The 284,310-nt window shown below is 31.8% G+C and overlaps 32 protein-coding genes across 37 annotated transcripts; 14 read left to right on the plus strand and 18 right to left on the minus strand.

Annotated features, from left to right (window-relative positions):
* Window positions 1-251: 251 nt before the first annotated feature.
* LOC128390261 (triple functional domain protein-like) lies at window positions 252-3,589 on the minus strand. 2 transcript variants are annotated; one of them, XM_053349951.1, is made up of 3 exons: window positions 3,360-3,589; window positions 898-2,827; window positions 252-693 (listed from the first exon to the last, which is right to left on the minus strand). In XM_053349951.1, exons 2-3 carry the CDS (start codon window positions 2,497-2,499, stop codon window positions 289-291), a joined length of 2,007 nt encoding a protein of 668 aa, XP_053205926.1. In that variant the 5' UTR covers window positions 2,500-2,827; window positions 3,360-3,589; the 3' UTR covers window positions 252-288. The 2 variants fall into 2 exon arrangements, with proteins under 2 accessions (XP_053205926.1, XP_053205927.1); XM_053349952.1 differs by lacking the exon at window positions 3,360-3,589 and adding an exon at window positions 3,055-3,151.
* A 145-nt stretch (window positions 3,590-3,734) lies between these two features.
* LOC128390259 (arf-GAP with coiled-coil, ANK repeat and PH domain-containing protein 2-like) lies at window positions 3,735-10,178 on the plus strand. Its single transcript, XM_053349949.1, has 11 exons — window positions 3,735-3,970; window positions 4,736-4,984; window positions 5,101-5,190; window positions 5,255-5,312; window positions 5,501-5,559; window positions 6,076-6,478; window positions 6,633-6,722; window positions 6,930-7,252; window positions 7,447-8,511; window positions 8,578-8,688; window positions 9,046-10,178. Exons 3-11 carry the CDS (start codon window positions 5,138-5,140, stop codon window positions 9,185-9,187), a joined length of 2,304 nt encoding a protein of 767 aa, XP_053205924.1. The 5' UTR covers window positions 3,735-3,970; window positions 4,736-4,984; window positions 5,101-5,137; the 3' UTR covers window positions 9,188-10,178.
* Window positions 10,179-10,546: 368 nt separating this feature from the next.
* Window positions 10,547-12,213, plus strand: LOC128390263 (E-selectin-like). Its single transcript, XM_053349953.1, has 3 exons — window positions 10,547-10,967; window positions 11,041-11,718; window positions 11,795-12,213. Exons 1-3 carry the CDS (start codon window positions 10,748-10,750, stop codon window positions 11,830-11,832), a joined length of 936 nt encoding a protein of 311 aa, XP_053205928.1. The 5' UTR covers window positions 10,547-10,747; the 3' UTR covers window positions 11,833-12,213.
* LOC128390264 (eukaryotic translation initiation factor 5A-1-like) lies at window positions 12,199-13,303 on the minus strand. The gene is given in 4 exon segments (XM_053349954.1): window positions 12,199-12,482; window positions 12,485-12,508; window positions 12,511-12,664; window positions 12,955-13,303. Coding segments are annotated over 4 exon segments (468 nt in total). The 5' UTR covers window positions 13,123-13,303; the 3' UTR covers window positions 12,199-12,360.
* On the minus strand, window positions 13,186-17,197 carry LOC128390260 (tyrosine-protein kinase transmembrane receptor Ror2-like). The gene is given in 5 exon segments (XM_053349950.1): window positions 13,186-13,796; window positions 13,798-14,390; window positions 14,470-14,822; window positions 15,199-16,148; window positions 16,993-17,197. Coding segments are annotated over 4 exon segments (2,034 nt in total). The 5' UTR covers window positions 16,004-16,148; window positions 16,993-17,197; the 3' UTR covers window positions 13,186-13,513.
* A 1,625-nt stretch (window positions 17,198-18,822) lies between these two features.
* Window positions 18,823-19,674, minus strand: LOC128390168 (uncharacterized). The gene is made up of 2 exons (XM_053349848.1): window positions 19,450-19,674; window positions 18,823-19,290 (listed from the first exon to the last, which is right to left on the minus strand). Exons 1-2 carry the CDS (start codon window positions 19,606-19,608, stop codon window positions 18,994-18,996), a joined length of 456 nt encoding a protein of 151 aa, XP_053205823.1. The 5' UTR covers window positions 19,609-19,674; the 3' UTR covers window positions 18,823-18,993.
* Window positions 19,675-21,873: 2,199 nt separating this feature from the next.
* LOC128390228 (eukaryotic translation initiation factor 5A-2-like) lies at window positions 21,874-23,529 on the minus strand. The gene is made up of 2 exons (XM_053349915.1): window positions 22,219-23,529; window positions 21,874-22,059 (listed from the first exon to the last, which is right to left on the minus strand). Exons 1-2 carry the CDS (start codon window positions 22,375-22,377, stop codon window positions 21,874-21,876), a joined length of 345 nt encoding a protein of 114 aa, XP_053205890.1. The 5' UTR covers window positions 22,378-23,529.
* Window positions 23,530-24,211: 682 nt separating this feature from the next.
* Window positions 24,212-25,096, minus strand: LOC128390201 (eukaryotic translation initiation factor 5A-2-like). Its single transcript, XM_053349878.1, has 2 exons — window positions 24,874-25,096; window positions 24,212-24,719 (listed from the first exon to the last, which is right to left on the minus strand). The coding sequence occupies exons 1-2, from the start codon at window positions 25,030-25,032 to the stop codon at window positions 24,384-24,386; spliced, it is 495 nt and encodes a 164-aa protein (XP_053205853.1). The 5' UTR covers window positions 25,033-25,096; the 3' UTR covers window positions 24,212-24,383.
* Window positions 25,097-25,952: 856 nt separating this feature from the next.
* Window positions 25,953-26,698, minus strand: LOC128390197 (uncharacterized). The gene is made up of 2 exons (XM_053349875.1): window positions 26,373-26,698; window positions 25,953-26,260 (listed from the first exon to the last, which is right to left on the minus strand). The coding sequence occupies exons 1-2, from the start codon at window positions 26,502-26,504 to the stop codon at window positions 25,961-25,963; spliced, it is 432 nt and encodes a 143-aa protein (XP_053205850.1). The 5' UTR covers window positions 26,505-26,698; the 3' UTR covers window positions 25,953-25,960.
* Window positions 26,699-51,535: 24,837 nt separating this feature from the next.
* LOC128390199 (fatty acid synthase-like) lies at window positions 51,536-53,532 on the minus strand. The gene is made up of 2 exons (XM_053349876.1): window positions 52,268-53,532; window positions 51,536-52,196 (listed from the first exon to the last, which is right to left on the minus strand). Exons 1-2 carry the CDS (start codon window positions 53,438-53,440, stop codon window positions 52,074-52,076), a joined length of 1,296 nt encoding a protein of 431 aa, XP_053205851.1. The 5' UTR covers window positions 53,441-53,532; the 3' UTR covers window positions 51,536-52,073.
* Window positions 53,533-53,540: 8 nt separating this feature from the next.
* LOC128390173 (fatty acid synthase-like) lies at window positions 53,541-57,079 on the minus strand. The gene is made up of 2 exons (XM_053349852.1): window positions 54,406-57,079; window positions 53,541-54,331 (listed from the first exon to the last, which is right to left on the minus strand). Exons 1-2 carry the CDS (start codon window positions 57,077-57,079, stop codon window positions 53,541-53,543), a joined length of 3,465 nt encoding a protein of 1,154 aa, XP_053205827.1.
* LOC128390200 (fatty acid synthase-like) lies at window positions 56,856-59,932 on the minus strand. The gene is made up of 3 exons (XM_053349877.1): window positions 59,745-59,932; window positions 59,517-59,669; window positions 56,856-59,452 (listed from the first exon to the last, which is right to left on the minus strand). The coding sequence occupies exons 1-3, from the start codon at window positions 59,884-59,886 to the stop codon at window positions 57,360-57,362; spliced, it is 2,388 nt and encodes a 795-aa protein (XP_053205852.1). The 5' UTR covers window positions 59,887-59,932; the 3' UTR covers window positions 56,856-57,359.
* Window positions 59,933-61,133: 1,201 nt separating this feature from the next.
* LOC128390169 (eukaryotic translation initiation factor 5A-1-like) lies at window positions 61,134-62,540 on the plus strand. The gene is made up of 2 exons (XM_053349849.1): window positions 61,134-61,547; window positions 61,640-62,540. The coding sequence occupies exons 1-2, from the start codon at window positions 61,359-61,361 to the stop codon at window positions 61,934-61,936; spliced, it is 486 nt and encodes a 161-aa protein (XP_053205824.1). The 5' UTR covers window positions 61,134-61,358; the 3' UTR covers window positions 61,937-62,540.
* Window positions 62,541-65,538: 2,998 nt separating this feature from the next.
* Window positions 65,539-78,321, plus strand: LOC128390221 (uncharacterized). The gene is made up of 13 exons (XM_053349905.1): window positions 65,539-66,724; window positions 69,648-69,741; window positions 72,221-73,187; window positions 73,269-73,479; window positions 73,576-73,999; window positions 74,081-74,353; window positions 74,443-74,644; window positions 74,712-75,331; window positions 75,402-75,620; window positions 75,707-76,050; window positions 76,115-77,225; window positions 77,322-77,538; window positions 77,616-78,321. The coding sequence occupies exons 1-13, from the start codon at window positions 66,712-66,714 to the stop codon at window positions 77,694-77,696; spliced, it is 4,776 nt and encodes a 1,591-aa protein (XP_053205880.1). The 5' UTR covers window positions 65,539-66,711; the 3' UTR covers window positions 77,697-78,321.
* Window positions 78,322-79,257: 936 nt separating this feature from the next.
* Window positions 79,258-81,083, minus strand: LOC128390224 (tRNA (guanine(37)-N1)-methyltransferase-like). 4 transcript variants are annotated; one of them, XM_053349908.1, is made up of 2 exons: window positions 80,938-81,083; window positions 79,258-80,802 (listed from the first exon to the last, which is right to left on the minus strand). In XM_053349908.1, the coding sequence occupies exon 2, from the start codon at window positions 80,720-80,722 to the stop codon at window positions 79,337-79,339; it is 1,386 nt and encodes a 461-aa protein (XP_053205883.1). In that variant the 5' UTR covers window positions 80,723-80,802; window positions 80,938-81,083; the 3' UTR covers window positions 79,258-79,336. The 4 variants fall into 4 exon arrangements, with proteins under 4 accessions (XP_053205883.1, XP_053205885.1, XP_053205882.1 ...); XM_053349910.1 differs by having other exon boundaries at window positions 79,258-80,792; window positions 80,938-81,076; XM_053349907.1 differs by having other exon boundaries at window positions 80,931-81,076.
* Window positions 81,084-81,186: 103 nt separating this feature from the next.
* On the plus strand, window positions 81,187-82,567 carry LOC128390226 (glutamate--cysteine ligase regulatory subunit-like). Its single transcript, XM_053349913.1, has 3 exons — window positions 81,187-81,327; window positions 81,574-82,099; window positions 82,162-82,567. Exons 1-3 carry the CDS (start codon window positions 81,214-81,216, stop codon window positions 82,323-82,325), a joined length of 804 nt encoding a protein of 267 aa, XP_053205888.1. The 5' UTR covers window positions 81,187-81,213; the 3' UTR covers window positions 82,326-82,567.
* Window positions 82,568-82,648: 81 nt separating this feature from the next.
* On the plus strand, window positions 82,649-83,860 carry LOC128390225 (rab-like protein 3). Its single transcript, XM_053349912.1, has one exon. The coding sequence runs from the start codon at window positions 82,798-82,800 to the stop codon at window positions 83,704-83,706; it is 909 nt and encodes a 302-aa protein (XP_053205887.1). The 5' UTR covers window positions 82,649-82,797; the 3' UTR covers window positions 83,707-83,860.
* LOC128390222 (transmembrane protein 161B-like) lies at window positions 83,703-122,499 on the minus strand. The gene is given in 9 exon segments (XM_053349906.1): window positions 83,703-84,570; window positions 84,637-84,811; window positions 84,884-84,968; window positions 84,971-84,993; window positions 85,089-85,457; window positions 85,534-85,714; window positions 85,717-85,943; window positions 86,050-86,150; window positions 122,494-122,499. Coding segments are annotated over 9 exon segments (1,497 nt in total). The 5' UTR covers window positions 122,497-122,499; the 3' UTR covers window positions 83,703-84,237.
* Window positions 88,369-181,380, plus strand: LOC128390227 (protein O-mannosyl-transferase Tmtc3-like). The gene is given in 15 exon segments (XM_053349914.1): window positions 88,369-89,514; window positions 90,385-90,741; window positions 97,293-97,429; window positions 111,810-111,894; window positions 147,652-147,829; window positions 151,904-152,028; window positions 152,091-152,332; window positions 160,080-160,311; window positions 163,241-163,407; window positions 168,048-168,131; window positions 169,685-170,669; window positions 179,841-179,927; window positions 180,120-180,317; window positions 180,607-180,737; window positions 180,796-181,380. Coding segments are annotated over 15 exon segments (3,186 nt in total). The 5' UTR covers window positions 88,369-89,502; the 3' UTR covers window positions 180,962-181,380.
* Window positions 181,381-191,439: 10,059 nt separating this feature from the next.
* On the plus strand, window positions 191,440-199,082 carry LOC128390174 (fatty acid synthase-like; the record flags this gene model as incomplete). The annotated part of the gene is made up of 6 exons (XM_053349853.1): window positions 191,440-191,726; window positions 191,995-192,147; window positions 192,212-194,592; window positions 194,648-196,005; window positions 196,063-197,264; window positions 197,335-199,082. Coding segments are annotated over exons 1-6 (6,984 nt in total), but the record flags the coding sequence as incomplete, so codon positions are not given.
* Window positions 199,083-199,090: 8 nt separating this feature from the next.
* Window positions 199,091-199,628, plus strand: LOC128390207 (uncharacterized). The gene is made up of 2 exons (XM_053349885.1): window positions 199,091-199,397; window positions 199,488-199,628. Exons 1-2 carry the CDS (start codon window positions 199,113-199,115, stop codon window positions 199,608-199,610), a joined length of 408 nt encoding a protein of 135 aa, XP_053205860.1. The 5' UTR covers window positions 199,091-199,112; the 3' UTR covers window positions 199,611-199,628.
* Window positions 199,629-200,340: 712 nt separating this feature from the next.
* On the minus strand, window positions 200,341-203,247 carry LOC128390230 (uncharacterized). Its single transcript, XM_053349918.1, has 5 exons — window positions 201,542-203,247; window positions 201,118-201,189; window positions 200,965-201,054; window positions 200,814-200,887; window positions 200,341-200,456 (listed from the first exon to the last, which is right to left on the minus strand). Exons 1-4 carry the CDS (start codon window positions 202,934-202,936, stop codon window positions 200,819-200,821), a joined length of 1,626 nt encoding a protein of 541 aa, XP_053205893.1. The 5' UTR covers window positions 202,937-203,247; the 3' UTR covers window positions 200,341-200,456; window positions 200,814-200,818.
* A 23,151-nt stretch (window positions 203,248-226,398) lies between these two features.
* LOC128390175 (uncharacterized) lies at window positions 226,399-226,872 on the plus strand. Its single transcript, XM_053349854.1, has 2 exons — window positions 226,399-226,800; window positions 226,858-226,872. Exons 1-2 carry the CDS (start codon window positions 226,399-226,401, stop codon window positions 226,870-226,872), a joined length of 417 nt encoding a protein of 138 aa, XP_053205829.1.
* A 1,232-nt stretch (window positions 226,873-228,104) lies between these two features.
* Window positions 228,105-229,337, plus strand: LOC128390177 (uncharacterized protein F54H12.2-like). Its single transcript, XM_053349855.1, has one exon. It carries the CDS (start codon window positions 228,105-228,107, stop codon window positions 229,335-229,337), a length of 1,233 nt encoding a protein of 410 aa, XP_053205830.1.
* Window positions 229,338-229,846: 509 nt separating this feature from the next.
* Window positions 229,847-234,078, minus strand: LOC128390178 (uncharacterized). Its single transcript, XM_053349856.1, has 2 exons — window positions 233,659-234,078; window positions 229,847-233,179 (listed from the first exon to the last, which is right to left on the minus strand). Exons 1-2 carry the CDS (start codon window positions 234,076-234,078, stop codon window positions 229,847-229,849), a joined length of 3,753 nt encoding a protein of 1,250 aa, XP_053205831.1.
* Window positions 234,079-235,841: 1,763 nt separating this feature from the next.
* Window positions 235,842-236,487, plus strand: LOC128390179 (uncharacterized). Its single transcript, XM_053349857.1, has 2 exons — window positions 235,842-236,114; window positions 236,172-236,487. Exons 1-2 carry the CDS (start codon window positions 235,996-235,998, stop codon window positions 236,485-236,487), a joined length of 435 nt encoding a protein of 144 aa, XP_053205832.1. The 5' UTR covers window positions 235,842-235,995.
* A 1,668-nt stretch (window positions 236,488-238,155) lies between these two features.
* Window positions 238,156-247,217, minus strand: LOC128390229 (uncharacterized). Of its 2 annotated transcripts, XM_053349917.1 has the most exons (9): window positions 246,379-247,217; window positions 246,074-246,195; window positions 245,080-245,149; window positions 242,873-242,949; window positions 239,894-240,224; window positions 238,947-239,800; window positions 238,523-238,594; window positions 238,370-238,459; window positions 238,156-238,292 (listed from the first exon to the last, which is right to left on the minus strand). In XM_053349917.1, the coding sequence occupies exons 1-9, from the start codon at window positions 246,470-246,472 to the stop codon at window positions 238,224-238,226; spliced, it is 1,779 nt and encodes a 592-aa protein (XP_053205892.1). In that variant the 5' UTR covers window positions 246,473-247,217; the 3' UTR covers window positions 238,156-238,223. The 2 variants fall into 2 exon arrangements, with proteins under 2 accessions (XP_053205892.1, XP_053205891.1); XM_053349916.1 differs by having other exon boundaries at window positions 238,947-240,224.
* Window positions 247,218-247,364: 147 nt separating this feature from the next.
* On the minus strand, window positions 247,365-251,758 carry LOC128390232 (heterogeneous nuclear ribonucleoprotein M-like). Its single transcript, XM_053349919.1, has 3 exons — window positions 251,152-251,758; window positions 249,718-250,652; window positions 247,365-247,932 (listed from the first exon to the last, which is right to left on the minus strand). Exons 1-3 carry the CDS (start codon window positions 251,572-251,574, stop codon window positions 247,917-247,919), a joined length of 1,374 nt encoding a protein of 457 aa, XP_053205894.1. The 5' UTR covers window positions 251,575-251,758; the 3' UTR covers window positions 247,365-247,916.
* Window positions 251,759-252,675: 917 nt separating this feature from the next.
* On the minus strand, window positions 252,676-254,824 carry LOC128390233 (aspartate aminotransferase, mitochondrial-like). Its single transcript, XM_053349920.1, has 2 exons — window positions 253,975-254,824; window positions 252,676-253,822 (listed from the first exon to the last, which is right to left on the minus strand). The coding sequence occupies exons 1-2, from the start codon at window positions 254,632-254,634 to the stop codon at window positions 253,196-253,198; spliced, it is 1,287 nt and encodes a 428-aa protein (XP_053205895.1). The 5' UTR covers window positions 254,635-254,824; the 3' UTR covers window positions 252,676-253,195.
* A 7,597-nt stretch (window positions 254,825-262,421) lies between these two features.
* On the plus strand, window positions 262,422-264,283 carry LOC128390235 (RNA-binding protein Rsf1-like). The gene is made up of 3 exons (XM_053349923.1): window positions 262,422-262,943; window positions 263,073-263,145; window positions 263,299-264,283. The coding sequence occupies exons 1-3, from the start codon at window positions 262,728-262,730 to the stop codon at window positions 263,574-263,576; spliced, it is 567 nt and encodes a 188-aa protein (XP_053205898.1). The 5' UTR covers window positions 262,422-262,727; the 3' UTR covers window positions 263,577-264,283.
* A 1,114-nt stretch (window positions 264,284-265,397) lies between these two features.
* On the plus strand, window positions 265,398-267,815 carry LOC128390234 (endoplasmic reticulum-Golgi intermediate compartment protein 1-like). Its single transcript, XM_053349921.1, has 6 exons — window positions 265,398-265,642; window positions 265,939-266,076; window positions 266,381-266,475; window positions 266,588-266,628; window positions 267,042-267,291; window positions 267,371-267,815. Exons 1-6 carry the CDS (start codon window positions 265,626-265,628, stop codon window positions 267,700-267,702), a joined length of 873 nt encoding a protein of 290 aa, XP_053205896.1. The 5' UTR covers window positions 265,398-265,625; the 3' UTR covers window positions 267,703-267,815.
* A 9,845-nt stretch (window positions 267,816-277,660) lies between these two features.
* LOC128390172 (cytochrome P450 4c3-like) lies at window positions 277,661-278,296 on the minus strand. Its single transcript, XM_053349851.1, has one exon. It carries the CDS (start codon window positions 278,187-278,189, stop codon window positions 277,776-277,778), a length of 414 nt encoding a protein of 137 aa, XP_053205826.1. The 5' UTR covers window positions 278,190-278,296; the 3' UTR covers window positions 277,661-277,775.
* Window positions 278,297-284,310: the final 6,014 nt, after the last annotated feature.

A 284,310-nucleotide genomic window follows, 5' to 3' on the forward strand; every position in this document is an offset into this window, starting at 1 on the left:
GGATTAGAATTGAAATTTGATATACTTGATGTTCATGGTTTATGAGGGATATTGCAAGTATCAAAAATAGATGATAGAATTCAGAAAAATGGTAAAGTAATTCAAGAATGATGGTGAGAAGTGGGTGGGGTGGGGGTGGTGTAAGAATCATGACAAATAGTAATCAGATATATATAAATATAAATTCAAGCTTTAGAGTGAAGATGTAAAAATGTCATGATGATGATGATGATAAAAAGAGGTGAACAGGGCGAGGTGTTTATATTGAGCGGATGTTAATTGTGATTATTAAATAATTGGTAGAGATTCAGGTAAATGGAATGATAATTTTTGTTTTGTTTTTCTTACCTCAATTGCTACTTGAAAATGTTCATGTTCAGTTCTGAGATTTTCAGCTTCCGTAAGTGACTGAGGTATCGTGAAAGAGGCTGATAACATTGATTCAGCGTTTTTTATCCAGCTAAGTACTTGTTTCGCTTCTGATTCAAATTGGCAAAGGTGAACACGCTGTTCGAGATGACCTCGAGTTGTTTCAGCGACATCTTCAATGTCCATCTCTTTATCTCTCAGCAATTCTAAAAGTAATTGGGTTATTTGTAATGCGGTGATACGACGAGAATTTTGAGTTGATGGAACTAAATCAAAACCGCAATCGGCAAGAATCATTATTGAAGAGGAACATGATTCAAAAACCTGATAGAACAAATAGAAAAAGAACAAAAAAAAAAGATTTATAATTAAAAAGAAAAGAAAAAATAAATTAATAGAACGTTAATTTGATATGTTGTTGTTGTTGTTGTCTCAATGTTAAACTTGAGTGGATCAGAAAAACTGGTTGACAGTTGAATGTTTCCAAAGTTAATTAATCAATTAGTTGATTGTGAATTAAAGATTTACCTGGATTAGATTTTCTCCTCTACTAAATGCATCATAACATAGCCTTTGAACTCGACTGAATAGATCATTATGTTCTTGGAGAGCACGTTCGGCACAATGAAGATCCTCGAAAAGAATATCAGCTGAGTATTTTCTTCGAACTTCCTCTTTGTAAATTTGTATCTCATTAATTACATTGGCTACATCCTTTTCGAATAATCTTAATTGTAGACACAATTCCATCTTAAATTTCCTATTATTCCACAATTCTTCAATTGTATTGGCCATACGTTTAAAATTTTCTAATGAAGTTTCAATTGCTTGGATAGATGATTTAAGAGAAGAAGGTGAATTCTGACAATTTGAAGAAGATGATGAATTGGATGAGCTTCCTTCATAAGCTGAATCTCCATCACTTGCTGGAGAATTGAGTAGAACTCGTAACTCTTGTAAAAGTGTTTCTCCTTCATTGATGGCGGGTAAAACTGTGGCCACCACAATGTCACGTTGCTCTAAAATTTGGTCTAAATTACTTTCACAGGCTTCGATGGTTTTTGGTGCTTCGATTGGTTTATCTGTTGCTCGATAATAATTTTGCAATTCCTCAAAGTAAAGGTTGAGATCTTTTTCTTTCTCAAAAAATCGTATTCCAAGTTCTAAATGTCGTCGACGTCTTTCAATTCGCTGTTTAAATCTTTCTGAATGTTCAACCATCTCTTCACGTATTCGATAGATTTCATCACGATCACATTCACCGGTTCGAGCAAATTCAACGGCAGCTCTTCTCAATTTTTCCACATTATTATAAGTATTTTGAGCATAATTTTCCAATTGTTGGTGATTCTTTTGTAATTCTTGAGCTGTTTCCAAATTTTTACCAATACCAAAATTTTTGGTCAACATACTCTCACCACAAGTACTAATCCAATCCATTACTTGTCGCACATCATCATTAAAAAGTGCCAAAGAGAAACGAAGGTGTAACCTTTGACGTTTAGACTCTAAAAGAGATTCTATTCGACGATAATGTGAGGTGATACGATGAGTTACTGCGAGAATATGTTTAGTTGCCTCATTGTAATCAGCTTTCGGATTTCTAAGTCTACTGGATGATGAAGGAGGTGATGGGGTTGATGTAGATGAAGATGAAGATGAAGATGAAATAAAATTGTTATCCGTTGCTGCTGTTGTTGTTGATGAAGATGATGAAGGATTAAATTTACATTGATAGCAGAAACTAATGAAATGGTTAAGTTGATAACATAGTTTATTACTACTGGTGATCACATCATTATATGCTCGGTTAATTGCATCAAGCAGTTTCTTTGATTGATGAACTTTTTCCTCCAATTCCCTAAGTTCATTTGGTATAAAACAAGGACCTTCACATTGTCGAGACCAAGTTTCACCATTTCTAAAATAATGTTCAGCGTGTTGATAAAAGGTAGCAGTTAAATTGAGTATGGTGGTTCGCTCTTCCCAACTGGTGGTAAAATCAGAGGCTAATCTACTCAATTGAGCGGTCATGGAGGCGATCTTATCCTGAGCATAAGCTCCATTCTCGATGAGACGAGCTCCCACTTGCTCTAAATCACGAGTATCATTTACCTTTTCCATTTGCATGTTGATGGATCACAAATCTTTTTCTTTGGGTGGTTTAGTAGTACTGTTGATGGTGATGATGGTAATGGTAGTGGTTGTGGTAGTTGTATTGGTAGAATACCAAAAAAATATATTAGCCAGAGAGCAGAAGATGATAATTGTAATGGCATAACAACATTAACATAATAACTGGCACCATTGGTGATTATTCAACTTCTAGGATGAGTCTAGAATCATTCTTGACATGGACAAGTAGGTGTATATGGTTGATTAAGTGATGAAAATTTAATTTATTCCTTTGTCTCAATTTACTGGCAAATGTATCAATTATTAATTGTTCTGCAGTTAACTAGAAATTGAAATGAGAAGAAGAGAAAAATAGAAAGTTAAATTAGTGTATTAATAAAAGAAAAATATTATCCATTCATCTTAAGATTGGGGGAAATGTTGTTTCTTGCTCAACACAATCGAAAGACAAAAATCAATGTAAATAAGGGAGTCAATTGAGACCAGAAGAGAATCATAATCTGTTCACCTAAATCTTGACAAAACCAAAAAAGAAGAAAAAAAACAAACCTAATCCATCTGAAAAAAAAAGAGAAGAGCAAAAAATAGATGTAACCGTATATACGAACACAATAGAATAGTAACCAAACCTATGTAATAACAATGGCTGAAGATGAGGAAAAAAAGTCCATTCAAAATTAGGCGAGAAGAAAATTTCGATTATATAAACAATTTGATTGAAATAAGGAAGTGGAAGAAAATGGACCAATTATAATCTGACCAGTTAATGATGATACAGTTGAGAGATTAAACAATCAAAAGAGAGAAGAATAGTAATCACATATAATGGAATAAGAATTTTATTTTTCTCTTACCTTTTTTTTTTGCCTCAACAAGAAATTCTAAATGAGAAGAAGATGAAGAAAATGAAGTAAAGATGATCAATAGGAAATCTCAGGTTAACCAGTAATTTAATCCAATGGTTTGCTCACTTTTCGCGTGTTTAATTAAAAACATTTAAAATGTTTAATTAATTATAAATGAGAAACAACAAACAAACTAACGATCAGAATTGAAATCCTGTCAAAGATGAAATGATTTTCCCAAAAAGAAAAATAAATTTTTCGCAGAACAAGTTGAACAAAAGTTCCAATAGATGTCACCACTTTTTCGATTACCGCGCCTTCGATTTAATTTGAATTTCTATCAATAATTTTTCCATTTGAAGATTTTTAATTGTTTACAATTTTGTTAATTTCTTTTCTTTGATTGTGTCTTAATTTGGTTTTTATCTTAACTTCGATTGATTGATTAATTTTATCGGATTACTTGTTGTAGTTTAGTTTCCATGTTTAAATTGGTACTCGTCATACTAAACAAGTTTGATTGGTGAAAGTGAAAACAATGACAACATTTAATTCAACAACAGTTTAACATTATCCTTGTAACAATTAGATCATTTTGTTTATCACATTGGAAACCAAAGGTAATCAATTAATTGTAACCAGCAGATTGATAAATGTTACCTTAATTGTTAACAACAAGTTAAATGGTTAAGTGAAATGAGAAAGTTAATCAAATACATTGATTACAACTATCAAAGTAAAACTAAAATTAGACAACAATTTGATTAACAATATCTATTGAAAGTTCAATGGGATCAATCAATTGATTCATGTAATTAAATTGTTGCCATGTGGAAGAAAACAATTTAATCTTAAATTGTTGAAGAAAAAAACTTCATTTTCTATTCTCAAGGTTTAAATCAAGTTTACTTTTCGTCTTGATCATCATCATTATCATCTCTCTCTCTCTCTCTCTTTCTCCCTTAATTTTCATTCTATTTCTTTTTGATTGTCATTTGGTTTAAATTAACAATTTACACTCAGCTAATTGTTAATGATCACAATCAAGTCAAGAAAAAAAAAGAGTAAAACTGATCAACGAACACAAATTTAACTTAACCATTTAGATGTGAACAGTTACCATTTAAGTGACAACTCTTGTTATTTGCTGTCAAATTTAACAACAATCAAAGTGTTTGGATTAACAATTAACTCAATTTGGGGGATTAAATTTTCAAAGTGATAACCTTGTTGAAAATTTTTCTCCCTCTCTCATCATCTCTTCCATCTTCACATCTATCATCTTCTTCCAGAGGTTAAACCCTCCGGTGAAAAGCTCTACAAAAAAAAAAATTTCTCTTTCTCTTTTTATAGATTCTAATGTTTATTTTTTTTTCTCTCTTCAGTGTTGACTGTTGGCTTAATGTTCACCATTGAAATTAATTTCATTCGTTTCCTGATTATTTGGTGATTAACTGTTTATAAATTATCAGAATCTTCCATCTTTATCTTCATTCTCTCATTTTAATTCATCTCACTTTCTCTCTCTGTGTCGCTCATTCATTTTTTTCTCATCTTCTGTTTGCTCAACAATTTCTCTTGTTTATGTTTTTAATTTTCTATTTTGTTTCTTTGGTTAATTTATTGATTGTTCGGTTTGTCTAATTGATTATTTAATCTTCTCCCCATCATTTATCCTTTTCTAATTATTTTTCTATTCTCTTTAATCTCATATTCTTTTCTTTTTTCATCTCTATTTCTCCATCAACAGGCAACTAAACACCCAAATCTCTCATTTCTGATTTACCATGAAATCCATTGTTACTCTCGATGAATGTCTCAAAGATTCACCTAATTTCAGGTAAGAATTAATCAGATCAATACAATCTACCTTGATATTAATTGTCTTACCATGTTAATTGTAGATCAACGCTAAGCAAAAATGAAGATGATATCCGAAAATTGGAGGATAAGCTTGTAAAGGTGAGATTTTTTCTCTTGTCTTTTTGTTTCTCACATTTTCTCATCTTGTTTATTTTCATGATCTCCTGATTTTATTCATGTATCATGATAATTTATCTCATCCAATTGAAACCATATTTGTTGATCTTTTAATTAATCTTCCCTCTGTTTCTTTATCTTCCCTTTTTCTATCATCTTTCCCTGTTTAGGTCATCAAGTTGTGTCATGATATGATAGATTCGGCTGATTCATTCAAACGATCCAAAGGGTAGATAAACAATTACAATATCTTTCTAAATACAATCAAGATAATTACAATCATGGGATGACCATTGAATCTTATAAACTCAGACGATTATATCACCAAGAATCATTTTATCTAATTGGAAACATAATTTCCATCACCATTATCAACATCCTGTGTTCATTTGTGTCTCTCTCTCCCTCTCTCCTTAACAACAATAGTTTTCTGCTTAATTGTTGTGTATTACCATCACCTTCAGGATTGATGAGACATCCAGAATTTTGACTTTCTCAACACTTTTCATTTCTCTTAGTTGCTAACTCGATGACTAATTTAGTTAACAATCAAGAATCAGGGGCTCATTCATTGATTGTTTCAGTTAATTTCCTTTCTACAATCTCTCTCCCTGATTTCCCTTTTTGCTTATATCCATCCGGTTACTTTGTTGTTGAACATTTTGATTTATTTTTTTTCTCTTTTTATTTTCTACAACAAATTCTCATTAATATGATTTCTTTTTTCTACTCAATTGTTTCTTAGCGCTTTCATAAATGGTATTTTTGACCTGACGTTACATTTTAAGGAGGACTTGCCCGTTTTTAACACTCTGACTGAGATCAATGATACCATGAAAAAATTACTTCATTACCAAAGTATACTAGTCGAGCAAATGGATCGAGCTGTATCTAAAAAACTATCCGAATTTGTTGATAGAAAGATAAACGAATGTAAAAAGACTAAACGTCATTTTGATAAAATCTCCGAATCTTATGATGAAGCTTTGATCAAAAACTCGCAAACACCCAAAAGTAAACCAGCCGAATGTGAAGATGTTCGTAACCTTTTAACGGCAACTCGTGGTTGCTTTCAGCACACTGCACTTGATTATATACGACAAATAAGCTGCCTTCAATCACAGAAACGTTATGAAGTCCTCGATTCGGTTAGTAATTATTTTAAATGGGGAAAACGTGCTGGGAATTTACGTGACCTCATCTCCCAGAACTTATTTACATCTTTTCCCATCTTTTTTTTTCGTAAATTATCATTATAATCATTTGTCATCTATTTTTTTTCTTCTTTCTCTCTATCGTTAGTTAATTCTATTGGTTCAAGCCTGTGGAACATATTTTCAACAAGGTGCTGACCTACTCAAAGATTTCGATGTCAAAAGCGTTGTCACTTCGGTAAGAATTATATTCTGTTCTCATTTCCAACATGATTGTGTAATTAGATCGATTCTTTTACCCTTGATGAACAAAATTAAGATTCTTAATCTGTCACAATTGATTGAATAGATTCCATTTATAATTAGAATTATCGAATTTTCATTTCGCTCTCTAAATCTTTCCAATCGAAACTTTATTCTTTCTCCTCTTTTTTTTGGCTTTTAGATTGAAAAGATGAAGGAAGAAACTCACACACTACAAAGAGAATTGGAACAAAATCATTCGATTGTAAACAAAATGGATTTAACTGCAACTCTTTCTGATGGAGATTCACTAATTAGATCTCAGGGTTACCTTTTTAAGAGGACAACCAATGCTTTCAAAACATGGAATCGTCGATGGTTCATTATCGAAGACAATAAGTTAAAATATAAGAAGAAAAGTGAGAAAGAATATTCAACAATGGAGGAAGATCTTCGTCTATGTAATGTTAAGCCAGTAATCGACAGTGAACGACGTTTTTGCTTCGAAATAGTTTCACCTACAAGGTTAGAGAATTGTCAAGATCAACTTTCATTTTAATTACATTTTTAACTTTGTCAGCATTTGAAAGATTTTCCAGTTACCTTGTAATTTACATTATGAATATGCAAATTTCTTAATAAGTTGGCTGATGAATTTGAACATATCATATTTTGCATCTCGTTCTAATATTTTTTTTTCACTTTACTGTTTCTTTCAGATATCATATTTTACAAGCTGATTCAGAGGAAGCATGTAGACATTGGGTTGCCTCCCTTCAGGCTGGAATTGACGCTGCTTACAATGGCCACTGTATCGGTGATAATTTTGAAACGAGCGATTCAATTGATTCAAGTGATACCAGTTTAAGTTCAAATTCATTACGATCAGCAGGAAATTTATCTCAAAGTACTTCAGGAGGTGGTCCACCTAAACCTCCTCGAGTCCATCCAATTATCACTGGTCTTCCCGGTAATGAGTTTTGTGCCGATTGTCAATCAAATGATCCCAAATGGGCATCAATTAATTTAGGTATCACCCTGTGTATTGAGTGTTCGGGTGTACATCGATCTCTTGGTGTTCATATATCCAAAGTTAAATCATTAATTTTAGATGCATGGGACTCGGAGCAAATTAAGTTAATGTTAGCCTTGGGTAATACGGTGGTTAACTCGTTCTATGAGGAAAAAGTTGATGAAACTATTGCCGTTAGACCAAATTCCTCATCTAATCCAAGTGAACGTGAACTTTGGATTAAAGCCAAATATGTGAAGAAAGATTTTGTTCTTAAATCTCTTGAATCTAAAGATAAACACTCAACTCTTACATCAAACGATTTCACCAATAATTTGAGCGAAAATTGTGAAAATAATACTAATATTGGATCATTTGATAATCGTCTTTCCATTGAATATGATGAATTGAATCAATTATATGCTGTGATTAAAGAGGCAGAAGAAGAGTTAACTCATGCTGCTGGAATCGATGGTAATTCAGTGTCCATGGCGTCCAATTTATCACTTCAATACAAAAACTATTTCAACCTGATGCTTTACTCTGCAGCCAAAGATGCAAATGCTCAATTAATGTGTAAAGCAATTTGTAAAGGAGCCCAAGTTAATTGGTCTAATTATGATGATGAAGGGATGACACCTCTTCATCAATTAGTCTTAACTGGTTCAGTTCCCTGTTGTGAATACCTTTTACTCAATGGAGCCAAATGTAACAGTCAAGATTCATTAGGGCGATCTCCTCTTCACCTTGCAACCGAGAAAAGTGATACTGGGTTAGTAATTAATTTAATTAGTTGTCTGATTGTTTCTAATTCTTAATTTTTTCTCTCTATCTTCAGTATTGTTTGTCTTTTATTAAAACGTGGAGCTGATCAAACGTTAATTGATCAGGAAGGTCGAGATGCTTTATCCATTGCAGTTAATAATGCGAATGCTGATATTGTTACATTGTAAGTAGCAATTAACAATCAAGTTTAATTTTATTTATTCAATTTATTCATCATCATCATCATCAACATCATTCACTTGACAATTTAATCAATTCAAGTTTTGTTGTTGTAACTCAATTAACGCCTCAATTGAATTTGTTAATCATTGTGTGTAAGGCCATCCCAGCATAATAACAATTAACTGATTACACCCTGAATGATTGTTGATCTTGTCAATTAAAACTATCACAAGGATTGAGCATTAACTGTAAACTAAAACAGTGACTATCATTGATTTTTTGCCAAATTACGATCAAATTGATTCTTTAATTGTAACTTTTATTTACTAATTGTTTATTTTTTTCTCATTTCTAATAGATTACGATTAGCTAAATTAAATGAAGAGATGAGGAATGATGAATACAGTCCGGCAAGTGAGGACATTTTCAATGAAGTGGTTCGAGATTTTTCCCATAAAGCATCAAATGATTACGAGAAACTTAAACGACCTAATGATTGATTAACGTCCATTAATTAACGATTAATCGATTTCCAGTTTGATCAATAAACCTTTTCTTTTGGCGGAATGGAATTGATTAACTGTGTAAATAGTTAATTACAAGAATCAACTTCAAGACACGTTTTAATCAAAAACAAAGGAATCTTAAAATCTTCACAATCAATTAACTGTGATCAATATTTTTTTAAATCAACTATAATCATATCTCATCTATTGAACCAGATCAATCTACTTTTATTATTATATACACTCATCATCTCATTGGTAGAACATAATTAATATCCTAACAATTAAGTCTCTACTAATTGTTAACACTCACCTGACTTAACCTCTCACCTCAACAAGTTACCTGATGTTTACCTTTTCCGGAATCTAATTTAGATCTGCCTTAGAAAAAGAGACAAATGAAACACAAATGAAATTAACTAATTGCCTTAATCATTTGTTTCTAGGAATTAATAGATCTACACCTCAACTAATCAATCAATCAATTAATCGAGGTAGAGAGCGAGAGAGGAGATAATTATTTGGTTCTAATTGAATCAGATTTTATAAATATAAAACATACTCATTGCAAAAAGTTAATTACAAGAATCAAGTATTAGATTAACGTTTTTAATGGTTAACCTCATCTAATTGACATGGAAAAATCAAATGAACCAAATCAAATCAACAATTACTTGCCTTTTCTCATCTAATTGTTAATCACTGGACATGATTAACCAACTCCTAAACCCGAATCCAAACCCAAATCCTTGATCCTTTTTTAATTAATTAATATTTTTGATCTGTTTGACTTTGATTTTTGTTTCTAAATTCAACAATCAACCCATAATTGTGTAAAAAATCAATCACCTTTTTAATTAACTGTAATTTTTTATACTAAACAAGAATATATTTAATCTAATTATCCCTGTTTGTAATTTTATCACTAGAAATGTATTATTATTTTTTAATTGCAAATATATTAATAGATTTATAAAGCTGAAAATACATGCTGAGAAATCACAATTAGTTTAATTGTTGGTACAAAATTAATTTTCTAGGGATTAAATTATTTTCAAGGTTTTTCTTTGGAAAAATCAAAAAAAAACTTCAATTCAAATTACAATGATTTGAATGTTTGAATGATTAATTTTGATCGTCATCAAAGTGATTATGATGAAATTATCAAACAGGTAAGCATAACAATTAATTACCATCGTCAAGATCATCAATCATTTGCAAACATTGTTAACCTTACGTAGGTTTAAATAAACTACATTGTTTGCAGATTAACAATCAAATTGAAGGTTTTAATTGGTCACAGTTACATTGTGAACAATTAACTTTTTTCCCCAAAGGTAAGAGACTAATTTGTCAACATAGACGAATTTGTATCTAAATTATTTCCAGGAATTCATTTTGACTCATGTTCATCAGAAAACATGATTAGGAAACTTGAGTCTGATTTTTTTTATTCCTTAATTGTAGAGATTGAATTGTTTGTAACAGTTAACAAGTATTACGATTGTTAAGTTGATTGTAAATATTGACTATTTGTGACTTGGAATTGGAATTATGTTTTCGATTTTATTGAACATTGGATTAACTTTTCTTTTAATTTCGTTTATCGGTTCGACTTGTTTGACACCTTCGATTCCCGAAGGAGGATTTTTTCTTACCTGTGGAACTATTCCTGGGGCAGTTTGTCAAGTTCGATGTCGAACAAGTGATAAAGTTCTGCAAAAGAAGTGTACCGATAATGGAAATTGGGTCGGCGATGAATTCGTTTGTCAAGGTTTGGTCAAAGATTATTGTCGATTCGATGAACATTTTGATCTGTTTTTTAATCTTTTTTGTTTATTTTGCAGATTCGAGTGAAGATTTGTGCAGGACGAATCTTAAAGTTCCAACTAATGGCCTGATTATCGGTGAATGTAGCAACACAGTCGGATCGGTTTGTAATTTCAAGTGTAATCCCGATTACAAGTTGATCGGCGCGGCTCAAGTTTACTGCTTAGGATCAGTTTGGTCCTCGAAAGAGCCAAGTTGCGAGAAAAGTTCTGACACTAATAAAAATAGTTCATCATTGAAATGCCAAGCCTTGCGTTCAAATCCTGATGGTTTCATGGAAGGTGCTTGCTACCAAGGAGCACCCGTTGGGTCCATTTGTTATTTCGGCTGTTCAACTGGTGCTACGATCAATGGTTCATCGTCAACTATTTGCTTGGCAAGCGGTAAATGGAGTTCAGACCCTCCTTCGTGCATTAAACCAACGACCCCAAGACCAAGGCCAAGTTCAACTAATTCCGTCTCGATAAAACCAATACTAACAACACCTAGACCGAAACCTGGTGACAAGAAACCGACCTCATGCAGAGCGGTTCAGGATGTTAATAAAGGTAAACTTCGTGGTAACTGTCAACCGGGAGTCATTGGCTCATCTTGTTCAGTTACATGTTCTTATGGATATTACCTAACAAATGGTTCGAGTACAGTTACATGTCTAAACAATGGACAATGGTCAGCAAATTTAGGAATTTGCAATCGTAAGTACACTTAGATTTAATCGAATCGATTTCTCCGATTGATCATTAATTGAGTGAACCACTTTTTCTCATTCAGGTGTAAAATATCTTCTAGTTCGTACTTGGTATTGGTAAATGAATTCCAATCAATTTATTTCAGCTGATTGACCAAAAAAACTTTCGAATCGAAAAGATTAAACACAATTTCGATAGTTCAATCTAGTTCCACTAGTGTTTTCGAATGAAAAATTTGTATTATCAATAAACTTCAGAGAAATAGTTGATCACTTGAGGATTAAATTGTCAATTAGAATGTAAAGTTTTTCGGTGTTGATTGTTTTTCGAGAACCAGTGCCATCTATTGATCGAAAATGAAACTAATTTGTGTCTACCAATTCAAATGGAAATTCAAAAATATCTCAACACAACAATAATGGAGAGTCAGGTCAAAGGGTAATTGTTGTTGTTGTTGTGTGAGATTTGCTAATAAAGTTGACAAAATTTTCTGTATTATTATAGGTATTTATTTGACCTTTAATTGTGGTTTAAACTTTTAAATGGTTTTTCCAATTTAAACGAGTGTGTTTTGTTGTTTTGTTTCTTTGTTTATCAAAATCAAACTCATGTAATCTATTTTTGGATGATTACAATTTATTAATTGAATTAATTGTTTGCATTCTTGCAAGCAATGATTGCTTCTTCATTAACAGCAGACATAACAGTGACAATGACAGTTGTATCTTCTTTGCCAAACTCTTCACTGATCTTGGTACCAAGTTCACCTCAGGCAATCGTAAATCATCTCGGTGTCTCCCTTTTCAGTCATTAATGAACAAAAACCGTCATCACTAATATCAAGTAGTGTATAATCGTTACGTGAAACATTGGGAACGTCAATATTGTGAGTGGATGGGCAAAGATCTTCATACTTCTTACCAGTGAAGATATCGATCCCGACAAGATGAACCTGTGAAAATAATGGAAGAAAAAAAAAAGAGTCAGAGAGAGAGAGATAGAAAGAAAGAGAGAAAGAGAAAAACCATTTAGAATCAAGATTAACACGTATCAATAGGATGGATTTTTCTCCTCGAGATAAAATAGTCAAAGATACTAAGATGTATCAGCGTATGTATGTAGGCGGATGGAGACAACACAATTACTCAAAGATATCTAAACACTATACAAATGGTCGGGGAAAAGGTGACGCTAGAAAAAATTGAATGACTAATAGAATAGAATAGAGAACATGTGCTTTACCTTTGCATGTCCGTGTTTTCCAGTCTTGGATGTACTCATCTCCATGACTTTACAGGGTCGAGCTTTAATCATAACAAAACCATTTTTTCGAAGAGAAGAACATTGAACCGGATAGGTAGCAGAAGCACCAGCTGAGGCACCAACGAACTCATGGTCATCACCTTCCATTTGAAATAAAGAAATATAAAGTAGTTCGGATAGAAACACTTAATGAAAAAAGAATTGATTTAAAAAAAAAAGGAGAAGATGGAGAAAAGACACAGTGAAAAAGGCCCAAAACGAGTGAGAGAGAGACACCGATAGAGAGAGTGAGTGAGAGAGTCACCGAAAAGGGAGAAGAAATAAAAGAGGAATGGCACAGAGATGGAGATAGAAGGAAGAAGAAGAAGAGAAAAAGAGGAAGATAAGAAGAAAGTAAAGAGCAGAAAAGCTACTGACAAAGGAACAAAATGTTTAGCAAAAGATGAGAAAACCAGAAAACGATTTCCGTTTTCATCGCCATGGAAACGGAAGTTACTTGTGCATCGTCATCAAGGTTCATTCTTATTGGATGAGATTCTTATGTTATGGGAGGTGGAATAAACTTTTGGTGGGAAATTTGATTCGCTTTTGTCAATTTATCGAAATTATTGTTTCGAATTATCTCTTCTGAGATCGCACAAAGTGTCCGGTAGATTATTTTAAATGTTGGCCGATGATTTGGTTTCTTGTTCCAACAGATTTTCATCAGTGAATAAACTGAAGTTGGAATGTTTTCCGGTGGTGAGAGTATATTTCCATCCATGATAAATGTGACCACTTCTTCATGGTTCATTCCATAATATGGTTGTAAGGCGAAGGAAAATTTCCCATAAAACTATTCCGAAAGCCCAAACATCCGATTCAATGGTAAATTTGTTGAACATTATTGATTCGATTGGCATCCATCTGATTGGCATTGCATCTTCATCGTTTCCTTTATAATAATTGTTTGAGTGAATTTTCTGTGATAAACCAAAATCGGCAATTTTAACAATCATATTCTCATTGACTAGACAATTTCGAGTGGCCAGATCACGATGGACAAATTTACGATCTGAAAGGTAAACCATTCCACAAGCAATTTGGGCACTTATGTTTACCAAATCAAGAGGTGATAAACGTAATGGATCTTGATATGAACCAATTTCAGGTCCACGAATAATATAATTTGATGGTGAATGTGATCGTAGAAATTTGTTCAGATCACCTTTACCAAGATACTCGAATAGTAGACACATTGGTTTACCTATGGCACAAACACCCAAGAGTTTGACGATATTTGGATGATCAAATTCAGCCATTACACAGGCTTCACGTTCGAAGTCACTTTGGACATCTTCCGATGCGTCTTCTTTCAACATCTTCACAGCGACCATAGTAAACTCTTCACCTTTGATTATCCCTGGAACTTTAGCCTAAGAACGAAAAGAAAAGAACAAAAGTTAATCCAATGATTTTCCACGTTCAAAATGACCTGAGGGGAATAAAACTCACTTGGAAGACTCGACCGAAAGCTCCTTGGCCAATATCTTTTATGTAGATTATATCATTTCTTGGATATTCAAGAGCTTCTAATTTCGGGTTTAACTTAACTGTCGTACAATGGTAAGCAAAATTTGACGGTAATTTGTATAAATCGATCTCTACATTATCGGTTAGATTTGAATTGTATCCACGACGACGATATTTAACTATTCGGTAGCAAATAGCAGCAATTACCATTAACAAAATGAGTGCAATTAAGGCGGCAGAGCTAACTAATAATAGAAATGTTGAATTGGCAAAATTTTGGAAAGAAGTGTTCGAATATGGATTGGAATTGATCAATTGAAAATTAGTCGTATTTTCTGTATTAAAAAAGAAGAAGAAAAAATTAACAAGCAATTAGTTTGATAATCTCGAGAAGAATTAAGGAGGAAAAAACGAAATTAACAAGACAATTCACTTCTAATTGCAACAATTACCCAAATTTACAAAATTCCCCATAAACTAATAGTCTGTGCTTAGCTTTCAATCAACTGGATTAATTTAAATTGATTGTTATTACTAATTGTTTGTTCAGTTGCAAACACAATGCAACAAACATCACAGACTGACATGTTAATTGGTGTAAATTTGAGTTAATTGTCAAGCGAAATGAATTTTTCTCTTGAGAATCAATGGTGTTAACTGTTAATTGATTTACAACTGAACAATTAAAGCGATTACAATTAGTCAACTTACTGCAAACAGGTATGTTACAATGTTCCCACCGTACCCTTGGATCGATGGTGTAACACCAGGGTTGAGGTTCTTCCCCGCCGGCGTTGCGACAATGATTTTCCGAGTTCAAAATCTCGGGAAAAATGGGCGGAGGTCGATTGTGATTATGAGGTTCCTGTGAGTCCCACCGTTGACATGGAATACCCGTTTTGGTCCTATCCACATTACCCTGATAAAATCGACCTCGACCCTTAATACAATCATATGTAACCTCTTCCGGTTTAATTTGGGTAAGATGGGAAATTGAGCAATCAGGATTAGTTTTGTTCTCATGGCTTGGTAATAGATCACAATCAGGTAATCGAAAATGTCCTCGAGCCTTAAAATAAACTCCACGTTGTTTATTATCTTCAATAAGTGCCCATTGATTATAACAGAAAAGCTCCTTAACGGCCACACAATCTTCACGGCAAAGTGGCTTAGGTATCACAGGTAAAACACCATAATCACATGAAGGGAAAGCATAATTACAAAGTAATACCTCAGCCGCACCTTTACATGGTTCCATCAGCGGCGAAACCATTTCAGACCAAAGGCTTGTGGTGATTTGTTCATTCAGATAAATTAGAGATCCGCTTTCATCGGTAGTGTAATTTGAGTAAACAAAACGACCTTTTAAATATTTTTCGCAAATTTTACCAGAATAAGGGGCACAAAAGCTTTTCATGGGTTCATCGTTCATCGCCATGGTCACCAAAGAAGGAGATGGATAATAAAGGGAATCATCTAGACCACTATTCTTACTTGAAGATGATTGAGTCGACATTTTGTTGCGAGAAAAACAAAATGTTCTGATTCTAAATTAACTTAATTTACTACACAGAGAGTGAGAGAGATGAAGAAAGCATCATGAACACAACCATTAATCGTCTCTTGGTTTTCTCATTCCATCCTAAGATTTATGGGGTAACCTGGATAAGATAATGAATGAAGAATAAACAAATTAACTGGTGTTGATTGAGATTCATTTTTCTTTTTCACAGAAAATGTCACCAAATGAATTTAGGGAATCAGCCGAAAGAGCAACAATTGAGACAAATAGACACAAACACAGAGAAAGAGGGAAGAAGAGATGAAATTAATCGGCTCGGAGGTCAGATTAATATCACAAGAGAATATCAGTTTATCAATTGTTCTATGGAAAGTCTTCTGTGCGCATCAAGAGTGGAACAATATGCTTGCCCCCGGTGGAAAGTTTTTCTCCTCTGACAAAGAGAGAAAGAGAAAGAAAGAGAGAGAGAGAGAGAGAGAAAAGAAAACTCGTAATCTTTCAATTGACAACAAAATGACAATAACAGTAAATCATATGGCCAAGTGAGAGAGGAAAAAACTGCAAAAGCAACAGAGGAAATTGGAACTGTAAACAAACCATCGAAATTATCAAATTGACCAAATCAAACTGATCACAATTAAGATTAACCAACAAGATTAACCCAAAGGTCTACGCCCTGTAAGCACAAAGGAAAGAGACACAAAACAATTGGTCCAAATTTCTATTGATATTGTTGTTCCCAAATCTCAAATAGTATAACAAAGTAAATCACTAAAGAGTATTGATTATCACTTGAAGAACACAAATTAACAGGGAAATCGAGAAAACGAAAACAATTAAAACGGTAGAACAATTAATTAACCAGAAGAAGAAAAAGTAACTGTAAATGATCGTAAATGGTAAACATTAGCATGAGAAGTAAAGATGAAGAGAGAATCAGAGAAGATGAAGAAAAACCAGAAAAAAAAGAAAATCGAATTTACCTTTTTTTCTATTCTAGTGATTCCATTTGTAGACGGAAGTATTTAATTAGAAAGTTTATTCCCATTAAAATGAACAATTAGTTGATTGTTGGGCGAAGTAGAAAACAAATTGTACTGGAAATTGTATTTAGATTTACTTGTGAATGGCCAATGGACAAAGATGGCGGAGTTACATCAATAAAGAGCAACTGTTAACTGGGAGAGAAAGAGAAAGAGAGAGAGGAAGATGTTTATAGATGAGAGAGAGAGAAAAATTCATCAATGGATTAAATGATCTGATTTTATGAATGAATTTACTATTGATGCGATTTTCTTTTTTATGAGAGTTAAATTAACTTTTAATTAGAAAATCAATATATTAGAATATTAGATCAGAAGAAAATTTTAATGATATAAGGTAATTACTTCGTGGTGATTGGTCACCTTGTTCATTAGCATATTCTTATGGCTACTATTCAATTATGGACAATGGTCAACAGTTTTGCAATTGTGTAATCGTGAATTTTACTTATTAATTATCGATTGAATTAATTTCCCCAGCTAAAAGTTTTTTTTCATTTCGATCTTGACATTTGTAACTATTAGCATGTTCGATTAGTTTTCATTTACTATCATCCAACTAGAACTTTTCACAAATTCGAAACACTATAGAAATTCTTTCGATCGTTAAGAAAATCTATCAATATATTAACTTGTAATTCATTAAAGCAATACGATTGATTCCGTTATTGTGCGTTCGAAGACTGAACTTTTATTTAATTTGAATACACTACTATGTACTTTGCGTCTTTTTCACTTAGAACTTACAGTTCGAGAATAAGTCCAATTTATTGATCAATAGTTAATCAATTAAACAGAGTAGTGCAGATGTAGAAAACAAATGTAGATTGTACTAATTAATGATCACAATTAAATCCAAAGTTTGTATCAATAAATTTGCGAGCTCCAATTCCATCTATCGGTTGTAATTAGAGTTAACTTTTACTTGTCAATCAAAATTTTAAATGATCAAATGCAAATGTACTTGCAACGTGTTTATCAGTTAATCATGTTATTTGACAATTAATCGAGTCACAATTACCAATTAAATATTATGACCAATACTCATGCCAACTTCTCATTTGTTTGTCCAGAATGAACTAGTTTCAAATTTTCTGTCAATAGAGATTAATGTAAATCTATTAGATTTCTGATGAAATTGATTCACTCATTGATTCTGACTAATTGAAATTGTATCGTTAAAAACCCCCTAATGGTGATGATTATTTGTGTTAAATTGAAGGCTAAACGGTAAAAAAACTCAATTTAAATCAATATTCCCATTACAACAATCTAATTGTAAGTATTAATACTATCAGACCTCATTTATGACCTTAGAAACACTTTCACAATCAGAACTGATTGATTAATCACTTTGATCATATCAACCTAAGAGAATCTAATCTTGAGACTCGAGTGGTATTAACTTTCATCCTTCTATGTCTTTTACTCTCTCATTTACTAATGAGCTTCATTAATTAAGCACCTCGACCAGACAAAGAAATCAGGATAGGCACGTGAGTGAAAATGTTCTATTGAAAAATTGGTTTCTCTTCCAAATCTTTGAGTATCAATTTTGATCACCTTCTGTCTCTCTCACTATTATTGCATTACCTTTTCAATTATCTTAGAATAGTTTTATTTTCATATCCTGACGATATCAGTCCGCTTACCGATGGACCAAACCGATTGAACAATATGATAAACATGTGAGATGAAATCTTTGAGTCTAAGTTACTGTATCTTAATCAAAGAAGTTACAATCAATTGATTGTCACTTAAGCCAAAGTATTGGGTAAATAATGAATGTTGTTTATTTGTAATTCTCGCAATGAGCTTTAAAACCCGATTATTTATCAATAGAATTCATTTAAAACATATTAATACTTCATGTAATGGAAACTCAGTGCACTTCGAACTGTCCATTGACGAAAATTAATCATATCATTTTGATTATAAGTTTCAACTGTATGTTTTACAACGAACGATTTCTTCTTCGCCCAAAGCGGATAAAACAGTAACTGAAATTGTTTTAAGTTCGTCCAAAAACTTTTGCAAATTGGTACCAAGTTCACCCGCAGGCAATCGTATATCCACTCGAGTTTCTCCCTTGTCATCCATTAACACACAATAACCTTCTTCAATGCTAACTAGTTCGTACTCTTTGTCTGAAACTACAGCAATAGTAATCATTTCAGTTAGAGAGCAGAAATCATCATGATTATCGCCATTGAAAATATCCTCTCCTTTAATATGAATCTGAGAATTAAAAAAGAGTCAAAGTATTAATATGAATAATTGTGTTAATATTAATATTTTTTACTGATTCGTAATAAAAGATATTTTTGATTAGGTGAAAAGAGAAGAAAAAAATCGATTAATTTGACAACTGAATTAAATTTGAAAAATTATTCTCACCTTTTCCTCTCCGTCTTCCCCAGTTTCGGTACTTATTTCCATGACTTTACATGGTCGACCATCAATAATCACAATATCGGACTGTTTAACAGCAGAACATCCAATCGGATATGTTAACTCACGAGTCGTAAATGAACTATCATCTTGTTCAAAATCCATTTCGTATAAAACAAAGCAGTTCAATCACTTATTCATAACAGAGTAGAATTGAAAACGAAAAAACTTTCAATTTATTGATACATTTGAAGAATGAGAGTAAAGGGAGCAACAGAGGAGAGAGAGGTAAATTTTCCAGGTAAAATAACGACACTTTCATCCTTTTCTTTTCCTGCCTTAATCAGATATCTCTTGTTCAATGTAAGTGATCAAATAATTAGATAAATTGTTTCCTGAAGATTAAAGAAGTGAATCAATTGCATCATAGTGAGATCATCAGAGCTTCTATTGAAAATATTAACAATAACTACAGTAGTGTTTCGAAGTCAAGAGTTAGAGAAAAAGGAAGCGGAAACAGAAGAATGAGAATAGGAAAATGAGATGAAACGAGAAACTTTTAATTAGATGGATTAACGTATGACAAAGAGAGAAAGAGAAAGAGAGAGAGAAAAGAAAACTCGTAATCTTTCAATTGACAACAAAATGACAATTATTACAATGATCTGATTTTATGAATGAATTTACTATTGACGCGAGAAAATTTTAATGATATAAGGTAATTACTTCGTGGTGATTGGTCACCTTGTTCATTAGCATATTCTTATGGCTACTATTCAATTATGGACAATGGTCAACAGTTTTGCAATTGTGTAATCGTGAATTTTACTTATTAATTATCGATTGAATTAATTTCCCCAGCTAAAAGTTTTTTTCATTTCGATCTTGACATTTGTAACTATTAGCATGTTCGATTAGTTTTCATTTACTATCATCCAACTAGAACTTTTCACAAATTCGAAACACTATAGAAATTCTTTCGATCGTTAAGAAAATCTATCAATATATTAACTTAATTCATTAAAGCAATACGATTGATTCCGTTATTGTGCGTTCGAAGATTGAACTTTTATTTAATTTGAATACACTACTATGTACTTTGCGTCTTTTCACTTAGAACTTACAGTTCGAGAATAAGTCAATTTATTGATCAATAGTTAATCAATTAAACAGAGTAGTGCAGATGTAGAAAACAAATGTAGATTGTACTAATTAATGATCACAATTAAATCCAAAGTTTGTATCAATAAATTTGCGAGCTCCAATTCCATCTATCGGTTGTAATTAGAGTTAACTTTTACTTGTCAATCAAAATTTTAAATGATCAAATGCAAATGTACTTGCAACGTGTTTATCAGTTAATCATGTTATTTGACAATTAATCGAGTCACAATTACCAATTAAATATTATGACCAATACTCATGCCAACTTCTCATTTGTTTGTCCAGAATGAACTAGTTTCAAATTTTCTGTCAATAGAGATTAATGTAAATCTATTAGATTTCTGATGAAATTGATTCACTCATTGATTCTGACTAATTGAAATTGTATCGTTAAAAACCCCCTAATGGTGATGATTATTTGTGTTAAATTGAAGGCTAAACGGTAAAAAAACTCAATTTAAATCAATATTCCCATTACAACAATCTAATTGTAAGTATTAATACTATCAGACCTCATTTATGACCTTAGAAACACTTTCACAATCAGAACTGATTGATTAATCACTTTGATCATATCAACCTAAGAGAATCTAATCTTGAGACTCGAGTGGTATTAACTTTCATCCTTCTATGTCTTTTACTCTCTCATTTACTAATGAGCTTCATTAATTAAGCACCTCGACCAGACAAAGAAATCAGGATAGGCACGTGAGTGAAAAATGTTCTATTGAAAAATTGGTTTTCTCTTCCAAATCTTTGAGTATCAATTTTGATCACCTTCTCTGTCTCTCTCACTATTATTGCATTACCTTTTCAATTATCTTAGAATAGTTTTATTTTTCATATCCTGACGATATCAGTCCGCTTACCGATGGACCAAACCGATTGAACAATATGATAAACATGTGAGATGAAATCTTTGAGTCTAAGTTACTGTATCTTAATCAAAGAAGTTACAATCAATTGATTGTCACTTAAGCCAAAGTATTGGGTAAATAATGAATGTTGTTTATTTGTAATTCTCGCAATGAGCTTTAAAACCCGATTATTTATCAATAGAATTCATTTAAAACATATTAATACTTCATGTAATGGAAACTCAGTGCACTTCGAACTGTCCATTGACGAAAATTAATCATATCATTTTGATTATAAGTTTCAACTGTATGTTTTACAACGAACGATTTCTTCTTCGCCCAAAGCGGATAAAACAGTAACTGAAATTGTTTTAAGTTCGTCCAAAACTTTTGCAAATTGGTACCAAGTTCACCCGCAGGCAATCGTATATCCACTGAGTTTCTCCTTGTCATCCATTAACACACAATAACCTTCTTCAATGCTAACTAGTTCGTACTCTTTGTCTGAAACTACAGCAATAGTAATCATTTCAGTTAGAGAGCAGAAATCATCATGATTATCGCCATTGAAAATATCCTCTCCTTTAATATGAATCTGAGAATTAAAAAAGAGTCAAAGTATTAATATGAATAATTGTGTTAATATTAATATTTTTTACTGATTCGTAATAAAAGATATTTTTGATTAGGTGAAAAGAGAAGAAAAAAATCGATTAATTTGACAACTGAATTAAATTTGAAAAATTATTCTCACCTTTTCCTCTCCGTCTTCCCCAGTTTCGGTACTTATTTCCATGACTTTACATGGTCGACCATCAATAATCACAATATCGGACTGTTTAACAGCAGAACATCCAATCGGATATGTTAACTCACGAGTCGTAAATGAACTATCATCTTGTTCAAAATCCATTTCGTATAAAACAAAGCAGTTCAATCACTTATTCATAACAGAGTAGAATTGAAAACGAAAAAACTTTCAATTTATTGATACATTTGAAGAATGAGAGTAAAAGGGAGCAACAGAGGGAGAGAGAGAGGTAAATTTTTCCAGGTAAAAATAACGACACTTTCATCCTTTTCTTTTCCTGCCTTAATCAGATATCTCTTGTTCAATGTAAGTGATCAAATAATTAGATAAATTGTTTCCTGAAGATTAAAGAAGTGAATCAATTGCATCATAGTGAGATCATCAGAGCTTCTATTGAAAATATTAACAATAACTACAGTAGTGTTTCGAAGTCAAGAGTTAGAGAAAAAGGAAGCGGAAACAGAAGAATGAGAATAGGAAAATGAGATGAAACGAGAAACTTTTAATTAGATGGATTAACGTATGACAAAGAGAGAAAGAGAAAGAGAGAGAGAAAAGAAAACTCGTAATCTTTCAATTGACAACAAAATGACAATTATTACAATGATCTGATTTTATGAATGAATTTACTATTGACGCGAGAAAATTTTAATGATATAAGGTAATTACTTCGTGGTGATTGGTCACCTTGTTCATTAGCACATTCTTATGGCTACTATTCAATTATGGACAATGGTCAACAGTTTTGCAATTGTGTAATCGTGAATTTATCTTATTAATTATCGACTGAATTAATTTCCCCAGCTAAAAGTTTGTTTTTCATTTCGATCTTGACATTTGTAACTATTAGCATGTTCGATTAGTTTTCATTTACCATCATCCAACTAGAACTTTTCACAAATTCGAAACACTATATAGAAATTCTTTGGATAAGAAAATCTATCAATATATTAACTTGTAATTCATTAAAGCAATACGATTGATTCCGTTATTGTGCGTTCGAAGACTGAACTTTTATTTAATTTGAATACACTACTATGTACTTTGCGTCTTTTTCATCAGAACTCATTGATTCTGACTAATTGAAACTGTATCGTTAAAAACCCCCTAATGGTGATGATTATTTGTGTTAAATTGAAGGCTAAACGGTAAAACAAACTCAATTTAAATCAATATTCCCATTACAACAATCTAATTGTAAGTATTAATACTATCAGACCTCATTTATGACCTTAGAAACACTTTCACAATCAGAACTGATTGATTAAGCACTTTGATCATATCAACCTAAGAGAATCTAATCTTGAGACTCAGTGGTATTAACTTTCATCCTTCTATGTCTTTTACTCTCTCATTTACTAATGAGCTTCATTAATTAAGCACCTCGGCCAGACAAAGAAATCAGGACAGGCACGTGAGTGAAAAATGTTCGATTGAAAATTGGTGTTCTTTTCAAAACTCAAATTCTTTTCCAAATCTTTGAGTATCAATTTTGATCACCTTCTCTGTCTCCTTCACTATTATTGCATTACCCTTTCAATTATTTCACATGTGAAAGAAAAGAAATAAAACAAATAGAACGTATCTTTTGATGTCAACAATAAAGTCGTTACTGTCACCATGCAGGTAATCACATTTCTACCAAATGGATGCGGAAACTTTCGGTAAATCATTATACTGATATTCGGGACTTTGACGATCTTATTAAGATTGAACTTCCATCATGTATGTTAACAGAGATACAATTTTTCATGATCGTGAAAAATGGTTTCGATTGAACAATATGATCAACACGTGAGATGAGATCTTTGGTTAAGTTACTGAATCTTAATCAAAGAAGCTATAACCAATTGATTGTCACCTAACCTGTCAAATAAGTCGAATCAATTGAAACCGAAAGTGAAAACAGTGAAGTGATTTGACCCAAAGTATTGGGTAAATAATGAATATTGTTTATTTGTAATTCTCGCAATGAGCTTTACAGCCCGATTATTTATTAATAGAATTCATTTTGAACATATTTCATGTAATGGAAACGCATTGCACTTCGAACTGTAGTTTGCCAATTTAAACGTTTGTATTTTTTTTTCTTTTGCCATTAACGACAATTAATCTGTAACAATCTTTCGACTAGGAGTACCGTCTACGGCATCTTGTGCACAACGAATGATTTCGTGTATGTTCAAAGCGGATAAAACAGTAACTGAAATATTCTCACCTTCTTCAAAAGACTTCCACAAATTGGTACCAAGTTCACCCTCAGGCAATCGTAAATCATCTCGAACTTCTCCCTTTTCACCCATAAGCGAACACCAACCATTATCTAGAATATCAATTACTGCGTAATTTTTTTCTGAAACTACAGCAATATTAATCATGCTATTGAGAGGGCAGAAAATATCATGATTATTGCCATTGAAAATATCCTGTCCTTTAATATGGAACTGAGAATTAAAAAAAGCGTCAAAATATAAATAATTGTGTCAATACTAATATTTGTTACTGATTTGTAATAAAAGATATTTTTGATTAGATGAAAAGAGAGGAAAAAAATCGATTAATTGAACAATTGAATTAAACTTAAAAAATTATTCTCACCTTTTCCTTTCCGTTTTTCACAGTTTCGGTACTTATTTCCATGACTTTACATGGTCGATCATTAATTACCGCAACATCGGACTGTTTAAGAGCAGAACATTGAATCGGATACATGTATTTTGACGAACTATCATCAGGGTTCTCTTGTTGATTATCCATTTCGTATAAAACAAAGCAATCAATCACTTATTCTTAACAGAGTAGAATTGAAAACGAAAAAACTTTCAATTTATTGATACATTTAAAGAATGAGAGTAAAAGGGAGCAACAGAGAGAGAGAGAGAGAGAGAGAGAGAGAGAGAGTAAATTTTTCCAGGTAAAAATAACGACACTTTCATCCTTTTCTTTTCCTGCCTTAATCAGATATCTCTTGTTCAATGTAAGTGATCAAATAATTAGATAAATTGTTTCCTGAAGGTTAAAGAAGTGAATCAATTGCATCATAGTGAGATCATCAGAGCTTCTATTGAAAATATTAACAATAACTACAGTAGTGTTTCGAAGTCAAGAGTTAGAGAAAAAGGAAGCGGAAACAGAAGAATGAGAATAGGAAAATGCGATGAAACGAGAAATTTTTAATTAGATAGATTAATCTATTTAAATGAAATGTATTTTATTATTGTTGAGATTATGTTCATATCGTTATGTGTATTGTCAATGAATTTGTTGTTTACTTTTCTGTTGATTTTGATTGATCGTCGTCCTTCAATTTATTAATAAGATACCAAGCAAATGATTTCATTGATTATTTAGATAAACAATTGATTAAAGTAAAGATAAGTAATTTATTTTTATCAGTTTAATCAAAGAAAATGTATAATGAGGAGATATTTTTTCTGTGTTTTGAGACTGTGAATGATTCAGCGTAAGAAATTGTCATGAAAAAAGTTTCTGCCATCAGGGTAAGAATAGATAGAACCAAGAATCTAAATCGAATCGAAACAATTTCGATATATTATTTCGAAAACATATTCAGGCCAATTGTATTCATAAGTTATGAGACATTGAATCGCACAACGACCGTTCCAAGCATCTAAAGTAGAGGTTGTCTTCGGAAAACTATTCGATCATTTTATAAAAGTTCTAATTAACCGTCGATTATCTTGAAATCACTAATCGCTTCTTCACCAGCAGCGCTTATAACAGTGACAATGATTTTTTTAGATTTTTCGAACTCCGTTGCGATTTTGGTACCAAGTTCCCCTTCGGGTAATCGTAAATTGCTTTTCACACTTCTCATCTGACTTATCATCGAACACAAGTTATCCTCGATATCAAGCAGTTGATAATCGTTAAGTTTAACCATTGGAACTTCAATGTTATCAGAGGGTTGAAGGGAATCTTCATACTTTTTGTTCGTGAAAATATCCGTTCCGACAAGATGAACCTGAGAATAGGAAAAAGAAAAGTTAATGATCACAATAAACACGCATGATTAGAGTATCCCAGTTTGATTAATTCCTCGAGAAAAGAGTTTAAAATAGAAAACATTTCCTCACCTTTCCGTCAGTCTCGGATGCACTCACTTCCGAGAGTTTACATGGTCGTTTTTTAATCATAGCATAACCGTTGATCTGGAGAGTAGAACATTGAACCGGAAAAGTACTTGGAGCACGATGATCACCTTTCATTTGAGAAAAGCAAGTTCGAACGAAAAGAAGCGCTTGATTGATAACAAAAGATGAGAAATGACAGAGAAAATTAAAAAGTAGCTTCGAGCAAAGAAGACGCACAATCGAAAACAATATTCAATAAATGAGAAAATATTATAAGAACAAAATCGAAAAAGGTAGAGAGAGAGAGAGATGGAGAGTCCTCGCATCACTTTTGGGTAGAAAATCGTGTTTTCTTCATGGCAACAAAATAATCTCCTCGAATCAGAATTTTCGCCTCTCATATTTCCCCTTCCATTTCCTTCCAGCTCTTTCTCTCTCTCTCTCTCTCTCTCTCTCTCTCTCTCTCTCTCTCTCTATTCTGTCACATGTTATCACATGTAACTTTCGGTTATCATCTGACAAACTATTCGAGTAGAGTCACGTTAGTGCTCATCGTCCAGTCTTTACATCATTTGCTTCAATAGAATATTTATTTAGTCTTTTCTTTCGTCAATTCAAGACAATCTTTATTTGCATTTTATTAATTCCATTAAAGTGATAATTAATCAATAATATTGAGTGAATATGAGCTTGATGGATTGTTAATTTGTCAAACCTAAACAATTGACTACGAATTTAGTATTTGCAAATATCACAACAAACGAAATTGTTGTTAACTTAGTCTATTTATTTGATCTCTGTCCTTCAATTTATTATTAATAATAACAAACCAGTTAAATGATAAGATTAATTATTGAGATAAATTGTTGTTTAAAGATTAAGAGTGACTATGAGTTAATAGATTGTATTTATCAATTGAATCATGGTGAGATCATCAAATGTAAGGAAATATTTTTTTGCATTTTGAGACTGCGGATGATTTAGCGTAAGAAATTATCATGAAAAAGGTTTCAGCCATCAGGGTGAGAACTGATAGAACTGAGAATCCAAGCCAAATCGAGACGATTTCAATGACTTCGAATACATATTCAGGCCAATTGTATTCATAAGTAATGTGACATTGAACGTCGGTACATCGGTCAAGTATAAATGAAAGAGCGGATCGGTTTAATTGAGTTCCCAAGATTGTGGTTGTCGTATCATAGTTGACATATCGACAAGGGGTAAGCGGCATTGAACAGTCAGAGTAACTGATTGATTTTTCGTTGAACCGTCAAGCTTGATAAATCGATAATTATCAAAACTTTTATCGAAAAGAGGTACAATTGTTTCCAATTCAAATGATCTATTCAGCAAGCTCATCGATTCCTTGAACTTACAATCATGAAGGGAATGTTGTGATCGATTTTGACAGGCCGGACCATCAGGTGGAGGATAAAAGTGTTTCGTGTGCTTACCAACACTAACCAGCATATGCTCTTGTCCATCAGTGATCGAAGTGATGTCGTTACGATGTGAAACATACAGACTGTCCATCGATCCAAGTTCCGTTAGTAATAACGAATAGGTCGATAAGTTATGAGAGATTTTAAAGAATGATCGTCCATAGTGAGGAATCTGATTGCATGAGATTCTAACAAATATCTCAAATCCATTGGTGTAATATGTGACTGGACATTCGTGAGAGATTTCACCAATACACAAATTAGGAGTTCGGATGAACATGGAATAAGATTTCACTACATCTCGAAGGCTATTCCGTATCTGTCCAATGGTCAAGTTGGTAATGAAATTGATGTAAGCAGGATTTAGAGGGTCATTCTGAGGAATGATAAACGGTAAATCTAAGCTTTGATTGTTGATGTAAACACTCATATAAATATCAGGAAAATCATCTCGAATATCAGTGAAATTAACTCGACTGTTCATGTGGACCTTTTTCAAAAGGTATCGTTGGGTCAATTTGTATACATACGGAATCCAGAAAAACGAACAACCTAAACAGAAGAAAATAGCGACTCTTTGTTTAATGTACATTTCTATGATGTATCGATTGTCCGAAAGTTTCGAATAACATTTAAGTTAAGAAGATCAACTAATCTGTCGTGATTAGAAACTCGAAGTAACGGTAAATTGAAGGGTAGCCTTTTGGCTCATCTGATTCAATTATTTTCTTATTTTCTTAATCACAATTAACTGAAACAATTTAATTATTTTCTTAATTAACTTTAATTAACTTTAGTTTAATCACAATTTAACGACAATTAGTTGATTATGGGTTGTGTTTAATCACAAGTTCAATGTGTTGACTTCAACCGTTTTTTGACTATTGTCATTTTCTAAGTAAATGGTTAACTAGACTATCGTCGCGACATAACCTTATGGGTTTACCATTTATGGAAGTTGTTTTTGTATAACTAAAGTTACCATTTTCCCAAGGGTTCAAAATGTGAGCTTATCACTAATGAGATAAGACTTGTGCCTTTGACTCAATTAATAATTTCCTTTTGTAAACTGAAGTTAAAAAGTAAGACAAAAATCTTCCTCTTTCTTTTTCTCTTCGAAAAACCAATTTTATCTTCTCTGTCTTTTTCATTATCTTCTCTTTCTTTTTGTCTTTAAAAATTCATGTTGATTGAATTAACGGCAGAGATAAAGTTTTACAATGAAAACGTTAAGATCACTCTAGTGAAATTAATAATTATAATTGTACTTTACTCTCTAAGTTTAATTAGATTCAATTTTCTTAATTTTGTTTTTATCAGTTTTAATTACAATTGTAATTTGATTATATCATTCAACTAAAGTTTCAGTTAACCAATTTCAATTTTCAATAAACTTAATTACATGCTTACTCACATTGTCAGAATCCTGAATTGAATCTTAATTATAATCTGTGTGTGTGACAGATTGGAATTTTTGATTGTCGTGAACGTTACTTAAGTAAATTCATTTGGAACTTTCAATATTAATCGTTAGATTAATCTTTAATCCTTTCGGATAATCAATAATCATTTCTTACCTGTGATCTTTAGATCTAATTCAATACGAATTACCTTTGTTTCTCATTCTTATTACTTAAGATTTCCTTTTAATAAGTTTTCTTATTAAATTTTCCTCACACTTGGCGAGGTTACCAGGATTCTGTCTTTGTGTGTTTACAGTGAAAGTGTAAAAGTTTTTGATTAACATTTTCTTCTTACCTAATGGTAATAACTCGTTCTGGTGCTGGAATTGAATTGACAATTTCTCGATCTTTAACTAATCGTCATAGACGCTCTTCGTTGCCAATAATTCCAATTGAAACAACTTCATCTTTAGATCAAAGTGTTGAGAACTCAAGTTCACCTTTTCATCGACATTCATCATCCAATTTACCGTCAGTAAATCCTCGAGTTAATAACATGGTTACAATAACTGAATTGGATATTCAAGGTTATAAGGAATTACTCACTCATTTTGGATTGCGAACAATTCCAACAAATAGTTTCGTTGAAAAGCGATGTTATGAGGTAATTAGAACTAATTATCTGATACTTGGTGAGTCATTAACAAATGATTTAATTGATACACTTCCTGTCGATGAAGTAAAAGAAGTTATTGTTCCCGATTGGGTTAATATTTTTCGAAACTTAAACATTTTGGAAAGAAATACAAACTGTAATTAATCGTAGGCGAGATGAGTCAGTAATCTGTAATGCTACTGAAGATGAATTGAAAAGTATTGGTTTACCTATCGGTACTATTCATAAAATTGCTCAAGCAATTGATCATGTTGGCGAACAATCAACTCTAGTTGATCAAGGTCCAACTCGACCCAATTCCCCAGTTCAACCTTCAAACGATGTTAATCAATTTAAAACATTAATTGATGCTGTCGCTTTAGCTATGACTAAAGACCCAAAAGTTACTGAATTTTCGAAAACGAAGATGAGAGAATGGATTAACAAGACTATCAATAAATTGAGTCTTGAAAAGACGATGAGACACGATTACGTTGTTTCAAGAAAGGTTTAGCACATGAACTTCTACATATCGCTAATCGAATTGATTCTGAAATTATCATGAATACATTACCGCTCTTCGTGAGAAACTTAATATTCCCGCTTTAAATGCAAATGATGCTTTTAAATTACGAAATCTTAAATACGATTTTTCCGTTCCACCTCAAGTTTTTATGAATATCGCAAGAGAAACAATGGAGAAAGTGAAAGGAAAATGAATAACAAAGCTTTTCTGTTCGATCTTTGAATCATCTTCCTGAAGAAGTTACTAAAGAGATTTATCGTAATGGACACAATGATGATGAGCAAAGATAATGAACACTTTGTTCCTTCATTTTCATGAACATGAGACAAAGAAGAAAAGAATCATGAAGAAAAGCTAGAGCTTTATCAACTTCCAACTCCACTCGAAAAGTTGAAAATGGTGGAAATAATGAACATGGCCAGAAATCGAATCCACGGTATCGAACAAGTTACAAGGATTTGACTTGTCATATTTGCCAAGAAAAAGGTCATATTGCTCCCAATTGTCCACAACGTAAGAAAGGGATGGGAAGAAAAGAATCATCAACTTCCTCAGCTCCAGCTAAAGCTTCTGAGGCAAAGACAGTTAATACTGCTGTTCAACCTATTGGTGATCCTCAAATCTCTGCCCCTGAGGGAATAAGTATTCCAACTTCCTTTAGTTACGTTATAAGACAAGATGTTAATGCCCCATTCTTACTAATAAAGGTGATCCTTTACTTGAGTATATGTCTCTTTGTACCCTTAATATTGAATCTCCACTTCGTCGACCGATTAATACTTATAGAGTTCTAGTTGATACTGGAGCTACTGCTCTGTGCTTGATCATAATCTTGCACGAAAATTTGGAGTCAATATTGTTCCACAATCAACTCCGATTTACGGAATTTCAGGAACAACTCAATCTCTTGGATTTGCTTATGCAGCAGTTAAACATCCAGGAATCGAAGGATTTCGAGTAATTAAAATTACTATTGTTGATGAATTTCAACCAATTTTCCTTTTGGGAAATACTTTCATTCATTTGTTTTATATGAAAATTGATTCAAATGGTTATGAACATTACGTTTACGCTCGCGAAACACCTCATGGTGATTGTTTCGATGCTAATTTTCGCTTTCGCTTTTGTACAATTGAAGAGACGAATTCAATTTTACATCCCTCTCTTCGTATACCATTGGATCTAGATAAAGATTCTCATTCAGAACGACCATGTAAAATTCTTAAGGAACACGAAAATTCATTTCTTATGAAAATTGGTGGATTACAGTTAAAATCTTATCAACCAGTTCTAACAATTTCGGAAAACAATTTAACTTTTCAAGAGAAAGTTTTGTTGCAAATTAATAGTGATTTATCCAAAGATAAAAAGAAAGATTTGGTTAATCTGTTCACTAAATATGAACATGTTTTTAGTAAAGGAAAACGTGATCTTGGATTTGTACCTAATGATGTTTGTCCAGTAAAAATCGATATTGGTGATAATGTGATACCTTATCAAAAACCTTATCCAGCTAATAAAGAACGAAGATTGGCTTTTAAGCAAGTGATGGATGAACTTTTATCTGCTGATATAATTGAGCCTTCAGAAGCTGATGGAGGTTCACCCGCTCTTTTGGTTCCGAGACCTAACGGTACTCCGCGATTGGTAATTGACTTTCGTCAAGTTAATCGAATCACTAGATTTGCAGCCCAACCAATGCCTCGAATCGATGATATTATGGAAGCAGTTCGTGGTACCAAATACTTCAATATGTTTGATTTGGCTCAAGGTTACCATCAAATTGAATTGCCCAAAGGTGAAAGAGAAAAAACTGTTTTCGTTACACCTGATGCTAAATATCAATATAAACGACTTCCAATGGGCTTAGCTGGTGCTCCATTCATATTTCAAAATATGATCAACAAAGTTTTGGATGGTTTACAATTAAAGAATTGTATTGGTTATTTTGACGATGTTCCGGTACTTGGACAAACTTGGGAAGAATTACTCAAGCAAACCGAAATTGTTCTTGAGAGATTTTCTAAATACAACCTAAAGGTAAAGTTAGAAAAATGCAAATTTGGTTACACTGAAATCCCGTTACTTGGTCATTTGGTCAATGGCGAAGGGATTAGACCTGATCCAAAGAAGGTCGAAGCTCTTAAACGATTGCCTTATCCTAAAACGACGAAACAACTACAATCCATACTTGGATGTTACAATTATTTTTCTCGATACATTAAAAATTATTCGACTCTCGCTGCTCCATTATATCGAATAATATCTAAACAGAGAAAGTTTCAATTACTTCCTGAAGATAAAAAGGCTTTAGACACCTTGAAAAATTCATTGATTACAACAACAATGTTGGTACATTTCGATCCCGAGATGAGAAGGAAGATTTCTGTTGACGCATCAAATTTCGCTGTTGGTGGAATTCTGTTACAGGAAGATCGAAATTCACCTGATTACTCTAAAGAGACTCCGATTGAGAACGTTAAAGATTGGCTTCCGATTTCGTTCTTCAGCCAAAAATTACAAAAACATCAAATTAATTATTCAGTCTCTGAAAAAGAGTTATATGCTGTTCTTGTTGGTGTTGAAAAATATAAACATTACCTGGAAGGTGAAGAGTTTATAGTTGAAACTGATCATCATGCGCTTTGTACGATAACAAAAGTAAATTTTAAAAACGCACGATTACAACGCTGGTCTATTATGTTATCACAATATAAGTTCAAAGTGATATACAAAAAAGGCTCATTACATGCTCCCGATTGTCTCTCTAGAGTGCAAACAGAATGGGAACATAGAAAGATAATTGACCCTGAAGAAGAATATCTTGAAAAAGTTTATTCAATAACAAATTTGTTGAATGTCGATAGAGAAATTTACGATTTTGGTCTGAACGTGGTAAATTTTGCTTTGGAAAATCCATCTTTGGATATTGGATCTCCACCGATTCTACTTTTTACTGTTGAAACTGATACTTTACGTGAAAAGATTTTGAATTTTCAAAGCAAAGATATTGATTGTCAAACAATTATCGATCAGCTTAAGAATGGTAATCAATCGATTATGAAGAAATACATTTTAAAAAATCACTTGCTTCATCGAAAATCTATTGATGATGATGCTCCAACAAAAGTAATAATCAATCATGAGATACTTAAGCAACTTTTTGAATTCTATCATTCGTCGCAAACTGGTGGACATTTCGGCCCCGAGAAAACTTTTCTTGCAATATCTATACGATATTATATGAAAAATTTGTTTCATGCGATAGTTCAACTTTGTAATAATTGTGAAACTTGTTCGGTTTCAAAACCAACATCAATTATTTATGTTGAACCAAGTTCCAAACCTATTCCTGAGAATAACTTTGAGCGATTGGAATTAGATGCACAAGGACCAATTACTATTGGAAACACTAAACGAATAATCTTAGTATTGGTAGATACATTATCTAGATTTGTTTATGCTAAATCTTATCGAGATCAAACCGCTACAACTGTTATCAAGTTTCTTGATCAATTCTTCAACTTATTTGGTCAACCAAAAGTCATTCAAACTGATCGTGGTACAAATTTCCTATCGGAAAAGTGTCATCAATATTTAATGAATTTAAATATCAAACATGAAATTTCTACTCCATATCATCCGCAGTCACAAGGAATTGTTGAACGAGCTAATCGAACGATAGCTGAACGGTTAAGAACATTAGTTACTGAACATGGAACTAATAATTTCGATAAAAGTTTGGAACGTTCGCTTTATGCTATCAATACATCTGTACATAAAATTACGAGATTTTCTCCTTACTTTCTTGTCTTTGGACAACAACCAAGAGATTCACTTGATAATCACTTGGAATTGGATAGAAAATCAATTTTATCTCAAGCTAAAGCTAAGAAAATCGCATACGCTCGATTGAAAGCTCAACAAAATTATCAGATTGACAGAATAAGAAGATTACATCAACGACCTCCTTATCGAATTGGTGAGTTCATTTGGTTAAAAAATGAATCAAAATCGAAAGACATTTCAAAGAAACTTCTACCACGTTACCATGGACCGTATATGATTTATGGTATGAAAAAAGGATCATTATTGTTATTGAATCCGAATTCAGAAGAATTTGATTTGTTTACTGCTAATGTCATGAATTCAAAATTGTTCAGAGGAGAGTTGAGTGAAAGCATGAAAAGATTGAGAGATCATTATTTCAACATTGAATCAAATCATTGGTTAGAACCAGAAAATTTGGATCATGTTAAATTAACTAATAACGATAATCAAAATAATTCGGATCAAATGGTTTCTTCCAACTTACCCAATGTCATTGGAAATGATAATAGTCTTCATAATGAGTCAATTGAGTCCAATGAATCTGTTGATTCCATTCCAATTAATGAACAAATTGACGATAATACACAAACAAATCAATCTGATGATTTACATTTAAACAAGAGGAAAACATACAACACCGCTGATCGACTAATTAGTCAACAACAAGTTATCGATTCATCAAATAACAATCAAAGACTCACTAGAGCGAAACATAAACAAAATCAATCAAGTAATTTAACTTTTGTTAATTTTTGTTATGTTAACCCGATCTTATTTACTTCAGAACCAAATGATCACAGAAGTAAATTGATAACCAAAGTTGATTTAACTCTTGTTAATTATTCAAATGATCGCAGAAATTTTCTCACCACTCAAGTGATTGCAAATTGTTTTCATAAGTCATCATCTTTCTTGAGAAAACAGAGAAAAGAAGATCTCACTTTTATCTTCCAATTATCTTCTTTACTTAACCAGTTCAAAGTCATCTTTGGTCAACTTAACATCACTCAAGTGTTTCAATTGTTTCAACTTTTTGCTCAATTTTTCAATTATCTTCATCAAATCTCACCAATTTATTTGTTCAAATCTCATCACCAAAATTATTCATATTTCAGTGAATTCATTTTACTCGTAAAGTTTTACTTTTGTAAAGGTGAAAAAGTGATTGATTCAACTAAAATTATGGAACCAACAAAATCTCCAAATTCAACTGATTCTGTTACGAAAAAGTTAACAACTTTGATTTTTCGTATTGATGAAGATGGTAATGAAGTTCCTGTTCCTGATCCAGTTACTCAATTAACTGAAGCTTCTGATAATCGTGGTGAAAATCCAAGTGAAGATAATGATGTTATCTTAATTCCTAATGAATCATGAAAAGATTTTGCACCTATTGGTTATAAATTAGTTCCAATTGTTGTTCCAAGAAAATCTGTTCCAACAAGTGAACCAATGGAAGCTGAGATTAAATCATCTCAACGATCTCCAACTTCTTCTCTTGATTCTGTCTTCAAAGACTTTACTTTGGATTCTTCTCAATCATCATCTTCAGATGAAATCGATATCTCGATTGATCCAAGTTATGTTGAGCCTCCGACAAATAAACGTCGATTTTTTCCTTCGGCTCCAAAACAACCGCTTGAATCTTTTAGATTAGAAGATGAATACTTGGCTTATGAGAATCGAAAAAGACAAAGTTCACCACCAACCGAAAGGTATGGAAAAAGAAGATCATCTTCTTCATCATCAACTTCTACCCAAACAAAAGAACAGTTTTCATCTCAAAGTCGAGTCGATAGACAAACTCAACACCCTATTAATCCTGTTCCTTTGGATTTCGATCCATATGCACCTTCAACTTCATCCGGAATTTATGTACCAAGATATCAATCGAAACCAGTTTCGAGTAATCGATCTAATGACAAAAATAAGTCGATGGATAATCTTGTTACTGCACAAACTTATCGGTCATCAATGAACAATGAAGTTCAACAACTACAAGTTGAATTGAAAATGACCACTTCTTCACCTAATCACCATCGTGGTTATGACCAAGAAAGTAAAAATCAACCTAAAGGTAATAAATATCGATATCCACCTCCTCCATCTATGTCGAATACTTTTCGTCATGAAAGACCTTGTCCTTACCCTGGACCGAAAGATTATCCATGGCCTCCGAACATGTTTCCAGCTCCTATTCCACTGATGTGAGACCAGATTATATGTCTAAGGAAAAGTTTTTGAGGTTCGAGCTGAAGCAGAAAAAAGCTCTCAAGTTAAAGAGAAAAGATTAAATATTGTCGACTAATCTTAGAAAAGATTTATCATAATCTCATTTCTTCACCTGAAGTTTACAAGATAAAAACTGATAATATTCCTAAAGGATTACCTTTATCAAAGGTCATTCTTGAAGAGATTCATGAACTTTTACCAACTATAAGTTGTAACCTTTGTGAGCATATATCAATCGAACCAATAATTTGTTCATCATGTAATCAATGGTATTGTTCTCAATGTGTTTTCTGGTTAAGACAAACTATTGTTGCTCTTGGTTTTTCTCCTCCTGATCATCAAACTAAAGCTGCTTGCATTACAATCAATTGTATTGTAAAATTTGTTCCAAAAAATGATTATCCAAAATTCACTAAAGTGCCTTCATCATCATCATTGGAACGATACAATTCAGCTTTACTAATCTGTCGTCGTAATTGTTGTGGTGAACAATTGAAAACTACTGAGTTTCTCAAACATGAATCAAGTTGTAGACGAGGATTAATCGATGAAGAATACGAGTTCAATCTCAAAGATAAATTCAAATATGGAGAAACAATCAAAGAGTTTAACAATTTACAAAATCAATTTCATCATTTTACCTCCTCATTTGAAAAAGCTATAGCTTCATCATGCTCTTCCAAAAGTCAAACTCATCCAGAGCGATATGAGGAAAAGTTTAAACGTTATGCTTACGTTTTGATTGAACAGGATAATAATCCTAATGATCCTCTTCTTGCTCCTAATTATATTAGAAATTTCATACCTAATCTTGGAACGAGTTTAACTAATCTTACTTATAGTAGATGGAAAGATCCAGAAGAGCCGATTTATGAAGGAGAAGAATGGGTTGAAAGCTTGGGCTTCGATCCAATTTATGGTAAAAAACCGAAACCAGATGATTTCATCAAACCCCGAACCATTTTTAGTTATTCAGTTCCTGATTATCTCATCAGAGCATCGGCTGAATGGGCTACTCGTGCTTATGGAACACCTAGACCATCACGAACTTATCAAGAGATACCAAGAAAGTATTACGATCCAGGATTACCATTTATCCGTATTGATGTTTTTTCCTTGGTAGAAAATGATACAGCTGAAACTCTCATGAGAGTCATTCCTAAAAGATTTCCATCAATGAGAGAAATTCAAAGAACAACTAATAACAATTATCGGGAAAGAAGATCGTCATCATCATCAACATCATCATCAACGAGCAACTCAGGTTTCGCTCATTTACAGGCAATTAAATACAAGGAATCAATTGAAGTATTTAATAAATTAACTCATATTCAAATTCCAACTCTTCCTGATGATTATGCTGAGAAGATTAAGATCAACACCGAAAAACATGAAAATCCTGATTTGGTCTTTTCTATTAATATGGCTTATGCTGGTGTCTATGAACAATATCAAGTTCAACAAGGACTAAGAGAAAAGACTAGACAACGACCAATTTGGATTGTAATTGTTAATCATCAACAAATCATCTATGAAAGTTTCGTTAGATATTCATCTAATATTCATTTAGAAACTCATCATCATGGTGTTCGTTATAGCGACTTAAAACATGCTAAGAATCTTCAATCAATTCGTGACCAGTGATTCCTTATCTAGTGATATGTGAACAATTAGTTGGTACTAATCTAATCATGCAACTAACAGCTCTTGGTCTCCAAAAGGATGAAATCGATCTTCTCAGACCTAAGATGAAATTACAATTCTTTTCACCTTATTATGAAACCCCATGCTCATTGAGCTTAATAGCCTTCCTTGTTTTCAAGGTTCACCATTAAAAGTGGACCATTCACCCGCTGTTGAAAATAGTTTCATGTCAACTTTATATGCCTTTTGGCAAGAGATTGAAAGAAAATGTGGATTCATTGGTGATGGTATTCATAATAAGAATCAAGATTCAACATGTAATAATCGACGAGTCGCTAGAGTTTTCGATATTTACTCAACAAGAGTTAAAGAAAAGAAAGCCGAATGGCCTAAAAATTGGAATTATTTTACTCACTATGGACCTAAAGGTGAACCTTTTTACGATTATGATAAATGTGCTGTACCAACGGAGGAAAATCCACTTCCACTTCCAGAAGATTTCGGAATTCATGTTAGTGAAGTAGATCCAGGAACAGATGAATGGAATCAAACAAACAATCAAATTATTCCATATAATCGTAACCATGGTGGTCAATCAAATACTCAATAAATTGAACAGAAGAGTAATCCTAATCAAAAACTGGGGCACTGAAGGGTAGCCTTTTGGCTCATCTGATTCAATTATTTTCTTATTTTCTTAATCACAATTAACTGAAACAATTTAATTATTTTCTTAATTAACTTTAATTAACTTTAGTTTAATCACAATTTAACGACAATTAGTTGATTATGGGTTGTGTTTAATCACAAGTTCAATGTGTTGACTTCAACCGTTTTTTGACTATTGTCATTTTCTAAGTAAATGGTTAACTAGACTATCGTCGCGACATAACCTTATGGGTTTACCATTTATGGAAGTTGTTTTTGTATAACTAAAGTTACCATTTTCCCAAGGGTTCAAAATGTGAGCTTATCACTAATGAGATAAGACTTGTGCCTTTGACTCAATTAATAATTTCCTTTTGTAAACTGAAGTTAAAAAGTAAGACAAAAATCTTCCTCTTTCTTTTTCTCTTCGAAAAACCAATTTTATCTTCTCTGTCTTTTTCATTATCTTCTCTTTCTTTTTGTCTTTAAAAATTCATGTTAATTGAATTAACGGCAGAGATGAAGTTTTACAATGAAAATGTTAAGATCACTCTAGTGAAATTAATTATTATATTTGTACTTTACTCTCTAAGTTTAATTAGATTCAATTCTCTTAATTTTGTTTTTATCAGTTTTAATTACAATTGTAATTTGATTATTTTATTCAACTAAAGTTTCAGTTAACCAATTTCAATTTTCAATAAACTTAATTACATGCTTACTCACATTGTCAGAATCCTGAATTCGAATCTTAATTATAATCTGTGTTGTGTGGGACAGATTGGAATTTCTTGATTGTCGTGAACGTTACTTAAGTAAATTCATTTGGAACTTTCAATATTAATCGTTAGATTAATCTTTAATCCTTTCGGATAATCAATAATCATTTCTTACCCTGTGATCTTTAGATCTAATTCAATACGAATTACCTTTGTTTCTCATTCTTATTACTTAAGATTTCCTTTTAATAAGTTTTCTTATTAAATTTTCCTCACAAAATCTAAATGAAGATTAACTTGGAACTACTCACTTAATGGTCAAAGAATCAGGAAGGGATGTTCACACTTACGAAACGATCAATATGATAACTGAACCAGAAGATTTTCAAAAGTCGAAATGATTACGAAATCGTTACTACGATTCCCTTTTCTAAATTGAAACAAAACAAAACAAAAAATTCAAGTTACTTTACCTCAATTAGCTAATCATAGTAATTGTTTTACTTAATCAATTAACTAAGTTCATTAATATAAAAGGTCAAAATTTCAAGCTCATCATTTAATTTGAATGAATTTTGTAAATGAACATTTTTTTCAAGGTCACCTAGTTAATTGGTATTCTGGTCAGTATTTCAATGTCATTACAACAATTAGCTGAATCCTAATCATATTTTACAATGGTAATTATTTTACAGAAATTAATTATAACTGTTTGACCAGTGCAATTAAATTCTACATCAATTATAATTGAAATCATTTGCAAAGTAATTCTAATATCATATTATTATTGTTTTCATGAAAAATCAGCATCCATATCTGATTAGTTTTTATAAACTGATCGATTAACAGAATTAAAATTGAATTAAGTATGATAATTGCAGCAATTAATTAGTTCAAAGTTGATCAATTTTATTTTTTTATCAAATTCAAAGTGTTTTCTTAATTATAATTCATTTCTTATAAATGTATCAACTATTATCAGTCATTAATGAATGTTAATATCAATCATATATTGATAATAAGTTAATTAAATAGATAATCATAATTTCAGAATCTCTAGTAATGATTTAGACCTTTTTTAGAGATAATTAGTTGATTGTCTTGAAAAGAGAAATTTTATTGTTTTAATATGACTGAGAAATTTGGGAAAACTCGATTGAACTTGGAGATTGCAGTTGATTTGATATAAGAAACTATCATTAAACAAGTTTCCGCCATCAGGGTGAGAATGGATAGAACTGAGAATCCGAGCCAAATTGAGACGACCTCAATAACTTCAAAAACGTACTCAGGCCAAGTGAAATCGTAAGTGACATGACATTGAACGTCCATTGATCGATCCAAAACAAAAGTGAGAGAAGATTCATTCAAGTGAGTTCCAAGAATGGTCGGTGTTGTATCGTAACTGACATATCGACACGCAGCGACTCTCGTTTTGCAGCCCGAAAAGTTAAGTGCCGTTTTCGTTGAACTGTTGAGATACAACATTCGAAAACTATCAAAAGTTTCATCGAAAAGAGGTACAACCGTTGCAAGTTCAAATGAACTTTGCAATAGTCTTTCCGATTCTTCAGTCTTACAATCATGAAAACTGTGTTGTGTCCGATTCTCGCAAATTGGACCATCGGGTGGCGGGTAAATAAACTTCGTATGCTTACCGACACTGATCAACATTTCCTCCTGACCACGAGTCATTGAAGTTATATCGTTACGATGTGAAAAGTAAAGACTGTCCATCGATCCATGTTCCGTCAATATCAATGAATAGGTCGATATGTTATGAGAGATTTTGAACAACGATCGACGATTATGGTACGGAATTTGAATACACGAGATTTTGATAAAAATCTCAAATCCATCGGTAAAATAAGTAACTGGACACTCGTTTACAGAGTCACCAATACATAGATTCGGGTTACTTATGTACATAGAAAAAGATTTCAGCTCATCTCGAAGACTATTTCCAATCTCTCCAATGCTCAAGTTCGTAATGAAATCGATATAAGCTGGATTTTCACGGTCATTCTTCGGAATGGTAAACGGCAAATCTAAACTTCGATTATCAATGAATACAATCATATATATGTCGGGGAAAACATCTCGAATTGCAGTGAAGTTAACACGACTGTTGAGATTAACTTTCTTCTGAAGATATCGCTCTGTGATCTGATAGACATGAGGAATCCAGAAAAATGAACAAGCCAAACAGAAAAAAATCGCGATTCTGTGTTTAAGGTACATTATAGACAATTAGCTAATTGTTTACGATCATTGATCAACCAATCTTGTCTTTGTAAGTAGGAACTTAAACTAACGGTAACTTTGGTGATAACATTTGATCAACTCACATGGGATTTTTTTCAGAAGTTTATTAAACTTATAATTATGAACTAAATCATTGTCATCTATACGATAATTGAACCAAATGATTCCAAGGGAGTGATATTACGAAATCATTGAAATATTAGTTCAGAAGATTTTCACTTGGAAACAATTGAAAACAAAAGGAATATAATCAAACTTCTCTAATATGAGTTGTGAGAGTCATAATACAATTTCATCCAATCATGGTGATTGACTCATTTTAGCTCATTGAATTTTAATCAGATTTAATTCAAACCTTTAATCATAATTAACCAAGTCCTTTTAATGACGTATAATCTTTTCAAGGTCATTTGTTATATCAATTGATATTCTTTTCAGGATTTCAATATCACTACAATTATCTAAGTGTTCATCAGGTGTATTACAATTATCATCTTGTTGTCAGTTGATGATAATCGTTTGGTCATTATTTTGGACCATTAGAACAGTGGTTATTATATTATCATTTACAGGGTAAAATCATGTTTAATATTATGTTGCATTCAATAATTAGCCTTCATTTAGACTTTAATTCAAAGTTCATGAAGAAAATCAATTATTAATTATTAATATTAATCATCTCAAATGGGTAGTAGTTGATAATTTGGTTCAGTAAATTAGTTGATTAGGTGAATTATTGATTCTTGAAGTAGATTTGTTTGGATTGAGGTGTGCCATCTATGGATTAGCATAATCTTTACAGTAATTCATGAATACGAATCCATATGATATTTATGTTCATTTTGATTAAATGTTTCAATGGTTGACAAAATTGATCAATCCAAGTAAAATAGTGAATGAAAGTGTTAAAAGTGACGTGATGAAATTGGGTGAGATTAACACGAGATCAAAGAAAGTGAAACCAACATTACTATTAACATTTTGTTATTCAATATAGAAAATTTTCATCTGTATGTGAATATATTAATAAATAGAAATCACATGAATCAATTGAATCAATTGAATGGTTGCGCGTAAAAAATAATTATAACTTTACCTGATCTATCCCGTCATGAAAAATCAAGTTTTGCTATTGTATGAAGCTGGGAAAATTCGTGCGCACTTAGAGATTATGGTCAATTTTAAAAAGCTGAATATTGAAGACGTGAAGCAGTCAAGCAAAGTATAAATGGATAGGCCTGACACCCCAAACCAAAATGTGACAATATTTATAATAGTGAAATAATAGGCGAATATATTATATGAATACTCAATATAATTTTCGATCTCCGTTGAATGATCAAGTGAGAAACTAAGAGAAGAGTGATTCGAATGAATATTAAACATTGTAGCGGTCGTATGATAAGTAGTGTATTCACAAGCTGCTAGTGGCTTAGCAATTAGAAAAGATTGATGATGTATTCATTTTACCATTTAGATTTAAATATCGATAGTTATCAAAAGTCGAATTGAAAAGAGGTACAACTGTAAAGAGTTCAAATGAACTTGCCAACGAACTTTTCGATTCATCGATGACACAATCATGATAACTATGTTGTGAACGATTATCACACACAGGACCAACCGGGTATAGAGCCGTGTCGGTGATATACTAATAATACTAACTAGCATATGATCTTGACCATTGGTTATTGATGTTAAGTCATTACGATTCGAAACATAGAGACTGTCAATCGACTCTTGTTCCGTTAATATCAATGAATAGATTGATAAGTTGTGGTAAATTCTGAATATTGAGCTACGACAAGGAGGCAGCTTAACACATGAGATTTTAAAAAATATCTCGAAACCATTGGTGAAATAGGTCACTGGACATTGATGACTGATTTCTCGCGTTCGCAAATTTGGCTTCCTGATGTACATGGAGAAGTGTTTGAGTTCAGGTCGAAGAGTATTACCAATCTCTCCAATGGTTAAATTTGTAATAAAATCGATATAATCTTGATTGTCTCGATCATTTTCCGGAATATTAAATGGTAAGTCAAGACTTTCATTGTCGATCGGAACACTCATGTAAATATCAGGAAATGGATCTCGGTCTATTTCCTTAAATTTGCACTCATTTGGTTGCCTTGCATAAATTGCTTAGTTGCAAATTGAACATAAGGTAAACTTATAATTGTAGCACAGACTAAGAATAAAATGGCTATTTTATGTTTAAAAGCCATCTATATAATTAATTTTTCGTTATCATTCAAGTAAGTATAACTGTTACTAACCATCTATTGAGCAAAACTTTACATTGTAACTTTCCGCAATTGATTCTCTCATCTACATGTATAATTTGAGATCTGATTGATTAATATTCATAACATAATTTCAATATCACCTCACTTTAGATAAATTATCTCTGAATAACTAGTGGTATGTGGTTATTATAATTACGATCTACATCGACGTCTCTCTCCACCTTTCTCTCTTAGATTTTAGTCTATTTAAATTTAATTATAATTTCAGTAAGGTCTTAGTTGATGGATGAAGGCATGTCTTGTGGTTAGCTTCCAAACTGATCCTCATCAATTAATCGACGAAATCAATTCATTAATAAAAACTCATGGTTATCTTAAGGTTATTAGTGATTATTGTTTTGTGAAATGAGTTTCGATAATTTTGATTTTTCTGAATTGAGGTTTGTTAATTTTCATTAAATGATTAAATGTGAAGTGAAGTATTACCAGGGTTCGAGTTTATTGAATACTTTAAACTGATCACAAGTATTTTACCAAAAACGGATACAATAAATGATTAGATCTTCTGCTCGAAAGGCAATCGAAAAAAATAAAATAATAATATCCAATGAATCTCGTGAATAATGAAAAGTAACCAAATCTTTGAAGAAAGATTCAGCTGACAATGTTGACTGAACAGCATAGAAATAGTTTTTCTGATAAGTTTTCAAACGATCAAGTTGAATCCTTTCATCGTCAGTAAAGTTGAACCTTTCGATCGACGAATTGATCGTTTGAAATGTGAATGATAGACAAACTGTAGAATCATTTAGAATGACCAGTAAACAGCTATAACCGAATACCAAAAACATGAAGAATAGAAATATTCCAATGTGAAACTTTTTCAATATTATATAAGAAGAAGTGCCTAATAGATGTAAAGCTAATGCCAAAGCGAACTGTATTAGAACTCTATTGCTCCTCTTTCTTTGTAGTTTCTTTTCCGAAGATATTTCCCCCGGAATATTGATCAGGTCGATGTAATAAACATAGCTCCGAAATTGAGGCCAGTCAAGTCGAAACATAAATCTAGTTGGAAAAAAGTGGGCATTTGCCCAATTATAAATGAAAACTAAAACCATCCAAATAGTTCTTTCGGATAAAGATAATATCAACGTGAAATTGTTAACATCTTATAAATTCTGATTAGCTTTTATCACTTTATTTTTAACTGATTTGCGTATAAAAGATTTAAAGTATCTAAACAAAGAAGTTCCAAAGTGTCTGAGTATAGCTTCGCAAGATAACCCTAAGGCTCCTAATAAAACTAAGATAGCGTCAAAAACTTGTTCTAGGTAATCTCTGAAACTATAATCATATTGGATATCAGCTATTATCTCAATCAAATCATCAAGTGAGAAAACAAGAGAAGATCGATTCGAATGGATATTAAACATTGTAGCGGTCGTATGATAAGTAGTGTATTCACAAGCTGCTAGTGGCGTATAGCAATTAGAAAAGATTGATGATGTATTCATTTTACCATTTAGATTTAAATATCGATAGTTATCAAAAGTCGAATTGGAAAGAGGTACAACTGTAAAGAGTTCAAATGAACTTTTCAACAACCTTTTCGATTCAGCGATGACACAATCATGATAACTGTGTTGTGTCCGATTCTGACATCCAGGGCCATCGGGAAAAGGATGAGTGTGTTTAGTATGCTTACCAACATTGATCAGCATATGCTCTTTACCATTGATTATTGAAGTGATGTCATTACGATTCGAAACATGAAAACTATCAATCGATCCTTGTTCCGTTAATATCAATGAATAGATTGATAAGTTATGGTAAATTTGAATATTGAGCTACGACAAGGAGGCAGCTTAACACATGAGATTTTAAAAATATCTCGAAACCATTGGTGAAATAGGTCACTGGACATTGATGACTGATTTCGAGCTCGCAAATTTGGCTTCCTGATGTACATGGAGAAGTGTTTGAGTTCAGGTCGAAGAGTATTACCAATCTCTCCAATGGTTAAATTTGTAATAAAATCGATATAATCTTGATTATCTCGATCATTCTCCGGAATATTAAATGGTAAGTCAAGACTTTCATTGTCGATCGGAACACTCATGTAAATATCAGGAAATGGATCTCTTAGGTCTATCTTTTTAGCTGAAATGGGCATAATTATTTTGCCATAAAAAGGTTCTTTGTTGAAAAGTAAACATGAGGTAAATATAATACTGAAACACATGTTAAGAATAAAATGGCTTTTTTGTTCGAACACCATTTTATATAATTTTGTGATCATTCAAAATATAACTGTTACTTGTCATATATTCAGAATAACTTTACCTTCTAACTTTCTACTGCGCTATAGTTAATTCTATCATGCTCATGTAAATTAGGATGATTTGATGTCTGAATGATTAATATTTATAAAACTGTCTCGATATTATTATACCTCAAATTTTAGTTTTACCTTAGAAATTAAAAAACTTCCTAATTAACGAGAAATTAGTCAATATTTACTTACCTGTATATTTAATGAGGAATTATGAGTTTTCTTGTAAAGTTGTCTTTTCTTGCAGATAAAAGCTTTGATTAAAAGGTTTGGTCAAAATTAGGATCAACGTTGTGTTTTAATCATCAACAGAAATGCAAGCATCAGCATCCTAAGTATCAACAGCAACAACATCTAGGCCATCATCTTCATTAAAATCATTAAATTCTCACTTCATTTAATAAGCATTCTCATCGTCCTCCTGTGAGTCCAACTGATCCTCGTTTTGAGCTAACTTATTCAGCGCTTAATGACGAAAACAGAATGTAGAGTAATGCGAAAGTTTTCCTTTAATTCAATAATAAGCTTTAATTGGACTTTAATTCAAAGTTCATGAAGAAAATCAATTATTTATTATAATAATAGGGTGATTACCCTAATACTCAACTATAGTCAAGTACCTGAAATTGTCCGTACCCAAAACTTTATTAGTACACCGAAGTGTAATGATTTAACATTTAAAACTAAAGGGGAAATCTGTAGCTCATCCAGTGGAGGAAAGCTGTGCCAGACAACTTAGGGTAGGAAAAATACAATAATTTTGGGTTACAAATAATTAGGTAAAAACAAAAGTTAAATTTACAAATTATATTAATTGGCTGAGGGTTAATTTGATTGTCCAAAGATCCAATTTGATGATTGTAAATAAGTACCAAGGGTTGAGATGAAAGAGAAGATGAGGTCCGAAAAATAGTTTAACTCATTAGGTATGATATGAAGAAAAGAAAAGAAAATTAGAATTTCAATCTTTTAAAATGTGAAAACAATTATTTTAATTATAGATGTGAAGTAATTTTCAATCAATTTGTTTAATAATTGTATTTAAAGTATAAAATTTAAAGTATGAGTTTGAGTTAGAGAAAAGAAAGTTGTATTAAATTACCATCAAAACTTACCAAGAAAACAAAAATGGTTTAAATTATTACAACGCAATAATAGCTCAGTTTTAAGGGTAACAAAAAACAACCAAAGTAACTGTTTAACTATCATAATTTTGGTACCGACTTGATCCGTGTGATAAGATAAACAATAATAACACAAAATTAAATATTAAATTCACAGATAAAGTTAATTAAATTAAAGTTTATCAGGAGCGATAAAAATCGTGTTTTTAACGCAAAACTGTCCATCGGTAGTTGCTCCATCTTTCTAATTGGAACTAACCCCATTGAATTAATTAGAGCAAATATTTTTTTCTTAATTAAATCTCATCAATATCAAAATAACTTAATAAGATTAAAATTATTCATAGTTTTCATGACAATTTCTGATTGTTTAGAGGATGAGTTCAGGTAAAATATTTTTTTGATAAAAATAATCGATTAATTTACACCCCTTTCAAATCACCCGCTCTACGAATAACCCGTACAAAAAGTGGACAATTTTAGGTACTTGACTGTATCTGAAATGGGTAATGGTTGAGAATTTGGTTGAAAGCTCAGTAAATTAGTTGATTAAGTGAGTTATTGATTCTCGAAGTTATTTTTATTGTGCAAAGTGAACATAATTGATGAGTAGATTTATTTGGATTGAGGTGTGTCATCTATGGATTAGCATAATCTTTGCAGTAATTCATGAATACGAATCCATATGATATTTATGTTCATTTTGATTAAATGTTTCAATGGTTGACAAAATTGATCAATCCAAGTAAAATAGTGAATGAAAGTGTTAAAAGTGATGTGATGAAATTGGGTGAGATTAACACGAGATCAGCGAAATTAAAACCAACATTAGCTTTTGTTATTCGATTAAGAAAACTTTTTATCTGTATGGAAATCAGATCAATCAATTAATCTTGTTTGCAATGAAAGAAATGACAATATTTACCTGATCTATCATTGGAATAGAATCAGTTTCCAATGAAAGTTCATACAAATCTTCAAGCGCTCCTTCTGAGTTTACATGGACACTGTTCAAGTTTGAAGTGAGAAAAGTGATTGCAAATATTTTTACCAAAATTATGAATGACCAAGTAACATGAATGATTAGATTAACCGAATTTTCCGCTCGAAAGGCAATCGAAAAAAATAAAATAATAATATCCAATGAATCTCGTGAATAATGAAAAGTAACCAAATCTTTGAAGAAAGATTCAGCTGACAATGTTGATTGAACTGCATAGAAATAGTTTTTCTGATAAGTTTTCAAGCGACCAAGTTGAATCCTTTCATCGTCAGTAAAATTGAACCTTTCGATTGACGAATTGATCGTTTGAAATGTAAATGATAGACAAGCTGTAGAATCATTTAGAATGATCAGTAAACAGCAACGACCGAATACCAAAAATGTGAAGAGTAGAAACATTCCAATGTTAAACTTTTTCAATATCATATAAGTAGAAGCTCCTAATAAATGAAAAGCTAATGTCAGAGTGAACTGTATTAGAACTCTATTGCTCCTCTTTCTTTGTAGTTTCTTTTCCGTCGATATATCCTCTGGAATATTAATTAGATCAATGTAACGAACATAGCTCCAAAATCGTGACCAGTCAAGTCGAAAGATCAGTAGAGTTTGGAGAAATGTTCGAATTAGTCCAATCATGAATGAGAAAAATAAAATCATTTCGAACCTCGATGAAGGAGATCGAAATCGAAAATGGTGAACCATTTGTTGTATTTCAAGGTACAAACAACAAAAGACCATATCGATGGTTAACACCCAATGGATAATCGGTTTATTCAAAATTTCCCGTTGAATTAACCAACAATTTATAACAGTGAATCTATTAGCGTCCATTTTGTCAGTAAACTATTGCTTTCGATTACGAAGTTAAAGTCTTACTTGGCCTCTTTTGAATTTTTTGGAACTACAGTTGCCCTTCAGACCAACTAATAAGAATGGTTATCGTTTCCATAGAGTTTGGAATTAATCAAAAACAAATCATCAATTGCGTCGTTTGAATGAACAATCAATCAGCATGATACTAATAGAATTGAAAATCATATACATGTATATCAGAAGTTTCGTTTCCTTATTGATTAATTTGTTTTTGAAAAACGAAATTCAAAAGCAAAAAATAGTTGAGAACTTTTTTTCTAATCAAATCAATTAATTAATGACACCTTTCCAAGGTGAGTACAGTCTAAGACAGGATTTAATTGATTAGTTAACTTTTTATTTTTTTTCATCAATAGTTTAGTTAGTAAGCAAAATTAACAGAATTTGATATTGGGTTTGCAATCAAATGATAATAATTTCGCAATAAGCAATTAACTACTTAACTTTATGTCCCACAACAAATTGTTAATAAGTTGATGAGTGATTTAATCAGTTAATAAGAATAAGGATTCTTGAATAGTTTTAAATAATCAATTCTAATAGTATGCCGATAGCTTCAATTAACCAAACGGGATTCGAGAAAGATCAAAGCACAATATGCGCAACAGAATAGGTTATGATTAATTTCCGCCAGTGCAAAGACAATGATTTGATTTGATTGATCAAGATTTTGCTACAAATTTGGTTAGATTATTGTTTAATTGCTGGTATTGGAAAAATTTGTGGGAACTTTTTGATTACAATGGATTTAGCGTAACCAAGCATAAGAAAAAAAGTTTCCGTTAGCAGGGTGAAAACGGATAAGGCTGAGAATCCAAGCCAAATCGAAACGACTTCAATAACGTCTCTTTTATAGTCATCCCAAGGGTAAGAATATTTAATGTCACATTGAATGTCCATTGACCGGTCAAGTAGAAAGGTAAGAGATGATTGATTCAACTGATTGGTCAACATTGTGGTTGTCGTATCGTAGTTGACATATCGACATGGATCAGGTCGTTTAGAGCAGTCAAAAAATTTGAGCTCCTTTTTCATCGAACTGTTTAAATTCAAATATCGATAGTTATCAAAAGTCGCATTGAAAAGAGGTACAACTGTAAAGAGTTCAAATGAACTTTTCAACAAACTTTTCGATTCAGCGATGACACAATCATGATAACTGTGTTGTGTCCGATTCTGACATCCAGGGCCCTCCGGTAAGGGATGAGTGTGTTTAGTATGCTTACCAACATTGACCAGCATATGTTCTTGACCATTGGTTATTGAAGTGATGTCATTACGATGTGAAACATAGAGACTGTCAATCGATCCTTGTTCCGTTAATATCAATGAATAGATTGATAAGTTATGGGAAATTCTGAATATTGAACGACGATAAGGAGGCAGTTTAACACATGAGATTTTGAAAAATATCTCGAAACCATCGGTGAAATAGGTCACTGGACATTGATGACTGATTTCTCGAGTTCGCAAATTGGGTTTCCTGATGTGCATGGAGAAGTGTTTGAGTTCAGGTCGAAGATTATTACCAATCTCTCCAATGGTCAAGTCGGTAATAAAATCGATATAATCTTGATTATCTCGATCATTCTCCGGAATATTAAATGGTAAGTCAAGACTTTCATTGTCGATCGGAACACTCATGTAAATATCAGGAAATGGGTCTCGTATGTCGGTAAAGTTAACCCGACTCGGCATATTGACCTGTTTCACAAAATACTTAATTGTTAGGTCGTAAACTTGAGGCATCCAAATGAACGAACAAATCAAGCAGAATAAAATAGATATTTTATGTTTAAGGAACATGGCGATTATCGGTTGATCATTTCTGAATTTAGAAAAATTTTCAACAATTAACTTATTTGGATCTAAAATAATGAGTCTATTGAATTTCTATTAGAGTTTAAAAGATACTCGAATTAGTTTTATCATGATGATTGTTGTCTCATGTTAGCTCATTGAATTCTGATCAGATTTAAATTCAAACCTTTAATTATCCAAGATTTATTCATGACGTATCATCTTTTCAAGGTCATTCATTATATTAATCAACATTCTTCTCATCATTTCAATGTCATTATCATCATGTAGGTGTTCATCAAGTGTATTACAATTATCATCTTTTTGCAGGGTTAATGATAATTGTTTGGTCATTAGTTTGACCATTAGACCACTGATTATGAAATCATTTACAGGGTGAACTTATGTTTAATGTTATGTTTTATTCAATGATCAGCTTTTATTTAGACATTAATTCAGAGTTCATGAGAAAAATCAATTTTTTAATTATCTCAAATGGATAATAGTTTATCATTCAGTTTAGAGGTTAGTTTGGATTTCAAAAATTACATTGTATTAAAATTGTACATTCATTGTCAAAATATCAGGAACAACAGGAACGTTTTCAGCTTCGGCTAATGTCCAATTTTCAGGAACAAGGATACGAGATGAATTTGATTGGATTATTGATGAAGTTGCTAATCCACTAGAATTACAAATACCCATAACTCGTTCACCAGAAGAATTGATACCCGAAAACTCAATACCAATTGATGGCATGTAATGAACACTATCATGAAGAGGATATAAACGAAGAGGAACTCGTCCAGTTGCGACGAGAATATCACTGAAATTCAAAGACCCACAATAATAGATATTGAATAGTTATCTTTTCCAATCGAGAATCAGAACTTTTTTCATGATGAATAAAATTTGAAAATTTATTTTTCAGTTTTTATTCAGTACAGTTCATTTATCCAGTAGATGCTTTCATTGCCAACGCTTCAAGAATCTCAGTGATTTCTTTCGAATTCTCTATAATCATGTTATCGTGTTGTCCAGGTAATTTGAAAACAGTGACAGCTCCATTTGTATACTGTTAAGAAAAGTTTTCGAATCGAATTTCATTATTATGATTATCCACCATTAATAAATTAATAAACTTACTTTAGATAATCCATAATCTTCCAAATGATTGAAATCTGCATTAAACTCATGCAAATCTGTTCCTCGAATTAAAACAATTTCACCGTTGAAATTTTCGTCCACTTTTACAGCGGCAGCTTTTTTCGGCTTATCTACAAAAAGATCAATAGCATCACTTATTTGGTTAACATCATATTCAAATGATCCAATCCTGTTGATAGTTGCAGTTGCATATTCTAATTTTTCTTGTTTCGTTTCGAACTCTAACAGTTTTGTTCTCACTTCGTTCTTTTCATCACTTCTCATATACTGTGAGAAATAATCAAATATAAAGCATATAAATATTGTGCTTTCATCTTTTCCTGCATATTCTTCATAAACATTTCTCGTTTTGCTGTTTACAATTTCGGGGGATGAATCCATAATGATGAGAGTTTTAACAGAATCTTGGCCCAATTTCTTTTGTAAGCTAATGGCCACTTTGAAGGCTATCACTCCACCAAAGCAGAAACCAATAAGATTAAATGTCTTCTCATTTGGATATTTGGTTATAAGTGAGTCCACATAAAAGTTAATAACTTCATCCATTGATTCGAGATTCTGACAGTCTTTGGTCCAACTGATGCCAATCACTGGTTTTGAGAATGATTCAAATACTGGAATAACGACAGCAAATTGACCCGATTGACCTGGGAAGTAAAAGTATGGTAATCCAAATTCACTTCTATTCAATGGGATAAATAATTGCGTATGAACATGGAAAATATTTCTGTATATTGGTAATGAATGAGTGGAGTTGACTTTTTTCTTCTCTGATTTTTTCAATTTATTTTCGAGTTCATCTAATTCACCAACTTTCAGTTCTCGAATTTCATTGGTTGTCATTGAATAATCGTAATCAGTATCGAGAGCTTGTTTAATTTCAACTGCCATCAATGAATCAATACCAAGCTCAGATAAAGTTGATTGTGGATCAACTTTAGTTGCATCTTTAACACTAAGGATATGAAAGATTCTCTGTTTTAATGAGTTTCTATTTCCTATTGATGATGCACTTTTTTTATCAGAAAATGAAACTATGGTGAAAAGTGAACTATCATCGGATGACATTAAAGTTTTGTCAAATGAATCCAATACTAAATTCAAACGAATTGGTTCAAGAGAGCTCAACGTCTCGTTAGATCGCACATTCATCTCTGTAAATATCCCAACATCACCAACTGTTCCCCATCGAATAGCCAAACCATGTAGTCCATCTAATCTTCTTTTCCTACAAATATTTTCCATCGCTGCATTACCGAAACAATAATTGGTCTGTGCAATACTTGAGCTCAACAGCTATTGAAGAAAAGCATACGAAATAATCAATATTGTAGGGCAGAGAGCGAGTTAATTGGTCCAAATAACGACAAGCGATAGCTTTTGGTTTGACAGCTTCATCAAATGTTTCAGCTGTTTGATTTTCGAAAAGTCCATCTCTTAGAACTATAGAAAGATGAAATACTCCACCGATTTGGCCCAATTCTTGTGCTTGATTAATTAATCTCTCAGCTGATTCTGAAGTTGAACAATCTTCATTAGAGATAATAATATTCACTCGAGAGTAACTATTGTTTCTCATTCTTTCTAAAATATACTCTTGGTATTTTGTCTTGATTCCAGAACGTGAGGTTAGAACTAGATTAGTCGCTCCTCTTGATACCATCCAATAGGCAAGTTCGAGTCCTAATCCTCCAAGTCCACCAGTTATTATGTAGCTTTTTTCAAGATCGAAAAATGTTTGACCAATTGAACGATAAAGTTCAGCTTTGTTTGGATCTTCATTTTCATTTCTCATTTGAATCAAAACTTTACCAATATGTTTCCCTGTTGCCATAAACCTAAACGACTCTTCCAGCTGATTCATTTGGAATATCGTTGTCGATAGAGGTACAACTTCGCCTGATTTGATTCCTTCTTTTAACATCTCAATAAGACCATTCCAAACTTGTATCCGACCAGGAATCATCTTGATGAACACATCATCTTGCAGAAATGCCAAGCAACAAGCATGAAACGTTTTGTTGAAATCTATGAATTGTGAATCTATTTGGATAAATTTATTAATACACAAATATGAAAAACAAAGTATTAGCCGGGCTAATTTAGCCCAGACTTACCCATTTTCGTGTTTTGGATCATATCATATTTACCAATTTCGATGAAGCGACCGAAATCTGATAAGCATCTGATCGAAGCTTTTAATTTATCATCAGAAAGTGAATTTAAAACCAAATCAACTCCTCGACCATCGGTCATCTTCATAATCATATCTTCAAATGATGTTGATCGAGAATCACCAATATGATCATCATCGATTGAAGGGAAACGTTTCTTAATGAAATCCCGTTTCTCTTGTGTTCCAACTGTAGTAAATACTTGACAACCTTTTGATAGACAGATCGAAATAGCTGCTTGACCAACTCCTCCTGAACCTGCATGAATTAAAACACTTTCACCAGATTGTAAATTTCCTCGAGAAATTAAACCATAATAAGCTGTTAGATAGACAACAGGAACTGTTGCAGCTTCGGCTAATGTCCAATTTTCTGGAACTGGAATCTTTGTTAAATAAGTTTCAACGCAAAGAGATGTTCCGATTCCTCCAGCTGCACACATCCCCATGATTCGATTACCTAATGAATCTATTCCAGAAAACTCAGTTCCAATTAGTGGACCAGCTTGTAACCCGTCGTTGTCCATATTAAATTGTAAATTAATTCTTCCTGTGACAATTAGAACATCTTTGAAATTCAAAGACCCAAAATAGATTGTTATCTTTTCATGATCTTCGATGAGCTTCTCCTTAGGAATATGAGTCCAATTACTATGATGTGATTGAAACCATCGCAAACTTGAAAGATCACCTTTGGTTTTAATATCAGCATAACATGACATTGTTTCTATTTGTAAATCATCAAGATTGGCAAGTTCACTTTTATACAATCCAATCTCTCCACTTTCATCAACTTCATTTACTATCAAATCTCTTTCCATTACTTCATCAGGAACAATTATCTCTTCATTATCATCTTTTTTCGGATCATAATAACATCTCAAATTATAACCATGTGGATCTTTAACCAGACACATGATGAGTCCAACTATCCCGTTATCATAACCACCTCCAGTTAACCAGATTTTATGATTCTTATCTTTCGACAATTCTTTTATCTTATCAATCCAATCATAATTATTATCAAGTTTCACTCTGATAAATGTTACCTGTTGATCTGGATTAGGTGCGAATGGACGTCTCAGTAGAACTGAACAATATCCTTCATCGACCATCTCCTTGTGACAAATCCAAGTGAATCCAGCATCGGTTGCGTTACTTTTAAGTGTTGATAAATCAAAGTTGATCTGTTGATTATTTCCAATCAATTGTTGCCATTCTTGTTCGACTGGTCTTAATTTAGTTCTCGTCATAATTTGACAAAATCCACCTTCTTTTAGTGAATCAAATAGATTCTTCAACAATGGATCGTATTGATTGCATTTTACTTCAGGTTCGGTATCTTTGTACATGAGAAGAGTTGACTTGTCACGAATAAAGATAAAATCGTATAACTTTGATTCTGAGCCATTTTCGGTGTTTCCATTCTGAATATTGATCACATTAGAATCAGAATCACTCTTTATAAAATGATTCATCGTTGTGAATCCATAATCATTGAAAATATTTTCAACATCGTTTTCAAATAGCTTTTGACTGAAATTACAAAATGCAATGTAGATTTTTTTCTTGATTAAATTGTATCTTGCAATACTCAGAATTTGTTCAAGTAAAAATTTTTCTGGTTCATAAAAGAAAAAATCTCGGTACAGAGCATCTTGATATTGGTTGAGAACAGCATCTAAATTCGAGTCGAAATCTACACTATCGATTAGACTTTTGCATTGTTGTATCTCCAACTCTAAAATTTGTCTTAAAACTTTGTCAGAACTATTGTTTTCATTGATCTCTGGCTTAAGATCATTAAAATCTATTTGATCAAGCTTTCTTGATTTCAATCTCTCGATATTTTCAATTAATTTCGAGCATTGAAAACTATACTCTTGTTGTCTCATTGCTTTTTCATTGCTAAGCTTATGATACGAATTGAATGGGATTAGATTATGGTTTCGTATTTGGTGGTTCACTGTGTTGATCTTTCTTCTGATTTCTTCGCCTTCTAATCCTTTAAGAATAAAACCGCTCGTGAATCCCGTTCTCGTTTCTTGATTGAAATAAACACTAAGTTTTATAGTAGAATCAGAAACTGATCTGACAGTTTCATCGCTAAAGGCACTTAATGTTTCTGGTGGAAACATGTAAACATAATCAATGTAAACAGGAACAATCAGCTTACGGGACTTCGAAGCCAATAACGAGACCTGTAAACAAGCATCAGAAAAGCTAATCCAATGTCCAGTGTCTTTGACCATACCCCACCTTCCATTAGAAGAAGCTTCTTCTACACCTTGGAATGATCCTGAATAGTCATAACCACGAATTCTAAGTTCCTTGTAAATATCCTTCTTTTGAAGTATAATCTCTTTTTCTTTGATATTCTTAAAATCAACAGATAGCAAGTTTACTGTCGGTTTATCAACAAGTCGATATTTTCCAGTTATACAGACATTTTTACTCTCATTAACGTAGATGAGGAAAGTTTCAAGATCTTCGTTAACTTTCGTGACAAATTTCATTTGACTTGCAGTTGATGTGAATTGTGTTGCTCGAAGAATTTGAACTTGATAAAATTCAACTGGATTTTCGTTAGGTTCGAGATTTAGAGCTCTACAGATCATTTGCCAAGCGTTATAAAGATAACCTGTTGCTGGAAACAAAATCCTTCCATCTATCTGATGACCAGTAAGAAATGACCAGGAAGGGTCGTGAAGATCAATTATTTTGATAAGTTCAGTTTCTTGCTTAAAATACTTGTGATATTTAGTATCAAACCATTCCTTTTCATGCTTCCATTTAATCAGATGACCAATGGTTGAGTTTCTCTTGGGACTGGATATTCAATTTGATCATAAAGATTTGTAACCATTGGATTAAGACCATGAAGATAAATCTGACCAATCATTTTGTAAAGATGCAAAGTCGATTGGTTATAGTTGCTAATTTTTTCAACATCTCTCGATCACTAATTAAGAAGATTGATGATTGTCTCGTCTCAACATTTAAACCAATCTCTAGTAACACAGAGTTAGAATCAATCTTTTCTAGCATTTCATTGAAATTAAATGATTCTGTGATACAGGAAACGAAAAAATGTCCATCAATGATATGCTCTTGATCAGAATTGATAAAGTTTTCACAAAGATTAGTCTTTAATCCGGAATTTGTTTTCAATGGTCTGAGAAATTTGTTGATTTCAAGTTCAAGTGGTTTTGATACTTCATTAAGCAAAGATGAGTTAAAAGGAATCCCTTTAGTATCAATAAGATTTGTCTTGATACTAGGTTCCATTTTTGAGATGAATTTTTTAATCGCATCTTCAGTACCAGTGATCAACGTCCAATCTTCCGACTCATGTGAAGCTAATTCGATACAACCAAAATTCATCTCTTCAATTTGTCTCCATGGTAAATTAACATAAGCCATTGCTCCTTTTCCTTTAAATTGTTTACAAGCGACACCAATATGATAACCGATTAACAGAGCATCTTCATCAGTTATACATCCAACGGCATAAGAAGCAGCAATTGAACCAATCGAATGACCAATAATACCTTTGGGTTTAATTTCCAAATGTTTAGTTAGTAGATCACAAAGAGCAATTTGGATCGCAATTGACGAAATTAAGAAGGAAATTAAATCCTGTTGATTCGATTCGATAATCTTGATAACATCAATTCCTAATGAACTCAAGCGATCAGTTTGCATTGATCTTATTCTTGAATAAATTAGAGGAACTTCCAACAGTTGAGCAAATGATTGTGATGAGACATTAAACATTGGAGTGAATATCAACCAAGGAAACACTTCATCAGTTGATACATTTTGTTTTAATGTTTGATGAATGATTGTTTGTTCATCATCCAACAGTAAATATCCACGATGATCAAACCCTGTTGATGGTTTGATCTTACTCATGTTATCCAAAAGTGCCAACGTGTATTTTGTTAATGATCCTTTTTGCTCCTCAATAAAATTGACGATAGTTTCCAAGCCTTCGTAAGTTCGATTGGAAAAATTGACTAAACGTGGTATTTTATTGGAACTTAAAATTAGGTCAGTTTTTACGATTCTTTGAGAATTTGCTTGCAAAATGAAGGTAGTGTTAACACCACCGAATCCGAATGCATTCACCATAATATGATCTCCATCGAATCTTGTATTTTCAAGAATGGGTCTAATAACACCTTTGATTAGCCCATCGATATTTGGATTTGGTTCGTTGAAATGTAAATTAGCAGGAATTACTCCAGTTTGGAAAATTTTAACGACTTTTGAGATCGCATTTAAGACGGAAGAACCTTCAGAATGACCAATATTTGATTTGAGACAACCAACAAGAAGAGGTTTATCTGAATCGGGTCTCATTGTTTCCATCAATGCTTTACATTCAATTGGATCTCCAGCTGCAGTTCCCGTTACATGCGCTTCAACATAGTCGATATCCACTGGATCTAAATGCACATCTTTAAATAATCGTCTAAGAACATCTATCTGACCTTCAAGTCGTGGAAAAGTAATTCCTTCTTTGGTGAATCCATCATTATTCACAGCGATATTTATTAAAGAACCGTAAACTCTCTTGGCATCAGATTTACGTTGAATTAAAATCGCCACAATACTTTCAGATCTGAGATAACCATTAGCATTAGCATCTAAACATTTGGACTTACCATCAATACCGATCATTCCAAATGATTTGAAACAATGAGAGACGAATGGAACAAAACAATGATTATGAGCAAGAACAATCGCTTGATCGCAATCACCAATCAATATGCTTCTCGTTGCGACATCGAAAGCTGAAGCAGCGGCAGCACATGCAGTGTCCACGCTGATGACTGGACCTTTCAGATCAAACACATAATGTAACCAATTGACGCTTTCAGGACTATTCAGCCCAGAAGGAACTCCATCAAATTGTGGTCTATGACTCGCACTAACACCAGAAAAAAGACCTGTGTTTGTACCACGCCAACTATCGTGGGTGAAACCTTCCATTTGATTCAAAAACGAATAAATAACTTTTCTCGAGATATTTTACGATTGTAAACTTACCAGCATCAATGAACATTTCGTATATAACCTCATGCATAACGCGAACTGCTGGAAAAATGGTTGATACAGATTCTGTTGGTATTTTGAAAAATTCTGCATCAAAAAGGCCAATATTCGGAACTTTGGCTAACCTTTTAGGTATATTTGGTAGTGCTGGAAAAAGAGGAGACACAAATACAAGTTTCTTGATATAATCAAATGTTTCGAGAATCAAATTCATTTACTCACTAGTTGGCCATCTTCTATTGTCGATAGTTCCACCATCAACACCGTTCAATAGGTTGAACCAAAATTGTTCCAAAGATTGAGCCTCAGGATATCGTCCAGATATACCAGAGATAACTAATAAGTTGTAAGGTATTGACGCCATGGCGATATAACTCACAGAAAAAAAATTTTATCAAATAAACGAAATCGACAAGATCATTTATATTTATACCCGTAAAAAAGGTCAACATATTAGCAGGGGCAAAGCCTCCGCCTCTGGCCCAAACCCACTTTGTCCCTTCCCCTTTTCTTAACTTTTTATTTTCATCCTCATTCAATCTTTCGCAACACCAAGAGAAAGAGAGAGAGAGAAAGTCCATCAATTTTGCGTAGATTCTTAAATGTATTAATATTAATAATATGAATTTTCTGATTCAGAATTTTCATTAACATCATCATAAGAAGAGCAACTTTAATCTGATCTTCTCTCTCACTTTTCCACTGCTTAGAGAGATTCAAATTCCACTTTCCAACTAATTATCATCATGATATTCACACACTGCTCTCTCTCTCTCTCTTGGTGTTGCGAAAGATGGGATGAGGATGAAAAGTGAGAGAGATTAATGTTTTTTTCTTCAGAAGAAAAAAGTAAACAAGTAAGTTGTAAGAAGAGTTTGATAGAAAAGAATTTTCTGTAAGGGTATGAAAAGTTGTCCATAGAATATAAGGAGCATAAAATTTATGATCTGAAAACTTATCGCTGCGGAGAAAAAGCGACCTGAAGTTCTAACTTCGAACTTGATTTTCTCGAAAACTACTCATCAGATCAGAAAAAAATAAATATATTTGGACTTCATATTCGTGGCACTACAAATACACAAAGTTTCAACTCTTAACTCAAAACTAACATTCGGCGACCATCCTCCTTATACAGCCATCGACTTTGAGTTTGCAACCACTTTTAATTTACTCGCGCAATTACTGATAATCAGTCAAAGATAAATCTAATCAGATGACCATTGTAAAAGATAACACCAGATGAATGAGAGGACATTGATTATTATCATATCTTTGGATTAACTTAATCTCTCATTGATTATCATTATCGTCGCGAGTAAATTAAAAGTGGTTGCAAACTCAAAGTCGATGGCTGTATTTCAAACATTACCTTATTTAGTATCATTGTCAATAATAAGGGGAAGTTAAACTAATGAATGAGCTGGATAAAAGATAACGATGTGATAGCAAAAAACAGAACGAAGCAAATGAATCAAAGTTAATTGTGACTGTTATATTAATAGTTAATCAGGCTGATTGATTTAACTTAGATAAATTAAGTGGATTCACCATTAAGAGGTTAGCAAAAATGGTCACCGTAAAGTTTGAATGGTGTCCAAGATTAAGAAACTGGTCACAACCAGATAGAGATTAAGATTAACATTAAACAAGGAATGAAGGTCAACTAGTAAAAGAAAAAGTTGACCAAATATGATAGAGATGATGGAGAAATAAAGTAAAAAAAGTTTTTTCTCTTTTTCGTCTTCGTCTTCATCTTTATCTTCATCTCTCTTTCCCTCTCTCAAGTGACCACATAGATTGTTTTCTTTGTACATAAAAAAAACATTTCCAATAGAAATGAAAAGTTTTCTAATCGTAATTTTCTTAATATTTTGTGTACATTTTGATTCGACTTTCGGTGATTTGGACACTTATTCGGTACAATGTTCATCTCTTCGTACCAACGGCTATGTGATGATCAGAGATCGACCCTGTAAAATAATGGAAATGAGTAATTCCAAGGCTGGTAGACATGGTCAAGCAAAGGTAATAAATAATTCTTATTCTAATGATGAAATTTTCTTCAGGTAAAGATTTTCTCATTTTTTTATTTCCTTTTGTTACTTGACAACATTCAGGTCAAAATCGTCGGACATGATATGTTTACTGGTAAAAAGTACGATGATCTATGTTTACCTTCTCGTAATATTGAAGTTCCAATAATCTCACGTACCGAATATCAGCTGATTGGAATTGACAATGATGGTTTTAGCACTTTAAACGATGAACATGGTAACACCCGGAAGGACATTCGACTACCTGAAAGTAAACTTGGTGAAACAATTAGAGAAAAATTTAAACAAAATGTCGAACTTATTGTCACCGTCATGTCAGCAGTGGGCGAAGAGGGAATTGTGGCCTCAAAAGTCCCCTAATAACATCCAACTGATCGAATGTTCCATCAATAATAATAATCGCCAATGTACAATTAATAAAAACTCGAGAAAAAAAAATCAAATCAGAAAGAACAATTTTCCTAAAAAAGAAAACAAAAAATAGTTTAATTTCCAACCAAAAGATGGCGCTGCCTTTAGAAAAGTAAATGAAACAATTGAAATGATCAAAAATTGAGATTCAGAATTTTAATTGTTATCAAATTGTTGATTCTATGAATACAATTAAGTAGTCAGTCGTTATTAGTATTGAAACAATGATAAACTTGAAACCTTTTTCTTCATATTGATTTAATTCAACTTGAAGTATTGAACAAAATGAAAGATGTAGCAAAGAAATATAAATGAGCTAAATTGTCAACAATTAAGGTGTGGAGACAATTAACGATTAACTAAATTTAATAATAGAGTCAAACAATGATTTCTTCAAGTGTTAATGAACATGAAATGATTTTTAATTCACAATTAACGATTGTAAGACATTTTTACCTTTCCCTTTCTCGTATGTGTTTACAATCGTAACAATTTAATTCTCATCTTTAATTGTTGTTAAGTTATCATTTTCAAGATCATTGATCCATTTAACTAATCAACTTAATCAACTAATCGTAAATCTAACCTTAACTATATATATATAAAATTGTAGACAAGTAAATGATTAAAGAGTGAGAGTGAATTAGTAAAGTAACAATCCCATCATTTAGTGAATGATTAATACCAACAATTAACTTGATCAGTGACAATTAAGTAACAAAAAAGTTGCACCTAATTGGGATGATTAACAATTAGATTTACCAACGTGCTGATAATATTAATATGACAATTTAAATTTAAATAAATCAAGAAACTCAATCAATAGGAGTTGTTTGAGTTGATTTAAAGTTTGATTAACTAATCAAAGTTTTTAACCAACAATTTTGATTGTTAATTGTGAACATAATTTAACAAAAAAAGCTTCAAAATTAAAGGTTAATATTAATTTGAATCCTAATATATTTTTCAGGTCAATTGTGTTACACTAATGGTAATAAAATTAACTAATTGTGATTAAAACAAGTATCGATAATAATCAAAAATAATGTTGATAACCTAATATATATTTTCAGTTGATTGTTATTAGTAACAATTTAACTTGATTGTTGACAAAATTAAATTCAAAGATTCAATGTCAATCGCTTGTTGTTTTTTTCTTGTTTTGATTGTTATGATTATTAAATTACAATTAACTTAATTTAATGTTTGTTTTTGTTTCTATTTTTTTTTGCAAACTCTTTCTGAATGTTTACAATTTAGTTGATCATTTATCTAATTGTAATTAAATTGATTGTTGTAGGTTAATTTTGACAAATTTAAATTAACCCTTTTTTCTGATCACACAATTAAAGGTCACAATTAACTCTGATTTTGATTGTTTTTAATGTTTTTTTCAGTATTTCTCCTTAATCAGCCTATTAAAAGTAAATATATATTTTGTAAATTAATTGATTACAATTGAAACAATTAAACTTGAATAGTTGAAAGTTTCAGGTTATCAGATCATTTAATCAAAAGTAATTAACCTAATCAACTTAATTTAGCATAAAGATCATCCAAATCTAATTGCTCATCAACAATTATCTCATAAAGATAATCAATCACTAATTGTTACAATTATAAAGTCAACAATTAATAACCTCAAAAAAAGGACAAAATTGATCAGGTAAACATCAACATGTTAAATCACAATTAGTAAATACAATCAGGAAATGATTTAAATTTCCATTGGTGAAAAAATGTAACATCATTAACAATCTAACCCTTAATTATCATATAAATTAATTAGCATTAAATTTGACCATTAGATGATGAAAATTGTTACATTGAAAAGGGAAAACAGCAATTTATCAACAATCAAGTTCACAATTAAATATCAAATTAACAACAAAAAAAACAACAACATCAAAACAGGAACTATTAAAATCCTAGCAATCAATTATATAAAATCTTGTGCAATACAAAACATCAATTGATAATCAGGTAATTTAAAAAAAAAGAAACAAGAAACTTAAACAATTAGTTAATTGCCAAATATTAATAATGATAAACATTGAAAGTATTAAAACTGACCATTAACAAGGAATGAAAGAGAAAATTTTTTTAATCGAAAGTTAAAAAATTCATCTTATAAAGAGCCACTACTCATCCTTAGGGTTTAAATATCAAGATGATGATGATGATGGAGTAGGAAAAGAAGAAAAAAAAATAGAAAGAGAAAAGACAGTGAGAAATAGTTGGGATAACGATGAACTTGAGGAAAAGTTAACTGGAAAAGGTCACCATGACGGTAACCATGTTTTTATGGAGCCCGAAACGCAAACCGGTCTGAATAATGACCGAAACCATGTTGGACTTTCATTGAAAGTCTTATGTACCTAGAGACGTAACAACAACAGCAAACATTTTTAACGGACTTTGTTTACTTGTGTATTATTATGTTGGCCTCTCTCTCTCTCTCTCTCTCTCTCTCTCTCTCTCTCTCTCTCTCTCTCAATCTCTCTCTAGGTGTTGCGGAAGATGGGATGAGGATGAAAAGTGAGAGAGATTTGTGTTTTTTTCTTCAGAAGAAAAAAGTAAACAGGTAAGTTGTAAGAAGAAGATGCTGATAGAAAAGAATATTTTTCTTTCCATTTTTTCATCATCATTTTCTTTTTTCATCTTCTTCTTCTTCTAACGAAATGATTACATAAATTGTTGCTATTACACGAAATTATAATTAACAATGGGATGAGGAAAATGCTCTTAAATCATATTCGTTAAATCATAAATGAGTAAATGCTCAACAGGAAAATAAGAAAGAAACAAAAAAGGAAAGAGTTTAATTGTTTGCAGGGTTAATCTTTAGTTGCAAACAATTAACTGTAATCATCTAAAGGGTAAATATTCAATTTTCAGCAAATTGTTGATTGATAACAAATCAATTTTGCAATAGTTAAGCAAATCACTTGGAAAATGCTGATTGAAAAAACTATACTATTGATAACCTTGTAGACTTTGCTGTGCAATCAACTAATTGCTACCAATGGCTAATTCGTATTCACATTTACACCCACAAAATCAACAACAATCAAAACAAACTGTCAACTGCTTATCAAAGGTGTTTCATATCAAGCTAATTAACCAGAAAGAACAACAACTATTTAACTAATTAACTAGATGACAATTAGATAATATTTATTTTTTGTTTCTTTAGATGAGAAATTGATTGAAACAATTTCTAATGGTGAAAGAAAAGTTTTTCCAACTAATGGTAACATCTAACGTTAAAAATGAATACACACCAATGTGAATGACGTGTGAGTGGTGGACCTAAGAAGTGAATGACCTACGACTGAATTTAGAAGGAAAAAAAATATTAAAAAGAAAGAGATTCTCATCTTACCTTACCTGTCTTTTTTACCTGTCGACAACTTTTCTCTCTCTCTCTCTCTCTCTTACTCTCTCTCTCTCTCTGTTTCTCTGTCTCTTTTCATCTCCTCTATCATCATCATCATCATCTTAGCAACTTTCTTAGTAAACTTTCTTGTTCCGCCTTCAAGGTAGATTTCCCTTCCTGAAAGAGGAAGATGTTGAACTACCCAGGTAAAGGTAAGTAAAGAAAGAAGAAGATAAAAAAATGATGAAAAGAAAGTAAAACAAGAAAGAAGATGATAAAGAAAGGGAGAGAGTAAGAAGAGTGATTTAGATATCATCTTCATCTTCATCATCATTATCATCAATATTGAGCTCTCTCACTCTCTCACTCTCTCCAGCTCTCTCTCTCCTTTTCTCTCTCTTTCTCATTCTTCTCTCTCTCATTTGAAATGATATCACTTTTTTTGTACACAATTGATTTGAACGTTTGAAAACAATTTGTTTTGATTACGATTTTTTAAAAAGTCACACCTTGATTAACGTTGCTCGCAAAAATTAATAATCATCAGTATTATTTTGTCAACAATCAACAATCAACCAGTATCAACATTCATAACAATTAACTAATAGTTTCTCTCCTATTATTATCATTTAATTTGTTAAATCACGAACGAGAAAGAGAGTGAAAATCATTGATTCAATTCAATTGTCATTCTAACTGTTTATTATTACTGTTTGTTTTATTGACATCAACATGTTAATACCCTGAATTAACCAGATCCTTGATTAATTTACTTCAACCTCGAACTGATTGTTTGTCTAAATTGTTAACAAACTGATATTCAGTTTGATTGTAATGATCCAACATTAAACATCAACAAAAGTTTCATTTTTTTCAGATCAAGTTCAAAGTCGAAAATTAATTTGCTTCTTCATCAATTAATTGTGTTCTAATCAACCTCTAATAGATTAACAGAGATTAACTCAACAATGCCCATTGGATTAGTTAATTGAGATGGAAAAATGTCCATTCATTTAAATCACAGTTTCCTTAATCATCAACAATCAAGGATGTTATTGTTTCTACTATTTGTTAACCCAACACTGATTGGGATCTAAATTGTTTGCAAATTGTGATCAAAAATTAATATCGATTGTGTGTTAAAACCTTAGGATTAACTTTTTTCAAATTTTACTTCATTTAATTAGCTAAATTGTTACAATATGTGAAATTTTAATACCCAAACCTTGGATATAATAGATTAATAATTAACTAATTGTTCAACAACAACGACAACAATTAACTGTTTCAACGATTTATAAATCATCAACTCATTGGTATCAGCGATTGTGATTATTATTAAATTATGTCTTCTTCAGGTAAATTATTATCATTATCGTAATGATTCAAACTATTGCAATTGATTAACAATGTTTTCCAACAATTTAATCTGATTTAAAGTTAACCTCATGTAACCTTTGAGCTCGTATGTTTAGCCCGTTTGGCTATTTGAACTACTTTTACTCGGAGAATAGACTTAAACCTTGAACTTGAAAAGTTATGTTTCCATATTGAGAAGATTTTAATTGTGATTAACTAATTGGATTAACTTGAATTTCTTGAAATCTATTAATAATAAACGATATGAATGTCGATAAATTGTTAGATGACAATCAAAATGAATTGATTAATTGCTACACATTAGTTTGGAAAGGTTATTAAACTATTTCTGTGATCACAATGTGATTAACTGAATTAATTAATTTACTTTTTTTTTCTTTATACTTAATTGTAGATTTGTGTAACTATTCAATTAGTTAATTAGAGTCAGGGCGAAAAATTAACTTTTATTTTTTGGGAGAAAAAAACAAGTTCGAAAGAAAAAAAGTTCTAATGAGTTCGAATCAAAAGTATTATAACTTTTTGACCCTGAATTTTTTTTTCTTTCATCACAAGTTAATCAAATTTGACCCAATTGATTATTTGGAGTTTAAAGTTAGTCGAAATCTATTATTTAATCAATTACAATTAGCAAACAGTCAACAATCAACATAATCAATAGTTTAGGTTAATGAATGGGGTGAATTTTTTTTTTCTTCAAAGTTAATTGTTGATTATACTTTTTTTTATGTTGATAATCAACTTGAGGTAATAATAATTATTATCAACTGGTTCAATTGTTGATCATTGGTAACAATTTAATTTTGTCCTAATCATAATTATCAAAATTTAAACATATAAATTGATTGGAAGCATGAAAAACAATGTTGATTGTAAAATTTGATTGTTTTAAGTTGATCAACCATTTGATTATCAAGTGATTTGAATTAGTTAACTAATTGATTAACTTTAATTAGTTGACATTAATTTAGTTTTAATTGTTTTCACTTTTACATATAAATTTGATTGTTATTATTAGGCAAAAAATTAATCAATGTGTAACTTATATTGCTGCTAATTTTGTCCTGACAACAATCAAACTGATTATTAATATTATTAATGATTAATTTTGTTAATTAGTAATCACAATTAAGTAATTGGCTGTGGCTTGAGTTGATTGTTACTGTTTCAATTGTCAAGCTCAATAAAATCAAATCATTTGGAATCAATCAATTAGAAAATGTTATTGTAAAAATAACACTTTTTGATTAATAGAAAACAATTTGATCTTAATTGTTACCAATCAGCTGATTGATAATATGACTCTTCCTAATCCTAAAGTTATAAGATCAACAAATTGTTACAATTAACTTTAAATTGTCACAGAGAAAACAAAAGCTTTCTAATTGAGTAATAATTTGATTAACATTAGTTTGGGAAGCGAAATCAAGTTCAATCTAAAAGATAATTTAGTTAGTTAATTAGTTAATTAAGTTTCTAAATGAGGATTATCATGACAATCCCAATTGTTGAAATGTTTTTTTAATTGTGATGCGTCAACAATTAACAATTTTACCCTTTTAAGTGAGGTAATTTAATGGCTAGTGAATTAATTGTGATTAAATTTTCTCACAGAAAATCAGTTAATTATCCCAGAGAAAACAATTTAATGATTAATCAATTAGCATCAAAGTGAAAGATTCAAACTTATCATGTCAACACTGAATTGAGATTGAAAAGATTTCATTGTTATTATAATAATATGAAAACTTTCATCATGATTATTATCAAGTTAATTCATTGAATGTATTAACCCTGAACTCTGAGTTTGATATTAAAGTTTCAACTAGAAAAAGTTTCAAATCCTCTTCCGGTATCGATAATATCAGATTATCATCATGATATTTAACGATGATGATAATGATGGGATGTAGGAGGAAGATGATGAAATGATGATGATGAATGAATGAAGAAAAGAAAAACTTGACAAAGATAAAAATTCATGAGAATTTGAATCAAAGTTTCATGATGAAAATGAATTTTTTTTTGCCAGAATTTCATTCATTTATTGTTACCTTAATGATTCATTTCATTAGCTATTAATTGTTGCAGTTAATTAGGTTTATCAGTTTCACAACAATTAGCTAATTGTAAGTTTAATGTCAATTTGTTTTTTTTTCAATTGATCAGAAAATTTTGATTGATTTAAATTGTTGCTATTATTGATTATTTATGTACTCACAATTTTGATTGCCAACCATGTAATTGAAGTTAATTGCAATTAAACTGTTATTAACCATGGTTGTTTAAATTGTTGTCTCTACATCTTGTTAATCAATCAATAACACAAACTAACAATCAGTTTAATCAATTCAATCATTTTGTTTCATCTCGGATCATCTAATAATTTGAATCATCATCAAAAAATTAATTTTGATTGCAACAATTAAATCAATATCAGTTTATTGAATTGAGAGTCTCACTCACCTATATTCATACATAAATTAAATTGTCACAATTAAGCTTAATTATGTTGGAAAACTCAAAGTAACATATTAAATGAATATATCGAAACAATTAATTAATCATTTGGATTGCATCAAATTCAATATTATTAGAATGAAAAATATCTTTAATTACCAAATATTGATCATTAATTGTCACTTGCAGTTACTGGATTTAGAAATAGTCAAAACTGATTAATAATTAACTTGATATTTGATTAAAAATTAATACAAATCTAAACAATTTGCAAAATAATATAAGTTATTTAAGCTCATCGATAATGGTCACTAAGGGTCAGTTTCTTGTGATGAATACAAATCAGCTGAAAGTTGAAACATTGTAAACTTTAATTCTCAACAATCAAGTTTATTATTCTGATTAAAATACAATTTAAATCTTAATTGTTCCATTGATTAGGTCGAGTTGATTTTTTGGGCATCGATAACGCGACTCTGGACTTCAGTCAACTTGAGGATTACATAAATGACGAAGAGGATCCGAATGAATCAATGTAAGTTAAATTGAATCAATTTCCATTTCTACAATTAACTTAATTGTTACTTCATAATCTACATTGAATACAAACTCTAATAATCAAAAGTACTGATTGTTCAAACTAATTCAAGTTCTTACCTTAAATAATACAATCAAGGAAGTTAATTCAACAATCAACTCAATTTCTCCAGACGAGAAAATTTTTTAATCAACAAGATGATTAATTTTTGCTTCGTCTAGTCGTTAGTAGATTTAATTAATTCATTTGATTGTTTATGATGTTATGAATCAATTACAATACCAATTAGACAATTAACAATTTAAGTAACACCGTTGATTGTGTTCAAAGAGCTTATTATTATTGGGAACTGGTTTTCTAATGGTAAACATTGAACATCACAATCCAATTGGAAATCAAGTTAAACAGGCTTGACCTTATGAAGATGAAGATGATGAGGATGAGGATGCGGATGGAGATGGAGATGAAGATGAAGATGAAGATGAAGAAGGAAGTTTTTTTCTTTGTGATTAAGAAAGAGGAAGAGAAAGAGCCTAATGATGACCATTTGAGGGCTGGGCAGTTAATGGAAGATGAAAATTATCAGAGAAGTGAAAAAAAAAATATTCTGATAAATATTCAAATTGATTATCCTAAAGATTAATTAATTGTCTTGAGAGACTTTTTTGTTTCCCAATTTAATTGTTGTTGTAATACTTTTACCTACAGTTAATTGTTTAATTGATTTTGTAATTAGGTGTTGATTATAATTGTTGAGGAAGAAAAAAAAATTACATCATAGATTCAAGTTGTAATCATATTCGAGTTTGTAATTTACAAATTCTGTAAACAATTAAGCTCATTGACTTGATAATAATTAACATTTATTTGTAATTGTTGATCATCATTATCATGTAAATTAACTGATTGTTTAACCGTAAAAGTATCACGATTAACTAATAGAGAGAAATCAATGATTCATTAATTGTAATAGTGATTTCTTTGATTGTTTAACCTTGAATGACCTTTCATGTTGATTACAAATCTAAATCAAAGGGATTAATCAATTTAGGGGCAAAATTTAAACGGTCGCAATCAAAATTAATCAGTAAATCAATATTGAAAGTGTAACAATTAACATGACATGAATATTTAATTGTCAAAGTGATAAATTGTTACAAATTATCAATAAACAATCAACACATTAAAATAAATATTAGATGATCAAAAAAAAGGTTTGGTAACAATTAATATTTTAAGATCAATTCTGTTTTAATTGTTTGAGTGTATTTATTGATCTGATTATCAATTAATTGTTACAATTATCTTTCAAACTTTTTATATCTTTTTTGATTGTTGACAAAATGAAACAATTTGAATTGATTGTGATACAAGATAATTATGCAAACTTTTCAGTTGATTATCAATTAACTATTGTATAAATTAGTTAATTGTTATGATGAAAACAGTTATTATTACAATAAAATAAGTATTCATTTTGATTGTTGATAATAAATATCATTAAATTGTTAAGGATTGATGTTAATTTAAGAGAGATGTGAAAGTTTTAGTGTTAATTGTTGTACTTTGATAATGACAATCAACTGAATCAAAGGGTTTGGTTTGCAAGTTACAATTAACTAAATTGTTAACGGGTGGATAAACTTTGCTACTTAATCATTACATTTACATGCACTGATTACTGAATAAATTTACCAACTAATCAATGGATCACATATTATTTTACATTAATTAACTAATTTTTACAATTGAGAAAATTAATTAATTGTTGCAATTGTTTTTCATCTTTTCTCATCAATTTAAATCTGATATTTTTCAAGTTCACTTTCAATTATCACAATTAAAAGGGCATCAATCGGGATGTTTATGATTAACTGATTGCTCGATGTGAATGTTAATCATCGTAACAATTTAACTGATCAGGTTGATTGGCTTTTGGGTTAAAAATGAGTTGATTGTTAATTGTTAGAGATTTTCTTGTCAATGATCTTACAATTAAGTTAAAATTTTCAACAATTAACAATTTGATCAATCATCTTATGATGGTTGTACTTTAATTTGATGGGAAATTTATTTAATTGCTGACAAAACTTGAATCATTTTCTGTTAATATTGATTTGATTGATTATTTAACACTACGAGCAAACTTGATATTATTATTAAATTACGACAATTAAAATCAAATATCAATGAGAACAATTTTTCTCTTAAAAATGAGTCACTAATTCAATTGCTAATTGTTTCCATATTAAATGATTAATCTATTGTTAACAATTAGTTGATTGAAATTTAACAAAGGATTTTGTTAACTGACCACTCACTCTAACTCCCATCTAATCAGAGTTACTTTTAATCATCCGATTGATTCTGAGTTTAATCATTGTAGTGATTGGAATAAGATCACAATTAGTTAATTACTTTCAAGTTGAAAACTTTTTTTTTCTAACAAAAAATCATTAATTATGATCTCATTAAGTTTCTCTCATGGACACAGTTACTTTAATGATAATCTGGTAACTGGAGATCTCAAGTTACCTGATTCCCCGCATTCAGTAAATCACCTTAAACTGCCCACTGGTCATTTAAACTTGGGTACTAATAATATCACCGGAGGTGGCAGATTACCTGGTGAAGCGGTTCAGCAGTCACAAGTTTCCTCATCTCAGTCTTCAGTTGCCAAAGGTAATATCGCCTCGATCGCTAGAATCTCTAGTGTGACCACACTTACGGTCAGCGGAGGAGGAAACGGCGGTGGAAGTGTTAACTCACCCAATTTACGTCCATCGTCTGTACAAATCAACCAAGGTTCAAATTTACCGATTGACCAGCCAGGAAGTGGTCACAATAGTAACAATGGTAATGTGACCAACGGTGAAACAGAGGTCAGTCCAACGATTCATCATTTGACACAAATTCAAGCCAATCATCAGCACCTTCAGCATCATCACCATCAACAACAACAACAACAACAACATCCACCTCATCTTCATCAACAGCAACAACAGCAGCAACAGCAACCATCACATCACCAACAACAACAACAACATCATCTATCACATTCTCATCCTCATCCCCACCATTCACACCAACAATTACAACACCATCAACATCATCAACCTCAACCTCAACATCAACACCATCAAAGTTTCACATCATTCAATAAGCATCCTCATCATTTACCTGAAAGTCCACCCGATTCGGGTTCCGAGCCACCCTATTCACCACCAAATGATGAAAACAGAATGAACAATTCTAATCAAGTTATCCTTGGGTCAACACTGACCAATAACAATTCCCAATCCTCTCATCAGAATAGTAATAGTAAAATGATTCAATCAAATTCAATTGATAAACATTTTAATCACTATAATAGTAATACAATTAAATTGCTACCAAATACCGATATTAACGGATTAACATTACCACCGAATCATATTCAATCAGTAAGTTTCAACAAATTGCTACAATTAATTTAATTCTCCATATCTTGATATTAATCTTTATTTTCTCACCTCAATGTCCAGCCTCGAAGTGGTTCAATCAGTGGTGGTCAGTTGAATAATCTTCATGGTCTCAATGGTCAGATACAAGGTCATCCCGATGAAAGTATTTTAAATCATCATCTAGGACAATCCTTGATAACGGGCCCAATTAATTTACAATCACCGAGTATTATATCAGGATTATCACCATTATCATCAACTGGTCAGCCACATTTGACCACATTATATCCAGGTACAAATGATGATGATGATGATGATAATGATAATGATATCCTAATAGTAGCATCTAATATAATTAATAATCTCGATGATGTTATTAATATAACAGGCGGAGGTACAAATGGTTCAAGAGATTGTATTGAAACAATAGACATACCTGGTCAATCAGCACAACTTACTAATGGTCAACAGCAGCAGCAACAAAATGACCATCATCAACAGTCAACAGGATCGATGGGACAAAATGGTGGTCAAAATAAGAAACGTCGACACTCTGAATCTCCTAAAAATGTTGCCAATAATGTTCACGTTAAACAAGAGCCCGGAGGCGGAATATCACCTGAACCAGGTAATCGTGGGAGTATCGGTGGTACCGTTATGGTTTCCATGGAGGAGGAATATGGCTTTGATTATAATACCAACACTGAGGGGCCACCAAGTGTTTACCTTGATTCAGCCTATCAGTGTATTAGATTTCAAATATTTCAACAATCAGCTTGGCACACACTTTGTGATGCCTCATTAAAGGATTTGTAAGTTGTAACAATCAATTGATTAATCGATTCATTGATTAAATTTTTTTTTCTTTTTTGAATCACTTTTACTCTTCTCAGGCCTGTGCCCAATTACCGGGTGGATGCTGACAAAGGTTTCAACTTTAGCAATGCCGATGATGCGTTTGTTTGCCAGAAGAAAAATCATTTCCAGGTTACCGTTCATGTCCAACCGATTGGTGATCCACAGTTCGTAAAGACTCCGGACTCGGTTCGTAAGGTGGACAATTTTTATCTTCACTTTTATGGGGTCAAAGTGGAATCTCCAAGTCAAACAATTAAAGTTGAACAATCACAATCAGATAGAAGTAAAAAACCATTCCATCCAGTATTGTGAGTATCAAATGGTCACTTTTATATATTTTGAGGAATCGTTTCCTTGTTATTTATCATTGTGCTTCTTATATTTTCATCTTGTTTAGAATTGAATTATGTCCAGATCAAGTGTCAAAAACTACGGTGGGTCGTCTTCATTTCAGTGAGACAACGTCCAATAATATGAGGAAAAAAGGTAAACCCAATCCTGACCAGAGATATTTTTACCTGGTGGTCAGTCTTTGTGCTCATGTTGGTGACCAATCCTATCCAATTGTTAGCCATGCATCTGAACGTATAATTGTCAGAGTAAGTGGACATTAAATTGATCTGAATATTACATATACTAATCAACCTAACGGTACATTTGATACAGGCTTCGAATCCAGGTCAGTTTGAGAATGACATGGAGCTTTCATGGCAAAAAGGCCAAAGTCCAGAGTCAATTTATCATGCAGGAAGGGTTGGTATCAATACTGATCGACCCGATGAACCTTTAGTTGTACATGGTAACGTTAAGGTGACAGGTCACATAGTTCAACCCTCTGACCTACGAGCGAAAACCAATATCGAAGAGATTTCAACCCGTGAACAGTTACAAAATGTTGCCAACATTCGAGTGGTTAGATATCAGTTTACACCCGAATTTGCTCAACAAGTTGGCCTTAAAGATGAAGATATTAACGGAACAGGAATTATCGCTCAAGAGGTACAAAAGATACTTCCGGATGCCATTAAAGAGACAGGTGATGTTATCCTACCTTCAGGTGAACGGATTGAAAAGTTACTTGTAGTAAATAAGGAAAGAATCTTCATGGAAAATGTCGGAGCGGTTAAAGAGCTCTGTAAGGTCACCGATAATCTGGAGACTCGAATTGATGAATTAGAACGAATGAATCGAAAACTTCGACGAATCAATCGATTCGATAGTATAAAAAGTATCCTCTCGTCAACTTCGTCGGTGACAAGTGCAAGTACCGTTACCTGTATATCCAAGTGAGTAAATTGTTTACTATTCAATTCCAACAATTCACTAATTGTTTCACCCTTTCATTTCATACAATAGCTACAGTGGTTTACCAAATAATAAAAGACTTGCTTGTAAATTAACGCATCCCTATGATAACAATCAACCTCAACAATTACAATTTCAACAACAACAACGACGTAAATGCTCAAAACATACAAATAATAACAATGGTAACAATCAAGAAGACAATCAAGTTTGTACCAATCGTTTCATGCAATCAATCATAATGATATTGGTTCTAATCATGGCTTTTTGGTAAGCAATTAAGTTGAATTTCAAGCTAATCCAATTTGTAATTTACTAATTTTGTCTCTTCAATTTTTTTTCTCATTGTTTCTTAGTTTGGCTTCAATTGTAACACTTTACATCCTTGATTATCCTCGTCATCATAACAATCAGCTTAATCAACCTCATCATAAGGTTGACCATCAATATCAACACAATCCATTTATTTTGAACAACAATAATAGTCAATCATCTTCATCATCATCATCATCATCTCAGCATCAACCATCATATTCATATCTGTCATCAACATCACCATCAACAGTTACAATCAACAGTTATCATAATAATAACAATAGGAAACAATCAATTGATTCATTCTCAAAGTCTAGTTTACTTCCCTCTCATTCAGTGATTAACTCTGATCAGAAGAAAGTTCAACCAATCATTGATACTCAACGTAAGTATTTTTCGGACATTGGTCAGTTCAGTGGTCTTAATTAATTTCTTTTCTTGATTAACAGGAAGAACTGATAACTTGAAGCCATCTAGACCAACATCAATACCGATTTTGAAACCTCGTGAACTTGGACAAATTGTTGGTTGTCCAAGTTCAGGTCAAGAAATGGTCACTCTGTCTTCTTGTAATGTCCATTGTTGTCTTGAGAATGATGGACATGCAGAATTGAATATTCCAGTGATAGATGAAGCTGATGGCGATTCCTCAGGATCTTCATCATATGAAACATCATCTCATTCCGATAAGATCAACTTCCGATCACCGAAAGAGATTGAAACTGAAACCAAATCGAAAGACATTCTAAGAGAAGAAGATGAAAACTCGAAAAAAGAGAAAAAAACATCTTCTTCCTCTTTCATATCATCCCCACCACCATCATCATCATCGTCATCATCAACAACAACATCACCACCCTCACCAAAACCACAACGATATCCTTCAAAGGAGGAAACATTATCTCCCTCAGTTTCAACCCTGATCGTTTCAAGTACACCCCTGAATCCAAAGAGTCCAGTCACTTCATCAATCAAACTGACCGGTGAAAGTAACCACGTTTCCGAGGAGATTTCATCTCGAGCAAATCATGGACGATACTTGACCAGCGACTTTGGTCCATCCAGTAGTATAAGCAGTGTGAACAATATAATCGCTCCTGGAATCGAGACCGGATCTCATATTAATAACCTTGCAGTTGACAATAATTTCAACTACTCGACCATTGAAGTGGCCAATTTGTCTAATAAAACACTTGACCCAATTGAACAGCATCTTAATGCAAAGGTGGATTCATTTTCGAGTGATAAATTTGTCTCATACAACTCTCATCAGCCACCATCGAGCATTTTATACTCGAAAACGTCAACCGAGTACCGAGAGAAAAGGGAAACCCGGGAAGGTCATATTACCCGACAAGATCCAAGGGACAAATATCAAACGGGTTCACCTGGTTCACCGGCTGATTGGATTGATTCAATTAAATTGTTGGAGTTAAATGCTACCATTGGTCGTGAATTTTGTGATACTTGGCAGTGCGTCCAACAGGAAGGTCCACTGTTGACCTATTTAATTCCAATATCGAAGTACATGTCACACGAATATGTGACGCTACAATTCAGGTAATTGCCGAAAAGAAAAGAAAAACTATCTTTTATGCTTTCAGCATCACAAACATGTCGAACTAATTTCAATTTTTACCGAACTTTTCTATTCAGTCTGACCAGCGCACTCAAAGTGGACAATTGTGAGTACAGTGAGCGACCCACCTCATGCCCTTCACTCCCGCCGGGCTCAGTTCCTCACACTTATCATAGGCCGAGTGAACATTTACCGATTGCCGAAAGTAATCCAAGTTTCCGAATTCCAATTGGACTTTATCTTCGAAGTACCTACGTTTTTCGAGTTCTAGCCAAGGATCGAAATACAGAAACGGTAAATCATCACAATGATAAACCTTCAGAACAATTAACTAATCCAGTTATCTTTCTTTCTCTCTTTCTTTCTTACAGCCTTGCTCATTATCATCAAGTGAACTTGGATCATCTTACCTTGAGATTAGGCTTAAATTCAATCGTCTATGTGAAGCTTAGATGATTAACTTTTTTTTCTCGTTAATTAACTAACTTTTTTTTCGTCCAAACAATTAGTCTCATTTGATTTGTTAATACTCAACTGATTAGATTCATCATCATCATCATCACTTTGGACAATCAATTCATTAATTGTACATTGTATTCATTTCAATTTGAAACCTTATTTTTTTTATTCACTTGCTAAACAATTTACATAATTGTAATTAACTAATTCAATTGAAAAGCTATTCTGAGCTACCAATATCAAAATCAACAATTAACATGAACCACCAAAGTTATTCAATGAAATGAATTAACTTTGAGTTTGAGTTTTTGTTTAATTGTCACAATTAACTTTTTTTGACATCACCATCATCGCAATCATTATCATCATTAAATTTAACTCAGTATTAATCACTCAAATTTTAATTAAATCATATTATAAATATATAATTAATTTGGTTACACAAATTGTAATTAAAATGTAAAAGTTTAATTTCATCAAAATGTATCAACTTAATTGTTTTTTTTGTTTAATTTAAACATTTGCCTCTTGTAATCACAATTTCATTTAATTGTCATCTAATTTTGCTGTTGCTAATCACTGCTAATTATTGATTTAGCAATTGATTTTTGTTTCTATCGATCAACAATTAAACAATTACAACAAAAAAAAAGATCACCAAATCCTTGATTTCATTAATTGTTTCAAACCACTTCAAGTTTCATTAGTTAATTGTTGACTGATTATATTGCCAATCTTTTTACAATCTTTCAAACCATAAACTTATCACAATCAAGTTAAATGATCACAATTGATAAGTAACAATTTAACAATTAAAGTAAAGGGTTAATTACTGACAATACCTTCTCACATCAGTATTTATCATTGAACAATTTACTTCTTAATTGTCATCTAATGATCAACATTTATGACATTGGATACACAAAAAAAAGGTTCAATGGTACAAAGGAAAACTTAATTGTGCTGATTATAATCACAATTAAGATTCCCATCATCAATATATACGCTCAAAGATAGTGGATTAAATTAGGTATAAAAGTAGGAATTAACTTTGTGTAAATCAGTCAATCGACAAGTGAACATTGTGAAAGTCAATTAGTATCGTGAATTAAACAAGAATCAACTTAATCAACTAATTATGTCTAAATTAACTGTTTCAATTTTAGTCCTAATTGTGGCCTTTGTTACCGTCCAATGTAAGCTTATCGACGAAGTCAATCTTATTGGAAGCCAATCAAATAAGGCAGCGGAAAGTTCAGCTGATGGATTGACCGGAGCGGTGGCTGGAGACGGACTTATCGGAAGTGTTAACGCTATCGGAGTCCAAGAAGACCAAAAAGCCGATGAGAAATCAGTTGAATCAAAGCCCGAGCCAAAGCCCGAGCCAAAGCCTGAACCAGCGGCAACCAAACCAGATCTGGAAGCCGAAGCTAAATCTATTGCCCAACCTCTTGTCGATCTTGTGGGAAAAATCCTTCCATAAATGGCAGAAAGGTCAGAAGAATCGTGAGACATCATAATGATTAGTGGATTGTAAAATTTCAATTAAGGAAATAAGACAATTAAAAATATATTATATATTTAAATTCTTAATCGTTCAATATTTTCAATACAAATCGATCAGAAAATGCAGTTAATTGGAAATTTTTTGCCTCTTAACTGTCCTTGTATCAAAAAGTACATCAATCGGTAATTTGAACGTTATTCTGAACATATCCTTGAATGGCGCTACTGCCCGAACCTTTTTCAACTCGTAATCACCAGGTAATTTTGATTTAATTGTTTCCTCGACAAGTAAAGGTATCGAATCAATCGGTGATCTGTCTCGCTTTAAAAAGGTATAACAATGTACCATCGGCGGTATTACCAAGGGTTGTAGGGAACTATCATCAACTTTATCAGCCAATAAGCCAACAAATGAATCGAGAAATTCAACCGCCATTCCTGGTAGATTCATGAGTACATGGTAAGTCGGTTTAATAACAAATTCTGTAACCTCAGGGGAAGCCCATGAGCTTAGAAGATCGTCTCGAACAACAGTTCTAACAAATTGTCGTGCATCCATATTGTGAGCTGTCAACTTGGAATCAACTTTATTCAACTTGGAATTAACTTTAAGCCAGTGGAAAGCATCAGGATTCAAATCGTTGGCCAGAACTCGACAGTTTCTCTTTGCCGCTGGTATAGCAAAAGGTCCAATACCAGCGAAAAGGTCATAAACAACGTCACGACATTTGTCCAATCGATTTAGGAATCGAGTGTGTTCCGTGTTCAGTCTTGGATTCCAATAGACTTTGGCAAAATCAAATTTAAATGTACAATTGTTTGAGTGAACGGTAACTTGGGTTCCAAGTTTATCTGAATCAGGTTTTTGGGCTAATATTTCATGGGAAAAATTTCTGAACTTGGTGTCAATAATTTCCGCTTTGTTGATAATCAGGCTAACAGTTGGATTTGTTTCCAATAAAACTTGACCAATCAAATCTTTATATTGTAATTTCTCATCTCTTAGATTAACGTGTAATATATGACCAATTATCGACCAAGATTTGACCCTTTTCTCCTCATCAGGGAAAATGGCATCAATTATATCATGAACATTATAATTTCCAAAATTCAACTCAATCTCTTTCCAATGTAAAACAATTTCTTTGTACTTTTCAGTCAACATTTTCACAACTCTCTCATCTAAATTGTCCACTGATTTGACTAGATCAGGATTGAGTAGAATCATCTTATTACTGGAATGGCGATCAGTTTTCTCACCGTCACCATCATGAGTAATTTTGTGATCAGTTGATGAATCATTTGATTGGAAACATTGAATTGTATCAATTCCTTTAACGGTCAAGTATTGAGATTTTAAATGTTTGGCAATATTTTGGATAAATTTATCTTCCACCACAATATAAGGTACTTTGATTGTCTTCCGGAATAAAGTATGATCCAATTTAGTTAAATTAGCGACACATGAAGGCGGTTTCAAGATGGAATCGACGGAGGCCAATGTAGGTGACATTTTCCAAGTAGAAACAGTTAGAAGGGTTTTCTTTAATTTAACAAAATGTCGTCGCAATTGTCTGGTGAATCTAAAAAAAGCTTAATGACGAGAAAACAAAAACCAACAATTAACAATTAGATCATCATTAGGGTAAACCAAAAGATTAACTCTGATTGAGGCAAACAAGAGCAACAATTAACAGGTCATAAGATAATTAAAGGCTTACAATTTACCGTAGTCATGAAAATTGAGAATCCTGAGTGAATTATTATTATTATTTTATTGAATTTCTGTTATTCCAATCACTCAATGTTTACTTGTTTTGATGTTGTTGTTGTTGTTTTGATTTGGTAGTCAAGGATGATTATCTTAATTCACTTTTAATGTCACATTGATTAGATAACAATTAGTAAATGTATCCTGTTGTACTTGATTCCAAGAGAAAGTGAAACAAAATATTAATTACTTTATATTTAATATAGTAATCAAAGTGAAGGTGGTTAAACAAAATGGAGTCAAATCAACACTTGGAAACAAAAGTTAATCAAATTTACATCGACACTGGTAATTTACTTCAAAGTGAACAGGTTAAACGACAAGCGACACTTTTGCCCGATGAAGAGGTGAGTTTTAATTAGAATTAAAAACAATTAAATCAATTTAATTTGTGAAGAAAAGAGAATAGAAAAAAAATTCTTTTCTCTTTCAATGGTAAACATGTGAGAAGAACAAAAAATTGTATAGAGTTTCTAACATGTGATTTTTTTGTTCTTTTCTCTGTTGAGTTTACATTTCACTCTAAAAATGGAACAATTTATGTTTTTAGTTGATTAATTGTTCTTTTTAATTGTTTATTCTCTAACTTTTAGGCGATTACTGGATTGAATATCGCTGTTGGTTATTGGAAAAGTAGGAACCAGTTGACTACAATTGAAAATGATTCTAAATTGATTATAAGCCAATGTTTTGGTTTACCAAAGGAGAAAATTGATCCACAATTACGAGAAAACTGTAAAATTACAGTTAAATTGTTCATCTACGATGAGATAATTAATCTACTTGATGATGCTCTTGATTTTATTCTCAAATCTTTGAACACTGATTACTTGGATTCTTTGATAATTGCTATCCAATCAACCGGAGAAACCAAATTAACCATGGATAAGATTAAACGTCTTTGGAATTGTGCTGAAAAGATTGACCTTAAACAGGTTCGAGATATTGGATTATCTGATTTGGATACACCACAATTGTCAGAATTGTATCAATCGGCCAAGCTAATTAAACCCTCCAGCAATCAAATTAACCTTGAATCGTGTTGTGTTATACCTTCAGAGATGAAGGAATTTGCTCAAAACAATAACGTTAAATTGTTGACCCATAATGATCCCAAAGGTAAACCGATAATCACTAATTTTCTCAGCCTTTTAACTTTTGATTATCTTTCCTTTTATTAGATTTCTTGGCCGATGATAAATTCAGACAATTAATTTCATCCTGTGGTTTTGACAATCCATCTAAATGGTCAAGATTCTGGATCGCCAGATACACTAGTCTACAGAAACACAAAGGAATCGTTCAAAACAAAGGATACATTTTATCGGCCAAAAAAAGCTCTTAATCATCAACCATAACAACACCAACAATTAAAGTCAATTACAATTACGAGAACAACAAAACAAAAACAAAAAAGATTCACAATCGCGACCAAGAACCTTAAAGAAAATCATCAATCAGATGCTTGGAATGTCCAATCACAAGTCCGTCAACTAATTGAATCAAAACACTAACTGAATTTATTGTCAAATTAATCAGGAAAAAAAAAGTTCAAATGATTAAAAATTAAAAAGAAAACAAAACTAATCAACTTTGATTAATTTTCGGTTCCAATGTTTAGAAATTTAAACTTCCCTCCAAACCGAATGTCCAATCAAATGTGATCCATATGATCAAAGATTCAACAACATTGAAGATCAATGATCAACTTTAGTTCAGAATTTAATTGTTATCTATTTTTCTAATATAATTGTTTATTTATTGTTAATCATTTTTAATTATCTTTAAGTGTCACTCCAGTTAATCAACAGGGTTCAATGTCAATTCGTGATAAATTTCGTGATCAAATTCATGATCGGATAAAAGTGTTGGTCTTGGGCGATTCCGGTGTTGGTAAATCATGTTTGGTTAATTTGATTTGCAAGACTAACCTTTGGTCAAAGCCAAGCTGGACAATCGGTTGTTCAATTGAGATTTTACTCCATCAATTTAACGAGGGAACACCAAACCATCGGAGCTGCCTAATTGAATTATGGGATATCGGTGGTTACAAGACTCATTCAACTGCAAGAAATTTATTCTATCAATCTTATCATGGAATCATTTTAGTTCATGATTTAACTAATCGTAAATCTTATATTAATCTTCGTAAATGGTTGGGTGAGGTTCTCACTACCACCGAATCAACTACAAGTGGGTCAACTTCAATGGTTCCCTCATCACCTCCAATCTTAAATTCCACTGGTTATAATATGTCATCATCTTCATTTAATTCAAACTCTTTCGGTGCTGGAATCAATACTTCACCTTTAAATACAACTAATAATTATCGAGATCATTCAAATATATCGACAACCTATTCACCAAGTCAACAATTATCATCTTCTCTATCTTCACCCTTACTCTCCACTGTCACTTCTCCCGATGAGTTTGACATCGAAATATTTGCTGGTAAAAATATTCCCGTTCTTGTGGTTGGAACTAAAAAAGATCTTATCAGTCAAGAGATTAACAGGCCACCTCGAACTTCAACTCTTACCGAAGAGTGTGGTGCCTATGAGATAGAAATTAATTGCCTTGATAATCGAGCTTTCGCTCCGGGATTAACTAATTGTGCTGAATTAACTCGTTTCTTTGATAAAGTTATCGAAAGGAAATACACTTTATCCGATCGAATTAAATCAAATAGTTTACTCTTTAATAGTAAACGATCTTATCTCGATTAATTTGATCCAATCCAATTTTAATCCAATCGTTAATTGTACCATTCCGTTGATATAATTTATACAATACAAATCTTGTTTATCCACATGAAACTTTAACTGTCCTGTTGTCACCTTCAAACGAATTGATCAACAATAAATTTCACTATTGATCGGATCTCTTTTTCCCTTTTTTCAACTGTAATTCAACAAACAACAAATCAATTGCAATCGATTTTGAGTAAAATCAACAGTTGGGAAAACAATCTAATTAGGAGTTGATCAAATTGTCACTTTGATATTTATGATAGTAATTGTGAAGCAATTGATTTGCTTTTTACATTTGTTAAAGTAAATTAGCTTATTGATTAGAGACTAGATTTCTGGTAATGGTAAAAATTGATTACTACTAAAGAGTCCAAAATAATTTGGATAGTAAAATTTGTTTCAATGAAACGGGGCAGTGGTTATGATGATGAGGAATATAAATGATTTAGATTTTTATACCAAAAGGTATAAAAGATTAACTAATTTATCACAACTAAATTAACTCATCTAGGATCTTTCGGTTTCTCTACTAAAATAAGAGTGATAAATGAAACCAATTACACTGGTGGTAAACCAAACCACCGAAAGCCACCAAGACATGTAACCAAGGATTCCTCTGAAGAATATTGGATTGAAAATAGCTTTTAACTCTTTGAGACTGAATTGATCCGATGAACCAAATTGATAAGCTTCAGATTGTCCACTTGATTGACCAGTAAATAAGCTTGTCCATTGATAGTCTCCCATATTTTTCATCAAAATTCCAGTGAAAAGAATCAACAAAAGTGGACAAACGTATTGGAGGCAAACAACACACAGATAATAAAATACTCCTGAAACCTGTGGATAGAATTTCAAAAACATTGTGAATTCAATTGTAAGAACAATATTTTTTCGGATAATTACCGTTCGTTGAATAACTTCAGTTTTAATTTTACCCGATTCTCGAGTTAATTTACTTAATTTACGCGGAGCTAAGTTCAAATAGGCTTGTAGATACTTTGGCATCAGAATGAGACGGAATATCATGATTGAAAGGATGACGGCGATTCGAAGAGTGTCAAATGTGACCGGAGTCATTCTGTCATAATGGAAGAAAGAAATTTAGATGAATAATTGATGAAATGCTGTTGAAACGATCAAGCGAACTTACAAAACTCCCCTATTAGGCCATTCTTTTTCGGTGAAATATCCACGACCGATAGGTTTGATCCACAAGAGAATAATAATTAAAGGGAAATAAAAGCTGTATGGAACAAAAGTCTTTCCAAAGGAGAGAAGAATAGAATTAAAAAATAGAATTAGAATGGAAATTGGGTCACCAATTAATCATTAGGATGCATGACAATTACACATACTGTCTAATTGGTTTTCCTTCAGCATATTCTAATGAATCTTTGTGCATTTGAGCAAATCGAAGACCAGGAAAGATGAAAAGAGCACCAATGAGTCCGCTCCAAACCGCAAGCCAAAATTTGAAAAGCAATTTAGATGTGACACCTTTGGTACTTTCATGGAGACCATGAGCCTCAAAGAATTGAGTAGCACTTGAATTAAAGGAAGAATAGGCTGGATTCAATCCAAATTCGAGAAAATTTTCGTCAGCAATTAGAACAATCATTGAGAAAAGAAAGAAAAGGCAACCAGACACTAGACACATTGAACGTTCACCAATAGCATCATCATTTCCTTGGAAATAGATTCCAGTTATGGATAGTAAAAGTTTTCTACAATTAAGAAAGAGAAAAATACTAATTAGAATAGAGTCAAATTGGTTAAACGATAGTGTGTTACGGTACTTACGTAGTGAAACCAATGACAAGAAGACACCAAATTAGACTGAGATTCATTTCCCGACTTGCGGGTATCAAATAATATTGGACTTCGGAAATAATGTACACCAATGATGCATATAAGGCAAAATCAATTAACCATTGGTATTCTTTGTAAAAATTTAACTGAATTAAATCAATTGGATGAACTTTTCCGCTTCCAAAGTGAGTGATAACTTTTTAGAGACCATGTTATCGTCTATTTTACTTTTATCAGATCGATTTCCTTTCTTCCCTCTATGTGATACCTGTTTGGGTGTCTTGGATTTGCCGTGTTTACCATTTTTATCATCGCTTTGTTGTTGAGCTTTTCTTTCACTTTCTAATGTAGCAATACCACGTTTAATTTGCTGTTCTGTTGGTTGAAGATATCTCACTAATCTGTAATGAAGAAAGAAACATGATTCAACAGAAATTGATACAAATTGGAATCAGAAAATGGTTGCTTTTTGGTAGATTGACACAGATAAATTGAATGACCACTAACCGATGAGCAAGTAGCCATCGAGCGAAAGAGTAATGAATAGCGAATTTATGTAAAATACTCAACATCACCATTGTCACAACCAATTGGATACCAAGAATAGCCTAAGGGAAATAAAAAAGAAAACAAGAGAAAAAGAAAACAAAAATAAGAAATCAATTCATTTGAATATTATAATAGACTTACCATTGTTAATTGTACAATTAGAAACAATCTATTTTCTATCCAGATAAGTGATGAGATTTAATTGTTACCATAGAAAAACAAAGATGTGATGAGTTGAAAAAAAAGGTCCAAATAGAAAACCCAATTGAACAAGATTGAAGATGTTTATAAATGATGATGATACAAGTGAAGAAGAAGAAAACAAGATGAAACAATATTAACGATCCATGATTGATCATCAACCCATAATAAGTGATCAACAGATAAACTAATAAGAATTAGAGATTGAAAAAGAAACAATTAACTCAACTATTGGAAGTTAAAAAGTAAATCAGTTTCAAAAGCACAATAATAACAACATAAGAGCAAAAGATTTACAGAAGCACGAGAAAGAGTAACCATGGAGACACTTACAAAAAAGGAACGAAATTAAATCTGAAGAATTGGAAACTCAAATCAATTCTACTAATCGGAAATTAGTGAGAACAATTTGAAGAAATTAAAAGGTGACGATCCAAGTTGAACAATGGTAGAAAATTGATCAACGAGCAATAGTAAAGAAAAACAATCAAAGAGAAACAATTAAATGAAATGAAGCATAACAGTTGTCGACATCTTTGTACCAATAGAATAGTGAAATTTATCTGGACATCATGAATTCGGACAATTGCCTGGAAAAGTAAACAAGATACCAAATACATTAATCGATATTTTCAAAGGTAAACAAATATTAAATTACTGTTGATGAGAGGAAGAGGATGAAGACAAGAAGGATGAGAAATATGAATTGGATGAAAAGAGAGAGAGAGAGAGAAAAAAACCTTAACAATTCCATAAGAATTAGAAATAGATACAAACTAAGGTAGAAAGAGGAAAAAAAGTTGAAACCTCTGATTCTCTGTCAACCTTGTCAAAAGTCATCTGTCTGAATAGAAATACAATTTCAGTTTGTTTACCAAAGTGAAAGTAAATGTAAGAAGATGAAGAAAGAGACAGAGACAGAGAAGAAACAAAAAAAATGTCAGTTCAAAGAACATGAACTAACAAAGAGAACCTAAAATTATATCAACAATAACAAGAGAGAAAAAAGAATTACCTAAAAAAAGGAAAACAATCTTTTCCAATCTCACCAAAGAAGAGAAAAAAAATAGCATCACAACAAAGTCTTTTCCCTGGAAAATTCCAACCCGTTGAGCCATCACATGGGAAGAAGAGAGAATCCAAAATTGACCAGCAACAATTAACAATCCACTTGAATAGATGATGGAATTGACCAGTGAGAGAGAGAGAGAGAGACTTAATCCAACATGACATTTGACCAACGAAAAGTATATGAAGTCCAGACATAGAAGAGGGAAAAAAATCAATCAAGATCATTGTTGAAATAAAATTGTCAAGTTAATTACTGTCTCAAAATTAGATTAACACTCATATCATGATTACCATTACATGATAAAATACAGAAAAGAGGTGGACACATCCAAGTGAATCAAATGTAAGTTTATATCTTTTCAATCACTAAATCATGTTGACCATTTACCATAACAATTACGTTTCATCTTTGGAGCTTCTCTCTTTCTCTCCATCTCTCTCTCTCTCCTTTCAATTAGTTGGAGAGAATAAGGTAAATAAAAGATTGAATCAGGCTAATTGTTGAATGAATATGAATTGAATTTCCAATTAACATCTCATGTTTAACATGATACCAATGTTAATGTTAATTGAATGAATCAAATTGACGATCCACCAAAGTGACGCTATAATAGTGACGTTACAATGAGAACCGTTACTAACAGAATCCAAATTTCTATGTCAACCACACGAAGAAAGGTACAAATATCCGAGAGAGAGAGAGAGATTTCCTCTTCCATTCCTAAATCATTGTAGGCCTAAAGTGAGAGAAAAGAAAGAGAAATAAAAGAGAATAGAATATTAAAGCTAAAAGAGAATAGAAGAAAAAAATTCTACAGAAAAAGAAAGAGAAAAAGAGAGACAGAGGTGATTCTTTCAATCGGATCGATAAATGGAATTAGACTGAATATACTTACGCATACTCTAGATGAGGATGATGAGAAGATGAAGATGAAGATAAAAAGGGAGAGAGAGAGAGAGAAAAAAAAAAAGAAGAAGAGAAATAACAAAAACACCAAACAGAAAAGGAAAACAACTCACATGGAGTAGAAAAAGTCACCGAAAAACATTAACCTTTCAGAGAAGAAAAAATAATAGAAAAGTTTCAAATTCTCTGACAATCATCATCTCTAAATTACCGACAATTAACTGCAAGAATTAAATGTTCACTTGGAATAAGAAATCAACAGAAAAACCAAAACAACAATTAACAAGTGAAAGAAAAACATATTAACCTTTCACCGGTAGATGTCATTGGAATTTTAATTAACCCTTTTGATAAGAACGAAATTTTTTTTATTATGTGTTCCCTATTTCTTCATTGGATTCACCCAACAATTATTGTTATAATTAACTAATTGTTGATCTTTTACTCTTGTGAAGATTAATGTCTAAATCTACCAGTTAAATCGCCATCATCATCAGTACAATTTTATTGACTATCCAAAGAGATTCAACTTACTCTTGACACTTTTTCTGTTTTTGTGACAATTTTTGTTTTCTCTTTTCTCATTTTACCGACTTTCCTTTAATTTTTCCATGACAATTAAGTGTCACAATTAACTGACAACAATTGAAACATCGACTTACCGGTGTCTCTTTATCTATTGGACTGTTTTAAATTGTACACGATCGTTGGATCCATGGATTAGATGGACTTGCGGATTTTCCCAGTTACACCATTGGACAAATTTTAATCTCTACTTTTAATCTTAATCTTTGTCCTTTTATTATCATTTAATTTGTTGTAACATCATTAAGATAATCATCAACATCCAATGGTTAACAACATTTTATATAAATGTAATTGTCTCTCTCTCTTTCACTTGTGGTCATCATTACCTAACAACAGTAGTTACCAATCATCATCATCATCAACATCATAATTACCATACGAAACCATTAACCATCATCAGTATCCTCGATATATTTGTGTGTGTATGTGTGAATTTCATTTGAATTTATGTTACAATACACATTAAAATAACAGTTATTAATGGAAAGAGAATCAACGATTAACGAACAACCATTATAATCATCATCATCATCATCATCAAAATCTCTAATCTGAATATTCACCAACACAAATTGTGAAACGAAAATTAATTCACCAAGACAAGAGGAAAAAGAAAAGACTATTAACCAAGGAATCAATTGAAAATGAATGTAAAGGTAACATCATTAAACAATTACCTTTTTTTATTCTATTCTTCGTTTCAACATTTCGTCTCTCTCTCAGCATTTCCCTCCTTTTCTTCACCACCACCACCACCCCAACCACCGCCACTATTAAGAGCGTAAAGAGCTTAATCAAATTGTATATATTAACCACCAATATAATCAACCATTATCTCTCCCGGTTGTTTTATATTATCTACTTTTTTGTTTTGTTCTGCTTGTGGTATACTCAATATCTATTCAGTGAATATTGAATTTGCCTTCCCAACCAACCCAAAAATCATTAATCGTTTTGCATCGTAACACAATTAAATTGACGTTTAACCGGCAATACATTGATAGAAATTCATTCACCATCAGTACAATACACATAATAACCAATGAACTTTACATTTTCTCATTAGACTCAGGTAATAATAATATTCTTATTATTATCAGTAGGTAAAGTTGGTGAAAGTTCCAATAATTTCAGGCTCCATCAACATGATCACCAGGGAATGAGATGGAGAGATTAAATGTTGTAATAATTCATTTGCCTGGTTAAGAACAATCAACCAGTAAAGCAATAATCAATTACTCATTCTTATCAATGATTATCAAATACATAAATGATGATAATGATGCTGAGAAATGAATGATAACCAATGAAAAAAAAAACTTGAAACAAAATCTCATTTCGTTATGTATTAATATCTAATATTAACCATAGATAATTATAATCTTCCTCATTTTCCCCAATTTATACATGATAATCAATCAATTTGTAATCATTGATCAATATAAGAGACATTCAATTGTTAATGTTTAATATCGAGTCAAAATTTAATTGTTATCATTTTCGTGATATTTTTTTGTTGTTTACAGAAAATGATATTCAATGGTAAATCAGCTGATAGCATTTCCACCACCGGCATCATGACATCACCAACAACCATGACCAATATAAGTGTTTCAAGAGTGAAAAGTGCTCCAGTTTATTGTGAGGCTAAAAATAGCCATTCAACTGACCAATTAAAAGTAATGGATTGGATTAAAGTTAATCGGATACAATTAACAACCCTTTTGATTGCTCTTGTTTCATTTATCTGTTTTATCCCATCAATTTCAAACGATTTTGTGTTTGATGATATACCAACAATAATCAATAACAAAGATATTCGTCCGGAGAAAAGTTTAATAAGAATATTTTTCAACGATTTCTGGGGAACACCAATTAACAAGGTGAGTTACAAACAATTAACTGACCAACAAACAATACAAACTAAAGTTAACGTTATTATTATGTTACATAAGAGATTAACATTGACATTAACATTGAGTAGTTAATTATCAACATTACTATGCTTTAGACTATCAATACTTTAATAATAATTGTCGATAATATTTAATCCGATTGGATTACTATTGATTCAGTATTTTAAAAGTTTTTCCAATCAGAATTGTTTATCTCATCAATTTACTTTCTCCTCCATGTCCAGTATTTTGTTACTTCCTCTTTCTTATGGTCATTTCATAATCAACCAAATGTGAAACCGTTAAGCATAAAAACGAGCAAATGAAAAAGTTGGACAATCTTAAGACTCTTCACTTTCCTCTCATCAACATCATCATCATCATCATCATCTTTCATCATTCTCTTTCATCTTTGTTTACCTTCATTGATTATAATTATTTCTCTCTGAGTTCTTAGTCCAGTTTATCGTTGATTCATTCCCTTGTTTATCCATGTGTTTCTGTGTGTGTGTCAGTCTTCATCTTCCATGTGTATAATATGTGGATAGTCTTCTGTTTAATTTCATCTATTATTTGTTTCTTCTTGTCTATTCATTTTCTCTTCCTAATCATCATTATCCCTCCTCCCTCTCTCTTACTGTCCATCGTTTTTATCTTGACCATCTTCACAACTTTTCTGTTTATCTTTGCGCCTGTCGTCTATTCTCATCACGAAGATTTCATCATTATCATCAGATGATAATGATAATAATACAACCTGAAATAACCTAGAACCCAGTCTTTGGTCAATATCATTGTCATTACTGTTTATTAGGTAGAAATCATATTCTTGTATTTTTAGTCATCATCGATATTGATGTTTATCTCAACGAAAGAGAGGAAAAAGAAGAAAAAAATTCTCTATTTTCTTTATTCATCAAAGAATCTGTAAGTAAATAATGATTCCTAGTGACATATTTATGCCTTTTCCATGATTACTATTATTATTATCACCTCGATCACCATTATTACAATTATTGTTCGTTATTTATACTCAACATTTTGTTATTATCTATCAAGATAAAGTGATAATTCAGCTCGAAGCAACCAAAGAAATAAAAAAGAAAGCATGACAATATTAGTAGAGAGAAAGAGATAGAAAGAGAAAGGGTGAGAAAAAAAACAAAAAGAAAATGATAAATTCAGTGAAAATTGAATTGATAACTCAATAGGAATAAACATTCACCATGAGAAAGAGTAAAAGTGAAAAATATTATTTCACTTGAATTATGATAAGCAATTTTTTTCCTCTTCTATCATCATGAACTTTGCTTCAGGTCAAATTGAAAATCGATATCCGCAAATGAGTTAAATGGCCTTAATTAACTTGAAAATTTTCCCCTAGGCATCAGGTAAACATGGTTTTACTCCCAATATTGCATAATATTGTTAATCTAACTAAATATCATTAAACATAACAATAAACAAATGTGTTATTCTGATTATCATGATAATCAGAATGATATTTTGTTCTGATTCTCAATGAAACCATGATAAAAGTATATGGATACACACAAAAGTAGTTGATTACTAATGAACTATGTCAATAAATACATAAGTAAATGTAATTATTATCATTCAATATTATTGAACCTTTCATTTGTTTTATTCGTATTCATTAGTATGAACTTTATTCATGATAATAAGCTCAGAACATGGTACCATAGGAATGAGAGTGTTCATGATTCTATTGAATTGGCATATAACAAAAATCACAAGCTAAAGATCAGTAACTAGGTAATTCTAACATTCACCAAGAATAAAAGTTCTGTTGATGATATTGAGAACAAAACAAAATATTATTCCACTAATAATCTCTACTCAGTTGAAATGTAATTCTATTGGTAATAAATTAATCATGATACATTAGTGAGAATGAGAGATGAAATCTGATAATTCTGATTAATAATTAATTTAGATTCGATAAAAAAAAATTGAAGATAATTCATGTTCTTAAGATAAAGTTAATGTAATAATAATTTTTCATCCAATATCTTGATTTATTTTTCTTGGAGTGAAAAGTTATCACTAATAGGAAAGCTCAATATCTTATTCAGTTATCATGTTTATTATCAGGAAATGTGATTAATGATGAATTTTTCAAGACTTGTAAAAGAATCACAGTCCAAGCAATTTTATCTTGAAGGGAGAGAGATAATTTTATTTCCTCTTCCTCCTCATCAAATTGTTATTTCATATTGACAACTCGACGATTGGTAAGAATATATTGATAAATTTAATCAATATCTTCATGTGGTTATCTGAGTAATCTATTATTCATTAGCATATATTGTCTAATGTAATAACAATACAGATAATCATGATGAAAATAATGATAATACTAATGAATTATCAAGTAGTCAAGATGAATAATTAATTTGCTCCAATTTAATATTTACCGACAAATCGTAATATATATTAATATTATGGCAAATAGAAGGTTAATTTCTTACTGAATTATTTTGACTTGAAATGAAAATTTCACTTTATCCTTTGCACTGAATTTCAGGTAAAATGATCATGGTTCTTATCTCATTCCAATGAATAATTTAAACTAACAACAAAATTCACTTTGCAATGAAAATGATTTTGTCCAAGTTTCTAATACATATCATGACATTTACTTGGAACTTTTTTTTTCCTTTTAAGCTTCTGATATAATTTCCTATTAGATGAACTGACTTTTACTTTACCCAAAGTTATCTCAAAGGATTTGAAGATAAATTTATATAAGAAAATGATTCTGATGGTTCTTGGTAAACTTTTCATGATGATGATGATGATGATTCTGATGATAATGATAATGATGATGATGGTGAAAGGATAAAGACTTGGAGTGAGGTTGTTTGCAGAATCCGTGATAGTATTGAATACTTTTTTATTCACCGGACTTCTCATGTAATTCAGATTGATAGAATGATGGAAGATGAATGAAGGATTGAGAGAGGGAGAGATAGAGAAATCTAAACTTTGATAACCCCCTGATAATAGGTTTCCTGTGTAATATTTTAGTCTCATGAAATTCAGCATAAAATAATGATAAGTATTCCTCATGATAAACTGAGGAAAGTATTATTATTGCGCCATCTTGAATTCACCTGAGATTATTATTGTTAATAGAGATTGAAATTACTCAGTAAATTGTGATTCTGTTGCTGATTTAATCATGCAATTTATTGATGATATTGATTGATCATCTGTAATTTCATTTTTACCAACATGAAAATCACCAGGTAATGATAATGTTGCTCTATGTGTTTGTTTACATTTCAACCATTGATTATCTAGTCTTGAATTTTTTGCTCAAATTGTTCCATTAATTTGACTTTTTTTTGTTAATCATCATAGATGATTAATTGTAATTAATTAACAATGTGAATAACAATTGCTTGGGAAAAACAATCTAGTGAAATATTTACTTAACTTGATTTTCTCGTTGTAACCATTACAATCACATTGTAATATACATTAGATCACGTTGACATTTATTACATTTACCTGTGTATCACCAATCAAATGATTATTTCAATGAAAATTTTAATGATGAGTTGACCTTGAAAATCACAATCGATTGAAACTTCCGGAACTATTAGAATTTTGTTTTTCATGAGAATAAGAAGAGGAAAAGAGTCCAGAATTTATATTCAGATGGTAGAGATGATCAAATGCATTTAGATGATTTGATGAAATTCTTGGTAGATGAAAGGAAAACAACAACATGATGATGATTATCAACAACAAGAACAGAAAAACAAATACAATAATGAAATCAAACAGAAATAGTAGGAAATACATTGGAAGAAAGGGAAAGTAATGCCAAAGAGTTGAAATGAAAAGTAATGATGTGAAAAGAGCATAAAGTCTCAAATCAAGTTAGAATTGGTTAAAATAAACTGATATTATACCTCAGAACATAAGAAAAATACATAATACTCTGAGAATAAACAGAGAAGAGAGAAGAAGATAAGATGAGGAGAAACTCAAAAAAGAAGAAGAGAGAGAGAGAGAGAGAGAGAGAGAATAAGATGAGGATGATAAACTAAAAAGGGTAGAATGATAAACTAAATTGTGCTACGAATAATCATTATGAAGCACTTTGGAAAATCCTAGTGATAGTAATAATACTAAGATACCAATCGAAGAGAAAAAGTTGATTGTCGATTCTTATTTCAACTTGTTCCCATTTCTGATCACTTATTATTTTAATAGTCTCAAGCATCGATAGATAACTAGATATTTATAAGTTTTCACTGGGAGAAAATGGACTTTTAGCTTTTTACCGTTATGATCATTATCGTGATGATAATGATGATGATAGTGATACTCTTTGAACAATAGATCAACACATTCATTTTAAGTAAAAGAAAAGGAAGAAAAAACTTTCAGAAACAAAGATAATTCTGACTATCATCCTTGCGATGATGATGAGCATGAAAAAAAGTAAAGGTATGGATTTAAAAGTATTTTATTTTAAAATATGATGATAAAAGATGAAGATAAACTAACAAATGATCAACATTGACCTTCATTTATTGAAGTTTTTTTTTCTTTTCCATAGTTTATCATCATTATCACAATTGCTACACATCCTTATGAGACTTTATCTTAACTTTTTCTGTTCATCTTCTTGCTCATCTTCCTCCACCCAACCCACTTAACCCACTTTGTTATGTCTGTGTAATATAATAACCAATCAATAATATTATATTTCACAAATTTCTCTCTCTCTCTCTTTCTCACCCGCCCCACCCAACAATTCATTAATGATCATGTTGATGATAATTCCGTTAAATCTTATATATTATATACTATCACAAATTTATTATTATCATTAGATTTTATTACGGTAAATAAATATCCATGATTATCATGTGAATACTACATGATATTTATAAGTACATGAGGTAACATTTTTATATGGAAGAAAATTTTTATTCCTGGTTGAATCTATTTCCTTGTATTAAATGATTATTGAATAACATGATGATGGTTGTGATAATAATTCTGGTCACAAGAAACTGTGTGATTATTGGTGTGATTATTATCACTGTGATGATAATTTTCCTAATACTTATTAATATGAAAAGTGTATATTAAATAATAATCATGCCGCAAATTTAAGGTTAATTCAATGATAATTTAAAGCAAATCTTCACGTTGTTTGTTTATATATAAATTTACCTAATGAAAAGAGATTAACATTGAGTTTGTTAGTTTGTCAGTTGATTAAATGTAACAAAAATAACACAATTCTGAATATCAGAAGAAAAATTATCTCTTACCATTTATATTATTCATGTAGATTATTCAATGACCTGGAATTAAGAATATATATTAGCTAATATCATGCAAATGTTTCCCTTTTTAGCATTTCTAATACCTTAGTCTCTCTCTCTCTCTCTCTCTCTCTCTCTCTCTCTCTCTCTCTCTCTCTCACTCTCTCTTAATAGTTAGCTATGATATTTTCCCCTCTTTACTTTCACTACTTTTACTATTAGTTTTGTTATTATATTTTTCTGATTGCAAATTCTGAGCTGATATTGGTGTGAGTGTATAAATAACTCATCTACATGCATATCCACATGATTATCATGAATCTCATGAATTGAATTCCTGCTGATTATCATGATTAGCTAATATTATACATTTACCATTGAACTTAATGTGTTACAATAATTGAACTGGACACCTTAACGAATGTCTGATAACACGTTACTAGGTCACTAACTATTATTTACTGTATATTAGTATTCATCCCATGAAAATGAGTATTTATCACTATCAAAGCAATGATCATTTCTGATACAATTAAACTTTGAATGTTTTTATTTTTGTTTTTTCCCCTTCAATCTCATATCACAGACATAAAACAGTCTAATTTCCCATTAATACTTTCAATAATAACTAATGAATACTCAGACTTATAATGATGGACATTAACAAAAAAGCAATTAATTGTTGCACAGTTAAAAATAGTAACGGATCAGTGAAATGATAATCGTTATTTAAAATTTGAAACATTAACTTATTTTACTGTTAATTTTGCTTTTCTTTCATCGCAACATTAACGTTATAAAGTCTATGAGGTAAATTATGAGTGATGTGAAAGTGACTGAATATGATTTCAAAAGATTAGTATTAACATGAAAAGTAATCAAGGTAAATCTCTAGTTTTTGTCATGAAAATAATTGCTTGATAATTTATCGTTTACTTTTCCAATGGTTTTAAAAAGCAACTTAATGCATGAGGAAACATTAAGTCTCATGGTAATCATAATAATAACAATAATAATCTATTTGTATTGTTGCTCAATTAATATATTAGTTGTTTCATTAAAAATTCTAACTTATAATTTTCTTTTCCATTTTTCTTTCTCTTCTTTTCCTTTTCCTCTTTTACCTTTATCATCATTAACATTTTCTTCATCTCCATCATCACGAATTTCCCCTGTTCTATGGCAATGGCTCTCTCTCTCTCTCTTTCTCCTGTTGAACAACAGGAAGAATCACATAAATCATATAGACCTTTGACAATATTAACTTTCCGTTGGAATTACATGCTCCATGGTCTACAGGTCACCGGATATCATCTAGTCAACAGCATCCTCCATAGCATTGTATCAGCATTATTTTTCAGGTAAGAAACATGAAATAATATCAACACAACTATTTACATACAGGATTACATTATTTACCTGAATTTAATCATCACCCAAATGTCTTTCATCATGAGATAAACTTTGAATACATTTAGAGTGAAAGAGAAAAATTTGATGTTACTCATTTAATGGTCCAAATACATACAGGCAGAATCACATTTTCCTCGGTTAAATATCGTTCCCTATCATCAATCAAATGTTAACTGTAAAGGGTTAGATTTTCATGATATGAATAATCAAAGGAGATTTTTTTGTTCTCACAAAATTTTGCCGTTTTTTTTTCTACTTGTCTTTATGGACACAAATGAATAGATATTATCATTACTCGAAATGTGTAATATCAATCTCATCTTTTGACTTATTATTTTGATGATATTGCTTTATGTCATCTCTATCTTCATCTTGTCTTGATTTCTCTGTCTTTCTTTTTTCACCATCTCAACATTTCCTTTTTTTTGCATCTTCATGATGATTCTTCTGGAAATCGTTTTGAAGACAAGGTAATGGATAATTTCTCAACCGAATACAAAACTATTCTTTCAGAACATACATCGTTTCCATCTTGATCTTTATCATCATCTTTTTCATCTTCTCCTTCTGTTTCCAGACTCTCACTTTTCTTGACTTTTACTTGAGAGAGAGAGGGAGAGAGAACAAGAGAGAGAGAGAGAGAGAGAGAGAGAGAGATACAGGGAGGGCAGAAACTAATAGTTTCTTATATATATGATTTTCTTTTTTGCTTCTCGACTGAGTTTGATGTGTCACTTTTAACAGAAAATTGTTGAATTCATTGTACCGTTCAGGGTGGAAAAGATAGAGGGAAAAAATCCAGAAAAAGAAAAGATTTAACTGAATTGAATAGCGAGAAGAAAAAGAATTTTGATCTTTCACAAATATCATTTTCTTTTCGATATTTTTCATTCGCACAGAATATTTCAAGGTATCAAGAATTTTTATCTCTACGACTTACCCTTTTCCCCCAAGAAAAAAGTAACATGAAAAATTTACAATTGATACGATATACAGATAAGAGGTTGATGTTTCTACTGATAAAATTTGATCATCGCAGACATGATACACTAAAAGGGAGATTGATGGGGATGGAGAGAGAAAAAGTTCTGACTGATTGTTTATCTTGTGAAGATATAAAATTAAACCAGAAAAACAACAGCATTACATTGATAGGGTTAAAAGATTGAAGGGTAGAAAATCTTGAAATCCTCAGGCTTCCTTTTCCATCACTATCATGATTTGGAATCAATTTAATTTTCTTTTTCTTCATCTCAACAATTAGTTAATTGTTGTGCTTTTCTTTTATTTTCATTTTTATAAATTCAACAATTTAAATTTTCATTGTTAATTTCCCATTGTTAACATTAGTTTTCCCATTCCCACAACTATAGTTGTAAATTTCTTGATTGTTACTCTTAACCAATCTAATTAATTAGTATCCCTGATTAACTGATTGAGTTGATTAAGAATTTATAATATTCTCAACTAATTAACCAATGGAAATTGATCTAAATTCAATTCTATACCTAAAGATATAGTTAAAGATGATTCAGTTAATTTCAATTAACTAATTTTCTTAATTGTTTCTATCTAAATCTCTTCAACTTTTAAGTTGACCAAAAATTGGTAACAAAAGTAAGAGACCCGAATTTTTCTTTCTCTCCCTCTTTCTTTTTTCTTTCTTTTATTTTTTAGCTTTTACCATTGTTTAAGTCTAAAGACTTATCTTGGTTAATTTTTATCTTTTTATCTTTTTCAACATGTTAACCATATTGTTCATAATGTCGAGACATAGAGACTAAAAGAGTTACTTTGTAACAATAGTTTCACCTCATCACTAATATGATTAACTTGGTTAATTTGATTAATTTGTTTTCCCCTTATTAATTGTAACCCCTTATCATCATTAATTGATATCCCTAAATTGTCACCCCCCTTTTCTTTTATTCTAAAAAGAATAATTTTCCCTCTATAATAGTCAGTCAATGTTTAACATTAAAATAGTTAACTTGCTCATCTTTAATCTCTCAATTCTTAATTAAGGTGATTCTGCACTTCTAAGTGTTACAATCCATCCATCTCTCAAGTTCCTAAAATTCAACCTTCTTTAATTAGACATTTTATGTTTAATTGTCCAAATCTGAATTCTTTAGAATTATCAGTGAAAGTGAAAACACAGGCGTAAGTACAATAGAGAAACTCAGTGATCCTAAAAGAATCGTGTATTCGGTATTTTGTGGGACCGAAAATCTTCTGAACTCTTGTCTTCAAGCCTACAGACTTTTCCGAGTTTTATCTCAATCACATCCATCGATCTCAAATTGATCATCTAACCTCCTCATCTCAGAATTTCCCCCACAAATTGGCGACCCAGGCAGGATCATTGTGTTTTTCCCCGTGTTTGTGTTTTGTGTTTTCTTTATTTCCGTCTCCAATTCTATTGAATTATCTTTTCCCTTTCCATCAATATGCCACCTAAACGTTCTCGTGTTGCTGCGATTACTCGTATTGCTGCTGCTCGCGCCGCGAAAGCTGCAAAGGCTACCCGCCGATCCCTCAATCTAACTGATGCTGAATCAGGACTCTCCGAGGATGATACAATCATTCCTCCACCTCCATCACCTCAAGATACTTTTACCCCAGTTAACCCTAGACCCCCGACTCGTGTTTCTACAGTCATTCAAAAATCCAAATCTCTCAGAGATCTCTCTTACCATGAGATTCTCGAACTCTTTAATAAGTGGAATGTTCCAATTCCAATCAGATCATTGGCTACGAAAAAGCTTAATGATGTTATCTCAACTCATCTTCTTCTTATTGGTGAAAATGTAACCATTGAAGATATTCAAAACCTCGATCTTAACGAGATCAAAACCAACCCATTCCAAATTGGATTTTGGAATTTGAACCCAAAATATTTCCGAAGCGGAAATACAAATATTCTTAAAGAATATCGGTCGTGATGAAGAGACCATCTTTAATCTAACCCACTCTGAGCTTTATGCTCTTCCTCTTCCTCTTGGTGTTCTCAACAAAATAAAGAACATTTTAAATTCTTTTGGTGCTCATATTAGTGAGCAATTACCTTCATCTATCACTCCTCTGTCAATTCCAATGACAATCTTACTCCATCAACTTTCTTCGAATTGATGAAACAATTGAAGACTGACCCTCATGTACCAGAATTCCGCTCTGGTGAGGACCAATATTCTTGGCTGGTAAAGACCAAGGATCGTTTATCCAAAGAGAATGTGGATGACGAAACAAGACTCAGACTTCTCCAAAAGTCTATGGCCCACGAAATAAAAACAAGTGCCGTTGGTTTAGATGATATTACCGATTACCAGGAATACGTCGATGCCCTTTTTGAAAAATTGAAGACTCCCGAAAGTCAATATAGTGCAGATTTTGAGCTCCGAAACTGCCGTTACAACCCGGAATTCCACCCGGAAAAATTCTTCTCCGATATGAGAAGATTGGTCACCAAAGCGTTTGGTCCAACCAACGATTCCCTCTTTCTCAATCTTGTTCTCCAACATATCCCTCGAAATATCCGAGATGATATTTATACCCTTGGTATTAATGATGATCGTACGAGAATTTACAATCATCTTACTAGAATTCATTTTGATTATAAAAATAATCAAAATAGACAAAAGGTCCAAAAAACGGTTCCCTCGAAAAACCCTAACCCAAATCATTCCAATGATAAATCTTCAGTTGCTCGAATGCTTAAAACTAATAATCCTAATTATTCCCAATCTAACTCTAACTATAAGAGAAACCCAAATGCATCTTCATCCGCATCTAAAGATGCTAAATTTTGCAATTATTGCAAAGGTGATGATCATACAATTGATGTTTGTTCTAAGTTAGCTTATCGAAAAGCTCAAGAAGCTGCAGGAATTAAACCTCCTTATCAGGGAAAAAATCAAAATTACGTTCGACAACCATTCAACTCAACAGCAGCCCCAACTAACTTAACCACTTTGGTTAATCAAGATCAGCCAGTTCCTCAAATTCAATTCCCTCCGCAACCAGTTAATGCTATTGTCTCAGTTCCCCAAATGTTCACTAATCCAATACAGTTAGATAACCGACCACCCTCTCCTCCCGAACCTATGCAAAGCGGACTCAGAGGAAATGTAGGATTTGCAATATCTAAAGATATTAAGCAAATTTCCCAAATTGGAAACACTGCAATTTCTCATATGCCTCAAGTCAACTTAACCCTCTGCTTGCCCGATAAAACTCGTGTTCAAGAAGGTAAAGTGTTGATAGACACCGGAGCGTCAGCTTGTGTTATCGATGCCGGTCTAGCTTCCCTCCTTCAAGCTCACGTTATAAAGGTGAACAGAACCCTAAAAGGTATTGCATCAGGAGTCTATGTAGATTCTTTTGGTTTTTCGTATGCAATATTTAAGCATAATGGTATGGACGAATCCCGCATCATCAAATTCCAAATTTGTGAAAAATTTGAACCCGTATTTTTGTTAGGGAATGCCTTCCTTCATGTTTTTTACATGAAAATTCTTTCTGACGGAAATGAGTATGATATCTCTGTCAAAGAAACCCCCAATTCTCCCGAATTAAATAACCCTGACTTTTATTTCCGATTCTGTACCCCCGATGAAACTGACTTCATCATTGAAACTTCTATTAAAGTTACTGGTAATGCTGCTTCCGATTATATCTTGGACTCTCCCTCAACTCATTCAACTCATTCAACTCAAACAATTAACAATTCCTCAACTCCATCCACTCATCATCCAAATCTAACAACAATTCAACTCCCATCTGAAGAAAACAAATTCAAAAATTTTCCTCAACAATCAATAATCGCTCGGTGTATGCTCGTTAGTGAAAACGAAATTACCGAATCAAAAACTCAATCCTTCCTTGACAAGATTAAGTCAAGAATCAACCCAAATTTAAGTTCATCTCAACAAAATGAACTTCTCGAACTTTTCGAAAACTATCAAGATGTTTTTTCCAAACACAAAAACGATCTTGGATTTGTCTCATCATCTGTTTGTCCAGTGAAAATTGATTTAGAAAATCAAATTATCCCGTACCAAAAACCCTACAACTGTAACATTCATCGCCGTGGAGTTTTTCGTGAGATCATTAATGACATGATCCAACATGACCTGATCGAACCCTCGGATGCGCTTGGAGGTGCACCATCATTATTGGTTCCTCGATCAGATGGCTCTCATAGGATGGTAACTGATTATCGTCTCTTGAATCGTCTCACTAAAATTCCGAGACATCCCATGCCCAGAATCGACGACTGTCTCGAAGTCGTTCGAGGTGGACAATTCTTCAACCTTTTCGACCTGGCACAAGGTTACCACCAAATAGAACTTCCTCCTTCCGAAAGAGAGAAAACAGCGTTTGTAACCCCGGATGGTAAGTACCAGTACAAACGACTCCCCATGGGACTCGCCGGTGCTCCATTCATATTCCAGCGATTCATGAACAAAGTTCTTGAAGGGTTACAATATGTCAATTGTATTGGATACTTTGACGATATCCCTGTTGTTGGTGTAACTTTTTCCGATCTCATCGCTAATACGATATTGGTGTTAGAAAGATTGAGAAAATACAATCTAAAAGTTAAGCCAGAAAAGTGTCACTTCGGTGAAACCGAAATCTTATTGTTAGGACATTTAGTCTCAGGTGAAGGAATCCGTCCCGACCCTAAAAAGGTTCAAGCCCTAGTTAACCTCCGATACCCTAAAACTGTCCGTGAACTTCAATCCCTCCTAGGATGTTATAATTATTTCTCCAGGTACATAAAAAACTATTCCTCCATCGCCGCTCCACTTTATCGTTTAATTTCAAAAGAACGAAAATTCAAAATTCTCCCCGCTGACAAACAAGCCCTCGATTCTCTCAAATCATCTCTCATCAATACCACGCTCTTGGTACATTTCAACCCTAAACTTCGTCGTAAAATCTCCGTCGATGCATCTGATGTTGCTGTTGGTGGAATCCTATTACAGGAAGACGACAAATCTGAAGATTTCAATCCGGAAAACCCAATTGAAACCGTAAGCCATTGGCTCCCAATTTCCTTTTTCTCCCAAAAATTACTGAAGCATCAACTTCATTACAGTGTTTCAGAAAAAGAACTTCTAGCAATTCTTGTCGGTGTGTACAAGTACTCTCACTATCTCGATGGTGAAAATTTCCTAATCGAGACTGACCACCATACCCTGTGTCAGCTCCCAAAAATTAATTTTAAAAATTCTAGACTCCAAAGATGGTCAATTATGCTCTCATCTTATAATTTTAAAGTCATTTATAAAAAAGGATTAACTCATCCTCCCGACTGTTTCTCCCGTTATCAGTCCGAATGGGACCATAGAAAAACTATCGATCCCGAAGAAGAGTTTTTAGACAAAATTTTTCTTAATGAATATGTTGAAGACCCATCATTCCATCACTACTATGATATTGGAATGAATTTGATTAATCTCTCCTTTGAAGCTCCTATTCTCGATTACGAGCAAATCAAAGATCCTCCTCTACTTTTATATTCAGTCACCTCAGAAATAGCACATCTTCAACCTCATTCCAAATCATCTCCTCAAGAATTTTCCTTATGGAAGGAAAAAGTAAGAACCGCTCAGAAAAACAACCCTGATGTTCAATCCCTCATCTCTCAACTCTCCAATTCAAATTCGATTGCCGCTAAACGATATGTTTTAAAAGACAATCTTCTCTACCGAAAGGACTCACGAACCCCCTTTGGAACTCGACTCGTGATTGATCCTGAAATCTTAAAAGAGATATTCCAACTTGAGCATGAATCAACCCTCGGTGGACATTTCGCCACAGAAAAAACCTACTTAAATATCGCTCGACGATTTTGGTGCAAATTCCTCTACGATGAAGTGAAAAAGTTGTGTGAAAACTGTTTAGTTTGCAACTTAGCAAAACCTTCCAACATTATTTATGTTGATCCCTCCATCAAACCCATTCCTCAAGAAATTCTAACCCGGTTTGAACTTGATGTTCAAGGCCCGATAACAATTGGAAACTCTAAAAAATACATCCTCGTCATCGTCGATGTTTTATCGCGATTTGTGTACGCGAAAATGACCCTCAACCAAACAGCTACAACTGTAATCAACTTTCTCTCCAATTTCTTTCATCTCTTTGGTTTCCCAACCCACATCCAAACCGACTTAGGAACAAATTTCACTTCGGATGAATTTAAAAAGTTCATAGAAAAACATGGTATTGTTCATGACACCAGTACCCCTTACCACCCTCAATCCCAAGGCATTGTCGAAAGATGCAATCGCACAATTGCAGAAAGACTTCGTGCTTATGTTTGTGCCAAAGGTACAAAAAATTTGGTTCCCGCTCTCCAAGCATCTCTGTATGCAATCAACTCATCCGTCCACAAGATTACTCGCTTCAGCCCTTACTTCCTTGTTTTTGGTCGCGAGCCTAACAAACCCCTTGACAATTACTTGTCCATTAACCACAATTCCCCTGTGACCGTAACCGAAGCCCGTAAAATTGCTTACGCGCGACTTAATTCCCAACAACTCTACCAGATTAACAGAACCAAATCCCTTCATCCTCAATCTCCCTACGCTATTGGAGATTATCTTCTAGTTAAAAATGAATCTCCAGATTCAACAATTTCTAAAAAACTTCGAAATCGCTATCATGGCCCTTATTTAGTTTGTGGTCTTAAGAAAGGTGCACTTATGTTATTAGACACTCTAAGCTTTAATCTCTTCATCTCCAATGTTTCTAATACAAAGAAATATACAGGAAAGTTAACCACAAAGATGTTAAACCTCAGAGAAAATTTTTTTAACCCCGATTCTTACTTAGAAAATGAAGACTTCAATTCCCCGAAATTGAGTTAATTACTGACAACCAATTTCAATCACTCAGTGATAATGATTATGTTGAAAATGAAGATCTTAATTCCGATTCAATTCCTAATGAAAATTCAAATGACCCAATTAACCCAAATAATGATGAAAATCTAAATGATTTTATTCATAATCTTCCTCAGTCAAATCTTCCTTCCTCTCCAATTAAAAATTCTAATTGTAACAATCAGTTAATTACTGATCACTACAGTGATGAATTAATTAACAATATTCCTCAAAACAAAAGAAAATATCGAACATCTGATCAACAGATAATCGAACAGCCAAAGTTAATTGTTAACAATCAAGAAAAAATGTTAACCAGACAACAATTAAGAAACCAAAAAGTTTTTGTATTGTTTAATTTTTATTATTAGAAAATGATAATGAGAATATTTTTCTAATTAACTTTAATTGTTGTTCTCAAGTTGATCACTACAGTGATAAGAATTTAAAATTTTCCAGAAAAATTAATTTCGATCATTCTAGTGATTTAGATTGTTCTAAATTCGAAATTAGATTAACATCTGTTGAAAAGAAAAATTCTATTCTTTTTAAGTTTCCCCTTTCCTCTGTTGAAGGCGTTAGTTTCGCTAATTACCTTTACCCGCCTTTGTCTTTGTTTCCTCTTCATTTAACTCTTTGGTCATTTAGAGTCAAGTTGATTTTTATTAACCTAATTTCTCATCTCCACCTTGAAAATTTTTCTTTGTTCAATTTAGTAAAATCTTTAGATTTAATTTTGTTTCAATTATTAGTAATTCACCAGAATTCTGAGAATTGTGAAAATTATAAAGTTCAACTAAATTGTTCTCCACCTTCATCACCCCAACACTTCAGTGTTAAAATTTCCTCCGCCATCTTCAGTGAAGTGAAAAGTGCTTCCGAACTGTTGACTCAAAGTGCCTTTAAGTGCCTTCATCAAATTAATCATCTCAAGATTAATCATCCCTCTCATCGCCATTATCAACAATTTAGCGTCAAAAAGCTAATTAACCAAAAAGTGAAAATGGACAAAAACCCGAACTCACCACCCACACCTTCTAGTGTTCCCGTTTCTTTCTCCAACAAACGTGCTAATTCTCATCTCTTGAAATCTGTTATTCCAAACTGTGGTTATGAAAGTGACCCTGATTGCTGGTACATCCCTGGACCAATTGCCTCTTCAACCGAACCCGATCATCCCCTCATCGACCTCAACTCACCACCAAGAAAAACTGTTGAATTAAAAACTGTTAAATTTCAATCTCCTCTGGTTACCCAACAAACTCTTAAACGTTCAGTTTCAATTGAATCTTTAGATTCAATCGCTTCCTCTCATCCAAACCAATTAAGGAAAATTTCTCTCCGGAATCAAATGGAAGAAGAAACTCAAGGTAAGATCATTGTTAAGTCGAACCTCTCTAACTTTTTACCATCAACTTCTTCCGAAACGAATAAATACCCAAAGCCCGGTGAATTTCCTAAATTCTTCCCAAATGAAATCCCTGCTCCTCTTCCGACTGAACTTCCCGATCATGTTTCGATCGATAAATACAAGCAAGTTAGACAATTAGTCTTAATGAAAAATGAGAATTTCAAAAATATCAGACAGAAATTCGAAAAGATGATTAGAGAAAAACTTTTTCTAAACCTTTATCATGATGAAATTATCTATTCAGTTCCTCTTCCGAAAATACCTAAAGGTATCTCAAAATCTTCAGTCACCCATGAAAAGTTAGATTCATTTATTAATGAAATTCGTTGCTTCTTCTGTGAGCAAATCTCTCTTATCCCCATCGAATGCGACTTTTGTAAGCATTGGTATTGTACCAATTGCGTTATCTTCGTGCAAAATTTGATCGCAATTTTGAAATTAACCCCACCGTCGAAACCCAATAAATTCATTTGCCTCTTTCCATCATGTTTAAGAAACTTTTCCTCCATCGATGACTACCCCACTTACAGCTCGATTACTTATTCATCAACTTACGTTAACTATCGAAACTGTAAATTTAATTGTAGGTACACTCTCTGCGCTAAACAATTAAGTCCTAATTTACTTTCGGCTCACGAATCAAAATGTCGATTAGGATTGTTTAGGGAAGAAGTGGATCTCGAATCAATTCCAATCTTTCGTCAAGGCTCCTCTGTAAAGGAACTTTCCTCCATCAATCCAAAGCGTTTAGTTAGCTTCATCCCTCCTCACATCAAACTCGCACCCACTCCGCAAATTTCCTACTCAACCCACGAGTTCAATTTTGAACAAAAATTCGAATTATATGCCTGTCTTTTGGTTAACAAAGAAGAAAATCCAACTGACCCTCTCCTATCGGACACTAGCATTCGTTCTCATGCGAATCTTAGATTAGGTTTTTGGGAATCTTTTAACAAAAGAAAAGATCCTACTCTTCCCCTATCCGAAAATGAAGAATTTGTCCGAACAATAGGCTTTCCTCCCGTAGTTTCTTACGCTCCCGCTCCCTCTCGACCTCGAACTACTTGGTCAACCAAGTCAAATCCCGTTCCCCATTATCTTCTAAAAGATTCGGAAGAATGGTTAAAGTTCAGCGAGGGAAGACCCAAACATGATCTTCCTTGCTCACCTCTCAGGTTATCCCCTGATGCTGGTCAACCAAATACCCCCTACACTGCCATTAACCCTCTTTCTAGATTAACTCTGGAAGAACAAAATATTGTAAAAACTAAAATTTCCGAATGGTTTCCATCTCTAAGAGAATTGGTAACCCTGACAAAATCTTCCTCCACCTCTAACCCGCTCAGACTCGAATATCGAGTCAACCGAAAAAATAAAGCCGCTGCTATTTTCAATGCGCTGGTGGACCAACAAGTCGAAGATCTTTCTTCGAATCAACAACAATTTCTCACCGAACAAATCAGTGAACATCCTGATCCTTCTAACGTCTATTCAATTAACGCTTCGTACGTTAGAATAGTTCGATTCAATGCCGAAGGAGTTCGAAAAATCGTACATCATCCCGTATGGATTGTTATCATTGACGGTAACTGTGATGTCGTTTATGAAACCCTAGTCCACTATAAGGACATTCACTTCATGGATACCCACTTTCATGGGTTAACAAAAGACGATTTAAAATTCGCCAAACACCTCGCTTCAGTTAGAGATCAAGTTCTTTGCTTTTTGGCCTGTGCTAAACAAATTGTTGGTGCTGGACTTGTATCTCTACTAAGATGTCTACAACTTTCCCCTGATGAGATCGACATTCTTCGACCTAAGATGCGAGATGTCACTGTTTATTTCTCTCCCTATCGGACTACACCCGCCTCATTATCTCTCCTTGCTTTCATCATCTTCAGTGGATACACAATTAGAGACAGACCCCACTCACCCGCCGTCGAAGCTCTTACCGCTATGAGGATGTACATGGCATTCTGGCAAGATATCGAGGAAAAAGTCAAGTCCACTGGTCGTGGAATTCACAATCAATCCATTCAATTCTACGTACGAAATGAAAAAGTTTCGTATTTACACAAGAAACTCACTGAATTGATAGATTCGAAAAAAGCCAAGTGGCCACTCGACTGGTCATACCATCAACATCACCGAGAGAACCCGGAATACTCATCATTCCAATGCGTTTCCCCCGCACCATCACCAATTCCATCTTCATCATCAACCTCATCACCTCCACCAATGGTTTCAACAAGAATTGTGAGACCTCCAACATCATCATCATATGAAAAACCTTCACCATTTACCCTGTTCAATATCGTTCACCCTCCGAACTCATCCCAAAGAAAAAACAATAACCCCGTTGCTTATCAGCTTGGACTCGATGAAACTGTTCATCCATTAGTCTCTCAAGCGGAAATGAAAAAGCTTTTTGAAAATGTTCCCTCAGGATCTTCCTCATCATCAACCTCACCTAATCAAGCCCTGGATTCTTCAGTAAAATACATATTGGATAATCTCTCAGACCCTCCCTTATCATTTGGTTCTCAAGATCCAAAGAAAAACCCGCTCCATCCACACCATGTTAGGCCGAACACTCCATCTCCTCCCGAAGTTCAATCATCATCTTCATCTCCATCACCACCAAATCACAATAGGATTCCAAAGGAAACCCTGAAGAAGTATCTTCATCAAAGTGCTGGGGACTGAAGGGTAGAAAATCTTGAAATCCTCAGGCTTCCTTTTCCATCACTATCATGATTTGGAATCAATTTAATTTTCTTTTTCTTCATCTCAACAATTAGTTAATTGTTGTGCTTTTCTTTTATTTTCATTTTTATAAATTCAACAATTTAAATTTTCATTGTTAATTTCCCATTGTTAACATTAGTTTTCCCATTCCCACAACTATAGTTGTAAATTTCTTGATTGTTACTCTTAACCAATCTAATTAATTAGTATCCCTGATTAACTGATTGAGTTGATTAAGAATTTATAATATTCTCAACTAATTAACCAATGGAAATTGATCTAAATTCAATTCTATACCTAAAGATATAGTTAAAGATGATTCAGTTAATTTCAATTAACTAATTTTCTTAATTGTTTCTATCTAAATCTCTTCAACTTTTAAGTTGACCAAAAATTGGTAACAAAAGTAAGAGACCCGAATTTTTCTTTCTCTCCCTCTTTCTTTTTTCTTTCTTTTATTTTTTAGCTTTTACCATTGTTTAAGTCTAAAGACTTATCTTGGTTAATTTTTATCTTTTTATCTTTTTCAACATGTTAACCATATTGTTCATAATGTCGAGACATAGAGACTAAAAGAGTTACTTTGTAACAATAGTTTCACCTCATCACTAATATGATTAACTTGGTTAATTTGATTAATTTGTTTTCCCCTTATTAATTGTAACCCCTTATCATCATTAATTGATATCCCTAAATTGTCACCCCCCTTTTCTTTTATTCTAAAAAGAATAATTTTCCCTCTATAATAGTCAGTCAATGTTTAACATTAAAATAGTTAACTTGCTCATCTTTAATCTCTCAATTCTTAATTAAGGTGATTCTGCACTTCTAAGTGTTACAATCCATCCATCTCTCAAGTTCCTAAAATTCAACCTTCTTTAATTAGACATTTTATGTTTAATTGTCCAAATCTGAATTCTTTAGAATTATCAGTGAAAGTGAAAACACAGGCGTAAGTACAATAGAGAAACTCAGTGATCCTAAAAGAATCGTGTATTCGGTATTTTGTGGGACCGAAAATCTTCTGAACTCTTGTCTTCAAGCCTACAGACTTTTCCGAGTTTTATCTCAATCACATCCATCGATCTCAAATTGATCATCTAACCTCCTCATCTCAGAATTTCCCCCACAAGATAAAGATGGAAGAAGATGAAGATGAAGAGAAAGGGAAAAAGGATGAAGAGTAAAAATCATCTTCTAATGTTTGATTGATTGGTTTTACTTGTGTAATATCAGAAAAATGCGCTCAAAGAATAAATGAACTTTTATCATGATCATTTTCATGATGAAGATGATCATCATTCTGACTGAGTATCATGATTGGTTTTTATTTAAAAAGTGCTGAAGATGAATAAGGAAGAGGAAAAAGTTGAAGTTAGTTACTGAGAATTGGAATGAGACTTATGATCATTGGTTGTGATTCTGAAGATAATGGACAAATGACTTTCAATTGGAGCATAAGATTAAAGAAGAAAAGAAATGACCAGGATGATGATGAAAAAAAGATGAGGAGGGAGAGAGAGTGAGTGAGTGAGTGAGACTGAAAGTAATCTCGAGTAAAAGAAACTCTGAAATGTTAAGATAAACCAATTTGATGCAATAAAAATGGTTCATCAATGTTAACTTTTTCTCTTCCTCTGGATGAGGAAGAAGATGTGAGAGATGAGGATGAAACTGTTTCACCTTCATTTTCAATTTACTTTCAACTGTAAATGCAAAGAGACAAGAGAATGATGAAGATAAGGGAGCATAAACTACAAACTCTCTCATTGTATTATCAAAATGAATAATATACCAGGTAATTTATTTTCTCAGTCAAAAACAAAAGTAAAAGAAAAGGAGAGAAAAAAGTTCAATCCAAATAATACATTGAACTTTTTTATATTATGTTCATTCTTGTTCATTTTCATGAATGAAATTTATTGATAACAAGAAGGAAAAAAAAAGTTTTCTTATTATTCAACAAAAAACGATTTATACATATTAATACGCCATGAAAATACTTTCATAATATTCATCATAGATTTTTGTATGTGTATATCAATATTTGAAGAGAGAGAGAGAGAAAGATGAAAAAGAAGTATGAAAATTAAATCAATCTACAAATGACCTTTTTAAATCAATCGGAAATGATGAAGATTCAATTCTACATGATGATTGACTCACACTTTTCATCTCAACTTATGATAAATCTTGAGATATTTTCATGATGATTTCTCATGTTTAATATTGAATTTTATTGATATTCTAATATTAATTGTTATCTTTATGTTACAGGTTGTGTATTTGTTTCAATCTTCAGTTCTGGGAATCAGTAATTGCCTCAATCTACTTTGCCATTCACCCGATTCATGTGGATGCGGTAAGTTTAATAAACCTTTCTAACTCTAGTAAATACTATTCAATTTATTCTGATAAAATTACATCAGCTGATTATATGTTTGGTTTGTGATAAAATGTTAACTGTACTCAGAATAATAATCAACTTTTATCTCTTCTGATTGTTTTTCATTCATGGTAACAAATAGTTTTAATGGGAAATGATATTTGTTATCATCATCCGTTGATATCGTTTTATTGATTGATGATGAAAACATTTTTCATTCAACTTAACTTTTGCTTAACCCTCAAGGGCCAAAAACATGAATCCATCGTTGATATAATTTTTTTTTTACAATTTACATTATACAAAATTGTGATAAAGAGTAATAATCAGGCTTGATGATTGATTGACATGATGAAATATTAATAAATTATCCTCATCATGATGCTAATAATAAGCTATTAATAATATCAATAAGTATCGCTAAGTATTGATATGATAAATTGTTTCTCTCTTGCTATCTCTGTCCCTGTCTGTGTCTCTTTCGCTTTTTCCTGTTTAAATTGGTAAAACATATTAACAGCTGATGTTCATGAGTGTCCCATGAAATTGTTGTCTCTCAACAATGAAAATGAACTTCTTGAATAAACTGTGTTATTTTTACTTCATGATTCACATAATAATTTAGGAGATTTTATTAATAATACTGATGAGAGTCGTAAGAACTTGAGTATGATTGGTATGATGGTGATGATGAGAGTGATGGAATATCATGAAAATATGAGGTTGAAGGTTTTTTTTTCACTATTCTTGCTTCAATAGACTCAATTGAAAATTTGGAAAATTTTATGTTGAAAAAATGAGTTGAATGAAAGATGGAGATGATGATGATGATGATGATGATGGAGGAATGAGAAGAAAAGTTCAATGATAGTTTACTAGTATTCAACTGATAGGGATGAGAATGGAGATAGTTGTGAGAGAGTATATCATCATTTTCGTCTTTTTTTATCCTCCTTGTAAAGATTATACGGTGAGGAGAAAAAAAGGAAAAGTCCATTTTTCGTTCAATGGAAAAGATGAGGATACTGATGAAGAAGAAAAAAAAGATGGAAACTTAATCGAAAAATCGATGGAAGATAAAAATGAAAAAGAAGAGTTTGTATGTCGAAAAAGAGTAGAGTTATTTGTGTGGGAGAAAAGGGAGGAACGAGAAAAACTGACCAGAAAAGGAGGTAAGAATATGAGAGAGCGAGAGAGAAAAGATGATGATGATGATGTTGAGAAGAAGTAAGAATATTGATAGTGCAAGTATGATAAAGATGATGATGAGAATAGTAGGAAGAAGATGCTTGAACCATTATTTTGTGATGAAAAATTTGAGCCTAGAGTCCAATTGGTTTGGTGACATATTCAACCTTCAAAAGACAAGAAAAGAAAGAGAGAAGAGAAAAAAATTATAACTCTGAGAATCATTTTTCCATAGTGAGAAAAAAACTGAGATCAAGATGATGAGAAAATAGAATCATCATCATTGATGATTCTTGATGGACTTTTCATCTTGACCATTCTCTTTTTCCTTGTGTTATTGCCTTTACTTTTTGCATGCTAATAAATATTCGTATGGATGATATTCATCATTTGTACTCTCTCTCTCTCTCACTCTCTCTTTCTGCTTTATATCAAATGATGATAATGATGATGGTGATGGTGATGTTAGGTAAATCTAGCGAATCATTGTCATCAGTCTTTCTCCCTTTTATTCAGAATCATTTTGTAAGAATGAATGAAAGCAACAAGAAAATAAGAAATAAAAAAAAAATATGAAACCGAGAGAATAGATAGAAAACTTTTTTTTCCAAAGAATAAGAATGATGAAGAAGAAAAGATGAGGATGAAAGATGCTGAAAGAAAAACAAGAAGAGTCTTTATGTGAACTCCCCCTTTCTTTTTTCTCTCTCAAAATGATGAAATAGGAGAGATGTATTTATTGGTATGCATGATAAAAGATGTACATGAATCGGTGTAAAGTTGATAAAAAAAAGTTCGCATTCAAATACAATACAATGGTGAATAATGATCAGTATAGTGACAGAATGAAATGAATATAAACGAATGATGAAAGAGAGAGAGAGAGAAAGGTAAGTCTGGGAGGAAGGTGGAGATTGATAATGATAAAATTGAAGATTTAATCAATATCATTTATCTGAATGGTAATCAAAATTGCATTTAGATGAAAATATATCTGAATGATGAAGTTCATTGAGATTTGTTTGAACTTTGCCACCGAAACTTTCTAAATAGTCTTGATTCCCATTCTTTGTCAATAAAAACTCTGTATTTAGATTTTGAGTTATCCATTTTATCAACATTTTGATTAGGAACTTTTTTTTCTTCAGTTCTTAAATACATCTACTAGATATTTCTTTGATTAAAGTTCAATGTTTGGGTATTGATGTTGTTCAAATTTCCTCTCTGACTTTCTGTTACTTTCAATTTCTGTCTTATTCACCACCACATGATCCATGTTACCCTCGCCTGAATCTCACAAGGGATTGACCTTGTTAGATTTAATCACGTTGGGTTCGGATGTTGATGATAAGCTTAAGAAAAAGATATTACCACCAGGTCTTGATGTGTGTGTATGTGAGAGCTGAAAGAGAGTCAAGAGAGAGAGAGAGAGAGAGAGAGAGAGGGAAAAAACAACAAAAACGGAAACAGAAACTATTACTTTGAACATTATCGAGCAAAAATATCGAGTGAAAAAAAAGATCTCGAATCGAAAATGTAACAACAGAAAAAAATATTGGCAACATTGAATTAACATGGAAGAAAAATAGATTTTCCTTGAATTTTTTTCTTCTCTTTCACTTTCATCTTCTCATGTTACTCTTGCAGATTTTTCACCATCATCATGTTGCTCAGAGAGAGATTTGCTTTTTCTTTATCTTTCTCATCCTCTTCCATTATCATCATGATAAACATGATGAAATTGGTGTGACGAAGAAAAAAATCTCAATTCTGAAGATGATGAAAAAAAAATGTTTCCATGATAAAAAAAAGTTGATATTGATAAAAATGATTAAATTCATGATACAAGTTGTCAATATATTAATAGATTGAAGTTTTTTTTCTTCATCATCACAATGAACTTAGCAACATGATTCAGTTGAAATACAGGAAATATGAATGATATCAAATGTATTTGATTAGCAATATGATTTCATGATATTAATAACATTTAGTTTTACTCATCACCGTTGATAAAATAATCTATATGCTTAATATTAAATGAACTTGAATTCAAGAGTCACAATAATGATAATGATAATATTACTCTTATTATCCTCATTTGCATTGTTATTATTTTATCTTCATCTTCATCTTAAACACAAAACTCTTCTTATGGCAAGGGTCAGAAAACTGAAGAGATGATGATTGATGCGGTTCCTTCATCAGCCATTGAAGTCCTTCTAGTGATGATGAAGATGAAGATGAAGATGATGATGAAACAATAAAGCAACGATGATTATAATGATAATTAGGGTTTCTGGTTCCTTGCTTGATTGATAATCTGATTAAGTTTAGGGTTTAATGTCTAGTCTTCCAACTACTAATAAACTATTGGCTTTTCTTGCACTTTCTCCATCAACATCTCATCTTCTCTCTCTCTCTCTCCCTTCCTCCCTCTCCCACTCTCTATTTCAATCACTGTCCAAGAAAACTGTTTCATCTCTTATTTATTTCCTTGATTAACCTTTAACCTTATCCCTTCAGGCTAATTGTTATATCCAACAAGATGATTGTTTGATATAACTGATTGATTAACCAGAAAACAAAATAAATGCTTGACTCAATCTCTGCGATTACTTTTGCTTTCAGTTTATTCAATTCAATTGATTACTTTATTTGAAACGATTATTATTTGATTTTATTAATTTAATAATAATGAAGGTGATGATTAGCTAACAATTGATCTCATATATTAAATATTACTTGATAAAAGTAATTATTATGAATGGTTTAAGGTAATATAAGACTGTAAGTTGGTATTATTTGAATATAATAACAACCAGAAAGTTATGTTAACTTGATTAACAATTCAATTAGGTTATTATCAACATGGATCTATCGTTAACCATCATAAATAATCATCAATATCGTGATAGTTATTACACCAAAAATTGAGCATAAACATGATGATTATATTCACTTAAGTGAAAGTGGTCTTTACCCTGAAGATGATATGATGATGATCATCTCGAGAAGATTCTGAAAATGATGAGGATGAAAATCACAAGATGTTTCACTCTACTTGATCTTGATCATCTTTCTCATCTATCCAACTCTAATTTCTCTCTCACGTGCTCAGGTTTATCTTCATCATCTTCATTATATTTCTTGTTATATAATGATATATATACCTCAGAATTTTTATCCTTTTATTTTTATTCCTCATGTTTCCCTAATGGATCATCTTGATTCTAGTCTTCTATCATTATTATTTCCATGTATTCATTTTTCGTCTCTTGTTTATCTTTCAATCTTTTCATGTTATCATGGTGACACTTCTATAAGGTGGACTTGTTTACGTAAGAAAAATAGATTAACCGTTATATATGTTTGTCCTTCAAAAATTAGAGTTTGCTTGTAACATCGGAAACGGAAAAAGGTATGATGAGGATAATGACAGTTTTGATAATGATTATGAAGGAGAGAGAGTATGAAAAGTAATTGGATAAACAAAAATGAGTAATAACAGCAAATTGAATGTTACCCAAACATGACAGATTGATGATTAATTATCATTCGTAATCATATTAGCAATTAATAATATTACATTCTCAACGTGAATTGATCATGAAAACATATAACATGGTGCATTGGGACTATGATGTTGACTTCAAATTACACTTTAGTACAAATAAAGCTGAAATTAAACACTAATTAGCAATTAAAACTTTACCTTTTTGAAATTGATTAGATGACAAAATCAAAGAAAACAGAAACACTGAATCAAATATCAAATTCTGGTAATCGTATCAATAACAATAAGAATTTGGTTTTTCCATGTTATTTGATTCTCTCTCTCTCTCTCTAACTTATTCTTCCTGGAATCATCATCATCTATCAGAATTGATCAATTGTATTCCATTGAAAATAATGAACATTTTTATCTTTCTTATTGTTCAATTTTGATCGATGATAATAATACTTTAAGCTTTGATATTCTCATACGTTTCAATATGATGATGATTCGGATGATGATTTAAATTGCTATAAAAATCCAATCCATTATAAAATTGAACTGATCAGATAATGATGATAAAATGCTAATCAATACCTATCAGCAATTTGATATCATCTGAAATTACTTGAAATAAAAAAACAGTTCCAACGGAAAGTAAACCCCTAGAATTGTCAATAACAATTCTCAAATAACAGAGCTTAAAATTGATTCAAAGAAATGATCATTAACAGAATTACCGTTTTAAAATGATCATCTGATTTAACAGAAATCAACTCAAAACCATTATCATTAGATTCAGACTAAATCCTGGTACTGAACAAAAAAAAAATGAATTGAAATTCAAAATGAAAACAATTTGGCTCATATAATAAACTAAATGGTTGGATTTTGATAATGTTGAAAAAGATGATGATTCTCATTCTATGATTGTTGATATGTTCACAGAAAAGACACCAAGCTCAGGCCAGCAAGTTGCTCATGATAAATATTCAACTTATTTAGAAAACAATACCATGTATTATGTAATTTGTATCATGTTTATTGACCATTTTATTAGTAAATTATACAAGTTTGTTTTTCGATTTCTTTTTAGTCACATGTATCAGAACTTTATTGTATCTTGTCCAATGTTAAAGTTAAATTTCCATTTACAAACACAGTCTGTTCTCTGAGTATAATCCATAGATATCATTGGAATCTTTAAGATGATTTCCTTATGCTTCGAACTGGAATCTCCATCTCATTTGGTCATTTTATCTTCATCTCTTCCGTGAATCTTATCTTTTCCCCCCTCAAGTTGAAGATGAAGATGATGATGATGACGATGATTAGAGTAAAGTGTATACACTTTGCTTTTATTCATGTTGAATCTCGATTTTTTTATTTTACTTCTTTTTCCTTTTGAATCTTGTTCATTCATCCTTGAAACTTTTCAACATTTACCTTGGTTGACTGAAGCATCATCTAGACTTCATCATCGTCATTTTTGTCATCATCATCTTCATCATTCATTCAGTATATAAAACCAACTTCATCTTAATTCAGAGCAGGTATCCTCATCTTCACATTCAAAAATAAATATCAAGACAACAACAGAGGAAGAAAAGATAATCCTGATAAAAGAAAGATATATGATAAAAGAGAAGTGAAAAAAAATCGAAAAGTTCGTACTTGCAGAATATTATTAACATTCGAGTTCAATAGACATGAAAAAGAAGAATATTTCAGGGAAAAATATCCGAATAGTTGAAACCACGAAAAAGACCAAAGTTTATCGAGCTTTCGTTCAATAACTTTAAAGTCCGTTCGATCTTAAATCCGTAATTATCATGGAAAAACATTGAGTAAAACTTAGAATTGAAAATATTTTTCTTTCTCCAATTTCAATCAATAGTATCATGAGAGTATATAAACTGAATATCGAGTTGAATTTCCTACCCCACCCAATGAACAAACTAACTTTCATGTATTAATAACAAGAATTCATTTATTATCATCATTAAAATTTATCTTACAATTTATACACATTAATTTAACTTTATTCATTAACTTGAACAATTTTCATCCCTCATTAACCATCAAATACACACACACACACAAAATAAACTAATCAACTTGTTACAATTAAATGTTAATAGACAAAAAACTGTCTCTCCCTCTGTCATCAAAACCGAATTAGTTTAATTTATATAACTTGAAATACAATTGAATTAATATTGATACAGAATCCAGTTTAATTAACCATGTTCAGAATTAGAAAATGATTAACTTGACAATTAGATAAACACCTAATTGTATAGATGTAAATTGCTAGAAGCTCAAGATTATCAGTGATTACAGATTAGGATTAGCTAATTGATTTGTAATCATTTCATCAAATCTACTGATCATGTGAATAGTTTTATGTTTGAAAAACGATATAAAAAATGTTATCAGAATAATGATAATTTAAAACATTATTTTTGATTAAATTTTCTCATCACTGATTAAAACTAATGAGATAAAATTGTTATTAACTTTAAATCTAAAAATGATGTTGCTTTTTTTTTCATTCAACCAGATAAATTGAATCAAATTAATGATCAACATTAACATCACCATGATTACCTTAATTTATCCCGCAACCATGATGATAATGATGATTATATAATGATAATAATAATACAATAAACATACATTGTATTAGGAAAATTTTTTAATTCACTTGATCAACAGTTTGATTAAAATTAATGACATAACAGTAAATTAGTTGATTGAAAAAACTGTGAGTAGGATTTAAGGTAGATAATACATTTACTTTGATGGTTCCTTGTTTATTGGATCGTTATTTCATCATTATCTGTTATCCTATCATTAGAACTGCTATTATCATGATTCATATGAGAAGGTAAAAAATTTATCAATATCAAATTCTAGAAGAAAAGTTAATTAAAGGATGATCATGTTCACCATTTGATTAATCATGTTTATTCATTTGGTTATTGTATTATTATGATCATGTTAATATTAACCATAATTTAGACTTTGAATGAAAAAGTTCATGAGCTTATTGAAATTACTCATTGAAAGTATTGTGTTGATTCAGTAATCGTTTCATGAATTGGTTATGATTCTTTTTAATTAATTGTGATTGAATATTTGATAGAATCTTATGTTTCTAATTTAATAGAATTAATAAAAATTGAATAGAGAATTAGAATATGAATAAAGTGGAATAAGAGAAAATTTCTTAATTTTCCAATTCCATGAATATTGTGATTTTATTTTCGATTATAATTCATTTATTATAAATACTTTTCTCTAATTCTAATCCATTGTTATCCAATATTTGCATGAATTTAATTTTAAAAAACTAAACGAAATTGCTAAGACTCAACATTATCTATTCATCTTGATGATAATGATATCATTTAAAATCTTAAATATCTGATTAACTTTTTATATAAACAGAAAATTAAATTTTCAATATGAACTTGATTGTGATTAAAATGTAATTTCAAACCATTCAAATCTAAATCTATGAGCCTTTAAGAATTGAATTTACCATGAGGTTCATCAACTCAGTTTATGGAACAATTTCTCTCTGTTTAGAACTTTTTTCTCTCTCGGTCTCTTCTTATTTCCATCCAGTCTGTTCATTCATCAAATTCTGAGAATACTATTAGAACCTAAAAAGTATACTAATGGTAAACCAGTATTTCCAAAAGTAAACCTTAATGATTGGTAGCTAATGGTTTATACTCGTGACATGGGATGTAAGAGATAAGATGATGAAAATGATGATGATAGAGAGAAGAGTAAGAGGAAGAAAAAAAAATTCGTATTGTTTATTATTCTGAGAGTATACCTACAGATGAATGAATATGTTTAATACAGAATGAATATCCATCTCTGTGCATACGATTTCCTATCAATACATTATTATCAAAGATTTGCTATAATAGCAAGTAAACATTTTCCTCTGATCTTTTTTACAACACCAATAAAAATAATCAACAGAATTTCAAAATATCATCTGATTTTCACCATTAAAATCACAGTTATCATTAAGTTTTCTGGGAAAATATTATTATCAATATATTTATCATTAGATATTTGTATACAATGAGCTCACATGAATTATCATGTTCAAAAGGATGAGTGAATTGATTGCATATTGATTTTCATTATCTGATTGCTCATTATTATCATGTTTACTTGATACTAAATGAATTGAGTCGGAAAATGAATTTGCTTTCATGAAACATTTTCCTTATAATTTCAAGTTCATTTGATGTGAATAAATTGTGAAATATGTATTGATACGAATGAGTTTTAATCATGATAACTTTTCCTTACAAGCTGATTCTCTATTAATAATATTCATACACTCAACTTTCTTGACCAACATGGTGATCATTAGTAACCAGATTTTCAACCAGAAGTATATATTACTTTTCATGATATAACTGAATTATTATTACGATTCTGTTGCTATTTTCATCAATCATGCTTCATGGACGTTCACATTTATATCTCATGATGAACAAATGTCAGATTAAATGAAAACTCAGCTACTCATGGATTCCAACTGAAAACTGAGTTTTTTATCGCCCTGTTTGAACCAAACGATTTTTGAATTTTTAATGAATCAATTCATAGATAAAACTGAATCATGTTGTCATAATTAATAGATTTTCTGTGAATAAAGTTCAGACATTTAAAACTTTAATTGCTTAAAACAAGTTGGTGACAAATTGTATGATTGCAAATTAATTATTCAGCCAACAACTCAAGTATCATAATAATTAAAATCTACAATCAACAAGTTTCACATTAGCTGATTGTTAATTTTTTGTAACAATCAATCATAATCAGTGTTTCTTTTGCAATTACTTGAATCATCATGATCCTTATTCATATGATATTATTTCAGATAAAGACTGAAATAATTGAGATAATTGTCTGAAATTTGTTAACTATAAAGATTTAATTTAATCCTCATATCTTCTTGAGATACATGATTAAACTACATAATGACCGTGATTAGTTTAATTAGAAGATACAAAATTAATATTAATTTACTCAATTTGATGTACAAGTCAACAGAATACAGAACAACAATCAGTTGAAATAAATTAATTCTCTGTGAATGATAATCATGAATAGAGAGAGAGAGAGAGAGAGAGATGGAAAAATTTTATTCCTCTATCATAATCCAATTAGTGATTACATAAAGTAATTAGAATAACTAACAATTAGAACAATCATCAAACAATATTTGATGACAATTGGATAGTAACTTGAAATTCAACTAATTAACTTAATTAAAACGTTGAAAATAAACTGAGTTTACCATTAACATTTTATTCACTGATTAGTTTATTTAATCAGAAATAATTTATCAAAGTGTTTACTTGATCAATTTTTTTACTTTAACATTTCCCAATTCAACCTCAGTCAATTTACTTGATTAAAGGTAATTGTTAATTGTTTAATTAATTGCATTTGGTGAAGGTAAAAAAAAAACTAAATCTTGCAGAGTTCAGCATAGGAAAAGTAAACACTAAACTGAATTGGTAATCATAAAGATACATAACTGTTAATACAGTTGATTATTAATCCTCATAACTAAGGATTTAAATTGTTATCATCATCATTATTTAACATGATGATTGAGTTAATTAATGGATTTAGGTTAAAGTAAACTGACAAATACTACGATTTCTGTAGTAATAATAATGACAGCTCATTATTTGTTTATCAGATCAAAGATATGATTTAGCTTGAGATCAGCTGATTCAGCTAAACTCAGGAATTAGGGTGAATCATTTGTATTAATATCTCTGTCATTTTGATAATCATTGAGATCAACTTGTTAACCTAATCTTTCAAATCAATGAACTAATCATAGTTAATTGTGCACAGTGTTAACTTAATGGATTCAACTGATATGAAATGTCTTTCATTTGATTGCTATTAGTTTACTTTTTGTTGATTCGATTGTTTATTTTTCCATCATTTTTATTTTGATGACGATTTTTGCTTTGTCAAGATTGGATTTTCATTGAGTAGTTGGAGTTTTCCATCTTTCAATCTAATACTTGTATCGCACATACGATAATCATCCTAGTTGTTTATCATTTTTCAGAATGAAACTTATGCATTATGCAAGAATTATAATCTTAAAGTCACAAGAAAAAGGATGAAGATGATAAAAGATGATGAATATTGTTAAAGGATGAGAAATACATCAACAATGATAATGTCATATCTATTTGACAAACTTATTGAAGGATTAGAGTAAATTGATGTTGTTCTGTAATATTTTTCTCAATCAAATATCACATATATTCTGTAGATGTGAGAGAAAATATTGTTTGAGAACTTTTTTTCTTCTCTTTTTTATATTCCTACTCTGATTCTATCATGATTATTTTATAAATTTCTTTCAGTTTCGTCTACATCTCCTCCTACAACTATTGATATAAATGCTTTGCACTATCTTCACTGTCTTATCATCATCATTTCTAATATCATGCTCATCTTTTTTTCATCATCTTCCTCATTGTATACATCTTGAAGATGTATCAACTTTTAGGTTTCCTCTTTTTTTGTTCACAACTTGCCAAGAAATTTCATCTTCCAACTTGATATCTCACCTTATCATCCCCGCTCGCATATAACTTATACAACTATTACTACTTTTTCCCATTGCCAACCTTTCACACTCCCACTCTCTCGTTGCTTCAAAACGAAAAGTTTTAAAGTGAAAAAAAACATTCATTTCTATCACCATTTCCATTGCTCTTCTTGTGGGATGAGTTGAAATCAAAAGTTACAATGAAATGATGATGGAGATGAAAAAATAACTCATAAAAATGGAAGATGCCAAAAAAATATGACTTATTGTTTGGGAGTGAAAAAGTTTTTAAGTTATTAGTTGAGATGGTCATGTGAGTATTTGTTGATTAAGTTGAGGGAGAAATTCTGAGCAACAGAATGAGATAGAGACACAATATCTCTGAGAGATTAACTATAACCAACGGATGGGGAATCAGGAGATAAATCTGTCACAAATTCAGATTTGTTCCAAGTAATTTCAGGATTATTCTCAATTAGAATATCAATTCTATTGAACAAAGATCACTAAGTGATGGTTAAAATGAACTGAACTTTATTGAGAACTTAATAGAAACAGAGAAGGTAAATTGAGTTTAACATGGAGATACTTGAACTTAACAGTTGAAGTGAAGGCATTAAACTGAGGATTAGTTGAAGAGATTACAAAGTAATAAAGAAAACAAAATTGGGGAAGATGATTAATAATCATAATTAGTAATAGTTAAAGGGAAAAATTTAACGTTTTATCACTTTAGTGATCATCATAGACAAGGATAAGATTAGCAAGTGAACAATACTGTCGCGCCAAAATCATCTTCTTTGTAATGATGATGATGATAAGACAAGTTTTAACCTCTGAAAGGTAAAAGGCTTGTTAAAGCTAAAAGGATAAGAAAGGAAGAGAAAGAAAAGAAAATCAAAGTCTTTCTAATTTGGCCAAAGTTTTGGTACTTTAAGAAGAGACCATTGAATGGTAATTAACGGAATTTTGGTTAAACTGTTAAACAATTAGATCACTTTAGTGATACAGAGATTAAGCATAAAAGATTGATTAGCTTAATTAAGCAAAGAGATTAATATGAATAAAATGAAAATTAAAGAAAACTAAGTTTTAGAAAATGGGAAAAGATAAATGAAGGAATTGAATAAAATTATTCAATAATCAGGGAAAAGATCATCGAAGTGATACAATTGGAGTTCTGATGGATTCCGTGTTTTTATACCCTTCAGTTCCCCGGTTTTTGATGAAGATAGTTCATTAGAACTCGACTTTGGATCCTTCGAGGGCTTTGGGAAACTTCTTGGTTATTAGAACTCTGAGAGTTAATAATAGTATCAGGATCGGGTATTGGTGATGAACGGACTGAGTTAGGTGGAGATTGAGTAGGAACATAATGTTCATTGTCAGGTGGATTACCAAAGGTAAATGGAGGAGGTGAATTTTTATGATCAGATTGAGAAGATTTTGACTTCTCAGATGAATGGGAATTAGAAGTGGTTGATGATGATGAAGATGATGAAGATGATGAAGATTTGGAGCCTGAGGCTCTTTTATCATTGAATGATTTGGGTGATGATGGTGGTGGTGATTTGATTGGTGTAACTTGGACAGAATTGAGTGGGAAATCCGGAGTGGATGAGGTTGATTGTGTTGGAGTAACACACATGTAATCACTATATTCAGGAATAGTTTCATGATGGTGGAAATAAGACCAATTTCTCGGCCAATGAGCCTTTTTAGCGACAACCAAAGCAGAAAACTTTTCATGAAGTTGCGATATTTTCTTGTTTCGAACATATCGATTCAGTGATTGATTGTGGATTCCTTGTCCGGTGGCAGTTACTTTTATTTCTATCTCTTGCCAGAATCCCATATAAAGTCTCATGGAGGTAATTGATTCAATGACAGGGGAATGAGCTTTAGCAGGAATAGCATATCCAGAGAAAACTAGGAAAGAGATAAGAGAGAGAGAAGCAGGGGAATTTCTATAAGGAGAGAAATAGATTGTGACATCTCTTAATTTAGATCTGAGTCCATCTATTTCACATGAGGAAAAATCAAGTGACTTGAATAAGTTGATTAATCCAGAGCCAATGATATATTTAGCTGAGGCTAAATAGGTGATAACTTGATCTCGAACATGGGAAAAGTTTTTTCCAAACTTAATATCGCTCATGGTAAGTCCATGATAACGAGTATCCATATAATTGACTGCACGATAATTGACCAAGGTTTCATAAACGACTTGACATTGTCCATCGACAATTACAATCCATACTGGATGTGGGGCCAAAACACGATCACCATTTTGAGTTGTTTTCGTGATACGAACGTAAGCAGCGTGGATAGAATAGGTGTTCATTTTATCAGGATGTTCGGTAATATTTTGATTAATCAATTTTTGATGAGATGGTTTGAGTTGTTCTAATTCAGTCTTAACAATATCATTAAAGACCATTGTGGCTTTTGTCGCCTATTAGAACGGTAAGAGAGTTTATGTTGATCAGTTGTTGTTGTAACTTTTCAGTTTCATGAAATTCAATGAGAGAATAAGGGAACCAATTGTTGATATTTTCACGAACAACTTTTTGATCATCAGGATTCAATCGGGATAAGGGATTGATTTTAGTAAATGGGTTAACGGGATGCCCAGCATCAGGTGAAGAGGTAATTCGATCTTTAGGTAAATCTAATAAAATTTGTCCTTCGGAATATTTGATCCATTCTTCGCTATCAGCGAGTAAATAATGAGGAACTTTGTCCCTAAAGTTGCACCATTTAATGGTATGAGGACGAGAGGGAGCGGGATCGCAGGAAACAGCGGGTGGAAATCCAATTTGTCTCAGAAAATCTTCTTCTTCAGCCAAAGGTGTAGTAGGATCGAATGCCTTATGATATGAAGTCCAAAAACCAGATTTCAAATTTGCATGAGAGCGAATAGCTGAACGAGAAAGATGAGGATCCTCAGGATTATTTTCTCTATTGTAGAGTAAGCAGGCAAACAATTCGAACTTTTGCTGAAAGTTAAATTCATGAGTCGAATAGGTAATTCGTGGTTGAGGAGCTGAACGAATGTGTTGAGGGATAAAATTCATCAGGCGCTTTGGAGCGATGGCTGATAAGCGTTCAACATTAGAACCTTTTTTGAACCAGTCGATTGAATCGAGATCGATTTCCTCACGGAATAAACCAAGTCTACACTCTTTCTCATGTTGAGCCAATAGATTCGGACTGAAGTAATTGAGACACAAAGTGTAGCGACACATAAACTTACAGTTTCGATAGTTGATATAATTTTCACAATAAGAAACTTTTTCAAAAGTTGGATAATCATCCAGAGCAGCAAAGGTTTTGATACAGTTCGGGTAAAAGCAAATGAATTTGTTTGATTGCAGAATCGGACTCAATTTCAGGATTTGGATTAATTGTTGAGTAAAAAGAGCACAATTTGAACAATACCAATTTTGACATGAACTGCATTCAACTGGACTTAACACTATGTGTTCACAGAACAGACAACGAATTTGGTTGCTAAATTCATCAAGTTTTTCGTGCATAACAGAGGCTTTAGATATTCCTTTAGGAATCTTAGGAATAGGAATTGAATAAATAGATTGATTTTGATAGAGATTCAGAAAGATTTTTTCTCTAATAACTTTCTCATATTGAGAGTAAATGATTTTAAAACCTGAAGCCTTAATGGCGACTAATTGTTTGATTCGTTTGTATGAGTCGATTGATAAATGAGATGGAAGTTCACAGAGTGGAAGTGGAGCAGGAATAACATAAGGTTCACCAGGAAATTCGCCTGGTTTTGGGTATCGATTTGGATAATTAGTTGATTCCAATTCTTGAGAAAAACGAACGTGTTTTTGAGTCTCCATATCTGAGATATTTGGTCTTCTTAATTTCAAAGTAGATGAGTTGGAATCTAAAGATTCAATTGATGATGATCTCTTAAGAGATGAATTAACATGAACTTCGGTAGAAGTGAAAGAAACAGTCTTGAGAAGAGAATCTTTTTGATTCTTAGTAGAATTTGAAACACACGGAGAATTAGATCGAGAATCGATATTATAACAAGGATAAGTTTTCGTCGGTGGTTTAGCGTATCGACCAGGGTAATACACAATTGAATGTTCTGATTCAGAGTCAGAGGGATAATCACAATCAAAGTTAACTTGAGAGTTGGAACCAGAGGTTGAGGGAAGATCTCCAAGAGATAAATTAACACTGGATAGTAACTCGGATGAGCTGTTGTTTTTATCCATTAATTTAGCTTTTTTAATTAAGATAATTAAAACAAAGAGATGACTAATTGTGAGCTTATTAAAGCGTTGAGGATGATTAGTCACTAAGAAAATAGTAGAGCTATAGAGATCCAAAATGGAGGATGAACAAGGTGAATAGAGAGTAAGATAGCTTAAGCTATTTGAGTCAATTTGGAGATTGAGACGAAAATAAAAACTAATATTTATATAACTAGAGTTATCAACTTTTCGGAGAACAATTTTGAAATTGAATTTAACTGAAATTCTGTAGAATTCTGAGTAGATTTGAGAGAGAATAAGAATTGTGAGAGATTGATAATCAATGTTAACCACAAAAAGACAAAGGGTTAAGTGGGAAACAAAGGAAAGTGAAAGCGGGAACGAAGCTAATGAAGCGACACCAATGTCTTTAAACTGATTTACCTTTAAAGGTGACAAGTGGTGACAGTTTAACAGTTGTGGCGACAATTTAAAAAGATGATTAAAGTCATTTAGATAACTAAAGTTATAAAAATTTTCAATTCTAATTGAATTCAATTGAATAAAATCATTTTCTTCGTGGGGAAGATTAATAAGATACAAAATGTATACGTTTTTGTTTTTCAATTGCAAGCGAGTTAAAGGTTTATCATGATTATGATCAATTACTTTTGATTGTTGAACAATTTGTTTATCAGCTGACTGATATTTGCGTTTAGTTTTGACATTCGTTAAGTTTGAATTATCATTTAAATGATCGAGATCAGTAACTGATTGATTAATTTTTTCTTCTTGGTCAGTTGATATTGAACTTTCAAGGTAATTGGAAGCATTTAGAGTAAGACTTTCATTCAAAGTTTTTCTTGTAAGGGAGAAATTGTCAGAATAAGTTTTTGGTTGTAAAGTTTCAAGATTTTGATTTTGAATTGAATTTTCAACTTCTAAGTTTTCATTATCACAAAGTGATTGTAAGTGTTTATCAGCTAATTGTCTAACTTCAGGAGTATTGAAATTTTCAGATTCTAAATATGAATCAGGATTGAAGTAATTATCTCTAAGAGATTCCATTTCTTTAGAAATTTTTCCTTTGTATCGTTTAGTATTGGAAACATTAGCACTGAATAAACCTAAATCATCGATATCGAGTAAAAGTAATGAACCTTTTTTGATTCCACAGACCAAATGTGGTCCATGATATTTAACTCTGAGCTTTTTTGAGATCGATGAATCGATAGATGAATTTTTCACCCAAACAAAATCTTGTAACTTATAAGGGGATTGTTGATGGAGTTGCTTTGTACGATTGATTTGGTACAATTGTTGAGATTTAAGACGAGCAAATGACAATTTTCTTGCTTGTGAAACGGTGATTGATTGAATGTGATTTATCATTAAGTGATTATCAATGGGTTTATTTGGTTCTCTACCAAATACAAGAAAATAGGGACTGAATCGGGTAATTTTATGGATTGACGAGTTTATAGCGTAAATGGAAGCTTCAAGAGCGAGTTTAAGATTTTTAGTACCATTTTCAATGACATAAGTTCGAAGCCTTTCAGCAATATTTCTATTACATCGTTCAACGATACCTTGTGATTGAGGGTGGTAAGGATTAGATACATCATGGTTTATACCATTTTTCTTGAGAAATTCTTGTACAGAATCAGATAGAAAATTAGTACCTTGATCAGTTTGTATAACTGAAGGATAACCAAAGAGGTTAAAGAATTGAGTGAGAAAGTTAATAACGGTACTTGAGGTTTGATTATTTGTTAGTTTAGCATAAACGTAGCGAGATAAAACGTCAACCAATACGATTATGTATTTCTTACTGTTGTGAATAGTAATCGGACCTTGAACGTCCAGTTCGAAACGTTCGAAAATTTCTTTGGGAATAGGTTTAGCTGCGGGGTCAATGTAAATTACATTTGATGGCTTAGCAATCGAGCAGGTTACACAAGAATCACATAACTTTTTTACTTCTTCATACAAGTATTTGCACCAAAATCGTCTAGCGATATTCAAGTACGTTTTCTCTGTGGCGAAATGACCACCGAGAGTTGATTGATGTTCTTGTTCAAAAATATCTTTCAAGATAATTGGATCGATTACCAAACGTGAACCAAATGGAGTTCTAATATCTTTTCGATAAAGTAGATTGTCTTTGAGAATGTATCTTCGAGCAGCAATTGAATTAGGATTTGAAAGTTGTTGAATTATATCTTGGATATCAGAATTATTTTCTGTCTAATTCGAACTTTTCCTTCCATAAGGAAAATTCAGCTGGGGATTCGGATTCAATTGATTTGAATTGATCCATTTGATTTTCAAGAGTGTAAAAGATGATTGGTGGATCTTTGAATTGTTCAATATCGAATAATGAACTTTCGAGAGTTAAATTTATCAGATTTAAACCTAAATCATAATAATGATTATCTTCAATATCGGTAACATAGTTTGTTAAGAAAATCTTATCTAGGAATTCTTCCTCTGGATCGATAATTTTTCTATGTTCCCATTCTGATTGATATCGGGAAAAACAATCAGGGGGATGAGTAGCACCTTTACGATAAATGACTTTGAAATTGTAAGCAGATAACATGATTGACCATCGTTGTAGTCGGGAGTTTTTAAAGTTGATCTTTGTCACTTGGCACAAAGCATGATGATCGGTTTCGATCAAAAAATGATCACCTTCAAGGTAATGATTGTATTTGTAAACTCCAACAAGAATAGCAAGTAATTCTTTTTCGGATGTGGAGTAATGGAGTTGATGTTTTAAGAGTTTTTGAGAAAAGAAACTTACTGGTAACCAGTCTTTGATCTCTTCGATTGGAATGGAAGGATTGAAATTCTCTGAATTAGGGTCCTCTTGGAGGAGAATACCACCAACAGCAACGTCAGAGGCATCGACGGCGATTTTTCGTCGGAGTTGAGGGTCATAATGAACCAAGAGAGTGGTGTTAAGAAGAGCATTTTTGAGAGTATCAAGAGCAATTTTATCGGCTGAAAGTATTTTAAACTTTCTCTCTTTTGAGATTAGTCGATATAATGGAGCGGCAATTGAAGAGTAATTTGGAATGTATCGGCTAAAGTAATTATAACAGCCAAGAAGAGATTGTAACTCACGAACATTTTTTGGGTAAGGGAGATTGACCAAAGCTTGAACTTTCTTCGGGTCAGGTCGAATACCATCACCAGAGACTAGGTGACCTAGAAGTAGAATTTCTGTTCGACCAAATGAACATTTTTCTGGTTTAACTTTTAGGTTGAACTTTCTTAATCGTTCCATGACTTGAATAGTGTTAGTTATCAATTCATCAAAAGTTTTACCAACGACAGGAATATCGTCAAAATATCCAATGCAGTTAACATATTGTAATCCATCGAGCACTTTGTTCATAAATCTTTGAAAGATAAAGGGAGCACCGGAAAGACCCATGGGGAGTCTTTTATATTGGTACTTACCATCGGGAGTAACGAACACAGTCTTTTCTCTCTCCGAGATTGGTAACTCGATTTGGTGATAGCCTTGGGCTAAATCGAACATGTTGAAGTAACGGCCTCCTCGAACTACTTCGAGACAATCGTCAATACGAGGCATTGGGAATTGTGGGACTTTGGTGAGTCGGTTGAGAAGACGATAATCTGTTACCATACGAAACGTTCCGTCTCGACGTGGAACTAAGATTGAAGGTGAACCACCAGAAGCATCTGAGGGCTCAATTAGGTCGTGGTTAATCATATCATTAATGATCTCTTTGAAAGCTTCACGACGATTAATACCACAATTATAAGGTTTTTGAAATGGTACTGATTGATTTTCTAAGTCAATCTTAACGGGACAAACCGATGAAGGGACAAAACCTAAATCATGAGGATGCTTAGCAAAAATATCGTTATAACGATCGATTAGTTCTAAAAGCTTTTGTTGTTGGTCGGTAGTGAGTTCGGGGTTTATTCTTGATTTAATCTTCTCAAGAAAGGGAGTGATTTTGGATTCGGATAACTCTTCAAGAGTAATGACATCATATTTAGCGATGATTAAATTTTGGGATAGCTCTTTAGTTGGATTAGATTGGGAGTTTAGATCGGTAGTGGTGTTATTATTTTGATTGCGGAGTTGGAATTATTAGATTCATCAAGAATATAATCAGAAATGGGATCACCGGTAACTTTAATAGTTGATTCAATGAGATGTTCAGTTTCAGCCTGAGTACAGAATCTGAAGTAGAATTCTGGGTTATTAAATTCAACGGAATTAGGAGTCTCTTTGCAAGAGATCTTGAATTCAGTTCCATCTGATTGGATTTTCATGTAAAAGACATGAATGAAGGCATTTCCGAGGAGTAGATTAGGTTCAAAATTGTTACAAATTTGCATTTTGATAACATGGATTGGATCCATATCGTTATGCTTAACAAGAGCATAAGCAAAGCCAAGAGAATCGACATAAGAGTCGGAGCAAATACCTTTAAGATATCGAGAGAGGGGAATTACATGAACTTGAAGTTCCTTTGCCAATGAAGCGTCAATGGCACAAGTTGTAGCACCAGTATCGATAAGAACTTTTCCTTCTTGGATAATTTCTTTCGTGGGTAAGCAAAGTTTAATATTAACTTGCGGCATATGAGCGAGTTGAACATTACCAAGTTTAGTTATTTGGTCCAAATTTTTAACCGTTGCAAAGTTAATGGGAGTATCTCGGATAGCGGATTGAATCGGTTCCAAAATAGTTGTTGGTTGATTTTGTTGAGGACTTACTTGAGGAGGTGGAACCATTGTGGTTAAATTAGCAGGTAAATTGGAGAATGTTGATTGAGATGAAGTGGGTTTTTGTTGAACTTTTCCACTTGCAGCATCTCTAGCCTTTTTATTGGCCAACCGAACACATTCGTTCACTGTATGATCAGTTTCTTTGCAGTAATTGCAGAATTTATCACCTTTTGTTTGATTAGATGATCTGGATTGATTAGGATTAGAGGTTCTGTTTTTATCAGAAGAAAGATAATTTTTATCGTTGTGATTGTTACTTTTGAAAAGTTTTGAGGTGAGTGATGATTTATCAGGACGATCAGATGATCTAGAAAAAGTTTTGGGTTTGTCTTTGTTTCTCTCTTTAGAGTTTTTATAATCGAAATGTAAGCGAGTGAGAAAATTGAAGATTCGAGTTTTATCGTCATTGATACCTAAAGTATAAATGTCATCTCGAATATACTTAGGGATGTGTTGGAGGATTAGAGAAACATACATGCGATCAGTAACTGATCCAAATGCTTTACTGATTAGTCTTTTCATTTCAGAGAAAAATTTTTCGGGATGATTTTCAGGATGATATCGACATTGTTGTAGTTCGAAATCGGCAGAATATTGAGATTCAGGGGTCTTAAGTTTTTCAAAGAGTGAGTTGAGATATTCACCGTAATCAGTAATTGATTCCAATTCAACAGCAAAAGATTTAATCTCATGGGCCATGGCTTTTTGTAGCAATCGTAATCGAGTTGAATCATCAACGTTTTCTTTCGCTAAGCGATCTCGAGTTTTAATAAGCCAACCATAAGTATCTTCACCTTTTACGAATTCAGGCACATAAGGATCGACTTTTAATTGTTTAGCAATCTCAAGAAAAGAAGCGGCAGTAAGAGGTGAATCAGGGGATAAGATCGTAGATGAAGCAACAGAAACTGTAGGATCGATTATTTGAGCACCATGTTGATTGAGAACAATCTTCATCTTGTTAAGAGTTCCAAGAGCTAAGGGAAGAGCATAAAGTTCACCATGAGTGATGTGAAAAATAGTATCATCATCACGACCGATTGATTTGATGAATGTTTGAATTTCCAATTCAGAAATATTTTCCAAACGAAAATCTAGAAGCCAATCTGGAACATTTTGTTCTTTAATTTCAGCAACAGGGAGATTTAGAATTTCATCAGAATCAAGAACTTCACCATAGAGAAGAAGATGAGTTGTTACAACTTCGGCTAATTTTTTAGCAGCAAGAGAACGAAGAGTGAATTGGATGTTCCATTGTTGGAATAAAGAAGTTATTTCTTCAGGGGTAAGATCTCTAAGAGATTTTTCAATCAAATTGACCGTTTTGGGTCGGGTTGATCTAATTGTAGTAGTTGGAGTGGATGGAGGATAAGCTTGTTGAGCTTGAGGTGTTTGTAACATTGTTTCATCAGAAACGTTACTAGTAGATGCTAATGGAGCATCACTTGGGTCTACTGGTGTAGGGTCACGAGTACGACGAGTTGAAGCTTTAGCAGCTCGAGCCTTTTCTAAGGCAGCCTTTCTAGAAAGTTTAGCTTTACTATTATTAGCCATTATAAGAACAGCACAAAACACTAGTGGGAAACACAATAGAAATTGAAAAGGGAGAAGAGAATAATCCTGGTAACCTCGCCAATTTGTGAGTATTTGTTGATTAAGTTGAGGAGAAATTTGAGCAACAGAATGAGATAGAGACACAATATCTCTGAGAGATTAACTATAACCAACGGATGGGGAATCAGGAGATAAATCTGTCACAAATTCAGATTTGTTCCAAGTAATTTCAGGATTATTCTCAATTAGAATATCAATTTATTGAACAAAGATCACTAAGTGATGGTTAAAATGAACTGAACTTTATTGAGAACTTAATAGAAACAGAGAAGGTAAATTGAGTTTAACATGGAGATACTTGAACTTAACAGTTAAAGTGAAGGCATTAAACTGAGGATTAGTTGAAGAGATTACAAAGTAATAAAGAAAACAAAATTGGGGGAAGATGATTAATAATCATAATTAGTAATAGTTAAAGGGAAAAATTTAACGTTTTATCACTTTAGTGATCATCATAGACAAGGATAAGATTAGCAAGTGAACAATACTGTCGCGCCAAAAATCATCTTCTTTGTAATGATGATGATGATAAGACAAGTTTTAACCTCTGAAAGGTAAAAGGCTTGTTAAAGCTAAAAGGATAAGAAAGGGAAGAGAAAGAAGAAAAGAAAGAGAAAATCAAAGTCTTTCTAATTTGGCCAAAGTTTTGGTACTTTAAGAAGAGACCATTGAATGGTAATTAACGGAATTTTGGTTAAACTGTTAAACAATTAGATCACTTTAGTGATACAGAGATTAAGCATAAAGAGATTGATTAGCTTAATTAAGCAAAGAGATTAATATGAATAAAATGAAAATTAAAGAAAACTAAGTTTTAGAAAATGGGAAAAGATAAATGAAGGAATTGAATAAAATTATTCAATAATCAGGGAAAAGATCATCGAAGTGATACAATTGGAGTTCTGATGGATTCCGTGTTTTTATACCCTTCAGTCAATGAAACTTTATCTTTTTATTGGTTTGAAGGTCAAAAACTAATCGGTACCAGTTTTTTATTTTCATCATGAATTGAGATGAACAATGAAACAATAGAGGCCCGAGTGAGAGATATGAATGTCCACCGGGAGCATATTGACAAGTAAAGGTCAGGAAGGTGTAGCAGTTTAAGTTTTCGTTGTTCGATTATGTTATCAAGATAGTAAAACAAATGAACTTTTATAAAATCGCTTGTTTGATACTCAGGGAATGAGGAAAGTGTGATGTCTGTCAAAAAGAAATAGATTTATTAAATATTTTTAGAATAAGCATTTTCTTTATTATAAGGTGGATAAATTGTCAATAAAAGTGATGGAGACAAGAGTTAGAGAGAGAGAGAGAGAGAAAAGTTATTAGACCCACAACATCACAGTAAACATCATTAATCGTATTGAATGACTTAGAAGCTCAGAAGTAGCGTAAGGATAAAAAATTGAGAAAAATAAAAATTCTAGTATCAAGTATGTTATAAAAACTATCATCAATTTTATTCAGAGCATTGGGGTGGGGTAACCTTGGTATAGTTGATTGATAATTAATCAAATTGGAGATTCGTCTGACCTTCTGTCTGATGGTCAATTTGATATTCATAAGCCTTTGACTTTTGGTGCTCAACTATCTATTATCAAAGTGATTATCTTGATAGTTTGGAAACACTCCCTGTATACAACATGATAAATGTGTTTTCCTTGCAAAAAAACGGGTGGTTCAGGTATTGCAAGTAAATGTTTTCTTTCAAGTTGAAAGAGGTAAAAAGGAAAAATAAAGAAGCCCAGCTACTCATCCCTGAGAAATATTCAGGACAATGAACAAACTTCAAGCATATTCGATACTCTCTCTGGACCATGGTGAACTTTTACTATTTTTTTCACCAATTATCACTTTTAATGCTTGATAATTTCACCTTTATGTCTCTCTAAATATTGATACTCGATAACTGCTCCAAGATGAATTTCATCTTAAGGGATCCAGAGCATCAGATTAGCTGAGAATCATGGTAACCACTAATTGAGGATTTGCTCAATTAATCAACTAATAGATATAAAATAAAATATAAACAGTCACAGATAAATAGTTATATGTATAAATCAATAATCATCCCGCTAGAATAATTCATCTTTCATTATTTTCATTTCTGAATTGAGTAAAAACATGATAACCTGAGATTTTCTGATTAACTGAAAGTAAACATTAATCTTAATCCATTTTCAATCCTCAATAAATCCTAATTCTAACTCTTAATATAATTAATTAAACCCATTGGAGCCAATTACAAGTAAACTTTTTCTTCCCATCACCATCACAACTAAACCCACCGGGTAAACCAAAAGGATTTGTCTCAATATCATGACTTTTGATTAAGTGATTGGATGAAACAAAAAATTCACCGAGAAACATTAACTGAACATTGCACCATGAACATAAATTACACCCATGGAAATTATCAGCATCCCTTTAATTAGTTGATTCTTTTTTTATCTTCCTCTTCCTCTCATCTTACATAATATCATTTTTCTTACTTTCTCTGGATGTCAAAGTTATATCATCATTACACATCAATGTAATATTATTATCATCATTATCTTTATTATTTGTCTTATGTAACTATCATTATAACGGTAACTGTTATTACTTATTATTGATGTTATTTTCATTTCTCATTCACTTTAATCTACTTTTTTCCTGCTTCAACTATAATAATTAACTTTTTACTTGATTAGATGAAAGTTGATTCCAGTTAACATTATACTGTTAACTCTTTTCGTATCCAATTGATTAACTATTTGTTAATCAACTGTTTTCAATTTAATTGAATTTAAACTGATTTCACAATTTAAATTGACGTTACATTAATTGTTGGGTTTTGTTTTCGTTGTGTTTTGTTTCTTATACCTGGAAGATTATCAATTAATTATGTTAATCATAATTAAAGCGGATTAATATTGTAACTCTTTTGAAACTTTTCATCATTTATAACATGAAATGATTTAAATTGGTTTTAGGATAATTAGCTAATTGTTTCTGATCTGGTTTACTTTCTGAATCCTCGATGTTTACCAAATTGAAGATAATTTTCAAGGTGAAAAATCAAGGTCGATATTTAATGTTACCGATAATCTAATGTGATAAAATGTGATTCTTATTGTGAATTATTTGTTATTATATAACATTAACCTTGGACACTTTGAGAATTACAGTTTAAGTTGATACACCACCGGTGGTAAATTCAGTAATACAAAACTTTTGCCTTGGTTGCAATAAGAAATGAACAATCTCATGTAATGGATATAAAGATTAACATTGAAATAATCATCATTTAAAAGGTTCAACTTGCCTGATTAACTAGAATGATGAAAACCCTGAAGGAAGATTAAATTTGATTTAATCACATTATCTCTCTATTGACAATATATTAGTCGATTTCTTTTGTCGTTTACCTTTTTTCTATTTACTTTAATATAATATTATGTTAATAATCATAGAATTGAGAGTAATTAATCAAATAAATTATCATAAATAACGTTGAAAAGATTGGGGGAAAAAAGTAAACAGGGTTAGCTGAAAAAAAAAGAGAGATCGAGTGAGAAAAACGTGAGATAAAGGTAGAGCTTTGTTATCCTGAGTAAAGTTGAATGGGAATTGGAAAATCAATAATATTGATTATCTTATGTACGCTAAACTCTTGATTCAGTAGATTTTACAAATTTCAATTATATTGTTTATCAGATGAAATTGTTTCTCATCCAATATCAGCCCAACACCCAAATTATAACCCTTTCCACTCTCTTTATCCTCATCCCAATCTCACCTTTCAGTATCTTGTTTTTCATTTACAACTCATCTATAAGATTCACTCCCCAGAATTGTAATTGAATGTTTTCTCAGTGATTCTATTAAAACAGCGTTAAATCAACTATCTTCGTTTGTTTTCCATCCCAAGGGCATCAATATTGAGCTTACCATCATCATCTTCTACTTTCCATCATCTTCATCATCTATTTTATCAAATCATTTGCTCTTTTTATCAAATTTTACTGCTATTTTTTTCAATTTTAACTCTCTCTCTCTCTATTATATATTTACCTCTCCATGTGAAGTAAAAGTTTGTTTTTGTTTGCAAACATTTATCTCCATAAACAAAAAGAGAGTATATTAAAAATGAACTAACCTACAAATCCAATATAATGAAATTAATGTAAACAACAATTTTGGTAGCAAATTGTATTTGCAATGCATTAAATTAGATTTGCAATTAAAATCCTAAACAAGCAATAGACAATCAATGTTTACAATTAAAGGTAATACACTAGGGCATTTACAATTTCAATTAATCAACCCTTCAAATCAATACTAACTCAAGGAATCAAATTAAAAACATTCAATATTTAAAATGATTTTATTTCCCTCACTTTGCTTTTCAACTAATCAACTAAATCTTTGGCATCTTCCAATGAAAGCTAAATAATATAATGGCTACAACAATCAACTTAATTCACTTTCAATATATTACATTTTATATTATCCATTGATTTCTAGTATTCGGTTATGGTTTTTACTACAAGCATATTACATTATTAATACACTTTTGTTGATAATATTTACTATCTCCATCTAGCCCAATGTTATCCAATTATTATCCCATTATTATTGTTATTGTTTCTATTTTATTAGTTGATTTAATTGGTCATAAATGAAGCCAATTTCATATGGTTTCAGTTACTATTAACAATTATTATCTAGTTTGTTACAATTTTTCCCCTTTGCTTTGTTATTGTCTATTTGTTATACTACAGTTGGATATCATTTCAAGTTAGCATTTCATTTATCTGATGTTATTTACAACCAATTGTATACAATAATAGTAATCATAACAAAAGAACCAGAATTAGTTAATTTTGATTATAAATAAAAAAGAGGCATCAAACTTTAATGGTTCAGTTAATTAATCAATTGATTGTAATCATTAACAGGATAATTGTTGTTGTTTTCTAATTGTAATTTTTGACAAGATTTAATTGTTCAAGCATGATGATAATGATGATAATGATGATGATGATTAGCTGTTTTAATCACAATGTGAACCAGATTAAAATTGGGTTCTCTTAAGCTGATCAGCTCTGGTATTAAGCTTGTTGATGTTTATGTTTTATCAGCATGATTAGCATCCCATCATTTGTTGATTGAAACGTGAATTTAACTTTGATGAGATGATGATGAAGAACTTTTATCATCCATAAGTCTTCCTGAATAATATATACAAAAAGAAGCCTAATTAACTGCGATGGTGATTCTAGTTCAAAGGTAAAACTTTTCGATCTTGAAGTAAAAGACTTACAACCAATTCCCCTGTTGGAAAATTAGAGTGAGAGAAAGAGCAAGAGAGAAAGAGAGCAAGAGAGAGAGAGAGAGAGAGAGAGAGAGAAGTTCCAAATGATTATGATGTGCAAAGAGACATGAAAACATGGTGTACATGAATTTCTGTGTTATATCATTAAGAGCTAAAATTATTAATATTATTAGAGAGAAATATTCATTTTCTCTCCATGAATATATATTCTTATATAAATTCATTCATGTGATTCACCGTGAGTTCAACAGTAATGAACTAATGAACATCCGAGGCTTGAGCTTACGAGAGAGAAGAGGGAAAAAAATTTGTTCATCTATGATAAACACCATGAAAAAGATGATGAGGATGCTAAGAGAAAAGAATGAAAAAAATAAAGACATTTAATAAGAAAGTAAACTAAGAGATGATAATAAATATAAACTAACTGAAAATGTTAACTGATTAAAAGAAAGCAAATGTTATGTTGTTACCCAAAGGAAATGTAGATAATCAAGTTTACTGTCTAGTTTAAAATTGTTGTTAAACAATCAACGTTTTTAACATTACAATGTTATATTATCATGGAGAAAACTCTGAATTAGAGTAGGAAAAAAAGTTCTGACAAAAAGTTCTGACTTCATTAACCGTTATCCTCTCACAACTTAAGTGTAACCATGAACTCCAAGCAATATGTTCATTAATTTAAACAACTACTTACAATGTTTACTTTTCCTTTTATTCTGTTGAAATTTTCTCATTCATGATCATGAAACCATATTGAACTTTTTTTTTCATTAGTTTAGTGTGAACATTTCATTCATGATTCCATAGTGATTGGTTATTGCTGTCAACTGTTTACAGAAAGTTTTGTTTCGTTTACACGATTACATGAAAGGATTCATTAAATCATCATCATGAATGTTACCTGTCAATCTTAATCTTTGGATATTAAGTAATAAATTGACAGGTAAATTGGACTGGATTGTAGGAGAGATGGGGAAGTTACCTTGATTGACTCTCTCTCTCTCTCTCTCTCTCTCTCTCTCTCTCTCTCTCTCTCTGTCTGTCTGTCTCTTTGATTCTGAGATAAGATTATTACAATTGGAATGATATTATCTCAGCTTGAATTTTACAATATTCCAATGTTGACATGATGATGGGCGATGACAAAAACATGGAAAAAGTTATTTGTTTTTTTCCTCATCTTTTTCCTTGGGCCATTTACATGTATATTATTCTGAATAATAATACACAAAACTATGAATAAGTAACATAAAGAAAATTTCATGTTGACTTTGAATGGGATGAAGATAAGGATGATGTCTACCTTTTCATCATCTTCATTGGATAAACTCAGTTGTTACTGTCATCATCATGTTGATACTTTCATCATGATAATGTAAATATACAAACCTTTAGACTGAAAATCTTTCAAATCTTCACCTCAGTGGAAGAAAAAAATTTCCCTGAAATCAATGATTACTTTCATCTCATCTTCTTGTTCATTTTTAGCTTCATGATGATCATCATTTATTGAAGATCTTCTTTCATCCCTCATTTACATTTCAATGGAAACTTTTATCACTTACATTTAATTGTGTTCTTGATATTGTATCTGATTTTCACTTGGAACTTTGTCTCAGAATATTTTCAATATACAGGTACGAAATTCAATTGAAAAATGCAAATCTCTCCCTGTTGCATCATAAATCAGTCTGAGAAATTCTGAAAAATCAAACCTGAAAATCTATTGTTAATGTTGCCATGACCAAGGTCAGTCCATAGATTTCATGTGAGACTAATTCAATTATCATGAATAATTTTGACCAGTTTGCTAATGTAAATGTCTGAACTTCATTGAACTTTTGTTGGTTTAGAAAATTCAAAATCACCTTAATCAAGATGCCTCAATCAATGATGCAGAAAATTTCGATATGATAGTCATAATTGAAACAATTACTATTCTGATTTACTATTCCTCCGAGCAATTGAAATTCATGATATTTACTCAACTTTCATGAAAACTTTTCAGTTGAGAAAATTTTTCCAAAGATAATAGCTGAATGAATCAACATCGCCCCATGAAGATTTTACTTTTATAAAATTTCATGATAATTCAAAGTGTGTCCACTGAATCATATTGCTTAGTAAACATAAATACAATTATCATGACATAAGTAGTATCATCATGTTCAGACTGAATCTTAATTTTTCATTATTTTCCTTCCTGGTTTATCATTATTATTATTATTATTATTATTATACTGAAGAGATTCAATATCTTTGTGTGTGTTTTTTATCTTCGTGATGTTGCTGAATTTTTCATGAAACTATTTCCTTTCATATGAGAACTGAAATGTTACAAGTTTATAATTGAAATAAGGTTTTCTCCTCTTTCAACTGAAACTGTTTACTTTTCCAACCTTTATAACATCACCTTTATATTAAATGGTAAACGTCATGATGATGATGAGTTTCACCATCTCTCTCATAAAAATTAAACGTTGAACAGTTTGTTACCCTAACATGCTGAGCATACTGATGATAACAATTACATTTGATTGCATTGAATACTTGATAACTTGTTAAATTAAGTTTAAAGTTATCAAATTGTTTACTATTGATTGTCAACAATCAATAGAATCATTTGAGTAAATTTTTTCTCACTTTTTCAAGTTGAATTTTAATTGTTTGAACGAAACTCGAAAAATTTGGTTAAATATTTGATCTGTTGATCATTTTATCAATTCTGTAAGAAGAATACATGTATTAATATCTTCATCTTCCTATTCCTATTAATCTTATATTCTTGGAATGATGATAAAGTCTCTAGTTAATCCACTGAATAAGATATTATTTTTTCCTCTCTCTTTTATATTGTTAATCCAGTGATATAACTGTTGAAGACTCTTGTTTCCTTGTCTACTTTTCACCTCACTCTAGCTCCCATTCTTCATCTCTCTCTCTCTCTCTCTCTCTCTCTCTCTCTCTCTTTCTCTCTCACTAGCACTAGATAATATCATCGTTATAAATATAATACTTATGACGACTTAACTTGAGAGCTTATGAATCACACTAAAGCTTATTTGTCTTTCGTTGAGAGGTAGATATCATTTTTCCCCACCCTGGAAGACTTAATAATGTACAAAATACTCAGTAATCATGATATCTTTTTATTTTGATTATATTGAATTTATTGAGAGCTGTATCTCCATCAGAATTGTAATAGCAAAAATCCTGTTGTTACCTTTTAATATCAGTTGATAATAACTAATAGGAAAAGGATTAATATGAGACATTATCCTTTTCCTGTTTCCCTTTTTATTTATATATTAATACATTGATTTAAAGATTAAGGGTCAGGATTAGAAACTTATAATTATTTATATGAGAGGGAAATACTTCACCATGATAGTAAAAAGGTGAAATGTTGTATTAGTTGGCGGTGGTGGTGATTATTTCAATATCTTTTTCATTTAGTTCTAGTACATTTGGTATCTATGATATTCAATTGGGAACGTATTCACTTTATTGTGAGTAAATTAATGAAAATACTTATCATGTTATTACATTTCACTTACAGGGAAACTCGCGGTAACTAGAGTGACAATAAGCTATGTAGGTGAGATGTTGATTCAATGTTTCCATGTTGAAATGAATTGAATAGAAATGATGATAATTCAGAGAGAGAGAGAGAGAGAGAGAGAGAGAGAGAGTTAAAATTGGGAGAGGTTAGCAGATATTAGAGGAATTTTCTTCCCTTTTTTCATTCGTTTTCAGGTTATGAGATTTTCCATGTATTACAGTTCTTACCTTTTATTATCTTCTATCATCATCATCATCATCATCCAACAAGAATCTCTTTGAATTCTTATATTCTCTTTCCAAGTAAAGTAATACTATTTCATCTTCATCTTGCCTGAATAATGAAAAACTATGAAAATGATGGAAAATGTTCATCTTCTTACCAGCATCATCTACATGGGAGGAGATATTCTCTGAGTGATAATACAATGAAGAGAATGAGGGGCAAAGACATGAATAAAAGCAAGAAAGAGAAATGGATGAAAAAAGGTTATAAGGTAAGTCTGATTGATCCTGACTTTTTATCTTTAATAAGATAAAAATAACAAGAGAGAGAGAGAGAGAGAGAGTTAACAGAATTATTTATCATCATCTCTCTTCAATAATCAATTATTTACTTGAATATTTTCATCTTTTTTTCATCAATTGTAAATAATACATAATCACATCACTTGGTAATAATACAATCTTTACCTTTATCTCAGCATCAACTCTGCCACTTTTTATTTCATCTCCTTTGATCCTATCAAAAGAGATGCATAGAATATGTATTTTCTTATGAATCTCAAAGCTACAAGAGATGATTAAGAAGACGAAGACAATGATAATCATCATCTTTGAATATAACATAAGCCTTGGAAATTATCATATACTACTTTTTGTCTCTGAATTTTATGAAATAATGAAACTTGAACATGATTCACGCTCATGATGTATGTTCATAAAGCTTTTTACATTAATAAATGTACATCAACAATAATTTTAGTAACAATTTCACAATTGTTAACAAAAGTAAACAACCAAAACTGGCAATAATAATAAATATTACTGTACCTGAATTCAAGGGTCCAATGAATTCCCCATGTAAAGTTTGGTTTACTCATGATGATTTCTCATGTGTATGAAAAATAATCATGAAAATGTGTCATCTCAAAATTAGCAATCACCAAGAATTATTTTCCTATTAATTGTGACAGAAAAACCAACAGTTTAATTTAATTTAATGTTTAATTTGTTTGTTTTTTTTTCTTCCTCCTGTTCAAATTAACAGTTGATTTAATTATGTTTGCCCTTTAATTGAAATGTTTATGATTAAATTTTGTCGCTCAACATTTTCATGTTGATTTAATTGCTCAAGTAATCAAAATACATACTACAATCAGTATAATTAAGTAATTAGTTAATTAACTTGATGAAAAAAAACACTCACTCACAACTTTCATGAAATATGTTGATTGAAATTCTGGTAACCTCAATACATCATGAAACAATCTCAAATTACATGATATTCATTTGTTATACCCAAAGAATTTCAGGAATTAGTTGATTAAGTGAATTAATATCATGAAGCTTAATAATCAATCTGGTCACTTGTTCATATCATTTAATTAAAGGTAAAAAAAATGATAATAATTTGTCGACAATTATGAAAGTTTATTAATCTCACTTGGAAATTTTAATGAACTTTTTTCCCCCTTTGACTATTGTGATAACCTCGACCATGGACACTGGTCAGTTGAGATTTTAAAGTTTACTAACAAAATAGAAAAGTGTCATCATGAGGACAATGGAAAAAAAAGATCAAGAGTAATCAGGGGAACTAAAAAATTCTTATCATGGTTTTGGTTGCTGAGAAAAACGATTGTGAGGTTTGAAAGTGAGAACGGAAGAGAGAAAAGAAAAAGTTTCAAATTCATTTGGGAATATTATCAACTATCATTTTCTAAGTTATGAGTGAAGTTTATTCAGATCATTATTTTGATCATTGTGTTGATTATTGTTATCTATTGACATACATGGTGAAGAAAAAGTTCTTGATATATATTGAGACATGAATTTGTGAGTAAATATATGAATTGAAACTTTTCCATTCTGATGATGAGGTAAAGTTGGTAGAGTTATCTATTAATCTAAAACAATGGTATGATTATTGATTATATTGAATTGATGGGAAGGTTTTTGTCTCATTTTAATGATGATTTTTGATGTGTAACTCAGGGAGATTTCACCATGTTGATGTTCAACTTAACGATAACTCTAACTTACAGTTAACTTTAGTCTCACCTTGATCTTGTTGTTCATCATCTGTCATTCTATGGAAGTTATCAGGTTCACGGATAACTGAATTTCTGATTCACAGGCCATCATTTTCACCCGAAAATCTTTTACTCTCTCAAGGATTTTAACTGAATTTACGTCAATCTGTCAAATAATTTCAGGTAATCAGTGATGACGAACATCATTTGGAAACAACAACAAACAAACAAACAAACACTTAATATATTTCAGGTCAATAGAAGATTAAATTTCCACCCATCGACTCCACCCAAATACAGAAACCATTACAATTCTGACATTTGAATCTCTCTTTCCAATCTATTCTAATCTCTTTATTCAGGAAAAAATAATACACATTTCATGATGAATTTCCACTTCCCCTGCCCTACCCTGTCTGAACTTATTCTCATAAACATGATTCCCATTAATGAGTAACAATTAACGCGAAAAGTTAATCAACTTGGATGAGAATTGATTTTGTATTTGCCTTCCTTTCTGTTTGTCAAAAACAACAACAATTTGTCAAACTCAATGTTCATAAGTCTAACAATTTATCGTAACAATTAACTACCACCATGTTTAATTATTAATATCAACAATCAATAAATCTAATGATTTTGTTGATGATAAATTTTGTCTGCAACAAAAATAATTATGATTAATATTGATTAGTTTTTCCTGATGAAAAGTGGCAAACAATTTTGTCCATAGTTGACACAGTAAATGTTAAACTTGATCAAAGTAATTTAATCAATCTTAATCAATTAACTGGATTAATTAATTACCTTGTTAATTTTTTTTTCTTCTTCTCATCTTGATTCACCTTTGCTATCAACACTTAACAAAAACATTGATAATTAGTTTATTAATGAAACAATAATCAACCCAATTGAATTAATTAAATTAATCTACAATTAAGAAATTGTTGTAACAATGTAATCTATTTAATCACAAGTTGATTTTAATTGTTACTCAGTTGAAATATGGATCCTAATTAACTTGGTGTAATATATAAATTAAAATGCCAAAGTTAAATCAAAGGAAATGTAATTATCTCAAATATAATAATAAGAGGTTTATGAATTAATCAGTAAATGAACATGAAATTTTCACTCTCTTCATGATAATGTTCATGGTGAAAGGTTCATTTCTCTCTCAATAGTTCATTAAGATGATAAAGAAAAGGATGAGAAAAAAAATGATAACTTGATTGGCTCAGTTGAATTGTAATGATGAATTTAAACTTTTTTGTTGAAAGAAATCTGGAAACGGAAGTAACTTTATTCCATAGAGAATCCAAAATGTAACCGGAAATTATGGTGAAAAAGTTTCAAGAGTTTTGCTCTGATTATCAATTGAATTCACTTTCATTTCAATTCTTCAATTATGATTTATATTGTGGAGATGATTGTTATTGACATTACTATTTTTTACCATGAGGTCAATGTTCATCACCATCATTATCTTCATCATGTCCTTTGAAAAGTTCATTATGTTGTTCATTTAATGGAGGAAAAAAAATCTCTTTTTTCTGAAAGTTTTACTTTTACGGTTTTTCTTTTCATTTCTAATGAACTTTTCCTCTATCTCATTGTGATAAAATGATGAGCTCAGATGATGCTGATGATTGTGTCCAATTCAAGTAAATGACCATCACCTTTAAACTTTTTCATGGATCATACAATCAACGAGACACAGTAAAAAAAAAAGGTCAAACCTTCATGACAACCTGTTCATGAGATTATCATGAACTTATTTACCATTACATCAAATATATAAGATGCATCCAATATCCTCAACAAGTTAGACTGACCAATCAAGTTAATAATGTCCAAGCAATTGATAAGAAGGTTGAATGTTGTCAAGAATATTAGAAACAATGATCAATCAATTTCAATTAAAACTAATCCATCAAAAAGATGATCCAATCTAATCAATTACTAGCTTAATCTTGTTTAGATTAATTTACTAACTAGAAAGTTTTTTTCCTATCCAAGATAAATATTTACAATTTTCCAAAACAATCAAATCAAGTGAATTTTGTTGTCGTTTTTTTTTCAATAATCAGTTGAATGAACAGTTGAGGGAAAAGTTTCATCATTTTTCATGTAAACTAATTCATGTTCATTAATACACCATGATAACTGAGTTACATGGTAAACTTTCATTGATGCATAACTAAAAAGGTGTAGGAGGTAAAAGGTAATTGTTATCAAGTGTTACACAACAATCTCAGGTGTTGGTTATACAATATATAAATTGTTAAGCAATCAAAGTGAGACAACAATCAATATTAGCAATTTAATTATTGCGTGACTTTAACAACTAATACATGAGTATTAATACAATCAACAATGTCTCTCATCGTTGTACTCAATCTCATTCATATCATGTCTCTCATGTCATGAACAGTTATTTGATTTAACAATTAAACTACCAAATATCACATGATATGATAATGAACTTTGATTGTTGACCGTTACCAGAATCAAATCCAGTGGTCAAGCATTTTAGAAACATTTTATCACAAACCTGAAACATGAATGATAATCATGATAATCTTTTTCTTTATCAATAAATAAGAAAGAAATTTTTTTCTAATCCTGACCATTTCTTTTTAATGTCCATTCAACAGGTAGCGAGTATTGTTGGTCGAGCTGAACTTTTATCAGCTTTATTCAGCCTTTCAGCTTTACTTTATTGGTGCCACAACAATAATCATAATGATAACTATCACCATCATCATCATCATCATCATCATCATCATCATCATCATCACCCCGATAATGATTATACCAACGATAATAATTCAGGTAAATGGATATTTTTTTCTTTCCTTCATTCTCTATCTTTTATTAGTTTTTTTTTTCTTCTTCTCATTTCATTTTCTCACAATATTTACCATGATGATAATGATAATGATAATAATTCGAGTAACAATATCATATAAATGGTATATGCTCATGAAAAAGGCTCAGGGAGGTGATAAAAATACTGCAATAACAATAATGCTAATAACTTTATCCCCTGTGGTAAAAATTTATCTGAAACAAGAAGCGTAACCTCAAAGATTTCAATCAGTATGAAAAATTGATACATTTTACCGGAGATTTAAGATTAAGTTGATTATTTACTTTGAAATGAACCATGAAAACTTCGTTAATGAAAATTTCCTCTCTCAATCGTTTTCTCATTGAGTCTGAATAAATTTATCATGAAAGTCAAAATCAGAATGGTAAAAGATAATAGATTGATTTTCTGACTCTTTTTACCTTTACGAACACGATTAAATGTCCAACCTTTTTCAGGTAACTTAATGTACTTTATGAGGATGCTAATGATAGTCAAATGATAATCCTAACAGTGAGTGTGTTGTTGTTGATAACAATAATGATGGCGATGCTGATGATCTGATGGTAATCATTATGATGATGATTATAGAGACACGATTGAGTGAAACTCCATCAAGGGCAAGAAGCAATGGAGTTTTTTTTATTATTGTTATATCATTTCAATATGAGGTAAATGTAAATTCTGAATTCTACCAATGAGTTTTTTTCCCTGTTCTGGTGAAGGCAGGAACCGCCTATCAGGGAGGTTATATCTTTCTCTTACCGCTATTATCATGATGAAATTGATTACAATCACCATCCAGTAGCATTTAAATTGATTAACCTTTTATTTTCTCATTTGAATAACACATTGATTATTGATTTTTTTACCTCCCTTCAGATTTTATATCCGTTCATCATCATCATCACCATATAGCTAAAGTTTCATGAGCTCTCATAACTCTCATTAAATTATCGTTGTTATTATCGCATTAAATTTGATTTGTGTCCACAATTTGAGTCAACTTATTGTGTTGAATTATCAAATTCGTCCACTTCCCATCCACTGACTACTCTCATAATATTAGTGTTAATCTTTCATATTGTTTATCTCTGTAAGTACAAGATTAAATGTCCAGAGTACATATAAGGTTTTCCCCACTCTTTTTGTGGTAACAATTTATTACTATTCTCCCTCTTGTTTTATTGCCATGATAATGACCACAAACTTACAGATAGTTAGAGATAGAAAAGTGACCAGGAGAATGAAAAAATTCAGGTTACATTTTCTGGAGGAACCAAAATCGCAAATTACATGTTATGTCTCATAATTTATCTTATTCTGTATCGTTGGTAGCTTTTTATCTCTCTCTCTCTCTCTTTCTCATTTACCATTTAACTAACCCAACCCACTCTGTATATCCTCTTAGAAAGTTAACCAAAGGAGTGAACCGAATGAAGAAAATGAAAAAGATAGAGATGGAAATGGAAATACCATCATCATCATGATGCATGATCATGAATGGAACTTTTTTCTCTTCTTCTTTTGATCTATTTGCCCTTTTATTACATAAGAACCAGAAAATAGTAAGAAACAGATGATGATGATGATGGAGATAAGGTTAACATCATTTATCATGAACCAAATCAAGCATCATATTCACCATTGGTGTAAATGACTTTGGTTGTATTACCAAACCTTTTAAAAGACTTTAATGTTAAAGAATATAATTTATCCATTATCAGAATCCATTGGAAGCTCAGAATTAGTTTTTCCCCCTCTTTCCTCTCTTACCTTTTCTTATTTACATGAGAACAATCCTGGTAAATGTAAACAAGACCTGGAAATCTTTTTGAATTGAATTCTTAGTCCATGAATATGAACTTAACTTTTGGCTTGGAAAATTGGAAAACTGTTATTACCATCATGGACTTAGAACAATTTTAGAAGGTTTTAACTTAGAGATTCTATCATTAACTCATTTGATTGATTAGATTTTATTGATACAATTTATCTAATCATGAGAGAAAAGATAACCAGAATTATTCAGAATCCAATTTATTCTGTCAGTTTGATCAGTTACATTCTTTGATTGTAAAACATTTTCTTTGATAAACTTTTTTTACTCCACTAAGACAATAAGCCAATAACTTATTATAACAATCGATGGTCTGGTGGATTGATGATAATGAAGGAATTAAATGAATCTTTCAAGTTGTAATTCTGTTGGAATGGTCAAATAGTCATCAGTTGTAATGAATAACATGATGAGTATTATTTTCATGGGTCGAAAGGTTATCATATTCATTGTTATCATTATTTTATTCCCTCTCTCATTCCCTCTGTGAGCTCATCACCCATGATTGAATGGATATCCAGTATCGTAATCAATCAATAATATATGATTTAATAGATAGACTAATGTCTCTCCTCTAGTATTCATCAGCATTTCATGACTATCATGATATCTTGAAATGTTATCATCTTAATTTTCATTGATATCATGAGATTAAATCAATTGGTTTGTATCATGACCAATGAAAAACTTATTCAATACGAACCTCTATTTTTTCATCTTTATCATCTTATATAAATTCAATTGAAACTCAACAGTTTGGATGATATTTCAGGGTGAATCATGATGATAAACCAAAATCTTCTTCTCATTGATTTTATATATTCAATGGAAATTTATTTCCAATTTCTCGATATTATCATTCGTCTGGCAGAAGTAAAGAGAAAAATGGAAAACTCTTAGAAATGAATCTCTACCTTTTCCACCAAGATATCGAGATAAATCTGTAATCATGTTATATTCACCTACTCAAAGAACTTGAATGATTCAGAATTTCCTAATAATCATCATGTTAACCCTCGAATATTATCAGGGAAGAGGAAAATCTATATATACTTTATATCTAGGGAAAAAAAGAGTTCCTTAAACATGATAATAGTTTTAAAAGATAATCTGATTTCTGAGTTACTTATAATTCAATAATAATAATCTTGATATTCAACAGTTTACTTTCAATTCCATGCTAATAGTAAACACTATCTGCACATATGAATTCATTTAACTCATTATTTTTTATCATTCTCATCATGATAAAAGCAAATAACGATTCAGATAAAATCTCATGATTATATGATTACATAAAAAAAACAATAGGAAAATAATTTACGGTTATACATTAGCTTAAGGCTTCATAATCTAACCATTATTGTTATTACACTTTTTGTTTCATCATCATCATTATCATTATTGTTATTTTAATGTTTACCCCTAAAGGTAATAATAACTTTGCTAATGATTAAGATAACAATTGTAATCATCATTAATTTAGATTATCAATAATTTTTTACTCTTATTATTTTTCTACTCTGTCTCTCATTTTTGGTTAATCCTTAATTGTTGTTAGCAATTTAATCATTTAATCAAGATGGACATTAATCATAATCATTGGTTTAACACTAATGCTTCCTAATTATGATCAATTTTTGTCAATTCCAACAACAATTAGTTAATTAGTTTAATCGTAACAATTGTTATTCTCATAACTGTTTTAATTTAATATAATACATTTTAAATTGTTCATTGTTGAAATAATTCAGGGAAAATTTTCACGGATAAAGTTTTAATTTAAATTGGAAACAACAATTAACATTAATGATGATGATATTTGTGTTTCTATTTAAATAAATTGTTGTTCCTTTTGTTTCAATTATTGATGGTGAAACGAAAAACAGTTTAACTTAATTGTTGTAATTACTTTGAATTAATAGTTGATTTTACAATAACAATTAAGAAAATTCATATATGTATAAATTGAATTAACAATTAAAAACTATCGACTATTAAATGTACAGAGATGAAAATAATTGAATCAAATTAAATTAATTTTGTTTTTCTTTACCAATCCAAATGAGGGTAAATTTTGTTTACATTTTAGTTTTTAATTTAATTGTATTATTTTCCCCAAGAAAATATCAACTTAACCAAACAATCAACTAATTTAATTTACAATCAATTTATTTTTTATTCGTTGCTCATTTAGATAAATCAATTTTGATTGTCTTCGTATTGACATTGATTGGAACCTTTTGCAAAGAGCAAGCATCAACAACCTTAATTGTTTGCATTTTTCACGAATCACTATTTAAATACAATTTACGATCAAAGGTAAATTAAATTGTTCACAATCAACTTTACAGAAACAAATATTTATCCATTTCCATTTTCAGATACTCCAAAATACTGACCGATGGGTTAATTGGGTAAAAAGTAATTTCAACTTGAGAAATATCACCAATTCCAATGGAAAACAGTCTAACTGTAAATTATCATCTTCTTCATCATCAATGGTTCCTCAATCAAAAAGTTCTTGTGCCTTTTATGCAAATATCTTTTACTTTTCCATGGGTTTCATGACAATTTCCTGCCTTCGATTTGCCATCATGAACAATAAGCTTCCCTCCTTCAACAGGTAAGAAAATTTGGTTAATCAACTGAACTAAGAAGCCAATTATTAACTTACAGTTTAGTAGCTTTCTAATGAACGAGATTAATTGTTTATACAAAAAAAGTTGATTGTTGATATTAGAAAATTACAATTTCTAAATGTCATAATCAATATTGTCAATCTAATGGTTTATTTCAAATATCACAATTCCCTGGAGTGTTATCCAATATCTTTTACATTATTGATTGAGGAAAAAAAAGTTACATCATCTGATTATTATCATTGGATTACAATGAGATGATCAGTTGGAAGATTACTGATTATCCAACTTTAATCAGTGGATTAATGTTATTTTTTTTATACTCATAATCATCATCTACATGTTGCTGTAATCATATTGTTATCATCCATTCATTTTCAATGATTAGTTAATGTCAGGATTCAGATTAGTTTACCATTAGTGTAGCAACTTTTCATAAAGCTAATAGCTTTTGACCGGAATCCCCTGAGGAGATTTTCATGATTATCCCTTTTTTTAATACTTCTTGTTATCCACACAATTTTTAAATCTAACATACGATTAACACACTAGGGACAATTTGTCATCTCGATTGTGTATCTAATATTACATTCTACTGATTGTATGTTGCATTTAAATCGCATCCTTTTGGTTCATCATTATTGACTCACCTTCATCCTCATCCTCATCCTCATCATCAGGATGTAAAGTGTTTGTTGAATTGTTTTCTTGTCAAAAGCAGCAACTTTCTGTTATGAAAAATGACTCCCTTGAGTCCACTGACTGTTTGATATACAAGTTATCCCTTATGATGATGATAATGATGTGTGGGTGTTTGGTGATGATGATGGAAGATGAATGCTGAAAAAAGCGGAAATCATGGTCAATGTTAATAATTCACTTCGATTATCTTAATTACATGTTCATCATCTGATTGCTTAAAGCTCAAGCTGAATTTCTGGTTACTATCAAAAACTAATTCAACCTTTCAAATGTGTTGATTGTTGTTACAACAAACAAACTTGATCAACACATAGATTATGATCAATATATTCAAATAAATCAATCGAAATTGAAATTGATAGTATTTCAACAGCATTGGCAAACAATTTATGCCATTGATCATAATTATCTATCCATAAGTTTAAACAGTAGTTTGTATTTAGTGTTTTCTATTTGAATTTCATCTCACTCAGTGATTAATATAAAAAAGAGGGGGAAGTTCATGTCAAAGTTCAAGATGATTTTCATGAATATTATCTCATTGAAATCGATTGAGTCAATTCAGGTGAATCAAACTTTTATCAACACAATCAGATCAATAGATAACTAAATTTTTGGTCTCTTTTCATGAGAAAAATTGTCAATATCTTTTCAGAATTATCATGTTACACAATCTCCACAATGGTTTACAATTTCAATCTTCCGCTTCCTCATCAGAACCAGAAAAGTTTCTCATTCATTCATTTCCTATTCTTTTGTCATCATCATCTGATTGATTTACTTTCTCATCTTCTTTTACTTTTTATACTTGACAAAAAAAATGATCGCTCAGAAAATGTGATTTCCTTTTGGTCAGTTGGCTATTCAGTTGGACAGTATTTCGATTGTTATTGTTATTGCTATTTATTTGATTTCGATGAACTTTTGGCTTCCAAAATATGGAAGAAGGGGATAAATTCAGAAACATGAGAAGAAAATTTTTGCCTGGGAAATAAAATTCAGGGTAAAAAGCTCAGAGTACATGGAACATGATGAGATAATAACTAAATCAGATTACGATTTTTTTTATATTGAATTGCAATTGAATTGGTTAGGTGAATACAAATTGAAAATAGTTCATTATCTTCATTGAGTGGATTCAACATTGGTCATCTTCCTGTTATCCCTCCCCCCCTCTCTCTCTCTAATGGTACACATGATAAAACCGGAAATAGTATTATTATATTAATATGGAATGAGATAAAACCCTCTCTGATATTATAAAAGGATAATGTGTCCATAGGATAAAGTAAATTCTGTCAGATTTCATTGACAGAACGATGAGTCGGATACAAAATTGAATTTTATCATCAGGTTCATGTTAAGTTCTGCCTTTTACTTTTAAGGAACAGAAGAAAATTTTTTTTTTCTTTGACAAAGTGACCACTTCAAATGAGAGGTTTCATCTTATGCGATGAAATGTTGAGAATTTCATTTTTCTTTCTATGAGATTGAATTTGTTGGATGACTATCAGTATTACCCAAACTCAATGATGATTAACGTGATGGTCACTATTGGTCAGTGATAATCAACACATATTAAGATGAAAACAAGTAATACAGATTAAGATGTGATAGTTAATCTCAGCAATTTTCAAATGGATTACATGTTAATCCAATTTTCCAAGATTTTAGCTAATATCCTTTTTGCTTGATAATCTAGATAAACAAACGGACATTAGTACATTGGTCACTCAGTATTATCATTCCGATGAAAAAGTGGATTCAGTTATGTTTCATCATCAATTAAATTCCAAATGGATTAGTATTTTTCTACTTGTACTGACGTGAGATTAACAAAGAAGAGAATAAGATTGAAAAAACTTAATGGAGCTTAGATTGTGTAAATGATCAATTAACTAAATTAAAACGTTAATCACAGTTAGTGGAGTGATCTAGAATCCATTAGATTTGACACTCTCTAATTCAAGGATAATCACCTTGTCTTAATCCTCAACAGTTAAACTTGTTTGTCTATTCAAATCTATAATAACACTGGGATTCTAATATCATTTAAAATGATTGTTGGAAAAAAATTATCGATTCCAATACAATTTAAAGCTTAATTATTGACAGTAAGTTAAATGGTTCATTTTAATTATATAAGCGGACATCAACTAATTAGTCCAAATTTATGATAAAGTAACATTCATCATCAAGTTAATCTACCTGATGATGATGTAATACTTATTTAGTATTAGTTTAATTGTTTATGATAATGATAGTTAATGATTAATAGACAAAAATCAATCAATAACTAGTGTAAAAATCAATTCTCATAAATATCAGCCATAAATTAATAACAATTAATTGTCATGGCTACTGTAAAATTAAGTAAATAAATTATAATGGATTGAGACATATTCAAATGGTGAAAATCCATCGATAATTAAAGTTAATTGTGATAATTAAAAGGTAAAACAAAGTTTTAATTACAGTAGTTGTTGAATAAAATTAGGTGATATTAACTTGGTTGACATAAATTGTTTGCAAAACTATTGAAATGATTTAGGGTTATTAATTAATCTGATTTTGATCACTATGGTTATTTACCATTTTTATTAATTTTACTATTGATTAGCTAACCTAAATTGTCAATAATTAATTAATCCATTACTAGTATCTCACCAATCTTTCAAGTATTATGAGTGATATTTTAAGTCTCGATAATTATTAATGATTAATAATCAAACATTAAACTTTTTACCTATTTCATTATTTATCATCATCAAGTGTAGTGGGATTTGGATTGGGGTTATTATTATCATCTTCATGATAGTAATCATTGTTATTGTTATTCTGTTTTAATTTACGTGACTCAATTGATTCCTCATGATGATTCAGGTTCTGAGGGTCAGATTGAAAGCTCAATTGATTTCAACAACACACCATGATAATGATAATCATCAAACAAGAAATGAATTTATTACAATCATCATCATGATAACTGGCCTTCTGATGATGTTTATTATTCCGTGACAATTGACTTATTGATATAATACTTTACAATCAATCCATAGTTTTATCTCTCAAATCAATTTAGAGAGAGAGAAATTGAGAGTTAATCCATCAATAATTTATAATCTATTGATTTGAATCGTTGTTAATTCATTATTGACTAATGGTTTTACTATTGATTGAAGAAATGAAATCAATTAGTTATCTTCAATTTGGTTAATAACATAATTCATGAATCATGTTTACCTTGATTAAGATTTTCAGTGGAAACTTTTTATTAATCCAATAGTTTTTATCTTATAGTAAAATCTTTTCATTCACCACCCACTATGAACCACCCGCTGCCCCTGATGATATAAACTGTAAGACAGACATATTGGCTTATGCAGCTGAGATTAATATCTTTTGTTGTATTAGCTCAATTTGCTTTTCAATCTCAAATAAGGTTAGTTTTATATCCGTTTCCTGTTGGACCTCCAATCGGAGAGAAGGTGGAAAATAAAAGAATTGATTATCATTACTCCTTTATCTTTTTCTTTCATCATCATTCTTTTAGTGCAACTTTTATCTTTGCTTCGAAACCAGAATTCTTGAGTAGATTCTTAAATGTAATATGAAGTTTCTGATTCAGAATTTTCATTACCATCATCATAAGAAGAGCAACAGTAATCTGATCTTCTCTCTCACTCTTCCATTGCTTAGAACTCACATTCCACTTTCGATCTAATTATCATCATCATGATATTCATACTCAGCTCTCTCTCTCTCTCTCTGCCTCTTTCTCTATCAATCAAATGGTGAAAATAAGCAGAAAAATGAGTAAACAGCTTCATCTATTATCTTTATTATCATCCTGTGGTTTTATGAATTGTGATGAACTTTTTTATCAAGAATTTCATCTTTATTCCATTTTCCCTGAAAGATCACCTTTGGCCATATTCATGAATATTAATTAATTCAGGTAAATCTTCATGAACTTGAGCTGATAAGAAGTCTCTGATTATCATGTATCTAATTCATATTCAAAAGTTGTTTATCTTTGAATGCCTATCAGACTGAGTTTTTATATCGTTTTTCATAATGTGTTTCATATTTCATCATGAAATATGGTTAAAAGTTGTAAGAAAACAGTTAAAATATATTTGAAAGAGTTTAACTTAATCATGCAACTGAATAGTTTCATCATGATTATGTCAAATCGCTTTTAATAATCATCATTAAGTATACCAGGTAAAAAATTTTTACTATCATGAAATTGAGAATTCATTATATTACTATTATGGAATTGATTCAATCCTAAGATAAATTCATTATCTTATTCATGATTACTCAAGATTTATCAGTATTTTTCATGTTACCACCCCAACCATTATTCTCATGATGATTATCATTTGAATTCAGTTTAAAATTCACTGGAAATGTAAATATTAACTTGATAATAATTTCTCAAACATAGTCATGAGTAGTTACCAGAAGTTTGCATGAGCATAATCATCAAGAAATTAATAAAATAATTATTAACACTTCCAATTGGCTATTCAATTACGATTCCAATAACGATTAACTCTCAGCATTAGTTGATTTCCAATTGAATTCCTATGAGAATGTGAAAAATAATTCACCTTTGATCTTATGATTAGATTGGAAAATGGCGATATTGTAAGTTTTTTCATTCTCCCATGAAATATGTAAACAAGAGAAATTGTTCAGAAAAAAATATAGTCATTAATTGTTAACAATTTAATTATTTTCAGTTAATCATGTTTACTAATCATCTTCCTTTTTCCTTTCCATCCAAGAGTTTGTTCAGTTCAATTAGTTGTTTCTTAGTAAAACTTTGATGAAGATTGGGAGGTTTTATCCTCCACCTTCATCATCATTATAAAGCTCATTATTTTCCTAATTGTTAAATAATCAAAATCAAGAGAAAAAGTCTTCGGATTTTTTTATCAATTCGTTGTTAATTCACTTCTGACTCTACCCTGCTCATTAGGAATAGATTAAGATTGAGAAAACAGGGTGGACTGGATAAGTAGATGAGGGAAAAAAAGTTAATTGTTAAGCTAAAATATCAATTAGCTGAAATGTCAAGTTGATGAAAAAAAGTTGCAAGTTTTTTTATCTTTCGTGAAAATAATCATGAAATCAGGGGGATATTCATGATCGTTGACAAAATTAGTCTAATTAAGGTAATCATAATTTGATTAATACTCTTTAATGATTTAATAGTAACAATCAATCAATACAGTGCAATGATTAATTGATTTTTCAATTTCTATTTTTAATCAAAATTCCCAACATGAATTACTGATTTCTCTGTATTCACAATCATTCATCGCCAGGAACTTTTAATAAGTATTAGCTCAATTATAATATCTCTTAGGTGGCCAATTGGAACATCTATTTTTTTCATCTTACCATGAACCTCATGCTGTTCTCACGATGCTATTTGTCCAGATTATTTTAGTCTTCAGCCCATTGATTTACAAATAAGAGAAAACAATCAAACGATTATCAAAGTTGATTCAATCAAAGATGACGATTTTATTATCTTACCTACCATTAGTCGAACTAATTTTCAATTCAAAAAAGGTTCAATTGTGTATTATGGAAAAGGTGAAGACAATTGAACGTGATTAAGTTGATCGAATTTGTAAATATCATTGATTTTCAATTGAACTTTTTTTTTCTGCAAACGATTGATAAATATAATCCAAACAACGGTAAATCTTGGATCATTATCATTATCATGATAATCTCATGATGATGGTAGCAAAAGTTATGATGAAAATTCATCAACGATTCAGATCATTATCCAGAATATGTGATTAGAGTAAGAATGATCATCATCAAGATGACCATCAAGACATAAATCTGATAATGATTCTGGTTAATGATAATATTTTTGTGATATTACCTTGAATTCATAATTGATGATGGCTAAGAAAAGGATTAAGCTTCCTGATGACTTATCATTAGTATCATTGAAGGAAAAAAAGATGACCAATAAAAAAGATGAGTAATTTAGAGCAGATTGTTAATGATGATTCTGTTGATTCTTGTTATGTTAGTCTCATTTTTTTATCCTTTTTCTTATATTGAGAATGAGGCTCATTCCATAAGTGCCGCAGGCATCATAGAGATTAAAGTGAAAGATATGAGATTATCATGAATGTGGAAACTCAAGTTTCGCTTCATCAAATGATGAAATAAACACGATTCTCTCTCTCTCTCAATCCACTTACTCTGTAGTCTATGATAGTGATATAAATTAAGATGAAAGTTTATCTTGTTTATCATCAAAAGCAATAAGTGATAACATGTTTTATTGTCAATGACATTGTCTTATTAAACTCTCATCAAGATGAAGATGATGATAATCATGATGATATCGCAGGTAAATTGTTATCGACAGAATCATGATCAAGATCCAATATTAAAGGGTGTGGCATAGTTGTAGGTTGTAAACTCAGAATGAGATTAAATCTCATTAACCCAAATGATAACTGTAAATGGTTTTCATTTTCTTACACCCTCAAGGGATAATGAAGATGACGAGGATGACTATATCTACCTCATCACTAATAATAATAATGATCATCATGATGATAACCTTTCACATCTTCACCATCATCATTCAAGTCTATTTATTAATTTAATTACCGTTGACCATCAAACTCAATTGAAAATATCTCTTTTTACTTGACAAAAGCCAAACTCTCTAATTGTATCAGCCAATAAATATCAACATTTTCATGATTAATTTATCAGTAAATTTGATGAATTGGATTAACACCCAGCACAAGATTAAGATGATTATCTGTACATGTCAATTAACTAGAAATCCCTTTTGATAACAAGTTGATAGTAATTTTTACTCTTCAATATGTGATATTAATTGTTGATAACATGGAAAATATTAATTGAAAGTACAAAATTTAACTTGACAATTATCCCTTTCATTTATATCACTCTGATTAATCATTTCCGTTAATCTGATTGTTTCTGTTTTTCAATCCAATCTTTTTACAGACTAGATAATCCAGCTCGTATATTAACATCACCTTATCGACAGCTTAACTATGCTTTTATTTGGTCTTATAATTGTTGGCTTTTACTTTATCCGGTCAATCTATCATGTGATTGGTCATCAACATCAATTCAACTAATCGTCTCACTGATTGATCCAAAAAATATCCTTACACTTTTACTATTCATCTCATTAACAGTTATCCTATTGAAAGGTGATACAATCACTTGGATGGTAAGTAATACTCATAATATTATTTTCATCTTGTTCACCATCATCATCATCACTCCGACTCTTAATCCTCTACAAGATTATCTTTCAATGATTCAATGAATGATCTATATCCATCTTGGAGATATTAATAATAATATTCAAGATTTAATTTAGGTAATTTAATAACTATGAATGAAAGTTTATTCATCTATTTCTCTCTCATTCGCATCCTCATCTTTTCCATCAGTTGGCATCACTCGAAGGCATTTCTACATAAGATGATGATGATTAACTCTCTTGTGCACTGATAACCATTTCTGTCAATCTTTATCGCTGCATTTGTATCTACAGTTTACTTTTATTTCCTCATCAGAATCAGAGTTAAATGAACCAGTCGAGTATATACTAATCATCCTCTCTCTTCCTCTTCCAAAGTTAGTTTTCTCTTTTTTCTCCATCATCATGATAATCATTTGGTGCTCATCATCTAAAACACTAGCATCCTTATTATATTGTTATTCTTTGTGTTCTGATCTTTTCTCTTTATCAATTCCTTGGAACTGGAAGACTTTTTTTGCTCTTCTTTTCTCTTTCACTTTTCTCTTCTTCTTGCATATTGGTATCATCCTCATCTTATTAACCATTACATGAGCTCATCATTATCATCTTCATTTTATCAACGTTCTAATTAAATGTTATCCAAAGCCGGAAAACCTCAGAGCCGGAAGCTCAAAGTCAAAGCCAATAACGATCAACATCATGGAAAAGTATGATGAAAATGATGGAAATTCAGACTTTTCTCATGATGATAATGATGAAATAAAAAGAAATTCATCATCATCATCATCATCATGTCTGTTGAAATGAAAGATTCTGATTCCATCACAGGATGATCATTAAGCTTTGGGAGAAAATTGCTCAATCTCTGGTTACTTTAATTGCAACTCATACACTCAGAATTTATAAGATGATGATTATCTTGAAACTGAATTTTAGCTCCATTTTCAAGGAAAATCTTAAAACAACAAAGAGATAAACCTTAATTACCAACAAAAACAAAAAGATAATCAAGAAAAACAATTAAATCTATAACAATATTTTGCAACTAATGATTCTTAGTGATAAGGTGGAGTTGATGAGCTGCATGATAATCCTCATGAACAACCTTTAGATAACCTTAATGATCATCAGATAATTAAGAACCATAATTATTTCTAAATTGATTATTCTTACATATCAGCGATAATTATCCTTAATGATGAAACTTCAACGATTAGTTAAGAAAACGAAAAATTTTCCCTCATCGATTACAACTCAATTTGAATTCTAACACATGAAAAACTCTCTGAATGTTACATGATAAAATCAGATCATCTCCAGATCCTACCGTTCATATTCAGTTCCAATTTTCACTCTTTATCTTTCTGTTCATCCTAACTTTGTTCAATATCATTTCTAATATCAACTGTGTTTCAGTTTAGTTATTTGAAAGATAAAATTCCCAATAAACTGACTCTTAATGTGCGATAATATTATTAATAAGAACTTTCAACTTCTCTTTTTTTTCATTCTCTGACCGGTGGTCATTCATATCTTTATCTCTGTATTCTAAGTTTCAAATAGTCTTAGTAATTTCCTTCTTCCTTTTTATTATTAACAGTATCCTCGTAATCCTTTATTGTATTCAAATTCTCTAGAGATGTTGTGAGAAAAAGTTTTGTTTCCATCATGAAGGAGAAAGAGAGATGATCATGAATCTAGATTTTCAAATCAAAATTCTGTCCAAAATTTCATGAGGAGAAAATTTTAACCGAAGAATAAAATTTTTATTTCCTCTTTCTGTTTTCAGTGATTCTAATTTACATTTCCGGTTTCCGTTCATTCCTTAGATGCTTTAATTACTTTCTTTTAAATCTATTTATCAAAAACACAATTGAATTCAGTTCAGTTAATTGACAACAAAAACATGGTTGAATTCACTGATTTTCAAATAACCTTTAAAATCCTAACTAATGATACAATTGTCGATATTGATGATTATATTATCCTAACCAACCAACCACCCAGTGAGACTTATAATGTAGTATTTACTTGACCATTGGTCAGCTGTTCAGTTTTCCTCTTTTTCTCTGCCAGGAGTTATCATAAAATATTATTACTGTTATCATGACTTTAATTGTAATGTTAACATTTGTGAAACAAATTGATCATCCAAACAAATCGCTGATCTAGATAATTGATAATCAATTTAATTTAATATAAACAGTAAATAGAAGTGAAAATTTAATGATAGAAACAATTTAATCTGATTAAATCGATTATTATCCAATAACAATTACAACCTAAGCAGTATAGATAATCAACTCTAGGAATCTAGATAAACAATCAACATATTTAATCACCATCAACATGAAGATATAAATTAAACATGAAAATTTGATGGAACAAGTTGAACAAATACCATATTAACCCAATAATAATTTCAGGTTACATGAGATTTTATGATAAATGGAAACGGAAATGAAATAAATGTTATTTCAATTTAAGGTATTTTGCAGCAGAGAGAGAGAGAGAGAGAAATTCGATTCCATTATAAATTGGATTCTGAATGAAATCGGAAATGAAAAGATTAGACTATTAATACTTTTCCATGGTTTCCAATTCCGTTGGATAGATGATTTCATGATGAATTCAACTTTCAATGAAGGAATTGTAAATGGTGTTACTACACGTACTTTGATGATGATTCAAGAATCCATAATCTAACTGATCAAATCCCAATGTTGTTCCGTATTCAAATGATTAATTTTGTAAGAGATGATCTCAATATCTATAGAGCCCATTGAAGCTAACCCGAAATCTTGAATTCCCAATATGATGGTGAACCTTATTCACTAATTTCATTAAATTATACTAATTCTATATTTGTAATAATTAAATTTAATCATAGGCAATGGGATTCATGGTGATCACATTTTTACCCGTATCCAATATATTTTTCCCGGTGGGTTTTGTTATCGCTGAAAGGGTTTTATATTTACCATCAATGGGTTTCTCAATGATACTTGCCCGAGGGTTTATTTTACTTTACTCATCAATTATCATCAAAAGTAAAAGGTAAGTGATTTAATCAACTGTCAATCTGTAAACAATTAACATTCAAATTTCAATCTGATTTCATTGATTTTCACAAAATGAACTTTTCTCAATCCTTTCATCCTAATACAAACTAATAACTATTATTTACTCATGATAATAATTATATTGTAGTGATTTATTTTTTTTCAGCTGATGATAAAGTCTATGAAATTAAGTGAGCTCTTAAATTATCATTCTCAGTTCCTAATGATGATAATATCATCTACTTATCATCATGTTCTTGTTTTTTTTGTATGAATGAAACCCTTGAAACTTAATCTTCTTTCCTGTTGTTATTCACCATGAAATTTAAGCTCATTAACTACACAAGATGAAAATCATCTAACTGTTGAAACAATTAACTAAATAACCTTAACAATTTGCATATTGATAAGTGTATTTTTTGGCTCACTCTTCATCCATTATCAGCATCTTAAGTGTCTAGGCTTCAATTGACCTCAAGATCATGATGATTGTTACAATCAAATAATCAATTTAATGAATGAAACTAACTTTAAGTGTGGAGACAATTAATTTCACTTGTTTATTGTATTTAACTGATAATTACAATTGCATTGCTATAATACAATTGTAATAATGATGAGGATGTTATCATCATCTTGAATAGTGAAGATGAGCAAGATGGATAAAGTGTTGTTAATTACTTTAATTTAGATTGCATTTTGTTGCTTTTGTTATTGTTGAAATGTTGTTTCCAATGTTGAATCCATTAAACAGTGATACTAATCACTTTAATTGTGACTTAATCGCTAATGCAATCATTTCCCTTTCCTCTACACTTTCCATCTCCATCCTCATCCTTAAAACCCTCTCTTGATCAACTTCGTCACATTTTCTTGTTATCATTATATCCTCTTTAATCGTTGTCACAGTTTCCATAGAAACTGTTGATAAATCTTTTATATTTGTAGCTAAATTAACTCTAAATACTCACAACAAATACTATATGAATACACAAGCTAATCATCTTGAAGGTTATCAGAACTACAGATAAACTGTCATCACTTTTATGATAATCTCACTGATTATCATCATTCATGTAACCAGATTAATACTCATATTCAAATATCAATTGATGATAAGAAATCAATTTCTCTTTCTATCTCAAAATCACTGAGATAATCTTCGATAAAGATTAAGTGATAATCATAGTTTTATTCACAATTTTTTCACCCAAAAAAAACTCTCGATGTAAATTCATTGATTTACTATTGATAATGTTTACTCAATGATTTATGGTATGAAATATCTGCAATTTCATTGATTGGAATTCACTTATTCTCATGGAAAATCAATAGTTCATCTGATGAACTATTGATCAATCGATAATCTTACCTGATTAATTGATTGTGATCACCTTCAATTTTAATTTAACTCTAATAACTTAAACTGATTAAGAATAACAATTTTCATTACTTTGAGAGGATCAAAATTTAATTTAATAAAGAATAAAACTTTCGATAAGATAATGATGATAAACATGAACATTATCAATTGTGACATAAAATCGAAGGCGAAAAAAATTAATTTAATAACAAATTTCAAATTTAACTGAATCACTCTCATCTTACTCAATCCACTCCAACATTTTCCTCGACTTCATCATCATCATCCATTGCTCACAACAATTACAACTGTTGATTTGACACTTTTGTTTTGTTAACTGTAAATTCAATTAAATTTTTACTTTTCAATTCTGTTTATAAACATTATCATCATTATGAACAATATTTACCCTGAAAAACTAGGAAGGGATAACATGATAAAATAATGCAAGTGAAAAACTTTTTCCTTCCCTCTCCTTGATTGTTATTAATTTCTTGATTGTTTTGGTTCCCTCACTCTTTAAGTTGATTGTTACCAATGTAATTTGAATTTTCTTGTGTTCATACAACACACACACACACACACATACATACATACAGAAACAGTTAGTGTTGACATGATGCAATTTAATTCCTGTCTAATCATAATATCATGGCAACAATTTACTGTTAAAATTGAATTGAATTTGTTACACAAATGTTGTTGCATGATGAAGACAATGCAATAGAAAACAATAAACTTTTATGCATACCCATGCAGACACATTCAGTTTAGACACAATGAGCATTCAGCTTGATTCAATTATACTGTTGTATTATTATTATTATTATTATATCAGAATGTGTATTCAATTAAAATGCAAATACAGTTAAGTGTCTGAGTGATTGTTATCAGAATGATAAAAGTGGTAACAGTAAATAACATTGAACCAACAATAACCAAAGGTAAATACACTTTCTGATTGTATGTTATTAATTGAATAGTATTGAATTATTATCATTATTATTATCAGTTTTTTTCTTACATTGGAATCTGTATTTATCTCAATTATACTGATGAGGATGATGATGATCACGAATGTATTAGTTTGATGATAGGAGGTGAAGAAAATGTTAACCATGATGTTGATAATAAATTGTAAATGAATGAAATGAGTGAATAAATATTATCCATGATGATGATTCCATGTAAATGCTAACAAAATATGATCAAGATGAAAGGTTTCCATGTAATAGTAGATGTATGTTCACATTCAATAATTGGATGAGGATGATGAAAGGATGCCAATCATTGATATTAATTATCATCTGGATGAAAGAAAAGTGAGATTTATTGAATTAGTAGATTTCTCATGTTCGTGATAATTTCATGAAGATTAGCCCTTTGATTACTTATTAATTTCAATGGTTTCATGATTATATCAGTTTCTTTTTATATTTACTTTTCACATCCTCAGGTAGATTACTAAATGTATTTATTACTTAGAAATATTCAAGTTCTGACTAGCAATCCATTTCTATCTTGAAACTTTACTATTGAACATTCAGTGTTCTCGAAGTGGCTTCTTTGCTGGTTTGATGTATTAGTTTTATATTCAGTGGAAGCTTGAAGATGAAGCTAATGATGACTAGAGCTTTGTAGCTATTAAGCAACAGTAAGATGAAAGAAAGAAGCTTATGGATGGCGATGGAAAATTATTGGAGGCTAACAAGAAGCCAGGGTGGAAATTAGAGAGTAGCTGGTGAATCAACAGTGAGGTGGAAAAGGAAATGTGTGAAAATGAATTTTCACTTTTCTTCCTTTTACAAAGAAAACCTATGGAACCATAAGAAATGGTAATAAGATGAGAAATAAAAAGCTCAATAATAATAATATTCATTCATTGAAGGGTGAAAATTGATAGAAGTATTTCCAACCATATTACTGTTATTGTAATCATCATGATAGCGATGGGTGGGTTAGGGTGAGGAGATGATGATAAAAGGCAGAGCGGAAAAAAGTTTCTCATTTTTAATATGCAATAGAAAACACTATGTATTTTTATCATCTATCTGCTTGGAGCAATAGAGAAGGTGAGAGAGAGAGAGAAAGAGCCATGATTCTGGTGATTATGTGAAGACTCTGAGTATCATGGTAATTTTTTTCTTTCATGGAAAATGCAAATTCAAATGTCTCTACAATATTGAGGTAATGTGATAACTTTTAGTTTATTAGTTTTTTTACTGACCATTTACCGTTAGTCATTTATGAGGGAGATGAGATTCAACTGAGCTTCTGGGGAAAGTTATCTTTGACACATTATCACCTCTTACAAAACGACAGCTATTATGATGGAATGACCATCAAGATAATTCAAAAGACTTGAGGTAATTATCTTACTCATTGGAATGGTCATTTAGTTTTCACTTCTTCATGTACCTTTCATTTGAGAATATTGAGCTTTAGATATTCAATATTCTAGTCTTTGAGGCTTTGTAATATTTTATCAACTCTTGAGGTAACTTTTTCATTTCCTTTATTTCAACTGAAAAATATAAAGTGACATTTATCAATATCCGATTTCCATGATTGTCTAAATCTCTGTTATTTTATATATATATTGAATAAAATAAATAATATTAATCATCGAGTATGAAATCAATTCAGCTTCAGTTCAGTACTTTGAGTCATAATTTCATATCCTGGTTCCCGGTGTAAACTTGAATGTTTTGACTATCAAATCATGTCTCGGATTGAATTCTGAGTCTGTTGACACTTTTTTACCATTTAATTCAAGTTGCTAAATGTTTATTTCAATACTATAGTCTTTGGATAACATCATTTAATAAATCAATCTGATTTGAATAGGTCATCATGGGAATAGTCAGAACTTTATTTTGTCAAGTTTGAAAGTTTTACAAACGAAATAAAATGAAACTAAAGGACCAAAACTCATAAGAAAATGAAATTTGATTCCCAAATATATGTATCATTGGATATCTTTATCATGATAATCGTTTACCAAATGAAAGAAAAGTTCATTCATGATAATCAGCCCGATGAATAAGCGAGATTGGAAAAAAATTGACATGATTGTTCACTGAATCGTATTGAACATTCAATATAATGTAATTGAATTCACAAGGAATCAGAAATAAATCATATCCAATCACATCAATGAAATTCAAAAGGTTTACAGACTTGACAATGTTTATAATCATTTCAGAGCATTGGATCAACAACTAATTAACAATTAATTGTTTTCTCTTTTTCTCTTTTCCTTTAACAATTAGATGGATACAATTAACATTTTATTTGCTCACAATCGTATTCCTATCAAGTTTAACAATCAAAACAACCCACCGCTGTAGTGAATGGTAAGTTAATTGATTTTTAGTACTACAAAAAAGTCCATCAAGCTAATGGTAAGCGGTTAACAATCAATGAGAATGACAAATTGTCAATGATGTTTTTTGAGTTTTATGTTGATTATGAGCAGGTTGATAAACAATTGAACGATAATAAATAATATTGTTATGATTGAAATTTTCTACTCCCAATCTTATATATCAAACCAAAGCCAAAGAAACATCAATTTTGACACTAACTTTATTGTTTTTTAGCTGTTCCAAGCTCTTATTATGTGTCTATTATAAATTTGAGATAAAATCATTTGAAAAACAACAATTTTCTGTGAAATGAAATGTTTATATTGTTAACTATTTAGTTGGTGTTAGATTAATACAATTGATGACTTTTTTTTGCAGTTCGATTGTTATTTCATTTGAAAGAAATGAAGAGGAAAAAAGTTCCGAGGAAAATGTTGATATTCAGTGGAGATTGTGAATCACTTTTTGTAGCTTGATTCGTTTTCATGTTACTTTATTTTCTGCTTTGCTTTGCATTTACTATTGTCCATTGATTTGGTCACAATTGTAGTTTCAATCTTTTACCATGTAGACTTTGAATCCAATCGACTTATCAATGATACTTTTTGATGATGATAATGATGACGATAATAAAGATGCATGATGAATACTCAGATCCCTTTGATTGAGTGATAAGATGATTGGTAAAAATTGAGATGATAAAAAAGATGCTACTTTTTTTCCTCATATTCTGTCTTCTTTTCGTCATTTTTTTTTCGTTGGGAACAATTTTCATCATAATGAATATCAGGTGACATGTAAAAGATTGATGTCTTGTCGACTCTGAATTTTTATCAACATGACAATGATGATGAGAAAAAAATGATGAGAAATATCAGTAAAAGAGAGAGAGAGAGAGAGAGAGAAAAAAAAAATCGCTGATCTTCCCAAAATGAACTAGGAAATATTGAGAATTGATAACAAGGTTTCCATGACAACCGATGCTACAAGTTAACTCTGAATTTTGGATACAAATAAGGGGAAAGATTGATAAGACAAAATTTTCATCAAGCTTGAGTAGTTAGGAAAACGTTTTGATATTTTTCCTTCTGAATTATTCTGATGAAATTTTCTCTCCTGATAAACATTTTTCCAGGGTAAGCTGAAACTTTTACATGGTGATAATAATACTCCAAGTTTTATTCATTTTCATGTCAATCAACCTTCAATTTTGTAAATTCAATATATAAATATAACTCAGGCAATGAATCAGAACTTTTTTTTCTCACTTGTTCATTTGAACATTTCAATCATGATAATCATTTTCATGCTGACTTTCATATTAATATTACTAATTCCAATCAATATCAATTTGATTCAGTATATGCTACCTATGGGAATTGATCATCATTACTGCATTAATAGTTTGATGTATTCTCAATTGATTGAGACAACAATTAACTACAATTATCATGGAAAATTGATAAACTATTTTGCTATTATTGATTGAATCTTGTCATTGATTTTCAAATTGATTTTTGATTTTCTTTTCTCTTCATCAGGAAAAATGAGTTATCATTATTTACTTCCGGGTTGAATGTTAATCCAGGTAATGTGAAACTATTGAACAATGTTGGCAGATTATACGAGGATCAAGGTAATCTTGCTTTGGCTTTAAGTTACTATGAGAAATCAGTTACAATTGAGCCAGATGATGTTCGAGGCTACCTGAATTTAGGTAAAGCATTGACCAAAATCGGACGTTTACCGGAAGCGGAAATGTTTTACCGTAAAGCGTTGGATTTGATACCAAAATCAAGCAGGTCAACATCACCTCTCAAAAATTCAAATGATATTTCTGAAAATATTGATCCCTTACCTGTGGATAAGTTGTCAGCAAATTCATACCTTGCATCACTTTCTTCAAGGTCATCACTTTCACTCTCATTATCTTCACTGTTGACCTCATCTTCAGCGCCATTACTGCCAACTCCATCATCATCAGTATCTTCCTTAATTGCTGATAAACCTATTGAGCAACAAAATACTGATCAAAGTAAAATAATTGGAAGGTTATCTTTCCCTGTTTATGAGAGACTGGTCAACCAAGGGACCAATACTGACCATAATGATTATACCCTGATAGACTATAATGATGCCGTTAATGGTCATCATCAAGATGATAATTTGAAAGAATCAAAAACAACAACAACAATTACAACTGATAACAACTTATCTTCATCAATTACATTAAATCATTTACAGGGTTTGCTTAATTATGCCTCACTTATAAGTCGAGATGAATCTCGTCTTGATGAGGCCAATCGGATGTTTCTAACTATCGCCTCCCTGAGACCAGATTATTCAGCAACATATTCAACATGGATTCAATCCATGATCAATGCTGGTTCTGTAAATAATAACAAAAATCATAATGATAACGATAATGACGCAACCACCATCAATGGTAATCAATTCAATGATGAAACAATTTTATCTCAATTTACCTTAAACAATAAGCAAACGGATCCAAATATTTTGTACAATGTAAGTTATATTGTTTATCACTCTTATCATCATCATCATCATTATCATCATCATCATCATCATCATCATCATCATCATCATCATCATCATCATCATCATCATCATTATCACTGTTTGACTTTGTTTCTTTGTTTCGAAAAGTTTATCATCCTCATCAACTATTGAGATAATCCTTCATCTTCCTTAATCTCTTTCACTTTCTCTTTCTCTTTTCCTTTAACAATTAGATGGATACAATTAACATTTTATTTGCTCACAATCGTATTCCTATCAAGTTTAACAATCAAAACAACCCACCGCTGTAGTGAATGGTAAGTTAATTGATTTTTAGTACTACAAAAAAGTCCATCAAGCTAATGGTAAGCGGTTAACAATCAATGAGAATGACAAATTGTCAATGATGTTTTTTGAGTTTTATGTTGATTATGAGCAGGTTGATAAACAATTGAACGATAATAAATAATATTGTTATGATTGAAATTTTCTACTCCCAATCTTATATATCAAACCAAAGCCAAAGAAACATCAATTTTGACACTAACTTTATTGTTTTTTAGCTGTTCCAAGCTCTTATTATGTGTCTATTATAAATTTGAGATAAAATCATTTGAAAAACAACAATTTTCTGTGAAATGAAATGTTTATATTGTTAACTATTTAGTTGGTGTTAGATTAATACAATTGATGACTTTTTTTTGCAGTTCGATTGTTATTTCATTTGAAAGAAATGAAGAGGAAAAAAGTTCCGAGGAAAATGTTGATATTCAGTGGAGATTGTGAATCATTTTTGTAGCTTGATTCGTTTTCATGTTACTTTATTTTCTGCTTTGCTTTGCATTTACTATTGTCCATTGATTTGGTCACAATTGTAGTAGTTTCAATCTTTTACCATGTAGACTTTGAATCCAATCGACTTATCAATGATACTTTTTGATGATGATAATGATGACGATAATAAAGATGCATGATGAATACTCAGATCCCTTTGATTGAGTGATAAGATGATTGGTAAAAATTGAGATGATAAAAAAGATGCTACTTTTTTTCCTCATATTCTGTCTTCTTTTCGTCATTTTTTTTTCGTTGGGAACAATTTTCATCATAATGAATATCAGGTGACATGTAAAAGATTGATGTCTTGTCGACTCTGAATTTTTATCAACATGACAATGATGATGAGAAAAAAATGATGAGAAATATCAGTAAAGAGAGAGAGAGAGAAAAAATCGCTGATCTTCCCAAAATGAACTAGGAAATATTGAGAATTGATAACAAGGTTTCCATGACAACCGATGCTACAAGTTAACTCTGAATTTTGGATACAAATAAGGGGAAAGATTGATAAGACAAAATTTTCATCAAGCTTGAGTAGTTAGGAAAACGTTTTGATATTTTTCCTTCTGAATTATTCTGATGAAATTTTCTCCTGATAAACATTTTTCCAGGGTAAGCTGAAACTTTTACATGGTGATAATAATACTCCAAGTTTTATTCATTTTCATGTCAATCAACCTTCAATTTTGTAAATTCAATATATAAATATAACTCAGGCAATGAATCAGAACTTTTTTTTCTCACTTGTTCATTTGAACATTTCAATCATGATAATCATTTTCATGCTGACTTTCATATTAATATTACTAATTCCAATCAATATCAATTTGATTCAGTATATGCTACCTATGGGAATTGATCATCATTACTGCATTAATAGTTTGATGTATTCTCAATTGATTGAGACAACAATTAACTACAATTATCATGGAAAATTGATAAACTATTTTGCTATTATTGATTGAATCTTGTCATTGATTTTCAAATTGATTTTTGATTTTCTTTTCTCTTCATCAGGAAAAATGAGTTATCATTATTTACTTCCGGGTTGAATGTTAATCCAGGTAATGTGAAACTATTGAACAATGTTGGCAGATTATACGAGGATCAAGGTAATCTTGCTTTGGCTTTAAGTTACTATGAGAAATCAGTTACAATTGAGCCAGATGATGTTCGAGGCTACCTGAATTTAGGTAAAGCATTGACCAAAATCGGACGTTTACCGGAAGCGGAAATGTTTTACCGTAAAGCGTTGGATTTGATACCAAAATCAAGCAGGTCAACATCACCTCTCAAAAATTCAAATGATATTTCTGAAAATATTGATCCCTTACCTGTGGATAAGTTGTCAGCAAATTCATACCTTGCATCACTTTCTTCAAGGTCATCACTTTCACTCATTATCTTCACTGTTGACCTCATCTTCAGCGCCATTACTGCCAACTCCATCATCATCAGTATCTTCCTTAATTGCTGATAAACCTATTGAGCAACAAAATACTGATCAAAGTAAAATAATTGGAAGGTTATCTTTCCTGTTTATGAGAGACTGGTCAACCAAGGGACCAATACTGACCATAATGATTATACCTGATAGACTATAATGATGCTGTTAATGGTCATCATCAAGATGATAATTTGAAAGAATCAAAAACAACAACAACAATTACAACTGATAACAACTTATCTTCATCAATTACATTAAATCATTTACAGGGTTTGCTTAATTATGCCTCACTTATAAGTCGAGATGAATCTCGTCTTGATGAGGCCAATCGGATGTTTTTAACTATCGCCTCCCTGAGACCAGATTATTCAGCAACATATTCAACATGGATTCAATCCATGATCAATGCTGGTTCTGTAAATAATAACAAAAATCATAATGATAACGATAATGACGCAACCACCATCAATGGTAATCAATTCAATGATGAAACAATTTTATCTCAATTTACCTTAAACAATAAGCAAACGGATCCAAATATTTTGTACAATGTAAGTCCTATTGTTTATCACTCTTATCATCATCATCATCATTATCATCATTATCACTGTTTGACTTTGTTTCTTTGTTTCGGAAAAGTTTATCATCCTCATCAACTATTGAGATAATCCTTCATCTTCCTTAATCTCTTTCGCTTTCTCTTTCTCTTTTCAGTAGTTGTACCATTATCTTTCTAGTATTTCCACTTCCTCTTTGCTATTTTTTTCTCAATTCTTTTCATTCATGCAAAGATTTTCTCGATCCTCTGTCTCTCTCGCTCATCACCCTCTTGAACATCTCACCACTTCCCTGTCCAAATCATTTCCGTTTATAATAACACAATAGCATCAGAAGATAATGCTAGAATTGAATAGCGAAGCAAATCTTAGAAGATAAAACTTTCTTCCTCATAATCATCAGAATTTTTCTTCAGCTTATCTTATCCCATTGTCCATTTTTCTTTATCATACATTTCCATTCTCATCTCTCGTTCTCGTCTTCCGCACTCTTCATCATCTTAATTTGTTATCACAAAATCTTCATTGTATCTTATTGACTTCTATCACTTTCATTGTTGAATCTCTCTCTCTCTCTCTCTCTCTCTCGTTATCATCTCTTTGCTTCCTCTGAGTTTATCTTTTACATCATGTATCATCATCATGATAATTTCTTATAAATAAGTCTCCTTATTATTTCAAAGTTAAATTATCATAAAATTTTCTTCTCAAAATTTTGATATTATTAAGAATTTAGATTTTATAAAATAATGAGAAAATAAAGTTTTCATCCTCATCCATTATTTCATGGACAAAGAATCATTTCATGATCTCATGCAACAACAATTTTCTTAGCTGCAAATGAATTAATTACTTGGGTGTAAATGTTGTTAAAATTTTAATTATCACTAATTCAAAATTAGATTGATGAGCTTAATCAACCTGAATTGTATTAAATGAAACTCCATTTATCTTAATGGTAATTGATTGATAGCAAAAATTTCTAAGCAAGTAAATAGTGAAGATAATCAATTCTACCATTATGATTATTTCATTATCGAGATTCTATTAGAAATTATTCAAAAGTTTTCATTTTGATAATAATTAATTGTCTTAAAATCTTGCCCTTAATTGCTGGTCATTAATCTAATCAAATTGTATTCACTTGGAAATTGTATCTTATTTAGCTAACATTTGATACATTGAGAGTTAAACGGAAAAATTGAATTATATTTACCGTTATTTCATTTATGACAATAATCATGACAACTGAACATGAACCCATGTCAATTGCACTCCCACCTCTCATCTACCCACCTCACCTTAATAAAGTCAATTCATGAATGATATTATTGACTATTCTCATATCAATAAATAAAGATCACAAGGGATGTTGCTGACCTGTCGATGGACAGACACACACGTTTTATCATCAGGATACAGGAAGAAGAAGATGAGAAGAGATCACTCTTCTTTATAACCGAAAGTTAAATTGTAATGAAAAAGATGATGATGATTAGACTATTGGATAATATTACCAATAATTTAGTAGAAGAAGCAATTTACTGATTGAGTCTATGGAACCGCATCTTTTTTCCCTTCTTCCGTTGTGTTTACAGAATAAGAAAATTACTATTGCCCTCACGATTATCTTCCTAAGATTAATCTAATCATTTGGTCTATTCTCTTCCACGTTTACTCACTCATCCTTTTATCATCCTCGTCTCTCTCCCTCTCTGACTTTTCCTCACTTACCTTATCAATTGGTCCTTTATCTTTCCCTCTCATCATTATCACTTTTCCTCAGTTCTCCCGCATCATCATCATCATCCATTATCATCATCTCAAACTTTTCCCTTCGGTTTCTCAGTTTCCTCCTTCTCACTCGCTTCTCATCTTTGTCACTTTTTTGTTTCTTATTTTACATTGTGTATATCGAATCAAGTATCAAAAGCAACCATCACCCAAGTGATGCATAATCAGCCTGATGGTGAACAAAAAAAAACTTCATCAATCCTCTTCCTCCTTTTCCTCATCATTATGATTTCTTTCATCATCTGTACTTGTCTCATTCTCATCTGTCTCATCATCTTTTCACGGCTCGTCATGGCTTATTAACAGTCGATTACATATTATTCACATGAAAATGCATTTAAACGCTCTGACTTGAATCTCTTACATTCACTCAGCTCATCTTTCATCATCATACACTGAAAAAGAAGAAGAAGAAAAAAACAGCTTAAGCTGATGATGATCATCATGATGAGGATGGGGAAAGACAGATCATAATATGATATTTAACTCTCACTTTGGGTTGACAATCAAAGTAAATATTGCTACACCTTATTATGATTCGATGATTATTATCTATTCAACTGTGTAATTTATATAAACATCATTTGATTTTCACTCATACCCACTCCTCTTTTTCATCCTTCTTCCTGCATCCACCTCATCACCTCCTCATCCTCCTCCTTTTATACAATATTTGGACAATAATTTTGCATTTGGTCAATTGTATTATCTTTATCTATTACAATCAACAATCAACATCCAAAGTTAAACATAATTGTGAATAGAAGAGAGTAGAAACTTTTTCATTTCCATTTCCTTCCTTCCTTTCCAATTATTCATCATCATCATCATCATTCTCATCATTTCTACATTCATTATGCAAACAACAACAGCAACATAATAATACAAACTCTAATCAACCAACCTAATTAACTTTGCACAATCATCAAGATCACAATCACAATTAACCAAGCAATTAATTTCTCAGCAAAAGGGGCAAAAGTTTCCTGTTTATCTCGTTGATAAAATCAAATGAGATCAAAATTCAAGTTGAAACAATTGAACCCAAATTCACAATTAACCTAAACATTTTTCCTGGAAAAGGGAAAATATTACCATGTGATAATCTTTATGAAATAACCATGAGACAAATGAAATATCATAAATTTTGAGATTTCTAATGATAACAATAATGATGATAAATAAATTGTCATTTACATGTAACTCATATGTTCATGTGATGATAATAATATTATTACTTTTGAAGGTGTAAGAAAAAAGTTTCAACTGAAAAACTGTCTCTTGGTAACTGTCAACCTAATATATCATGTATCAAGTTTAATTTACATTTGAAGAGACAGAGATGAAGATGATGATGAAAAGTGGGTGGAAAATGAGGAAGTCAAAGCGACATGAATGAAATGAAATTACAACATTAGACGACGATGATGATGATGAAAGATGAAGCCAAAGTTTGGGAATAATTTCACATGGGAATTGAATAGCAACTTTTTCCTTCTCCTAGAAAAAATCGTATATTAAAATGTTATCATTTGCAAATTTTAACTATTCAAACATGATGATGATCATTATCATGATGATAAAATGAGAGACACATCTGATAATGATAACAGATCTTTAATAAGTATTTTTCTTTGAATTATTATCAATAGTAAGTTGATCATGTTCATGTTTTATCATGTCAAATTGTTCAGTGATTCAGAGATTCAGGGAAAAATTTTCACTTTTAGGCTTTTCGTTGGTGAAAATTGTTGTAATCATGTAAATGGAAATAGAAAGTTTTTTGGATATTAGTTGCAATTTTCCATTTCGTTAATCGTCACTATTGATATGTAATAATTTTCTAAATAATCACCTTCTCTCTCATGAGTCTTCAGTTCGATAAGTCAGAATAATGTTCAATGTTCCAATGGAATAGGAAACAAATCAGGTCGTATTTCCCCCTTCCCTTCATCATGATATTATTCTGACAATGACAATATCCAATATTCAATTGCATAAGCTCATGATGATGATGATTTTTTCTTCTGTTGTCAACATTGAAGGTGAAAAAAAAGTTCTGTATTCAAATGATATTTTATACATTTCTATCACTTGGGAATGATGAGTGACATTTTTGTCTGCCATCATGATAGTATCAGTATAATGGTAACAGTATTTATCATGAGATATTATCTGAGAATAGAGAATGAATCAATTCTTGGCACGAAAAGATCATAATTTTCAGGCTTCAATTGATCTCATTCAATTTTCAGGTGATAATCATGATAATACCTTTGCTGATTCATGCTAATCATGGTGATGATAACATTATCCATAGTTATTTGTTTGCAAGAAATGCAATAAAATCACAAAACTATCTGACAGATAAACTCATGAACAACCAATGAATATCATCATGATCATTATCACTATAATTTATTAGGAATAAAATTTCATCTTATTCAATTTGATGGGATTTTTTTACAATTATCATGAAAATGATTCTTTCTCATCAATTGTATCTATTAAATCATGAGATTATATTATTAATCAAAATGAAATTTACATTTTACTTGTGAATCTCTGGTTAGTTGGGTCGTTAAATTCATTTTCAGCACAATTTTGAGTCTTATCATGAAAGCAGGGAGAATTTTTCTTTCTTTTTTTAATTTAATTGTGAAAATTATCATCATTTAGAGGAAATTATTTCATTAAAAATTCAAATTCTGATGAGAATGAGAATGAAAATCGAATGAGAAATGATAATATTGTTTTTCGTCTGTATTTTCCTGTTCCTCGATATTCTGGTTACCATGAAAATTTGAATCTCTTTTCTGAATTCAATTGAATCGAAAGTAATACAAGTTTAGCAGTTTTATTATCATTTTCAGAGTGAATTCTTTGTAGACCTGGAAAAAAGTGGTAACCTCATTCTTAATTAAGTTACATCAATTTTACAATTGAATTTAATGAATGCATGGAGAGGGAGAGAAAGAGATCAGGGGGTTAATGTGGAAAAGAGGGTATTTGGTGGGAATGGAATATATTCAAGAAGAGAATCTAATTTTTTTCTCTCCTTTTCTTTTCTTTTCTGTTCTTTTTTTTCTTCTCATCATCTCACCTTTTCTCAGGAGGATGTAACGAAACTGAATTATCATGAATAATATGAAAAAATTTTTATTCTTTTTTTTTACTTACTTATATTGATTACTAACCATATGAATTGAAAATTTAGTCTGAAAAGTTATTCTGATTACTATTAATCAAATTTAAGGAAAGGTTATTGGTTGTGGTTAGTACTGGAAATAATCAATAGACTCATTAATTCATAGAAATTTTGATTCTAAATTCAGTAAAATAATTTAATATGAGCTGATTAGCCTTATAGACAATCAAGTTAATCAGGATGAATTGAAATCTAGAGTAGCAATGTAAAGCTAACCAATGATAATCAGATACACATTTCACCCTGATAGCTAATGAAGCAATCAAATTTAATTACTGGTGATATAAACATTGAGAGAAACTTGATCACCTAAGCCACCAAAGACTCAATATGAATCAGAATAAAATACAAGTATATATGGAACATATCATGAACTTGATTGCTGTTTCCATGTAAATTTAAACATTTTTTACTTTTTTATTTAATCCATTCTAGAAAATACAATTAACTTTGGATTCCAATTGATTCGCTCGAAAATTTCGCTCATATGAATACAATGAACTTCTTTATTAACTCTCATCTCTTACTCAAACCTCCTTCTCTCTTTCTTTCTTTCTTTCTTTCTTTCTTCTTTCTTTCTTTCTTCTTTCTTTCTTTCTTGAACCATGAAACTGTCTATTAGATTAAAGGTTACCCAGAGAATTGGAGTTTCTTAGCTGAAGAGTTATTTGCATATTTATCCAGGTAACTTTTTCCTTCTTTCAGATTTTTCCATTATCTTTCTTTCCATTCAGACAGAATCGTTCAGAAGATAAGATTCAGAAGTGATTGCAATTCAATAACAAGAATCACAGAGAATCTTTGTCTTCCTCTATCCGTCTATTTATCTGTCGTCCTTTTCTCTATCTTTCTTCGTTTACTTTTGTCGTCTATTTCCAAAAAGCAGCATCTTACTCAAGTCACTTTAACCCAATAGTTTCCAATGATAATGATAAACTTTTACCTTTCTTCTCAATTGTATAAACCCTCTGGCTAAATTATTGAACTCAGTAAAAAGTCAACTGATCATAATTCATAAAATATATTCATGAATATCTATATATATCATTACCTTTATTCATTTATTAATATCTCCTCGAGTTGAAAGTCAAAATCTTATCATGCTAATCTATTGAACTTTAAGCATTTATCATAACCATTTTGATCCGTGTAAATGTGCAATCAATCAAATCAAAATTATCATGATAACAATTTATCTCCATATCTCCAATTTGTTAAATAATATATTGGTTTAAATTACTTTGATGATAATGATACACTTTGTGGATTACAATTCACCGATTAATTAATCATTCGGAATCAATTTTATTATTTACTTTCCATCCATCTAGATGGCGATATTATTCAATAACAATGGAAACCTTGAAAATGCTCTCAATTTATTTGATCAAATTCTTAAAATTGATCCTTATCATCAAGTAAGTGATCATATTTTTCACCTTGAAACTTTCATCTCATTGAACTTTGTCTTTATTATCATAACTTTTCCAACCTCCTGATTATTATCATTTGGCTGCCTAGCATTTTTTCAAGTATCTTTATATCAACACTTATCTTTTGTCTCTTCATCTTTTATCATCATCTCCTATTCATCCTCTCATCTTTGACAGGAAACTTTATCAACATCAGCTCGAATAATTAAAGATAATGAATTAATTGGTGACTATTTAACAATTGCAATTGAAAGACTCGAGACTCTTGTCTCAATGGGTAAAGCAGATGAAACCGTTTACTTTGACCTGGGAATGCTGTCCATCAGGTCAGGATCAATGGCCACTGCAAGAAAACATTTCGCCAAAGCGATCGAGGTAAATATAGAATGTAAAATTATGATAACATAAAACTGACCACTTATCCTATTGAAAATTTTCACTCAACAATTGACCATTATCTTTGTCCACTAAACTATTGATTCTATCAATATTTAGAAAGGTAAAGAAGGTTAATGAAAAAGGTCACTACGAAGTGGACAATCAAAGTGAATGTAGCATGTGATTCGATTCACATACAACCAATTGATCGTTAATTAACAATAAAGAAACAATTTTCCATCTAGTCCAAATAATCAATTGATTGTTGTTTTATTTTCCCCTTTAGTTGAAACCAAATTTCACTGAGGCTTTATTCAATATGGCATTACTATTGTACAAGGAGGATCAACCTCAAGATGCTTTACCATTTCTCAAGTTCATCTTAAAGGTGAGTTAATCATTTCTTGATTGGATTATGTTACACCAAACAATTAATTTCTTAACTTTGTAATATTTCTCTGATTATCAGACTGAGCGGACATGGAAAAGCTTTACTATTAATGCTCGCCATCAATTCAAGTACCAATGAGGTCGACGATCAAAGTGGATCACTTAAAGTTCAACAATTACCTTCATCTTCATCTCCAGAGTCCAAAGAGTTTTTTGGCGCTCAATCAAATTCAAATACATTCTATACATAGAAATTAAAAAGAAAGAGAGACAAATAAGAGAATGATTTTCAATATATAATTTTATACACACCAAATGGTTAAGAAGAATGTAATTCAATTAGATTAATTGTGAAAAGGATTCAATGTAATTTTTGACCGATTTAAATAATCAAACAACTAAAGAAAGTAAATTACACAGTAAACTCAGTGCCATCTATTGAGGCCTCTTGTAACTTCTGCTCGAAAAAAATGAATGAATGAAACTCAATAATACTACTGAATCCAAATAATTGTTGACCATTTAGCTTTCGATTAAACGATTGAATATTAAATGGAAACATTCAGCCTTGTGCAGAAGTAAACAATTGATCAATTTATAAACTAATTTAACAAAATTTATCCAACAGATTGATACATTTTAAAAGCATTTTAATATTTGAATTCTGGTTTGATGAGATTAATAACTTAAATTGAATATTTTATCTTTCTATATTTAATTGTAATAACTTTAAGTACACATTTCGATTACTTGATTCACCTGTAAATATTATCATGTTGTTCATTGTGTTCAATCTAATAATTGATATTAAATTAATTTCAACTTGTAATTTAATGTAACTTTGTATTGGTTTTCTCATTTAATTGCACATCCATTTGTTTCGTCGGGCACTGAACTAAACGTTAAGTTTTGTACACTGGGATTGTGCTCTAATTTTTTGATTCCAATTTGATTAAAGTTTACATTTTTGCCAATTGTTTGATACGAAGGTGAAAATCAGGTCCAAAGATAACTTTCATTCTATGAATGAAATCCTTCACAATGCAGGTAGACAGACATGATTGATTAAAAGGAATAAATCACATTCTCTTCATTTACTGAAACGCGGTTATCAAATCGAAAGTAGAATGAGGATGCTAATCTTCCTTCTGATCTTCTAGCATTTGCTTGGCTCAAAAGGGATAAGTTTTATTACTAAAAGCAATAATTCGGAAAAGTTCTTAATGATCAATCTAACAAACCAAACATACATACGCTATGATTTCGCACATTTTACAAGAATGGCGAAATATTATAAGATCGAAAATTCAATGAATAGCTTTTGAGAAATAAACTCGATAGTCTTGAAACTCTTATCTGATAGAAATAATAAATAGAATATGGTAAGTGAAATTGAGATATATTCTTACGAAAAGTAATCATAATAGCTTTTAATGAGATGATGTGAGTTTGTAAATACTAACAAGTAACAATAACAAAACCGTTTGTTCAGACGCTATTTACAATATATGTGAGGGATAAATTTTGAGATTTTCAGAATTTTCCTGAAAACACTTTAATGTTTCTCTTTTCTTATTTTAATTTTGATTAATTTGTTTTCTTTTAATAATTGATTAGCCTATGATTAAGCCTCGAAGCTTATTTAATCTAATGATTAATCTTGTCTTAATCTCTTTTGTTTAATGGACGCTTAGTCTAGCCATTTGGCTTTTATTTGTAATCTTCCCCTTATTTAATCATTTTTGTATCTTTTTGATTATCATCATTATCTTATGATATCTTATGTTTAATCTCTAGTTAACGGAAAAGATTCAATCTTTTAGTTAGTGTTATTTTTAACCTCGAAGTGTTAACTTGATTAACTTTTTATGTTTCATTATAAATTTCATTGTGTTTTAGTTTAATTAATAAACTTTAATTGTTAAAGAATATTCAGTCTCAAAACTGTGAAGTTATCAATCCTACGAACTTAGATTGTTGTAGGCAATCGTGTCTTCTGAAGAGAAGTTAGGAAACTTTCCAAATTAATCCCTACAAAAGTGGCGACCCAGGCAGGATTGATTTCGTCTCAGTGTGAAACTGTGTATACTTTAGTCGTTGGTGAAAATTCTGGTTCTTCTGAGAGAATGGCTGATCGTATTGTGAATTCGGTTACTGATGAAGAAGCTACTGAGTTTCTTAATAGGTGTTGTGTGTCTGTTCCTGTTAAGAGTTTTGTGACCAAGAGAATGGTTGAGGTGTTAAAGACTAACTATTTGGTGCAAAACGTGGAGCTTAGTGATCGTGAAATACCCAAGCAACTTCTTCAAGAAGCATTAGAATGTGAGGTTCCTTCATGGATCCGGAGGATGAGAATTATGAAATTTAGTGAAACTGAAATCCAACAAATTTTGGGACTAGTTGGTAAAACTGAGGAGGCTATTTTAGCGGTAACTCCTGAAGAGATAAAGACTATACCTATTGGTGTGGGTACTCGTCATTTACTCGAAAGGCTGATTCTGGAACTACGAGACGTAGAGGAAGATATTTCTACGGTGGTGGATCAACCTGTTGTAATCCCTCGAAGGATTGAAAATACACCAGTCACCCAAGTTGTTAACACTGGTCAGTATATACCTGACCCAAAGATAAAAGATTTTGAGAAATCTGATGACCCATACGAGTGGGTGATGAGAGCTGAAAGAAGGTTAGCTCTGGAACGTGTCGATGATGACACAAGACTTCGTTGTCTTAAAAAGGGATTCTCGCATGATCTCTTACACATTGCTGAAACTATTGACCCTGATATACGAGATTACAAGGAATATCTCAAAGCTCTTTATGAAAAGCTAATGGGACCAGCAACAAAGTCCGCTGCTCTTCATGAGCTGATGAACTTAAGATATAAGTTTGATAAAACTCCAGCCGAGTTTATAACAAATCTTAAGGATCTGATTTTCAAGAGTCAAGGAAAAGTTTCTGATGAAACCCTTATCGTGATGATGTTGGAAAGGGTACCTCCTGATGTAAAGAAAGATATATTTCATCAGAGGGCAAATAAATCAATGAATGATTTGACCGATATTTTGAACCTTTACTATTATGAGAGAAGAGATCAGTCTCGAAACTTTAAGACTCATAATTCAAAGTACAAGGGGAATGGTAATCCTCAACAAGGTTCTGATGGTAAAAGAAACGACGAATGGAAAAGTCGATTGAAATGTTGGAAATGCAATGGAAATGGTCATTTATCGAGAAATTGTACCAAAATCCTGAAAATGTTTCGAAACATTCGGAAACTGAAAAGAAAACAAATCCCAAAGATGATGAGAAAAGTACTAAAAACATTAAGTTGTTGTATTCTTTGGTGGAAGTTTCGAAAATTACTCAATTGAATAATAGTTCTCAGAGTGAGATGCCATATGTATCAGCTCGTCTTCATGACGCTGATAAGAAAACGGTCGCTGAAGGCAATATCCTTCTGGATACTGGTGCTTGTGCCAATGTAATGGATCTCGAACTCGCACAAAAAATGGGAGCTGATATTTTGGAAACTGATAAAGTCCTTAAAGGAATTGTTTCTAATGTTTATCTTCATGCTGTTGGTTACACATACATCATCATCAAGCATAAAAACTTTAAAGAAGCTCGAGTTGTTCGTGTTCTATTGGTTAAAGATTTTGAACCAATTCTACTGCTTGGAAATTCATTTTTCCATACTTTCTTGATGAGACTCGAGTCTGATGGTGAAACTTTCAGAATTTCTGTTCGTGATGAAGATGATGGAATTTCGTGTTTACCTGATTTTGATATTAGGTGTAGTAGACCTAATGAAACTCAATTAATTCTCAATTATCCTGATGAACCAGAGGATAATGTCAATTCGAAAAGAAGAAAAAGAGGAAAAGGTAAAATCAATTTGTAAAGTTTGTGTTATGCCAAATGAAAGTAACTTTGTTAAAGCAAATGAAGTTGATAAACTTTACGCTGTATCAAGCCTTGAAGCTGATGAATTAACTTTTGAGGAAAAGTTAGAAAAGGCTATTAATCCTGATTTACCTGATGACAAAAAAGCGGAATTACGAAAATTGTTCATGGAATATGAATCCGTATTTTCTAAACATCGACATGACTTGGGTCTTGTCCCTCATGATGTTTGTAAGGTAAAAATTGATATCGGTGACAATGTTGTACCATCACAAAAACCGTATCCATGTTCACCAGAGAAGAGACAAATCTTCCAAGATTTAATTGATGCTTTAATCAAAGCTGGAATCGTTAAAGAATCTGAAGCTGATGGTGGAAGTCCCGCTTTGCTTGTTGAACGAACAACGAAGAACGGAAAAAGTTATCGTTTGGTTTGTGATTTTCGTTGTTTAAATCATCTAACAAAAGTTCCAAGTTATCCCATGCCAAGGATAGAAGATTGCCTCGAGGCAGTGAGAGGAACTCAGTTCTTTAACATGTTCGATCTATGTCAAGGATACCATCAGATCGAAATACCCCTGAAGAAAGATATAAAACAGTTTTCATAACTCCTGATGGAAAATTCGAATACTTAAGATTGCCAATGGGGCTAAAAGGAGCTCCATTTATTTTTCAAAAATTGGTAAATAAAGTCCTTGAAGGTCTACAGTATCGTCAATGTTTGGGTTATTTTGACGATGTCCCTGTTTTAGGACGTAATTGGAACGAGTTGATTGAAAATACAAAAACAGTTTTAAAACGGTTTCTTCAGTATAACCTCAAGGTTCGACTAGAAAAATGTAAATTCGGATTTACAGAATTGCTTCTGTTAGGTCACATTGTGAATGGAATTGGTATTCAACCTGATCCTGATAAGGTCGAAGTTCTCAAGAACTTACCTTATCCAAAGACCTTAAAAGAATTGCAAAGTCAATTAGGATGTTTCAATTATTTTTCAAGGTACATCCCTAATTATTCACAATTGGCTGCCCCTTTATACATGCTAATAAACAAAGAACGTCGATTCAAATTGACTGACGAAGATAAAGTTAGTCTGGACAAGTTACGAAACTCGTTGATTTCGACTACTCAATTGGTTCATTTTAACCCTGAATTGCGGAGAAAAATATCAGTGGATGCTTCTGATAAAGCAGTGGGTGGAATTCTTCTTCAAGAAGATGAGAAACAAACAATTCCGAAAGGTTATGAAAACCTAAAAGAAGTGCCAATTGATAAAATTGTTCATTGGAAACCAATTAGTTTTTTCTCGCAAAAACTTTTAAAGTACCAAATTCCTTATTCGACTTCAGAGAAGGAATTATTCGCTGTTCTTGTTGCTGTGCGCAAATTTCACCATTATCTTGAAGATAAAGAATTTGTGATCGAGACCGATCACCATGCATTGTGTCAAATGCCGTTGGTGAAATTCAAAAATAATCGTTTGAAACGATGGGCTATAATTTTGAGTAGTTTCAAATACAAAGTCCTTTACAAAGAAGGAAAACTTCATCCCGCCGATTGTTTTTCGCGAATGAATGAATGGACTCATCGAAAAGTAATCGACCCTGAAAAAGATTATTTGGATGATCTTTTGTGTGTTAATGAGGTGACCAATTGGAACGACCTCATGGCTGAGGAAATTGATCCCAATTTCGAGATTGGAATGAACATTGTTAATTTAGGATTAACAGATTCGATCATTGAACTCAATAATCCTCGTTCAATACTGTACACTCGACCTTGTGTTAGGTATCGAGATGAAATTGAAGATTATCAAAAAAGTAACGACTTCCTCAAGGAAGCAATTGAAACGTTAGCCGTTGACCCAACATCAATTAAATTTCGACGATTTCTCCTGAGAGATGGACTATTATACCGAAAGTCAAACAATGCAAGAGAAGCTCCTAAAGTTGTTATTGGTTCTAAAGTTTTACAACTTTTGTTTAAGGAAGAACATCAATCATCCCTTGCAGGACATTTTGGTGCAGAAAAAAGTTACTTGGAATTATCGCGAAAATATTGGATGCCCTACCTTTATGATGAAGTGAAAAAACTTTGTAAAGAGTGTGAAACTTGTCAACGAGCTAAACCTGCATCAAAGGTCTATTCTGAAGCTTGTGAAAAACCGATTCCTGAGAAAATCTTTCAAAGATTGGAATTAGATGCAGTTGGACCATTCACTCTTAAAACTTGAAACAAAAGATAATTCTAGTTCTTGTCGACACTAGTACTCGCTTTGTCTATGCACGATTATTCAATAATCAGAAAAGTGAGAATGTGAAAAAGTTTCTCAATGGATTTTTCAAAATCTTTGGATTTCCGAAAATTATCCAATCAGACAGAGGTACGAACTTCTTAAGTGAAGAAGTTCAAGAATTTTTATCTTCAGTGAATATAAGACATTCAGTGTCTAATGCTTGGCACCCCAGTCACAAGGAGTCGTGGAAAGAAATAATCGAACCCTTGGTGATCGTTTCAGAACGAATCTGATTCAAAATGGTCTTACGAATTTTGAAGAAATTCTAATGGACTCAGTGTTTGCTATTAATACTTCCGTGCACAAGATTACAAGGTTCAGTCCTTATTTTCTGATTTTTGGAATTCATCCGAGAAAACCAATTGACAATGAGTTGAATCTTCCAGATTCTGATTTCTCAGTCATTGAAGCTAGGAAGCTTGCCCATGTGAGACTAATGTCTCAACAACAATACTACATTAATGCTGCTAAAAGAGTTGAAAACCCTTCTCTTTATGAGATTGGAGATCTGATTTTAATCAGAAAACATTATGGAAAAACTGAAACAAGTAAGAAACTTTTACCGCATTATCATGGACCCTTTATTGTTGTTGGACATGCCAAAGGAAGTCTAATAATTCTGAACCCTGAAGGAATGGAATTGTCCACCGTGAATGTCAATCAGACTAAACCCTATTTCGGTGAATTAGATGAACGAACCAGAAAAATTAAAGAAAAATTTTTCGATACCGAAGATGAAAGCTGGTTAGCTGATCCAAATCAACTACAAGACGAGAGTCTGAATGAAGTAGTAGCCACTGAAGTTACTTTGAAAGAAACTGTCAACTCTAATGAGAGTAATGAAAAAGATTCAAATCTTGAAAAGAACCAAAGTTCTGAAAACTTAAAGAAAAATCAAGTGCTGATCGAGAGATAATATCTCAAAATGATAAAGGTTCTAATTATCATGATGATAGGAGAGTAACTAGATCTTTGTCTAAAAGATTATCTAAATCATCAGATCAAATATCAGCAATTTACTTTTTTCAATTTGGTAGTTTGGTTAAGTCTCAAGACTTTACGCTAAGAAAAGCAAACAAAGAAGATAAGTTAAGCGAATCAAATAATTGCTTACTTAAGCTTGCTAAGGTCAAGCTGACTAATTACTCGTGTAGCTTTTTTAATCATCTTTAATTAGTCACATTGATCCCTAAAATTGACTGATATCAAATTCGAATTTGATATAAAAAGAAAGACTCTTCTTCTCGACAATCAGTTATTGTCTTACTTTGAAACTGTTCATTCGTTAAATTGTCACTCAAGTGAATCTATTAACTTTTCTAAATTTGTGAAAATTTGTGAAACTCTCGTGAGTTTAAAGATGAATAATGAAAATCGTGAGGTTAAACCCAATGGTTCTAGTGGTTATTCTTACCCAGATCCTATTAATTTTCCTGATCATGTTTATCCTGCTCCTCTTCCTGTTGCCGAGTTGCCTGAATTTTTGTCAATGGAAACCTTCACTCAAGTGAGAAATAAAATTGAGTTGAAAGCAAAAGAGCAACAAGAGTTGAGAGAAAATTTCATTCAAATGGTAAAGGAGAAAATTTTATTAAATATTGTCGCTTCTCCTTCAGTCTTGAAACTGATTGATTTCTCATGTTTACCAAGAGGTCTCAAAACCTCAAATGTTCATCATCCTAAACTGTTGGAAATCATTCAAACCGTAAGTTGTAAGCTTTGTGCTCAAGTTTCCCTGGAACCTGTTACCTGTTTGGAATGTGAATCGTGGTATTGTTCAGCCTGTGTAATTTGGTTGAAAAAATTGGTTAAACAAATCTCATTACCACCACTTCCAAAGTTTCAAAACTTTTTGTGTATTGTTCCTGATTGTGTTGCTAAAGCTTACGCCAATGAAACTTACCCCTGTTATGGTGATTTACCTAATAATAAGGTAACTGAAAATTACCTTGAAATGAAATTCATGTGCCGTCGTAATCACTGTTTCAAACAGTTAAATCCTCATGAATATTTGGATCATGAAAAAGGTTGTCGTCATGGAATAATCGATGAAGATTTTGATTTGGAATCTGAAAGCGTATTCTTGGTTGGACCTACAGTCAAATCTAACCTGATGAAGCCTCGAAGCTTAGGTGATATTATTCCCTCTTACATCAAAATCAAATCGACAACAATGGATAAAAGTTTACCCAAATATTGGAACAACAAGTTCGAGCTTTGGGCATGTCTCCTTCATGAGAGAAAAAATCACCCTGAAGATCCTTTACTCGGACCTGAAAAAATTCGTAATTTTACTGGGATTAGTCGAGGTTATTGGACCAGTTTTAAGAAAATAAATGACCCTGGATTTCCTATCTACGAAGGAGAGAAATTCATCCAAGATTGTGGATTTGACCCTGTTCATGGTGCCAAGGCAAAGCCTGAACAACCAGTGAGATTTCCTACAATCAATTGGTCTCGAGTTCCTGATTATCTCATTCGAGTATCAGAAGCCTGGTTTTTAAAATCCTTGGAAGTAAAGAGACTTCGACGAACTGTCAGTTCTGGATCAATCAGTCTCTCAACTGATTCAAATTGTTCTGATTCAACTTTCATCAGAATTGATCCATTTTCCAGGATTAAAACACCTGAAGATCTTGTTTTGTGTCAAGATTTACTGAAAATTTTCCCATCAATTGTGGTAATTGAAGAAAAACCAAAAGAGCCACGAGCTGAAATAAGCCAACATAACGCCTTGGTTAGAGAGAAGCGAAGACGCAAGCTTCAAGCTGCTTTCGATAGTCGACCTTCTCCTAATCTACCGAATCTTCAACCTGAGTTCGAAGAACTTATTAATGAGAATGCTGCTCAGTGCCCTGAAAAAGAAAGAATCTATTCGATTCATGTGGCTAGTGTTCGTGTTGAAGGTGGTGACCATTATGTTCATCGTGCTTGTTGGGTTGTGATCGTTGATGCCAACCTCGAGGTTGTGTACGAAACTTTTATCAAGCACAAAGATATCATCTTTTATGATACCCGATTCCATGGTTTACGCAAGGATCATCTTAAATTTGCTAAGAACCTTGATTCAGCCAAAGACCAAATACTCAAGTATTTAATTACAGCTAAAGCCATAGTTGGTGCTGGTCTTGTGAACCATTTTAATGCCTTGGATTTTGATAAATCCGAAATTGACTTTTTGTTACACAAATGCCGAGATGTAACTAATTTTTATTCAGCTTATAAGGAACAACCAATGAGCCTAAGCCTCGCAGCTTTCTTAACCTTCAAAGGTTATACTATTCCTGCAACTGCTCATTCTCCTGCAACCGAAGCTGTTATAAGTCTGAAACTTTATCTCATGAGTTGGAATGAGATCGAAGCCAAAGCTTCAACATGGGTTGGAATTCATCATAGGAATAGGACTAGAACCTGTGGAAATGAACGCATGGCTACCCTGTTAAGCATTTTCAGTGATGCTGTTGATCAAAGGACCGCTGAATGGCCGAAGAACTGGTCTTATTTTGTTCATAGCCGTCCAATGCCAAAAGTTTCAGAAACTTGCGTTAAAGTAAAAGACTCAAATCTTTCCGAGGAAAATGATTGGATGAAACTTGTCGATTCGCAACAAGTAGTTGAAGTTTGTTGGGACGATCAAGTTGAAAATCAAAAAGAGGAGGAAGAAAATTCTAAAGATTTGGAACAATCTGAGTGGCCTGAAGATTCTAAAGAATCAAATGAACAACCTGAAGATTCAATTGAACCAGGAAAAGATCAAGAAGATCAAGGAGACCTGGAAGACCTGGAAGACTCAAGCCTTCAAGAAGAAATTGAAGAAGATAATTGGTCCATTGAGGAGATTGAAAATGAAGACTCAGATCTTCATGAAAAGCCACCAACTCCTAAACGCTCACCTCAAAGTATTTTCAAAGAAAATTTGAAAAATAATCTTCATCATGAGTCGGGTGAATGTGAGGGATAAATTTTGAGATTTTCAGAATTTTCCTGAAAACACTTTAATGTTTCTCTTTTCTTATTTTAATTTTGATTAATTTGTTTTCTTTTAATAATTGATTAGCCTATGATTAAGCCTCGAAGCTTATTTAATCTAATGATTAATCTTGTCTTAATCTCTTTTGTTTAATGGACGCTTAGTCTAGCCACTTGGCTTTTATTTGTAATCTTCCCCCTATTTAATCATTTTTGTATCTTTTTGATTATCATCATTATCTTATGATATCTTATGTTTAATCTCTAGTTAACGGAAAAGATTCAATCTTTTAGTTAGTGTTATTTTTAACCTCGAAATGTTAACTTGATTAACTTTTTATGTTTCAATATAAATTTCATTGTGTTTTAGTTTAATTAATAAACTTTAATTGTTAAAGAATATTCAGTCTCAAAACTGTGAAGTTATCAATCCTACGAACTTAGATTGTTGTAGGCAATCGTGTCTTCTGAAGAGAAGTTAGGAAACTTTCCAAATTAATCCCTACATATAGCTAACTATTTAATTATAACTGTTTATCTCTTTCCTTTTCCTTGACTTTTCCACGTCAAGTGTTGGGTTTTGATCAATTAAAGCATTAGCTTGTCATGAATATAATTAGCCTTTTTTTAGGGATATAAATATAAATGATCTTCTCAATTAAATTTAGTTGATAAAAAAGTTTCTTGTGTGAGTTATATCGCCATGGCTTCAATACCTTACAACTTATTAGTTATCTCTGGTGTATCTGGACGTTATCCTGAGGCTCAATCTTTGGAACAATTTTGGTTCAACCTATTGAATGGTGTTGATGGTGGTACAATAGATAATAGAAGATGGCCAACTTGTGAGTATGTGTATGCGGTTTTCGAAATATTTGATTATTTCAATTTATACTTGTATTTGGAACTTATGTATTAATATACAGACAGGTAGTGACTAAAATTAACAATCAAAATAAGAAAAATCAATGGTAAATCATCTAAGTGTTATCACTGATGATAAAGATTATCAATTGATTTTAGTAGCTAAGTTGCGCGAATGACTAAAAATCACTCGAAACTCATTTTTCACGACTGTATATGAACTTATATTTGTGTCTCTCTTTCTACTAGCACTGCTAAATGTACCTAAAAGGTTAGCCAAAGTTCCGAATATTGGCCTTTTTGATGCAGAATTTTTCAAAATACCTACAGAATCTGTTTCAATCATTTTACCAGCAATTCGTGTTATGCATGAGGCTATACACGAAATGTTTATTGATGCTGGTAAGTGCACAATCATAAAATATCTTGAGAAAAGTTATTAATTCGTTTTTGAATCAAATGGAAGGTTTCACCCCCGATAGCTGGCGTGGTACGAATACTGGTCTTTTTTCTGGTGTAAGTGAGAGTCACAGACCACAATTTGAAGGAGTTCCTCTTGGTTTGAATCATCCTGAAAGCGTCAATTGGTTACATTATGTGTTTGATCTGAAAGGTCCAGCCATCAACGTGGACACTGCATGTGCTGCCGCTGCTTCAGCTTTCGATATTGCAGCGAGAAGCATATTGTTTGGTGATTGTGATCAAGCGATTGTTCTTGCTCATAATCATTGTCTTGTGCCATTTGTCTCTCATTGTTTCAGATCATTTGGAATGACAAGTATTGATGGTAAGTCCAAATGTTTAGATACTAATGCTAATGGTTATCTTAGATCTGAAAGTATTGTTGCGATTTTAATTCAACGTAAATCTGATGCCAAGAGAGTTTACGGCTCTCTAATAAATATCGCTGTGAACAATGATGGATTCACCAAAGAAGGAATTACTTTTCCACGACTCGAAGGTCAGATAGATGTTCTTAAACGATTATTTAAAGATGTGCATTTAGATCCAGTGGATATCGATTATGTTGAAGCGCATGTAACGGGAACTGCAGTTGGAGATCCAATTGAATGTAAGGCATTGATGGAAACAATGAGACCCAATTCAGATAAACCTCTTCTTGTTGGTTGCCTCAAATCAAATATTGGTCATTCTGAAGGTTCTTCCGTTTTGAATGCGATCTCAAAAGTCGTTAAGATTTTCCAAACTGGTGTAATTCCTGCTAATTTACATTTCAATGACCCAAATCCAAATATCGATGGGCTGATTGCAGGTGTTATAAAACCCATTCTTGAAAATACAAGATTCGATGGAGATCATATTATGATAAATTCGTTTGGGTTTGGTGGTGTCAACACTACCTTCATTTTGCAAGCAAATTCTAAAAGAATCGAAAAGACTGATCTAATTTTAAGTTCCAATAAAGTACCACGTTTAGTCAATTTTTGCAATCGAACTTATGAAGGCTTGGAAACTATTGTTAATTTTATTGAGGAGCAAAAAGGATCGTTAACAAAATACACGTTGGCACTTTTGGATAACATGAGTAAGATCAAACCATCAACAGGGTTTGATCATCGTGGATATTTATTGTTGGATCATGAACAAACAATCATTCATCAAACATTGAAACAAAATGTTTCAACTGATGAAGTTTTTCCTTGGTTGGTATTCACTCCAATGTTTAATGTCTCCTCACAATCATTTGTTCAACTGTTGGAAGCTCCTCTAATTTATTCAAGAATAAGATCTATGCAAACCGATCGCTTGAACTCATTAGGAATTGATGTTATCAAGATTATCCAATCTAATCAACAGGATTTAATTTCCTTTTTAATTTCGTCAATTGCGATTCAAATCGCTCTTTGTGATTTACTAACTAAATGTTTGGAAATTAAACCGAAAGGTATAATTGGTCATTCGATTGGTTCAATTGCTGCTTCTTATGCTGATGGATGTATAACTGATGAAGATGCTCTGTTAATCGGTTATCATATCGGTGTCGCTTGTAAACAATTTAAAGGAAAAGGAGCAATGGCTTATGTTAATTTATCATGGAAACAAATTGAAGAGATGAAATTTGGTTGTATCGAATTAGCTTCAACTGAGTCAGGGGATTGGACGTTGATCACTGGTATCATAGATGAAGTTAAACAGTTCATCTCAAAAATCGGACCTAATATCAAGACAAATATAATTGATACTAAAGGGATTCCTTTTAATTCATCTCTCCTTGACGAAGTATCAAAACCGCTTGAACCAGTAATCAATAAATTTCTCAGACCATTGAAGATAAATTCAAGATTAACGACTAACTTTTGTGAAAACTTTATCAATTCTGATCAAGAGCATATCATTGATGGACATTTTTTCGTTTCCTGTATCACAGAATCATGTAGTTTTAATGAAATAATAGAAAAGACTGATTCGAACTCTGTGTTATTAGAAATTGTTGCAAGTGTTGAGACGAGACAATCATCAATATTCTTAATAAATGATCAAAAGACGTTGAATATTAGCAGCTATTACATGTATAACCAATCGATTGTGCATCTTTATAAAATGATTGGTCAAATTTATCTTCGTGGTCTTAATCCAATGGTTACAAATCTTTATGATCAAATTGAATATCCAGTCCCAAGAGAAACTCAACACATTGGTCATCTGATTAAATGGAAGCATGAAAAGGAATGGTTTGATGCTAAATACAACAAGATTTCTAAACAAGAAACTGAATTTTCCAAAATAATTGATCTTCACGACCCTTCCTGGTCATTTCTTACTGGTCATCAGATGGATGGAATTTTGTTCCCAGCAACAGGCTATCTTTATGTCGCTTGGCAAATGGTCTGTAAGAGTCTTGATCTCGAACCTGACGAGCATCCAATTGAATTCTATCAAGTTCAGATTCTTCGAGCGACACAATTCATCAACCACAGGTCAAATAAAATTTGTTATGAAAATTAATGAAAATCTTGGAACTTTTCTCATCTACGTAAATGAGAGTAAAAATGTTTGTTTAACTGGAAAATACCATCTTGTTGATAAACCGACAATAAACTTGCTGCCTGTTGATTTTAAGAATATCAAAGAAAGTTCAGATATTATACTTCAAAAGAAGGATATTTACAAGGAATTTAGAATTCGTGGTTATGATTATTCAGGATCATTCCAAGGTGTAGAAGAAGCTTTTGATAATGGAAGGTGGGGGGTGGTCAAAGACACTGGACATTGGATTAGCTTTTCTGATGCTTGTTTACAGATTTCACTATTGTCTTCGGAATCTAGCAAGCTGACTGTTCCTGTTTACATTGATTATGTTTACATTTTTCCACCAGAAACATTCAGTGCCTTTAACGATGAAACTTTCAAATCATCTTCTATTAATATTAACAAACTTAGGTTTTACTACAATCCAGATGTGGGAATAGGACTCACGAACGGGTTTATTCTTAAAGGATTAGAAGACGAAGAGATCAAAAGAAAGATCAATACTGTGAACCACCAAATACGAAACCATAATCTAATCCCATTTAATTCGTATCATAAGCTTAGCAATGAAAAAGCAATGAGACAACAAGAGTACAGTTTCCAATGCATGAAATTGATTGAGAATATCGAGAGATTGAAATCAAAACAACTTAATCCAATAGATTGTAATAATCTTAAGCCTGATATCAATGAAAATGGGAATTCTGATAGAGCTTTTAGACGAATTTTGAACCAGATTTTAGAATTGGAGATACAACAATACAAAATTCCAATGGATGGTGTAGATTTCAACTCGAATTTAGATAATGTTCTCAACCAATATCATGATGCTCTGTACCAAGATTTTTTCTTTTATGAGCCAGAAAAAGTTTTACTTGAACAAACTCTGAGCATTGCAAGATACAATTTAATCAAGAAAAAAATATCAATTGCATTTTGTAATTTCAGTCAAAAACTATTTGAAAACGAGGTTAATAGCATTTTTAATTATTATGGAATAATTACTACTAATCATTTTATAAAGAGTGATTTTAGTTCCATTTCAGTTTATATTCAGAATCGAAAAACCGAAAACGGTTCAGAATCAAATCTATACGATTTTGTTTTTATTCGTGACAAGTCAGCTCTTCTCATGTACAAAGATACCGAACCTGAAGTAAAATGCAATCAATACGAGCCATTATTGAAGAATCTCTTTGATTCACTGAAAGAAGGTGGATTTTGTCAAATTATGACGAGAACTAAATTAAGACCAGTCGAACAAGAATGGCAACAATTGATTGGAAATAATCAACAGATCAACTTTGATTTATCAACAATAAAAAGTATAGCAACCGATGCTGGACTCACGTGGATTTGTCACAAGGAGATGATCGATGAAGGATATTGTTCAGTTCTACTGAGACGTCCATTCGCACCTAATCCAGATCAACAGGTAACATTTATCAGAGTCAAACTTGATAGCAATTATGATTGGATTGATAAGATAAAAGAATTGTCTAAAGATAAGAATCATAAAATCTGGTTAACTGGAGGTGGTTATGATAATGGGATAGTTGGACTCACTATGTCTCTGGTTAAAGATCCTCAATACAATTTGAGATGTTATTATGATCCAAGAAAAAGAGATGATGAAGAGATAATTGTCCCTGATGAAGTGATGCAAAGAGATTTGTTAGTAAATGAAGTTGATGATAACGGAGAAATTGGATTGTATAAAAGTGAACTTGCCAATCTTGATGATTTACAAATAGGAACAACGTCATGTTATGCTGATATTAAAACAAAGGTGATCTCAAGTTTACGTTGGTTCCAATCACATCATAGTAATTGGACTTATATTCCTAAAGACAAGCTCATTGAAGATCGTGAAAAGATAACTATCTATTATGGGTCTTTGAATTTCAGGGATGTTCTAATTGTCACAGGAAGAATTACTACAAAATTTGACAACCGCGAGCTACAAGCTGGCCCGCTAATTGGAACCGAGTTTTCTGGGGTAGATTCATTAGGTAATCGAATCATGGGGATGTGTGAAGCTGGAGGAATTGGAACATCTCTTTGCACTAAAACTTATTTAACAAAGATTCCAGTTCCTGAACACTGGACATTAGCCGAAGCTGCTACAGTTCCTGTTGTCTATCTAACAGCTTATTATGGTTTAATTTCTCGGGGAAATTTACAATCTGGTGAAAGTGTTTTAATTCATGCAGGTTCAGGAGGAGTTGGTCAAGCAGCTATTTCGATCTGTCTATCAAGAGGTTGTCAAGTATTTACTACAGTTGGAACACAAGAGAAAAAGGACTTCATTAAGAAACGTTTCCCTTCAATCGATGATGATCATATTGGTGACTCTCGATCAACATCATTTGAAGATATGATTATGAAGATGACCGATGGTAGAGGTGTTGATTTAGTTTTAAACTCACTTTCTGATGATAAACTAAAAGCTTCAATCAGATGCTTATCAGATTTCGGTCGCTTCATCGAAATTGGCAAATATGATATGATCCAAAATAATCAAATTGGTAAGTTGTAAATATTTTCGCATTTAATTTGGCCAATGAAGTACAAATTATTAATACAATACCCAAATAGATTCACAATTCATAGATTTCAACAAAACTTTTCATGCTTGTTGCTTGATGTTTCTACAAGATGATGTGTTCGTCAAGATGATTCCTGATCGGATAAAAGTTTGGAATGGTCTCATTGAGATGTTGAAAGAAGGAATCGAATCAGGTGAGGTTGTGCCTCTTCCAACAACGATATTCCAAATGAATCAGCTTGAAGAGTCGTTTCGGTTTATGGCAACAGGGAAACATATTGGTAAAGTTTTGATTCAAATGAGAGATGAAAATGAAGATCCAAATAAAGTTAAACTTTATCGTTCAATTGGTCAAACATTTTTCAATCTTGAAAAAAGTTACATAATAACTGGTGGACTTGGAGGATTAGGACTCGAAATTGCCTATTGGATGGTATCAAGAGGAGCGACTAATCTAACTCTTACTTCACGTTCTGGAATCAAGACAAAATACCAAGAGTATATTTTAGAAAGAATGAGAAACAATCGTTACTCTCGGATGAATATTATCGTCTCAAATGAAGATTGTTATACATATGAATCAACTGAGAGGCTAATTAATCAAGCACAAGAATTAGGCCAAATCGGTGGAGTATTTCATCTTTCAGTTGTTCTAAAAGACGGACTTTTTGAGAAGCAAACAGCTGAAACATTTGATGAAGCTGCCAAACCAAAAGCGATCGCTTGTCGTTATTTAGATCAACTAACTCGATCTCTACCCTACGATATTGATTACTTCGTATGCTTTTCTTCAATAGCAGTTGAGCTCGGAAGTATTGCCCAGACAAATTATTGTTTCGGTAATACAGCGATGGAAAATATTTGTAAGAGAAGAAGATTAGATGGATTACATGGTTTGGCTATTCGATGGGGAGCAGTTGGGGATGTTGGTATAATTACAGAGATGAATTCACCATCCAATGAGATGTTGAGATCCCTTGCTCCGATGCGTTTGAATTTAGTATTGGACTCACTTGACAAAACTTTATGTTCCTTTGGTAATAATCATCTTATCACCATAGTTTCCTTGCCTGATAACAAAAGTGCATCATCAATAGGGAATAATTACTCATTGAAACAGAAAATTTTTCATATCCTTAGTGTTAAAGATGCAACTAAAGTTGACCCACAATCAACTTTATCTGAACTTGGTCTTGATTCATTGATGGCAGTTGAAATCAAACAAGCTCTGGACACTGATTACGATTATTCAATGACAACCAATGAAATTCGAGAATTGAAAGTTGGTGAATTAGATGAACTTGAAAAGAAATTAAAAAAATCAGAGAAGAAAAAAATCAAATCTGCTCATTCATTAACTGGATACAGAAATATTTTCCATATTTATACGCAATTGTTTGTCCCATTGAATCAAAGTGAATTTGGATCATCATACTTTTATTTCCCTACTCAATCAGGTCAATTCCGTGCCGTTATTCCAATATTTGAATCATTCTCAAAACCAGTGATCGGCATCAGTTGGACCAAAGACTGTCAGAATCTCGAATCAATGGATGAAGTTGTTAACTTTTATGTAGATTCACTTACAACCAAATATCCAAATGAGAAAACATTTAATCTCATTGGTTACTCACTTGGTGGAGTGATTGCCTTAAAAGTGGCCATTGGCTTACAAAAGAAATTGAGTCAAAATTCGGTTAGAAATCTCATCATGATGGATTCAGCGCCCGAGATAGTTTACAACAAAATGAGAAACGCTTCTAAAGAATATGAAGGAAAAGATGAAAGCACCATTTTATATTTGACTTTAGATTATCTTTCATATTATATGAAAAGTGATGAAAAAAACGAAGTGAGAACAAAACTATTTGAGCTCAAAACGAAATCCGCAAAATTAGAATATGCAACTTCAACTATCAATAGGATAGGATCGTTTGAATATGATGTTAACCAGATAAGTGATGCTATCGATCTTTTTGCAGATAAAAAACGAAAAGCTACCGATATAAACGTGGACGGAAAATTCCACGGTGAAATTTTTTTAATGCGAGCAACAGATTCGGATGAAAACAATTCCGATTTCCATCATTTGGATGATTATGGATTATCCAAAGTAAGTTGGATTAAATTTATTTTTTATCAATTGATTATAAAATTTATAAGCAACAAATAGAAATTTAAAATCTACTTGTCTTTTTTATAGTATACAAATGGAGCTGTCGAGGTAGTAAGAGTTCCTGGAAATCACGATAACTTCATTATAAATGATTTGGGAAAAATTATTGACACTCTTGAAGTACTCGCAATGAAAACTTCTACTGGATAAATAAAAAGTTTATACTGATCGATGTAAAGAGTGAAATTGTCAATTTCTATCGAGATTTAGAAATATCTTAGGGTGAATCTAAAAAGAACTGTTTTCAAATTCAATAGTTTTACTAACTATTAATAATTTACTTACAAATCGATTGCAGTTATTAGACAGAAAATAAGATTGTAAAAATTTATCATTATAATTATTTGAATATTCAATAGGTTGGACATTCAAAACTCATATGGACAAAATAATGATACAATTTGTTTATCTACCGGTGGTCAGTGAGGTTGGCCGAAATGTATTTAATATAAACCGACCATCAATTTTATTTATTAGTGATTTTAATTGAAGCGAGTGGTCAATTACACAATGGTTACATGAATATCGTGTCAAACATGGTCAAGTTTTGAGATGTATTATTATCCTAGGAGAGAGAAGAGAAAACTTTGATTAAAAATCAAATTCTAAGAATATTAATAATTTGATTAACACTTTACCCTTAAACACCATTGGGAAAATTCATCAAAGGTGATTACGCCATCATGATTTGAATCCATTTGCTGGATAAAATTTCAAATGAAAATGAACATATATTAAATTATATCATGTAAGATAATCAAAGAAGGTCAATTTCGAACATACAAAAAAAATTTTATCAACATGTACTTGGACTGTTGATGCGCTGACCAATGGTTTCGTAAAATCTCCGAGCATCAAGTAAACCGCACGAACGATCGTTAAAAGTTCTTGCTTTGTTACGAATCCGTCGCTATTAATATCGTACAAATTGAATATCCAACGAAGTTTTTCCGATGTCGATCCTCGAGATAAACTTGATAACATACAAATAAAATCCTAAGGAAATAAATCAACTAAGTTAATTCAGTTAAAATTACAAATTATACTTGTAAATAGGAGTAAACAATCAAATGGACGAAATTTTTCTCTAATTTTCTGTTAATTATCAGCATTTAATGGGAAGCGGAAATTAGTTTTGAGATTCATTCCAGGATCAGCTCGATTGTACTTTTAAGATATCAAGGTTGTTTAACTTGTGTTCACATATTATCGAAATAGTACAATCATAATTGCGGATCGTATTCAATGATTGAAAAATAGATGAAATTTAGTTTGAAAAAGTCTAAAAATTTGACATTGGGTTGATTTTAGGTTATTGAAATTAAATGGCAATTAAACCAATTATTAACGAACGGGAGTTATTGCTCAAATAGCCCACGAATGTTACAAACAAATAGCATGAAAGTCGCTGCAATTTCCAACATGAACTGTAATCAAAGCATTACAATTAGTTGTTATTGATCAAAATCAATGTTAATATAGACAATGTAATTAAAAGACTCACAATTATGAAAAAACTTTGCGTAATTGTTGCTAAATCACCAACTTTAATCCCATTATATGGTCCAAGAGACCGATCCATTATTTCAAGTATCTAACAGAAAATGATATTTATTGTCAATTGTTGTAACAATAAACTCTATCCTCAAAAATTTACCTTTAATCTGATATTAATTGGTAATCTGGTTTCACAGCAGATTGAATGGAATCGTCTGTGTAATGTTTCAAGCTGAATGAATTGTTAAAATTGATTAGAGTAAATTAATAAGAATAAAGCTCAATCAATCTAAATGATAAAAATTGTAATAAAGTTTCAACCTTCAAAAGATGCTGATCATCGTGAGGATAAATCATTCAATTTCAATTATATCTCATTTTACCTATCGATTGTCGATTAAAGCAAAATTGAAACTTCAATTTATTTCGACAATAAAACACAACAATGTAGTTAATAGATATGAGATTGATTTTTCAAATTGAATTACGCTTTCAATTAATCACTTTCAATAAACTTCAAGTTGAAAAATCGAAAAGTGAAAATTTTCTCATTGGCTTTATACTAAAATGGACATTGGTCAAACCTTTGTCATGAAATCACCTACAAAGTAGCAACCAATAGCAGAAAGGGTTAGCACTAATAAGCCTAATACTGCATACATGTTGGCGACTAATCGGGAATGAGAAACGATGATTACGCCCAAAAAGATGAACAGATCGGCCGTAAAAGCGACCACCGTAAAATAATATAAGACCAAATATCGGAGTCGTTTAAAGTCAAATTCATAGACATTGAATCGGCGAGTCCAATTGCCGATAAGATTTGTAGCCCAATTGACAATTATCTCATAATTCGGCGTAAACTGAGCACATTTTAGATCGTGATTAGCGATAATTTCAATATCTCTGTGAATAGTTGATAGAAATGATTCCGATGAACAAGTGCGTGAAACTTTTGATCTTTTAACTCGCTGCAATATTTTATCGCTACTTTTGAGCTCTCGATACTCCTTGAAGTCGTCGTTATGACGGCCAATTGATAAATTATTAATAGACTCGTTAGGAATGGATTTTGATTGTTCAACAACTGACTGTATACGATAGTAGTGGATAGCACAAATGAGAAACATGTAACCAGAGGTTGTTAACATCTCATTCGCAAGAAAAACAGCTGACCAAGTGTGAGTAAAAGACCAGAGAGTACCATAAATCGCCAGAGATGATATTTGATATGTGTAAGGATTGGTAAAAAAGGGTATATTGTACAAGATCACTATAAATGGAACCATACAGGTAATTATACGATTATAAAGGTTGAGTAAAAAGTGGACAGTCAACTGGAACTGTTTAGTCTGAGCTGTGGTCATTTTAAGATGTGAAGAGTTGAAGCCATGAGTACGAACATAGTCATAATCTGCAAGAACAGTACAATGATTTTGAGCTTCGCTACGTAAGAAAGCTTCACGAACGAGCATTGACACAGTTATTGAGAAAAGATTAAACATGCATATTGATATACGATCTTTTGACCGGAAAACATTGTCCCCTAGATAGATGAGAGTAGCTTCGTCCTTGATGAATATCAAACTAACGAAGCGAACAAAGTTTACGGCCGATGCCAGCCGAATACTCCAATTCTTAAGGTCAAATGGCAAGTTTGCATGAAGACTTGACGTTGAAAGTGTCACGTCCTTTGAGTTACTATATTGATCTTTACCTTGACCATACTGACGGAATCCGTGCAACAAGGTACGAAAGAAAAGAGCATACTTCTCGTAGCGATTGATGGCCTCTTGAGTCGCTTCAACTGGAGCATCTATTTTGGGAACACCAAGTATCTGGTGGATGAAGATTCGCAATAGAAATCCAAATATATTACCAAAAAGTTTGACCGAATCGCATTGATTAATTATTTTCAATTGTGTTAAACAATTCAAACAAACCAATGGGCTTTTCAAAAGGCTCATATTAATAATCATAAATCATCAAAACACAATTGAGAGCTAATTGTCATCCATTTGGATGGTAGTTGATAACTGAAGAAAAAGTTTCAAGTTTGGTTGAATTATCATGTTTATTACGCTGAGAAAAAAGTTAGTCTATTGTTTCATTCATTTAATATTGTTAATTGTTAGTTTGCTTATTGTGATTAATATTTTGTTTCAATTCGCCAAAAAAAACGAGAAAAAAAGTTCACAACATGATATAAAGTCACAGAGAATTTAAAGAAAGAAAAAAAAGAAAAAGTTCTGAAAGCAAACGAAATCATCCCCATGAAAATGAAGATCAAATTTTAACTGATTTTTTTCTTCTTCTTATGAACATTAACAAGAAGAGTAATTATCGCGATCAACCATGATAATCATCATGTTTCCACAATCATGCAACCGTATTAAATATTATAATCATCAAATGGTTATCAGGTTTGATCTTGAAATTTACGATTTTCTATCTGTAATGATTAGTTAATCAACAATTAATGATAATTTCTGCACTTCATATGTAGGTTACTTCAATTGGGAATATTTATCGATAGATTCCTTATTAAATTATCCCACTTTAAATTCAATCAATTTTTTAATCATTATCATTTCTAATCATTGTGACTCAAAGTAATCTTGCTGAACAATGAGAAAAAAAGTTCCTTTTTTATTCCTCTGAGAAATCTATGATATTAGCATGGAAAGCATAATAATCATGAGTTATCGTTTTTTTGTTCTGCAAACTGAGTTTCAGCTTAGCTCATTCTGTTACATTACTCTAACGTGTAATCATTACAGTGTTATTATGAGAAATCTCATTATAAGATGAATGCGAATGATGAGCCAAAAGGACATCAGGCATTTTTGAATGTTTTTAGCCTAAACATTTTGAAGTGATTTTATTTAATTTTTGAGCTTATGAGTTAAAACAAATCAACATGTATTTTTAAATTTTTTGATCTGACTCGCGGATTTCGTAAAATTCACCCAAAACGGGAAAATGGCCTGAATTGTTTTGTGACCGAATTAATATACTTATATAGCTGATCTTGATATCAAACGAAAGCTCTTGAGAAATAATGGACCCTGACTCTAACAAGGTATCACCTATTTATCCCAAAAAGGCGCAATCCAAGTCAAAAAATTTTTAGATTTTTTGATTGACTAACTTATGATTAATCTTAAGTGATGTCCTTTCCCATGAAATTTGTTGAGTAAAATGTAATGACAATGAAAGTCATTTCAACGTTGTTTATTTTATCTTCTTGATTATTCATTAATATTCACTAATCACAATCTAAAATATCCACAATTAATATAAGATTATTGTTTAACTCAAAACTTTAATGTTAACTAAGGGAAGAGGGAACTGAAGTGGGACTGAATAGATGGTACAATGTATAACGAAGGTAATCATAATCAGATCATAATGATCACCTTCTAGAACATTCTAGTGATGCATTAATAATTAGATATTATTATGGCAATACATAGATGATATTCATGGTCATCAACATGGTGACATAGACAAAACATAGACTAATAATAATTTTGTTACACAAGCCCCGTCTTCTAGACGAAAGGTCTCTCTTTAGTTACTGTTGATTTAATTGAGATCTTCACATTGACACAATTTAACTAAATTAGTAACAATTTACTTTCCTCACAATCGCGGTGTGGATTCAGCAATTAAATGCGCATTCAAAACAAAAATGAATAAGGCAATTTATTGGTGGTGTTGTCAGTAAGTTAGTGTGTAAATTTATTGTGAAGAACTTCGTTTAAATAGAGAAAAGAAAACATGTCCATAATTAATCACTTTCGCATTATTGGCCGACTCATAATTATTGGCAGTAGAAGTGACCTGGAAGCGATCAATGGACTCAGGATAGTGAAGTCCATAAAGACAAATAATTTCAAATTATTAGATTACAAAAGTGGCCTGCATTGGTCAATAGATCAAAGGTCATCTACCTCCATGATAACGCGCGACCTCACACATCGAAACAGGTCAAAGATCAAATAAAAGAGCTCAATTGGGGGGTATTACCTCACCCACCTTATTCACCTGACCTCGCCCCTTCGGACTACCTTCTTTTTCTTTCAATGTCTAACGCGCTTAGAGGTCAAAAATTCGATTCAAGGTCAGGTGTCGAAAATGCCGTCATCGATATTATTCATAATGTCGTGAGTTTCGCTTAATTTGGATTTGAAAATTAAATTTCATAACCTATTGTAACTTATCTATATGCTATAAGCTATTGACTGTTGTTGAAAAGATGTTGTTTTTTCAATTTCATTAGATTCTTTTGTTTTCTATTTAGCTTTCTTCAATGTTCAAAGAAAGCTGATATTTTTCAAGGTCACTCCATTATATTATAAAAAAATTATCTTAATTTTTTTCAAGTTTGAAATTACCGCGAACTAATTTTAGTGCATTGTAGATGGCGCTAGTGTAGAAACATATGGTAACTCCATCTATCGTTCCAACAATTAGTCAGATGGTAATCATGACGTATCAATGCAACTAAAACCTGTTTGAAAAACAACTTAATAGGCTTGACAGGTAATCAATCATCTGAAGGATTTATCTTTCAAATTTGTTAAAAATTACATCATTATAAAAGTTAATTTATGCGCATTCAAATGCGCAAAAACTGCTTAACCGATAGGGTCCATATTTCGTCTATGGAAGTTTGGCCGATACTCAATTGTCATATTTCAAGGTCAAGGTCATAAAGGTTATTCGTGCAAGAACGCACTTGAAGGTCATTTGAAGAACTTTACGAAAACTAAGAATTTTTTAAGCTTGGTCATGAAGTCAAAAATAATAATATTACAAAGCAACGTTGGTGTTACGCTAATACAAAATCGATTACTTTAGATAACTTTTTACAGAAAGCAAATTGCATCAGACCCTGTAAGTACAGGAATGTTAAAACATCACAGGTAGGCTTAAAAAAATCCTTAGTTTTCGTAAAGTTCTGTAAATGACCTTCAAGTGCGTTCTTGCACGAATAACCTTTATGACATTGACAAATATGATTGAGTATCACCCAAACTTCCATGGACGAAATATGGACCCTATCGGTAATAGTTTTAGAAATCGTGAAAACCAACAAAGTAGCTGAATTGCCCTGTATATTTAAAAGGAAGAACGTGATAACTCTTCCGGGTATTCGTAAACAACATCTTATCGTTAACATTTCTCTTATATTATATATTATATCGTGTAAACTTATATTTTTTACAATGTTCACCACAAGTCAAAATTTCCAACAACAAACTTCAGATTATACCGCTGTTGAAAATCATGTCGCTACCAGTATAGAATCATCATCAAATAACACTATTCATCAATCGAATATGGGTGACCAACAAAGTGACTATAATGCAATTTTCGGACACCCTGTGGACATTTCTTCAGAAAGTCAACGGTCCATCATTTATAATTATAACATCTCGGTGAATCAATAAAAGGATAATCCGGTACTTTCGTGTGACAGCAATAAGCATGACAGTGCAAATTTTCACGGACAACAAATTTCAGTCCATATTGATTGTGAACATAATGTTGATACTTGTACTGAATTATCAGCAAATACCACCATGCATCAACCGGATAAAGAAGTGAGTGACCAACAACTTGACTCTGATACTATTGTCGATGAGCTTTTGAACATTGCATCGAATTATATCTTCTGAAAACAATAAAGACTCGGTGGGTGATAAATTTACGAGCAGTTCGTTAGAGTTTCCACATAACAATGGTAAATTAAATAGGTCTCTGTCAACACCACCACCATCATCATCTACACCAATCGGCAATCAAATTGAAACCAGCTCACCTTTCTCTTTGTTCTGTGATAACCTAAATCATCTTTATCAGAACCATAATGATACGTTGATATTGTCACCACCAACATCGCCATCATCAACCATTTTCAATCTGACATCAATATAGAGTGACACTGACAGCCAATCTGACCAATCTGAAGCACCATTTTTCGACTCAAGTGAGTTGGATAAGTTTTCCCCAACAATTACAACATTCATGATAACCATTTAACCAGCCAGTGCTGTCTCGATTCAAACATATTGTCAGCGGAAACAACGTCAACTAGCACCAATTTTCCATTGATTTTGTAACTCCGACAGTTAACTGGTGCGATCTGGAGCATCATCTTTGACTTCAGTTTTTTGAATACAATTCTTACCAACAATAACAGCACCCATAACAATGATTCAATTAACCAACTTGGTCTTGATTCAATTATATTGTCAGCGGAGCCAACATCAACCAGCACAAATCTTCCTTTGATTTTACGTGATTCCGACAATCAAATGGTTCGATCTGAAACAACATCTTGTGCATTATGTATTATTGTTGTATTATTATTTATTGTATTATTGAGCATTATCTGTGTGCATTATTCTATTACAAATTATATGAATGGAATACAAAAGAATATATAAAAATACTAAAGAAAATACAAATGTTAATATATCACCAGAAAATATCTGTTTAATAAATGTCCTTGGGTTTTAGTGCAATTCATGGTCGTTCATTTTCCAGAAAGCGACACGACTAAAATCGCTGTTGATAGCCTGCTTCATCTTATGTATATTGTCGATGAAAAAGGTGTAGCTAACACTACAATAAAACAATCTTTTGTATTCATTAACCGTATTATAGATCTTGATGACGTTCCGCAGATAAGTGGGGCTATGTGGTATTTTGAGTTGCTGAGCGTAGAAGAAAAAATTGATTTTTTCATCTTCAGTTATTTTCATACCTTTCTTCGCTATCATCCCAAAAAATAGTAATACCTAACTTCTCTTGACTTTACTTGTTTAAACTGTAGTGTTACCTTATGTAATTCAATTTTGGCTTCCTTAATAGTTTTAATGTTTGTATTGATTTTCATAGTTGCGTAATCAGCGTAAAGCTGATCTGGGGTGATTACGCTCTGTAAGAAGTTTTTGTAGACGTCATCTATGGTAAGAGAAACTTTTACCTTAATGGCTTTTCTTTTAGGAAGCAGATCTCCATAAGGAGTCTGTATCGGTGGAAATTTTTTAAACTTTGCAAATGTGAACGAAGCATGTTTATAAATGCTGTTCAACATCACTAATCTATTTTCATTAGGAATGTCAGCAACGATTTTTGTGAACATGTCTGAAATGTCACCTCTCATGTATTTAGGAATTTTGTGCTTTGGAGCACCTCTTGAAGAATCATCTGACTCATCGCCAGATGACTCGTCTGAATCATCATCATCTATTGTGGAATCAAATGGTCTCTTACTATTAACTCCCTGTTGTCCTGTTTCACTTAGTTGAGGACTGGTTATGCTCCAACCATCATCCGGATACGTAACAGTATAATCTTGATTTGGTGATTCACTGCTATTTGAAGGTTCAGTGTTGTTTTTTGGTAAGTTACACCAAGAAAATATACAATTTTGGTGTAAACTGGTACCACCTGGAGATGTGTTGGTGAATTGGTTGGTTGTGTTACTGGTAATAGTTGGTGCCGCTGACAATGTAGTTGAAGCAAGACAAGCAGTAAAGTCACAAGATGTTGTTTCAGATCGAACCATTTGATTGTCGGAATCACGTAAAATCAAAGGAAGATTGGTGCTGGTTGATGTTGGCTCCGCTGACAATATAATTGAATCAAGACCAAGTTGGTTAATTGAATCATTGTTATGGGTGCTGTTATTGTTGGTAAGAATTGTATTCAAAAAACTGAAGTCAAAAGATGATGCTCCAGATCGCACCAGTTAACTGTCGGAGTTACGCAAAATCAATGGAAAATTGGTGCTAGTTGACGTTGTTTCCGCTGACAATATGTTTGAATCGAGACAGCACTGGCTGGTTAAATGGTTATCATGAATGTTGTAATTGTTGGGGAAAACTTATCCAACTCACTTGAGTCGAAAAATGGTGCTTCAGATTGGTCAGATTGGCTGTCAGTGTCACTCTATATTGATGTCAGATTGAAAATGGTTGATGATGGCGATGTTGGTGGTGACAATATCAACGTATCATTATGGTTCTGATAAAGATGATTTAGGTTATCACAGAACAAAGAGAAAGGTGAGCTGGTTTCAATTTGATTGCCGATTGGTGTAGATGATGATGGTGGTGGTGTTGACAGAGACCTATTTAATTTACCATTGTTATGTGGAAACTCTAACGAACTGCTCGTAAATTTATCACCCACCGAGTCTTTATTGTTTTCAGAGAAGATATAATTCGATGCAATGTTCAAAAGCTCATCGACAATAGTATCAGAGTCAAGTTGTTGGTCACTCACTTCTTTATCCGGTTGATGCATGGTGGTATTTGCTGATAATTCAGTACAAGTATCAACATTATGTTCACAATCAATATGGACTGAAATTTGTTGTCCGTGAAAATTTGCACTGTCATGCTCATTGCTGTCACACGAAAGTACCGGATTATCCTTTTATTGATTCACCGAGATGTTATAATTATAAATGATGGACCGTTGACTTTCTGAAGAAATGTCCGCAGGGTGTCCGAAAATTGCATTATAGTCACTTTGTTGGTCACCCATATTCGATTGATGAATAGTGTTATTTGATGATGATTCTATACTGGTAGCGACATGATTTTCAACAGCGGTATAATCTGAAGTTTGTTGTTGGAAATTTTGACTTGGTGAACATTGTAAAAATATAAGTTTACGATATAATATATAATATAAGAGAAATGTTAACGATAAGATGTTGTTTACGAATACCCGGAAGAGTTATCACGTTCTTCCTTTTAAATATACAGGGCAATTCAGCTACTTTGTTGGTTTTCTTTTCACGATTTCTCAAAAACTACTACACCGATAGGGTCCATATTTCGTCCATGGAAGTTTGGGTGATAATCAATTGTCATACTTCAAGGTCAATGTCATAAAGGTTATTCGTGCAAGAACGCACTTGAAGGTCATTTGAAGAACTTTACGAAAACTAAGGATTTTTTAAGCTTGGTCATGAAGTCAAAAATCTTCCTTCAAGTGCGTTCTTGCACGAATAACCTTTATGACCTTGACCTTGAAATATGATAATTGAGTATCGGCCAAACTCCCATAGACGAAATATGGACCCTATCGGTTAAGCAGTTTTTGCAGCATAAATTAACTTTTATAATGATGTAATTTTTATATATATTTTTATAATTTATGTGCATTCCATAGTGCATGCATATACTCATCGTTCAAGATATTATTCATTATGACATGAGTTTCAATTAATTTGGATTTGAAAATTTAATTTCATAACCTATTGTAACTTATCCATATGCTATAAGCTATTCACTGTTGATAAACTGACAAAAGAAAGCTCTAATCAACTCATAACTAATTCTGATCAAATATGGCGAGACTATTCAAGTAATTACATCAACACAATGTGGCCACGTGTACATATCCCCAAGGTTATCTTACGTAGTAGTAGTGAAACCTCCGCTTCTGGCTCACTCACAAGCGGAAATAGGGGAAAAAAATTTAATTGAAATTTTTTTATTAAAAAATCGACTTTTTTAGATGCAAATCAAAAATCTCGCCGTAACCATCTGTTGCTGAGCAACGTTATTAGCAATGTTTTTTGATACGTAATATTTGTTTACGTTTTTGCTTTATTGTTATACTTTATTCAAATTATAACTTTACTTGTTTCACCTTTATTAATTGTCATATTTAAGAATTTATCGTTGATAAAGTTTAATAATATCTTAAAATGCATTTTTATATGGCTCATCTCAAACTATTAATACTTATAGGTAAGTTTTGATGAATATTTATAGGTTTATATATACATATTAATAAACTTTATTTTTGGTGCTTTTATCTCTCTCTACCTTTGTGTTTCTCTTTCTCTGTTTGTTCGCTCTCTTTGTCTTTGTGACATTTTCTTTACTTATGAGTTATAAAAATGAACTTATGATCATCTCCTGGTAGAGGTTCATGAGTTTAATCCAACACACTTCATCCTTTCAGAACACTTCATCCTAGGAAAAACTTTTATAGACATTTTCTTTCTTCATTATTTTGCACTTATTAAGATTTTTTCGCATTCAATTCAATGTATAGATAATTATCACAAAATAAGAGACCCAGACGTAGTGGTATTCAATACGCACCCAGCAAAGACATGAATATTTCAAGGCTGAACACTTCATCAGCATCAAAACCAGCGACAACATCAACATCAGCATAAACATCAGCATCAACAGGATTATCTACATCATCAACAGGTTTGGTTGCAAGAGAATGTGGTCTATCGACTATAAGTTTAGTAATTTATTAATTTAATTTGTAGAAGCAATTTTTCTTTAACAAGACTCAGAATAAATACAGTCGGAGAAAATGAGTTTGACGTTGGTTTTAAATTATTTGCGCAGAAAGAGCGATAACAACAACTTATCAATGATCAGATAATCAAGAGATTCAAATTTAACATTGATTTGATTGATAAATTGTTGTTATCATATTGCTTGCGCGAATGATATAAAACCACCTTTAACCTAGTCTTAACCTTAGTCCTTTAACCCAACATAGTTAACGGGTCGCTTAGCTCCAGGTGTATATTTACCAGTAATAAAATTGTACCATCTTCGCGCTGTATTTTGTAAATAGGTTGGTACTATTGTGAACATGTTATCGGCATTCCAACCATAATTGCGACCTATCGTTTCGAAGTTCTCAAACCATTCGATAACATTGTCGTTGTTTTCACCACTAAAGTATGGGATATGAGTCGGTATTGGTGTGAATAATTAATCAGCTGTCTCATAATGTTTGATCTAATCACTTTGATTGAGATCTTTTCCAATTCATGGATTGAATTTCTTCCTATTTTCAATTCGGTTTTGCTTGATTTTGTTTGCCAGTAAATCTGTTTATTGTAAACTTCTAGAAATTATAATGTTTAATGATTTTTTTAAGCAAAACTGGCCAATCAATGTAAAGATTTATTTAATGGAGCGTTGAATATTCATTTTCAATGTTTTCTTTTTGTAATAAGCAGTTATGTTGGTGTAAAGATGTTCGTAGTTATTATTTGATTTAATATAATAGCTTGAAACAGTCTGATGATTTGTTATCGTTGAAAGTTGGATTTATCGATTTATTTGTGTTTAATGGTTTATTCAATGTTTATGCAAATTTTAATCGTCAAATACCCGTCAAGTAATCATTAACCGATGCATATTATTCATACGAAACTTAATTAACCGTTGTATTTATCTGTATAAATGTACTCATCTCATTCCTCATGAATCCAAGGGGGTATATAATTCAAATATTTTAATAGTTGCAATTCAATTCATTAGATTTGTTGAGAAAACAAGAATTTTGTTCGATTGTTATAAAACTGTGAGGTAGAGTTGAATCTTTTTGTTGTCTCCAACTGATGTTAGTAGTACACATAACCACTTTTTTCAAATACACTTTTTTAATTGTTGACCTTTTCACAAATGATGAATTAACTATAATTGCCGCATCCGGTTCTCGACGGACCAAATGTTGAAACATAACCTTCAAATAACCTTTAAACTTCTCTATTATTTTATTTTATTCATATTGTTGTTGTTGGGATGAGATCCCCACTCTAACTAGTTACATTTTTAGTCATCATCATCATCTTTATCTTCATCCTCTTCATCATCTCCATCTTCATCCCAAATTAGCATCCTCATCCTAGTAATCCTATAGTAATTTGTGTTGTGTTGGGTTGCAACCATTTGGTTTCCAACAACCATCAATTTTATTTAATTAATAATAAATTATATCTTAGGACATTATACCTCAAAGACATCTTGTGCGGTATGATAAATATGCTTTCTGGCCCGCTGACGTTACATACAGATATGTAGATTATCCTGAACCTGGACAAATCATGGAAGGAAACTATGCAAAAGCAGCGATAAATACATCGGATGATGTAGATATGAGCCAGGAAGAGTTTTATAAGCTTCCGACAAAAAGTTGAAAAACTGTTGATCAGGAGAAATTTTTATCATATGCTAAGGCAAGAGCATTTAATACGGATTTCATCAAAGAAAATCCGTACATTCTAAAATTTCGTCTTTTGTGACCAATTTAAAACAAGCGGTCGAGGAATGCATACATGTTCGAGGTAACCCAGATGCTGCAAACTTTACAAAAGTATCTGTAAAAGAAGAAGAGAGGAAGATGAGTTTCGATCATACAATTGCCCCATACCAAAAAAAGATCAATGGACAATATTTTATATTTTGAATAAAGAATACAAATTCACTGATCCAATTGCTAAGAAAATGGTGGATTTTTTCAACTATGGAGTGACTGAGGCTCATCCCATTACCAATCTAGCTTTAATTGGTCCAAATTCGTAATAATGCATATTCATAATTAATCTGTATTTCTTTCTAATCTCTATAATCTCTCTCATATAAATCAAATTCAATCTTTTATAATCATTCTTAAATTTTATTCAATGAACTTTTCTAACAGTTTTTATTTGAATAATTTTCCCCATTTAAGTATCCCTAGCTACAGAAATTTTTCCTTAAAAGTCGGGTCTTTGGCTAAGGGATTTCAGAGAGGGCTAATTGCATCTGATACCTGATATTGTATGTGAGGATGTAAGTTTGATGAAAGTGTTTGTGTGGAAGATTATGAAAGTGTTGGTGTGAAAGGGGTGCAATTCGTCTTCTTTGACCTTAGTCAGAGACCCGACAATTTTTACCCTACGATGGTTCACCTCCGCATGGTGTACGGGGGTAACAATGATGTAAATCATTGGCTAACGAGACTTTAATTTCTACAATGACCTAACAAAAATGATTGTTTTGCTAAGATCAACAACTTGATATGAAGAACTGCACATAGTCAATTTTAATTTTATCATTTGATAATTTACTTTAAAGCCTTTGAAAACGGAACAAACAATGGCAACATACTAAAGAGCTAATCAGCTATTTTTACCGATGTTTTTTTCTATTTTCTCAGCAACTATTAGGAATATAGACATAAGACTTGAGTTATATGAGTTTGAGCGATATTCAATTGCCTTATTGAAAGATCAAGGTCATCCAAGTTCATTTCGTTTTTCAAGCTTCTTAGCCTATCTGAAGGTGTTTGAAGGAATTTCGACCTTGAAAAAAGTTCACATTTTCATTTTCAAGTCTTTTGCTTCAATAACTTCTGCGATATTCAAGTTTTTGTTAAATTTATCAATTCATTTCATTTCATTCAATTTCTTTCTAACTTTTCGTTGAGTTCAACCATTTTTGCTATTTACAACAGCAAATTTCAGCGATTTTTATTCATAAAAATGTCGAATAAGCCCAATTTTTTGATAAAGAGCTAAAAATTGTTGAAGTTTATCTAACAACCAACAAATCTCCCTCGCGTGCTTTGACTGCCTTGAGGAATCTTTGGAATAATCGATTCCTCAAAATCAATCCAACATTTATAGCGTTTTTAGAAAGTATGGGTCGGTAGACTATCAAAGAAAAAGAGAAAAGGTTGTTAGAGCGCCGGAAAAATTGATGAGGTCAATTGAAAGCCCAGGAAGCTTCAAGGTCGAATCGGTCATTGAGTTCTGTCAGAATAGCTAGTGCGTTAGAGATTTTACAATCAACAGCATGGAGGGTATTGCGAAAAGATCTCAAAATGAAACCCTATCATTTGAAGCTCATTCAATAATTCAATGAAAATGATTTTGATAGCAGGGTAGAGTTTTGTGATTCAATTCTTAGCAGAATGGAGCATGATATTATTATTATATTTATTAGGAGCTATGTTTTTCTACCGTTTCCGACAACGCTTTGTCGGTATATTTTTCATTGATCGTCTTACGTGACGAGGAAGGTACTAATATCTAGGAGTTTTACCATTTTTGGTCATTTTGTTTTTACCAAAAGATGACGTTTCAACGTCATTGTCCACATTTCTGTCTTACAATGGCTTAAAAGATCAGGGGCAGCTCGAGGTTTCTGTATAATTTTGTGGCTCTATTAGTTGTTATGTCGATATTATGATGGAATTCTGGTGACCATGTGATTTCAATTTCAGGGGAATCGTGTGCAGCTGTTGATCGCTCAGCTTTTTGAGATCCATTTCCATTACCATTACTTCCATCATCATTATTTCCATTGTCATTACCTCCATTATCACCATTGTCTTCATGAGTATCACGTCCATGATTACCATTACCTCTATTATTACCATTCCACCATCATTATCATTATCATTACCATCAGCAGCATCTAGCCATGATTCAATAATAAAAAACAAAAATCACTTTTGTCCTAAGTGAGATTTGAACGCGGGTTAGCTTGGTGAGCAAGTGCTACAACCACTGGACTAACAATTTTAGATCTAAAAAGTGAAAATTGGAATGACTATCCTGTTGTTTTGAGAAAAAAATGACGGTGGGTTTTTCTATATACAGGCTATTCTAGATTCTTACCTACAGGGCTATTCAACTTCATTTTACGCAGATTTTTAGTTACAAGTCAAGATCCAATGAGTTTAAAACGATCAAACCTCGTATAGATGCATATCGAGACTTAAGCATTTCGTATAAAAAGTTTCAAGGTCATTTAGGTCATTTCATGATAAACCTATCTAGAGGTCATTTGAAGGTTTTGTGAGAAGAATTACAAAAAATTGGTCCAAGTTTGAATTAATAATTCAATATTAATTGATGAAATTTGCGTCCTGTTCTTTTTTATTGATATTATTGATAATAGTTTACGGTGCCAATGATGTTGATAGCAATCCAGGTGAATCTGTACAGGTCGAAACATCAACAGCAAATCATCATATTCCGAATAAGGCTATGGCTAGTAAACAGGTTGATTGGCATGAATCGGATGGTAGTTTTGATTTACACACTAAACCGGGAATAGTACCGTCTCCAGATGATGGACAATTGGTTAATGAGAACATCGATAATGGTGGAAATACTGATGGTAATGGTGATGGTAATGGTGATGGTAATGGTGATGGTAATGGTGATGGTAATGGTGATGGTAATGGTGATGGTAATGGTGATGGTAATGGTGATGGTAATGGTGATGGTAATGGTGATGGTAATGGTGATGGTAATGGTGATGGTAATGGTAATCGAGGTGGTGATAAAACGAACGATGGTTTCGAAAGTTGCGCGACTTCCACATTAAGTAGTAATAGTACCAGACGAAAACGTGTAACAAGTCTCAAAAAGATAGAAGAGAGGAGCCTCGAGAAATTCCCAAAGCAATAATGCGATACAATAGTGTCTTAGATGCAACTGCAGAAGTAAAAATGGTAAAGTTTTCGGCGGAGGGATTATGGCTAATTGATCGCCGAAGTCGAAGGCATTCACCGAAACAGATTTTGATAGGAAAATGCTGTTGGAGTTTCGCCGGGGAAGGTTAGGTTAGGTATAAAAAACTTGGCTATAATCTAGAATAGCCTCACCCTCCGAACTTCTCCAAAATTTTTCTATGTATAGGTCTCTATGTGACTGTCATACATGTGCATGGATTTTGTTCGGAAACCTTTAGTTCAGAAGATACAGCTAGCCAAAAGTCGACTTTTGCATAGATGCTTATGGAGTAATAGGAAGTTTCATACAATCATACAGAATAACGCTAGAGAAACTATTTTTAGAGCAAACATATGTGGGACTAACAGCACTATACAGACGAAATTATGAACCTCTGGTTATATTGGATCAGTATGTCTGGCTTCAAAATTGGATTTTCAATGAAATCATATGTAACCAATGAACCATACGTCGGATTCTTATAATATTTAGTCAAGATGATTGTCAAGATCGAATATAGTAGTCAAGGTCATTTCAAGTTTATAGGAATAGTTTCATCTTTTGGCTGTTTTGGCTCAATTCTAATCGAAAATTTAACCTCCTTATGCAAAACTTTTGTCCGCTAATTACATGTACGAATTAATGTTAGCTTTGAAATTATCTATTAAGTTCATGGTGAAGTAGAACTGAATTACCTCTAGACAAGATAAAAATAAAACAAAAACAAGCAAGAGAATATAGAAAAGAAAAAGAGTAGATCAAAAATTATTCCGTAAAAGAGGGTCTGTGAATATAACCAGGTTGTCTGTTTGCGTAATATATTCTTTTGGGTTAATCTTTTCTACACCGCCCTATCCATATCTTCTTCAAACTTTTTCTGTAGATAGTACTCATTGAGTACTACTCAAGTGTGAAAAATTTTTTCACGGAAACTTATGTAGGTGGAGTTATACTCAATTAGCAAAAAAGAATTTACAATGAAAATACTTACATTCTGGGCTGGAGGATAAAACATGAATTCCATTCTGATGATGATTGCAATATGATCTTTCCTTATTTGTATCTTCTTATTATAGTTATTTGGATGACAGTATGTGATAAGAATACAATTAGAATTAATGAAAGAAAATTTTTTGCCTCAGAGAATTGACTAAGATTATCTTCTTAGATTGATGTGAAAATGATTAAATTTCAATTTATTACTTTCACTTTAAGTTGACCTCGATTGTAAGTGTTTTATTGAAAAAAATCAAATATATCCTGAAGGAAAACATAAAATTTAAAAAACTAACAAATTTGCTAATGAATTCGTTCAAAGAAGGAAAATTGTCTTTCTTAAGGAGATTAACTAAGATGATCATCTTAGATAAAAATGAAAAAATCTCAATTTGTTACTTTCGCACTAATCTGATCTCATAAATGTTTCATTGAATCAAATTAATTTGTCCGCAAAGAAAATATGAACATTGGAAAAACAAATTTATTAATCAATTAGAATTTCGATTAGACGAATTGATTCATATTAAATTAAGAAATTTTGATATATAATGTTGATATTGTTTCTTTCGTTTTCAAAGGCTTTAAAGTAAATTATCAAATGATAAAATTAAAATTGACTATGTGCAGTTCATCATATCAAGTTGTTGATCTTAGCAAAACAATCATTTTTTGTTAGGTCATTGTAGAAATTAAAGTCTCGTTAGCCAATGATTTACATCATTGTTACCCCCGTACACCATGCGGAGGTGAACCATCGTAGGGTAAAAATTGTCGGGTCTCTGACTAAGGTCAAAGAAGACGAATTGCACCCCTTTCACACCAACACTTTCATAATCTTCCACACAAACACTTTCATCAAACTTACATCCTCACATACAATATCAGGTATCAGATGCAATTAGCCCTCTCTGAAATCCCTTAGCCAAAGACCCGACTTTGTTTGCAAAGTCATTGTAGCTGAGGGATAGATAATAAATGAAATTTTTTAATATCTTTCGAGAATAGCTTAAAAGTGAAATAAATTTCAGGAATACAAATAATAATACAAATTCGAATTACATAAAAACTGCTATAAAGAAACAAATTATCATTGCAAGTTCAAAAATTTTATAGTTAAATTTTTTCGCATTATAAGCAATTCAAAACTTTAATACATCAACGATTAGGATCGATTAAATCTGTTCCTCCTTGATTGAATTGGTTGACAATTGATAAAGGATTTTGTCATCTAATGAATATTTTTATCAAAAATAACAATAGGTGCCCATGGATCAAGTTCTGGTTTCTTGTTCGCTTCGTTGGATTTTAATTTTCTTTCTCTATCCGTTTGTGGCAAATACTCCTAAAGCGCTTAGCTGCATACGTATTTCCTTGAACATGAATTTTGATTCCAGAGCCACTAGTGAAAATCTGCTTGCAGTATTTACACTCAAGTACATATGGATTCTTTTCAATATAATCTTGACTTAATCCTTGAGTTTTACGATAAGTTACTCTCTCCGATACAGGAAGTGAAAGCCAGTCAATTTCAGGGAGATCATCATAATCGTTCACTGTCATGTCATTGTAACATTCGATTGGGAGAGGTCCTTCACCAAAATCGAATGGACGTTACGGTCTTGGTCAGGATAACTTCTGTATCTTCCTACGGGTGTAGTTGGCCAAAACGCCATGTTATTATATTTAGTTCGTTGTTAGTGTTTTCTCCGTGACATTTGTTGAATTTAAAATGAAATTAAATTAAAATTACACAATTTTCTAGTTTGAATTTTTAAACTTACAGCTGTTATTCTATAGCTTTGTACGAAGTCAATTGATGTTGTAATTGCTGGTTTTGGTGACGAAGAGGCTGAAGATCGCGTTACTCGAGACGATCGTTCGGAAGATGAAGCGATTGGTGCGGTTCTTTTTAGCTGTACGGTCAGTGGGTTTGTTCATATCCTTTCGAGAAGCTTGCAATTGGCTCCCACTTTGACACTGAATGGCGCGAGGATTGTCTATGATAGTAGAGGGAACAAAAAATATAAATTAAAATGTAACTTGACAAGGCAAAATAGAGTTCAAATTGAATGAAAATGTCATCATAACATCTTCTAATAACCACTATTTAGTTCAACTAATTAGATTTACTCGCACGAACATTTTAACCTATTAGCTCTCTTACCAATAGAAACTCCATAAAGAAAGAAAATGTCTATAAATTGTTAAATTAGAGTTCAAAATGAATGAAAATTGCACCACATCACATACTACGATATCCTTTTTGCAAGATAACAATAGAAATGTGATAAAAATCTAATTTCTCTAGTGAATCTCAAAGAGAAAGAAAAGTTTCATAATGTTGAATTAAACATTGATGCTTGTGAAATATTTTGAAAAATCTTACCGTTCTGTGATGAACAGCTTGGATCATTAATGAGTTGACTCTCATCCTCGTGTTGTTGCTGATTTTCCAGTAGTTCATTCTGGTCGCGTGGCTGTTGTTGTTGTTGATTTTCTTCAGGGTGTTGTTGTTGTTGTTGTGGATTTTCTTGTTGATTGACTTGGCCGATGCCATTCACATGAATGCCTGCATACAGCATTGCTTATGAAATAATTAAAGATAAATGTTTGTTAGAATTGATTAATTAATCAAAAATCAGTTACTTACCAAAAGTAAGATGGAATTTTAATGGTAGCTCTTGTAAAACATTTTAACTTATTAATTTTCAAATTATTAAGCTTAAATTATAAAAGAATGTAAATCATGAAGTTAAACTAAAAACAAAAAATGTAAACACAAATTACGTGGACAAAATTAAGTTAAGAAAAGAAAAGAATTGACCTCACTATGAAGATAGTGAGATAGAAACTTTTTAATGCAAATCATTTTCTATATAAGTCAATACACTTCTGCAAACCGTTCGGGTAATTTCGAAATTTCCTGCGGCAAAAAACTTTCTGGCTGATTTTGAAAAAACCGCGAGATTTAGAACTTAAGGTCATCTATAGACTCATATCGATGTCCCCGAAGGTGTCGCTTGAGATTTGAGAATAGCCAATAGTCACTCGGGGCCAGATCTGGTGAATAAGGCGGTTGGTCAAGCAATTGCCACCCTAACTCTGCTATTTTAGCCAAAGTTTCCTTCGCCTTATGAGGCTTCGTATTATCTTGGAGAAACAGCGGACAATCGGCCGGTCTTTTTGGCCTTTGCTTTTTTAAAGACTTGTTTGCTGCTACTAGTTGTCTTCTATACTCTTCAGCGTTGATAGTCTCATCTACTTCCATGAACTTAGCATAGAAAATTCCATGGTAATTCCAAAAAACCGAAAGCATAACCTTTTGAGTGAAGCGAACGAGACGGGGTTGTTGAGTGACCTCATCTTTGGAACTGACCCATTCCATAGTCTCACTTGCAGTTCCAGGTTGATAAGTATAACACCAAGTTTCATCCATGGTAAGAATGCATTTCAAAAACACGCCAGGTCGCTGCTTATAAAGCGCTAAAGCCTTTTCACAATAATCAACACGATTATCCATATTGTGGTCACTTAAGACATGAGGTATCCATCGAATGGTCAGCTTTCTAAGGCCAAGGTGATCTTTTAGAACTCTAACAATTGTTTCATGAGAAGTACCAAGGATTGAATAAATTTTATCAATTGAAATATTTCTATCAACCTCAACCAGTCTCCTAACATCACGTGACAAACGCTCATGGTCGATTTCCAAAGGTCTACCTGAAGATTGACGGTCATCTAGGTCACAGCAGCCACACCTAAATTGGTTATACCAATATTTTACTGTTGAATACTTGGGCGCTTCATCGCCATATGAATCACTTAAGTTTTCACACGTGTCTTTAAGTGGGACACGTTTATCGAAATAAAACTTAATCGCTGCACGAAAAAAAAGGGAAGCCATTTTACTTTTTGGTGAATTCTGTGGAGTCACGTGTTTTTGAACTTCTAAAATTTTTCTATACCGGTTTATGGAAGAGAAACCGAAAATACTAAAATGACCTATCGGAATCGCTTGGAACTAGTCAAGGTCAATTCATTTCCGGAGCCCCTAATATATACTACTGTTTTAACTTTTTCGAATTGCCCGCTCTCTAAATCGGCCGAACAAAAAACGGACAAAATTAGGTAGTTGACTGTAATCAATTTTTCTAATTAATTATTATTCTAATGATTTTTTTCTTGATTTTTTTGAGGAATTAATACTCAGGTTACTTCTCCACTATAATTAAGTCGAAAGTTCGTTTAAAAATCGCAAAAAATACCTAAAGCGTTCGACTTATCAGGACGAAACATCGGTTTTGCCTGAGAATTGTAGATATTTCTAGTCTGTAAAAGTCCAATTTTCTGAAAGCGCATGAGAAGTTGTCCTCCACTTCTAATTTCATTCCCAAAAAGTCTACCAATGCTGAGAGAAAGTGATCTAAAGTTTCGACTTTGAGTAGTTAACTAAAGACCATCTCTGGGCCAAGCATCCACTCTAGGCCAAAGCTTCCACTCTGGACCAAACTTTCTGGACCAAAGTGTCCACTCTGGACCAACATTCTGAACAATAAATTTCCACTCTGGACCAACATTCTGAACAATAAATTTCCACTCTGGACCAAAATTTTCGGCGCGAAATTCAAACTTTTTTTTAAAATGTTCAGGCATCAATACTAACATCTAATGAACTTATTCCGGGTCAATTTTTGGCGCGAAATTCAAATTTTGTAAAACAGTATAAAAGAGGATGAGCTGACGGTAGTCAGCTCATTCGATACGATGATCCCCATGAAACATAACATGATTTTACGAATCATTATTTTCATAATTATAACAGTCATTTTACTACTAATATTCCGTGCAATATTTTTTGATAATATTAAATATGACCAAATCAATCTGGCCTGATTATCGGATCGATAATATAGTTTCAATATGGTCAATAGGACCAATAGATATCAAAGTCGATAATACAAACCGAAAGAAAAAATTCAATGCTCAAGTTATACGAACTGATAATGGTGTGCTGCTGGTTTTTGCATCTGGAAAAATCACAGCAACTGGATTCAAAAGTCTACCCATGACAATTCTGACATTAATGGAGACGTTCCCTGATCGTGAAATAATCTTTATCAGGATATCTAATATAACAGCATCAAGTTATAATTCAGTAAGGTTCAATACTGAAAAACTGAAACAATTATATTGTAAAAAAGATACGAGTTACGAACCTGAATTATTCCCTCCAATATATACAAAACTCAATGGACTAACCATTATGTACTTTCATACTGGATCAATCGTGATTGTTGGCGGAAAAGTGTCGAACAAATTGAAACTGCGATTGCGCAGTTCATGGACAGAATCGAATCACTATAAATAGAGAGGTTCAACTAAATGAAAGTTCATTTGTCATTTGAACTTTGAAGAGTAAACATCAAAAATGGGTTGTGTAATCTGGAAAACACATAGAATCTTTAATGGTCCAATCATCTTTAAAATTTCACGAAGTGAAAAATGTAATCGACTGGATATACGTTATAGTTATAATAGTTCACCAACTAAATTCGGAATATCATTAACACCATCAGAATTTAAATTTGTATTTAATTTCTTCAATAATAATGATTTACGTAATGAACAAGCCTTCTTCTATGACGTGCAAATCAAGAGAATCGGAAGTGAGACATTAAAAATAATGAAAAAAGATTCTTATGTTCTAACTCCAATGGATTTCTGGCGAGAAGTTACACCATTTGTTCCTGCTGCTTTATTTCTGTTATCCAAGGATCTACCTATCAAACAGCTAATTGACTTATACATATTATCTTTATTAACAACTGAAGAGAATTTATTGGAACATAAATTCACAGCAATAAGAGGTAATAAAGTCGAGCCTGAGAAGTGTTATTTATTCAACCTAGGATTAGTTACTGCTGATGATTTACTCAACACGTCACTAGATGTCGCTGCACTCACTCGATTTGCTCAGTCCGATCCGAAACTTTTCTGCTCACTCGTCAAACTACAGTATAAATAGAGATGATCAAGTGAACACAAGTTCATTTGTCATTAAAACTTTGAACAGTCAACATGGAATATATTTGTGCTTATTTCGATACTCAAGGTATCTATGTTAATGGTAATTATCATCCACGAGAGGTTGCAATGTACGGTGATGACCATTTAATTCATGTGAAAGTCGGTAAAACTTGTGAATGTAAACCAACACCTAAAGAGGAAAAACAGATACAATACCTCGAAAAGTACCATCACGGATTAAAATATAATGGATTCATCAATGGTTTAAGTTATGATGAATTGGAAACTCTATGTGTTACTTTTTATAGAGCTTGCAGGAACAAATCAAAATTAATTGTAGCCGTCCGATCAGTTGAAGCAGAAATTGTATTGAATAAATTCAATATCCCTCTAATCAATATCAACGGAACGTATGGTGCTTCGTATAAACTCATTGACCAACTAAGACAACCTTGTTATCTCCATTCTCCTTCTAACATAAACACAAGATGTTCACTAAATATTGTCCAATATATGAAGAAACATATGGATTATGTTAAAGAACATGGAATCGATGTTGTTGATAGTTAAATTTGTTAATCAATTTTCAAAATCAAAAATTTATGTTATCATTTTTTTTCAAAATTTATATTAATCATTTTTCAAAACTTCATATTATTTTTTTTCAAAACTCATGTTTATCATTTTTTGTAAAATTTCGATTTTCAAAAAATTTACGTTAATCATTTTCATAAAAAAAATTCGAAAAAAAAGTTTTTTCAGATTTTTCCAGAGTCTACTTAAGAATAGAAAACAATAAACAATTTAAATCTTTAAAATGCAAACTTTCTCTGTTTATTTACGTCATCCATTTACAATGATGATTGCTGGTCCAACAGGTTCGGGTAAAACTTATTGGATTAAGCAATTAGTTTCAAATGTTAATAAATATTGTTACCCACCACCAGAAAAGATAACTTACTTTTACGGAGAATATCAGGAAATATTCAGTTCAATGCCGAATGTTAATTTTATTCAAGGTTTACCTGAAAATTTAATACAAAAATTTGATGGTATTAAACCAGAATGGATTATTATTGATGATTTAATGTTTGAATCAACAAATTCAAAAGTAATAAGTGAATTGTTTACAAAAGGATCTCACCATCGTAATTTATCTGTTATTCTATTAGTACAAAACTTTTTTACTCGTGGAAAAGAATCAAGAAATATATCATTAAATTCACAATATGTAGTTTATTTTAAAAATCCTCGTGATCAATCAATGATAACTAATATCGGAAGACAGATTTTACCTGGTAAAGTTAAAAAGTTACAAGATATTTATGAAGATGCAACTAGAAAACCATATTCATATTTATTTTTCGATTTAAAACCTGATACAACAATAGAAACTAGATTTCTAACAAATGTACTTGATGAAGAACCATATATTACAGCATATTTAGTATAAGAAGTTTGATTCTTTTAGTTAATTAAAAATGACAGTTAAACGTGCGCTCAAGTGTTATTCTTGCTTGCGACAGCTTGCAAAGACAAAATCACATACTCAAAGAAAAAAAATTATTTCCAATTCACCTAAATCTATTTACCCTGTAATTACCGATATTGCTAAACAAATCTTGAAAGGTGTAATACCTTTAAAACCTAAACATAAAACCCAACTCAAACGGTATAAGAAAGATTTACGTCTTCTTACCGGTAAATCTACATTGAAACAGAGACAAAATCTGATTAATCAGAAAGGAGGATTCTTACCATTATTAATTAAACCAGCATTGACACTATTAGCAACAATTGCTGCAAATAAATTGTCGAAATAATGAATACAGTAACCCGAATGTACTTAGTTTCTGAAGATCAATATAAACGTAATGTTTTGAGACCCAGTGTAACTAGACGAATGTTGAATAAAAATTTACCAACCGAAGTTAAAGTTAAATTCATTAATAATATGTTGGCAAGAACGAAAGAACATAATCTCGAACATCAAAATTACAGTGGAACTGAATTTTATAATGAAGATCAACAATCAGAACCATCAGAATTTGAAAGTGCAGTTTCACATACAAATGATCGGACTTTAATTGATACTAAATCGGAAGACGATACATTACCAATGGAGACATCAAGTCCATATCGTTTACCACCAGAACCTGTAAGAGTTTCTCCGTATCCTTCAAACTCAAGAATGGATGCTAAAGATACATTAACATCATTAATCAGAGGGATCCCTGGTTTAGTTAGTGAAAAAGGGAAAATCACAAATGAAGCTGGAATACCTTCAAATGCGAGTAATATAGATGAAATCATTACTTACTTACGAACGGTTGGTGCGAGAACTAAATTCCCAAATGGTGCAAAAAGAGTATTAACGATGATCAGATTAAAGTATCCAGGTGCAGTTAAACTAATTAAGAACGAAAAAGCAATTGAGTTTATAAATGACTTAAAATGGGAGGATCTAGTATCGAACAAGAATTAGAAAAAATATATTATGATCCTGAATCATCTGGATCATTTGGTGGTATTAAAAAATTATATGATACTGCGAGAATTAAAATTTCCAATTTAAAATTCAATGATGTTGAATCATGGTTAAAAAACCAAGAAACATATAGTTTATTCCGTGAAAGAAAAAAACCATTCCCAAGATTACCTATTCTGGTTGATAAAGTCGATGAGCAATGGCAAGCCGATATTATGGATATGAGTTGGCTTTCAAGAGCCAACGATCAATATAAATACTTATTAGTTGTTATTGATTGTCTAAGTAGATTTGCCTGGGCAATACCTTTAAAAAATAAATCTTCGGATACAGTTATTAACGCATTTAAAGAAATATTCAAATCGAGAAAACCAGAAAAATTACAAACTGATCAAGGAAAAGAATTTGTTAATCAATATTTAAAACAATATTTACAAAAACTTAATATTAATCATTTTACATCAACTGATGATTTAATTAAATGTGCGATTGTTGAGAGATTTAATCGTACATTAAGATCTCGAATTTATCGGTATTTACATTATAAAAACAAACACAAATATATTGATGTATTAAATAAAATAATCAATTCATATAATAATTCATATCATCGAACTATCAAAATGACACCTACTCAAGCATTGACTAAGCAATCATTAGCTGTTAGTAATGTTTTCCGAGGACAAAAGAAAAATAAAAAGAAACAAAAACCTTACCAAGTAGGAGATAGTGTTCGAATAACAAGAGCTAAAACTATTTTCGAGAAAGGTGCAACATCAACATGGAGTCGTGAAATCTATTATATAATTAAAGTCAAACATACACCTCAAGGATATGTTTATCGTCTACGCGATTATGATAATGAACCAGTTACATCGATTTTTTATCATGAAGAGATCTATCCTGTGGTTGAACCTGATTTATATAAGATTAATGAAGTTTTAAGAACTAGAATAAATCCACGTACTAAAAAGAAAGAATATTTTGTTTCATGGGTTGGATATCCTGATAAATTTAATTCCTGGGTTGATTCAATTGAAAATGTCGAATGAATTTGTTGTTGATGTTATTTCTAATGCCAGTATGGATATTTATAAAAACAATACATTATCTCAATTTACTAATCGATTACCTAAAAAACTTATTCTTGATGGTGAATGGTCGGTAGCAGTTCAAGAAATTATTTACCCTCTTGCACATAGAGGTAATAGAATGAATGTTAAATGGTCACTCAATTATAATGAGTCTTATTCTCAAAGATTTCCTATTCATCATACATATAATTTTGAGTACAGTGAAAGTGATAAAATCGATCGGATTATTGATAATTTTAATAAAGAAATGGAGAAAGCTTATCATTCTGAAAATCCAAGTATAAAAGTAGGAGGTATTAATAGACCTCCGAAACTTGAATTAATAAAAGTTAATGACGATGGGAAAGAAAAAGATAAAATACTAATTAAACTTGGACGTCATGAAAAACTTTTACAACCACTTTACCCGATGTTTAATGATCAATCGTTCTTTAGACTTCTTGGTTTTGATTGGTACGTGTTCAAAAAGAGAATTCCTGAAGCTAAGAAAAATGGTTCATTTGAAATAACTGCTCCTTATCAACCAGACACCGGACCTAAAGGTCATTTAGTGTTTATTTGTACTGATATTATACATGAACATTTAGTTGGTGATACTCATGCAAGAGTCTTGAGAGTTATACCTTTAAATAAAAATACAGGTGATACATTAGCTCACATTACATTTACAACACCATATTATTATCCAGTTAGAATGAATCAAATTGAGGAAATAAGTATAAGAATTGTCGATGAGAGTGGTGATAATATTAAATTCAAATCTGGACGTGTCTTTCTAAGTTTACATTTTAAACGAAAAGAAATTGTTTAAGAAAAGAATATTGAATAATTAAATTAAAAATGAATCGAAAAATATATTGTCCGTGTGATAGTGATTTCAGTCATCATTTCCAGCATCAAGCTGGATATGGTATATCTGATATTTCTGTCTTTAGAGGTCAACCATATCAGAGAGGATACGGAATTGGATCAGTTTTTGCACGTTATGGAATCCCAATATTAAAATTTCTAACTAAACATCTAGTGAGAACTGGTATGAATGTTGGTGCTGATTATCTTGCTGGAAGTGACTTTAAATCTTCATTTAAGGCTCACGGTAAACAGGGTTTAAGAAATGCAGCAAAACAAGGTTTGAGTAAATTAAGTGACTTAGTTGATCAAACTGGTAGTGGTATAAGAAAGAGAAAACGAAAAGTTAAAATAATCAAGAAAAAGAAACGTGATATATTCACATAATGGAGTACTTACATGAATCATCTATGCCTGCAAGCAAATCTGAATTACAAGTATTTTCAATCCCACCAACACAAACAGCAATTGAAAGTAGTTATGAAGTTGAGTACCGTCCTAATGCAAGTCTTGAATCTAGTAATTTTATGAAATTAATGTTCCAGCAAGTGAAGATTTTACAGATTTGTACAATGCTTCATATTCATCTTAGTGTTAAAACAGTTGCTGGTGCAGTACTTACGGAAGCAAATAAAGTTAAAGCTGTTACTAATTTTGGTAATTCGTTATTTGAACAAGTGGACTTATCTCTTGGCTCAGTTAATACTGTGCAAGCCAATAATACATACCATTACCAATCTTATTTTGAAGATTGTTTTTTCCGATTTCCCAACCCAATGGATTCCGGATTTCAAGTGTCTGAAACTAATTTACGATCATCTTTTGACTTGTATTTTCGTTTACATTCTCCATTATGTGAACAGGATAAACTTTTAGTTAACGGTGTTCCGTTAACATTTAGATTCACTAAAAGTCCTGATGGATTTTCATTAATCAAGTATGATGCAGCTCATACAGCTAAATATGAGATCAAATTTGAGAAATTTTCCTTACACATTAAACGTGTTAAATTATTCCCTGAAGCTCAAAAAAGTATAATTGCAGGTCTTGAAAAAGGCCCTGCAAAGTATTTCATAACAAGGAATGATACTAGAGTTTTCTCAATTCCTTCAGGTCAATCATCAGCTTCAATCGAAAATGTATATCACGGTGTTTTACCTCGTAGAATATTAATTGGTTTAGTTAAAGATGCTGCTCAAGAAGAAAGCATTTATCTCGATCCCTTTGAATTTAAACATTTCAATACCAATTTCATTTCACTCAACGTTGATGGGAATATGATTCCATCAATTCCGTACTCACCTAATTTCAGTTCTAATTATTATATGAGAGAATTTATTAATTTATACCGTTTCTTTGGACAAGATGAAGGTATCCCACAACTTAATATCACATATGATGAATATGGTAAATCATCTACTTTATTTGCATTTGATCTCTCACCTGATGGATCAATTGGTGCTGAGAATGGGACATTATCTCTGATTAAGAGAGGTAATATAAGACTTGACATTAAATTCAGTGATCGATTGAAACAATCACTTAAAGTTATCGTTTTTGCTCAATTCGATAATCTAATTACAATTGATAAAGACCGTAACGTAAATTTGGATTACTAAGAATGTTAACTACAAACGATATAATTGAATTACTTACTGATGTTCCCTGGTTTGCTGGTGTTTTCCCGATCGATCGATTACCAACAAATCTCGGTAAAGATAAAGCAATTATAATCAATTTAGATGAAAGTTATAAAGAGGGGAGTCATTGGGTCGCACTGTATCTCGATATGAATAAAATAGTCCATTATTTTGATTCATTCGGAAGAAAACCTCAAGGGTTAATACTTACATTTATTGAGAAAATATCTGATTATTATCTATTCAATCCTAATAAATATCAAGGTAACTTATCAGTTGCTTGTGGATTTTTCTGTCTTCTATTTGTAATTTCTGTTTATAATCTAAATGACTTTTACAAGTTATTTCGTGGTTGTGAACATATTAATAATGAGACAAAATTGTTTCATGTATTGAAAAATTATTTAATTTTTTGATAACTGTCAAATGTGAATTATGATTAACAATAAATTTTTTTTGATCAATGTTAATGTATTATTTTATTACAACTATAGTAAATTTTTTATGTTATAGTGACCATAAGGCACTGACTCAATTTTATTAAGATAAAATCTTTTATCTTCAAACGGTGTGATCATAAGTTTTGTTTGAGATACTACTTGGATATTATGATTAGTTGATTGGATTCTTGAAGCTGTTCCACTCTCAGTTGACTCATTCATCAAACAATTGTGGAAATCATCAAAAGTTATCTTATTCAGAGAGACTCGTGGGACTCCCTTTGCTCTCTTTTTGACACCTGATAATGTCTTTAGTGCATAAAGTTTTGGTTTAATCCCGATAAACTCTAAGATTTCATCACCAGCAACCTCATTCTTAACAAACCCAATTTTTTTCTTATTCTCGTTGGAAAAAAGATTATGTGATTGTGGATAATTGGAGAAATCCATAAGGTGAGATAAAATTTGAAGATCATGATTTATATTATCAGTTTTGAGATGGTAGATCAAACTATCTGTGTCAGTATATAATAATGACATATTATCTCCAAAATGTGGTTTAAATTGTCCGTAATGTAGTTTGAACATTTTGAGTTTTGCCAATTCAAGGACAGTAAATCCAACGGCAATTGGTTTATCCATCTTTACTGCACTATTTTTCATTTGAAAAATAACTTTATCTTCATCCAGAATTATGAACTTTTTGACGAGATTCTTCCTCATCATCCTCTCTGCTTCAATATCTTTTAGTGCAATTTCCACTTTAAGATGTTTCCGTTTATCCTCAATCGTCTTACCATAGATGGAATTTACAAGCAACTTCCAAAAGTCTTTTTCAAAGTCACTCGTTGCTCTTTGACGATTTAAAGTACAGAAATTGACATATTGTGCTAACCAGGGTGATTGATTGAATTTAATCACTCGGTGAACTTTGGTGATTTTGATTCCAAGCTCAACGTAATACTTTAGGATTGAGTAGTGAACAACATATTTGATTTTTTGCAAGAAAGTAGTTACAAGTTTAGTGGAGGAAACCAACTTGATTCCACGATTCCTCAATTCTGTGTGTAGCTCTTGTTGATATGAGCTATACATTGTTGAATCAACTTTTCTTTTCTCTGGTATTAGAGGAAAATCTGAATGTGAGTCATGGAGGTCAGATGGATATTCTAAATCCACTTCAAGTATGTAACCAACACTTGATACATCTGAAGTGTTCAAAATGTCCTCTAATAGTATATCACACCATTCATATCCATCAACAGGTAAGTATTGTGACATAGCATAACCATAAAGGTTATTGACGTCCAAGTATAGAATTTTACTATTAGGTTCTTTTGGATTGTAATCTGGTAGTTCAGGGTCGTTTGCCTTAGCATATCGTTTACTGACCATTGTCAAACCACCTCTTATTCCCGATTCTATCATCAACAACATATCAACATCAGAAAAAATCTGAAGTTCGATAGCTGTTGTCTTTAGAGCTGCAGCCCAAGTCAAACCAGGTGAAGAGAAATGGTGAAGTGGATCAATACCAAAACTTGTAAGTGCCATTTTTCTAAAGTTCTCAAAAACTGCTGTTAATAGAACAACATCAGTCTTTAGATAAACGTCGTGAAGATCCTTCAATGTTACACAACCAAAATGAGACCAAACTTCTCTGACATGATTATATATCTCATCACAAATCGGTGATTCCATGAGACTTGAATAAAATTGATCTCGACTTGGCAAAGAAGTTTCAGTGAATCTATCAAATGAGTCCAGGTACTCGTAAGGTAAGCATCCTTTCTTCATTAAAAGGGATAAATCACCCATGAATAGTTGACTGAGATAAAATACTTTATCATCAGTTGATAAATTGGCTGACAGAGCATCCAAACTTGCTGGAAGAAAAGCAAAGCTATCCATGAACTTGAAATTATCGATTATGAACCCAATAAACTTTTCAGTGGAATGAGCGATGATTTGAGGTTTATTTGTAAACATTGATGAACTCAGAGCTTTGATTATAATGTGACCGTCGAAATTTTTCAGATTATGAAATACAACCGGAATCTGAGTAGGTACTTGATACTCCAAATTACAGAGTTGATGAGCAGCGCCTCGAAATTTACCGGTGAGATGATCATGGTCACGAACACTAGTATTTGTCCCTAGAGGTTTTGAACAAATATGACAGACAGTTGCTTCTTTGAACTGTTTTTCTTCAGAAGAAGTTAAAGACAAAGGCTTGATATTTGTAGAAATATGTTGACGTATAAATGACTCTAGACTTATGAGCTTTTCTAAGAATTTAACTCCTGCATTTTCACCGAGATAAAAGTCTTTACTAATAATTTCACCATTCCAGTCAACTACTACAAGTCCGTAGCTACAAGGTACCAAATCACTGACGGTATTATTTTCGGAAGTATTTTTAACATTCAATGTTTCAAAGTCTGCATAAACACAGACAGGAAACTGTACCTCTTTACGGAATTGATTCCTTTTGAGTGTTGAATTACCAACATCCGGTAAGATGAGTCTTTGAGCAGTAACTTTTTGGCATTCATTTAAATGAAATGCTTGCTTTTCACTCGAGCTGAATGAACAAAGACATCTTTTACAAAAAAATCTAGCTCTTTTCTCAGTGTGGGAGACTAATCGGTTGAAATTTGAGATTGTATAATAATGTTGATTCATTAAAAATAAGTCAACATGTTTTTCCTTTTCCTGATCACAGATTTGGAGTGGTACAACAGCTTTGCTATCTGGATAACAGGTATAGACATTGATTGACAGATTATTTTTTCTTGAGAATCTATCAATTTTATCTATAGAAACAATCCCACGAACGTCAGAGAAGTCATAATTTTCAACATACTGTGTGTAGTTACTCGTTCTCCCACAATGTCCATTTGACTTATGGAGACCAATTAGTACCGCAAACATGAAACAATCAGTATCAGTTTGAGGTGAGATCAAACATTTCTTGTTCCTAATGAATAATGGAATCTGGTTGTCATTACAACCACCACGAAAAGGTTTGAATTTACCAGCAGCTAAATCAATAGACAAGATTTTGTTGACAGTCCATCCAGATCCACGCTGAGTAAATTGATCGATACGGTCATATATGAACTCATATGAATCGTTAGTCAACGAATCTTTGTTCGAACCAGCTAAACAAGGGGTAAGATCAGATTCAAACCAGCCCTTATCAGTCTTTTCAGTGGTTTCATTTTTGAACTGGACAATTATACCGATACTGAACTTAATTGCTCCAAATTCGTCAATTAAAGTGTTGATTAGTGACCTGATCTCTTCAAATTTAGTCGTCATCACTTCATTTATATCCGGTGAATCAATATTTGTGAACGATATTGAACTAAATATCTCCTGAATGCAAAATTTATGAGTACGAATGAGCCAAACCTGTCTGGTGCATTTTCAGGGTGGTCAAAAGTTATGGATAAGCCACACACTTTCAAGTGGTTATCTAAATATTTCGGTCTTGTATAAGTCTTTCCGCATTTATCGCACGATAAAGAATTACCAGTACCGATTTGATAATTTGTTTGAGCTCTTGATGTCGATGGTTCTGGTTCTGGTTCTGGTTCTGGTTCTGGTTCTGGTTCTGGTTCTGGTTCTGGTTCTGGTTCTGGTTCTGGTTCTGGTTCTGGTTCTGGTTCTGGTTCTGGTTCTGGTTCTGGTTCTGGTTCTGGTTCTGGTTCTGGTTCTGGTTCTGGTTCTGGTTCTGGTTCTGGTTCTGGTTCTGGTTCTGGTTCTGGTTCTGGTTCTGGTTCTGGTTCTGGTTCTGGTTCTGGTTCTGGTTCTGGTTCTGGTGAAAAGTGAATAGGTGAGGTACCTTGATCAACATTACCGATTCTTGGAGCAAATTGGATGACAGACGGTCTGATAACAGACAAATCCATTGGTTGCTCATCTTCTTCATCAGAAGATAAATCTATAGTTGATTGTGAAGATAGTATAATCTCTTCTGACTCAACTCTAATTGGTGGTTCAGGAAAAAGTTCTGGTTGCTGTGGATCGATTTGTTCAATAGTTGGAACCATATTTCTCAAGGCTTCAGCACAAAGAGAACAGTCACTACAATTTGAACATGAAGAGCAGGAACTTGATGATGATGATTGTGTTGGTTCCAATCTAGGTCTTTTACTTGGTGGACCTTCCATGAAATCCATCATTTTACATGGATTGAAACGACAATCACATTGATGGACTAAATATGTTGGTAAGACATCATATTGTCTTTGACAACAGGGGCAAAGTATCATCTATATATAAATAAAATATTAGGTTAATACAAATGAATGAAAAAAAGAATGAAGAATGAAAAGAAGATCTCTTTTGTGAAATGTTTATGGTTGTTTAATTGTGTTTTGCTAATCTATGGAAATATTCTGATTGATTCTTAAATTTGTTATATTCTTTTTCAGCTTCTAAGTGTTTTGTGAAATATGGTCCATTCATCTGTTCATTGTTTTTAATTGATTCTCGTAACCACCAATCCGACTTTAGTTTTTCTTTTTTGCTTTTTTCCAGAGAACGGTTACCACAGTGGAGATAATGAATAAGTTTACCATTATCAGAATCAGGTCTTGAACGTATATCGGCTATTCTTCTCCTTCGTCTAATCTTAGCTCTTTGATTGGCTGTTAAAGAGATTGGTCGATAACCAGAAGGAAGGGGTAGATCCATTGGTTCTAACGGATTATTCCTCCTTGTACGAGGATCAACAAGAGCACAAACACTTTCGAGGGGAATAATAATCATTGTCCTAAAGAATAATCTTAACACTAGAGATCTACTTTTCATATACTAGTCAACAAACTTACCTCAATATAATGATTTTAATTGATGGTGAACAAAAGTAAGAAATAATACCACGAGGTGGCGTTGATGAGTGAGTTCACAAAAAATTTACTAGAGGGCGTTGATGTTGAAAAGTTTAATAACTATCCGTCAGGTGGCACTGGTATCACGATTGAATTGTCAGTTGAGATTGAGACTCAGACGAAGTAAGGTGAAACAATGTATATAAGATTTACCTTAGACGTTCATCACTAGTTACTATCAGGGCGAAGTTGCCAAACATCAAGCATAGGACTCACTGAGGAAAATCATTGATAGTCCTCTCCTTATATACCCCAAGTGTCAAAACAAAAGTTACGTCTGAGAACATGCGTATTCAAGTTACATGAACTGCATGATACTCTGAATGAACTTTGCATGATCATCATGAAGAGATGAGTTTTCTGAACATTTATTTGTGAACAAAATAAAAAAATTATCATCCGTTTGGAAGATAAATGATGATAAATGAAAATCACAGAAGTGCTGCCATCTTCCGGTAAGAAAATAAACCTTGTGAACTGGTGTCGCCATCTCTTGAGTGAATCAAAATTTAGGCGCGCATTTCAAATCGTTAAAAAAATCTCAATATTGTAATTGAAGTTTTTTCAATTAACTCAAAATACCGCATACACGATCCTAATTGTGGTTAATTGGGACTTATCAGCACTTAATTGTAGTTGATTGGGCTTAATTGTGGTTAATTGTGAGTTATCAGCACTTAATTGTAGTTAATTGGGCTTAATTGTGGTTAATTATGAGTTATCAGCACTTAATTGTAGTTAATTGGGCTTAATTGTGGTTAATTGTGAGTTATCAGCACTTAATTGTAGTTGATTGGGCTTAATTGTGGTTAATTGTGAGTTATCAGCACTTAATTGTAGTTAATTGGGCTTAATTGTGGTTAATTATGAGTTATCAGCACTTAATTGTAGTTAATTGGGCTTAATTGTGGTTAGTTGTGAGTTATCAGCACTTAATTGTAGTTAATTGGGCTTAATTGTGGTTAATTGTGAGTTATCAGCACTTAATTGTAGTTAATTGGGCTTAATTGTGGTTAATTGTGAGTTATCAGCACTTAATTGTAGTTAATTGGGCTTAATTGTGGTTAATTGTTATCTATTAAAACTTAATTGTAAGTATATCAGACTTATCCAACGTTAATCATTATCATCCTATTCAAATATACCGCATTTAGAATATTAGTTCATATAGTCAAATATAGATGGCGACACATTTTTACCATATGTTTGTTCTCCGTAGAACATTTTGTTTACATTGAAGTTAATTCTTACCATAATTAATTCTTATTAATTGCGCAAAGTTATCACTCAATTATAATGATTAGTTCATCATCATCATCATCTCCACCACCACCACCACCACCATCATCATCATCATCATCATCATCAACTTTACCATCTGAATCTGATGAGGAGGAATTCATGAACTATCTAAGGTAGGTTAATAGTATCACAACCTCAATCAACTAATTTTATTTATCATCTCTTTTCAGAGATTTTCTCAATCAAAGAGGTCCTCTCAATCATAAGATCGATTTAATATTTTCGTTAATTGAGAGGGTCCCAAGTCTGACTGAGAGAAAGAAGTATATTGTGCGAAGGATTTGCAAGTATGCTCTCAATCGTTTAATCACAGCAAGAGCAACTACAATAACCAGGAATCTCAATTCCAAGATTGATGAATTGGTTGATCAATGTAAAGCCATTGATGAGCAGTTCAATGCTGAGGCGAAGAGGAACATTCAGTTGTTCCAAGAAAATTGGCTTTTAAAAACATCTTTACAAATTTCAGAGGGTGAAGATGGATGAAATCTCATTTATTGATTGGATTTTCAGGAAAATGGGCTCTGAATTAGGCATCAAACAACAATGGTTCCATCAGGATGGTCGAGGCCGAGGCCTTTAAATCATTATTTAGATACACTAGAAATTATCATTTCATTAAAAAAAAGTCATTCATTCAATTATATATACAGGTATTTACATTTACTTTCAAATTTCGCGCCAAAAAAAATCACCAAAAAATTTGGTCCAGAGTGGACACTTTGGCCCAGAAAGTTTGGTCCAGAATGGACGCTTTGGTCCAGAGTGGAAGCTTCGGCCTAGAGTGGATGCTTGGCCCAGAGATGGTCTTTAGTTAACTACTACTTTGAACACGATTTGCTCGAGAATCAACGATCAGATCACAATGAAGTTTTTAACAAACGAGTTCTTTCTTATGCCCCAACAAAACCCTAAAGTTTCAATTCTTAACTCAAAAGTCCATTTTCTCAACGTATTGACCATTCTTACTATTGACTTGTGTCTCCACCTGGTTGACGTGGTGTGAAATTATAATGTTCAGATGAAAACAATTCCGATTTTCATCATTTGGATGATTATGGATTATCCAAAGTAAGTTGGATCAATTTTATTCATTATCAATAAATATCTATGTAATAATGCCTTAGGGTGTGTCTAAAATAACTTGCAAATCAATTGCAATTATTAGACAGAAAATAAGATTGAAAAATTTTATCATTATAATTATTGGAAATTTCAATAGGTTCAATTTCAATTGGACATTCAAAACTCATATGGACAAAATAATGATACAATTTGTTTATCTACCGGTGGTCAGTGAGGTTGGCCCATATGTATTTAATATAAACCGACCATCAATTTTATTTATTAGTGATTTAATTGATGCGAGTGGTCAATAACACAATGGTTACATGAATATCGTGTCAAACATGGTCAAGTTCTGAGAAGTATTATTATCCAAGAGAGAGAAGAGAAAACTTTGATTAAAAATAAAATTCTACGAGCATTAATTTGATTGTCACTTTACCCTTAAACACCATTGGGAAAATTCATCAAAGGTGATTACCCCATCATGATTTGAATCCATTTGCTGGATAAAATTTCAAATGAAAATGAAAATAAATTCAATTGTATTAATATAAGGAATCAAACAAAGTTAATTTCGAACATACAAAAAAAATTTTATCAACGTGTACTTGGACTGTTGATGCGCTGACCAATGGTTTCGTAAAATCTCCGAGCATCAAGTAAACCGCTCGAACGATCGTTAAAAGCTCTTGCTTTGTTACGAATCCATCGCTATTAATATCGTACAAATTGAATATCCAACGAAGTTTTTCCGATGTAGATCCTCGAGATAAACTTGATAACATACAAATAAAATCCTAAGGAAATAAATCAACTAAGTTAATTCAGTTAAAATTACAAATTATACTTGTAAATAGGAGTAAACAATCAAATGGACGAAATTTTTCTCAATTTTCTGTTAATTATCAGCATTTAATGGGAAGCGGAAATTAGTTTTGAAATTCATTCCAGGATCAGCTCGATTGTACTTTTAAGATATCAAGGTTGTTTAACTTGTGTTCACATATTATCGAAATAGTACAATCATAATTGCGGTCGTATTCAATGATTGAAAATAGATGAAATTTAGTTTGAAAAGTCTAAAATTTGACATTGGGTTGATTTTAGGTTATTGAAATTAAATGGCAATTAAACCAATTATTAACGAACGGGAGTTATTGCTCAAATAGCCCACGAATGTTACAAACAAATAGCATGAAAGTCGCTGCAATTTCCAACATGAACTGTAATCAAAGCATTACAATTAGTTGTTATTGATCAAAATCAATGTTAATATAGACAATGTAATTAAAAGACTCACAATTATGAAAAAACTTTGCGTAATTGTTGCTAAATCACCAACTTTAATCCCATTATATGGTCCAAGAGACCGATCCATTATTTCAAGTATCTAACAGAAAATGATATTTATTGTCAATTGTTGTAACAATAAACTCTATCCTCAAAAATTTACCTTTAATCTGATATTAATTGGTAATCTGGTTTCACAGCAGATTGAATGGAATCGTCTGTGTAATGTTTCAAGCTGAATGAATTGTTAAAATTGATTAGAGTAAATTAATAAGAATAAAGCTCAATCAATCTAAATGATAAAAATTGTAATAAAGTTTCAACCTTCAATAGATGCTGATCATCGTGAGGATAAAACATTCAATTTCAATTATATCTCATTCTAACTATCGATTGTCGATTAAAGCAAAATTGAAACTTCAATTTATTTCGACAATAAAATATAACAATGTAGTTAATAGATATGAGATTGATTTTTCAAATTGAATTACGCTTTCAATTAATCACTTTCAATAAACTTCAAGTTGAAAAATCGAAAAGTGAAAATTTTCTCATTGGCTTTATACTAAAATGGACATTGGTCAAACCTTTGTCATGAAATCACCTACAAAGTAGCAACCAATAGCAGAAAGGGTTAGCACTAGTAAGCCTAATACTGCATACATGTTGGCGACTAATCGGGAATGAGCAACGATGATTACGCCCAAGAAGATGAACAGATCAGCCATAAAAGCGACCACCGTAAAATAATATAAGACCAAATATCGCAGTCGCTTAAAGTCAAATTCATAGATATTGAAGCGATGAGTCCAATTGCCGATAAGATTCGTAGCCCAATTGACAATTATCTCATAATTCGGCGTAAACTGAGCACATTTTAGATCGTGATTAGCGATAATTTCAATATCTCTGTGAATAGTTGATAGAAATGATTCCGAAGAACAAGTTTGTGAAACTTTTGATCTTTTAACTCGCCGGAACATTGTTCCATCAGTTTTATCTCTACTCTTGAGCTCTCGATACTCCTTGAAGTCGTCATTAGCTATGTAAGTATCGTTATGAGGGCCAATTGATAGATTAGACTCGTTAGGAATGGATTTTGATTGCTCAACAACTGACTGTATACGATAGTAGTGGATAGCACAAATGAGAAACATGTAACCAGAGGTTGTTAACATCTCATTCGCAAGGAAAACAACTGACCAAGTGTGAGTAAAAGACCAGAGAGTACCATAAATCGCCAGAGATGATATTTGATATGTGTAAGGATTGGTAAAAAAGGGTATATTGTACAAGATCGCTATAAATGGAACCATACAGGTAATTATACGATTATAAAGGTTGAGTAAAAAGTGGACAGTCAACTGGAACTGTTTAGTCTGAGCTGTGGTCATTTTAAGATGTGAAGAGTTGAAGCCATGAGTACGAACATAGTCATAATCTGCAAGAACAGTACAATGATTTTGAGCTTCGCTACGTAAGAAAGCTTCACGAACGAGCATTGACACCGTTATTGAGAAAAGATTCAACATACATATTGATATACGATCTTTTGACCGGAAAACATTATCCCCAAGATAGATGAGAGTAGCTTCGTCCTTGATGAATATCAAACTAACGAAGCGAACAAAGTTTACGGCCGATGCCAGCCGAATACTCCAATTCTTAAGGTCAAATGGCAAGTTTGCATGAAGACTTGACGTTGAAAGTGTCACATCCTTTGAGTTACTATATTGATCTTTACCTTGACCATACTGACGGAATCCGTGCAACAAGGTACGAAAGAAAAGAGCATACTTCTCGTAGCGATTGATGGCCTCTTGAGTCGCTTCAACTGGAGCATCTATTTTGGGAACACCAAGTATCTGGTGGATGAAGATTCGCAATAGAAATCCAAAAAATTTGACCGAATCGCATTGATTAATCATTTTCAATTTCGTTAAACAATTCGTACAAAACCAATGAGCTTTTCAAAAGGCTTATATTAATAATCATAAATCATCAAAACACAATTGAGAGCTAATTGTCATCCATTTGGATGGTAGTTGATAACTGAAGAAAAAGTTTCAAGTTTGGTTGAATTATCATGTTTATTACGCTGAGAAAAAAGTTAGTCTATTGTTTCATTCATTTAATATTGTTAATTGTTAGTTTGCTTATTGTGATTAATATTTTGTTTCAATTCGCCAAAAAAAACGAGAAAAAAAGTTCACAACATGATATAAAGTCACAGAGAATTTAAAGAAAGAAAAAAAAGAAAAAGTTCTGAAAGCAAAGGAACCATCCCCATGAAAATGAAGATCAAATTTTAACTGATTTTTTTCTTCTTCTTATGAACATTAACAAGAAGAGTAATTATCGCAGAATCGTGATCAACCATGATAATCATCATGTTTCCACCATCATGCAACCGTATTAAATATTATAATCATCAAATGGTTATCAGGATTGATCTTGAAATTTACGATTTTCTATCTGTAATGATTAGTTAATCAACAATTAATGATAATTTCTGCACTTCATATGTAGGTTACTTCAATTGAGAATATTTATCGATAGATTCCTTATTAAATTATCTCACTTTAAATTCAATCAATTTTTTAATCATTATCATTTCTAATCATTGTGACTCAAAGTAATCTTGATGATCAATGTTAATTTTTGTTTGTCTTTATAATGTACTTCCTATCACTTATCATGTTGATAACTGATAATTAATCAGAATCGTAGCATTCAAGTTGAGAAATTCAATACTGATCACCATAATCAATTTATTTCGACCCATAAGACTTTGACATGTAATTGATTGACTAATTGATTAATTAGAACCTTGATTTATGTGAACTGTGCTCTAGAAACAATTAACCAATAGGCTAATCTTAATATAAATAATAGTAACTGTCAGATTAAATTCTGATTATTATGATTCATTATTGTTCTTACCAGGAATCTTTAGAAAGAGTTAATCGACGAATGATGTTCATTACAAGTTTTGCGAACTTTTTTTCATTACTTGCTCGATTGAGAAAAAAAAGTTCCTTTTCTATTCCTCTGAGAAATTCATGATATTAGCATGGAAAGCATAATAATCATGAGTTATCATCATTTTTTTTGTTAACATTGTACTTCAAACTGAAAGTTTCAGTTTAGTTTGATTCTGTTACATTAAACTAACACTAATGTGTAATTATTACATTGTTATTATGAAGAATCTCATGGAAAGATGAATGAAAATGATAAGACAAAATTTTCCCATGAAATTTTCTGAGTAAAATGTAATGACAATGAAAGTCATCATGAAACTAACGATTGAATCCTTTCATTAATATTATCATGATAATTATCAGTAACAGATCAGGCAAGTTGTTTGTACAAAAACTTATCAAGAAAAAATTATTTCCTTCCATGATCATGATGTATGGATGTTAACTAATCATGAACATGATAAGAGGAAATGAAAAAAGTACAGAGTCTGCTTAACAACCTCAGGGTGATTTTCCTTTAATTCAGAACCTTTTCTTTACATAGAATTCATTTAAGAGCCACTTATGAATATGGAATCGATATACTGACTTGTCAATTCTCCTGATTTATTCACTACTTCTTTAATAGGAATATATTTAACTAATCGTTGGAAATGAGATGAATTCTCTACGCAAGAACTTATCTTATTTATTTTTAGAAGAAAAAAAAAGATTCGTTCATAACTTTTGTTAGTCTGGTTGATTATTTCACTCCAATAGGTTATCAAGGATCAGACCAATCCCTTATAACCATTATGATAATAATTGTTCATGATTGTTACTCGTAGACTCAACTTATAGATTAATCTGATACAGAATCGGTTCAAAAACGTTTCCAACCAATCGATTACCAACAAAGTAGAAATACAAGAATTCATATTTTAATTCTATGACTAATAATCAAAAAAAAAGAAAATACGAAATCAATATTATCAGTTTTCTAAAGTGTTATAGAATTTTCGTTTTAGTTTAATAAGTTGAGTATTATTGAATTGAAAGAAAAGTTGACTATGGAATTGTTCATATTATCTTAATAGAACTCAATAACTTTCTCGTGTACTTTCTGCAAGTAGCCTTTAGAAGGTTTCGAAGTTGAGAAAACTTCGTGAGATTATGAACCTTTTTCTCATGAAATGGATTACATGGAATAGCCATTTTCATATAAGGTTCGATCTCGTCATTTTTTTTAAAGGTTAAAAGGAATATCATCTCAATGTTAGAGTGTTGGTCAAGCATTGGAACATTTATCATTCTCAAGGGATTGGGGCTGTGAACAATCTTGAATAGCTCGAAGTTGAAAAAGTACAATCGAACCATAAACTTTCGTCTTCTAATAATTTTCTTTTTCTGCAATAAACTGCACGTTATTTTCCACTTAAGTTGTCAAATGAATTGTCTAACACATTTAATTGTTTACACTTTAGCTTAGGATTCTATTAGTTGGTTTAAGAATTGATGTAATGTTTTATCATAATAGTTAATAATCTTACCTCGAAATTAAGTCTTCCTTTATTTCCGGCTGCATTTTGAAAGGTTTTGAACACATAGTGGGCATATATTGATGAATCTTGATTTATAATTAAGAAAAATTGATGATAATTAGTGGAAACAAGATTGTAATTAACAGATTGATGATGATTAAAGGATATCAAGTGAAAAAGAAAGGAAATTAAAGATTCAAGATCAACCCTGAGATGAGACTGATTAGTTTCATCTTTTTAAATACACAAAATCTTTTGATTACCCTTATATTTACATGTTAGGTTAGAAATTAACTGTAATTAACTAGACTTATTTTAGAAAAGTTAATCAAGATTGATTAGTGTTAATTGAAGGGGAAGGTGACGACAAAAAGTTTCAACTTAGTGAATCGTAACATTTACCATAGACTTTCAAGGTTTTCGATCAATTTCCTTCAACCCAACAATCTAATATTTATCATGAACGTGAACTTTCATGATGAACATAATGGTCACTTCTTGTTGAATTGATTTCCGTCATAAATTGAATTCAACGGAAAAACTTGGATACTTTATGTTACGAGTTTACTTTCCCATGTAATCATGATGAAATAAAAAGTTTTTTCTTGAAATAAAGAGCTTTAAATTCATGTGATAAAATAACTAAATCAATTTTCGATAAAAAGTTATTAACCAATTCGGTTAAAGGGCATCAAATAAATTAACTTTGGTTACTATTAAAGTTAATCATTCTGTTTGCCTAAAAGTGGTTGGAAAAACAATCAATATGGAAATTAAAACTTAGCTCTAATCAAATGGATCAAATCGATAAGATAAATCATTTTGGTAATGATTAACTTGATTGCTCTCAGTTTAACGATCACAATCAATTTGATTCCAAGTTAACATGTTACAATTACTTATTTTTCAAGAGTAAAAGTTAATTAAATGCTAATCATTCCTGATAAACTAAAAATCTGATTTAATCAAGTTAAATGCTTATTGAATTACAATAACATTACAGGTTACATGATGGTTTGTATCTTGATTACTATTATTTACATAGAATTGAATATATTAATAAATCTGAAACTATTTGAAAAGTTTCTGATTTCTCAAGTTGAAACTTTTTCTACAGCAAATAATCAATTATCTCTTGATGATGATGGTGATAATGTTGATTACTATTAGGAGTTTATGAGCTAAATTCTTGCACTAACCAATTCTTATGCACCAATAATTGGATTCCATTATCATTCGTGATGATGATGAGCATCATGAATATAAATGGTTGTGAAGATGATTATTATCTCCATCATGAATGGGAAAGATAAAAGATGATGAGGAAAAGAGAACCTTAAAGATGATGACAAGAAAATAGGAGAAATTCGTGAGAAAGCGAGGAAAAGAAAAGGAAAAAAAGTTCTAACGAAATGATTTGAATAACAAGATGCGTTCGGAATCCTATTCTACTGGTCCTATGAATAAAACATAGACAAAAACATGGACAATGATATTCTAGTTTATCATGAATACCCTGAGATACGAAATGATTACTCAACATCTATTGAATTATACACTCGACTGAATTAATGATGAAATGATTATTTCCGCTTCTTTTACATAAACTCAATACTCAGACTTACGTCATGATGATATGAATCATGAAAAAAAAAAATGAACTTAAGCTTCAGTATCAATGTAACGTAATGGATTTGAAATTGTATCACAATTTTAGACTGACCATTACCTTGACCTGAGAGACATGTAAATGTTTAGTTATCCCTTGAGCTGTTTCAGAATTCATGGTTCTAAATAAGATTGTCATGTAGGTGGATACAAAAATATTGATTGCTCAGGAATCGGTAAAAATGATGACTCAACTATTGATTAATTGGCTCAATATCGTTCTGATGAAATAATTGACTATCATGAGCTAAATAGCATATAAATTATGGAGTAAAGTTTTTTGTTTGCTTATAATTTTCATGAGGTTTGCTCATTTCTCATGAATTATCTCTTGAATCTTGATCATGATGAGATTGTAAGTCTAATGATTCTGAGGTGAAATCTTCTTGTTATGTGCATTAGAAAAGAAATTCATCCAAAAAGATAAAGAAATAATCAAACTTGACCAATGGTAAAAAAAAGATGAGAGAGAAAATAATTCTACCACAAATTCCAAGGGATCATGGTGATGATGAAGTGGAATTGAAGATGATAAAGTTCATACTCACCTCCTTGAGGAAAATAGTGAGCAAATATTGCTTTAAACGCTTCTTCAGTTACCAATCCTGAAGGACATTCCTGTGATATCATGATTATATTAGATTAGAGTAAGAACTTTTTTCTCTGTCATTGAGAAGATGATGTTCAGTTTTCATGATGATAAATATTCTTCTTGGTTATGATAACAATCAACTAGAAAATAATAATAATCATGATGAGAAATAATGATTACGAAGGTGAAGGAAGTTAAAGTTGACACAGATATTATTGGTTTCGAGCAAAAATAAACATGAAGATCCTGATTTCTGGGAAGAAAAAAACTGAATTCATTCCGATTGGGATTACAATTTCATTCTTATCTGATTGTTAGTTTCAACATCCAATTCTGACATTTGATTTCTGTTATTGCTGATTGTTGTTATATTCACTTGGTTGTATCATCATGATTACTACTGTCATCGTGTTTTCCATGAAGATGTGGGAATCATGATTAAGATTGAATTTGACATCAACTGTTATTAACAATAAGTTTATCATCTTAATCGTATTTACAATTGAATCAGAATTGAAAAGTTTATTTTAATTTGATTACGGCTCAGTTGATTTAAGATCAATCTTTCTGATAACTATTATATAAGTTCAGGATTGTTAACCATTTTGAAATGGTATTAATTGTTTGAATTAATTCAATTCAATGGACTAGATTTATTCTCATATTATTTAACAATTTCCTCTTAAATGAATCTCAAATTTGTCATAAGAACTTTTCTTTTTACTTTTTTTTCCTTTGAAATTCTGCCAAAGTTTCGCTGACTTCAATTTTCTGGTTAAATTGATTATTCAGTTGATTAGTTATACACTTTTTTAGTTCGATTAACAATTAATCGCAGTTAAACTATGGAAACTATTAACAGTTCACTGTTCTATCATGAATATTACATCATCTTCTCATTGATTGCAATTCGATTATTCAAATTTCTTTTATTCTGAAAAAGTTCTTACCTGTTTAAATCCTTGATACAATTTACGAATTTCTTGTTTATTGAATTTAGTTACTTTACACAATTTATTTAATCGTCCAGGTTTACATCTCACATATAAATCAGATTCCTCCAGATCAGAATCTGGACAATTAAGAGAAATGGTTGGCAACAATTAGAAATTAGAGAGTAGAAAAGGTTTGGAATGAAGCAAGAAAAGGGAAAAATTTTGTTATTAGAACTTTTTCATTTCGAAGAGAACATTTTTCTTGTTCATCGAAAATTAAATTTATCGGTGATAAAGTTTATTAGTTAATTGTTATTAACCTGAAAGTAAATCTTCTGGAAAACAAGCTCGGAAAATTAGGTTACCAATGAATAATAAAAATAGAGCAGCAAAGAAGTAAACAAATGGAGACATTATATATAAAAATTGAGTTAATTGTTTGGATTTAATTTGTAATCAAGATGATTACAAATCATCTATGAGCCACTTCCAGATCATAATTATATTAATTGTAACAATTAAAGGTGAAAACATGAAAGGTAAGCAAAGTAACACTTAGCCAATAACATGGTAACTTGTTGAGTGTAGCTTGTTGATTGTAACATGTTGAGAGGCACAAATAATTAAATTTTTAATCCACAATTAACTATCAATTGCTAATACTAATCACAATTAAGACACGGAAGTGACAATCATTTAATTTAACGAATACAAATTAACTAATGTTACTTTGTTTTCTGGTTTTTGGTTAAACGTTTCCTCTTGGTAAATGTTTAAATATTCACAATATAATAATAATAATTATGTTACCATAGAATTGATTACAAAATGATTAACTGATTGTTACTTAATTTGTTTACGTATATTTATCATGCTGATAAATTGCATGGGAATATGTGAATAGGCAGAAAAAAGTGATTGGTGTTTGTTTTTGTTTTTCTTACTCTTTTACATCGGGAATCGATTCGTAAATTTTGACAGAAAGAGGAAGAGAAGGAGGATGATGATGATGATGATGATGATGATAAGAGAGAGAGAGAGAGGGTAAAACATAATAGACAGAGAGAAGATTAAAAATAGACAGAGAAAATGTAATATTTATGCTGAGAGAATGAGGTAGAAGAAAAAAAAAGAAAAGTCTTTTTCTGTTCAATGTTTCCATAGAAATGGAAACCAAACCGGAGAAATGATTAAACAAATAACTTTTATCAACATTACCTTATAATCAACTGATTGTTGATCAACTGGTTAATTGTTTAAACTTAATTGTGCTCGTATATTGAAAATAATCTTTGGTGTTTAAACGTTCAAACATTGGAAACGTTTTATTTGTTTTCTTTTATATTAACTCATTTGATTGATTTTTGATTAGCAGTAAATTTGGTTAATGTTCAACGATTAGAATCAATTGATTGGCTTATTGGTTAATAGTTTCCAAATAAATTGATCTACATATCAAATTTTACTTTCACTATTATTGAATAGCTTGGGTACGATCAATGAATTGATAGTTTCCAGGTAGAGAAAAAAAAATCCAATAACAATCACCATGATGATTCTATGGTGTATCATTAACCAGGAGAGATGAAGATGATTAAGTTGATTGTGTGATAGTTAATCATTAACTTATAATGTCAATGAATTGTTTTTTTTATTGTTTACAAGTTTGTTTATAATACTCATCGTCATAGAAAAAGTTTCATAAGACTCAGTTGATTTCATGATATTCTTGGAGTAACAAATTTTTCCCAATTTAATATAATTGAAATACTTACTTTCAGTTGGACGTTTAGTTTTATCACCAAAAATTGGCATCTCTTTGTTGGGTGTTAATTAACTAATGAGTTGATTAAGGTGATTACGATCCACACAATCTATTTACAAACACGCAAGTTGATTAGTTGATTGTATTATTGTTTGGAGAAAAAAAATCAATTTAGTTTGCAATTGGAGGAAACAATAAGTTTCCCCACCAAATTGTTTCCTGATTGCAATTTAAATTGTCTAATTGATGATTGGCAAGTTGGTTACACTTTCGGACACTTTTTGTTTCTCTATTAGTTTTTCAATAGAAAATCAAACTTAACATGATAAATGTTTCTCCAAATAAATTATTGGTAATTTTGTTTCTCATCTTCTCATGTGAACTTATCATCTTCATTTTTCTCTATCTTAGTAAACTTTTCTCTCGATCATCTTTGGTTGTTCACTTTTCTGCAGACCAACAGAATTTTTCTCCTTCTCACTCATCTTGCTCTTCCTTTTCATCTTTCAGCTACTATATGAATTCTGAGATGAATCAGGAGAATGAGTTTCGTTTCTTTCTCTCATGGAGAAAAATCTACATGAGTTCAAATTGTGATTCGGTTGGAAGAAAGAAAGATAGACAGACAGATTGTAGATTTAACGAGATGAATGGGAAAATATCGATCGAAAAAAGATACAATGAGATAATCCATTGTTTTTCTTTAAATTTTCTTGAAAATTTACAACCAAAATACTAATTGACTCTCGAACTTTAAATTCGAAGCCCCGTGTGGTCAAGTATCTTTGGTAGCCAAATGGAATTGATAACGAAAACAATATTGATAATCAACTTATACAAATAAAAACAAACAACAAATCGAAACAAAATGAAAGAATAAAATTAAAAACTAATCAACTGAATTTATAAAAATCAACAAAGATCAACATGAACCACGTGATGAAAGAAAATGAACAAATGGAAAAAAATCAAGTGAATCTGCGCAAATTAAACGAAGTAACAACTGAATTCAATCACCGGTGAACAAGCATAAGCTCGAAAATGCCAATAGTTCTAAATGAATTCGAGTTCAATGTAAAGATCAAGTCAAAGCCAATTTAGAATACGCGTTGAGCGCAATTCCTTTGAATTAGGAAGAGTTTTTCTTTTTTCCCTTTTCTCTTTGGGATAATGTCGAAAGTATAAATGGAAACAAAATGGAAAATGAAAACCAAATCAAAATCTTAAAATAGAAACAAAATAAACACGAAAAAAGGTTCACCTAATCGATTAACTAAACCACGCGTCGATTTAGTTGATATAAAATTGAGCGAAATTCAACCAAAGTCTCATCAACACTGCAAATGCTAATGAAAACTTGAATCAATCATTGAATCTCAACTAGAGCCTCAGGAACTAGAACCATAAGAGTTTAGATATCTTCTGATAATCGATTTATCTTTACTTAAGAATAAACATTTCAAAGTGTATGAGAACCAGGACAATTTACTAAATAGTGTTCTAGTTCTGATAAGATTGATTAGCGACTTTGGAAAAACACATACTGTAAAAAGACAGAAAAGAGATAAACAGAAACCGTTCGCAATTATAAGGTGAAAATTGAAGATATTAGTGTTACTGAAATGAGAGACGTGTTAGGTACAATGTTTTCCTGATGTACTTGGAATTGAAGGAGATTTAGAACAAAAAAAACTGCTGAATACTTTAAAACATGAGATGGAATGAAATCTATGACGACAATGAAATTTTGAAAGTATCTATAATGGAATTATACCAAAGCGAATGATAATTGGGTTTTGTAAAAGATGAAGCAATTAGATTTAGATGGACCTTTCTGTTTTTAGAAACTCCAAAATCAAGACAATTTCAGCAAAGTGAATGGGATCATTGATACCTAGAATAAGATAAACTCTTCGATTCAGTATTTGAATAGTTGTAAGAATTTGAAGGTACTGGCTGCGTTGCTGATAAACCCGGAGTCAAACCTTGTTGTAACATGGACAATTGGGACATGTTACCCGTAGCGGCCATACCAGCCATACCACCAAAAGCATTGATACCAGAATTATGTGGTGGAATAGGTTGAATAGGTTGTATGGGTTGTATGGGTTGAATAGGTTGAATTGGTTGTATGGGTTGTGCTGCGGGTGGCGGTGGTTGGACTGGTGATGCATTGATAAAGTTGTTCATTAAACTTTTACCAATATCGAGAGGTTGACCGCCAATACCTAGACCCTTGCCGACACCTTCAAGACCAGCAGGTAATTTACTAGGTAATTCTTCCGGCATTTCTTCACATTCATATTTGTCCATTCGTATGCTCATTGGACGTCCATATAGCTTTTGATTGTGAAACATGGAAATGGCTTGAACTGCTTCTACTGGATGTTCAAATTCAACTGTTCCATGTCCTTTACTATTATTTGATGAATCGGTGTAAAGACGAACTCGTAAGACTTTACCAGAAAGTCTGAAAATTTCTTCAAGTTTTTTCTCTCCAACTTTGAAATCAAGATTGGCGACAAAAATTCTGTTATTCAAAGGTCCAGATACACCTAGACTTTCAAGAAATTGCGGACTCAGACCATAAGTGGTGTAATTGATTGATTGATTAAGTCCAGCAGGTCTATCATAAATATCCCTTTCTCGGGGTATTATTTCACGTTCTCTTGAATCCTTGATACTTCCTCCTCCTCTTTTTGCATCGGGTAATATTAATCGACCAAAGCGATCTCTTTCACAGTCTAGATCTTCCTTAACGACAAGCTCACGATTACGAAAATTGTACCTATGTAATGTTGAAATTGCTTTCTGGGCAGAGGATGCATCCTAATAAGAAAAATATGGAAACAAGAATATGAAAATTGACAAGGAAAAGAGAGCGATTAAAAGTTTGAATGGCAACAAAATACTGGTATCCCTTTGATTTTTACTATTACAATAACGTATAGATACTATGGGAATTGTAAATTATTAGAGTGCAAGAAATAAGGATCAGGATGAAAAGCATACCAGACATAGGAAAGAGTAAACTCAACAAAAAAAATGAACAGACAGAGTAAAATATAAAATCAACAGTTCGAATGTACCACATTTAAACATAAACAATATTCATCAATAGAATTGGTAAAATCTTGGAAAAGTAAACATTTGATAGAGAATCAAAAGATCAAGTGTAGAAGAAAAGACAATTTAAATTAATTGACGGGGTAAGAATACAAAAGAGATCAACACTGAAAGGACAGTAAAAAAATACGACAGAGAAACAGCAAATCAAAAGCAAGTGAATTTAAAAGGAGGAAAAAATGATGACAATTAATTTTCTTACCTGAAATTCAACTAAACCACAGCCTCTTGATTGACCTTTTTCATCTTCAAACAGTTGACAATAGACAACATTGCCCACTTTCTCCCTGAATAAGTCTTTTAGATCATTCCATTTGATATCAAAGGGAACATTGGCAACATACACTCGACGAGAAGCCTTATCACCTCCTGCACCAATTCCAACACCTCCACCGCCACTGACACTACCACCTCCTCGATGTCGGTCAATTGGTGATCGAGATCTGCGACGTCCACCGCCTCCGCCGCCTCCACCACCACCACCACCACCGCCGCCGCCACTACCACTACCACCACGATTACCTAAATTTCGGTTCCATCCTTTGGCATCCTTCTTATAGTCATTCAAACCATCCGAACCATTATTTCTCATATCTCGATCGGACATTTTTAACTGATGGTACATCGGGTTTGAGAGAGAAAAGGGAGAAAAGAGAAGAGCGAATAAATTTAGCGAAAATAGAAAGACAGAGGAAACTTGACAGACAGAAGAAATAGACAGGTAAAAGTAGATGATAAGTAGATGGATAAAAAAACAAGAAAAAAAAAGATGAAGGAAAAGAAGAAGGAAAAAAGAAAGAAAGAAATTGAAAGAGGAAAAAGAAAGAGTAAAATTTTACCGAAAGAAAAGAAAGAAAAGTCAAAAGTGTAGACAGAACAATAGACAGAACAAAGCAGTAAAATTGATTCTCTTTCGCTCATTGGCTACAATTTATTTAGAATTTTTTTTCTACCGCCAAGTTTGAATGTTGAGAAAAAAAAATTTTTCGCTCAATAAATTTGACCATTTTTCTAACAATTAAGGATTAAATCATCATTCTAATTAATGAGAATTTTAGAAAAGAAAATTAAATCGAATCATTTGGAAATGATCTTTTACTGTTTACATTAGAGGGAAACTTTTTTGCTCTAAAGGTGATTAGTTAATTGTTGTTGATTCCATTGATTGTTGAGTAACACATTTAATCAATAATTTCATCTGTTACAATTAAATGTGATGAGATTAACAATATAATGGTGTCAAGAACGATGATGAATTTTTTAGTAACAATTAGAACCTTAAATTATGATAAACAGTTTTAATCGTTTTATTAATGTATTAATTGTTAATTAATTGTTTGAGAAAAAAAATTAACAATCGAAACTAATTCTCTGCATTGTAATAATCTTCAAGTAAACTAATCAATCTAATGATTAAAAAACTAATAGTTGACTAATTGATTATTTCAACGATAGAAAACGTTTGATTTGATTAGTTAATTGTTTTCAATTTTATTCCCAATGATGTGTTAATTGTTTTCTTTCAAAAGTTTAACTATTAATTTTTCACCTTAACAATCAAAATGTACGATTGTTATTCAAAATCATCAATTGAATAAAATTAAAATTAACTAGATTGAGAATTAATTACTTCCGTTCCTTATAAAAATTTGATACAAAATTAAATTACTTTCACTGTTTTGTTGTTGTCTCCAATTGAAAAAAAGACGTCAAGACGTTTACACAATTAGTTCATTGATTGATGATTGTTAATCTTGTTACACTTCAATTGTTGGCAAGATAATTGATTCTGATTAATACACTAATAACCTTCACAGAGATACAATTGATTGTGTTGAATATTATTTTACAGAGAGAGAGAGAGAGACCCTTGGAGAGCAACCTCTTGATAGATATTAAATTTGATTTGATTGTTTTTTACTTCCCAAACACAATTTAATCATACGAATTGGTTTAATCGTATTCAATTTCTATTTTTACAAAATTCTATCAAATTATAAATACAGAAAATTTATCAGCCAATAATTACGATAATTAGAATTCAATCAAAAATATCAACAATTTACTTTGATAGTGATCATCGTGTTTGTCTTTTTGTATATCACAAAAAAACGAGTATTCGTTTAGCTTTTGATTGAATGTGATTATCATAATTGATTAGATAAATTTTTTTTCTGAATAATAACAATAAGAATTAGACTTTCTGTTAGACAAGCGGCTTTTGGATCAGGCTACTCATTAGATTTTCACTTGGTAACTTGGTGAATTGCATGAGCCAAATAATCAACATTCTTAGAGGAAACACCGGCAACGGAAATGCGACCATCTTTTGTTAAATAAACACTAAATTCTTTGATTAATCTTTCAACTTGATCAGGTGTCATTCCAGTGAAACAGAACATTCCAATTTGATCGGTAATATGGTCCCATGATCGGCTTGATCCTTCTCGTTTTAATCCTTCCTTTAATTTGATTCTCATGGTATTAATACGATCTGACATTACTTTAATATCGGTTAACCATTGACTACGAAGTGAGGGATCATTCAAAATGGTTGAAGCGATTCTTGCTCCATGGATTGGAGGATTAGAGTAAATTGGTCTGATAATAATCTTAAGTTGTGACATGGTCCGAGCAACTTCATCTTTATCAGCACAAACAACAGAGAAAGCACCAGTTCTTTCACCATAAAGACCCATATTCTTGGCAAATGATTGAGCCGTCGCAACCTGATGACCATCTTCAACCAACATACGTAAAGCAAAAGCGTCACGATCAATGTCACCAGTGGCGAAACCTTGATAAGCCATATCTAAAAATGGAAATAGATTCCTGGCTTTGATTACTTTTGACATTTCTTTCCATTGCTCCGGCTGCAAAAACAAAAACAGAAAAACAATAATAATGAGAGAGAGAGAGAGAAAGAGTAAGAGAATATTTAAGAGATGAAGAAAGAAAATCGGATTAACCAAAGTGATTTGAGAAATTAGAATACGTGTAAGTGAAATTACGGAAAATGTTTCACCTTAGGATCTACTCCAGTTGGATTATGAGCACAAGCATGTAAAAGTATGATTGATTTTTCAGGAATTTTGGCTAAATCTTGAAGGGCTCCGGTAAAATCGAATCCACAGGTTTTAGGATCAAAGTAACGATATTGTTTAACGGTAAGACCAGCTCGTTTAAAAATAGGAATATGATTGCCCCAAGTTGGTGTTGGCATGTAAATCTCTTTAACTCCAGGGAAAAATTGAGCTAAAAAGTGAGCACCTATGGTAAGAGAACCGGTTCCCGAAATACCTTGAACAGTGGCATTTAAACCCTCCTTAATTACCGGACTCGAGTCACCAAAAGCCAATTTAGCAGCGGCTTGACAAAAATCTGCAACACCAGCAATACCAGCATATTCTTTATCAAGATTTTTCTTTGATAAAATTTCTTCAGCCTTCATTACACAAGGTAAAATGAATGGTTTACCATCATCATCACGATATGCACCAACCGATAGATTCATCTTTTTATCTGAAGTATCCTTCTTGAAAGCCTCAGTAACCCCAAGGATGGCATCAGGTGGACCCATTTCAACACCACTCCACCAACTAAGCGATGATTTAAAGGAAGACAAGGAGCAAGATGGACCATTGGAAAGGAATAATTTCTTATTCACAACTCTAACAACAAACATGATTTCGAACGAGAAAAAGACGAAAAACAAACGAAACAACAACAACAACAACAACAACAAAGGTCACCACCAACGAAGGAAATGACAAAAGAAAAAACAACAAATCAAAATGTATTAAGAAAAACAAAGCAAACAAAAAATTCCAACGATGTTAAAACCAATAAAGAAAAATAATTTCTATGTAAAAATCAAGTGACTGATTAATTTTTAAAAAGAAAAAATCAACAAACACATAAAAGTTACTCCATCTTACGGATCTTTCGACAACTAGAATTTCCCATAGTTCACAAAAGAGAAAACAGGTGACGCTTTTCCTAATCAAATTCTCAGAAAATTGAATGTAAACAAAAAGAAAAGAAAATTAATTCTCATTGAAATTCAATGATTGAATGGTCATTTGGAAAACTGATTAGCTCGAGGAGAAGAAGAGTAAAAATTTATAATTGGTGAAAGAAAATGATGACTAAAAGTGAAGAGAGAAAAGAAGAAAAGAGAGTTTGAGTGAAATTCCTCCAGATGGAGCTACTTGGGAATTCGGAGCGAATCGGATAAGCGTCACACCTGCAAAGGAGGTGGACTTGAAATGACCTCTAGAAGTCATGCCCGAGTCGCGAGCATGTCTTCTTGAATTACTCTGGTTAAAAATAACCTCTCTTTAAATTGACCTTTAATTTTGTGACCTTTAAACTAAAATTGAAAATCGACGAGCCAAAAAGAATGAATACATCACCAGCTACAAGTACATACCAAAATGAAGTGGAAGAGGTAAGAAAAACATGAAAAAAACTAAAAATGTAAAAAACACACGTGTAAAAAACTAAAAATGTATAAATCTATTACAGGTATTTCCATTCCCAATGGTACCAATAACAAGTGACGAAGAAAAGAAAAACTGGGAAATTACCAAAAAGAGAGTACAACATATAACATCGTTTGAAATATCCAACGCTTATAAGAAAGAACTCATTAAAAAACGCTTGGAACCACTGTCAATGAATGAACTATTGATGGATGTGGAAATGTTGAAAAAGATATATTCCAATCCAATAGATTCCGATGGAAAGAAAATACAGAAAAAAGAAATCGAATGGATTAAAAGTTACATGAGGTTCCTAAACTCGGAAGTCAAACGACGGACAAAAAATGAGACCGTTACGGCTAAATCCGCCCTCACGACCACGAAAGATAAGCAACATGCTCCAGAAGAAGAAGAAACCCCGAGGAAAAGAAAGAAAATTAAAGAAGCCGTTAATGTTATTAACCAACAACAAAATGAACCAGAACCAGGTTGGTGGAACTGGAAAGGTACCAAACGATATTACAAAATAAAAGTGGAAGGACCACAAGATCTCAGATCAATACATGGTCTAACGCAACAACTGAGTGAACTGTCTTTACCCTACACCTTTCGAATAATGTCTTTTCGAGACAGCTCAATCATCTTATTAAACAAAGAGGAAGAAAGAGCTGATTTATTTCGCAAATTCAACCCGAATCAATTATCAATATCGATTATAAAATGGAATAAACCACAGATCAAAATTCTGTATGTAAGACCACCGATCAGCGGCTCTTGGGAAACAATGGTTACAACCATGATGAAACTCAATGGTTTCCATGAAACTGACCAATACAAAATACTCCACAAATTTGAAATGGGCCTGAGTTCAAATCGATTCGGATTAATCATGGAAGTCTCACCATTAATCCGATCACAGATTGAAACAAGATTGAGAGGAAAATTATCTTCTGGTCAATCAGACTACCGAGTCAGGGATAATTTTCCAATAATGGCGTGTAATTTGTGTCACAAGTTTGGACACCCGAGACGAACGTGCCGAAACCAATTGAGATGTCAAAAATGTTCAGGGCAACATTTGGCAAGAAATTGTAACAGCAAAGAAGCCAAATGCCCGTCTTGTACCACAAACGGACATGAAGCTTATAGTCAAGATTGTATGTTATACAAATCAGAACTGATTCTTTACATTTCAGATATAGATTTTGAATATGAGCGCCTAATGATGTAACCAAGAGGCAACTATAGTTAATCCAAATCCGGTGTCACTATAGCAACCAAGTCAGAAGAATACAAAAGATATTGAAAACAAATAATCAAAATTTTGTAAAATTGTTCAAAATGGACTTAGATACAAGTGAACTAATTCTCAAATTAATTAAAGAAAATTTGTTAAATGAAACATTTATAAATTGGTTTAAAAATGATATTGAAACAATTCAACATATACTTTCAGCTATAATAAACAAAGATGCGGAAAAAGTTCTCGAAGAACAAAAAATGGAAGTGAATGTTATAACCGGTTTAATCGTGGTGACATCGTTCTTAGTACATCAATCACCACACAGCGAAGCCTCGACCGTATTACAAAAACTTGTTGACACCCTAATGGACAAATTAGCAGAGACTACAAGTGTTTCAAGCAGCTTAACCGAAGAGGAAGAACCATGGGTGGTTAACATTACATTAGAACATAAAAAGAAATTTAAATGGGAAATGCCAACTCACCTACAACATTTGGTAAAAAATAAATCAGTGGGTCCAAAGAAAACAGTATATGAATTTAAATCGCCCCTCATGAAATCGGAAATCGACGACATATTTAAAGAAAATAACCCTGAAATAACGATCAGCGCTCTTGATTGGTATATCATGGAAACACGACAAGAAATAAATAAACCACAACAAATCGAAATAGAAATTTGGAAATCAAAGAAAGAAATACTAATCCATTTCTCAAAGAAAACACTTATCTTTATTAAGAATATTGAATTATATGAAGAAATGAAGAAAAATAAAGGAATGATTGAAACTTGTGAAGGCCCAATATACTTTATTGGGAGAGCAAGAGTTAAACTCTGTAAAAATTGTAAGATAACCTATCAAGGTTACCATCAAATTCATGAATAAAAATTAGATAAAGTGAAACCCGGATTTGGACTAACTTTAATCAATGGAATCACAAACAGGTAACCAAGTAGGTTTACCAGCTTGATAAAAAATAAGAGAACCCTCGTTGTATCTCTTCATGAGTTGAGGACAAGGGGGATAAACCTCACCATTGTTAACTTCAACATAACCAGTAGTAGTCAACATATTGAGACAGGTATGCCAACCATCACTGAAACGACCATTTTGCTCCTCCAAAAAACGATCACCAAGAGAATTACCAAAGAAATCCACCCAAACCCGATAAACGCTGCTGAAAGCCAATCGATGATACTCGATTTCAGCTCCGTTAAAATTAAGAATCATCGTTTGCTCCATCTCAATTTCAAAATTATCATCATCCATTATTGGACCTTTTAAACTGATCACCAAAAGCTTAGGCAAATTAACAACTTTCAAATTCTTGAGAACTCGGTAAACTCCACCACAGACAGAACCATTGACAATCTTGGGACAAGTCAGAGTCACATTTAAACCCCAGAAATCACAATTCAGAATCATCGAAGAAAGTTTCACTTTAGAAAGTTTATAACAGAGATCACCAGGTAGATACAAAACAGGGAAACTGTACCTAAAACTCTGCTTTCCACAAGAACAAAAACGACAGAAAAAATCACCAGTAACAGTAAAGAAAAAATTCTTACAGAAATTAGAATCATCGTTAGCCAACTTTCGCATCACATCCCGATAGAGAATATCCTCAGCTCCACCAGGAGTTCGATAAGAATTAGAACAAAAACTACTCAGATGAACAAGTAAATGAGTTTGTTGATCGTTCAACTCCAAATCATTCAAGGGTCTTTCCTTAACAGGCGGAAAATAAGGTCGATCGGGACTCATCTTTCGCTGGAGTTGGGGAGGAAAATTTCTGACACGAAAACCATCAACCATAGAAGCCTTGAAAAACTCTCGGTAAAAAGAATGAAGAACGTAAACCCAGAGCTGAGAACCCTCCGAAGGACCAGTGTCAGTAATGAGATTCTTAGTCTTGATAGGATTCTTCAAAACACCAACATTAACAGCACTTTCAGCGTCAATGAACGAGTAGAAAAGTTGCTTTACGAATGGCACACAATGAAAAAGAGGAATTAAAGCCGAATTCAAAAAGCAATGACCTTGCCAATTAGGTAATACCATAAGACGATTAGGCTAGAAAAGAAAACAGAATAGATTAGACAAGGTTAGCCCTAATCTGGGGTCACACTTACCATAATACTATCAGGCCTCGACTCAAGTAATCGAGTGATGAAATTATAAACAGCAGCATCAACAGCTTTAGCAAACTTAGAATGACAACCAATACCTAAAAAAGGATCCTCGTCAAAACGAAAGTCAATCCGAACCAAATAAACATTATCACCTTTAACAAATTTAATTCCATAAGATTGGGAAACAATCTTCAACCGACTGCCAAGTAAGCTACTGAACTCACGAACGAAAATTAATTTGGCTCCAACAACGAATTTTTTATCTTTATAAGCTCGATATAAATCTTCTTTCATTAATTGCCCAAGAGCAACAAATTTAAACTCTTTAGGAATAGTGGCCATTTTCAAATGATGTAACTAAAAGAGAAGAAACAAAAAGAGAAAAGGTTGCTTAGCAACAAATAACCGGGAAACAACAAAATGAGTAATTTTAAAATTGTGCACCAAAACGTACATAAAAACAATAAATTAACCGAAGAGATAATTAATAAAACCTTAAATGGAGAATATACAATCTTCTCGATCTCCGAGCCAAATGAAAAAGCCTTGAACGACCACTTCAACACAAGAGGAATGTACTGGAACGGTGAACAGTCAATCGTAATATCTGACCACATGGAGACACACCAAATAAGACCAAACTGCTCGGATGTGGTGATAGTTGAAATACCATCCAACTCATTAACGGTAATCGCAGCTTACATAAGACCATGGAAAAATAATTCAACGGATATAACAACCACAATTGTTGCAGCAATCAACGAAAGCAAATACGAGAACATCATCGTAATGGGAGACTGGAATGTTTCACTTCCGTATTGGCAAAAAACGACAGAAAACCACAAAGAATCAAGAAATCCAATTTATCGTCCAATAATCGAAACATTAACAAAAAAGAAAATCATCCCGTTCACCACAGAGCTGGAAAGAACATATAAATACACAAATTGGGTTATCGACATGATTTTCCTCAAGGAAACACTACCACCAAAGAAAATAATGACGGAAGAAAATGAATCTGATCATCTACGAATAAGCTGTGAATGCTTAATAGAAAAGAAAACAAAATCAATACCAACAATTAAAGTCAAACAATTTGGTAACTGGAAGTTGAAACCGATAATATGGAAAGACGATCAACAGTGGGGGAAAAATCATCAATTAGTTAAACGCTGCCATGAAATTGTTCATTTTCCAGATGATCATGCGAGATGGATAAATCAAAGCAAAAAGAAAAACAAATTCAGAAGATTACTCAAGGAAAGGAAACAGCTAAGAAGAAGAAATTGTCCTCAAGACGAACCACGACTTAGTCAATTAACATCTGAAATAGAAAAGAAAAGAGGAAAATTCAGATTAAAACAAGCATTCAAATCAAAGGACTCCAGAGAACTTTGGAAAACAATTAAGAAATACCTACTAGCACCAGATAGACAGATAGATTGGTCAGATCCAACAGCAGCAACAAGTAAAGATGAATGGCTAGCACCGTTCACCACAAACAAACCAAAATTAATCGATAATTTCACGCCAATTGAAGGAAAATTAACAGAATACGAAAAAAATTTCATCAAGAAAGGTAAAGCGAAATCATCAAGCCTTAGCGCCGATAATTTCAATGTGACAACCTGGAACAGATTCAAAGAAGAAAACAAAGAAGCAATTATGGAAGTAATTGAGTTAATAATGAAACAATCTCACATACCGAATAAACTTACCATTTTCGGCTGCGGTTTCGTACCAAAACCTAATGGGAAGGTAAGAATGGTGAGATCACCATCGTACCTACTTAAAATCATCGACTCAATACTCGCACACAGACTACAAGCAATAGCAAATGAATACTTACTGCCGAATACCCAATTTGGATTCCTAAAGAGAAAATCAAGAGAAGAATTAATCAGAATATTATTACAACCAGAAATAAGAAATAGATCAAAGATAATTCAATTAGACATGGCAACAGCGTTTGACACGGTCAGCCTAACACCAATCCGCGGTCGGCTGACCAATGCCTTAGGCCAATCGACAATGAATCTAATTGACTCAATGAATAATAACCATTGGTACACCTACTACGAAAACAAAAAGAAATTGTATCACAAATCGAAATCGGAAATAGCCCAAGGAACTTCAGTGGGACCACTGTTATTTATTTTCGCATTGGATCATTGCATAAGGAAGTGGTGGTCACAAGGCATTAAAATATACGCATTCGCCGATGACCTTACAGTTGTCCTTGACCCAGAAAGCAACACATCAAATATACTCGATATAATCCAAAGTGACTTGAAAGAAATCAACCTAAAGTTGAACAGAGAAAAAACAAAAGAAATAGAAATCAATGATAAAGGGATGTTTGAAATAGTGGGATTCAAATATTCAAGAGCTGAAGTAACAATTAATACTCTTAAAAAACAATTTAACCAAGAAATCACCGATAAAACATATGATCGAAGGAAAATAAGATGGCCATGTATTCGATATCTACCTACAAAGATAAGAAAAATGTTGATAAATGCATATCTATGGCCGGAACTGTATAAATTCATGCCATTGGCGATCCAGAGCAGAATACCAGAATACCAAATTTACGAAGCGATTGGAACCGCAATCAATAGTTTCCTGGGAGAGAAAAGAAAGTCGAGATGGACGTACTGGATCATCGATGAATTACCATTATGGCCAGAAAACTACAAAATTGAACAAAAAATATGGGAAAAAGAAATTAATGGAGAAATAATACCAAGAAAGTGGATAGCGGTGGACAAATTGACAACCAAAATCAACACAAACCCAACACATGTAATCAAATACAAAACGATTCCAGGGAAAAAACCAAAAATCAAAATCATTCACAACAACAGTGAAAAAATATGGCAATTTAGTTACGAGAACGAAATCCAATCAAAATGGGAACTCGAAATAATAGCGCTGGATGTCATCTTGAGCGTTTGGGGAAGAACAGGGATTACGATCACATTATCAGAATTGGCCACGAGATACTTTGAATCAGAATCAAACTTTGGGTTGGATATACGAAACACATTAAGCCGTCAAGGAGAATGGACATTGAAGATGAATGAACCGGAACAAGAAGAGTGGTGGACAAGGGAAATCGGATGGGACGTACCTTGTCCCCAAAGACCAGAAACAGCTATGAAACAAAGAAAAGAAATAAAAGAAAAAGAAAAACAAACAACAAAAGAGACATTTGAAAAATCACCATCAACAATAAATCAATTAAATGTAAAACTGGGAAAAAAGCTAAATACTTACCAGAAAATAACGATCCAAAGGCTGACACAACAGAGAATAGCAGTTAAATGTTGCAACAAAATCCGACCGACCATGAAACATAGATATTTCACCTGCCCATGGATAACCAATAATTACCCAACAATTGTTCAAACACTAAAAAAAGAAGTACACAAATGGTCGAAAAAAGAAATTGAAATGTTAAAGGAGATAATAGAAATTAGAAACAATTATGATGAAGCTTATAAATTGATTTGTGACGGTTGAACATATGACCGCTCGAGGGCAGCACTTTGAGGCTGCTCAGTTGTATGACGACCGTAAGGGTCAATTGAGTTTCTCTCAATAAAATGGGTTACACAAAGAAGAGTGAAGTGAAGTTTTAGAATCAATCAATTGTGGTTAATTTAATTTCTTTTTCTTCTAAATTCTCAATTGTTCATCATCGAATTCTTATTTAATTATTTTCTATTTAAATTGAAGTGCATTTTATTCGCCATTGTTTCAACTACATTTTTCTTGTTTTCTCTGTCAACGTTTTTTTCTCTTCTCTTCTCTTCTTCTTCTTTCTCGCCTTAACCTTCTCTTTTTCTTCTTCTTCTTCTTTGTTTTTGTTTTCTTGTTTCTTGTAAGGAAACCAAAAGAGAAAAAAAAAGGATATGACTTATGCTCGAAACAGAGTTTTCATTGGTGGTATCTCATCATCAACCTCTAAAGATGAAATTGAAAGAGAATTTTCTAAATATGGAAGACTCAATTCTGTTTGGGTTGCCCAAAATCCTCCTGGATTTGCTTTTGTTGAATATGAGGATGGTAGAGACGCCCAAGAAGCTGTTAAACAATTGAATGGAACTGCTCTTTTCGATGATAATAAAGTAAGTTCTATTTCTTCTTTGGGTGTTTCAATTCCTTCGCTGTTGAAAACAAATTATTTTGCTTATTTTTTCCTCTCATTCAATTCAACATCTTCAATTATATTGTGTTTATCTTCTTAACAAAAAAAGGTTCGTGTTGAACATTCTCGAGATCGACCTTCAGGTCGAGGTAGATCTGATCGAGGCTCTGGACGGACTTTAGGTAAATGAATAATATTTTCTTCTTCTCCATTTGTAATCCATGTTGTTAACATTACTGATTTGGAATCAACATTTTCCCCATTACATCTTCAACTGCGTATTAATTACACTTTCTTTTAACATAAAAACCATGTTCTTCTCCATGGATTCTCAGGGTCTCGGGGTCGCGGTGGATCAGGAGGTGGTAGCTTCAGCCGTGGAGGTGGAAGCAGCTTCCGTAGCTCTCGAGGCGGCGGAAGTTTCCGTGGTAATTCAGGTGGAAGTGGAGGAAGCTCTAGCCGATACTCTGATAGCCGTAATGGTAGTAGTAGTCGGTATGGATCTTCTTCCTCTTCTTCAAAAGACAAATATGGATCCAGTGGTGGTGGATCTTCAAGCTACAGCAGTTATCGTAGCAGATCACCAATCGGCCATAGCAGTTCAAGATACTAAAAGTTTCATTTCTTTCCTGTTCCTGCTGTGCAACAAAACAAAACAAAAAAACACAAACAAACATACACACACACATGTAAACACATAGTGTTCGCATACTTAACACTTATACACATACACATGCAACATACACTCATACCTACATACACACACTTACCAACTACATCTCCAACAACAACAACAACAACAACAACCATAAATATAAAGCGCAAGCTTTGCGTATGAAAGCATTTCTTTTCTCTTCATATTCTCCACTCAAGATTTTTTTTCTGTGACTGGGTTCAAAAGTGTAGACCGCGAATATCTCGTTCATAATGGTGTTTTCATTGAAACACACAAAACAAAAAAATTACCGGATCATTCTAATCATCTATTCTGGAAATGGAATCTAATTGTCCAGTAACAACAACAACAGCAACAACTACAACTACAACAAACAAATGAATGAATCGACGACGACTACGACGACGACGAAAACAAAACCCACAATCGCCACAAATAACATCGCAATTGGGAAAACACTACATTCAAAAAGAAAACATCATTAACCTCTATCTGTCTATTTTTCATTTTACCGACTCTCTCTTTCTCCATTTCCTTCAATCAAATCAAAAAAATTTCAAAAATGATTCAAATGATTCGCATCTGCATGGATTTATTCACGACTTTTAATTCAATCCCCAAATAAATACACAATCACAAACACATCTCAACACAATCAATAACACAAATCAACCAGAGACGAAGTCCATTCAGAAAATCAGAAATCATGAAAAAACCTTCTCCCCCGGTTTCTAATCGTCGCTAATCAAAGTTATCCTATTCATTGGTTAATCGTCAATTTATAAATTCAAAGTGTTTTAAGAAATTGAAAGAGTAAGAAATTCTAATCCAATTTAGCCAAGCAAGAAACTGAATCTCGAAAGCAAAGCAAAAGAAAAATTGATCGAACTGAGAAAAGATCAACTTAATTATCCTGATTATCCTTTTGGTGTTTTCTTCTTGTTGATCACAATTTAAAAAGAAAAATGAAACTCATTAGTCAATCAAATGAAATTATAAAATTAATTCCAATTCATTAACGACGTTCACATTCACACAATCAAAGAAATTTAATTTCCCATGAATTCATCTGATTCTCTAGTCAAATCAAATTAACAAATCAGATGGAGAAAAGAAAAGGAGTTAAATTGTCGAAACATTGAAAAAGAAGAAAATTAATTTTCACAATCAATTAATTACCAGAGAATTGATTTGTTATACTCTGTAAGTCTCAATGTTCACATAATTGGACAATTAATGGAGATGATTTAACCTGATTGAAAATGAGAGATTCGTTAATTGTAATTGTTTTTCCTACTCAATTCCATGGTTACAATTAATTATCAAGGTAAGTCGATTATTTAATTTTTATATTTCCTCTTCAATTTTCCACTAACAGTCAAACAATTAGTCTAACAATTAACTCTCGCCATTAACGGAGCCATTTCCATCTCTCCAATTAACTGAATTAACAGTTGATTACATTTTATTATTAATTCTCTTTCTAATTACAACCAATTCTGTTCTGTAAATGTGGCAATGGTTACAATTAACTCTCACATTACATGGAGTGGGTTCTATGTAGAGAGAGAGAGAGGAGGATGGATGATGATGATGTTGATTACATTTTGCAAGAGAAAATAGACAGACAGAGGAATAGACAGAGAAAGTAGAAAGGAAAAAAAGAAAGACAGATAAGTAGAAAGAGAAGATTTTGATTCTTTTTTCTTCTCTCTTTTTTTTCTGGTTTTCTAAAGAATATTTTGTCTACGCTGACTCCAAACTTCTCTCTTTATCTTTGCAAAGTAAATTGTCTCATTTTCTCTTCATTTAAGTTTAATTGTCAACACAATTCTGCTAATTGTTATCAATCATTGTTCCTTCCTCATCAATTGTCATCAAAGTTTAATTAGTAAATTCTAATTCGTTAAGTTTTATGTTTGTTTACCTTCACATTTTCATGTTGTAAACTTTGTTGGTTAATCTCTGGACTCCAGTGAAAAAGAAATGGTTGATTTGAGAAGGTGAAATTATCTTTTATCTGATTCTTTTTTAATCTCTTTTCGTTGATTGTCACTTAATTTTTCCATATGTGTCGCAATTAGTGTCAATATTAATCCTCCTCCGATTGTTGATTAGTCTCTGTTTCTGTCATAATGTTGACACATTTTGGTTAATCTTCTTTCATTTTCTCTGCTCATGTTTTCTTTTTCTTTCTCTTCCCCTCCAACCGAATCTCGTGTATCTCTTGTTTTCTATTTTAATTCTAATTTTCAATCAATTAATCGTTTTCTTCTTCTTCTTCTTCTTCTGTCATCAGGTTTGATGTTTATCGAAAGATTCCCAAAGATCTGAAAGAAGATCCAACAAACACCGGAGCCATAATCTCGCTGTGTGGTTGCGCCTTCATTTGTTTCCTTTTCTTTTCCGAGCTTTTTGCCTTCTTCACTTTGGAAGTGTAAGTTAATCCACATCCTAATCTCTTCCAAATCCACCCTATCATCATCATCATCATCTTCTTCATCAGAGAAAAAGAGAATCATGATGTGTCACTTGTGATGAAATTGTTCTGTTCACCTTTTTTTCTGTCTCCATGATCCATCTAAAGGTGATCATGATGCTGGTTAGTCGAGGTGATATTTAAGATTCTCTTACACTTTGTGGTCATCTAACCGAAACAATTTGTTGATTTTTTCTATTCTATTCTTTTTTAAACTTATTCTCTCTCTTTTTTTGCCCTTTTCTTCATCTAAAACTCTCAGTGTCAGTGAACTTTATGTTGAAAGCTCTGAAAATGATTCCAACGACAAAATAGCCGTTCAATTGAACATCACTCTTCCAAGGCTTACATGTTCCGGTGTGTATATTGTTTCATTTTAATTCAATTTACAAAAGTTAACCCTAAACAGAGTAACAATTAACATAAACACTAATCTTTTTTTTCTCTTCTCTCATTTTGTATCATTTAGCTGTTGGTTTGGATATTCAAGATGACATGGGGCGACATGAGGTATACACACTCATGATATTCATTTTAGTTACTATTCCAAATCATTTCCATTTCAATTCAGATGGTTAATGGTTTTCCTTTGAGCGCCTACATGAGCAAAGATCTTCATCACAATTGATAATCTCTTAATGATTACCATTAATTACACGTTTCTCAAAAGATGAACCGATCTGTTCATTTAATCTAATCTCATCATCATAATTATGACTTAATTGTTGATACAGATGTTTAACATGATCCACATTTACTACACTGTTCTCCATGAAAACTAATCTTTTTTTGATTGTTTTCTATTCCTATTCTATTAGGCCTTAAGCCTAATCTACCACACCCACACTTTAATCCTTCGTTATATCTTTTTATTGACTCTCTTTTATGAATTTAATTTGTAACATTTTCTAGTCTCTTTTCAGGTTGGATTTGTTGAGAACACCAACAAAATTGAACTGAACGGAGGTAAAGGATGTCGATTTGAAGGAAAATTTTACATAAACAAAGTACCTGGTAATTTCCATGTGTCAACTCATTCCGCATCTAATCAACCCGAAAACATTGACATGGGTCATCACATTGATGAATTAATGTTTGGAGACGATGTTAGTCAACTTGGTCTTGTCGGTGGTTTTACAACACTTCGAGGCCAAAATAAAACAAACGTTCAAGGTAACGAATTAAGAAACTAATGATGACCATTGTGACAATTTTCTTATTCTTATTTTTTTCTCTCTTTCTCTCTGTTTAGCTATCGAATCTCATGAATATCATATGAAAATAGTGCCTACAATTTATGAAGATAACAAAGGAACTAAATTACAATCTTATCAATACACTTCTGCTTATAAAAGTTTTCTCTCCTTCCATCATACTGGTCGTATGATACCGGCAATTTGGTTTCGCTATGACCTTAACCCGATAACAGTCAAATATAGCCGGAAAAGGAAACCTTTTTATACCTTTTTAACCTCCGTTTGTGCCATCATCGGGGGCACTTGCACGGTTGCAAGTCTAATCTATTCCTTTATTTTTACCACTTCCAAATACTTTCGTAAACACGAAATCGGCAAATTAAGCTAGTCCATTTTGTAACTTTGTAGTCCCTGTCTCCTTATATTTTTGTTATCCCTAATCAATAATCATAATCAATTTTGTGATAATATCATTAACAAAGTGAAACTAATGAAATCTTACATTAATGGTTTTCGTTTAATCCCATTGACCAAAACAAATATAAAAAAAAACAAGAATCAATTTAATCAATGTTGATCAGATGATAAATTATCTATTCGATAAGCAACCGTTTTAGTGAATCAATTGATTTCATTTCAGAGATTTAATTGTAACCACTTAAAGATTCACGATTATTAATCATCTTGAGACTTTGATTGTAAAGAGTAGGAGAAAATGAAGAAAAATAGAAACACTTTGAATGGAAGATCATCTTCATCGTCATCATTGGAGCCTCTTTTATAAGAATAAGGATAAAATTATTATCATGGAAAAAAAAGTTTCTCAATAATCATTAACATTGAAAAGATTCTAAATATTAATCATCATAATAATTCATGGAGGAAGGAAAACAATTTACAAATACAAAGGCAAAAGTTTATTGGCTCAATCAAGTTAATCACTAGTGAGAATGATTAATTCTAACGGTTAATTTAATCATCGTAATCATTGATTATCTTGGTTACAATTGTTGGCAAATATCTTGCATGGTAACAACTCGTCTCTTAACCAGAGACGAGCTAAAAATAAAGATGAAGATGAAGATGAAGATGAAGATGAAGATGAAGATGAAGATGAAGATGAAGATGAAGATAATAATTATAAAAATACCATGTAACCGAAAAGTAATGTTTAGTTGGGATGAATTTCCCCTTCTCTTGAGTTTAAAAGGATAAAAGTTATGTATTGAATTAATAAAGTGGAAGAATAATACTTCAAATGGTCCGTCGAGCCGGATACGCGTTTGTATCTGAATATTAATCTAAAGTTTGTGTTCGTCCATCGTAATTACTTTCTTATGTTATTTTTGTTTTAAATTGTGCTAAAATTAATTAAATTATCTTATAATCATTATCATGAATCAATCAATTGATCAAAAACAATAATCAACGAGAATTATTCAGCAAATTACTATAAAAAAAAGTGAAAATTCTATTTACTAATCATATTTGTGTTACAACCAATTCTTTGTTGAAGTTCACATTTTCTCATGGATCTCGTTTCACCTTGACAACGTTCTATTTATTCGTTTTCAAATTTAACTAACCAATTAACTCTCAAAACCTTTCAATATTCTTCGAATTATTAACGAGTTATTTCTCTTCATCACCTTTTTCTTTGTTTCAAAGTTATGTGTTAAAATGAGAATATTATACAAAAATTCATAATTATCTTCAAACATCATTTTCTCTTGATAAAATATGACCGATTGATTAATCATTAATATTTGAATTAGTTTGACCAATATATAGTAGTATTTACTAATAATACGAGTGAATCCTCCAGTTACTCATCAAAGATTGAATGCGACTGATTATCACAAATTATAATCAGATCAGTTTCTACTTATAATTGCATCTATATCTTACAAAAACTTTAAACATTGTTTATTCTATGAGTTGCCTTGACATAGTGCACATATTAACCTTTACATTGAACAAAAATCATAATTTTTAAAAAAAAAACTCTCATTTAATTCTTGAACTCACGTAAAAATTGATCTAAGAAATCGATCTATTCCAAAAACCATTTGAAAAATTAACATTATAAACAACCACCCAGGTTAGCAATCTAATTACATAGAACTACATCATTTGGATTCAGCCCAAGCTAAGTTTACTCACTTGTTTAAATAATCTTACCATCAACATTGCAACTATGAAAATATAAACCATTTTGCAAAGCTAAAAATAATAATTCGTTAATTGAAAATCATCTGAAGTTTCTTCTAAACAAAGTCTAAAATAACTTTCTCTCTCTTATATTTTCTCTCTTATTTTCTCTCTCTTATTTTCTCTCTCTCTCTTATTTTCTCTCTCTTATTTTCTCTCTCTCTCTTATTTTCTCTCTCTTATTTTCTCTCTCTCTCTTATTTTCTCTCTCTCTCTCTTTTCTCTCTCTTATTTTCTCTCTCTCTCTTAATCTTTCCTCATTTTCTTATTTACTTTTCAACCCTAAAAATAGTATCATATATACAGTCGACTCAAAAAATCTGACGATTGACGATAGATAATCTGTGACGGTAGCAACGTTAAAGTTGATAATTCGCCAGCTTTACTTGATTGTTTATTTCTATCAACACAACCATATTTGGTTATGAACAAAACAAAGTTTAATTGCTAATTTGCCAATTGAAAATCAACATTTCTTCCGAAATAACTTAAAGTAACCTCTGATGGGAAGATTTAATCTAATCAGTTAGTTACTCTGGTTTAAATTGGAAGATCATCACTAATTGTATTTTGCGGAATCAATCATGTCATATCCCCATAAATATGGACAAGTTCTCGAACTTCAACCAAATTTCCCTTTCATATATGATAATATAAATTTACCTGTTCATATCTCATATTTCACTGGAGAAACTAATGATGACATTATCAAGTGGATTGAACAGTTCGAAACAACTGCACGAAGTGACGGATGGACAACAGAACAAATGTTTACGATTGTTCCAACCTTGTTACGAGGAACAGCTCGAAGATGGTTCAACTTTATCAATGGTAAATTTACTCCTGAAAACAAAAGACCGTCAAACTACAATGATTTGAAAGAAGCAATGGTACGTGACTTATGCCCGTCCGATTTTCGCTCCTATTTATCTCAACAACTGAATAACGCTGTTCAGATATCAGGTCAATCAACGACTTCGTTTATTTATGAAATTTATGACATTTGCTTGCGAATTGATGAGAATACACCAGAAACATTGATTCTAAGTATCATTAAGGAAAAGTTACTTCCACAAATCAAATATGGAATCGCCTTGCAAAACCCACAATCTCTACAACAACTATTAGAATCAGCAAGATTAGCTGAAAGAGCTATGCTCTCATGCAACAATCCATTCGTTATGCAAAAGGAAACTTTTAATCCTAGCATGAACGACATTGTAGTGAACCTTCAAAAGTCTATTGAACGATTGTCAGCAAAAATCGAAAACTTATCTACTAATCAAGTCATTTGTAATTATTGTAATAGACGAGGTCATACCGAAACGAATTGTCGCCGTAAACTACGATCTTCATTAAAGCTTGATACTATTTCCTCCAGTTATCCAACAGCTAATCAACCCTACACACTATCAGTTCATTACAATCAACATTATCCCCAACACACAAACAATCAATATGAAAGAGATTACAACCCATCAACTCAGACTGAACATTCTCTCCCACGGAGTGGAAGAAGCAGAACCCCGGAGACAAGGAATGATGATAATTACGAAATTAAATCGGTTCATCGACAAAAACAATCTACCAACCCAAATAAAAACGCACGAAAAGAGGTAAAATTAGTAACCCAGACTTCTGATCCTAGTGATACGGATGATAATGGACATTTTCCTGAAAATAATACTATATTTAATTTCGCAATCGTGAACGACTATGACTCAACAGATGAAAGTTTAATCCTTGATGATGATCCACCCCTAGGTGTTAATGCTAAAAATTCAATACACAATAACTGTCTTGTTTACTCAATAGACACAGATGATCGACCTTCAATCAAACAATCATCTGATCAACAAAATAAATCTGAGAACGGAACGGAAAAGTTGGTCGACAAATTCAAGCTTCGTGAATCTCAAACTCAATCGTATAAGAAGCAAGAAAAACAACCAGTGAAGGAAAAACAGCCTTGTACTCGACGAACAATCAATCAATCGATTTATATCATCATGATCCTCTTGATACATTTATTTCTTCTTGCCGTTTATCAAAAACAAGGAACGGATCTAATGTGGAAAAACGTCGACCACAATTTCTTCATAAAAATCATGATATCGTTTACCAATCGGAAACCCTCGAGAGTTGGACTTGACCAGTGGAATGGTCACCATAAGACCGGGGAGATGTTGGCAAATATCTTGCATGGTAACAACTCGTCTCTTAACCAGAGACGAGCTAAAAATAAAGATGAAGATGAAGATGAAGATGAAGATGAAGATGAAGATGAAGATGAAGATGAAGATGAAGATAATAATTATAAAAATACCATGTAACCGAAAAGTAATGTTTAGTTGGGATGAATTTCCCCTTCTCTTGAGTTTAAAAGGATAAAAGTTATGTATTGAATTAATAAAGTGGAAGAATAATACTTACAATATTTGTTCATCTCTAATGGTTTAAGATTGATGATGTTTCTAATTGTTTGAAAACAACAATCTATTAACATGCAAAGGTTAATTTTACCTTTGCCTATTATACATTGGTGTTCATTTTATCACCATGATTACCTGATAACATGAATCTATGTTTCCATGTCCTTGGAAATGCGGTACTGAACTCATATAAAAAGCTAAGATGCTCATGATGTTTCCCTGGAAATGATTCAAATCTCAAAGATAATCAACAATCAAGGGGAAATGTAATTTAAACGTAACAACAACAACAAGAAAATCAAATGGATAAACAATAAAGAAGTAAAAGAAAAAATATTATTAATTTTAGAAAATGAAAAGGATTCAAGCAACCGAATCAACAATCACCATGAATTACATGATAATATTTGGCTGAAAGGAAACAATATGAATACAATCAGTACAATTATCACCTATCACAATCGAAACCATCATAATGTAATAAAAAAATAACACAGAAACACTCAAGATAAACCCATCGACCACACCCGAAAATAAGTGAAAGTGACACAGAAAAAAAAGTCAACCAGTTTTCATATTGTTGTTTGGAAGCAAAATATTGATTCTTTTTCAATAACAATTTAGATGATTTGATAAATCAATCGATCTACAAATGGTTAATAGTCCGATTGATGAAGATGGTGATCAGTGATTAAATTAATTATCGGTTAATATTGAATAATCTATTTTATGTATAAAAGATTTTACAAAAACAAATCGAGCGACAAAAAGTGCGAGCTAAAAGTTTATAAGGTTTTCTTGGAAATTGATTGATTTTTAATTGGGATTTAAATTGAATTCGTGATGATTACGATTTAGTTTTGCTTTTTCGCTGAAATGAAATGGGTCATGAAATTGTCGCTGTTGGTCATAGGCTTTCATATAACTCGAACCACTATAAATTATCACCTCGGCTCAGGGAAGAGGATCCTTTTCGTCTTCTAAGGAAATAGATGACCCCACCAACGACAAGAATGATGACCACAAGGGCACCACAAGTTGCCCCGACTACAATTGGGATTCCATTGTCACAGTGCCAGAAAGAGTGATAATTTCCACAGGAATCTTTGGAAGCCGAATAGTACATTAGTTGTTGCTTATCTGCCGAAAGGTAGGCCTCGGTTCCTTTTTGATCGCAATAAGTGGGAACCATTTTGTAAAAACAATCGAGAACATCCTGAGCAAAGCAACAAAACTTTTTCTCAGTTCCACCATTGTCCCATTTCTCTTTATATTCATTGTAACAAGCGTGAGTTTTATCATAAATTTCCTGTTTACAGGCATTTGGATCTTGAATAAACCCCGCTGTTAATTTAATTGCTGAATTAAATGCATCCCAAGAGCTTAATTGGTAAGGTGGTTCCTCGGTTGTCGCTGTTGACACTTGTTGAACTTTGGATGCACCGCTACTTGAGGCACTTGATGATGATGATGAGGATGATGAATCTTGACAGGCCACATATGAAACTAATCCACTGATTAATAAAATTAAACACCAGCACTTAACTAGACTCATTATTTGGTATGTTGATCTAATTGTGAATAATTTAGTAGTTGATTGATTCATTTTCAAGTCTTTTCACTTTGTAAGTTGATTGTTTGATTTTCTCCTTTGGTTTGGGTTTTAATTTATATTATTAATGCGTTACTTTTGTAGGCACTGAAACAACAATTTACTTGATTAACACAATTTAGAGGTATAATTGTTGAATATTTATTTACCTTTCTTTTGCAGTTGATTAACTTGATTGTGTTGATTTCGGACAAATTTATTCCTGATTCTGTCAACTTTTCTGTTCTTTTACAATTAAACTGATGTTATTAAGAAGATTTGTCGATTTAATCTTAACTCTATCATCTTTCTCTCTCACCCTCTCTCACCCTCTCTCACTCTCATGCTCACTCCTTCATCTCTCTTTCATCTCGTAGTTTCAATCATCAACAGCAATGAAGTTTATCACCAAATCAAGAGGAGGGATGATGATGAAGACGAGAAACTGATTCAGTCAATGTTTAACTAGGTTTTCACTTGTAATATTATCTTTATAAAGAGGATAAAATCAACAGAGATCTAGATAAACATGATAATGGTGATGATAAACTGAAGAAAGCAAAACTTATCTCCACAGGTAATATTCAAATGAAAGAAAGTGGTTGAAGAGGACGAGAGAGAGAGAGAGAGAGAGAGAGAGAGAGTGGGTGGGAAAAGGAAACGATGAGAACTCAGGTAAGTGGATTTACTATTTCCTCAATTTATTCAACTCTAGATTAATTGTCATGATGATGATGAAGATGAGGATGATGATAATATAAAATCTTCTATGGTTAATTGTTCAACCGGATGCTTGCTTGATAAAATATACCTTTCATATTAACAGGTAACCCTGAATACCTGAGCTTTTTATTGTACATTTTTTTTGGATTTATGATTGTATTAATATTACAATACAACTTATTTTTTATGGTTAATTGTTGTTGTTTAGATTCTTGATCTGACTAAATCTCACAACGATATTAGTTAATTGTGATATGTGTATATTAATTAAATCGGTACAACACCGGAAAGATTAATACATGTAATTTATATCAGTCGAAGCAATTAATTCAGTTGTAAACCTTGGACTCTTTATGTTTACTTTTTGATTAGTTGATTCAATTTGATTGTGACTCATTTAATTAGCATTCTCTTGTTATGATTAACTTTTTAAACAACAATCACCTTGAAAATTTAGATATTCAATTACAATGTGAGCAATTAAAAGCCACGTAAAGATTAAATTCTTTGTCTTTTACTGTATTCTGAGTTTTAATTGTAATCACAATTTAAATTGTCATCATTAATTGTTACGTTCAAAAGGTCTTTGTGATTAATTAATCAAATTTAATTTCTATTTGTCATTTATTCAATCAATTGATAGCTTGATATGTTGATTGTTAGTGTTACAAAGTCTCTTGGAGACAGTTAACCCTTTTTATTGGGAGAAAGTACAATTAATATGCTGATCATTGAAAGTGATTTAAATTGTTCAATTGATTACAGCCTGTTGATTAACAATATTAATGGAACGAGAAAAGTAAATATCAATAAATTGTTTGCAGTGAATTTGATTTAGCTGAGCAATTAAGTTAACAATTATTAACCATTTTAACACTCCCATGCAACATTAGCAATTGTTTTATTTGATTTCTGGTGAAAATCAAATAGTCGAAACCATTTAATTTAATTGTTTGATTAAAAACAAATTCTTGTACATAGAAAAAAAATATGAGCTCTTTGATTACATTCAATTATTGTTAGGTTTTTAATCTGATTTTGAACACACAAGTCGAGTCATCAGCGGATGTTGATTAATTGTTGTTCATTCAAGTAAAGTAATTTAAGATGAAATATAATCAAGTGAATAAAGTTTCTCTTTTCATTCATTAACTGTAATCTTAATCAGGATGATGATTATGATGAAAACTTGAGATGCTTAATGATTATTACACAAAACAATGAATCATTTCAGCTTGCATATTGAGATGTGATTGACTCATAATCGTTAAGTAAGGATAGAGATCAAATCTATTGACTGCTAATATAATCAAATTATAACTATTCAAGTATAAGGATTATATTAATTCATTATTATATTAATATTTGGACGTGTACGTGTGAATAGTGACAAAGTTTATCATCTATTAGATTGAAAAGTACAGTAAAGGGTATTTGCATTAAAAATTGCTTTATGAATGAAATTAATAATCACATATTCAATTACAGTTGAAATGTTCCTTTGGTGAAAATTTAATTGGAGTTAATTGAGATATCATCATCATCATTTCTAATTATCAATGTGCAACATAGTAACTTTTTAATGCTCTTGAGACCTAAACACTTGGAGTCTACACTTAATTCAAGGTGAATATAAGGTGAAAGGCTAGTCAGACTAATTAAAAGTAATTAAATAGAAACTTGTTTGATCGACTGTTGCTGGAGTTAATTTCATGAATCGGGAATCACTTCTGATTTGAATAATTGGTTCTCGGTAAGAATAGGTAACTATTGGTACTTTTTCATACATCTCTTAAGTTGAACGCTAGAAACTGATATAAGCTAATACTGAGAGTTTTCTGAAAAGTTTATATCGATAACAAATTGATTTGATTACAGTTGATCGACATGTTAATTAAACACAAGTTTATGGTTTTAGTGGTTTTATCCTGTTGCATTTGTTGTGTTTTTCAGATAGTGCAGCAAACAATTAAACACTTTGGTAAAATTGTTCACGTACAAATTGACGGATATGCTGAAAAATTTGACTTTCCTGATATTAACATTTGTGTTCTTATTGGTAACGTCTCTCTAAATAGCCCAAAACCGATTCCTGAGAACGCGCTCGAGAATCCAGAATACATCAATTTTATTGGTAATTTAACTATAAGTGAGATACGAAAAATGCTCAAACCTGAAATTTTCTCTTTGAACACTTACATAGAAAGTCCATTTGCCTTTCCAAATCGTGCTGATCCTAAATGTCAAACAGTTCATTACATCGATGGTTTTGAGATCTACATAAAGATACAATGTGCTAACTTGGAGAATCATGTCAACTCTATGCTTGTAATTGAATTTGACATACCTTCATATTCCCTGTTGTTGACTGAAAATGGAAAGTTTGATGGTATATATCACTCACAACGAAATATGATTCCATTAACCACCGCTAATAATAAACACATGATGATAAGTGTAAATAAACTCACTGAAAGTGTTTATAAATACCCCGAAGGTCCTGGTTGCTACGATTACACTACTGATGATTATTTCGATTGTAAGATCAAAGTACTTCGAAAGTTTCGTAACAAGACACTTGATGTTAACACGATTATACAGCTGAATGATACGAGCTTTGATGACCATCGATACGTGAATTATGTCGATCCTGTTACGAAAAAACCAGGGCTCTTAGGAGGATGTGCTGACCCTTTCAACCCAAAATAAAATGTCGCCATGCTAGATATGAGTCATTAATCACAATACTGGCCACAAATACGACGCAATCTAAGCTTAGTTTTATGCTGAGACGTCCAGATGAAGTTTATTATAGTTTCAAATATGGAAGTACTTTGAACGAATATATTTGGGAAGTTATTGAGATCACTTCCATTTGGTTTGGATTTTCAGCTATCTCGGTAATAAGCTTGATAACAGAAATACTCGACAAATCATTATACTATTTAAAGTCACAAAGTGGATCGAATCTGATTAACAAAATTTTTCCTCCAACAGCCACATAAATTCACTTTATCGAAATATTATATAAATAATAATTTAAGCATAAATTTATCAGCATATGACTTTCAATATATTGATTAAGCAAATTTAATCTCACTTATCATTACATCGCAACTTATTTCAGCTAAATGCCCAAATGTACTCTGTTTCAATTACTTGTTAATCATCGCTAACGCTGCATAGAAAATTTGTTTGATTAAACTCTAAATAATAATAATTTTGACCTTTTCTGATTCTTTCGTCAGAAAACTGTAAGTCCCAAGCTAAATAATCTAAGATTTTAGAGTAATGAGAAAGCATTGCAAAAAATTTTTTGTCTTTATATCGTTTGATAAAACGACATTGTGTTAATAACACTCATTGATTTCATACACCTTTTCATAAATGTCATGTTCAATGAATTTGTTGGCTTATATGTAAAAATCCATTTATAATCGATGTCTTTCCAGTTTCGATGTGACTCAAATCTATATGATTTTATTATCGTTCCAATAATGAACTTTATATATAAAACGGAGCCAATCTTTGACCGATACAATCTCTTGGTCTTAAGCCGAATGGAATATAAGCACCAGCGGGAATTTTCGGTTGAGCATCAGGTGAAAATCTTTGAGGTTTAAATTCAAAGGGTTCAGGGAAAATCTTTGGGTCTTTTAAGATGGTTAAGATGCTGATTATAATTTTCGTACCTTTGGGTAGAATCTTATCATCGACAATTTGTTCATGTTCAGTAGCTCGAACTTTAAATGGGACGGCAGGATAAAGTCGAAGTGCCTCTTTAAAACACTGATCGAGAAATGAAAAACTGTTGACAGTCCCAATGGTCCAGTTTTCAATGTCAATACTTTCAACCTCTTCGTAAATCATTTCCTGGTACTCAGGATAACATCTAAGAATATAAATGAGCCAAGTCATTAGAGTTCTGGTCCATCTGAGCCAGCAGCTATTATGACTTTCATTTCTTCCAAACGGCTGATCCGATTTCTGTCGTTAATCCAGTTTCAGTTTTCTTAAAAGAAGTTCACATAAACATTTCGCTTTTTTTATTTCAACAATTGATTCATTCATTAATGTTCAGACGTGTACGTGTGAATAGGAACAAAGTTAATCATCTATTAAATTGAAAAGTACAGTAAAGGGTATTTGCATTAAAATCACTTTATGAATGAAATGAATAATCACATACATTTTACATATTCAATTACAGTTAAAATGGTCTTTTGGTGAAAATTCATCTAGAGATAATTGAGATATAATCATCATTTCTAATTATCAATTTTACTAATGTAATTATGATGTGAAACATGGTAACTTACTAATTCTCTGGAGACCTAACCTCTGGAGTCTACACTGCGAGGTTAATTCAAGACAAAGGGTCAGTCAGAATTACTAACTATATGAAAGTAATTAAATAGAAAATTAAAATAGAAAATTGTATAAGTAATTTTCTAGATATCAAAGAAATAAACTGTTTAAAAATATTTCCAACCGTGTATATCCAAATGAATCTAAATTATTAATTCATGAATACTGTTTACTCTGATCCTATAAAGATATGTTGAAATCGCCAATTGTTATAATATATTATTCGTGATATGCATTTAAATTTCAATAACTAATAGATTTGTTCTAAACTCATTGAGAATGAGATGATCACTAGAAAATTATTGTAAAAGTCCTGTCTACCAATACAACACCTTCAACTCTTCGCCTATTTTTCGCAAACAATATGTTAATTCAAAACAAATTACACGTTCATATTTTCTTGTTTTGTGCTCTGAATTGTTTTTATCTGATTTATCGTGAAGTTCAGTATCTAAATAGTGTACTTTCAGTTGAGACTCTTTCTGGTATTTATTCTCTTCCTGACATCAACTTTCGTGTTCCGCTTAATAAAGATACTCTCACCATAACAAATGAAACGCGGTCAAGTGGATTAAAATAAAAGTTTAATTAGTAATTTCACTATCGCCCAGATTCGTCAAAAGCTAAAACCACAGCTGTTTTCCGTTAAAGTATACCTAATGAATACTTTGGCCACAAATAAGCGTACTAAGCCGAATTGTAGCATCATTCATTATATTGATGGCTTCAGAATATACATAAAAGTCACGTGCTCTGATTTAGAGAGCCATTCGGATTCAATACTAGTGATCGAACATAATTTACCTTCCTATTCATTGATGTTTTCCGAGAAAAGAGCATTTGACGGAGCATTTGCCGTATATGGTGAAAAAGGTATTTACGGTGTATATGGTGCAAGTTATGCACCACTAGTCATGTACCCATTGACAACTGTACACTATGAATCTGTATTTGACGTAAGAGAAATTGTTACCATTTATTCTAAACCACCTGAAGGCCCTGGTGTCCGTGATTATACAATTGATGATTATAATCGATGTAAGATCAAGACAGCCCTGAATTTCGGAAACAAGACGCTTGATTTGAACACTATCGTAGAACTAAACGATCCTGAATTTGATGATTACCGATATATAAATTATGTTGATCCTGATACTAATAAACCGGGATTGGTAGGAGGGTGCGCAGACCCTTTTGTCTCAAAAACTAAATATCGTGATGTACAATTCAGCAGAGCTGGTATTACCGAAGTATTGAGGTCGCATACACCTAAATCTATGCTAAAGTTCAGAGTAGATAGGTCAGGGTATGAAATCTATTATAAATATTCAAAGACTCTAATAGATTATGTTTGGGAAATTCTTGAAATAGCTTCTTTTTGGCTTGGATTCTCGGTTTTCTCTGTAGCTAGCGCATTGGCAAAAATAATTCAAAAATTATATATTAAAGCCAAACTGAAATGTGGTCAATATTTATTGAATAAAATCGTCCCAGAAACCTGTGAACATACTCACTCATACGAGATAAACCATTAACTGATTGTGATTTATATAATAAAATTACATGTTTTAAATCTCCGATAAGAATTAGTATTTTCATCAAAAACTTTTTTGAACTCTTACATTCGGAATCAATTGAGATATTAATTAATTGAGATTAATTAGTAGCAGAATTGGTGAAGTATTTCATCTTCCCATGGTTATAAAAGATGGACTTTACTGGACTTGGACTGGATGGAATTAAACAGCAGAAACATACATTTTTTTCTTCCAATCAATTCAGAGCTCAAAGGATATTGAACAATATTCAAGTTGAACAGATACGAATTGATTTAAGTAAGAACATGATTAAAATGGATGATCTTAAATCTAGTCTATTGAATCTTTTGGATTCCGTTGAGAAAGTTTTCAATTCCAATTGTGCCAATCCAAGAGATGATCTTTTAATGGTCAATCCAGTGATACCTGTCCACCCACCGTCCACGAGGAGGGATAAACCTATTGATAGAGAGGGAAAGAGGGAGAAGGAAAAGTTGGTTACAATTAGCTGGATAAAGGGAAATGAAACAATCAGATCCCTTTAACAATCAACCTAAAAGTCATTTGATTGTCAACCATCGATCACGTTTTAGTTAATTATATACTTTCTCTTGGTAAACTCAATTCAACCAACGGAAATTAAATTACTACCAAATAACAATCTAGTTAACACATGCTTTAAATTGGCTCCAATTACGATTTAGTTTTGCTTTTTCGCTGAAATGAAATTGTCGCTGTTGGTCATAGGCTTTCATATAACTCGAACCACTATAAATTATCATTTCGGCTTAGGGAAGAGGATCCTTTTCGTCTTCTAAGGAAAAAGATGACCCCACCAACGACAAGAATGATGACCAAAAGGGCACCACAAGTTGCCCCGACTACAATTGGGATTCCATTGTCACAGTGCCAGAAAGAGTGATAATTTCCACAGGAATCTTTGGAAGCCGAATAGTACATAAGCTGTTGCTTATCGGCCGAAAGGTAGGCCTCGGTTCCTTTTTGATCGCAATAAGTGGGAACCATTTTGTAAAAACAATCGAGAACATCCTGAGCAAAGCAACAGAACTTTTTCTCAGTTCCACCATTGTCCCATTTCTCTTTATATTCATTGTAACAAGCGTGAGTTTTATCATAAATTTCCTGTTTACAGGCATTTGGATCTTGAATAAAACCCGCTGTTAATTTAATTGCTGAATTAAATGCATCCCAAGAGCTTAATTGGTAAGGTGGTTCCTCGGTTGTCGCTGTTGACACTTGTTGAACTTTGGATGCACCGCTACTTGAGGCACTTGATGATGATGATGATGATGAATCTTGACAGGCCACAGATGAAACTAATCCACAGATTAATAAAATTAAACACCAGCACTTAACTAGACTCATTATTTGGTATGTTGAAAAAATTCGTTTGAAATTAGCATTGGATTCGCTTGATAAAACTTTATGTTCATCTGATGTAACTATTATACGTATATTTATGGTAATTCTCGTCGTAGTTTCATCACCGCGGAATATAATAGATAAAAAATAGTCTGAGAAAATAGATAAGGTCAATATAGTTCCCATTGTATATATGATTTTCTAGATCAGTTATTGGCTAAGCTGAACCAAAGATCATCAAAGTCTCACATCAATAAGAGATACAATTAACTTTTATGAGGGTTTATTGATAACCAGATACCCAACTGATAAACGTTTAGTCTCATTGGTTAATGATTTCATCCGCTAATTGATCTTAAAGTGACCACTGATTTACGAGGAAGTTGAGCCAGAATCTGCTGAGTTATTAATATTTTTGAATTGTTGTTACTAAAAAAATCCTACTGCAGGACAATCAGTGATGTTGCTAACAATCAAATGATTAGACTTTGATTGTGACTCATTTACAGTCAATCTCTTTTGCTTGAGACTCTCGAAGCAAATTTTGAGACGGACAAGCAAATGAATGAGACATGTTTTTTACCGCCTACGCTAAGTCGTAAACTTTTTTATGGCCTTTGCAAAATTTGAAACAGTTAACCCAAATGAGCGGGACGGTTTAGCGCTTGAATGAGACACTTGTTGATAATTTTTTCTCTGTGTTTATATAATAGTTGAGATTTGATTTGTGTATTCAAAATGGTGAAAATAAATGTTGATGTGAAAAAGTTAATCGTTTCTGCTAGTGAACAAGGTAAAAGTTCAATTGAAATAAGTGAATTATTTGGTGTTAATCCTAGTACAATTCGTACAATTGTTCAACGATTCAAGGAATCAAAGGTTTATGAAAAGCCTAAAGCTCATCGAAAAAAGAAACTTAATCAGCAAATTATTGATACAGTGAAGGATTGGTTAGATGTTAATTGTCAACTTACATCGGATGAACTAAGGGATAAAATTCATGACGAGTTCGGTGTAAACGTTCATTCATCGACTGTACATCGGTATATTCAAGGTTTACACTATTCATTTAAACGGATATCGATTGTTCATGAGAGAAGAAATTCTCAACAACAAATACAAGCAAGACTGGAATATGCTCGACGATTTATTCGTATGGATAGTGATCGTGATAAATTATTCTTCATCGATGAAACAGGTATTCAAATTCATGCGAGACTCAATTACGGATACTCGATACTTAATTAGCATTCTCTTGTTATGATTAACTTTTTAAACCACAATCACCTTGAAAATTTAGATATTCAATTACAATGTGAGCAATTAAAAGCCACGTAAAGATTAAATTCATTGTCTGTTACTGTATACTGAGATTAAATTATAATCAAAATTTAAATTGTCATCGTTAATTGTTTCAAAAGGTCTTTGTGATTAAATATTAATAATTTAATTTAATTTCTATTCGTAATTTGAATAATCAATTGATAGCTTGATATGTTGATTGTTGGTGTTACAAAGTCTCTTGGAGACAATCAATTGAAAGTTTGTATCGAAACTATTCAAAATTATTTGATCAAACTCAACTTTAGCTTGAATCAATTTATAATGAATGTCTTTCCAGTTTCTATGTGACTTAAATCTATATGATTTTATTATCGTTCCAATAATGAACTTTATGTAAAACGGAGCCAATCTTTGACCGAAACAATCTCTTGGTCTTAAGCCGAATGGAATATAAGCACCAGCGGGAAATTTCGGTTGAGCATCAGGTGAAATTCTTTGGGGTTTAAATTCAAAAGGTTCAGGGAAAATCTTTGGGTCTTTTAAGATGGTTAAGATGCTGATTATAATTTTCGTACCTTTGGGTAGAATCTTATCATCTACAATTTGTTCATGTTCAGTAGCTCGAACTTTAAATGGAGCTGCAGGATAAAGTCGAAGAGCCTCTTTAAAACACTGATCGAGAAACGAAAAACTGTTGACAGTCCCAATTGTCCAGTTTTCAATGTCAATACTTTCAACCTCTTTATAAATCATTTCCTGGTACTCAGGATAACACCCAAGAATATAAATGAGCCAAGTCATTGGAGTCTCTGGTCCATCTGAGACAGCAGCTATTGTGACTATCATTTCTTCCAAACGGCTGATTAGATTTCTGGTGTTAATCCAGTTCCAGGCTAAATCCAAGATCTTAAAAGAAGTTCACAAAAAGTTTAAATGGTACTGAAGGATAAAGGCGAAGAGCTTCGTTAAAACATTGGTCGAGATGGATCTTTCAAATTGTTGATATTGTGTAGATAATTTCAACTGTTGATCATTACGAGTAACAATCGTCTTCTTGACATTCTTTATTCCCTCGCGTGACGATGAAAACTTTTGGCTGTTTGATTGTTTGATTAAATGAATAAATCGTTTGTTACCATTACCTGCGCAAATGATTTTCGATACACTTGAAACTCATTTTCATGACTGAAAAACTTAATTTCATAAGACACATCTTGAAGTAGATTTTAATGATAATTTGATTTTATCATAATTATTATTATCAACATTCCTATCAATTTCACAAGTCACAATTATAACAGTTTATCTATGTCATCAGGCTGTAGCCATGTCGTTCATTATATTCCCAATGAATCACAATTATTAAGCAATTAATGCTAATCTATTACGATAATTACTTGTGATATTAATTTCAATCCTAGTTACTAACAACATTTGTGCTTAGCTTACTGAGACTGAGGGAATTA

The sequence above is a fragment of the Panonychus citri genome, unplaced genomic scaffold (assembly GCF_014898815.1).
Source record: "Panonychus citri isolate SS breed McGregor unplaced genomic scaffold, ASM1489881v1 Contig00116, whole genome shotgun sequence".
In the NCBI taxonomy this organism is placed as follows: Eukaryota; Metazoa; Arthropoda; class Arachnida; order Trombidiformes; family Tetranychidae; genus Panonychus; species Panonychus citri.

Coding starts and splice junctions, on each gene's coding strand:
- LOC128390261 (XM_053349951.1), bottom strand. CDS start 2,499: ATGCAAATGGAAAAGGTAAATGATACTCGTGATTTAGAGCAAGTGGGA. Junction 694..897: donor GAGGAGAAAATCTAATCCAG/GTAAATCTTTAA, acceptor TTGTTCTATCAG/GTTTTTGAATCATGTTCCTC.
- LOC128390259 (XM_053349949.1), top strand. CDS start 5,138: ATGAAATCCATTGTTACTCTCGATGAATGTCTCAAAGATTCACCTAAT. Junction 6,479..6,632: donor GTTATGAAGTCCTCGATTCG/GTTAGTAATTAT, acceptor CTCTATCGTTAG/TTAATTCTATTGGTTCAAGC. Junction 6,723..6,929: donor TCAAAAGCGTTGTCACTTCG/GTAAGAATTATA, acceptor TTTGGCTTTTAG/ATTGAAAAGATGAAGGAAGA.
- LOC128390263 (XM_053349953.1), top strand. CDS start 10,748: ATGTTTTCGATTTTATTGAACATTGGATTAACTTTTCTTTTAATTTCG. Junction 10,968..11,040: donor CGATGAATTCGTTTGTCAAG/GTTTGGTCAAAG, acceptor TTTATTTTGCAG/ATTCGAGTGAAGATTTGTGC. Junction 11,719..11,794: donor AAATTTAGGAATTTGCAATC/GTAAGTACACTT, acceptor TTTCTCATTCAG/GTGTAAAATATCTTCTAGTT.
- LOC128390168 (XM_053349848.1), bottom strand. CDS start 19,608: ATGGATTTTGAACAAGATGATAGTTCATTTACGACTCGTGAGTTAACA. Junction 19,291..19,449: donor GGGAAGACGGAGAGGAAAAG/GTGAGAATAATT, acceptor TTTAATTCTCAG/ATTCATATTAAAGGAGAGGA.
- LOC128390228 (XM_053349915.1), bottom strand. CDS start 22,377: ATGGATTTTGAACAAGATGATAGTTCATTTACGACTCGTGAGTTAACA. Junction 22,060..22,218: donor GGGAAGACGGAGAGGAAAAG/GTGAGAATAATT, acceptor TTTAATTCTCAG/ATTCATATTAAAGGAGAGGA.
- LOC128390201 (XM_053349878.1), bottom strand. CDS start 25,032: ATGGATAATCAACAAGAGAACCCTGATGATAGTTCGTCAAAATACATG. Junction 24,720..24,873: donor TGAAAAACGGAAAGGAAAAG/GTGAGAATAATT, acceptor TTTAATTCTCAG/TTCCATATTAAAGGACAGGA.
- LOC128390197 (XM_053349875.1), bottom strand. CDS start 26,504: ATGAAAGGTGATCATCGTGCTCCAAGTACTTTTCCGGTTCAATGTTCT. Junction 26,261..26,372: donor CATCCGAGACTGACGGAAAG/GTGAGGAAATGT, acceptor TCCTATTCTCAG/GTTCATCTTGTCGGAACGGA.
- LOC128390199 (XM_053349876.1), bottom strand. CDS start 53,440: ATGAATGTGCGATCTAACGAGACGTTGAGCTCTCTTGAACCAATTCGT. Junction 52,197..52,267: donor AAGATTATGGATTATCTAAA/GTAAGTTTATTA, acceptor TTTTCTTAACAG/TATACAAATGGAGCTGTCAC.
- LOC128390173 (XM_053349852.1), bottom strand. CDS start 57,079: ATGATCTGTAGAGCTCTAAATCTCGAACCTAACGAAAATCCAGTTGAA. Junction 54,332..54,405: donor GATCCAAAACACGAAAATGG/GTAAGTCTGGGC, acceptor TTATCCAAATAG/ATTCACAATTCATAGATTTC.
- LOC128390200 (XM_053349877.1), bottom strand. CDS start 59,886: ATGGCGTCAATACCTTACAACTTATTAGTTATCTCTGGTATATCTGGA. Junction 59,670..59,744: donor CAATAGAAGATGGCCAACTA/GTGAGTAAATGA, acceptor CTCTTTTTCCAG/CACTACCAAATATACCTAAA. Junction 59,453..59,516: donor CGAAATGTTCATTGATGCTG/GTAAGTTTACAA, acceptor ATCAAATGGAAG/GTTTCACCCACGATAGTTGG.
- LOC128390169 (XM_053349849.1), top strand. CDS start 61,359: ATGAAAAGTTTTCTAATCGTAATTTTCTTAATATTTTGTGTACATTTT. Junction 61,548..61,639: donor GTAGACATGGTCAAGCAAAG/GTAATAAATAAT, acceptor GACAACATTCAG/GTCAAAATCGTCGGACATGA.
- LOC128390221 (XM_053349905.1), top strand. Junction 75,621..75,706: donor GTTCTAATCATGGCTTTTTG/GTAAGCAATTAA, acceptor ATTGTTTCTTAG/TTTGGCTTCAATTGTAACAC. Junction 77,226..77,321: donor TATGTGACGCTACAATTCAG/GTAATTGCCGAA, acceptor TTTTCTATTCAG/TCTGACCAGCGCACTCAAAG.
- LOC128390226 (XM_053349913.1), top strand. CDS start 81,214: ATGGAGTCAAATCAACACTTGGAAACAAAAGTTAATCAAATTTACATC. Junction 81,328..81,573: donor CACTTTTGCCCGATGAAGAG/GTGAGTTTTAAT, acceptor TCTAACTTTTAG/GCGATTACTGGATTGAATAT. Junction 82,100..82,161: donor GACCCATAATGATCCCAAAG/GTAAACCGATAA, acceptor TCCTTTTATTAG/ATTTCTTGGCCGATGATAAA.
- LOC128390225 (XM_053349912.1), top strand. CDS start 82,798: ATGTCAATTCGTGATAAATTTCGTGATCAAATTCATGATCGGATAAAA.
- LOC128390207 (XM_053349885.1), top strand. CDS start 199,113: ATGAAAAGTGATGAAAAAAACGAAGTGAGAACAAAACTATTTGAGCTC. Junction 199,398..199,487: donor ATGATTATGGATTATCCAAA/GTAAGTTGGATT, acceptor TCTTTTTTATAG/TATACAAATGGAGCTGTCGA.
- LOC128390230 (XM_053349918.1), bottom strand. CDS start 202,936: ATGATTATTAATATGAGCCTTTTGAAAAGCCCATTGGTTTGTTTGAAT. Junction 201,055..201,117: donor CAATTAATATCAGATTAAAG/GTAAATTTTTGA, acceptor ATTTTCTGTTAG/ATACTTGAAATAATGGATCG. Junction 200,888..200,964: donor CGCAAAGTTTTTTCATAATT/GTGAGTCTTTTA, acceptor CTTTGATTACAG/TTCATGTTGGAAATTGCAGC.
- LOC128390175 (XM_053349854.1), top strand. CDS start 226,399: ATGACACCTACTCAAGCATTGACTAAGCAATCATTAGCTGTTAGTAAT.
- LOC128390177 (XM_053349855.1), top strand. CDS start 228,105: ATGGAGTACTTACATGAATCATCTATGCCTGCAAGCAAATCTGAATTA.
- LOC128390178 (XM_053349856.1), bottom strand. CDS start 234,078: ATGATACTTTGCCCCTGTTGTCAAAGACAATATGATGTCTTACCAACA. Junction 233,180..233,658: donor TTGCTCCAAGAATCGGTAAT/GTTGATCAAGGT, acceptor TTTTGCATTCAG/GAGATATTTAGTTCAATATC.
- LOC128390179 (XM_053349857.1), top strand. CDS start 235,996: ATGATTAGTTCATCATCATCATCATCTCCACCACCACCACCACCACCA. Junction 236,115..236,171: donor GAATTCATGAACTATCTAAG/GTAGGTTAATAG, acceptor ATCTCTTTTCAG/AGATTTTCTCAATCAAAGAG.
- LOC128390229 (XM_053349916.1), bottom strand. CDS start 246,472: ATGTCTCCATTTGTTTACTTCTTTGCTGCTCTATTTTTATTATTCATT. Junction 242,950..245,079: donor TCACTATTTTCCTCAAGGAG/GTGAGTATGAAC, acceptor TTATAAATCAAG/ATTCATCAATATATGCCCAC. Junction 238,595..238,946: donor TAGGTGATTTCATGACAAAG/GTTTGACCAATG, acceptor CAATTCATTCAG/CTTGAAACATTACACAGACG.
- LOC128390232 (XM_053349919.1), bottom strand. CDS start 251,574: ATGTACCATCAGTTAAAAATGTCCGATCGAGATATGAGAAATAATGGT. Junction 250,653..251,151: donor GTGGTTTAGTTGAATTTCAG/GTAAGAAAATTA, acceptor TTTTCTTATTAG/GATGCATCCTCTGCCCAGAA.
- LOC128390233 (XM_053349920.1), bottom strand. CDS start 254,634: ATGTTTGTTGTTAGAGTTGTGAATAAGAAATTATTCCTTTCCAATGGT. Junction 253,823..253,974: donor CAACTGGAGTAGATCCTAAG/GTGAAACATTTT, acceptor TTGTTTTTGCAG/CCGGAGCAATGGAAAGAAAT.
- LOC128390235 (XM_053349923.1), top strand. CDS start 262,728: ATGACTTATGCTCGAAACAGAGTTTTCATTGGTGGTATCTCATCATCA. Junction 262,944..263,072: donor CTCTTTTCGATGATAATAAA/GTAAGTTCTATT, acceptor TAACAAAAAAAG/GTTCGTGTTGAACATTCTCG. Junction 263,146..263,298: donor AGGCTCTGGACGGACTTTAG/GTAAATGAATAA, acceptor ATGGATTCTCAG/GGTCTCGGGGTCGCGGTGGA.
- LOC128390234 (XM_053349921.1), top strand. Junction 266,077..266,380: donor GCCTTCTTCACTTTGGAAGT/GTAAGTTAATCC, acceptor TAAAACTCTCAG/TGTCAGTGAACTTTATGTTG. Junction 266,476..266,587: donor TCCAAGGCTTACATGTTCCG/GTGTGTATATTG, acceptor TGTATCATTTAG/CTGTTGGTTTGGATATTCAA.
- LOC128390172 (XM_053349851.1), bottom strand. CDS start 278,189: ATGACTTGGCTCATTTATATTCTTAGATGTTATCCTGAGTACCAGGAA.